General features: G+C 41.6%; 1 protein-coding gene across 3 annotated transcripts; it reads left to right on the forward strand.

Annotated features, from left to right (window-relative positions):
- Window positions 1–20697: 20697 nt before the first annotated feature.
- PHEX (phosphate regulating endopeptidase X-linked) lies at window positions 20698–229892 on the forward strand. 3 transcript variants are annotated; one of them, XM_072744476.1, is made up of 23 exons: window positions 20698–20982; window positions 23537–23824; window positions 29090–29158; window positions 37652–37813; window positions 65392–65478; window positions 66546–66772; window positions 75499–75567; window positions 78282–78398; window positions 80996–81079; window positions 82268–82413; window positions 88880–88973; window positions 91272–91400; window positions 123136–123237; window positions 161093–161170; window positions 169659–169762; window positions 178251–178309; window positions 203211–203265; window positions 208780–208847; window positions 212388–212518; window positions 218557–218622; window positions 219629–219733; window positions 223900–223976; window positions 226545–229892. In XM_072744476.1, exons 2-23 carry the CDS (start codon window positions 23707–23709, stop codon window positions 226645–226647), a joined length of 2250 nt encoding a protein of 749 aa, XP_072600577.1. In that variant the 5' UTR covers window positions 20698–20982; window positions 23537–23706; the 3' UTR covers window positions 226648–229892. The 3 variants fall into 3 exon arrangements, with proteins under 3 accessions (XP_072600577.1, XP_025853236.1, XP_072600578.1); XM_025997451.2 differs by lacking the exon at window positions 20698–20982 and having other exon boundaries at window positions 23040–23824; XM_072744477.1 differs by lacking the exons at window positions 20698–20982; window positions 23537–23824; window positions 29090–29158 and adding exons at window positions 32801–32842; window positions 32989–33433.
- Window positions 229893–288358: the final 58466 nt, after the last annotated feature.

Here is a 288358-nt window from a genome sequence, read left to right on the forward strand (position 1 = left end):
AACGCTTTGCACATGTAGTAGGTAGTTAGGAGGTTAAAGTGCGCCATAAAAGGGAATTCTTAGAATTCCCATGGAGGAAGTAGGCTGGTGTGAAGACGTTACACGGGGTTGGGTATGTTCAAGAAGAAAAGCAGTCCAAGAGAAAGGGAAAAGTCCTTGCGTCTTCACGCATAGAAGGAGGAAGAATGTCCACCCTTCCCGAGCAAGGGTACCATCTCAATCTAGGTGAAAGTGCTGTGTTGGTGAAAGGGGCCTTTCACCAGAGCTTGTGTCTTTTGAGTTCCTTCTTGGTGCCCCAAAGGGCTGAAGAAGTACAGAAACTCAGGAAGGTGTACAGCGTTCAGACCGCAAAACTGGAACAACAAGAGGATCTGCGGCCATTTTGGCACCAGCTGTTTCTGTGAGTGAGTTTTCTTTTTTTATTTCCTGTTTGTTTGCGGTCCACTGTCAACTCCATCGCTCTTAAATGTCTCCATCCTTGGTGATTTCCCTCCCATTGGGTGGAATTCTTGTGCCAGGCCTCTACTTGGGGCCATGGCTTGGGTCCCAGTGCCAGTCCATGGAAACCAGACAGCAAGGCCATGAGATCGCCTGGCCCTTGGCTTCAGTGAATTCATCCAGAAGGGTTTGCACACTAAAATAGTTATAATGAAATTTAAGCCATTGAAAAAAACTGGAAGTGATGAGGGTGTGTGGAAAACAAATGTACCAATAAATGGTGAATATACAAATAGATAAGGTGCTTATCATAGAATGCTGAGTGTCAACTAAGTGTTGTGACTGCTGGAGTTGAAAAATTAGCATTTTGAAATCATGACAGTGAAGACTGAATCAGGCAAAAGTCACCCTCTGATGTAAAATATTGGGGGAAAGCTTGACAAGGAGCCTGTTTATGTGGATGTAAAACGCCTCCTTACAGATTGCTTATTTTTGAGTTGTCTATCAGTTTCCTAGAGCAGCTCCAACAGGTTACCACAAACTTCCTTAAAATGACACGCATTTATCTTAGAGTTCTGGAGATCAGAAGTCTGAAACTAGTCTTAATGGGGCTCAAATCAAGGTGTGGGCAGGGCTGGTTGCTTCTGGAAACTCGAGGAGAATCCATTCTCTGCTTTTCTGGCTTCTAGAGGCCATCTGCGTGTGCTGGCTTCTGGCCCCTTCTCCTGTTTCAGAGCCAACCCCGTAGTATGCTCTGCTGGTCTCTGCTACAGTCTTCAGGCTGTCTTCTCTTTTGGACTCTTCTGCGTCCCAGTGGTAAAGCCCCTTTGGGATTACATAATAATCCCCAATAATCCACCACCTCGCCAATTCGAGATCCATACCACAGCTGCAGAGTTCCTTTTGCCATATAAGGTAACATTGACAGAAGGTAACGGATAAACATGCTTCTGGGATTAGGATGTGGACATCCAGAGGGGGCCCCTCTTCAGCCTCCCACGCATTGTTGGAGAAAACAACTTGATAGGGGAAAGATTGAACACCTTGCTCAGGTGATCAGAATCACCAACAAGGGGGAGATAGATGGACATGTGTGCGTCTAGTACCCTGAGAAGCTCCTGTCACCACCTGTTCAGTCCTGTATCTGGAGAATATTATTCTAAAGAGGCCTGTATTCTTTAAAAGTACTCATGTCAAAAGACACAAGGCTGTGAAAAGGTTTTCTGACTAAAGGAGGCTAAAGAGATGTGGCAACAAAACGTGCTACCTGGCCCTACTCTGTGTCCCATATTGAAGGAAGGATGCTTAAAGGGGATACTGTATCCATTGACAGGTTGGAATATGAATGGTAGTTTCAGTGCAAGCATTGTATTAGTGTTAAAGTTACTCAAGTTCTTACTGCAACTTTCTCTAAGTTTGAAATTCTTTCCAAGTAAAACATTAAAAAAAAGAGGGGTGCCTGTCTGGCTCAGTTGGTGGACCATGCAATGCCTGATCTCGAGGTTGTAAGTTCAAGCCCCACGTTGGGTGTAGAGATTGCTTAAAGTAAAATAAAGTCTTTTTTTTTTTTAAGTAAGCTCTATACCCAGCATGGAGCCCAGTGTTGGGCTTGAACTCACAACCCTGAGATCAAGGCCTGAGCTGAGATCAAGAGTTGGACGCTTAACTGACTGAGCCACCCAGGCGCCCCGAAAGTAAAATCTTAAAAAAAAAAAAATTAAGAAAGAGTGCTCCTGGCACAGTTGGTGTCCTGTCTGCCTGATGGACATGATGGCAAGATTTTTGGACCCAGAACCAAAAATCTAAGAGGAATAAGGCTCAGGGGACCCAAATAAACATGTTCTGCTTTGAAGATCTAGTACAGAAGACCATGACCTGTGATATTCATGAGGCAGAAGTTCTAATGGCTAAATTGCTTTTGAGGCTCTTTGTGTCTACACAGTACCCGCCAGGGGCCCCTCCGGAGACCAGGCTGTGGTGGAAACAAGACACGCCAGCAAGAGTAAGAGGGTGGTGTGCCAGTTGGCCCTCCATCCACTCGGGTTCTTGTGGGTCCTGCTGGCTTAGCAGGAAAAGGTCTTGGTGGAAATCTTGCTTGAAAGACCCCACTGTTTCTTTGCTGTATGATGTTTGTTCCTGAGCTGCTGCTAAGACGATGCAGGGCAAGAAGAGGTTTACTGTTCTCTTTCCCCGCGTGTGTGGCAGAGGAGAGGGAGAGAGAGCCCAAAGCCTCCTCTTTACTGAAGGCACAGAGCCCCGTATTGTACTATTTTAGATTTACAAGTAGGATCACATTAAAAAGCTACTTAATTAGTTTTACAGGAAAGCTGGTTGAGGACTTTAAAAGGTTCAACTGGAATAGTAGTTGTCTCGCTGCTGAGAAACAGGAATAGAAAAAAGGAGGGCAGTGCTTCTCAAACTTGAGTGCGCACAAGGATTACCTGATTTTATGTCCTTAAAAGACGGTCTGATCAGGAGGTCTGGGGGCAGGGCCCAGGGCTCCGCACTTCTCACGGTCCAGTCCATTGATGTCAGTGCTGGTGAGTGGAAAGAGAGATGGGGGGCCCTGTAGGAAAATGCAGAAAGCTGTTGCATGGTCCACGGCTGAATCCAAGTATCTTGAATGTCAACTTACTGTTCCAGGCAGCCTGGAAAGTCCTAGATCTTGCTATAGGAATTGCTAAAGTGAGTTTCTGTTTGATATCCAGGGGTTAGAAATGTTCTCGTGGATTTTGTTAAAAGGGCAGTTGGATAAACCATTCATTTGGGGCTTGATTTGAAGCTCCCAGTACTCCCCAAACCAAAAGGTATTTATACCCCCAGCATTTGAAAAATTGGCGGTGGATGGAAGCCATTTAGCGTTGAAATTTCCGAGGCAAGGAAAGGAACAGTGTCGAAATTTCAGAGTCGTCCTCAATTCTGAAAGAAGATGGAGACCCCATTCAGTGTGCAGACCTTGCCCTGACAGCTAGAAGGTTCTCAACATAAAGATAAGGGATTATACTTCTTAGTCAACTAAACATGCAACTTACTGGATTGTGCTTTGATTTCATGGGCATAGCTTGAGTTTGTTTATTTCTGTGGAGAGTAAAATCGGAACAAATTTCAGTTGGAGGTCAGATCTTTTGCAGGTTTATTCAAAATGCAGAGACTAATAAGGGTAAGGATTAGAGGTTACATGCTTCAGTTCTGACCTATTAAGAGCTTTCACTAGCACTTACTGGCCGCTTTGGCCCCAGCAGCCTCTACATAGGGGGTCATAGAAGACAGGTTGGAGTCTGTTCAGGGCATTGTGTAGAGAAGAAAACCTGTGGGCAGCCTCTTAAGGAGCAAAGAAAAATAAGCATTAAAACACCAGCTCGAAGCAACGGGACAAACTCTTGAGGGCTGCAGGAAATGGAAGCACACACGAGTAAGTGTTAAGACTTAGTAAAGTGAAGGCTAGAAAGAAAACATAGGTTTTTGTTAGGGGATGGGGAGGGATGGAGGTGATTTATACAAGTGGTGTATAAAACACCAGAAGTTGAGAAGAAGACACCAAACCCTAATATCTATCCCAGCTACGGCTATACAAAAAGATGAACTCATGGGTGCTTGGGTGGCTCAGTCATTTAAGTGTCTGACACTTGATTTTCGCTCAGGTTGTGATCTCTGGGTCTTGAGATCGAGCCCTACTTAGGGCTCCCCACCCAGCATGGAGTCTGCTTGAGATTCTCTCTCTCTTTCAAATAAATAAAATCTTTAAAAAAAGATTTGCCTTAGCCAAAGGCCATCAGGCCCTTCCAGTCTTATTTCTCCCCCCACCAGAAGGGTATCTGGGATGATGCTATGATTGTGTCCTCCGCAAAAGATGTTGAGGTCCCAACCCCCAGTACCCCCAGTGATCTTGTCTGGAAATCGGGTCCTTGTAGGTGGTCAAGTTAAGATAAGGTCATTAGGGTGGGCCCTCATCTGATATGACAGGTAATCCTTATAAAGGGACATTTGGGACCAGAAACAAGTACATTGTGAGGACAGGAGAACGTTATTCTACAAGCCAAGGAAAGCCTAAGGAGAAGGCATGAAACAGATTCTTCTCACAGCCCTCAGAAGGAACTGGCCCTGCTTCCTGCTGACACGTTGATTTCAGAGTTTTAGCCTCCAGAACTGTGAAGCAATAAATTTGCTGTTTAAGCCCCAGCTTGTACTTTGTTTTTTTTCTAAAGATTATTTATTTATTCATGAGAGGTTTTTTTTTTTTTTTAGATTTTATTTATTTATGAGAGACACAGAGCGAGAGAGAGAGAGAGGCAGAGACACAGGCAGAGGGAGAAGCAGGCTCCATGCAGGGAGCCTGACGTGGGACTCGATCCTGGGACTCTGGGATCACGCCCTGGGCTGAAGGCAGGCGCTAACCCACTGAGCCACCCAGGGATCCCCCCTAGCTTGTACTTTGTTACATTCATCCCAGGAAACGAATATAGCTGGTCTTCAAGATAATTGGATGGCAAATGCAGGAGGGTTTATTATGTATTAGCTGTTACTGCAATAACCCTGCCTAGCAAACAAACTTCAGATTTCAACAGCTTGGAGCAGCAAGTGTTGATTTCTCTCTCCCCCACCTCTGGGGGGTTAGTTAGCTGGGGTTCAGTTGATCCAGGCAGGGCTCTGCTGAGCTACCTGAGACGTGTTCTCATGGTGGAAGACAGGAGAGCAAGCGCAGTGGTGTGGGTACATTTCTAGTCTCTGTTCCATGTCTGTCACTGGCCAGTTGGTCAAAGCACATGGCATAGCCAAGCCCAAGGCTGAGAGAGGTGAGGAAGTTTGCTCTGGTAGCATGAAGCCACAGCAAAAATAGGGATGACAGTGGGGTGAAGAATTGAGAACAACTCAGTCTGACTTAACAATTTTTTTCTTCCAACTTAAGAATTTAATGTAAAATCCAAGGAGTGTTTAATGCCCCTGTCCAGAACTTGTGGCATTTTTGTTGCTTCTTGTTTGGGTTTTTTTGTTTTGTTTTTAAAGATTTTTTTTTTAATTTCAGAGAGACAGAGTGGAGGCATGGAGGGGGTGCAGAGGGAGAAGTAGATAACCCGCTGAGCAGGGAGCCCAACGATGCCCGGCTCCATCCTAGGACCCCGGGATCATGACCTGAGCCAAAGGCAGACACTTATCTGACTGAACCACCAGGTGCCCCTTGCTTTTTTTTTTTTAAGTAGACGCCACAATCACCGTGGAGCCCAACACAGGGCTCGAACTCACGACCCTCAGATTAAGACCCGAGCTGAGATCATGAGTCTGATGCCCAACCGACTGAGCCACTCAGGTGCTCCCGAAATCATGGTGTTTAAGGAAATAGGAAAATGTCTTTTTCAGAAGTAGTAGCACAGACTGTCCATTTTGAGTGGCAAATATGTGAAGGCAATCTTTTTTTTAAAAAAATTTTTTTTAAATTTATTCATGAGAGACAGGCAGAGACATAGGCCAAGGGAGAAGCAGGCTCTCTGTGGGGAGCCTGCCGTGGGACTCGATCCCAGGACCCCAGGATCACCACCTGAGCCAAAGGCAGATGCTCAACCACTGAGCCACCCAGGCGCCCTGTGAAGGCTGAATCTTAAAATCCCTTATTGCACTTTGAAGCCGTCAACAGATGACCTCTTATTAGGGAAGAGATGGCAAAATCTTGAAGGACAAAAGCAAAGCACTAACAGGTGCCTCATGAGGTAAACTAGTACTGCGAATTGTAGAGCTAGGCTACATTGCTATGAGATGCCATATGCCCGTGGCTTCCGGGAAGGGACATCATTCAGGAAACTTAGGAAAGGTGCCATCTGGCAAACATTTTCTTGGTAATTAGGGAGCGTGAAACTCAAGACTGAGAATTGTTGCACACGGAAGTCAAGGCAGCATTGTTACTTCTCTCCATTCCTTGCTTTTAGTAGCAGGTTCACGACTTGCCTTGGGAAACCATTAGAAATTTCCAGATCTAGAAGTCAGTAGTGCTTCATACGTACTTAGTTATGTTACAGTTTACCCCATCACCTCCACAACAAGCAATGCCAGCTCCTGTGAACACTATTTACTCGTGGGATGCAGAATGCAAAGGTGATTTTGAGCAGAGGCCCTGGGCCCAGACCACTGGTTTCAAATCCTGGCTCTGGAATACTGGCCCTCTTGCACATCTGTAAAATAGGACTAATAATGGTGACCCTGTCTTCATCCATTTGAGCTGCTAGAAGAAAATGCTGTAGACTCGGGGGTGGGGGTGGTGCTTATAAACACCAAGTTTATTCCTCCTAGCTCTGAAGGCTGGGAAGTCCGTAGAGGCAGGTCTGGCAGGTACATTATCTGGTGGCAGCCCGCTTCCCGGTTCGCAGATGGCCCTCTTCTCTCTTTGTCCATGTAGTGGGAGGGACAAAGAACTCTCTGTGGTCTCTTTGATGAGGAGGGTGCTAATCCTATTCATAAGGGCTGCTCCCAAGGGCACCCTCTCCTGATACTTACACATTGGGGGTTAGGATGTCAGCATAGGAACTTGGAGTGACACAGCAACTGTCCCCTGGATCATTGTGAGGCTTAGATTGGTACCTGGCACAGAGTAAGGGTTCAAGTGTTAGCTTATATTTTTTTATTATTACTTTTTAAAGATCTTATTTGTTTATCCATGAGAGACACAGAGGCAGAGATACAGGCAGAGGGAGAAGCAGGCTCCCTGCGGGGAGCCCAATGTAGCTCGATCCGGGACCCCAGGATCATGCCCTGGGCCAAAGGGAGGCACTCAACCGCTGAGCCATCGGGCGTCCCCAAATGTTAACTTATTATTGACCAGCAAGAATCAAGTTTCAAAAATGAGTCATGTGAAATCTTAATTGATACCACTGCAGCCAAACTCAAGTATTTCGGGTCCCTGCTGCCTTTAAAAGAAATCATGTGGTGGAACCCAAGTGCTATGCCCTCTTCAGTCTTTATACTCCCCAAGAACAGTTATTCAGATTTGGTTTTACTTAATTTTTAAAAACTACAGTAATTCTCCCAAATGCTCATTTTTTTTTCTCCCAATTTCTCTGCACATCTTCAAGGTAACCGGCTATATTAAATGATAATTAAGTGGAGGCAGTAAGGAAGTTAGTTTTTTTTTTTTTTTTTTGATGGGTCCTGGAAGGACTCTATTTAAGGCAGGTTTGGGTGATCTAATATTTGTGTGTTAAGATCAGGTAAGGTTAGATATTTATTATATAAGCTCCGGGAGAGTAGGAAGCAAGCCCTGATGAGCTTCACACCCCCAGACTGGAGCAGACACGCAGTCCTGAACAAAGAGAATGAAAGTGTTAAGTGATCGAAGAAGATTCTGTAGGATGTAAATCATGAGAAAGATAGCACATCTGGTAGTTTGGGTAGGAAAGACCCAGTAAAGTACAAAAGACTTAGCAAGTGATTCAGTGAAGCAGAATTGTGACTAGTTTGGGTTTCAACTTGGCACTGACAGAAATTAGCAACCAAAGAAAGTGACTTGACCAGCTTTCTCTTCCAAGGAACAGGTGCATTTAACCTGGCTGGAATCCACAGGCCATCAAAACTTAATTCTTCCTCATGGAAGAATCAGAATCCTACATTATTGTTACTGGGAGAGCAGTGGTGAGGTCGGAAAGTAACATCATTGTGGGTTCCTGTTAGGCGCCTAAGAGCTCCTTGAACACATCACCCCTTTAACACAACACGGCGCGTGAAGGGCTAATAAAATCGTCAGAAGTTAGAAAGGTACTTGGCAACATTTATCAGGTGACCTACAACTCCCCTTTAATTATCTGCTACCCCCTACCCCTACTGCTTGGCTCCCGGCCTTTACTTTTACAATTCTTTTTTTTTTTTTTGGGGGGGGGGACCATTTAAAATGGTGAGTTTAATGGTATGTGAATGGTATGGTATGTGAATTTTTTTTTGTACCATTTAAAATGATGAGTTTAATGGTATGTGTATCTCAAAAAAGTAAACAAAGGTAGCATTAAAAGTGAAATAGCCAGGAATTATTTTCCACATCTACCATAAAACTCCATATCCTTAACATACATAAATCTGGTTTTTAAAATTTATTTATTTATTTATTTACATATTTTTTTAAATTGGAGTTCGATTTGCCAACATATATCATAACACCCAGTGCTCATCCCATCAAGTGCCCCCCTCAGTGCCCGTCACCCAGTCACCCCAACCCCCCGCCCACCTCCCCTTCCACTACCCCTAGTTCGTTTCCCAGAGTTAGGAGTCTCTCATGTTCTGTCTCCCTTTCTGATATTTCCCACTCATTTTCTCTCCTTTCCCCTTTAATCCCTTTCACTATTTTTTATATTCCCCAAATGAATGAGGCCATATAATGCTTGTCCTTCTCCGATTGACTTACTTCACTCAGCATAATACCCTCCAGGTCCATCCACCTCGAAGCAAATGGTGGGTATTTGTCGTTTCCAATGGCTGAGGAATATTCCATTGTATACATATCTTTTCTTCGAAATAGCACCTCAGTGGTAGATACATTTAAAAACAAACTGCTCTTCCAGTACCTTCTCACGTGGTTGCTTCTTCAGGCTTCAACTTTACTAGATGTCAAACGGATTTCCAAAGTGCAAATTTACACAAAATATCAATTCACACAGGATCAGGACATCAGAATTGAAGTTGCTCCATTGCCAATGTTGGAATAAAAAATTTGTTAGAATTTTTGTTAGAATTCAAAATGTTTGCTGGTCTGGAGGTGTGAATGGTAATGGTTTATGTTTTTATTTACCTAATTACTAATGAGGTTGGGCACATTTTAATAAGTTTTTTTTTTTACATTTTAATAAGTTAATTGACTAGCCAGTGTTCTTTGCAAAAATGCCTGTCTTCTGGCCTTTCATTTCTGTGTTGATCTGTTGTGTTTATATCTTCAGGATAATAATCCTGTATTGCTTGTATTGTTAAGAGTATCTACTCCCACTCCGCCTTTGTGAAATATTTTTAAGTTGGACTTTTTTTTTTTAAGATTTTATTTATTTGTTCATGAGAGACGCAGAGAGAGGCAGAGACACAGGCAGAGGGAGAAGCAGGCTTCACGCAGGGAGCCTGATGCGGGACTCGGTCCCTGGACGGGGATCACGCCCTGAGCCGAAGGCAGACGCTCAACTCTTGAGCCACCCAGGCGTCCTTAGTTGCACTTTGTTTTTAATTACATTTTATCAGGAGACCAGCTTTGGCCATACTTCATCTTTTCATTTATTTATGGTATTTTTTGATGCACATGAGGTTTTTTTTTATTATAGTCGTATTTGTCAGTCTGTTTTATGATTTGTGTTTATTGGTCTTGTTCTAGAAACTTTTCCCTAGCCTCATCCTATATACATATATATTTTTTTTGCCTCCCCTAGTGTTTTAAACTTTTGCTTTTCATACTTAATTCTTTCATTTATCTGGCATCCTTTTTTTTTTTTTTTTTGGTAGGATGTGAGGAAGGGTCTTTCGGGGATTTTTTGTTTTGCTTTTGGTATGCTAGGAGTTGTGAGGATGCTTTGTTCCATCTTGATCACTACTTGTCCCAATACCCTTGATTAAATTGTCCATTCATTCTCCAATGATTTGAAATGCCTTTGTTGTCCTACATTAAGTTATTCATTTATTCATGGGCCTGTTTCTGAGTCCAACAGCTTTTTTGGACTTTGAGAAAGTGATATTTGACAGGGCTGTGCCAAAAATGTACTTTAAAAAAGATATACAGATGGCCACAGAATGCCAATGAATTGTATTTTATTCTAGAATATTATAAAAAGGAAAAGATGTTGATCACACTCTAGATGAAATTATTTTTTCTGATGGCCCACTTTATAATTTTTTAAAGATTTCTTTATTTATTTTAGTGAGAGTGCACGCGTATGCGTGTGCAAGTGGAGGAGGGGCAGAGGGAGAGAATCTGAAGCAGACTCCCCACCCAGCGCAGATCTCACAATCCATGAGATCATGACCCGAGCCTAAACTGAGAGTCAAACGCTTAACCAACTGAGCCACCCAGATGCCCCTATAATTTGTTTTTAAACATTTAATTTAAACATTTAAATTAATAGCTAAGTTGTGTAGGATCAGTTTTCATAGGCTACCCACCTACATTATAGCACGTTACTGAAGATTCTGTGCACAAACTATTTCATCAAATGTGGTAGTGACATCTAAGTTTATTAAGTTTATGGATGGAACAGTTCAGCATGTGAAATCGGCCAAAAAAAAGAGCTGTATCTTGGGAACAATTCAAAGGCTGGTAAATTGTGCTTCAGTAAGCGATGAGATCCACATAGTTATCTGTCTTTATACTTTATAGCTCCGCTCTTCTCCGGAGTGGTCAAAGGCAGCTCACAGAGTGTAGACACATTTAAGAGAGAGTAGCTGGGGGTAGAAGAAAGGCATCAGCTGCCACCTGCAACTGCATTGCTCACCTGTTCCCAGCCCATGCGGAATGACTCCCTTCTAAGCTTTTCTAGGATCTGATGTCTTTTTTTATTTCACCCTTAAAAAACAATCTTGTATTAAGTACCGTGGTGTGTAATTACTCAAAGTGTTGTCAAACATAGTCCCCTGATGATTATAAAATGCAATTACAATGAAGTGTGTCTTAGAAAAGATTTCACAAGGGCCTGCCTTGTCAGTCTTGTCTTTGCCACCAAGTTCTGGTCATTCTCTATCCAGTGGGATTTGAATAGGATCGTCCAGGATCTTACATCTAGACTTTCTAATCCTTAGATTCTAAACCTCGTGGTAGTAGCACACTGGGTTAATTCGCTTCCACAGGGAACTGACTCTGACATTCTTTATGCTGGAATAATTCTCAGTACTACATAGTTCATGAAGGCAAAAAGATAATCATTTGTTTATTCAATAACTCTGTGGCTACTTCCATGTGTGAGGCGTGGTGGGGATATTGAACATACCAAGATGACTTAACGCCCTCAGAAACATCCCCCAATCTACTCGGGGAGACTAACTCACAGACATAAAATAGCAGGCTGGTGTCTCATGATCATGCACGGTGTGTCCCATGGACATTTGAAACCATGCAGGTAACAATCTAAAATAGCCAGAAAGGGACAGAGGAAGGAGGGAAGGGCTGTTTTTCAGTACTCGAACGGAAACTCTGATGGTTAGGTGGAAGATACAGTGAAGGGATAGCTGTGTATTTTCCAGGTTTCTTTTTTTCTTTTTCTTTTTTTATTCATCATCATTTCAGATAGAAATGTTTAAGGGAAACCAGGGAAGGGCTGCCAGGAACATAGCAATTTGGTTTTCCAAGATCATTATATTTAGTACTTTAATGTCTAGCTTTTGAGGTGGGGGTGAGGGGTGTTGAATTTAAGAAAAAGTAAACAGTTGTTCTTAATTATACCATACTCTGGGACTTGCTATGCTAACTTCAAACAAAAATAATCCAGCCTTTTCCCCATTACGGAAACATCAGTGATTAAACAGAATTGATTGTCTGAGTGGTTATGATTGGGGGTTACTACAGTTAAATAATGCTAAGCCTTTAAGTTGAGCGGTAAACTGCAAATGGAATTCGTGGCTAATAATATCAGTGAAGCAGTCTATTGTGTAATATAGTATTTATCACCTCCTTACGAAGACAAATGATCTTCCTTATTTGTATAATGTATTATATAATTTTTTTTGAAGTTCACACATTACCTGATGAATTTTGTACAATACTAACACAATGGAATGTTCCTGGAATTGGACATATTGAACAACATTGTCTCCTTCAACAAACGAACTTGCAGAAATACTTTATTTAAGAACGCCTAACGGAGGTCTTTACTTTTTTGCTTAAGCTGTCAAGGCTTTCAGTTGCAGTAGGTAGTTCATCCCCAACACCTAGATTTCTCTTTAAAAAAATTCTTGTAGTTTAAATCTCTTTGGGTAGGTTGGATGTGAAAGGATGTAATTTGTAAGCTGTAAGTGATAAGGGTGACAGTTTTGCCCTCAGGATTGGGCAAGCGGAGCCCTGCCCTGGGTCCTGGTTTCAAGCATCCTTCCACTCAGGCTCTCCTAACAGCTTGCCCCTCACCACTGGGTGGGTGGTCAGTGCCGAGGGGATGTGTGCCCGAGTCCCTTTCTAGAACACAGTTGGTATCCCCAAGATTTGAAATTTCCTCCCCAAACTGCTGGGGCACCAGGGTGGCTCAGTGGTTGAGTGTCTGCCCTCGGCTCAGGTCATGATCCTGGGGTCCTGGGATCGAGTTCCGCATCGGGCTCCCCACAAGGAGCCTGCTTCTCCCTCTGTCTGTGTCTCTGCCTCTCTCTCTCTGTGTCTCATGAATACATAAATAAAATCATTAAAAAAAAAACTGCTCAGCACACTTCCAGGGCCCACAGGGGTCTCTTTCTCAGTTTATCATCCCATCATCCTGATGGAAGCCTCTGCCTGGGCTCTGGTGGGTGGTCAGGGTGCTACTGCTGGTGGGGGTATGAACAGAGGGAAGGGGGTGGATTGAGGGCCCTGGTGCGCCAACAGATTTTTGGCATGGAACCTTACAGGGTCTGAGAATTCTGAGTTGGAACCTGGCCTTTCAGATGGATGAGTGGGATATTTACAAGTTAGGAGGATAGAATGTATTTAACAGTTGGTAGCCTGATTTATGGTTTTAAATGGTATATGGATGGACCTGCATTTGTACTCTGATCTCAGATCCTGCAGTGTAGGTATGAGCCTGGGGAGCTGCATAAATATGTCTAAAAATATGGACAGTGAGTTCTCATTAAGCTATATTTGGAAGAATGTCAAATATTGTGTCAAACAAGCTCTTTTTATTTATTTTTAAAAATATATTTGTTTTAGACAGAGTGTTCACATGAACAGGGGAGGGGCAGAGGGAGAGGGAGAGAGAATCCCAAGCAGACCCCCCACTGAGCTCAATCCTGGGAGTCCTGGATCATGACCTGAGCTGAAGGCAGACACTTAGCTGATTGAGCTAGCTAGGTGTCCAAAAACTTTCAAAAGCTTTATGAAACTGAAAATAATAGTTGAAATTTGAAAATCTTATCTCTGCTTCCTTCCCCCATTTGTAGAAGATGCCCTCTGTAATGGGCATCCATCCTTTCTTTTTCTTTTCCACTGAGTATTCTATTGGCAGAAAGTTCTAGAGAGCAAGAATAGATGTTCATTTGATAGAAACCAGGTTCAGCGTACCCAGAGAACACTTGACATTAAAGAATCCAATGGCGAGTTGTTATGGTAGAGGAGACATGAACAAGAAATGATTTCCTTCTTTTTAAAATATTTTTGTTTATTTATTCATAAGAGACACAGAGAGAAAGAGGGGCAGAGACACAGGCAGAGGGAGAAGCAGGCTCCATGCAGGGAGCCCAACGTGGGACTCGATCCCAGGTCTCCAGGATCACGCCCTGGGCCGAAGGCAGGCGCCAAACCGCCGAGCCACCCGGGCTACCCCGAGAAGTGATTTCCTTCTTATCCTTGGTGATGTCTAGTAACTTCAGAGAAAAGGTCCATTACCACTGCTCTCTTCCTTTGTTTTCATCCCAGCTGCAAAATCACATTCTGAACCCAGCCCTTGCAGGCTGCCTTCTGTTATCTCTTTGAGACTCCAGTTGCATTCATCCTGCAATGTTAAATGCCTTCTCTATAAGGTCCCAGGGGTGTAAAGGTCTCCAGAGCATGAGGAAGCCCTCAAGTGGCTCAAAGACAGAAGGAAGCAGACAGGTGTATGCTCACACTTGGTTATTCTTCCTGCCAGTAGGAACACGACCAGCTAGGATTGGAGGGCGACCAGCATCTGTGGTGAAGAGCAAGAGAAAGGACCAGAGAGGAGGGGACATTGTGGTTTTCAGTTGCGTTTCCTTCACGACTAATGAAATCGAGCTGCTTCTCCAATGTTTATTGGTCACTTGGATAGCCTCTTTTTGACGTGTTTCTTCAAATCTTTGGTCCACTTTTTCTCTCGGGTGATCTGTCTTGTTGCTTTGTACACATTTTATATTCCAGATATGAAGGACAGGCATACCTTCCAGGCAAAAAGAAAACCATTGCGATGTCTTTGGCAGAGTTAATCTGTGCGTCTCGTGTTGGGGGAGAGTAGGAGTTGGTGTGACTCTGAGATCATGGATGAGGAAGGGAGCCAGGCTGATGTTTGGCTGGTAAGCACCTGCCTGGCTATGCTGATTCTTAAAATACTGAAATAATTCCATGCCTCTTGGAAAGTAGGCGCTGCTCTGAGCCCTCAGTGCCTTCCCTTTCTTCTCTTCCTCTCCTCTATCCTCTCTTCTGCTCCCCTTTCTTTTCCATTCCATTCTTTCTCCCTCACTAGGTCCTCACTGAATACTTCCCATAGGCATAGACAGTCCTGAATAAGAATTAAGAAACAAACAAATACTAGGAGCCATCTACAGGTATATCTATGTGTGACAAAACATACAAAATATTAAGAAGCACAATAATCATGATGCCTAACATGTCTTCAGACACCATTTTAAGCACTTCATCTTATAATAACTCTATAAGACGGAGATTATTGTTATCACCATTTGTCAGATGACAAATCTGAAACCCTGAGAGATTAGGCAATTTTCTCAAGGTCACATAGAAGTAAGTGGCAGTGAATGCTGGGAATCCATGCTCTTAACCACCGTCGCCTCTGTGCTGTGTGCGTGCATCAACCTGAATGGGCATTTCCAGTTACAGAAGGAAAGGGAAGGGAACTGTAGCTGTCAGTGTTCAGCTGGGGAAGCAGAAACCACTCTACTGTCTTAAAGAGAGTGTATTTAATATGGAGAATTGGTTCTAAAAGCATTGGAACCGATTGACAGAAGCAGCGAAGAGGGGACACTGGTGCTCAGAGTTCCATAACTTCTGGAAACTGCTACTGCTACCAAAGGAGGAAAGATGTTGACCCCGAGTCCACAGAAACACTCACCCTTGCAGCTGCTGCCCACTGGGACTCCAGGAGCTACGGTCCCGCAGAAGCTTCCGGAGTCTATGGGCCCCAGCAGCCATATGCCTCTGCTGCTGTCCACTCTGTCCCCACTGTTGCCTGCTGGAGCCATGGGTAGAATCAGGAGCAGCAAACAAAAAAACCAAAGTAGACTTGTACGTCCCTCCAGCCCATGAATGCCTCCCACTGACAGAATCCAGAGCTCAGCTGGCAAGGGAACCTGGAAAATGTAGTCTGTGGGCTTGCCACTGAACATGCTAGAAGGTCAGAGTGAGGCTGAGACCCAAAGCATAGACTACAAGCTCAGTACTGCCCAAGGAGATGTGGGTACAGGGAGGAAGAAAAGCTTATTTTGTTGCATCTAAGATAGAATTGATTATAAGATGTACCCCAATACCAGGTACCGTCCAGAAAGAAAAATACTGTCAAGAGGTACACCCCCCTTCTAGAGATGTTAAAGTCCCTCTTGAAATTGAAGCAATATGGTAAATGGCTGCCCTCAACTTGCCTGTGGCCCAAGGGGGTGGATTCCCACAGAGATCATTGTCACACAATCTGAGTGATATGACAGGTCACCCCATGACCTTGACGAGAAGTGGGCTTTAGGATGCTTTCTAGAGTCCGAACTGAGTCTCAAAAGATGAATCTGAGTTTCTAAGGAAATGCTTTTCTTTTCTTTTTTTCTTTCTTTCTTTCTTTCTTTCTTTCTTTCTTTCTTTCTTTCTTTCTTTCTTTCAGCACAAAGGCTGGGTGAAGTTCGCTGTGTCTGGGACCTTGCAGAGCGTTGAGAATGACTGGTGTGTGGCGGGTAAATTGACGGGCCAACCAAAGTGAGCCTGGGCGATTGCAAGGGTGCAGTCACGCAGGATGTCATGTGAAGCATTTTGACATTTCCCCAAAGGCCGACAGCAGCTTTTGAAGGGTTTTTAAGCACCATCATAAGTCCACTTGAAATTTGACTCAGGATTGCAATTCAGTTGGCTCATGGCAGTGTGGCCGCAGCTGTTGCTAACTGCTCAAATACCTCCTTCCTCTCGGTGGCTGCTCCTGCTCCAGGCCCTCCTTGCAGCCGCATCTACCCCCGCCCCTCTCCTGGAACCCTCCAGATCCAGCCACTAAGAAGTAGTGCCTCTCTGGAGCGTTTAGCCAAGCCATTCCACGGTACTGCTGCCTCAACATCCATTTTGTTAGGCCAAAAAGCAACCTGTGGAGACCTCAGACTGACCCTTGCCCCTCGTGCAAGTGCACACCCCGGATAACAGTGCACAGAGTCACAAGCAACTGCAGGTTCCGGATAGGATGTCCCCAGCAGCCCTCATGATCCTCCCAGGGTGCCCCTGAGATACGAGCTCCACGGAGCTTATCACAATTCTGTTTGGGGTTTGAAGTGACCATTTGGGCCTTAGCCTGGGAACCCCAAAGCCCTCCAGCCATGGGTTGGAATGACGGCTCATGCCCAGGTCCTGCCTCTGTGTACTTTCTCTGCCTTGACTTCCCCACGTCGGCCACTGGGGCATGCTGTGCGCGTCCTGCAGGACCTGTAAGCAAGAACTTTCTCTGTCCTAGTTTCTCCGTAGTCTTTGGTTGAACCACAGCTCACGATCTGGCGCCCTGTGCTCTCCACTTAACAAATGTTCTTTTCAGAAGGGCATAGCAGCCTGGCGCTTTCATCACTTAAATATTGTTAAATATTTTGAATGTCATCCCCAGGTTCGCTACGTGAGTTTAATGTTTAGTTTTTGTTAGTTCTTCGGTTTGCCCTACTGAAGAGATGTGACGGTTTCTCTAAGCCAGCGGTCCCCCGAATGTGGTCCTCAGAGCCCCAGCACTGGCGTCACCTGGGAGCTTGTTAGAATACACATTTCAGGCCGTCCAAGAGCTACCGGGTCACACACTCAGGGGATCGCACCCGGTAATCTGGGTTTAAATCAGCCTTCGAGGAGATTCTGGTGCCTGGCCACACCGACCTGAGAATCACTTCTCTAAGCGTCTTGCCTTCATTAAACATCTGAGTAAGCCATCCTTCAACAGTTGGCTGTAAAGAATCAAAGGCATACAAACCTGTATAGGTTAGTCGTCTAACCAAGGGTTTCAGGGTAGATCTGATCGGGGTCAGGGTAGATCTGATCGGGGTCAGGGTGGATCTGATCGGGGTCAGGGTGGATCTGATCGGTCACATGTAAGCACCAGTTGGAGGAATAGTTATTACAGTTTAATAGAATGCTATGCAGTGGAATGCTTCGGGAAAGGGCTGAAGGGTTTCGGAGCTGTGTTACTCATTTTTTAAATTTTCTTTGTTTTAGGACTCTGACGTCTTTGGGCCTGTGGACCCAGGGAAGGCCTGGCCCTCGTGGGGTTGCCTCATTCCTAGAGATAGTAAATGACTTGCCTTGTAGCATGCCTTTCCGATGCAAACCAACCAATCCTGAGTCCTACCCTCCCCTGCCTCCTTTTCTCAAGCTCCTGCGGTCCAGGACACTAGCCACCCAGAACTTAGATCACCCCAGGGCCAGCTGCTGGACAGACCGCTCCTCTAGACCGGCACCTGCTGAGATTATTCAAACTCTCCTTTCTTAAGCCTGTCTGGCGGGGGGGCTTAACCTGTCTGCCCATTTCTTTCTTGAAAACCATAATAAAAGGCTTTTGTGTGTGTTTTCCCCTTGCTCCTTCTCCCCTCACCCCCCACCCTTGCTCCTTCTGCCGCCTGACCAGCCCTGGTGCTTTCCTGTGTGGCCTGTGTGACTTGGCGTGCCCCTTCCTCTTGAAAACCGTGAGTAATAAACTCTCCTTTCAAAGCCTTTCTCTGGGTCTGTCATCTTCCTCTACCTGTTTCAAATGAGTCTTGGGTACCTTTCAAAACGAGCCCGACAGATTTGAGTTCCAGCTGGGCTCAGTCATTTGCCCATCGTGCGACCTTGGGAACATTACCCTGTGCCGGCTTCGTTGTCCTTATCTGTACAACAGAAGGTTCCTCTACCACGGGACCCATGATAATAAGCACGAAGTGAGTGTGCACTGAAAAAATAGTAGCTGATGGCCAGTGATGTGAGAAAATCAAGAAATCAAATCCCCCTTGAGGCTCAGAGGTGAACAGCACAACACATGGATGGAAAGATGTATATATCTTTCCTAATGTTCAATTATGAGTAGCAGCAAATTGGGAGATATATTTTTTAAAGATTCTATTAGTTTATTCATGAGAGACAGAGAGAGAGGCAGAGACACAGGCAGAGGGAGAAGCAGGCTCCACGCAGGGAGCCCGACGTGGGACTCGATCCCGGGACTGGGCTGAAGGCAGGCGCTCAACTGCTGAGCCACCCAGGTGCCCCCGGAAGATATTTCGTGTATGGCTACTCTTGATGCCCAACCGAGAAAAGGTTTCCCCCCTGTATGTGATGATGGCTGCTGTTCCTGTTAAGGAAATGAAACCTGCTAATTAGCCTTTTCAACAAGAGAATTAGAGGAGGCATAGTTTATCGCTTTCCCTAGGTCTCAAGTGTCATTTTGACATGCTGTACCTACCTTCACTAATTACCTGAGGCAGATAAGCAAATTTATCAAGTAACAGGGCACAGAGAAAGAGGCTGGCATTTGAAACCTCTCAGGCCTTAAGACAAATACCTGCTGTGTGACCTTGGGCAAATTGCTTAATAGCCTCAAACTTCAGTTTCCTCATCTGTGAAAGGAGACAGAACACCTAGCTAAGAAAGATGTTGGAAAAGATCAGATATAATGTAAATAATGAGTCTCATCAGTGGAAGGCCTGGGACCTGAACCTTCCGTAGTGCAGCTCTGAGCCCGCGCCATTCGGCTCTCCTCTCCCTCTCCTCCCTCCCTCCCTCCTTCCTCCTTCCAGGGGATGGATGAACACATTTTTCAAGTTTTGAATCATTTCCTTCTTTCTCACTGAAACCGTAGCTCACATGGGATTTTACTGCCTGAAACAGAAGACCCCGCACATCTGAGTTGTGAGCAGATGCACTCGCCCTGCACATAGACTCTGCTTGGGTTGACATCCCGGCCACCAAGGTGGGGCCGAGGTTGCAGGATTCCCTTCTCTCTGGATCAATAATTGTACCTGTGAGCCCTACAGGGAGAGATGTAAATGCTCAGGCGAGTCCCAGGGCGGCTGGGGTTTGGCCTTTTTTTCCCCTCGGGCTGTCCATTCTTGCAGGTCCTCCTGGAAATCTTCCCCTGTCATTCAGGGATGACTATTTTTCTGGACACTTCTAGGCCTTTAGTGCTCTGTAACTAAGTTGCCAAGGGCATTAGGATTTTTACTTTTTTAAAGATTTTATTTATTCATGAGAGACAGAGAGAGAGAGAGAAAGAGAGAGGGGCAGAGACACAGGCAGAGGGAGAAGCAGGCTCCATGCAGGGAGCCCGACGTGGGACTCAATCCCGGGTCTCCAGGATCAGGCCCTGGGCTGAAGGCGGCGCTAAACCACTGAGCCACCCGGGCTGCCCAAGGGATTTTTTATAACTGGCCCGGTTTACCTATTGGGAGCCCCTGACATGGCTTCTTCATTTGCCCTTTCAGGGCCTTGCACAGGCCCAGACCCCCAAGAAATGCTCAAGAAATTTCTGTCGGTTCTGTTGACTGATTGCCGTTAAAGCTCAAAATAGTCCTGGAGGTTCTGAATTGAAACATTATTCAGCAGACATACCTGCATAGTGACTTTTCAGTTAACTAATTTTCATGGCTCTTGACAAATGAGAACATTTTTGACATCCCCCTTTTTTTATCCTAGAATGACACTTCACCCCCAAAGCACACGAAGTAATATGCCATAGTTTTAATATTACAAGTTCGGACAAAGACACATTGACCAATTTCTCTGACATAACAGCCTGTGTTCAGAGAACATCAAGTAGAACAATTTTGGGAAGCCGGTCAAGTGCGGGTGAACATTTTGCTGTGTGTGTGTGTGTGTGTGTGTGTGTGTGTGTGTGTGTGCTGTGTAGGTGAGGATAAGAGGCAGCATCTTCTTTAGTCCAGGATTTCTATAAAGGGCCAGAGACTAAATGAGCTCCACGGGCCATATCTGTGCCGCAGAACTACTCAGCTCTGACCTTGTAGCGTAAAAGCAATCATAGACAATATGTAAACGAGTGGGGGTGACTTTGTTCCAATAACATTTATTTGCAAAAATAGGTGGTGGCCTGGATTTGGCCCATGTGCCCGAGTTTGCAGACCCTTGCTTTTATCTCTTGTAAGCACTCATTATTTCTCTCTACTTTGAACTTCTTTATTTTGCTCTGATTTTTTTTCTGTGCTACAACTTTTTTTTTTCTTTTCTTCTTCTTCTTTTTTTTTAAGATTTTATTTTTAAGTAATCTCTGCACCCAGCATGGGGCCTGAACCCACACCCCTGAGGTCAAGAGTCACACGCTTCACTGACTGAGCCAGCCAGGCGCCCCTGATGTGCTACAAACTTATTTTTAAACGCAGTTTGAGTGCAAGATAATCAACAGCTCCCAAAACGTTGAAAACTTAATACAGAAAATGGCACAGAATGAAGAATGCACCTTCTAATGGGTGATTCACCAGCACCCTTTCTTCTACCAATCCCCCACCTGCTCTCGAGTCTTCTGGACTCCTTTGGTGAGTAAAATAAAACCGCATTACATGAATAACTGTAGTTATTTTCAATACCTCGAAAGTTATTACTTTTATAGATTTGTTATCATTGTTCAATTAATACCTGATTCTATCTGCTTTTGTGTTTCTTCATTTGGGATGGAATGCGTGATAATTTTCCTGTTACAATTAATGGAAGCATGTTTTGGTTTAATGGCTTTTCAGTTTGTAATTGAATGTTCAGGAATGAATTCATGCATGAATTCAGGTTAGGTGAGGAATAGGTGCTTCAGGGCAAGTCTCCATTGCCCTCGCCCCTGGGGAAATCTCCATTCCAAGGTGGGTGAAGGCTCCCCGCAGCTGGCAACCTGCAGCCACCAGTGCATGTCAGTTTGGACCCGGATGGTGTGAAGAGATTCAGAGAAGAAAGCAAAGTGGGAGGAAGTGGCGTCCTGCCTGGGTGGATGTCCTCTCCCTTGTGCGCAGCGGGCTTTGTCAAGCCGCAGACATACAGAGTTTGGCACTGATCCCCTTGCTCGCTTTCCCCTCCCTGTGTGTGCTATGCTGCTTAAGGATGGTCCTTTGGTCTTAGGGTTCTCATCTGCAAACCAGAGATAAAAAAAAATACCTTTGTTATCAAGCATGTAAGTTTACCATGAGGTTAAAATGGGAAATGGACGTGCTATACCTATGCGATATATCATTATCATTTGAGCATTTAGAAGGAATTAGGAAGCCAAAAGACCCCCTAGACAATAGCATCTGAGTTTCCCAAAGCTGTATTTTAATAAAAGAGTGAGTACCTGGACCTAACTCATCCAATTCTCATTGTTCTTATTTCTCCCTTCACTGTTATGGGCCATGAACTGTAGATGCTGGGGCTGTAGGGCTGAACTCGATGGACATGATTCCTGACTTCATAGAGTTCATAGTCTAAGCAGTTCTATGGAGTCAAATCTAAAAACTCTTGGGAGAACCCCATGCTAGGAGCCAAAGGCCTGCTAAGATGTGTTCTAGAATAATAACAACAAAATAACATCAATGGGTAATGAGCACATAATATCTAAGTACACTATGATGTCACAATTTGGACAAAAACTTATGCTCTTCTGCCTTTGGGGCAACATGAAATGAGCAGAACATAAGGTGTGTTTTGGAATAAGTCTAAAACCTTGGAAGAAACCCATGCTGAGGATGTAAGGCCTGACCAAGACCAGCCAGATAGCACCATGAACAGGTGGCTATGTTATCCTGGGCTCAACGGCATCTGTTGAGCTCCGGTGTGACCCACAGGGCCACGGGCACATGTTTTGCATGAGAACTATGCTCTATTGGTTTTCACACGAATCCTCTACCCCCATTCCCACTGTCCTATGAGCTCCAGCAAAACAAAAACAGGTAAGTAGTAATTGTGTTGTGAATTAATGCTATTTTAAAAAATATTTTATTTATTTATTTGACAGAGAAAAAGAGAGAAAGAAAGAATAAGTAGGGGGCTGCAGGCAGAGGGAGAGGGAGAAGCAGGCTTCCTGCTGAACAGGGAGCCTGATGTGGGGCTTGATCCCAGGACTCCAGGATCACGACCCGAGCTGAAGGCAGACACTCAACCGACTGAGCCACTCAGGCACCTGAAATAATGCTATCTATTTCATTGGGTAATAAAATCCATAGCACTGGACTCTCGGTTGCCTTTCCCCATGAATAAAGCAGATTTTCATAATTTAAATTGTTAGCACAATTAAACAAATCAAAGACCCAGTCATCGACTCAGTCTTTCCAATGAAACCAATCGCCTTTGATTTTATCCCGGAGAATCCACTGAAATGGGCGTTTTGTGTAAACACAAAACCATACTAACCAAAGGTGGCCTTGGTGGGGCTGGAGGGCCAGATACCCGAGGGCTCTTCCTATCAAAAGACACAGGGCAAAAAAATCTTTTACCGTATCTTCTGTGGTTGCTAATAGTAATTTGAACACTCACCGGTCTTTTGTACAGTTCTGAGCACCGCAGAGAGGAAGTGCTTTTTCCTTTTCCTTAAAAAAAGTTCCAGTCCAAACCATCAGCCTCTGTAGGTTGTCTTAATTGCTACTTTGCGCTGCACTGGACTAGGACTCTGATTTTTGGCACATGCCGTCATGCACAAAGTTCTTAAAATAAAATGCTCCAGGATATCCCAGGAACTCGTAGAGGGCTTTAAAAAGGGACTTGCACACAGAAACAATATCTTTGATGGAGACAGTTCAGGGAAGCAGAATGATTATTGCAAAAGAATTGCGTGATTCATCGAGACCTTAAAGTGGTTTGGGGGAGTTTGATGAGAATCCAGTTTTGATAAAGACAATTGTTTTTTTCCTCCCAAAGTGACTATACATTTAAATAGCTAAAACATCTGTTCAGCAGCATAGTAAAACATGTACACTCAGAACGCCTGAGAGAAGAGGCTGCCAAATAATCGGTTGAGAGGGACTTTGCTGGGGGGGAGAGCACCAAGATAAAGCAACCACTGTTTGTTTTGTCTGGTCAGGGGGAAAGCCAAGGCAACCAATATTTTGGGTTTCTTTTATTTCATTTGTGAAGAAATATTTGAGAAAGAGTGGCAAGGGAAGATTTCCTGACGGGATTTTTAAAGCTGTCTATTAGTAGAAGAGCAAGAGAACCTTGGATGTCAACGCCTAACAGACTCTTGAGACCAGCCACCAAACCACAAAAAGTGACTTTCTCTTCGCGTGGCCTCTACGTCCCTCCTGATGGAGGCAGAAATGGGGAGCAGCACGGAGACTAGAAAGACAGCCAATAGAGGCACGCGAATCGCCCTGGCTGTGTTCATTGGTGGCACCCTGGTGCTGGGCATGATCCTCTTTCTAGGTAAGTGGGGCGCTGGAGGCCAGGGAACAGGGCAAGTGCAGTTAAGTTTCCTTGGGACTTGCTCTGGCAAACCTGGTCGGGATGCAGGTGGAGGGCTGTTTGCCTGGGTTAGTAGGTGGTGTATCCTTAGCTGCTATTAAATATGCAAAAGGCAAAGGAGACTTTTCTTGAGGAAGCCGAATAAATAAATGCACGCAAGCACCCAACGTATAGTCCAGGATGCCAAATGGGTATAAGGTGGCTTCCGGTGGCTGGAAGATTCGGTTGCACTGGGCAAATGTCTTTTTTTATGCGTTACATTTTACATTTAGCAGAATGAGTGTTTATGAATTCATAGGCAGATACTTTCCTTTATTTTGTGAGGAAAGGCTTCACATTGTGATCAAAACCACGCTGGAATTTTTTTTTCCATTTGACTTTTGTTACTGTTTGCCTGAATGAACCGTGAAATTTAACTTAAAAACTACAAAGCAGTCTTTAAACATGCACCTTAATGGTATTCCTCAATGGCTTTCTAATCCAATGACTCCGGGGGATGAAATTTTAACTCTGCCTTTCTAGATTTAAAAATTAATATGAAGGAAAACAGAGGTCTTCCTTCCAAACGTTTGAAGGGTATTGTGATTCAATGATTTTAATGACTCTTGGTGAGAATGATGTACCCAGAGAGTATATATGATGAAAAGCATATTCTGTGAATACGATTGAAATATTCTGGAAAGGGGAGATGGAGACGGATGTTCTAAAACTGTAGGCATTTGAATCCTTGATTCTTATCCTTTGTATTTTCCTCATACAGCCCCTACTATTTCATTAGCTTGAAAGCTATATAGGAACCAGCCCTATACTTAGGCGATTTTAGGTGCTATCTGAAGGGTAGCAAGTCTGGAAACATTCTTTGGCATGTACAGGTTGCAAGAGGCCATGTTTATTTTGGCAAAGGAAAACCAGTGATTAAACTTTAAAAGAGTTGGGGTTGTGTGGTTGAAAACTCTGCTAAAACCAGTAAACCATCTTTCCATGTTTTCTGTGGCTGCAGATTTAGGAAATTAGATAGGTTTATTGTTTTCTGGTACAGCGAAATGTCCTACTCCTGCAACTGAACCTGGGGCTCTCAGAAACGTTTCTGAGATTTCTCAGCACTTGGGGTTCAGACATGGGTCCTATCCTGAAATTCAAAGATATGGGCATGCCAAGGAACTACACATACTATGTGGGAAGTGAGTACAAAGTTAGACTATTGGGGTTTTGCAAACACTCCCAAACTTAAAAATCCAAATGATGATTGTTTATGTAAAAATAAACATCGTTTTAATGATGTTACTGCTGCTCAAAGCATTTTGAAATTCCACCGTTTAAGAACTACTAGATTCTGAGGCTGTTACATCTTGGTTGGAATGTCCTCAGTGGCAGCACATCTTTGTTCCTGGCGAGGAGATGATTCTTTGGAACTCAGCTCTAAAGTTTTTAGAGCACAGTAAAATTCATGAAGCCAAGCAATGCTATGGGTAAGGGGGCCTGTGTCAAGCAGGAAAAAATAACTGTAGTGTGCCCAATAACCTGGCTCTTACTGCAGATTTCTAAGAGGAGTTCTCTTGGTGTTCGAGAATAGAAGTGTGGCCTCTCTACACCTTCACTGCTCTGTGCCGTCTGTGGACTGGCAACATCAGCACCACTTGGGAGCTTGAGCTTCCCTCCCAAGACATATGGATTCAGAATCTGAATTTTCAAAAGATCCCCAGGTGATTCATTAGCAAATTAAAGTCTGAGAAGCCTCGCTCTAGCTGACCACGTCCACTTGGATGTATAGATATTCGGGGATGTTTGCTTTAAGATACATGCACATTCTTTTGTAGGTTTTTGTCAAACATCTCTGCACCATTTCAGACTTCCTTCCCACCCCCCTTCTTCCCTGCTCAGCCCCCCTGGCTCTGCTACTCGCCTCCACCCTGCACTCAGCGAAGTTCTGGTCTGAAAATCTCCAGGCACCTGCAAGGCAATGCCCTTTGTGACAATATTCTGGTTAAGTCCTCTTCTCTTCAAGGCGCTTCCTGGTTGATATTTTTCTGTCTGTCCAAATTGAGGCACATGCCTGCAATTTCTAGCATCCCTCCTTACCCCTTTGTATATTAGGCTCTGGGCTAATCTCTTTCCTAAACCTTAGTCCTTTTACAGTAAGAGCGACTGCCACTAGCCTTGGGGTGGTCTCAGAGAAGCTAGAAAACTAGAAGTGAAAATGGCAGGTATAACCATACGCCTATAACCAGTTTATTTTAACGTGTCCTTTCTTCTCCTCCTCCTTCTCCCCACCCCCCAGAGTCTATTTCTCAAATGTAATAGTTGGCAAACTTTTTCTGTAAAGGGCCAGATAGTAAACATTTTCAGCTATCTGGGCCCTACAGTCTCTGTTGGCGCTACCTGACTCTGTTGTAGCAAGAAAGTAACCACAGACAAATATGTACACAAATAGGCATGACTATATTCGGATATAATTTGATTTCTGAACACTGAAATTTGAATTTCAGATCATTTTTACGAAATATTATTCTTCTCGTGATTTTTTCCAACCACTAAAAAATATATATATAAAAATCATTTTTAGCTCACGGTCTGTACAGAAACCAGCAGTAGCCTGGACTTGGCCCATGAGCCATAGTTTGCTGACCCCCCACTATATGGTCATTCTCAGGCTGTTGAACTGTGGGTGACTCCACTGCATTCTGAAGTCATTTTTACTGGTTATAGAAAAGTCTAAAATGAGAAACCAAACTGCTCCTTAAGGTTTTTTTTTTTTTAAAAGCACCTAACCAGTAAAAGGTAACATTTTCTTTTTTTATATTAAAAATATTCTCTTTGTTGTCCCACTTTCATTCACCCTCACCTTCACATTATCTGGGCTTGTTGATTCTTATTTATTTGTGGGATCTTAATCCCCCCATGGACATACTGCTTTTCCTTGAGGGGTTAGGTCTGTCTGCATCCCAATTAATTTAATTTAAACCTCCTTTTTACTCATATTCAGATAAAGATATCTAGTTCTGCTTCCTTAGAGGGTTGGGTCAAGAATTCTTTTCCATGAAAAAAAAAAGAATTCTTTTCCATGAAAGCAATTACCCTTTAAATTACCCATTTTATTAGCTTTTTAAAAGAATAAAATAAAGCTACTATCAAGATGGTACTGTCCAGAATCATAACAGTATTATTTATAATAAAGTTTATTTTTCCATTATAAAAAATAACAGAGGCTCATTAAAGACCTTTTGGTAAACATGTAGAGGTAGACTGAAGGGAATATGTCCCCCATGGTTCCATCACGGAATGAAATATTCCATACTAATGTTTATGCTGCACATTTATGTTTTTATCTAATTTTTCTTTGCTCTTTAAAGAAATCAAAACACATCTTTATGCTAAGATCATTCTTTTCTTTTTTTTTCCTTTTCTAAAAGATTTATTTATTCACTTTAGAGGAAGAGAAAGAGAGAGAGCGGGGGGCGGGGTTGTGGGCAGAGAGAGGGAGAGAAGCAGACTCCCCACTGAGCATGGAGCCCAATGCAGGGCTTGATCCCACAACCCCAAGATCACAACCCGATCTGAAATCAGGAGTCCGACGCCCAACAGACTGAGCCACCCATGTGCCCCTAAGATACTTCTTTTCTTAAAAATAGACCTGAGATGTTCCATAGGCAATTTTCTTGTATCTGTAATGTAACAAAGTAAAAAGGTTGTTTGGAGGATGGCTGCAGAGAAAAGAACAAAGAAAAAGCAGGTTCCTCTCAGAATATGGGTGAATCTAGAATACAGATCACCACACTGGCATGAGATGTACAGGTCTTCCATCTCTAGCAGAAATATAGGTATCGCCATGCTTTCTGCTTCTCAGCTGAGGATGCCACAGAAGGCCTTGGCTCCCCTTCACCCCCCACCATCCATCTCTCCACAGCCGGATCTCCAAATGATTCCTTATTTCTGCTCACAGAGTACAGCAATAATGAATTTCCCTTAACTTCCTTGGTTACCAAAAAAATATATATATATATTTTTGAAATCTAAACTCACATCTGCTAATGCCCAGGTGCTGCCTGGAGTTTACAAATAGGGCACCCTTCTGTACTTCTGCAGAAATCCATTTAGATAATATTGCCAGCCAGATGGGGAAAATTAAGCCATTGGTGAAAAGCTAATTCCATCTTGCAGAGTTTTTGTTTTGTTTTGTTCTGGAGGAAGTAGTTGGAAGCTTGGTCCACAAGCTGCATCTGTCTGGTAGCTAGGCTGAGCTCGGTGGGAGGAGAGTATATGAGGTACAGGGCAAATCATGACTCTCTTGCTAGATGACTGAATAATATAGAGTGTACTCCCCCCCCCCCCCGCATCTATGGATGGTTTAGATAAGATTCAGAACTTTAAATGCTACCACACATGCTATTTTTTCTCTTTCTGGCCTGGATTTGCTCCAAATGACATAGTTGTAAGGTTCTTTCCCCACACCCCCATCTCTAAAACAAGAACATAGTTGTAAACAAATGTTTGTTTTAACAAACAAATAGTTTGTTCACAAACAAAGTGAAATTATGAGACCTAAATCATAGATAATTGGAGATAGAAGAGACTTTAGAGATCATCTAGCCCAGTGGCTCTCAAATTTGTGCATCAGAATCACCTGGAGAACTTGCAAAAATGCAGATGTCTGGGCCCCACCTCCAGACTTTCTGATTCAGGTCAGCAATAGGGCTCAGTAATTTGTCTTCCTTTTTTTTTTTTTTCTTAAAGATTTTATTTATTTACAAGTGAGAGAGAGAGAGAGAGAGAAATCAGGAGCAGAGGCAGAGGGAGAAGCAGACTCCCTGCTGAGCAGGGACCCTGATGCGAGACTCCATCCCAGGACCCTAGGACCATGACCTGAGCCAAAGGCAGACGCTTAACCGGCTGAGCCACCCAGGCACCCCAATAATTTGTATTTCTATAGAGCTGCCAGGAGATGCTGCTCCTGGTATCTGGGCACCCCACTCTGAGAAGCAACGGTCTGATTGCACACACTCCTCTTATATTCTAGAGAACCGAATTTCAGAGCAGCCGAGTCTCGCCAAGGTGCTTAGCTCGTGACCGGTCTGGTTCCGTGGCACTGAGCCAACCGGATTTTTGAACGTGTCAATGCTGAGAAGGATGAACTGATACCAAACGTCTAGCATATGTGCCTGACTGTGGGTTACCTGATGGTGGTCTGCTACAAGCCAGTCATTTCTTTATTTTGGTTTGTTTTTTCAGTGAGTCAAGGTTTCTTAAGTCTCCAAGCTAAACAGGAGTACTGCCTGAAGCCAGAATGCATTGAAGCTGGTAAGTCCGTTTTCCATCCTGTGTCAAGTTATCATTATGGTACCTTGGGGAGAGGAAGGGAAAACAGGTGGTATTTTTAGTATTCTGTTTGCTTGAGGTTTACCAAGTACAAAATGCAATTTTGATGAAATTTTAAGTTTACCTTCCAGTCTCAGTGTGAAGTTGTGGAGTGTAGGTTTCCTGTTTTCTTCTTCCTTAAAAAAAAAAAAAAACAAACCCAAAAAACAAAACAGCTGTGCGGTATTCCAAGTCATCATAAGGAAATCGGGAGGGGCTTGGGAAGCCAAATGACTTTTTCTTAAGACTCGAACAGAGAGACCGTCAGCCTTCCTAGGGCCTCAGCTGGATATGGGTCCCTATTTACCCTAAGGAGTCTCTCTGTATCGTTTGGTCCATAGGTTCGACCTGTCTGCATCTGAACAAGGATCCTCTAAATCCCTGCCTCCACTGTCACCTGAAATCACTCTGGGTCCTTCCAAGTCAAACTTTTCTTGAGGTGACCATGTATCAGTGGGTACTCCACAGTTAATATGAGTGTTGAAAGTTGCCTCGGTTTTGGCAGAGTTATTATATTCCCTCTATAAGGAAATAGGGTTAAGGCCTAGATTTGCAGGATCCAGATTGCAGCCCCCTTCCCATTCTTTAAGTGGGCTTAAAAACAGGAGCGTATTTTCCAAGGGGAAAGTCGTAAGGATTAGTTAAGCACATGGCCCTTTCACTTTCGGGCTTAAGGGTTTATTTTATTTTATTATTTTTTAAACATTTTATTTATTTATTCATGAGAGACATAGAGAGAGAGAGGCAGAGACACAGGCAGAGGGAGAAGCAGGCTCCATGCAGGGAGCCCGATGTGGGACTCGATCCCAGGACCCCAGGATCACGCCCTGGGCCGAGGGCAGATGCTCAACTGCTGAGCCACCCAGGCGCCCCGTCCTTAAGGGTTTAATGAATTAATTTGCCAAATACTTATTCCAAGTCAGGCACCGACTCAGCAGTGAAGTTGAATGACCAGGTAGGGGAAGTAAGGACTCTCACTAAACACAAGGTGATCAATTTGGAATAAAAATATCGGCTGGTGGTAATGTTATGCAGAAAATTAAAATATTCAAGTAGAATAATGTGATAGCAAGTGACAGGATGGCTAGATTGAAAAGTCTGAGGAAGGGACGCCTGGGTGGCTCAGTGTTTGAGCATCTGCCTTTGGCTCATGGCTTGATCCCGGGATCTGGGATCAAATCCCGCATCGGGCTTCTTGTGGGGAGCCTGTTTCTCCCTCTGCCTATGTCTCTGCCTCTCTGTTTCTCATGAATAAATAAATAAAATCTTAAAAAAAAGAAAAGTCTGAGGAAATGATGCTGAAATGACCCTGAATGCTGAGAAGGGATGTGTTTTGTGAAGATCAAGGAAAGGGCTTTCCAGATATGGGGAAGAGCTGGGGCAAAGGTCCCAGAGCCGAAGAGCTTACTGGGTAAGGGGCACAGAGCACATGTGATGAGGGTTAGTGGGGAAGCTAGGTGCCAGCGAGGGTGGGTTTTTCCTAAGTGTGTTCCAAAGCTTCTGGAAGGTTTCAGTAAAGACAGAGACAGGATCTTATTAGCATTTAAAAAGATCTCTCTGTGGAGACCTAGGCTCAGGAATCTTTTTGAGCGGAGAAGAGACCATAGGGAGCAAGTTGCAAAGAAGGCAGGAGGTTATTTTGGTGAGCCAAATGGGACGCGATGCTTTCTTGAATTCTAGAGATGGAAAGGCAGGGTGTAGAGGGTTTAGGAGCCAGAGGGTTGCCGAAGGATTTGATGTGGGTTGTGAGAAAAAGCAGAGAATCAAGAGTGATGCTTAGATTTTTGGCAGTGGCAGCTGCTGAGATTGAAAAGACTCAGGTGAAAGAGCTTTTAAATCCAGAGGCCTTATACAAAGGTAATGGATTAGACAATTCCCTCATTTTTTTGGTCCTATTTTTAAGTGGTCAGGATATAATTTTTCCCCAGGCATTGTGTTAAGTGATTTACATGTGTCGTCTCCTAAAATCTTCCTAAGAACCCCATGATGTCAGTGTTCTCCCCAGGCCCAACTACAGCTGAGGATATGGAGGCTTCTGGAAGCTAAATAACTTGCCCAAGGTCACGTCCTGAGTTAGCTACGAGGCTGGGCTTCAGGTTCTTGTCCGTTGCTCTGCATCAGTGCTTTGGTGTGATGAGGCGGAGCCACTTAACTCTTTGGCCTTGGTCCTGTCTTGCTTTCTTCTAACAATAGACCTACTAGTGTCTGGTGACCAGACGACCCTTGCAGCTTCTCCATCTCATCCCGGGAAGGGTGAGGACGATTCGGGGATTCCCGTACCCTTCCCTGTTTCCAGCTTGAGCAGCTGACCTCGAGTTTCCCCGTGGAGAGAAGATGACCTGAAGTAGAGTGGGGCACCAGGTGGGGCTGTCAGAGGTCATGTTTTAGACTTCATGTCACCTTGTGATTTTGCCGAGGTTGAGTCCTTGCAGGTGTGTGAAACTGAGACTTTTGAACTAAAAAATTTGCAGTTTCAGTTTGGGCAACTTTTTGTATGGAGAGCCACTTATTATACGAGATTTGTCTCTTTATTACAAATCAATAATGCAAGAGTAAAACTTACAGAATGCCATTTGATAATGTCGCCTCCTGCCAGCTAGTGTGTTTTGCCTCGCTGCCAGGTTTTTTATTTTCACATTGGTGAATGGCTTTCTAATATTGAAAAAAATACTGATTTTTTTTCTGTTTCTGTGACGAAAGGCTCACCAAGGATTCAGCCTCTTTAGTGTAACATGAGCCTCACGGTGCTTAGGGGCCTGCAGAACAGCTGTTAGGTACACAGTGCAGAAACGTGTCCCCGGGAAGGTCTCAAATGAGAAGCAGCGCAAAGGTGAGGGAGACGCGCGCGCCTGCGTGCACAGGAGGGTGGCGGGGGGGGGGGGGGGGGGAGAGTGTGGGGTATGTGTGTGTGTGCGTGCGTGCATGCGTGCGTGCATGGGGCCGCGTGTGTGAGTGGGCCTGCGGTATATGTGTGTGTGTGCGTGCGTGGGTGCGTGCGTGCATGCATGGGTGCGTACGTGTGTGCATGGGGCGGCGTGTGTGAGTAGGCCTGTGGGGTATGTGTGTGCGTGCGTGCGTGGGTATGTGTGTGTGTGCGTGTGTGCGTGCATGGGTGCGTGCGTGAGTGGGCCTGCGGTATATGTGTGTGCGTGCGTGGGTGCGTGCGTGCATGCATGGGTGCGTACGTGTGTGCATGGGGCGGCGTGTGTGAGTAGGCCTGTGGGGTATGTGTGTGCGTGCGTGCGTGCGTGGGTATGTGCGTGTGTGCGTGCGTGAGTGGGCCTGCGGTATATGTGTGTGCGTGCGTGGGTGCGTGCGTGCATGCATGGGTGCGTACGTGTGTGCATGGGGCGGCGTGTGTGAGTAGGCCTGTGGGGTATGTGTGTGCATGTGTGCGTGCGTGCGTGCATGGGGCCGCGTGTGTGAGTGGGCCTGTGGGGTATGTGTGTACGTGCGTGCGTGCGTGGGTATGTGCGTGTGTGCGTGAATGGGGCCGCGTATGTGAGTAGGCCTGTGGGGTATGTGCGTGCGTGTGTGCGTGCGTGCGTGCATGGGGCCGCGTGTGTGAGTAGGCCTGTGGGGTATGTGCGTGCGTGCGTGCGTGCATGGGGCCGCGTGTGTGAGTAGGCCTGTGGGGTATGTGCGTGCGTGCGTGGGTGTGTGCGTGCGTGCATGGGGCCGCGTGTGTGAGTGGGCCTGTGGGGTATGTGTGTACGTGCGTGCGTGCGTGGGTATGTGCGTGCGTGCGTGAATGGGGCCGCGTATGTGAGTAGGCCTGTGGGGTATGTGCGTGCGTGCGTGGGTGCTTGCGTGCGTGCGTGCATGGGGCCGCATGTGTGAGTAGGCCTGTGGGGTATGTGCGTGCGTGCGTGCGTGGGTGCGTGCGTGCGTGCATGGAGCCACATGTGTGAGTAGGCCTGTGGGGTATGTGCGTGCGTGGGTGCATGCGTGCGTGCATGGGGCCGCATGTGTGAGTAGGCCTGTGGGGTATGTGCGTGGGTGCGTGCGTGCGTGCATGGGGCCGCGTGTGTGAGTGGGCGTGCAGGGTAGGAATTCAGAAGGTGGAAGCCTTTGCGTCCTGGAGCGCTTCCGAGCAGGTGCCACCCCTTTGTCAGACTCCTCCTCTCTGTAGCTCTGTTTCCCGGTTTCCTCCTAATTCCTCTTTCAAAGTAGGATGTGGAGAAGGACTACAACGAGGAAAGGACATGCTAATGCCGGGTAAGGGCAGACGGGCTGACTCCAGTTCGAAGCCTGATCTGGCCACTCAAAAGCCACATGATCCTGGGTCAGGGAAACAACCGTCCTGAGCCTCCTGTTTCCATCTGTAAAGCGGGAGCGCCCTTTTTTCTTAGCATATGGGATGTGAGAATAGAAAAAAATAAGGGTGCTTGTTGTGGTACTAATCCAGGTCCACAGTGTGTGGTTCTTAACCCCAGACCCAGAAAACATCCTGTCAGTTGGCAAGACTGGACCTGATTTCAATTCCTGTGATGGCAAAGCTAGATTCCACCTCATGTGAGACTGTTGTGGACTTGGTTTTTCCCACCTAGGAAAGTACGCATACGTTTCTTCTGGAATTATTAATGTGGTTGCTTCGGGAGTGCCACTCCAGACATTGCTGGAGGTAGTATATCATCTGTGGTATATGCACTGTATTAGCTTTCTAGTATCTGAAAACCTATGAGCTCTGAAAAATCTCGCAACTCAGGAGTTTCAGATAAGTGTTTGTGGAATTACAATAGCAAAAATTTGTATGTATGGTTGCCACTTTACATACACGATGTTCAGGATGCTCAGTTAAATTTGAATTGCAGGTAGACAACAACCGCTGTTTTTGTGTCTGTGTCCCCTGCAATGTTGGGTACGTACTTAAACTATAAAAGCCATCGGTGATCTGAAATTTGAATTTCAGTAGGTTTTCTGTATTTTATCTGGCAACTGTATTTATTTGTCAATGTGCCTGACACTGTTCTAAACACTTCGCATGTATTTACTCATTTAATTCTCATGAAGATCTTGTGGGGGTACAGTTGTTATCCCTTTTTGCAGATGAGGAAACTGAGAGGTTAAGTAACCTGTCCAAGGTTACATAGCTTTTGCATGGTGTTCCCGGCATTTAAACCCAGGTGGTCTGGCTCCAGATGATGCTGTACTTTCTGAAAAGGGCTTACCATGATTCCTGGCACAGAGGGAATGCTCAATATTAATAATGTTACTATTACCACCACCTTATCCTTAGAGCCCTGATTGAACTTAAGAACTCAGTCTGGTACATGGGGTGTGGTGCCTCCATCTCCATATAAACACTAGTAGGAGACCCCATAACCACTTACCTTATGTGCAGTAACTTGAGAGAACACATAATCTGACCTTTCATAGTTTTCTTTGATCATCATGTTTCTTTATTAAAACAAGCCTCTTTGAGTTTTCTCCATGGAACTAAGCGAGGGGAAAGGAGTTGTGGTGTCTTGACAACTACAGTCCCTTGCAATTTGAAGTCTCAGTTCCCCTACAGAAAGTGCAGCTCTGTGCCCAGCTGGGAATGATGAATGATGAATGGGGAGGTTGAAACTAGAGTTTTCCCACTCAGTGGGCTGACTTCCAAATTCTGTGTGAATGATGTATTTCCCCACTCTATGTCAAGGCTGAGGTCAGAGCTGATCTTGCAATTTTGTAGGTACCTGCAAGAATACTGAGGAGATAGAGAGGATACATTTTAGGTTGGGGGCCCGGGAGAAGTTTGGGAAGGTGGCCAGAAAACAATGTGCTTAAGTGAATAAAAATGTGTGTGAGGGTTCTTTTCTGTGACTGTAAATATTGTGTGGCACTGAGACTTGTATAATCATTGCCCCTGGGGTGTCACATAGCAGATTTGTTCTGTGGCCACACAGACAGAATAATTATAAATATAAACTGAAATAAAGGTTTTGTATGTCCTAGCTTATTTGCATTTGTCCTAGCTAATATTGATGATAAAATAGTAGCAGCAAGTAAAAATGTAATTGGAGACCATTGACGTAATTCAGAAAGATGAAAATATTAAGCCAGTTTTAAATTTATCAAACTTCAAAAACTAGTTTTTTTATTTTATTTTTTAGAGAGAGAGCACAAGTGGGGGGGTGGGAAGAGAAAGAATCTGAAGCAGGCTTCACACTAAGTGTAGAGCCTGACGTGGGGTTCGATCTCCTGACCCTGAGATCATGACCTGAGCTGAAATCAGGAGTTGGATCCTTAACCTACTGAGCCACCCAGGTGCCCTTCTCAACTAGTATTTTTGCTTTGATTTTTTTTTGGGTGGGGGAAAGTGCTGGAGATTTTGAAGTCCTACAGAAACTAAGATATTTCTCTATTATTCACTTTATCAAGGACAAAAAGCTGTTGAAAGTTTTCATAGCAAATCTAGGCTAGAAAAATATCTAGCCTTAGTTTTAAACCTGGAGGACACACGTGACCAAACTGATAATCAGCATATATAAATATATGCAGATTGTACTTCTTTTATTTGGGCAATTCCTTCATATTTAGCTGAAAACTCATTGGGTTTTCATTACTTCAAATAAATATATTCTGGCATTAATTAAAGTGTGAAAATTACTCAGAATGTCTTTTTTCCAATGTCATTAAAATACTGGCTGCCTTTTTTTTTAGTGCATATCTTTTTTTTTGTTAGAGTGGTAGCCAGCAGTGATACGACAGTTGAAAGAGAGCTGGAGTTCAGTATTGGGAATTTTGGAATCTTTCCATTTTTTTAAAGATTATATTATTTGAGAGATAGACTGCGGGTGCAAGAGAACATAAGTGAGGGGATCCCTGGGTGGCTGAGCGGTTTAGCATCTGCCTTCAGCCCAGGGCATGATCCTGGAGACCTGGGATTGAGTCCCACATCGGGCTCCCTGCGTGGAGCCTGCTTCTCCCTCTGCCTGTGTCTCTGCCTCTTTCCATCTCTCATGAATAAATAAATAAATAAATAAATCTTTAAAAAAAAGAGAGAGAGAACATAAGTGAGCACAAGCAGGGTGTGGGACAGAGGGAAAGGGACAAGCAGACTCCCCGCTGAGCGTGTAGCCCAATGTGGAGCTCAATCCCAGGATCCTGAGATCATGACCTGAGCTGAAGTCAGATACTCAACTGACTGAGCCACCCAGGTGCTCCAAGAACCTTCTCATTTTTCTATGAAAGATTTATTTTAAAGCTCATAGATACGTCTTTCAGTACGCACAAACTTCCTCGTTGACTGTGTTTCATGTGTAATCATGTGTGTGCTTATGAAAGAGGAAGAAATGGCAAATCAGTCGTTTGTGTCTTTCTGTTAATTTAAACATGTACTCAGTTCTGCCCTGAGGCCTGGGTGAGAGGGGCCCCTGCCCTGGGCCCTCATTTACAATGCTCCACTTTGCTCTCCTCTGGCCATGCCGCTCCCCTAATTCAGGGGCCAGGTCAGCAGCCCTATCCTTTTACAACCCAGAATTCCCTGCTAAAGAGCCCTGAACCTCCCTGTTGGGCCCGTGGGGAGGTCTCTTCCAGGGGTTCATTCCTCTGAGAGCTACACTGAACATCCAAGGGCTCAGGAATTCATACCTGGCTTTTGAGGTTTTTATGGAAATATATTGTAAATATATCTTTTAAATATTTCAATATGACCTATGGGCCTCAGTTTCACTCAGATTTTGCTGCAGAACAAGCTACCCCCAAACCTTAGAGTCTTGAAACAAGTGATTTATTATTTCTTCTGATTCTGTGAGTTCACTGGGGGGGTTTCTCTGCTGCTCTTGCCTAGGCTCATTCATACAGCTGCATTCAGCAAGAGGGTCATCTGGCCTGGAAGGTTCATGATGGCTACAGTCACATGTCTGGCGGTTGGTGCCGACTGGGTTATTTTCCACGGGGCCTCACCTCCTCCAGGAGGCTTCTTCAAAGGGCTGTCTTAGAGCTTCATTCACAGGGAGTTAATATGGAAGGTGTAAGGTCCTCTTAAGGCCTAGTTTTGGAACTCAAGAAAAGTTACTCTGCTATATTCTGTTGGTCACAGCAAGTTGCAAGGCCAACCCAGATTCAAGGCAGGGAGAGTAGATCCTATCACTTGATGGGATGAGTCGCAAAGTCACCTTGCAGAGGGATGAGAGGGATGGAAGGAAATGTCACACGCATCTTTGCAGACAATTTACCATAGACTCCATTTGTATTCCTATCCCATGCCGCGCAGATGTCAGGGGCAGGCCTGCAAAAACCATTAACACTAATACCACCAAGCTTTTACCCAGTCAATCTGAATGCAGTAATTTAATATAGTGAAGCTGATTCAGGGAGTCATTTGAGAGGAAAAGTAAAAGCCAAGGCTTGGGAGCTGGTTGATAGGAAATGGTTGTTTAATTTGGAAGAGAACAGTACATGGTGTTCAGTGCTTGTCATTAATCCTATGATTTTCTTTTTAAATAGCTGCTGCCATCTTGAGTAAGGTAAATTTCTCTGTGGACCCTTGTGATAATTTCTTCCGGTTTGCTTGTGATGGCTGGATAAACAATAACCCGATTCCTGAAGATATGCCAAGCTATGGAGTTTACCCTTGGCTGAGACATAATGTTGACCTCAAGTTGAAGGGTAAGTTTCTACTGGGGTTTGGTGACGCACTTTATAGAGAGCAGTACTTGACAAGAAAAACACAGTTTTGGATTTGAAGCATGCCTGCTTACTTTAACTGTCCTAAATTCATTTCCAAGATTTTTTAAAAATGGAAGATTGAAAGGAAAATTGTGGGATTTCAGTCTCCCAGAGCTCCAACACAAGCCTTGCAGAGGCCTTGTTATATTTGTATTAGCTAATAATAAGTTCTGCTGAAGGATAACTAGCATTTCCTTGAGATTGGGAGCAAAGGAATAGTTAATGAAAGTTATTTTCTATCAATATACTTATTTGTTGTGTTCAGAGCAAACTTCATCACTTGCTTATTTGTGTCCTGGATTTTCATGCCTACAAAATATACTTAACACCTCATCGTCTTTTGAGAACTTTGGATGACCTTGTATTTGTCATATTGTTCCTGTTAACTTCTGACTTGGCTCTGGGGGCACTTTCTTTTCTCCCATGGCCTCTGTAGTAATGACAGGCTCACACACACGTACTCACATATGTGTACATACATATGTACGTGTGTGTGCACACTTCAGAAATTGGAAAGTCTTACCAGAGGCACTTCTGTTTGCATTAGATATTTTTTACTGGTGGAAGGCACTTTAGGATGGAAGCAGGGAGATTGTAAGGCTAGATAAGGGAACTTTTTTAGAAGGCAAAAATAGGGTTTTTTCTCTATTTTTGATAGAAAAAAACACATGACACCTAGAGAGAATATTTATTTATTTATTTATTTATTGGTTTTATTTTTAATTTTTTTTTCAATTTTATTTTTATGTATTCATTTAAGAGAGAGGCAGAGACACAGGCAGAGGGGAGCCTGATACGGGACTCAGTCCCAGGACCCCGGGGTCACAATCCGAGCTGAAGGTAGATGCTCAACCACTGAACCAGCCAGGTGCCCCTATTTTGTGATTTTTAAAAAATGCAAATTTATCATCCTACAATTCTGGAGGTTAAGAATCTAAATGAGTTGGCAGGGCTTCTGGAGGCTCGAGGGGGAGAATACATGCCCCTGAAGGTGCAAGCCACCTTCATTCCTTGGCCTGTAGCCCCTTATACATCTTCTAAGCCAGCACTGGAGCATCTTCAGATCTCTCTTCAAGCTGACCTCTGACTTCCCTCATCACATCTTTTCTCTTTCTTTTATGAAAAGGCTCTACTACTTATGTAGAGCAGGCCCTGCTCTGTGACAGAATGACTCTTCGTCAAGATCCTTAACTGAATCTCACCGCAAGGTACCTTTTGCCCTATAGGGTAACATAGTCACAGGGCTGGGCACGGGGGTGAGGACATCTCTGGCCAGGGAGAGAGCACTATTCTAGCGCAAGAAGCTTCTTGCTCTACTGGTGTGAGGTAGTCCGGTGCCATAGCCTGACATTTAAAGCATTGCGTTTGCTTAACTAAACCATCTAGAGCTTTTCTTTTTCATCCAGTGTGTAAAATAATAGGATCTAGAGCTTTTTAAAAAGATATTCCTTATAAGAAACTTTCAGATCAAATGTGAAGTGAACAAGGTATGTTTTCTCCATTCCACCATTGGATTTTTTGGGGTGTTTTGGATATTTGAGACTTTTGAACTCCAGAAAGAAATTCTGAGAAGTTAGAAGAATCATCAGTTTTCTTTCTACTCCATCTCCATTTTCCCAAGATTTTAAGTGCATGAAAATTAAATATCAATTTATATATGTTTTAACAACTGTACCTATTGGCGCAGTAATTAGAAACCTGTTGTCAGTTGTAAGGAAAAATGTACTTAAGCTTCACAGCTTTTCCCAATATAAATTGTATGGACTTAAATTTTCTGGGAAGACTTAAAAGTTTCATAAATTAGAAGAAGAGAATTTGTAATAAGGTCAGTTTTCCCCTAACCCAGCAGGTGAGGCTCCCGTACTATAGAATGATAAGACCTGTTGAGAAAAGAATTTACTAATAAGTATTTCCCTGTATGATATTAATTCACGTTGGTCCTTCATCTACCATTCTGGCCTGTTTCCTGTTTCCCTCCTTTGTCTTTTCTTCCTAGACAGAGAGATGTGTGCACAGGTGCATGTGTGTGCATACACACAATTACGTACACAGAAATGTCACTGAAGGGTAAGAAAAAGCAAGATTTGCAGATGGGTGCTCCTTACATGTTAGTCAGAGCCAGAAGATTTCTATCTTCAGGGCATGAAGCAACTAGAATAATTTAAAGCCCTTCCTAGGGGTGTCTTAATGTAAAAATCAAAATCAGTACTGATGTGTTTTTTTTACTTTTTTAACTTTTTTTATTTTTTGTGTTTTTTTTTCTTTGAGGAGGTTACTGTGTATGAGATCTTTAAGACTTCGTAGAAATAAAACTCAATTGTTGAGAGCCGCACGTGGGTTTTTTGTTTACTTGCTTCTTTTAAAAATGAAAAATTTTACTTTTAAGCTCATTTGGGAAAGTAAAAAAGAACAAAAATTAAATAGAAAAAGTAAGAAGAAAGTTGCTCCTAAATTCACCCCTAGAAATAACTGCTAATGAAGCAGTTGGGTACACAACTTCCATTTGTGGGCACATATGTAAGACCTCATGTGCACATTCATCTATTGAAAAACCTAACTAAAATCAGGCCTGCTACTCTGTTATGTGCTTTAAAAGTGATGTATTTCTCATAGATGTAGATAATGTTAATAGATATATTTTTATCATATATAGCACTGTAATATGTATCCACGTATATTCTAGAAATATAATCGTTGTATTGAAAGAGCTGTCACAGTTTAATTTTTTTTTATCCATTCACTTGGGCGTTGTTGATGGCTTCTTTTGTGCCACAGTGGCAAAGTGGAGTAGTTGCTACAGAAATCGTATGACCCACAAGCCTAAGTTATTGCCCCTCTAACCCTTATGGAAAAAGTTTGCTAACTCCTGATGCCCATCGTAAAGTTTTAATGTATCTTTATTGGATCTCATTAGAACTGTCTTATTAATTAATAGCTTTTTGGTGGTTTGTTTGGAATTTTTTAGATAAGTAATCCTAAAGTTAAGAAATAATTAGACTTTTTGTCTTTCCCTTTCCTTTTACTGTATTGGCTGGAGCCTCCAGAGCAGTGTTGAATAATAGCAATGACAATGAGTGTAATTTTCTTATTCCTAGCTTGGTTGGTGATGCCTCCGCTATTTCCCCCACAGTCCCCAAATATATTTTTTCTTTGTTTTGAATAGGTGTTCTTTATTGTGTTCTATTACTCCTAGTTTGCAAAAAGGCATCACTCAAGAAAATGTCTTTGCTGTTTATGGAGAGATTCAGATGGAGTATCTCTTTAACTTTTCTGGATTTTCTTATGCTGAATTAACCTTATAATCTTGAAATAAATCCTACCTGTGAATAGTTTATTATTTTCTTTTCAGACTTTGCTAAAGTTGAATAAGCTCATATTTCATTTCAAATACTTGTGTTTATGTATATGACTGAGATTGGTCTGTGGATTTCTGTGTGCTAGGTTTGCTAAACTCTGTTATCAAGATCACTGGCCTTATGAAACAAAATGGGAGGTTTCCCGTATATTTCTCTGCTCTGGGAAAGACGCAATCAAATAAATCCCAGCTTACAGTGTGACAAGTACTATAAAGGATGAACTCAAAAATTGATCCTGGGGCTCTGGCTTCCAAGAAAGAGAGCAAATGGTCGAGTAAGGTCTCTTTTTAAGTTAGTATTATCTTGTACTAGATGTATGTGTTTGATATATAAAATATGTATTAGTTCTTTAAACTTTTTAATTTAGAGATAATTCAGCCTTAGAGAAAAGTTGAGAGAATGGCACAAGAATGTCCATATACCCTTTATCCATATTCCCTGATTATTACCAGTTTGTTATATTTGCTTTATCATGCTATTCTTCCATTCTATTAATGTACATCTTATCACATCTGTCTCTAAGTATACGCTTATACATATAGTGAGAAAATAATATGTCTATAAAAGTATAGATAAGCAGATTTATAGATAGATATTTTTCTGATTTTCAAATGTACTGCAGATGACTACCTATTTTTATATATTCTATCTCTGTGTATCTGCGTGTCTCACAGTCTGTGTACCCATCCATCCAACCATCCAGGTAATACAGGGTCATTGTACGCCGACTGTAGGTGAATAACAGGAAGAAACAAGTAACATATGATTTTGCTTGTATGTGGAATCTAAAGACCAAATGAACAAACCAAAAAACTAGATTCTCATATACTGAGAAAGAACTGGTGATCGTCAGAGGGGAGGGGGATGGAGGGAAGGGCACAATAGATGAAAGGGATAAAGAGGTATAAACTTTGAGTTATAAAATAAGTCACAGAGATGAAAAGTACAGCATAGGGACTATCGTCAGTAATACCCTAACAACATTGTATGGTGACTACACTTGCCACGTTAAGTGTTCAGTAATGTACAGAGTTGTTGAGTCACTATGTTGTACACCTGAAACTAATAGGATATTATATGCCAATTATCCTTCAGTAATAAAAACAAAAAAAGTAAAAAAAAGTCAAAAAAAATCTACATCAAGTCCTACCACCCAGTGATAACCTTTTAAATGTGAATATACATACCAAGTTATATGTATATGCCAAAAAGGATCAAATATTCTATTTTATAATGTCCTTTCAGTTGACATGCTAACATCTATTCACATCAATTAAAATAGATCTTTATCATCCTTTGCCATGACTGCTTTGTGTGGGTATACTACAGTTGATTCAATCAATTCCCATGTTGCCATTTAGATTATTTCCAGAATTTTTTTCCCTCATTGTAAGCCACTCAGAGCATGAGTGCTGAAGCTGCAGACCTGTATTTGAATCCTGGTTCCTTTATGTTTCTCCTCTGTGCCAGTTTTGGCCAACTACTTATTTCACCTAGCTCAGTTTTCTTACCTTCCAAATGGGGATAAAAGAACTCATTTCGTAGGGCTTGTGAGGACGAGGGGAGATGACCCTCAGAGATCATGTTTTATCCCAGGCCAGTTCCTGGCATAGAGCAGGCCCTCTGAGAGTAAATGTTTGTTGTCTGTGCCTCCATTTCGTCTCACAGCTAGTTCTAAGGCTCATGAAGTAATGTCTACCAAATGCTTTAAGTTTTATTCTGGTCTTATCGTTTGTAAATATCATGTGCTTTCAAAAATATTGAATACTGTCTAGATCTTTTTCCTCACCCTTGATAAAAAGAGAGAACATCCAAAAATAAAACCCAATACTACCAATCAAAAGAATACCATTTTCTTATGGCTGATAGAGAACACACAGATACGGCTGTCCAATTTGTGAAATAAAATGGATTTGACAGACCTGGCTGATGAAAAATTGCCCTCTATTGAAGTCAGCAACCTGGCTTCGTGGATTTTTTTCTTTAAATGGCATATAAGACTCAGATTTCTAGTTGGAAGATAAAATTATTTCTTATTCTCTCCAAGAAGCAGGTTTTTTTTTTTAAAGAAGGCCGAATATAGTCATGTGTTTGAATGTCTCAAAATTTCCTTCCCACAAAACCTCCCAAATTTGTCTTCATGTGACCGTGAGGATGACACAGCATGTGTTGCTTATGAACGAGCAGATGAAAATTTTGCAAATGAGCACTTATGAAACATGAGGCAATAAGTGAGATAGAACACTTGTGTCAAACAGAAGACAGATGACTCAAGGTAGGGCCAGCTCATCTCTGTTGTAGAATAGCAATCTTTGCCAATATTTTGTAAAGAAATGCAGTATATTATTATGTTCAAGCACAGACAGTACCAGCAGAACAATAAGATGAAGTAGGGTCTATGCATTAATGAGCAAAGAAAGATGATTATGATTCATAGATGGGTTATTTATTTGTAAATATCTGCTGGCTGAGATTCAGATGGTTCTCATAATTAACCCCCCAAATCTTGTTTTTGCCATAATGATCCTAGCCAAATCACCTTTTGCAGATAATGGACAGCTGGAAACTTTAGCTTCTGTAAGGTCATTTGATAATTAGGAAGTTCAGCCGATTGAAGACAGTGAACGGTGCCATTTTCCTGGCACCACGAACACAGTATGATGTACCAAACTGAGCTCTGACATCATTAAGTTCTTTGAAAAAAACGTCAGACTAGAAAAAAAATGGGGATATGGTGGAGAAGTGCTAGGGAGCAACCAGCCATTGTGGTGATTGGCTTTTCATTCTTGGCAAAACTCAGCACCGTTAAATCTCAGTCAATCTGTATAAATGGCAGGGGGCAGGGTGCCCACTCAGAGCAGATTCCTGTTTTTGTGACCATGCTGGCTCTTTTTCATGTGGCCACACATGAAGCAGCAAATCGCCAAATTCTACCTATGCATCCTAAGTCCTGCACGCACAGAGAGGTGGCCCGTGAAGATTCGGCCTGTCTAGAAGACATTTAGGATGTGAAACGAAATGCTTTTACCTGAAAAATTTTTTGTTGTTGGTTGTCTGCATTTTTCCTACTCTCAGAACACCATTTGAGGATGGGTAGGGGTGGGGGTGTGTAGAGTGTGAGGAAAGGGAAAGAAGTCCGATTTAAAAAGTTTAGCAATTTCTTGTTAGGAAACACCTCAAACAGACAAATGAACTTCTTCCTGAAGCCTCTTTGAAAAATGTGTATGTAGCTCTAGAATATGTTTTTCTAAATAGCTGAAGGAAGTGAAGAGGCCATGAGAACAGCCATCATGCGTAAAAGCTGTGGTCCGCTTCCTTCTTGTGTGTCCCTTTCTACTTCCAGTGCATGCCCTTGTCTTTATAACTTTTCTCTGCTCCAAGCATTCGATTTTAAGATCTGATATTTTTTTCCTGTGGCTTTCACGTAGCTCTTCTGTCATAGTGGTTGATGTTACATATAAGTTTGGTACACTTAAAAAAAAAAAAAGTTTGGTACACTTGACAAGAACCAGATCTGTTCATTAGATCCATTCTGGGTTATGTGCTCTTTATTTTTGGGGAAATACATTCACTTTATTTTTATTTTTTTACGTTCACTTTAAATAGACTGAAATGTACAGCATTGTGGCTGTATTAATTTATTTTTATTTTTTAAATTTCTTTTTATTGGAGTTCAGTTTGCCAACATAGTGGCTGTATTAATTAATCTGTGAAGTCAAGACAATTGACTTGGCATTTACTTTTTTCTTGGCCCCAGTTGCTTTCAGTAACAGGTAACAAAAATCCCAACTCCACCTGGCTTAAAAATAGAGAACATTTTCTGGTTCAAGGAACCAAAGTGTCTGATAATATGTAGACTTCAGGTAAGGATGGATCCAGCAGCTGAACCATATCATTAAAGATCCTATTTCTTTGTTTCTCTCTGCTTCAACATTCATTGTCTCGTGATTTTTTCTAAGTCTGTTTGGTCATAAAATCCTTGCCAGTAGCAATAGCAATTAAAATTTATAGTTTTTCATTCACATCTAGCAAGAGGCATTGTGTTAGACACAGGAGGATACAGAGTGCAGAGATTAATAAGACCCTCAGGACTACGCATGTGGAACTTAAACATCTGAACAGCAGAAAATGTTTTAATAAGTACCGTAATCCACTAGCTACTCAGGGCTTTTAAAAAATTTTATATATTAATTTGAGAGAGAAAGACCATACAAGCGAGGTGGAGGGGCAGAGGCAAAGGGAGAGAGAAATTCAAGCAGACTCTGCACTGAACGTGGAGCCTGATGCAGGGCTTGATCTCACAACCCTGAGATCTGGGCTGAGCCCAAACCAAGAGTTGGATGTTATAACCGACTACACCACCCGGGTAACCCCCCTCACCACCACTGGTGGCTTTTGAGTACTTGAAGTATGGCTAGCTGGACTTGAAATGTGGTATAAATAAAAAATACACACTAAATTTCAAAGACTTCATTTAAAAAAACATGTAAAATATTTCACCAAGAAGTTGATGATTTATTTCCTCAATTACATTTTTAAAAGATTTTATGTATTTATTCATGAGGGACACAGAGAGAGGCAGAGACACAGGCAGAGGGAGAAGTGGCTCCCTGCAGGGAGCCCAATGTGGGACTCATTCCCGGGACTCCAGGATCACCACCTGAGCCAAAGGCAGATGCTCAACCACCCAGGTGCCCTTTCCTCAATTATGTATTAAAATGATAGTATTTTAAGACCTCTTTGGTTAGAATATATTATTAAACAACCTCACCTGTTTCATTTTTCTTATCTTTAAATGTACAAGGAAATGAATAATGCCATATATAGCTCAGATAATGTTTCTGTTGATGCTGCTCTAGAGCCACGAATAGGCCATCGGAAAGGTGAGCTACGTGGGTATAAATTCAAGTTTATGTTAGTGATAGAGAAGGGGCAGAGAATATGGTCACTAAAAATAGTTCCCTACTCTCATCTCCAGTCCCTCATCCTGTTACTGTATTAGTGTTCTTTGTGGCCCTCATAACCATTCGAATTATCTTGTTTGTGTATTTGCTTGCTGTTTTTCTTACCTCTGCCTGTCTTTTTGGGCTCTGCTGTGACTCAGCACCCAACATCGTGCCTGGCATAGAGTTGGTGCTTACTAATACTTGGTAAGGAGAGGAGAGAAAGACTGTGCCCTCTGTGAGTGGCTGGCTGACTCAGTGGGGAGGGGTGGCTTGCTCTTCTCTTCTTTCTCCCCCTCCATCTGGGCCTAGGGCCCGACGTGCTGTTCCAGGGGAGTCCTGAGATGCAGCTGGTGCTTGCCCCTGATGGGAGGGGAAGGGTAATTGTCAGTTGTTCTTCATTTCTGTTCCAGGCCTCAGGGAGGCAGGACAGGGGAATGGACAGTGAGGCAGGCTAGAGCCCTTCCTGGGGCTCCAAGGCTCCCTGGTGGTGTGATCTTGTGTCAGTTATACTAAGGACAAAGAGAACTTCCTGGCTCTGTGACCGCTGGCAAACCACTTTCCTCTGACTCGGAGTTTCTTATATGGTGATCCTGTTGGATTGATTCAATGAGGTGCATCAAAAGTCTTCTGCACAGAACTCAATAAATAACACCTGCTATTGTTAATTTCACGAGGATGAAATTAACATTTTTAATTTTTTAATTTTTTAAAAAATTATTTATTTTTTTGAAATTAACATTTTTGAAAGCTAGTGGCATGTAGTAGGTGGTTGATACATGTTAGATTCCTGGCCACATGAAAAATGACAAATTGATTATAAAACTTTAGCAGCACCAGCAAAGGAAAATGGTACAGTGTAGTTCTCCCTGAAAGTCTCACGGTGCCTGTAAATAAGGCCGCTGATCCTGAAAGGAAGGAGCCTGGAGATGGAAACAGTAGGTTAGGACATCTGTGTGTGTTCCTAGCTTTTATTGGCAGACCCTGGTCGCGACCTCAGACCTGCAGGATTTTGATAATTTGTTTGTTTGGACGACACATTGGTTGGGGGGACATGAGTTTTCAATCCCTCCTGCAGGAAAACAGAGAAGAGGCAAGGGGAATTGGTGAAAACGAGGAAAGGGTCATCTTACGCTGTTCTACATCCTCTTTAGATGTCACTTTTTTGTTGTTCTCACCTGTTTGCCTTTCTTCTCTTTTTTCTTTTCTTTCTGCCTAGGGGATTCTTACCTCAAGAGGGCTGCCTGTAGAATTCCAGGGACTTGAAGGGGAAAAGATGCACCTTTATTTTCACTAACCTCTGGTGGAACTTTAGCATTTTCTTTAATTATGAAAGCAGGCAAAACTCTAATGTTGTTGGCTGTGACACCGTTACCAATGGGAATCATGATTTTTTGGTCTTGATATAGATATTGCAAGTATCTTGAAATATTATCTACACACATCACCATTTCAGAATCATAGCAATGGTTAGACCCAATACTGCATCGTATTATTTAGTGACTTAAGGAAGTAGCACATATATTATGGTGACAAACAGTAAACCAACTGTTTTATTAACTGTGCTTCAGAATGACTGGTTTCTGTTGTAAACCTGTGTATTCATAAACATTATTTTAAGAATGATCGTTAGGCTTTAAGAGCCTGCCCAGGGAATGTGTGGCACAAAAAACCCCTGCCTGGGTAAAGGTTGCTGGGGCAGGCCTCAAGAAGGTATAGTTTCACTAAATTCCAGCCCTTTGATGCATCCTCATCTAGGTGTTTCAACTCGAGTTGGCCATTACGTGACACCATGGGTCCGCTCATGCCCAAATCTTTGAACAGTCCACGTTACCCTTGAATCCCTGGGTAATAAGCACATTACCAACAGCTCATATATGTTTATAAGGACATTAGGTGAAACCAGAGATTTGTGTTTGGAGATTTGTGCCAACACCAAACCTCGAACTGATTACAGTGCAGGCTTTGTGCGATTACCTATGCCATGGAATAAATATATTTATAGGTGAAATTGCTGAGTGTTGTCACAAGCCTCTTCCGAAAGCAGAGAGTTAAAAGTCAATGCCCAGCTAGAGACAATACAGCTTTTGCTGTGGTCTACTTAAAAATACTTAGATGCAACGCAAATGATTGAAGACAGTAACACACCAAGTAGAGTCTTCATTCACAAGTACATAATACGTGTTGTATGAAAGACCTTGCTTGTTATCCGATCCTTGAAGACAGGGGCTCTTGGTTGAGCTTGGAAGGGTAGGGATAGAGGGGACTATAGTTCTGGAGGTGCTATGAACAGAGTCCCAAGGGAAAGACCAAATCCATGGAACTTGGCATTGTTGGGAGGGGGGCACTGAAAGGTCTTGGGGAGAGGCAACAGGAGTGAGATGGGCCAATGAAAGATGTCGAAATCCATTGGTGAGATTTTTTACTTGTAGCAGGGAATGCTGAGCTTCCCGAGAAGTGGAGCTATAGCCTGGAAACGCTGTGCCTGGAATAAGGACTGAAACAAAGGAGAGGGGAAGCAGACGAGGGGCATTTTTGTGGCCTAAGTATTGCAACACGTTATGAAAAGTTTCCTGCCAGTTAGCTTGAATGTGGTAGGAAGAAAGAAACATTTTTTACTTTAGAAGACTGCCTACTAAATTTAGGTTCTTTTGACTAAAGATAAGTTCTCTGGCCGGACTTATGGCACAGGACCTGTGCCTCCTGAGAAGGACACATATACACCTACAGGGACACTTCCCAGCTTCTCCACACCCAGGCCCCATTCTGCATGGTTGGTGTGTGTAAGTGTATTTTACTTGGCAGTTGTTCAGAAGGGTTGCATATTTTTAAAAAGCCACTTCCTGAAAGATGATGACTGTTTGGAAAGGGAAGAAAAATCCTAGCTGGTTTCGGTGGTGACAGTTCCGAGGCGTACCCACGTGAGCTGTGGCAGTGATTCCTGAAGCTCCTCCAAGTCCCCACGTGTTCTTGCTGTTGTTGCCACAAGCTGGAATGATAATGGAGCTGAGAATGTGGGATTTTTGCAGGAACTTCCAAGGGTCATCCAGATTTCACGGCAGAAGCAGATGACTCAGATCTCCTGGACCTTGAAACCTGTGTCTTTAGAGAAGTGGGTCAGTCCATTACCTTTACTCTACTCCTCATTGGTCAGTGGCAAGACTGAGGTACCAGAAAAATGAAAAAGTTGCTTGCACACAAGGTGACCGTGAACTGAGTTGAAAATTTCGCCCTTGCATTTCCGATCTCCCTGATGAGATGGCTTCGGCTGTATTCTCACCCTCATCTCTGAGACTGCAACTTGATGGTGTGGATGGGTTGGGCATCTTTAAGGTGTGGCAAAATGCCTATTTCTCCCCCAGTGTATTACTAATGGGCAGGATTTCTACTCCTTGCTATAAAATGAGCTCTTGATGATTATAAAATAATTCCTAGGAATGCATAACATGGAGAAGGGCCTAGGAAGCCAGGCACTGTGTAGAGATGACTTTGTTTAATAATATCCTTAGTTGAACTGTCTAAAGTGAACTCCCACCATGTCCATAAGATGGAAGATATATCTCCATTTTGTCAATGAGGAAGCAAAGGCACTGAGCAGTCCCATTGAGCAGCCCAAGATCACATAGCTGATAGGCAGTGGAGCTAGGATTTGGATTCAGATGGTTTGACCCTTAGCGCCTGGTAAAAATCTTGACGAGCTAAGAAGATGGTATTGTTCCATTTTATAGTTGTGAGAGCTGAGGCTTGGAGAGGCTAAGTATTTCATTCATATTCACACAGCGAAGGACCTATAAAGTCACTATTGTCCAGAAATGTAATATAAGTCACAAATGCAAATTACCTGTTAATTTTATATTTTTCAACAGCTGAGTTAGAAAAGGAAAAAGGAACCAGGTAAAATCCCATGATTCTGTCCAACCCAACATATCCAAAGTATTTTCATTTCTCGTAATCAGTATAAAAACTCGTTCACAAGACAGTTTACATTCTTTCGTTCCTAAGTCTTTGGACTCTGGTATGCTTCTTATACTTTCTACCCATCTCCATGTAGATGAACTGCATTTCCATTGTTCAGTAGCCTCACATGACTCCCAGCTTCTGTAGTGGATGGGGCTGTTCTAGAGCCGTGCTTCTCACCGATGGCTGCACACTGAAATCACGAGGGAGCTTAAAAAACACAGATGCCTGGGTCCCATCCTTACGACTTTTGATGTAATTGGTCTGGGGTGGCGCCTGGCCTTCTGGATCTTTAGCCACCCCCTCCCCCCTCCCCAGGTGACTTTAATGTGGAGCCAAATTTGAGAACCTACTCAAAGGGTGAAAACCAGACAACGGAGTCATGAACTGTAGGCACTGTCCATTGGAGAATGTTCCCTGAGTTTTCTGAGCTGAGACCCATTCAAAACTACTGCTCTGGCGATAAGCTTTGCTAGTTGACATTAAAGAATGCTGGGCAGCACCTTAACTTATTAATTTCTCTCGATTTACATTTCCCAATCTTTTGGCCAAGTCTCAGAATAATAAAGGAAAAGACAAGGGATTTCTTTTCCCCCCCTGATCTACACACTGGTTTGGATACACAACAGTGCAAGTAAATTAAGACCTAGAGGTCTGTTATTTTAATTGAGGTCAGAGGTGTCGATGTCCATCTGGAAACTCTAAACTGTGGAGAAGAGCAAGTTAGGGTTTGAAAGCTGTAGGTCATTGCCAGAATGAAACATGTCTGGTGGGGAACATGTGGGAAGTGCTGGGTGAGGAGAGCAAGCAATTGTGGCTCCGGCTGAGGTCTGAAGGCTGCACAGCCCATGGTGTGGCAGGACGTCTATGGAAGTGCTCTTGCCAGATGCCTCCCGCCTGCCTGCGCACTCGGCCAGACCTACGGTGTGCATGTGACACCCAGGATTCAAGACTCAGAATATCTCACCTCGCCCAGAGCTTTACTTGTTCTTCAAATGTTTTTGGAGTCATTTGGAGACATTTTTATATTGCTTTCTTTTATTTAAATCCAAATAGCCTTAAATTTCTAGACGTATATAATTCTTTTTTCAGAATGAAAAATGCTGGGTCTCCTGTGATGGCGATGTTCTAGTTATATGCAATCTTGTTCTGTTTATTTGACTTCAAATTAAGCAAGAGAACGAACACACATTGCTGAGTCTCCCCTAGCCTTAAGTGAGTTAATAGCACTGAATCAGAAATACCGCCAACTCTATGATGCCCCATTACTTCACATATGCCAGCCAAGACGAAGCTACTACGTGGTGCCTTCCTCTCACCTGGCGTTTTTGCTTTATGTTCATTGAAAGACTTCTTGTAGACATTAACTTTGATCATATGACTCTTTTACTCTTTTGCACTAATTAAAAGGAAAATGCAAGCAGGAGAGCTTGATTAGAGTAGTCTTAAAACTTCTGCACAGTCCTTTGGATTTCAAGTCAGCAGTGCCTTGGGTTTCTCACAAAACATCTTCTTTGTGTCCATAGCAGCAGTGATTCGGCATTTCTTAAAAAAGTGCTCTCCATCAGCTCCAGGAGTGTCCTCCACGATTGCCTATTTGGATACGCACTAAGTTTTCATTTCATGCCCCAATCGTATTGAAATCTTTCTGTAGACGTTTTGAGTGACCATTTACTGGCTGTGCAGCCAACTTGTTTCAAGGGCCCACTGTGAGAACTGCTCGCTCAGGTTCCCACCAGGGCAGGCCGTGACTGTACCTGACTGACAGGTTTAAGGTGGATTCCAATTTCAGAGATATTAAGAAGCGGAAAAAAAATATGCTGCTTAGAACAGATGAAATACGCTATGTAAATTGTATTTCCAATAATCCAGCCTCCCCAACTGCTCGACACATCCACCTCATTTCTGTGCTTTAAACAATACTCAGTGAGATTTGCATGATGTTCCCACCTCTGATTTCCTAGGTTTTACCATGCAGTGGCGTCTAAGCAAACACCCCCCTTCCCCCTTCGACTCTGGTATGCAGCAACAGAGCCAGACTGTAATACTGTTCTTCCCAGCCTTGAGGGTGTACATGAGTCACCTGGGGATCTTGGTAAAGTGAACATTCTGATTCGGTAGGTCTGAGAAAGGATCCAAGAGTCTGCACTTCTGACAAGCTCACAGGTGATGCCCACACTGCTGGTCTGGGGACCCTGTGTTGAGTGGCCAGGCTTTAGGATGTCCAAGGACATGGTATGTCACTGAAGAGACTCACCTCTCCAGGGGTGGTCTTGTTTTTTCTCCATTTATAACTGTGATTTTGATTAAAATCTATATATTAGATGGGACGCCTGGGTGAGCCTTAGCGGTTGAGCATCTGCCTTTGGCTTAGGGCGTGATCCTGGGATCCAAGATCGAGTCCCACTTCAGGCTTCCTGCGGGGAGCCTGCTTCTCCCTCTGTCTATGTCTCTGCCTCTCTCTCTGTGTCTTTCATGAACAAATAAATAAATCTTAAAAAAAATCTATATACTAGAAATGTCCTTATACTGGGTCAAAATAAAGATTTCTTAGGATAAAAAGAACACAGGAAGTTTGTGTGTATTGTTTTATGATTCAGGGAGAGAGATTTCTTCCCCTTAATTTGTTTTCTGAAAGATTTGTTCATTTCGTTTTCCTTTGCCTTCCTCCTCAAAAAACTTGGGCAACTTGAATTTATTAGGAAATCTGCATGTAATTGCAGATTAATAACCTACCCATTAATACCACATTAGTTCATTGTGATTAATAGCATCTCTTTGAATGCTTAATGAATTAGTAATGATGGACTATTTGCTCTAAAGTGTCAAGAGAACATTCCGTGTAAAAAGGCACTACCCATAACAGGAAAATTAATTATATGCTGGTTGGAGAATAGTTGTCACAAATAAGAAATGTTTGTTTGGAAAGGGGCTCAGTGGTGTTCATATTTACACAATGAGGGGTATTTTTAAAACATGTATGGGCCTTTTAATTTAGAAAATGAGAAGGGCTTTTATTTTCATCAGCAGCTGAGGTAGGTGTGGGAACCGTTATTTCTGAGAGAAACACGCAAGTATGTGCTGGTAGACTCACAAGTCTGCTTCCTACAGTGGTCATTTCGATTAAGTCCCAAATGAAACGACTTCTCCTCCCTGCTGTCTATTCTGAATTCCTAAGTTCACTTCCCCAAGGCCCAAACATTTCTTGTTACTAATTTTATTCCTTTAGCCTCTCATTTGTTTTCTCTCTGGTTCCTCACTCTAATTTGGTGCTGTTGGCCATCATTGTTTATTTCTGTCTTTGCCCTACATCCGAGGAAGCGAAGGTCAGGGGAATTATGTGACTAGCCCGGGCCAATCCAGCCATATAATTTGTCCCCCACAGATTATGGGTCTAACATTTCAAATGTCTCCAATTTTAACCCAGGCGGAAAGAGTTGCGTGAGCCGAGGCTTTGTCCAGCTGGTGCCTTTGAGGAAACCCAAGAAGCCCAGTGTGATTGGAGCTCAGAGTTTAAAGGGAAAAGGGACAAAAGACAAGATTGAAGAGAGAGGAGGCGCCAAGAGCGTGCAGGCCTTGTAGGCCGCGTGAAGATTTTCGCCTCTGTCCCTGGGCACTGGGAGACCGTTTGTACATGTCATATTGAGGGGTGTGATGGCTTTTGCCAGAACACACTGGCTGCGTGTAGAAAATGGCTTGATGTGTGGAGGCCAGTTCAGAAGGCCCTGTCGCGCTGTTCTGTTTTCTAGCTTGGGACCTGAATGGAAGGTTGAGTTTGTCTTCTTTCTTAGCGAGAACCCCAAGCATTACTGGGTATTCTTTTCTCTGTGTTCTCCTCAGGTCAGTGTGCAGGGCCATTGTCTCTTCTCTGTAGCCCCTGGTCTCTTTGAACTTAGAAATGTACTTTGCCAGGTACCTCCAGGTGGTTCCCCAGAATCCCCTGCTGAGGCCACAGCAGCAGCCGGTGGGCATGGAAGTTTCCTGTCTTCCTGTTAGCCCTTTCACTCCTTTGGCTTCCGTCAAAGGTGCTGTTGCTTCCCCTCTTTGGGACAGAGAAGAGAAGAGAACCCAGTTCCTAATCCCTCACTGCTAGAAACCCCATTTAAGGAGGACAGCCTGGGGCTCCTGGGTGGCGCAGTTGGTTGAGCGCGGGACTCTTGATTTCAGCGCAGGTCATGGTCTCAGGGCCCTGAGGTTGAGCCCCACATCGGGCTCTGGGCTCTGTGCTGAGCACAGAGTCTGCTTGTTTCTCTCTCTATCTCTTTCTCTCAAATAAATAAAGTCTTTAAAAAAAGGCAGCCTTTCTTGACCACACACTGTAGTTTGAACAGCTGGGAATAGAACCTCTGCTACTCTTACCTCCTCATGGAAGGTGGGAGTGAAAACAGGGGTTAGTTGGGAAGTGGCTTTTTAAACCTATGTTTACAGTGTTTTGATGCCGCTTTCACAGATGAGGGAGGAATTGTCAAGTCTAGAGCTCAGATTTTTTAGGATTTGAGGGATGCAATATTTATCCCACTCTTCCTTGCCGTAGGGTGTGGTATAAGCTGGAGTTGAAAATAGCTGTCCTGTATTTTTTTTCACTTTGGAAGTCTTCCTGGCATCATGTAGTTTTTTTTTTTTTTTTTTTGGTTTGTTTTGCCCTTTGAACCAGTGAATCAACCCTCACCTTAAACCCCTATTGCATTTCACCTTTGAGAAAGGAACTTTTTAAAGCTGTGCTTTGCAGAACTGAAGAACTAAGTTAGATTTAAATGGGCCAATACACAGAGAGGGTCTATAGAACAAAACAAAGTAGTGCTCTCCTTGAAGAATGGTGACGTTTAATTAAAAGGAAGCTGTCGGGTGAGGAAATCGGCAATCAGCATTGACTTTGAGCGGAATGGGGAATGGGGGAGGAGGGAATCTGGGCTGGTGATGTTTCCTGGGATCATAGGCATCAAGAAGGCCTGTTCAAGTTTGGGCACCACTGGTTTAGACCAGGACATGATGTAAAGTCAAGCCTTAGGGACCAGCCAGCTTTGTCCTGTCCTAACGTCACTAGGCTTCCGTTCCCTGGCTAGCTAGGTGCCTCAGGAGTGTGTCTCCCTGGTTACAAATGGGGTGACAGGGCATAGTGGTAGATGGCTCAGCACGGAGTTGGTACACGACTTCAAAAACATGTCTCAGTGTCACCAGGGAATGCCTTCCAGTTAAGATTGAGAGCTCCATTAAAGTCCATGAGGGCATTGCTGCCTCAGGCTTAACCACTTGGGGACCTTGTTCTCACACACAAAAGCGACTTGCACAGTTTTGCTGGGTACCTGATGGTTGAATGAACAGGAGTTAAGAGACCTGAGCCCAACTCAGAGATCTAACCTTTACTACCTGAGTTTCCTTGGACAGGTTCTTAGGGTCTTCTCAGGAGTAGAGTAGAATGGGATCAGTGATACATGCTTCTTAGGGTTTGTGGGGGATTAATTGAGGTCATGTACAATACACCTGGCACAGAGCAGATGTTTGATAAATGAATGCTATCACCACTGGGTCCTTGGATGTTCAGGACTGCTCAGGAAGGACCCCTGCCAGGGAAACATAACCATGCATGACCTTTCCCCTATAATGTTAAGATGCTAGAAAGTGGCAGGACAAAATATGTAATTAGGGTTTTTAGTATAGGAAAAAAATTGAAGATGGATTTTAGTGACTTTAAATTCACCACAGGCTTTACATTGAATTATCTGCTAAGATACAAATTATCTAACTAGGAAAGCTATTTTTATGAGTTAAAATATCATATTGGCAGGTTCATTGTAATTCTATGCTGTCAAAGAGTAATGTTAAAATTTAGTTTAAATTATTTTGAAGTGTAACCCTGATAAGTGTAATCCTTATAAATTCACTTGTAAGTGAACATAATAAAAGAGTTACCTTCCATTAGACTTTTGTAAGTCTGGCAGTTTTATAAAATCGATTTCATTATGGGCAAAGAGGTCTTTTGTGTTAAATGGGGGGTATTTTTATGTTATTTGGTAACCCATGATTTAGATTGATGAGTTAGAGGTTGTTAGTGCCCCTAAAATAATCTCTGCCCCTTTTTCTTAAGCTGATGCCAGCCAACAATTATCATTTATAAGATGATGATAAAAAATGAACAGAGAAAAGGATTCTGACAGTTTCCCTCCCTATATTTAGGTGGGAGTTTCCCAGAAGAATGAGAAATATCAGTTCTTATTGTCTTTTCAGTGTGTCAGAAAGACTCAGGTAATCCCATGCTTGACTGGCTCTGGGCGGCGGAACTGCAAAGTTGGGTGTCACACCGTTCGTGAGGGTTATGGGATCCACAGACCATGACTTGGTTAACTTGAATTTTATTTTTTAATGAGAATAACAACGGGCTTTGCAAGCTGATTTAGAGTCTCCAGGTCCAGCTGCCTAAGAGTTTAATACCCATGCAGTGTGAGTTAGAAAAATGAAATTTCTCAGTACGGTAAATAAACTGAGGAGCCTGGAAACCAAATTGAAGTCTGTAGCCTGGAAAATCAACAAGGACTAAAAATAGTAAGATTAGAGGTGACAGTCTACCATGGGCCGTCCGAAGGTGGTTTTTAAGTACCACCAGAGGAGAAACCAGGCCATGATATAATAGGTTTAAAAATATATATATTTCTAGAGAATGTGTTTGTTATGTTGGTGTGGAAGGGCATACCTTCCCTTAGAATGTGGATTCAACTTTCCAAAGTTTTTATTTTTCCTGTTTTTCCTTTGAGCTAGAATTAAGAGGACACTCTCCCTGATTTCTGAGGGAGAAATGCTGGCATAATCTACCAAGGGATTGAGAATTCACCTTGATGACACGTGACATGAAGGTTTAGGACGCAGTTACTGTTTGCATTAAGCAAATCAGGCACACGGCTTCAGCATCCATTGGTCTCTTAGCAGGTAGCCTGAGGATCCCCTTTAGAACAGGCACAGAGAAGGATTGCAGGGTTGGGAGAAAGAACACAAGAGTGTTTTGAGTTCCTGTGCCCTTGAGCCATCTCATTCAAATGGCATCAACTCAGCACCAAGGTTTTTGGTAGGTATTTACTCATAGTCCTAAAACTTTGTGCATATGAAATTTTTGAAAACAGTGTTAGGTGAGAAGGTCCTAAATGTTGTGGAAACTTCAGATGACTGGCCTGAGCTGCATGGGACTGTTGTGAGCTCTTGACTTACCAGGGACTGCCAAGTCTTCAGGAGTCTGGTCCGTCCTTCAGAATTCTTTCTCCTGTTCCAGATCCCTCAGTAAAAGCCCTTTCTCAGCAGGAGAGGTGAATTTAGTGAGTAGGATTGGTGGTCCTGTCTCAGCTTCTGAGCTCAAAGGAAGTTGAGTGCCACCTAAGTATTTACCCACAGATGAAGACTAGAAGTGGGTGATTGAATTTGAGACCACTGGTATGATGAAACTTAGGCATCCTAAAAATTGGTGTTCATGAAAACTGATGAAGTAACTCTTGGATTTCATTGTATGATACAGAGACTGGGATGGGAGAGAAGGAGATTATGGATTTTGCGTAATTGGGGCGTTGCTGATTATAACGAGCAATGATAGAAGAAGTCCAACTTCTCACAGTTCCTTTTTTGTTAGATGAAAAACTCTCAGACTTAACTTTTTCAGGAATTCAACTCTGCAAATGTGGACTGAGCACCAACCATGCTAAGCAGCAGGCCCTGGCTGCTCAAAGATGAATGTGACCCAGCCCCTGCCCCACAGACTACTCAGTTTAATGGAGGCTAGCCATTGTTAATGCCAGTTTTATGTACCAAGATTACTTTTTACGTCACAGTACTTGGGGCCCAATGATCAAAAATACCTTCATGAAAATTCTCCCTCGGGTTGTCCCTGTGAGCCAAGCTTATGTTACAAAGGCATGGCTGTCCATGAACTAGAAACTAGTTCTACATGGATTGTAGATCTGAATGTGAAACAATAAGGATTCTATAAAAAAAACAGAGGAGAATATCATGACCTTGGGACAGGCAGAGTCTTCTTAAATGGGACACCAAATATGCGAGCCACACACAGAATAAAATGGGGAACTTGGATTATATTAAAATAAAGAATTTTGGTTCATCACCCAATGATGCCATGGTGAAAGTGAAGCTGATCCAAGGGGAGATTTCACAATACTGCTATTCAACGAAGGCCTTGGTGTTGAATATATAAAGAAATTCTATAAATCAGTAAGAGAAAGGTAGATTACCCAATAGAGGTAGGGGACATCGACTTGAGTGAGTACTTCCTTAATGAGGCTATTTGTGGTCTTGATCAGAAGTAATTACTGGAAGGGAGCACAAAGGGCTTTTAGGGCTCTGGTCATAACATTGGTTACGTGGGTGTGTTTACTTTGTGAAAATCCTTCAAATTATGATCAGTGTACCTTTCTGTACATATGTTATAGTCTCATTAGAAACACATGAAAATTTCTTCAACACAAGAAAATGCCTTGTTGAGGAAGAGGAATGTGAACAAAATATTTGTACAAGGTTAACACTGCAGAATATCCCTCTCCGTGGGGCGTTGTCTTTACGGTGGAGAACATGGGGCTCGGCCAGGTGGCTCGGGCAGGTCTTGTTTGTGAAACAGTCCTGTACATGGAGCGGCCGTGTCTCGGGTTAGCATGTGGCCTTCAGCTACCAATATCCTGAGAAAGGAGGAGGAAAAAGCATTTAGGGAAAAGCACGAGAAACAGGCTTGATTACTTGAGCTTTGTGAACGGCTGACTGGGCCCCCATTGATGGATCACTTGGGTGTCTGGGCATTGACAGAAGGAGTTTCTTTTTTTTTTTTTAATTTTTAATTTTAAAAATTTTTCGATTTTATTTTTTAAAGATTTTATTTATTTGTTCATGAGACACATAGAGAGATAGAGAGGCAGAGACACAGGCAGAGGGAGAAGCAGGCTCCACGCAGGGAGCCTGATGCGGGACCCGCGATCCCAGGTCTCCAGGATCACGCCCTGGGCCCAAGGCAGGCGCTCAACCACTGAGCCACCCAGGCGTCCTGACAGAGGGAGTTTCTTTGCGTTCAAATGTTTGATCTTCACCACAACCCTGGGAGATAGGCAGTGTTATGCTCCAGATTTACAGATGAAGAAACTGAGGCTTAGAGAGGTGATATAATTTGCTTAGTTCCAGCTAGAAAGAAGCAGCAAGCGGCAACTGGAAACCACTTCGGTGTGATTTGAAAGCCCCACCCCCTTGATATGTCTATTTTATCTGTTTATGAGAAAAACAGTTTTATTTGATTAAGGCTAATTTAGAGAAGAAAAAATACATAATACGGGTTATGTTCAAATTGGATGATCAGAAGCATTTAGGAACTGACTCTGTAGTCTCAGGTTTGTCACACTAGAGATTTTTATGAACTGGAGCTTTCCTTTTCTGTTGTAACATGGTTAAGAATACCCAGAAAGGGGCGAAGGTTGAGGCATTGTCCAAGAAGCAACACAGATGATGATGGGAATGCCCTTGCGTGGGTGACCCAGGAGCCCTTCTCAGTGCGTTAGGGACATTTTAATAACCTGAGTAATTGCCTTTGATAGGCAGGCTTTGTTTTCTGCTCATTAATTACTCTCCAGGCTAGACTTTATTCCTCTTACCTCTAATTCAAATAAGAGATACATAAAATGGATCCTGCCAACTGATTGCCACATCACTGTCTGCATATCAATGCTCTCCTGCCTGCTTGGGCATGAGGAGGAGGAGAGACGGGGAAGGGGTATGACAAGTAACCCGTGTAGCTGAATTTCTTTTAAAAGCCATATTCTGGGATGCCTGGATGGCTCAGCGGTTGAGCCATAAATGAATAAATATCTTTATTTATAAATAAATATAAATAAATATTTATATATAAATATTAAATATATAAATATATAAAATAAATATTTATAAATTAAAATAAAAATCTTTAAAATAAAAAATTAATAAAAATAAAAGCCATGGGCAGCCTGGGTGGCTCAGCGGTTTAGCGCCGCCTTCAGCCCAGGGTGTGATCCTAGAGGCCCGGGATCGAGTCCCGTGTCGGGCTCCCTGCATGAGGCCTGCTTTTCCCTTTGCCTGTGTCTCTGCCTCTCTCTCTTTGTGTCTCTCATGAATAAATAAATAAAATCTTTTAAAAAAGATAAATAAAAGCCGTATTCTAGTATGGAAGCCAGATTTTTTATTTTTATTTTTTTATTTTATTTATTTATTTATTTTAAAGATTTTATTTATTTATTCATGAGAGACACAGAGAGAGAGGCAGAGACACAGGCAGAGGGAGAAGCAGGCTCCATGCACCGGGAGCCCGACGTGGGATTCGATCCCGGGTCTCCAGGATCGCGCCCTGGGCCAAAGGCAGGCACCAAACCGCTGCGCCACCCAGGGATCCCCAGATTTTTTAAATAAAAGATTTTATTTATTTATCCATGAGCGACACAGAGAAAGAGTCAGAGACACAGGCAGAGGGAGAAGCAGGCTCCCTGCAGGGAGCCCGATGCGGGACTCGATCCCAGGACCCCAGGATCTCGCCCTGAGCCGAAGGCAGATGTTCAACCACTCAGCGCCCGCCCCCACCCCCCGGTGCCCTGGAAAGCCAGAGTTCTGACACATACAGCCATTCCTCACCTTATTGGACTTCCCTTTACTGGGCTTGGCAGATCCTGCATTTTTTACAACCTGAAGGTTTGTGGTCACCCTGCATTGAGCCTATGTATTTGGTGCCATTTTTCCAACAGCAGTGTGGTCCCCACTTGATGTCTCTGTGTCACATTTTGGTAGTTCTTGGGATATTTCAAACCTGGTCATTACTCTTCTATTTCCTACGGTGATCTGTGATCAGTGAGCTTTGATGTTATCGTTGTGATTGTTCCGGGGCACCACGAACCGTATACAGATGGTGAACTTAATTGATCAATGTTGTGTGCGTTCTGACTGCTCTTCGACTGGCTCTTTGCCCATCTTGCTCCCTCTCCTCAGGCCTCCCTATTCCAAGACGCGGCAATATTGAAATCAGGCCAATTAATGGCCCTACAGTGGCCTGGAAGTGTTCAAGTGAAATCTCTCACTTTAAATCAAAAGCTGGAGATGATTAAGCTTAGTGAAGAAGGTTTGTTGGAAGCTCGGCCTCTGGCACCAGTTAGCCAAGTTGTGAGTGCAAAGGAAACATTCTCGAAGGAAATGAGAGTGCTCCCCCAGTGAACACACGAATGATAAGGAAGCAAAACAGGCTTATTGCCGATCTGGACAAAGTTGCGGGGGTCTGGACAGAGGGTCAAAGCAGCCACAGGATAGAGACCCTTAGGCCACAGCCTGCTCCAGGGCAAGGCCCCAACTCTCTTGAATGCTGTGAAGGCTGAGAGAGGGGAGGAGGCTGCAGAAGCAAAGTCGGAAACTAGCAGAAGTTGATTCATGAAGTTTAAGGGGAGAAGCTGGTGCCATCACGTAAGGGGAAGCCGCCTTTATCCAGTTACCCAGACATCCAAGCTCTCCGGAAGACCTAGCTCAGATAATTCATGAAGATGACTACACTGAACATTGTAGATGGAACAGCCTTACTTGGAAGAAGATGCCACATAGCACTTGCATAGCTAGAGAGGAGAAGTCAGTGCCTGGCCTCAAAGCTTCCAAGGACAGGCTGACTCTTGTCGGGGGCTAAGGCAGACCTGGTGACTTTACCCTGGAGCCACTGCTTATTGATCACTTTGAAAATCCTAGAGCCCTTAAGGGTTAGGCTAGACCTACCCTGTGCTCTCTAAATGGAGCAGCAAAGCCTGCATGACGGCACATCTGTTCACAACATAGTTTAGTGAGTATTTTAAACCTCTTGTTGAGACCTACAGATCAGAAAAAGAGGTGACTGCACCTGGTCACCGACTCTGATGGAGATAGATGTACAGTGAGATTGATGTTGCCTTCATGCCTGCTAGCACAACATTCACTCTGCAGCCCATGGATCACAGAGTCATTTTGACTTTCAAGTCTTATTATTTAAGAAATAGGTTTTATAAGGCTATAGCTGCCACAGATAGTGATTCCTGTGATGGATATTGGGACAGTAAATAAAAAACCTCCTGGAAAGGATTCACCATTCTAGATGATGTCAAAAGCATGTGTGATTCATGGGAAAAGGTCAGAATACTGACACTCACAGGAATCTGGAAGAAGCTGATTCCAGCCCCCATAGATGACTTGAGGGGTTCAAGACTTCAGGGGAGGAAGTAATTTCAAATGTGGTGGAAATAGCAAGAAAACTAGAAGTGGAACCTGAAGATGTGACTATATTGCTGTCACCTCATGATCAAACTTGAATGGATGGGGAGTTTTTTCTTATGGATGAGCAGAGAAAGTTTTTTTTTTCTTTTTAAGATTTATTTACTTATTTGAGAGAGAGAGTATGAGTGGGAAGGCAGAGAGAAAGGGAGAGAGAATCTCAAGTAGACTCTGCACTGAGCACAGAGCCTGATGTGGGGCTCGATCTCATGAGCCCAAGATCAAGACCTGAGCCAAAACCAAGAGTCAGACGCTTAACCAACTGTGCCACCCAGTCACCCCAAGTAAGTAGTGTCTTGAGATGGAATCTCCTCCTAGCAAAGACACTGTGAAGCTTGTTGAAATGACAACCAAGGATTTAGAGGACCAAGGATTTTTTAGGGGTGCTGAGGGGCTGTTCCTCTTTTATTATCAACAGGAGGTTTCTCTAAAGGGAGTGTGATGCCCTATTACATAAACTCAGTTGATAAAGCAGCAGCAGGATTTGAGAGGATTGACTCTAACTTTGAAAGAGGTTGCACTGTGGGTAAAATGCCATAAAACAACATCTCATGCTACAGAGAACTTGATCCTGAGAGGAGGTGTCGGTCTATGTGGCAAACTTCATTGTTGTCTTAAGAAATTGCCACAGTCCTCCTAGCCTTTGGCAACCACCACCCTGATCTGTCAAAAGTAATCAACATCTAGGCAGGACCTTCCACCAGCAAAAATAATATTGTTGAAAAACTTGTTGGAAAACTCAGATGATGGTTAGCATTTTGTAGCAAAGAGTATTTTTAAAAAATAATTCATGAGAGACACAGAGAGAGGCAGAGACATAGGCAGAGGGAGAAGCAGGCTCCCCTGGCGGGGAGCCTGATGCAGGACTCGATCCCAGGACCCCAGGATCAGGACCTGAGCCAAAGGCAGGCGCTCAACCGCTGAGCCACCCAGGTGCTGGCAATGAAGTACTTTTTTTTGAATTAAGGTATTACATTGTTGTTTTTAGACATAATGCTATTGCACACTTAATAGAACACAGTATAGTGTGAATATGACTTTTATATGCACTAGGAAGCTAGAAAATTCATTTGACTTGCTTTATTGCAATATTCACTTTATTGCAGTAGTCTGGAACCGACCCCATGATATCTCTGGGGTATGCCTGAACTAATTACTGATACTTGTGCACAGTTAAGGTTTTGGGAATGCCCTACTTAGCATCACATGTCCTCTTTTTACCTTCTTGTGATACACGCACTGTCTTGGGTACACACTCAGGTACATATTTACTATTTGAGTTCTTTTGTTCCCATGGCTTGTTTTTAGTCCTCAGGGCATTCTTGTTTGCAATCTGTGGAGTGTTTATAGCATTGGAATAACATCACATCCCTAAATAGAATTTGGATTATTTACTTCCAAATGCATCTCCCCAACAATCTAGTGACAGTAGAAAAGGCACATGATTTGATTTGAATAGAACTTATATGTGAGTATGGTTTTAGAGCTTTCTGTTTATTAAATAAAAAACAAAAACAGGGACGCCTGGGTGGCTCAGTGGTTGAGCATCTGCCTTTGGCTCAGGGAGTGATCCCAGAGTTCTGGGATCGAGTCCTGCATCGGGCTGCCTGCTTTTCCTGCTGCCTGTGTCTCTGCCTCTCTGTGTGCCTCTCGTGAATAAATAAATAAACTATTAAAACAAAAACAAAAACAAAAACAAAACCAATCTTCCTTCTTGTCCTTGGGGCTACTTATCCTGCTTTTATTGCTATGATAATACACAAAAAAACACCAAACAAGTCGAAACAATTGAAAACGCCCACATCCAACTCAATTTATTTTATTTGGATCCGTGTAGTTATATGGACTTATTTGATGTCCAGGTGCTCTGGACAGGAGCTCTGGACTGCATCATTTTTTGAAAGGTAGGACTTCTGGTGTAGAAGTAGAGGTTCCTCTTCAGGGAATATGTAATTATTTATTAATTTGATTAGCACTCTCCATTGTGTCTTGAAGCTATTCAGAGTACTGTGGGAGCATCTGTTGTGCTGTCATTTGGAGGCTGCTAGGTTGTTTCAGAAATAAACTCCAAATGCCTTGACAACGGCAGTTTGACATAGCTCGATGCAGGCAGTGCCACGGGGCTGCATGGGGATTCTTCATCCTGGCTTCATGTAGGTAAATTAATACAGTAAAGTACATCCAAGTTGTGTTTGGGGGGGAGGGTAGTTTTTATTGACTCTTGCCTTTCCCTCCTCCTCTATTTAATAGTGACAGCTGTCATTTTCCACCTTCAAACAATAGCATCAGTGATGTTATAAATGGCAAATCATTTTCTGGGTGGGCTCATGTCTATGCTGGCAGCCATTTCATACACATGACCTCATTTAAACGGGCAGGACTCCACATGTGTAAATGGACAAGTTTTCAGGCAATTTGGGTAGGCTTTCCAATCTCGCCTCTCCATTTCCCGTCTAAACAACTTTTTTCATGTCCACAGCATGTTTATGCAACATTGAATAAAACTTCTAATGGGCAATTTCTTCCAGGTGACCTCCCTGAGAGGCTGGGCTGTGAAGAAATCTTAAGAAACCCGACCCTGATGAAATTGCCTCCTTTGAGAATATTACTCGGTGCAGAAACAAGGAACAGAATTCAGTTATTTTTGGTTCTTGAATAAATGAATTCTGGTTTTTTTTAATGTAGGTGGCAGAAAACATTAACCCTTGCAGCAGGGCCAGTCTGAGTTGGAAATTAAACTTTTGGTTTCTCTGAATTAGGAGAACCTGGGAAAAGAGAAGGTTAAAAATTTTTTTTTAAAAAAAAATTTGAACCTCAAGCAACTTAGACTTGGTTCTGCCATCTGTATATCTTTTATAGGTGTGTCTTTCCCAGGGTTGTCTGTCTTTACGTTTGATTTTCTGGAGACCAGGACTGGGGTTATTGAATGACCTTTAACTTGGCACCATGTAGGGATGGATACTAATGAATCCTTTCTTAATTTTCCTAGCACTTTTGGAGAAATCTATCAGTAGAAGGCGGGACACTGAAGCTATACAGAAAGCCAAAATCCTTTATTCATCTTGCATGAATGAGAGTGAGTAATAAAGAAAATAAATAAAATATTTAACACCCTATCCTTCTGAGAGTTTATTAATGTTTAAAGATATTGTTTAAGGGAAATGAGAACTACTAAGAATTCGATTAATGTTTAAAAGTGTTGTTTGAGGAGAGGAACACTTCTCAAAGACTGAATCTAGACTCTCCTTGTCTTAATATTCTATTGTTGATTTGATGCAGAAAATAGGAAAAGCATTTTATTTCTAGGGCTTGGGTTCTTTAGGTATCAGTCACTCCATGAGAAACTTGGGGAGGGTCAGGAAGGCAAACCCCACTGTTTGTGGTACAGAAATAAGAATCCAGAGGCCCTGTCTGGTCTGAAAAGGAGCCTGGGAGAGAGGGCATTTGGGAGTGTTGCTGTATCCCATAGAACCTCACTGGGGTGTAGGAAAATCCAGATTCCCTGGTGGGCCGGGCTCCTTCTTCTTCCCCATCAGCCTAACAGGCACCTTAGGTGGGTGTCTTTGGCCTATGTTGGCATCTTGGGTCTGATTAGAGTTAAGGTAACACTTGCCATTTAATCTGGTGTGTTTTCTCAAGAACGTTACAGGAAGAAGCCAGTGCCTGTGGGAAGTGTGTTAACTTGTTTAGGATGTGGGGTATTATTTGGTGAGCTAGAAGAGGGTAGTAAAAGACGACAAAAGAGTCTAGAAGCATTATTTCCCATGTATTGGGGGAGTGGTTGGTTTGGCTGAGTAGTTTCCTTTATTTAGGATTGTTCCTTAGTCTTCTAGAGTGTTCTCAGCCTAATATTGCTCATTGGGCTATAGTGAGCCCATCTTTTCTTGTGGGGAATACCCAGCAGTTTCCCTAGTCAGCTCTCCTGGCGAGAAGACCGAGTTCAGGCAGTCACACTGAAGTGTGGGTCATAGACGGTCCTATGTCTGTGGTCATGCCCAATCCACGGCACTTCTAACAGCTGAAATGTTCAGTTGGGGCCTTCTGGGGAAGTTTCTCTTGAGAAGATACACCTGCATTCTGGTTTGGTGGTTTGGTGATCCAGTTTGCAATTCTAACTCTTCCTTCGTATTTGCTCCTTTTCAGAAGCGATTGAAAAAGCCGATGCCAAACCATTGCTACACATCCTGCGGCATTCACCTTTCCGCTGGCCTGTGCTCGAGTCTAACATCGGTCCTGAAGGAGTTTGGTCAGAGAGGAAGTTTAGTCTTTTGCATACCCTTGCGGCATTTCGTGGTCAATACAGCAATTCTGTCCTCATCCGATTGTATGTGTCCCCTGATGACAAGGTGTCCAGCGAACACATTTTAAAGGTATAGTGAGGACTTGTTCATCCTGTTTGTTCAGTCCAATGTTAGCCTTTTGGGATGTCTTTCCAGAGAAAGAGAGTCATCCTACCTTAGTGAAATCAGAGGATAAAAATCCTGTTAAACATTAGGATCTAGGATATTCCCCTTCCTCTCAGATTTGCAGAGTGTAAATCATGAACTAACCAGTTTTGTCAGCCTTTCAGGAAGCTGGCGTGTGAGTTTTAAGTCATCTCTGATCTGGCCCTCAAATATCTACTCTGAGCTTGTGTGGGGTCCCTAAATTCCAGTGGGGAGCAAGTTGCAAAGACTTTCTGAACTCTGCTCTTCCCCAAACCTCCTCATGACAAAGGAGCAACAATGAAAGACTCATCAGTGAAACAGCTTGACAAGGATTCAAATAACATTTCTCAAATTGTGTTGTGTTTTGATCCCACTGTATTTTTTTGCTTCCACAGTTACTTTGACTAATAAGGAAATTTTTATTGAATTGCTGATTTTTCTCCCAATTCCATTCTTTGTCAAAGCAGAAATTTTAGTGATATATTGATCATTACGATCATTACATCGTAGAAGTATAAAAGCTTTAGACTATATTACCCTCTTATGCTGTGAGTCAACTTTTATTTTTTTATTTTTATTATTTTTTAAGATTTTATTTATTTATTCGTGAGAGACACACGGAGAAAGAAGCAGAGACATAGACAGAGGGAGAAACAGGCTCCCTGTGGGGAGCCCGATGCAGGACTTGATCCTAGGACCCTGGGATCATGACCTGAGCCAAAGGCAGACGCTCAACCACTGAGCCACCCAGGTGCCCCTAAGACAACTTTTAAAAAGCAACACCATGAAGTTTATTTTTTGATTTATACCAAGAAGCTAGCAATTTTTTATTTTTCTGTGAAGGACCAGATAGTAAATATTTTAGGCTCTTTGGGCCATATGGTCTCTGTCTCACCTACTCAACTCTGCTTTTGTACCTGGGAAAGCAGCTGTAGACCGTATACCCATGAATGGGTGTGGTTGTGTGGCAGGCTGGCCGGCAGGCTGTAGTTTGCCTGGCTATAGTTTAGATAATGGAAGTCTCAGGAAATCTCTAGTCACCGGAAGAATTCCAATCTACTCAGGAGGAAATTCTTAGTTCCAGAGACAGCTGTATTTTCATGCTGGGTGAAGGAACAAGAGCATAGCACTGAGATAGACACTAATGCCACCCGGTAAGACATGCTATTCAAGATGCAGTGATACTGTGTAATGATCCAGTTGATCACTGCCTCATGCTGATAGGTTACTCACTTTAAAAACAAATATACCAGAATTTTAAAAGATTTTATTTATTTATTTGAGAGAGAAAGAGAGAGAGAGCACACACAAATGTTGGGAGAAGCAAAGGGAGAGGAAGAAGCAGGCTCCACCGCTGAGCAGGGAGCCTGGTGCAGAGCTTGATTCCAGGACCCCGAGATCATGGCCTGAACCAAAGTCAAGAGTCAATCATTCAACCGACTGAGCCACCCAGATGCCCCTGGGCGATAGAAGGTCTTGATTTACACACAGTTAAGTAGTTGCAAATAGCAATCACTTCATTTTTCACCAATTTCTGGACCTACTCTAAGAATTAATCTCCTTAAACATTTTATTGTGGAAAATAATACAAAAATAAAAAGAATAATACAATAAAATCCCATGTACTCATCAACCTAGCTTCAACAATTGGCAATTTTTGGCTGTTCTTGTTTTATCTAACCTCTTCCTTTTTTGGGAGGATGTTGGAGCATTTTATAACAAATCCAACATATAATGTCATTGCCCTGGTAAATCAGTGTTATCTAATGGATAGGACTATTTTTACAGCCAAAAAAGTAACCATAATTCCATAATTAACATCTGACACCTAGTTCATTTATAGTTTTCCTGAGTGTCTCAGACATGTCTTTAAACAGTTGGTCTTTGATTCAGGTTCCAAATAAGAATGTCATGTACATTTGAATGATAAGTGGATTTTAATCTACAGCATTGTGAATTTGACTGATTTCAGGGCAACCTAATAGACAATGAGGGAAAATTCTTGTTTATAGGAGAATCACAGCTTAAAAAATGCAGAAGAAGAGGCACCTGGGGGCTCAGTTGGTTGAGTGTCTGCCTTCAGCTCAGGTCATGATCCTGGGGTCCTGGGTTAGAGCCCTGCGTTGGGCTCCCTGCTCAGCAGGAAAGCTGCTTCTTTCCCTACCTGCTTGTGTGGGCTCTCTCTCTGTCAAATAAAGAAATAATATCTTTTTAAAAATGCAGGAGAAAGAATAGAATAAAAAGTTACCATTTAGAGATCGTCTGGGTGGCTCAGTCAGTTAAGCATCTGCCTTGGGCTCAGATTGGGATCCTGGGGTCCTGAGATCCAGCCCCGTGTTGGTCTCCCTGCTCAGTGGGAAGCCTGCTTCTACCTTTCCCTCTGCCCTTTGCCTCTGCTCACGCTCCCTCTCTCACTCTCTCTCAAATAAATAAATTCTTAAAGTTATCACTTAAAAAGTTTCTAATGAGGGGATCCCTGGGTGGCACAGCGGTTTGGCGCCTGCCTTTGGCCCAGGGCGCGATCCTGGAGACCGGGATCGAATCCCACGTCAGGCTCCCGGTGCATGGAGCCTGCTTCTCCCTCTGCCTGTGTCTCTGCCTCTCTCTCTCTCTCTCTCTCTCTCTGACTATCATAAATAAATAAATAAATAAACGAATAAATAAATAAATATTATTTATAAAAAAAATTTCTAATGAAACGATCAAGGCAGCTACCATCTATAGCTGCTAAAACCATTTGGTAAATGGTTGATGGGGGAAAACTCATGATAGAGAGATCACACTGACGTCAAAAGAACCCACTTTTGGCTACAATGGTAGCCTTGTTCAAAGTGGGGAAGCCAGATTTTATATACCTTCGGATACCAGGCAGTGGGAGGTATACACCATCACCAATGATGTCCTGCTCAAAGGAAAGAAAAAAAATGAACTTGGATCTAATCAAGCCTCTAGTCTTAATATCAGCTTACAGGAAACATGGGGGATAGAGGAACACAGTAACCAATTTTTAACAGCTTGCCTTGCATACTTGATATTCAATTAAACAGACCCTGGAAACACTGGACTGTCAATGATAGAACAGTCTCCAAATATGAGGAGGCACTCATGGACTTACTGCTCTCCTTTGCCAGCGTGGTAACTTGTTCCAAGCTGATGTGTTTGAGCACAGCTTGGTATTTGAGTGCAGCACACGTTTGCTTTAGTTATGTCTCTGTTTGTACCACATTATGTGAACGAGTAGTCACACACCTGAATTAACAAAATAGAGCTACAGTCTTTGCAATCGCGACACGGTTAGAAGTTGTTCAAGCTTGTGCCTAGATGTGGTAGGAGAAGCTTTCTTCTGAGATCTGCATAAAACCCAACGAACCTGATGACAAAAAGTAGTGTATTGGTGACTGCCAATGATGTAGAATTTGTGAACGTTGCTTTAATTAGAAACAGTTAAATCTTTACAGAGTTTGATTAAATATTTCAAGCCCCTGGAGCACCTTTTAAGCTTCATGGAGCACAGTTTGAAAACCACTAGCATAGCGGTAAAAAGAAGAGGTTTTGGTGTTAAAGAGACTAAGTTTCATGGTTTGGCTTCATGATTGACTCAGTGAATATCTTTGGGCAAGTTGCTTCACCTGACTCTCATTTTCTTCATGTGTATTGACAGGCGAATTAGAATGTGCTTTTCACTGTTGCTGTGAGGTTTAAATGAGAGGAATTTGGCGCCCGTTTCCAGGATAGATACTGTACACAGTAGCACAAGACAAGAGGTGCCCTTCCCTTAAAGCACAACAAGGCAACTGGTCAGAAGCCTTTGGAGAACCACTTGGCTCCCTTCAGTTTTGGTACCAACATAGCTCTGGGATCTCAAGTTCACGTGTGGGAAATAGGCAGTGTCAGTTTCATCTCTGTCTGAGCTCCACGCCGCCCTGTAGTGGGAAGCTGAACCCATCCAGGCATCTCCCCACCTTCTCTTGGCCCATTTGCTAGCCTTCTCCTGGGGTAGTGGGAGATCCTCCACTCATCAGCGACTTGTTTCTGAGAAGAAAGCCCTTACCCCAGCCCTTGTAGGCTCTTCAGGTATGTGTCTGCCGGGGCCCCGAGCCTCCCACGCCCTCTGAGATCCTGCCACTCTGGAGGGGCAGTGACTGGTCACTCTGCTCATGAGGAACTTGGACGTCTTTGGCTGCTTAGGAGATCTTTTTTTTGCTCTGGGAGAACTTTTTCTATCTCCAGACTCTCCTCCCTCGATGTACTTAGTCTTCTTTTTTCCATCACATGCCACTTTCTTCAATGTTTTTACTTTTTCTTATATATACTTCTCTATATTATTGGAGTTCGATTTGCCAACATATAGCATAACACCCAGTGCTCATCCCGTCAAGTGCCCCCCTCAGTGCCCGTCACCCAGTCACCCCCACCCCCCACTCACCTCCCTTTCCACCACCCCTTGTTCGTTTCCCAGAGTTAGGAGACTTCTTTTTTCCATCACACTCCACTTTCTTCAATGTTTTTACCTTTTCTAATCCCATGAACCACGGGGTTAAGAGAAAGGACTCTTTTGGGGAAGGGACAGCACTGCGGCAGTCTCTTCGGGTGAGCAGGTGGTACCTTCCAGTGGGCACAGGTGTCTCCATGCCAAGGACAGGCAGTCTGGTGAGCGCACAGTGGTCCTATGTCGAGCTGCCCTGTGGCGAGATGGCCCAGGATTTGCCCCAGGCTGAGATGGGAGAAAGGAAATTCAAAAATACTGGACACAACAGAAGTCAACACCCTCAAACATAGTTTGCTACATGTGTTTGGGTTTATTTTATGTCAGGAGATAACAGGAGTGAGGACTTAAGGGACAAGAAAGGACTTGAATATAAAGGATCCTGAAAAAACATTTGGAAGACCAGGTAGTCTCAGTATATGTTACTGAAACAGTGACTTAAAGTCATCAATAAGTGGCCTGCTTTTTGTCTGACTTATAGCAAAATCTGTAAGGATGACAAGGAGAGACCCTCTTGGAAATGAAGTTTTTCTAATTGCTTTGTCTTGTCTTTTCCTAAATCATAATTTGTCAGATGTTTCTTTTTGTGTTATTGCTTTGTTTCCCAATCTGAGGTTTGTTGCAGTTAGAGAAAAAAATTCATCTTTCAGTTCAATATATCAGATTTCCTAAACACATATTTTATTTCCTACTTGGGATGTTTGGGTCATTTGTAAATGCAGGGATTAAAAAACCTCCAATAACAAACACAGTGTCCTAATGTTGGTCTCTTGAGAAAGTCTTTTGCCTCAAGGGTTTGTATGCTTCTAAAGAGTGTTAGTTGACAGACCTTATTCTGTTTGGTGTATTTAAAATGTTCCCTAGAAACCATAACAATGTGAAGATTTAAAAAAGGTCCAGTAACTTTACTTGAGTCATCTAAACTTTTACAATAAGTGGATTTAACTTCATTTCATTAGAGAGAAGCTTTGGCTTTCTTGATATTATCTACTTAGTTTCCTTTCCTATGAGACTGAAGCTCTAAAGCTTGCTCCAAGTTGTCCAGATCTAATTGAAAGCCAAAGCATCTTAATCATAATATTGTGTTTCACGATCCTGGATTACTTAATTTTTGGAAGAAATGGTGGTAGATTGGGAGTTTTAGTAGGATGAAGCCAGGCTGGCTTATGACTTGGTTGTTTGGGGCCAATTAGAGAAGATGGTTGAACACAACATTTTAAGGATTTTAGTAATACATGCAGGCAAGATGGATGTTATGAAAATCTCTTTTTTGAAACAAGAGCAATGTTTTTCCTTGAATTTTTCATAACATCATGAACTCTTACCTTGGCCTTTGTAGAATTTGTTGCATATGAAAGAGATCTTCGTGGAAAACTGTGATCCTATATATATCTTACGCATTAAAAAAGAAAATATTTGAGATTATAGTAAAATGACGAAGAACTAGTATAGATACATTAAAAAGAGTTGTATAAACTAATGATATGGGCATTTAGGATTCAGTTTTTACCCAGATGCTACCAATTTTTGATTTGTTACTTAGATTTTCTATATTCTTTATTTGACTTAACTTTTTTCTTTGTGAATCAGATTTAAAATTAAATCTGCTTTTGGGATCCGTTTTATTCAGTTTTTAGGGAGTTGCTGAAACTCAAGGAAGAACAGCTATAGATTTAGAGAAGGTTCTAGAGCTTAAAAAATACTTATTTTAATTTACATACAGTGGAATTAACTTTTTGTGATGCACGGGTCTATATTTTAAGTAATCTTAAAGCCCCAGCATGGGGCTTGAACTCATGACCTTGAAATCGAGAGTTGTATGCTCTTCCAACTGAGCCAGCCAGGTGCCCCAACGGGTCTATAATTAAAAAAAATTTTTTTTTATTCATTTGAGAGAGAAAGAGCACATGCGTGAGAGCACAGGCAGCGGGGAGGGGCAGAGGGAGAGGGAGAAGCAGACTCTCCGCTGAGCAGGGGGCCCAATGTGGGGCTCAATCCCAGGACCCCAGGATCATGGCCTGAGCTGAAGGCAGATGCTCAACAGACTGAGCCCCCCCAGGCCCCCCATCAGTTTTGACAAATACATGGAGTCATGTAATCACCACCATAGTCAAGAAACACAACAGTTCCATCACCCCTCACAGAATTACCTCATGTTGCCCCTTTGTAGGGCATCTACTTTCCTCATCCTTAAACACTATCCTCTGTCCCTGTAGCTTTGCCTTTTCTAAGAATGTGAGTAAAACCTGCCTGTTGCACGGACCAGTAGCTCGTTCCTTTTTATGGCTGACTAGTGTTCCATACTGTATCCATTCACCAGAGGAAGAACATTTGGGTTGTTTGCAGTTTTTGGCAGTTATGAATAGAATTACATGCAGGTTTTTGTGTGAGCATTAAGTTTTTGTTTCTCTTATACCTGGGAGTGGGATTGCTGGGTCATATGTAAGTGTGTGTTTAACTTTTTAAGAAACTATCACACTGGTTTCTAAAGTGCCTCTGCCACTTTGTATTCCCACCAGCAATGTGTGAGGGATCCAGTTTTTCTGCATCCTGGACAGCTTTTACATTATCAGGTTCTGATGTTTGTTTTTGCCAGTCTAGTGATACATAGTGGTGTTTTATTGTTTGTGACTTACGTTTGCCTTTTTTTAAAAAAAATTTAAATTCAATTTGCCAACATATAGTATAACACCCAGTGCTCATCCTGTCAAGTGGACTTACGTTTTCCTAGTTATTAGTGCCATTGAACATCTTCTCAGGCACTTACTTTCCATCTTCATATCTTCGCTGGTGAATTCAGATCTTTTGCTTGCTTTTAAATTGAGTTGTTTGTTTTCTTACTATTGCATGTTGAGGGCTCTTTACGTACAAATCCTCTTTCATATATGTGATTTTCAAATATTTTGACTCTGCAGCTTGTCTTTTTATTCTCCTGACAGTGTCATATGCAGAACAAAAGTTTTTCATGGTGATGCAGTCTGGTTTCTGTTTTCTTCTATGGATCATGATTTTGATATCACGTCTAATAGCTCTTTGTCTAGGGACACCTGGGCAGCTCAGTTAGTTAAGCATCTGCCTTTGGCTCAGGTCATGATCTCAGGGTCCTACGATGGAGTGCCGAGTTGGGCTCTTTGCTCAGTGGGGAGTCTGCTTCTGTCTCCCTCTGTGCGCGTTCTCTCTCTCTCTCTCTCTCATTCTCTCAAATAAATACATAAAATCTTAAAAAAATAACTCTGTCTAACCCTAGGTCACAAGAGTTCCCCCTTTGTTTTCTTCTAGAAGTTTCATAGTTTTATTTTTATTTATTTATTTATTTATTTATTTATTTTAATATTTTGATCCATTTTGAGTTAATTTTTGTATAAGATGTGAGGTATGGGTCACAGTTCATTTTTTCTTTCTTTCTTTCTTTCTTTCTTTCATTCTTTCTTTCTTGCTTGCTTTCTTGCTTTTTCTGCATATGGATGTTCAGTTGTAGCACCTTCTTCAAAAACAGTCTTTTCCCTTTGATTGCCTTTAAGATGCTGAAATTGTTTAATTCAAGAAATTATGCTATACTTTTCCATGATCATTCTAGCTATTTAGTTGTCTGATTATTATTTGTATTTTTATCACCTGCCCTAAACTTTCCAGAGAAAGTTCTAAATTTTGCAAAGATTTCTCAAAATTATCGTTTGAGTCCTTTAAAATAAAAAAAATTAATGCAGTACACTATGTTAGGGGTAGAAAATCTGGTTCAGCTCTTTCCAGGTTGGCATTTTGTAAAATGCTGCAGTGTGAAGAATACTGGATCTGGTAATGCCAGACAGTGGTTCTCCTCTGAGCTCTGCCCAACCGTGTTACTTGGAAAAGTCACATGATTTCTCTGGCTTTTGTTTCTCCATAAGAAGGGGGAAAACCAAATCATCTCTGAGACCTATTTCAACTCAGATAGCTTTGATGCTACTCAGTGATTGTAGAACCTCAAAAGGGTTAGAATCCATGAAACAGGGGCGGGTCTCTGACACTTTATAATTTCTGCCATTGCTGACGTATTTACTTGCGTGTAGCTCTGAGTGCAGTGAACTGTTTCTGTGATAGTGACAGAGACTCACACTATGGGATGCAGATTTCATGATTCTCCTTAAAGTGGTTGGTAAGAATTTCCATAACAAGCAGAATACTTTCTGTTTTGTTTCAACAGCTGGACCAAGCAACTCTCTCCCTAGCCGTGAGGGAAGACTACCTGGATAATACCACAGAAGCCAAGTCTGTAAGTTTTACTCACATTCACCACGGTGCCTTTTCAGACTGTTGTTGGGTTCATAAATTGTTCTAAAATTCCTGACTTTTTACTGGAAATGAATGGTGTTGCTATTTGATGCCCATATTTCCAATGCAGGAAGCAGAGGCCTTTTATTCAGTCAGACACACAGCACTCCCTGTCTTCTGGAAGTCTGGGCATCAAGGCTCAGTGCCCTCATGATCGAGTTGGAGAGGCAGCACACCCAAATGAAGTGACCAAAACTGAGCTTGCAGCCTTTCCTCAGGACTGTAGAGAGCTCACTGTACATTGCAGAAGTAAAGTGTGGGGATTTGACAGGGTTGACGTAGTCAACCAATGGTTCTCATTGTATAGCTTAAGAATCATCTGGGAACCTCCTGTTAAATGTCGATTCTTGGGCTGCAGCCCAGGAGAGTCCAATTTAGGAGACTTGAAGTGGGCCCAGGAATCTGTTTTCTTAACAGATGCCACAGGTTAATACAAGGTTAATGAGAACCAGATGGGATCAGTTCCGATAGACTTCTTGGGCTGGCTGGGAAACCTAGTAGTTTCCTGGAGATTGCAGTAGAGCTGCTTCATTCCTGACACTTTCAATTCATTTCGGAAACATGGTTGAACTTCCAAAGGAGCCTCAGACCCAGGGGACTCTTGACTAGGGAGTTCACTGGTTTCTGGGCCAGCCTAAGAACGTAGGAACTTAGACAGGGAAATGTTGGGTCACAGTGGAAGTCCCTGCTCCTTTGATGATACTAAGCCCTGTATCTGGAAGGTTCTGGGGGGCAGGAAGCTGGGTAAGATCTTAGGCAACTTTCTGGATGAGGACACTTATCAGAGAAGGCTGGCGTGTTTGTATGGTTGAAAGCAGGTACAATGAACTTTTGCCAACCTGCGGGCACCTGTGTTTCTGTTGGGGTCACCACCCTATCAGCAACCAGGCTTCAAATCCTCCCCACCCCCCATCACCAATAAGTCAAGTCCTGTGGATTCTACTTTCAAAATCTCTGGTCCATCTGGTCCCTTCCTTCTGTCTTTCCTGCCCTAGGTCAGATCCTTGTTAACTCTCGCCTCGACTACAAGTAGCCTTTAACTGTGACCTCCTTGCCTTCATTTCATTGCCTCCTTAGCACCATTGGATAAGGTCTCTTCTCAAAGTATAACTCCCAGCATGCTTTTTCCTTAGAGGGAATTCAAGGCCTCTTCATGCCATGATGCCAGAGCATGTTTGCTGCCTCATCTACTTGTGTTTTTCGTCAACAAAGGCAGCTTGCACACCTCACAGGAGGACTCTTCACTGCCCCTGAGCCTGTCTCCTCCAAGTGCTCTGTGCTGATTTCTCTAGGCTGGAATTATTCTCTATTTCTTGAGAAGCAGAGTTTCCAAACACTTGGTAGCTTTGTTAAGGAACTTATTTTGGTCTCTCTAATGTTACAGTTAGTAATTACATGTTTATCTCCCTCACTGGATCACACACTGAGAACCAGACTCATGCACTATGTAATTTTTCATCTGTACCCCTCATAAGCACAGAATGCCTAGTGAGACATCTTATACATGTATTGATTGAACAAATAATTTCTTAAATTGAACTGGGAATTGCAAAACATTGTTTCTAATTAAGACTATTTGCAGGGGTGCCTGGGTGGCTCAGCCAGTTAAGCATCTGCCTTTGGCTCAGGTCATGATCTCGGGGTCCTGGGACTAGAACCCTGTATAGGGCTCCCTGCTTAGTGGGGAGTCTGCTTCTTCCTCTCCTTCTCCCTCTCCTTCTCCCTCTGTCTCTTAAATAAATAAATAAAGTCTTAAAAAAGACTATTTGCAATACTTACTGATTAAAAAATATTTATTAAGGCCCTGCTATATGAGAGCACTGTATAGGTCTCGAGGTCATAAACAGAGCAAGGAGAGCATGTAGAATCAAGATGTATGTTAGGAAATCTTAGTGGCATAGCATAGCTGTGAGATAGTTTGATATGTGGTGTATTGAGCTCTCACAAATATATCTGAAAGGAGAGGAGACCTCAACAAGATTCCGCAGTTCCCACACAGTAAGGTCCCTCTCCCAATGACATGTGAATAGCCTGAAAATGGGTTTATGAACATGCAGGGAGGAAACTCTGTATTTGCTAGGTTTCTCTTTATCATCTCTCTCTTCTTTTTTCCCCCCCTGAGTAGTGAGGAGAACTTTGTAAAATCCATACAAAACTGAGGAGGCATAGGGCTGCAGTCACTGGTCTTTTATTGCTTTGTGTGAAGGTGGGTAGATTGAGCTGGAGGAGAATAAATCACAGTTTCCACTAGTCTTCATGGATCATGCCTCCTGCTTTTAGCAACAGTTCTTTCCCATTATTTTATTAAAACCTCACTTGCCTGGAAAGAGGAGTCTGACCTTTAACTTTCTGTTCTGGGCTCATTTGGTGACGTTCATGTATCTATAAGATCACTGGTTGCCAGAAAACTAGTTCTCTTGATCCTTGGTGGCTGGTGTCTGTCTGTCATGGAAACAATACCCAAGTAGCTGGCACTCCTCTTTCTCCCAAAGTGGAGGCGGGCGGGTGGCTTTGCCTGATGCCTGAACCATACTTTGAGTATAGAGTGGAAACCAAGAGCGTTTATTTCCACCTGCTGTTGTTGCTCTTCTCTGTCCCTGAACATACTTTCTAATAGGTTCTTGTCATGGTCACTTGCTTCTTTATCTCTTATAGTATCGGGATGCCCTTTACAAGTTCATGGTGGATACGGCTGTGCTTTTGGGAGCTAATAGCTCCCGAGCGGAGCATGACATGAAATCAGTGCTTAGACTGGAAAGTAAGATAGCCGAGGTAAGTCTTCATGGAAAATCACCTTCTTTCTTTTCCTTATTTTAAAAGAAATATATCCTGAGTGAAAATATATATATAAATTGCATTCTGTGGCATTGTCCTGTAGAACTCAGAATGTCCCCCTGGGCAGTAACAGGGAGAAGGTCCATAGGCTGTGGCCAGAGAGCAGCATCAGGGACACCCTTTGATTCTATTTTCCTAAAAAACCTTCTGTGTGGTTCCTAAACAGTTAGTTACTAAATCCATATTGATTTGGCTAGAGTGGAAGGTCATTTTTAATCTAGTTTCCTCTTTATACTCCCCCCTCAGGGGCAGTATGAGCTAAGGTCGGGGCTTTGGGAAGTCTGTAAGTCGTCTTGAGTTCAGGCTCATGGTAGAGATCTAAGAAGTAAACTTGAGGGAGAATAATGAGAAATACTCACTGGGTCCCTTTGTTCAGAATATCCCTTCTTTTGTAGAAGAACCAAAGTATAAAATCCCTATACATTCTCAGGACCAGAGAGAACAAATGTGAAATCTGCTTGTGGGGATACCTTGTGGTGGGAAAAAAATGATACTTTTATCAAGAAAGTCTTGCATATGGGCTGGTAGTCTTTTCTAACAGAATTTGGTAAAAATCCTTCGTTGCATGTGAGTCCAGGTGTTGGGTGGTTTTGTGTTTGGCAGAGTGGTGGTAGGGTGTTGAGGTATGGAGTAGGAATGATTGATGAGGGTCAGGAGGAATTAGTTTCTCTCAGCTGCAGTGATGTACATACATACCTCTATCCAAACTCCTACTTGCCGAGCAGAAAGTTCATTCGTGCATGTCACCTTTGAAGACTGTGTGAACACTGCTGCAGATGTTCTGGAGGCAAAGACTGGGCCTCTAAGCCATGTCTAGAGGCCATCTGGATTCCCTTCGCAGGCAAATAGGAGACCCAGAGCTCTAATTTGGACCGAAGCTCTGATATAGCAGGGGAAGGCCAAGGGATTCGGACCAAAAAGGGAACTAAAAACAGCTGGGCTGAGGCAAGACTGGGAATTGTTGAGAGGCTAAATGAAGTGACAAATCCATGGGGTGGGGGGAAGTAGTTGGCAGAGAGCTGAAAACAGCTCTGAGGCCAAAGGGCTTCAATTCGGGGCTGTGAGCCCTAGTAGAGGGAGGGAGGAGTGTGGACATTCTCTGAGGCAATGATTCAGATAGAGCCAGGAGGCTGTTAGTAAGATTCATGAAGTCTCTCCTGTGTAGGGTGAGGGGGAGAAGCTGAGGGCACTGAAGCCTTTAGAAAACGGGGGCAGATGTCTATTACTCAGCCCTGTGTGCTTTTGTCTTGAAAAATCTGTGGTGCTTGGATTTTTGGCCAACTGGTTAACTCTTACCTCCATCCTTTACACCCCGAGGTCATTGAAAATTGTGGAACACATAGTGCCAGGGAAACTTTCTGAAGCTAGAGAGAGACAGGACAACCTAGCGAAGCACAAAAAGGTCCTTGTAAATACAGCCATGGAAGTGTGCATTTGATCAATGCCAGCTAGAAAGAAGTGTGCACAAGGGGCGGTCATGTTGATGGAGTGGCCCTTGTGAGTGGAGCCAAGTACAGTTTAATTGGAAAGGCTCGACAGAGAAAATGAATCTTGGGCAAAGTCTTGAATCATAGTTCAAACTCTGGGAGCATTGATGGCCGATGGGAGCCAGCGTAGGAGAGTCCTGTGTGAGGTGTGAGGTAGAAGGTGGCAAGTTTAATGGAAGGGAATCAGATGACAGAGGGCCTTAAAAGTACGGTGTGATTTAGGGGTATGGGGAGCTACTTGCTATCCATGGAAGTGATTAAGATGGCCCTTGAGGAAGATAATCATCGCTCCTTTTCCTAGAATCAGCATCGCTTAGATTTGGTGTTGGCACAGTGGCCAAGAGCATGGATATTGGGATTAGAAAGAGCGTCAGGAGTCAAGGCTGGAGATGCAGACTTGGAAATATGTATTCGAGTGGGAACGGGACTCATTCCCCGAGCAGTGGTGATGGGGGTGGGGGGTGGGAGGGGTGGTGTCTCAAGGCCAGAGAAAGCAGAGGGAAGAGGGGAGGGGAGGTAATCAGCTGTTGACAGAATGATCACAGTTGGCAGTGGTATCCAGATAGTCTAGTGCTCTTTAGTGAAAATGTGCCCCAAGGGATGAAGGGATGGCCCGTGGTTCCTGAGCTATTAGGGTCATTATCTGGATACCAAAGACGGTGAAGGTGGGATGTTTGTCTCAGTTGCCTAATCTCACTTTGGCTGTCAGACCTGAGCCCGTAATAGATTTTTGTCCATCCACATTATAGGTGAGGAAGGGATTTAGAAAGTTATTTTTGTACTGAGGGCAGTGTTTTTCACACTGAACAAGACAGGAAAGGTTCTTTTTATTTGTCCTAATCTTAATTTTGTCTAAAGTGATGTCTTTTTTTTTCTCTCTCTCTCTCAAGTTCAGCACTGTCCTGTGAACTTGTCCCGTCTCTCTCAAGTTCAAAATCTTGAAGAACTTTATGATACTAGGCAGATGTTTTGGCACAAAGAGAAAGTAGTCATGCATCAAGAAGTGGTTCATTTGAAAAAAAAATAACCAAAGCCTCTTTCCAACAGATAATGATTCCACATGAAAACCGAACCAGTGAGGCCATGTACAACAAAATGAACATTTCCCAGCTGAGTGCTATGATTCCCCAGGTTGGTGAAAATGATCTAGGAAATGTTATCTTAACTGGTCATTTTACAAGTGATCGTCTGTCATCCGTGTGTAAATTTTTGCCTGTGGAAAACCGACTGTCACTCTTACTGGTTGGTTATCATCATGTTTGTCAGTCTCCACAGAAAATATCCATTGTCTGTGCATTAGGATACTTTCTCCTGTAGGGAACAGAGAACCTTTCCAAGAGTGGCTTAGAAACTTGAAGCCCATTTTCTAACATAACAAAAGTCTAGCTGTAGGTGGCTGTGGGTGTTGCTTTTGCTGTTTGTGGTGTCAGAGACTCAGGTTCTCATCCTTTCCACTCCACTCTCTTCAGTGTGTTGGCTTTTTGGCTTCCTGTTTGATGACTCAGGGTTGTATGGTGGTTTCCGCAGCTCCCCATATCACATCTGCCATCAACCAGGAAGAAAGGGAAGGGCCAGTGATAGTCCTGTCTGTCTCTTGTACCAGGAAAAACCCCAAAGCCTTTCCAGCATATTCTTAGATGTCTTCCCTTTCTGTCTAGAGTAGGATTGGGGCCCTGTGGCCATCCCTGCCTACAGGGGAAGCTGCAAGTGAGTGACTGGTTTTCCATTTTAATAGTGGATGCAGGCAAGGGAGGAAAAAAGAAGAAAAAGGCTGGAAATGACTTTGGGGTAGCCAGTTAAAAACTGCCAAGAGACTGATGCTCTGGGGGAGGGGTCGCATATTCCTCTTTGTTGCTCCTAGTTTTCCCCTGCGTAAGAAAAGCTGCCCCAGAGTGGGGACCAGTAGTGTCCCCTGTACTGGGGCATCTGTGTGTATAGGTGAGTGAATGAGTGCAGGGGGTCGAGGGGCGGGTGAGGGCAAGCACCAGAGGGAGGGAAGTGGGAGGAAGGAGAATGGGGGGGAAAGGGAGAGAATGAAGGGGAGCGGGGTGGAGGGGGGAGTGCTGCGGAGGGCAGGAGGGAGTGTGCTGTTGGGGGGCAGATGGTACAGAAGGCACGGGCACAGGAAGTCTGTGATGCAGGTCGTAGGTCTGGGCAGCAGTGACAAGTCATTTCTTTTCTAGATTTGAGCAGTGACGTCTCTAAGTGTTTGGCCAGAAATGACAAGCAGTGGCGTATGTCCAGCCACCTCTACTTGCCTTTCTCCTTGCTCGCTGCCCAGCAGATGTTTCCTCACTGTGTTTGTCCTTCTCTCCTCAGTTTGACTGGCTGGGCTATATCAAGAAGGTCATCGATACCAGACTCTACCCAGGCCTGAAAGACATTGGCCCCTCAGAGAACGTGGTCGTCCGTGTCCCGCAGTACTTTAAGGATTTATTTAGGATATTAGGCTCGGAGAGGAAGAAGTAAGAGCTTTCTTGTGCATTTTACTGTGACTTTTGTTTTTCCTTTTCAATTATAAGGCCTTCCCTCTCACATCCTTGGAGAACTGTTGTTAAAGAAAGTTACCTCAAAAGAGTCTTCGGGGGAAAATCGTGGTGCCCTTTGTGACAAATTGGCTAAAATCATCGTCTGCTGTCATTTACTTGCTGTGATAGCAGCAAATACACAGTGTTTTGGCCCCTTATTTCTGGTCTTCATATTTTTCTCTCTGAAAGCCTAAATTGTTTCCCACTCTAAGGAACTAGTTATATAATGATGTTATTTTCTGAGATTTCTGTATGAACATCTCTTTTTTTTCCAGTTCATTCTTGGTCCTTTGCTGGTCTCCCCCCCCCCCCCCCCGTTTCTTTTTAGCCAATAAGTCACTTTGTTGCAATATACTGAAGTTCCTGTGTTGGATAAGAGTACTCTGGGGCCGTGGGAAAATTGTACTGATGAAACAATTTCAGGAACTGTTTTTTCTTATTTTTCACTTGTTTGAAGATTTTATCTATTTATTTGAGAGAGAAGGGGAGCACAAGTGGGGCTGGTGGCAAGGGGAGGAGAAGAGGGAGAGGGACAAGCAGGTTCTGCACAGAGCACAGAATCCCACCACCCTGAGATCAGGACCTGAGCCAAAATCAAGAGTCAGAGGCTTAACTGCTTAACCGTAACCGACTGAGCCACCCAGGCACCTCTGATTTTACTTATTTTATTTATTTATTATTATTTTAAAAAGAGTTTTATTTATTCAGAGAGAGTGAGCAGGTGAGGGAGAAAGAAAGCAGTAATGGGGGGAGGGGCAGAGGGAGAAGCAGACTCCCTGTGGAGAGGCTCAATCCTGGAGCCCAGGGATCAGGACCTGAGCAGAAGGCAGATGCTCAAGGGACTGAGCCACCCAGGCACCCTGTGGTTTTTCTTATTTTAAAGAATGTATTAGAATTGGTTGCTTTGCTACTTAAGCACTACAAACAAGAGGATCCTAAAAATGCCCACGAAAGAGAATTTTACATCTTCATGAAGCCATTCAGATTTGCCTACAGAAAATGAAGCACAGAAAGGTCAAGTAGCTTTACAGAGGCAGTTTACTACGCTAGTTGCCAGACCATAATTAAAAACCACATTTTCGTATTTGGACTTAGGGCTATCTTGCCGGGAGTTGTGTTTAAAATAAAAAAAAAAAAAAACTCCTGCAATAGTCCTAGAAATAAAATGTAGCATCCATCCCTACCTATGGTAACACTTAAAGAGCTGCTTTTCCTTTTAAAATGATATTTTATGATGAAAGCAATACATGTTCATTGTGGAAAGCACACAGAAAAGAGAAGAAATAATAAATTTACTTAAAATTCTACCATTTGGGGATAAGCAGTGATTCTATAAAAATTTTCTAAGTGAAAATTGACTCTAGAGGTAGATAAGTGTATGTGTGGGGGTAGAGCCTTGCTCTTCAGAGTGTGCTCTGTGCCAATATTACACTCTATGTCAACTGACTAGAATTTAAATAAAACTTAAAAAAAAAAAAAAACGGAAGCAACAAAGTGTGCTCCATGGACCAGTAATGCCAGCAGCACCACCTCAGGCCCTTGGTAAAAATACTGATTCCAAGGCCCCTCCTCCATAGAGGCGGAAACTGTAGTTCTGGGGTGAGGCGCTGCAATCTGAATTTTAACAAGCACCCCAGGGGAATCTTTCAGCTAGTTTTTTTTGGGGGGGCTCACTGGGTTTGAAGACCTACTCATGTTAATCACCATTATGGCTAACAGTTACCTATGGTCTTTAAAACAAGAAAACCACTGTTGTTCCCACTTCCTAGATGAAGCAGCTGAGGTAGAGTGACTGCCCCAGGACATGCCTTGAAGAGGGGAGTGCGGCTGAGATTAAGCTGAGTCACCCTCATTTCTACAACCTGTCTCTTGCACGCATGTGCCTGTATGGAAAAGAGACCCCTTTCCGACATTTCACAGCTAGTTTTGCAGATAGTTCCTCTGACCTTTCCAAGGTTACAGAACCGTCCTGGGTTGGTTGGTAGCAGCTGCTCATCGCTTGACCTCTGCTCCCCGTCTTGTGCCGTGGCCGCTGCCTGGTGATAGCTGGCTTTTCTTGTGGGGGCAGTGGCCCTGACCCCCTGGCAGGTGGCGGTGCAGGGCACAAAACTAGAGCAATGAGAGCCGAGGTGGTTGCAGAGACTGCATCGGCCCCTGCAGTTGCAGACAGAGGGTGGCCAGGCAGGGCCATTTGGAGGCACAAGCTGGAGGCCGCCTGTGCCCAGGAGGAGTTGGCCTGTGAGACGCAGTGATAGGCCCTGCTCCTCAAGTTATGCATGTCCCTTCCGAACTCCCTGTTGAGTGATCTCATGTGAACCGTTTGAAATGGGAATATTCACGCCATGGAAATGGGCTAATGCTACAATCACATTTGCTTGTCCCCCCACCCCCCCTTGGAAAGCCAGTTGTGAAACATTTACTAGCATGTCCCTGGTTGGGAGGTGCTTTAGATGCTCCCTTTCCATCCTCTCCTCAGCTCTTCCCCCTCTCCTGACTTCCAGATGCCTCTGATAGTCTGATTTGGTCTGAGGAGCAAAATGGGAGGATGGGAGAGGCTGAGGAAGGGTGAGGGTAGGCAGATTTTGCTTGGGGTCTTCTTCCTGCCAGGGCCTGGCCTTGTGCAGATCATCTACATCAGTACTTTTTTTTTTTAAGTGGCGTGGCCTAAAGCAAACCCTCGGACATTTTACCAAGCCTCTGTGATCTTTTCTGTCTTCAGTTTTATTTTAATATAAAGCAAGCACAGTGTACATTAAAGTGAGGTGATTCTTGTTAGACATACACTCCTAGAGGCTTACCTGAAAAATGTGCTGTTACATGGACCTGTTACAGAGTGCAGTGCTGCTGAGGGTGATCTGGGTCTTTTTTATGTTCAAAGTATGACCCATGGAGACTAGTATAGGCCTGGCTTGAGAGCTTGCTAGAAATGCAGAAATCACGCTCCACTCCAGACCTACTGAATCCTAATCTGCCATTTGGTAAGATCCTCAGGGGATTCACATACACACTAAAGTTTAAGAAGCCCTGATCTGGGATTTAGAAATTCCTAGTTTAGCTGTGTGTGTAGAAAGGAGATAGAGTTTTCCTACACCAGTGGTTCTCAAACCTGACAAGCATCAGCATTCCCTGAAGGGCTCGTTAAAATTGACTGCTGAGTCCAATCTCATAGTTCTGATTGATTAGATCTGGGGTGAGGCCTAGGAATTTTCTAACAAGTTCTCAGGTGTTGCTGAAGCTGCTGGTTCAGGGACACACTTTGGGGACCACTGCCTTAGATGTACCATTGAGTAGTCTCTAAGATTTAGGAAGATCTCTTTAGCTTTGGGAACCTTTGAGGAGAACCTTTTTGGCTTTCCTCAGGTAGTTTGACGTAAAGGAGCATATGCAAGCTCTGGAATCTGAAGACCAAATGTTCTGGATTTGCCACATACTTGCAAGTCCCTTGAACTCTGACCTTCGTTTTCCTCACCTGATAATGAGGATAATAATAACCATCCCATGGCATTGTCATGAGCATCAAAAAAAGGTACTTAATGATCTCTTGAATCGCAAACAAACGTAAGCTGTCACTAATTGACAAGGGGCAGCAAGGGTTTCTTTAAAGAAAAAAAAAAAAAAACTTCCCAGAGGCTTTGGGAAATGATTTCACGTTGCTCTCTTAATGGTGGGTTCTCTCCTGAGATGTTTTGCCTTCCTCTGCTTTATTTATTGCCATTTGGGGAAATTACCATACTGCTGAAAATGCTTTCTGAAAAAAAAGATATTATGTGTTATTTTCAAGGACTATTGCTGAATATGATTTTTGTTTTGTTTTTTGATATATCTGAGCATTAAGTGGCAGTGATTCACTCATTATGGTCAGATCTGTTTCTGGCTTGGTAATATTAGCACTCCAAAGCTGTGCTCCCCAGCGTTCTGTCAGTATATTTATAACACACTGGAGCAGCTCATCAGTGCCATTGTCTTGCTGTGCGAGCTTCCCCGCATTCCATCTTCCAGCTCTCAGAGGTCTTGTTTTGCTATCGTCTTAGTAATGCCTTGCCCACGAAGGCCTCACACACTATTCTTTGTTCGTACCCACATATTTCCATGAAGCATTTGGGGACTTTTGACTGGCTGGGAAATCTTTGCTGAATTAGAGGCATTAATTTATCACTGTGTAGCTTAGGGAAAAAGCACAGAGCCTTTAGACCCGCTTCTATGTGGTCTACCCTCCATTGCTTATTACACTGGTTCTCCAACTTGTTTGCATGTTAGACTTAGCTGGGGGAAATTGAAAAAAAAAAAAAACCCCAGTATTTATGCTGGGTCCCATCCTAGAGATTCTGATCTAATTGCTCTGGAGTGGCCTGGGCATTTATCTGGACTTTTTAAACTCCTCAAGTGATCCTACTAAGTTGGAGATCCACTGACTATGAACTCAGAAGATCCAAAGGAATGACCTACAACCACATATTTATTATAGTAGCCTGAAAAGAGAACTAGCCTTTGCTGATGAGAGTGGTGGTCTTGAGGAGAGGTGTGCATACCACCACATGATTCACTGAGTCTGAGAAGAAAATTTTAGAATTTTTATAGATCTTTATTTTTTCCAGTGAAAAAAGGAATGAGGCTTTGTTGAATCCTATATAGATGGTCATGGACCCTTCATTTGATCTGTATGACACACATGAGGGGATGGGTGCTGTCACTCTCACTGTTTTGTTTTCAGTTGATATACTTAAAAAATAATTTCCAGCCATTTACTATATAACTGTAGATTTATGAATTAAGTGGTTTAACCCCCACAAAATGGACAAGTGGCTTAAAAAATTCTTCCACAGAAACCGAAATTGAAGCTATTACTAATAACGTAAGAACAAACTGAACATCAGGAAAAAATGGCAGAAGTGAGCCTTCTCCCAGTCTGGTATGCTATCTTGGTTAGCCAGTTGACAAGGTGAAAAACAATGGTGGTCTAACCAGATCTGACAAAAATATGTTCAAAATGTCTTGAAATAGTCGAGAACACTCTACGAAATGGGGATTTGTATCCACTGTTATTGTTGTAGTAACCTCATCCTCTGTGGACAATGTGTTTTGAAGAATTAACTAATAGTGTTTGAACTTTGGAAAATACCTTTATTTCATTTTATCTTTTGAAACTCCTATTTCTATATTTGTTAAAAGCATTCTTGATATGTAAGTACTTTGTTAACTCTCCATATAAGTTAAAATAACTATATAAATGCTGGGTGTATGTACTGGAATGTATTTAATTGCTGAGAGTGCACATCCCCTGGGTTAGAGCACCATGCAAATGAGAGAGTTGGTTGTTCTTAATGGGCCAGATACCATCATCGTGTCACATGGATCTTACATGGCCGGATGACCCAAGAGTCATTGCAGGAATGTGTGTTATTAGTTACCATGGTAATGGTGCAACTGGGAGGGGGTGGGTCATTAAAAATTCATCATCACTATTGAGTTAGAAATTAGATCACACTTCCTTCTGAGGTCAGGGCATCTTTTGCTTGTAGAAAAAGGCAGGGATCCCTGGGTGGCTCAGTGGTTAAGTGCCTGCCTTCGGCTCAGGGCATGATCCTGGAATCCCAGGATTGAGTCCCACATCAGGCTCCCTGCATGGAGCCTGCTTCTCCCTCTGCCTGTGTCTCTGCCTCTCTCTCTCTCTGTCTCTCATGAATAAATAAATAAAAATCTTTAAAAAAATAAAAAAAGGAAAAAGGTTACAGTTAACAAAATGTAATGGATTTTTAACAATATCTGTTATGGGCACTACATGAGTGTATGGGGTTATTCACACGTTTGGAAGTTAATGACAATTTAAAAAATCTGGAATTTACCCTTTATCAAGGGTTTTGTTATTTATTTTAACTTCAGAGTAACCACCCTATAAGGTAGGGATCATTCTTGTTTGTTGTCTGACAAGAAAAGATCAAATCAGCAAGTTTAAATGAGAAGCTCAAGCTCATATAAGTACGGAACCAAGGTGCAAGTCTACATAATTGATATTGGCCAATATATTGCTGTTTGTTTCCAAAAGTAAGAATTCATCTGCATTTTATGAAATCGCCTGATAATTCCAGGGTATGGACAGTTTCTAGACATAAAGAACTAGGCAACAGTGGATTCCATGCCCTGAGAGGGGAAGCAAAACTTTCACACTGAGGCCTCAGGCTGGAATCGTCATTTCATCTATCTGTATTAAGTGGTGAAAAGCCAATTTCGGTTGAGCTTATTGACATCGTATCATCTTATGTCATTTCTCAAGTGCAAGTTCTGCAGTTTTGTATGAGCAGGGGGTCCCTCCATGGAGCTTTGCCAACACTTTTCCCCAAGGTGCTCTGCAGAGTATCGGATATCAACCTAATTGTAATAAATGTGCATTTCTCTTTGCTAACAGGACCATTGCCAACTATTTGGTGTGGAGGATGGTTTATTCCAGAATTCCAAACCTTAGCAGGCGCTTTCAGTATAGGTGGCTCGAATTCTCACGGGTAAGATTGAAGAAGATTGCAATGTTACATCACTGGATATCTTTACATGCCGAAACAGTCTGTATATTAACTAATCCAATAAAAATCACCTTTATGGATGGGACAGAGGGAGTTTTGCAGCCCATGCTCTAATTTTTTTAATTTATTTCTTTTTATTAAGTTAAATCTTATGTACTGTAAATTACACTCAAACTGTACTTTGATGAGGGCATATAAAGATATTTGGGGCAATATTTGGGACTATCCTGTTGCATTTGCTCCCTCTTATCAACTTATTCCCATTTTCCCCAATGTTTTTAACTGGGTCACTGTCATCACAGTTTTAATGTATCTTAGTGATATATTTGTAACTATTTTTCATTTTCAGGATTCAGAATATTCAAAATATGCATGATATATGTATTAGATGGTAAAGTTTCATGTTTAATTTAGGGATAGAATTTGGTCTTTAACTTTATCTCGACTTTCATTCAGTCTTTGAATTTATCCTAATTCTGCTAGGCTGAAGAGGCCTAAACTTAGTCTCCCTGGGGACCTGGCTCAACTGCCTGAAATACTTTGCTTCTCTTCCCTTCACCTGGTTCTTTGATCTTCGCTCCCTCACTTACACAGGTGTTATTTGGCTTTGTTTCACAAGCTTTTGTCTGAATAATTCTCCCATTAATAGAGGACCTAATGATTTTGTTTTTTTTTTCATTTTAAATGTATTTACAATTTATTTTTCTCTCAATTAGAAGTGAATGACAAGTTTTATAACGGTACTTTCATTTAACAGATGTTTTGGTTATTAGAGAAACAGGTGAGTACAGGAATTTTTGGTGGGTAACACAGTTATTTTGAATATATTTTGGCCCTCAAAATCATTAGATTATTGAGCTTTACAGAGAACAGTATAAAACAGCTATATTTATTGAGGTCATATCAAAGGGTTAAGCTACAAAACAAGTAGATTTTATACATATAACATATGTTATATGTTACATATATACTTATATATGTGCGTGTATATTTTTAAACTCCTCTGGATCACATAAAAGATAGTACCCAGCTGCTTTTCAACCCTACTGTGAAGAGAATAGGAGAGAATGGTGTAAGTAGTGTGTGAAAATTGGAAGGTTAGGTATGAGGAGATGTTTCTTGAGTGTAAAGAGCTAAATATAACATTGAATTGCCAAAGCCAGTTGTAGGATCTCTTTCTCTAGAGATTTAAAAAATAGATTGATTCCTTATGTCTGAGAAGAGGTCGTGTTGCCAGAAAGCGGGGGAAGGAAGCACAGATGAATTTAAGTGTGGAGCCCATTTGCACTGTGCCAGCAGTCCAGGTCTGCCGCAGTGCAAGCAGCACCCCCCACCCCCCGCACCATGCTCAGGTCCCTCTTCTTTGCTGCTTGCCTCCAGTTTGCACTTTGAGCTCTCAACTTCCATCCTCCAAGGGCATTTTAGACGCCATTTACTTCTTTACTTTCATCACCAAGAGTAAACCTTTGAGCCTTCCAAGTCCTGCTTTGGAACCTCCTTGTTTGTGTTTTTTTTGTAATGGCTTAATTGGGACAGATGGGGAAAACATTTACATCTGTTTTTTACGTGGTTACTTTTTTTTTTTAAGATTTTATTTATTCATGAGAGATGCAGAGAGAGAGAGAGAGAGAGAGGCAGAGACACAGGCTGAGAGAAAAGCAGGCTCTATGCAAGGAGCCTGATGTGGGGACTTGATCCTGGATTCCAGGATCGCCCTGCGCTAAAGGCAGACACTCAATCGCTGAGCTACCCAGGCATCTCGTATTTGGTTATTTGTGTGTCCTTTGCTACATTATGATGTAAATAGGCTTCTTGGGTTGTTCACAGTGCACCATGTTGTTTCTGGACTTGGAAGTGTACTACCCAGAGCAAAGAAACCTTCTCTGGGCATGCACTTTGATACTAGACCTTTCCTAGTGGAACTTCAGTTCCCAATAGATATTTAAAGACTATCTAGACACTTGGACAGCATCCACTCATTTCCCGGCTAACTGTAGAAACGCTATGCCATTGTCCTAATCATTCATTTAATGGGGAAAACTGAAAGGAAAGGATAAATACATACTTTTCCACCATCAGAATATTTTCATTCAGTTTTAAAGGTAACAAGGAACAATCAGAATTAGGACAGATTTCACAGTCGGCCCTACCATCTGACACATATATATGGGTTGGGGTATGCAATGTTTTTTTAGCCTGTTTTCTTCAGGTTGTGTGAATTTTTTTTAGCCATAGGTTTTACCCCAGTGAAACTCAATCTAGATCAATTATCTCCCACAGGTAATTCAGGGGACCACAACTTTGTTGCCTCAATGGGACAAATGTGTAAACTTTATCGAGAGTGCCCTCCCTTATGTCGTGGGAAAAATGTTTGTGGATGTACACTTCCAGGAAGACAAGAAGGAGATGGTAAGTGCGGCTTCCCAGCTGGTAAGAGCCATGGCGGGCTGCCAGGTCTGGCATGGGCACGGCCAGCAGGCCAATAGCAGCCTTCTAGCTCTTGAAACCATCAATCTAGATAGATAATAATTTGGCTTCAGAGAGGAATCCCTGCAGTACAATATTAACTACAAACTCAAACCTAGAATATAGTCATTTAAATTAAGACAAGTTAGAAATGAGAAAAGCATGAAATCATGTCACATAGAGTCTGAATTTCTCCTGTAGAAGTTAAATGTGTGAAGTCAACGCTTAGGAACAAAGAGGGTCTTGATAATTTTATGATTAGATATTAGACTGTTGTCATTACAAAGGGTAGAGGTTTTCTAGTCAGACCTCTTTGTTTGAGAGATGAGGAAACTGGAGACCAAGAGATGAAGTAATTTGTAATATATTTAACAACTATTAAATGGTTTAGAGATAGAAATAAAATGCAGGGTTTTTTCCTACTTATGCTGTTTTCTGGAAACTTCAGAAGTGTGACACGTATTTCAGAGACAATGCTCTGTGTTTATTTTTTTTTTTTTGTTAACCTAAAAAATCCTTTTATTTTGGAAATTCCTGAGCATTTACAAAAATGGAATGAGCAGTGTAATAAGATTTCCTTTACCTATGATCTATTATGATTTGTAGTTGCTGTAATGGCAATAATGGCCCAACCAGATGTATCAATAAAACATGAGATTTAGTTTCATTCATTTATTCAACAAGCACTTGTTGAACACCTGTTATATGCCAGGCACTAGGGACACAGCTGAGAACAGAGCAAAGATCTCCGACCTCATTGAGTTGATATTCTGATGGGTGGGGGGACAGGCAAGCATGTTGTAAGGACCCTGGAAAAAAGAAAAAGGAGATCAGAGTAGAGAGGAATTGGGAGTGCTGTAAGGTGAAGGTGTGTGGGGCAGGTTGTAGGATTAAATAGGGTGGTCAAGGAAAGCTTCATTGTGAGGATGATATTTGGCAAAGATTTGAAGGATGTGAGAGAATTAGATATGGCAGCTATCTGTGGAAAGAGTGTTCCAGGCCAAAGGAATAGCGAGGTTCTATGGCTGGGAGGGGCCTTGGTGTGCTTAAGCAATAGCAGGGAGGTCCATGTGGCTGGAGCAGAGTGAGTGGGGGTAAGAAGTAGGTGCTGCAGTGAGAGCAGTAATAGGAATGGTGGCGTTCTGTAAGGTTTTATGGGCCATTGTGGGCTTTTATCCTGAGAGCAGTGGAGAGCTAATGCAGGCTTTTGAGCAGAAGCCTGATGTGACTTGACTTATATTAAAAGGATCACCCTGCTGCTATGCTGAGAAGAGACTACGGGGAGTCAAGGACAGAAGCAGGGAGACTAATTAGAAGACTGTTGAAAGAAAGGGGGGCCTGGGTGGCTAAGTTGGTTAAGTGTCTGACTCCCGATCTTAGCTCAGGTCTTGATCTCAGGGTTGTGAGTTTAAGCCCCACATTGGACTCCACGCTGGGCATGGAGCCTACTTTAAAAAAAAAAGACAATTGGAGGAACCAGATGACAGATGATGATGGCTTGGACCAGGTGGTAGCCCTGGAAGTTGTGAAAAGGGGTTGGATTCTGAATACATTCTGAAGTAGAACCAACATAATTTGCTGACAGATTTAGTGAGGGATCTGAGAATAAGAGCTTTGAGTCTGATTTCAGTGGAAGCATGGAGTTGCTGTTAACTGAGAAGAGGAATGCTGTGGGAAACCAGATTTGGATTTGGGAGAGATCAGGAAGTTAGTTGTGGCCATGTTGAATTTGAGAGGTTATCAGACTTCCAGTTGGAGATGTCAGGGAGGCAGTAGTGTATGAGTCTTGACTTGAGGACAGAGGTTGGGGTTCAAGGTTGGAAGAGAAAGGAGAAGGTGTGAAATAGTTGTCCAGGGCAGTGGGAGAGTAAGTAAACTGAGGAAGCATGGTTGTCCAGAGACAGTAATGGTCTAGATGAAGTTGGAGGTCATGAATTACAGGACTCCTCAACCTTCACCAGTGTGTTGTTCTTCATTTTTTTCAACTGCACTGGAGGAGAGGGTGAATTTTGAATCAGAGCTTGGGATTTAGCTATGGTGGGGAGTTTTTGGTGTGTATTTTCTTTGCAATGAGTTATAGTTTACAAATGCCATGAAGCAAAATATCTAGGCACAATTAACTAATGTAGGGTAGGAAAAAATAATATCCCTCTACTCTTCTAGGTTCTTTTAAAAAATATTTTATTTATTTATTCATGAGAGATACAGAGAGAGAGAGAGAGAGGTGGAGACATAGACAGAGGGAGAAGCAGGCTCCTCACAAGGAGCCTGATGTGGGACTCGATCCCTAGACCCAGGATCATGCCCTGAACTGGAGGCAGACCCTCAACTGCTGAGCCACCCAGGCATCCCCTCTTCTAGGTTCTTGAGATCCCACTGTGATAAAGCACAGATTAATGAGAGAAAAACAAGTTTAATAAATGTGCATACCTCCTGTATATAAGGGAGAGACCCAGGAAAACTGAGGAACTCCCAGAAATGGCCCACACCACCTTAATTACCATCCCCAGCTAAGGAAAAAGAAGATGAGAAGATGTGGGCACAGGGGTGAGCAGGCCAGTGTTGGGAGGTTACCAGGAAAAGCACCATAGACAAAGGTAAGGTTACTCTGCAGATTCAAGTCCATGCTCTTCTCCATTGATCAAAGTTTCTAGAGATGAGATTCATCCTCCTTTTCCTGATACAGGGAGGAAGATACTCTTACAATGGAAATTTCCCTCCTAAATGCTAATTTCTCTCACAAAAGGGTAACTTCGACTCTGTTTTGAGAGATTCCTTTGTTTGTAGCTTCTCAAAAACAATCAGCCCCAAATAATCAGTATGTCAAAGAGGTATACATTAGGTATATTTCATTAATAATGAGCCATTATAGCCATTCAGATTCGAATATATGAGCAGCTTGGATGCAGGTGGTCAACAAACACTGATTTTAAAGGCAAACACATAAAGTCAGTTATATCATGATAGTTGAAATAGTTGGTATTATGTGCTGGTAAATAGTATGAACTGTTTGGTATTATGTGTTAATACTGTTGGGATGGAAGAATTTCATCTGCCCTTCAAGATCCTTCTTTTTTTTAAAGATTTTATTTATTTGAGAGAGTACATATGCGCACATGTGAGTGGAGGGAGGGGAAGAGGGAGGAGAGAATTTCAAGCAGACTCCCTGCTCAGCAGGGAGCGGTTGCAGGGCTTGATTTCATGACCCTGAGGTCATGACCTGAGCCCAAATCAAGAATCTGATGATTAACCAACCGCCACCCAGGTGACCCTCAAGGTCCTTTTAGGTGGACTAAGAATCAAATTTACGTGAGACAGATGAACAGGACAAAACCAAGCTTAGTTTTTATGTGAATGGAGAATCCATACAGACATGAAATTTTATTTTATTTTTTTTAAAGATTTATTTATTTATTTATGAGAGACACAGAGGCAGGCAGAGACACAGGCAGAGGGAGAAGCAGGCTCCTCGCAGGGAGCCTGATGGGGGACTCGATCCCGGATCCTGGGATCACGACCTGAACCAGAGGCAGGTGCCCAACCGCTGAACCACCCAGGTGTCCCAGACGTGAGATTTTAAAGACTAGCACCATGAGGCTAAGGAGATGGATAGTGGTCTGAGAACACAAAGGAAAGGGAGAGCATTTGTAGGAAGGTGAGAGGAGATGTTTGGAAAAGGAAGGTGGCCTTGCTATGCACGGAGACTACTTAGGTACAGAGGAATCTCTGTTAATAGCTGTCTTCCTTGGGTACAGGCTCTCCTTTCCAATGTAAATTTAGGCAGCTAAAGGGGGAGGTAAGGAACTTTTCCTGAATCCGCTAGGTTTTGTTTGCTCCTGACTCAAAATAATCTTGCCAAAGTGGTCCATCTTGGGGCGGCTCGCCCTTGGCCCCTGCAATATGTAACACATAACCATGTATTTGCTGAAGTTTGCCTTGGAATACCTCAAATCTAAGTATACTTACCTGGATTTTTTTTTATTCTTTGGGGGAATTTTCTGCCACGTTTGAGACTATTTGAACCTGCACGTCCCCTTCTTGCAAATAATTCCGTTGGAGAATTAGTGTCTTATTTCAAAATACTCAATATTCCCATTGTGTGTTTTATTTCACTCTTTGCTTAGAGTAAGTGGATTGAGAATTTATCAGATAATCACAGTGGTAACATTATAAGCCCTGGGAAGGATATAAAAACAATTAAAGCATAACAGAGGCTTTTTGTTTTTCGTATTTTTTTTTTTTTGGCAGTAGAATAATTTTAAGTAATATGAAAGGTATTTGGATTAATTTGTTTTTCTCAGTTTTGGTGTGAAAGTCCCCTTTTCATGTGTTAGGGTGTAATATTCTAAAATAAAGTTGATTTTGGCAGTTTTCCCTCTTATTTTGATATACATGGGACATGGAGGAAGTGGGATACTACAGATACTCATCTATTTTACATAAAATTGTTTTCCTCCCTTAAGCGAAAGCTATTTGCCTCAGGGAATACTTAAGTTGGAAACTTATAAGAGAAATATCTGGCTTTTTATAGCCTTGTTACAAGGCTCTCATCCAAGAACCACCTGGAACCACTGATTTATTTGAAAAACATTCTGTATTATTAACTATAGGCCAAAGAAAAAAACAGAAAGATCCCCAGTGGGACAAATTCCAGAGACTCTAACTCCAAAGGAGGGCTGCCATTGTTTTATTTACAAAAAAGATTGCTAAGCAGATGAATACACTTCGAAGGTTAAATTTCAGGTACTTGTTAGACTTTAATGTGTACACAAATCAAATGAGGATCTTCTTATAAAAATGCAAAATCCCATTGCATTTTACCAAGAATCCTTTTATCTTAGGTCTGGGTTAGGACCCAAAAACTTGCATAACAAGTTCCCAAATGGTGCTGATGCTGCTGGTCCAGGGACCACACTTGGAGTAGCAAGGCCTTTGCGTCATTCATTTACCTGCAAACAGTTACCACCAGAATCCCAACCCTGGCAACTCATGTGAGCAGGGTAGGCTGTTGACTCAGACGTCAGTACCTTGTTTACCAAAGGCTGTTGCATTAGTGCAATTAACTGCTTCAGTTTTTCAACTCATTGAAAATTTCCATGTTCACTTTGATTTAAATGGACTTTGTCAAACCCTGTGTGGGGGCCTCCAGTTTCTTGGTTTTTGTTTTGTTTTGTTTTTCCCTTGAACTGATTAGTTTTCCTTTGGAAACTGGTACTTAGGTTCTTCCAAGGGACATCCTGCTTCGCCTCAGTGTCTGTTTCTGTAGTCTCTTAATGGTAGATTTGGCCCAGCTACCTCTGCTTGGCATCCTTTGTTATAGAGGGCAGGAGAGAGCAGTTCACTTTGAGGTTTCCTTTGTAGAGGAGAAAGCCCCCCACCAGCCAGGGTTCTCTTCCTTTTTACTGGGGAAAACACACAATTCCAAGTTCCTGTTTCTTTTCTACTTCCCTTAGGCAAGTGTGCATGTGCATGTGCCTGTGTGTGCACACTCACACGCACACGCACACACACACATTCATACTAATTTGCTTTCACACAGCTATGGGAGTTTTACAGATTTAATTAGAAATGGGAGGGAATAACATGTAGAAAAAGGAGAACTCTTCAACACAAAGCTCCCTAAAGAGGCATAGGGAAGAATCTTGTGCCTTTTGATGGTGGGACAGTCCCATGTGGGACTGGCTGCAGGACAGGCCAGCAGAGTGAGAATAGTTGCAGAACTCTTTGGACAGTAGTTGTCTTTGTTACCTAGAGTGGAACTATCCAAAAGATCTTGAATATGAGCCACTTATGTAACTTTACATTTTCTAGCAGCTTCATTAAAAAAGTAAAATGAAACAGGTAAAATTATTTTTAATATATTTTGTTCAACTAAATAAATCCAAAATGTTATTTCAACAAATAATAAATATAAAAATTATTAATGTGATAGTTTATATGATTTATTTCAAACTAAATCTTTGAAATCTCATGTGTATTTTATACTTACAGGATATCTCACTTCAGACTAGCCACATTTCAAATGTTCATTTCCCACTGTGGCTACCGTATTGGACATGTAGTTACCATATTGTACAGTGCCCTTTTAAAGACTCGAAAAGGGATCTCTTGAGTTCAGTGTGATGGTGCTTAGTCCTTGGGGCAAGGGTGAGGCTATAGCCAGGTTTGGAAAGGCAGGATCATTGGTCCCTGACCAATTGGATTTCATGGAGGGCTCTAACATCAGTGGGGAAGGACTCAAGCAATGCCAGGATTCACAGCTTGGGAACTGGGATTTGGATTTGGAGTCAGGCTGCTACTTGGTGAGGATGTTTCAGGTTCCCTAGTGTACAGTGTAGAGGAGGAGATAAATTCCAGATGCTACTCTGTGGTTAGCACCTGGGAGTCTTGCTTCTCATTGGCTCACAGACTGGGTGGAGTGGAGTCTACAAGTTAAAGGGGTTCAGTGTCTTGAAGTTGTGAAGGACTTGGTCAAGCTGAAAGCCTGGGGTTTTAAGCTCAAATACCCTCACAGGCAGTAACATTAAATGATGTACAGAAGTAAAGCTGGCTAAGTATCAGCAGAAACCAGGCAAGTGCAGTGATGAGAGGTAATTGCCTCTGGATCTTAGTGTCTGGGACACAGTAGTGGTGAATAGGAATGAATATGCTATCCAGGATTCAGCTCAGGCTGTATTCATCAGGATGCCTGCCTCGCTAGGCTTCTGGTTTGTGTGTGTGTGTGTGTGTGTGTGTGTGTGTGTGTGTGTGTGTGTTTTCAAACCAAACTATGTTTCTTTGTTTTTTTGAGAGAAGTCAGAAATAGGGATTTTTATGTGAAATCTTCCATATTTTAAATCTTGGTCGATACTGTGATGGCCAAACAAAGTATGTCCTGGGGATACCATTTTGTGTCTTCTACACTAATATTCTCTCTCTCTCTCCTCTGTCTTCAGAACCAAAAACAAGGAACTTGTTTATTAGAGACCTTTTTAAAATTTAAAAATATTATTTAGAAGACCATGTACAATTTAAAAATATAGCATATTAGCTAAATATTTAACAAGTTGCTTTTGTGAAAAGTTACACACAGGATATAAAAGTGAGACTCTTCAAAGAATCCATGATGTATTGTTACTATAAATAGAGATGATGCTCTAATCCTATGGTGACAAACTCTGATCTGTACGTTCATGACCTAAATGACAGGAGAAGATTAGGTGTGTGTCTGTGGGAGGAAGAGGAAGGATGTCTAAAGTATTACTTGATATTTTGCTTTTCCATTTTCTTTTCACTAAATTATTATTTTTTATTTTTTAAAAATATATATTTTTTAGACTTTTATTATTTGAAAGAGAGAGTACACATGTGCATGCAGGAGCACATGAGTGAGGGAGGAGCAGAGAGAGAGGAACAAGCAGACTCCGCGCTGAGTGCAGAGCGTGTTGTGGGGCTCGATCCCAGGACCCTGAGATCATGATCTGAGCTGAAATCAAGAGTCAGATACCCAACCAACTGAGTCACCTAGGCACCCCTATTACTCCCTATTACTATTTTTATTTATTTTAATTTTTTTCTATTACTAATTTTAAAATAAACTCTACTCCTAATATGGGGCTGAAACTCATGACCCTGAGATCAAGAGGTGCACACTCTATCTACTGAGCCAGCCAGATACCTCTTCCTTTTTTATTATTGCTAATGATTTATATCTATAATATATCAGTAAATGCCCCAGGTAAGTATCTGTATCCATGGAGGGTAGGTAAAGATACCAATAAGAGCCAGGAAGGGGGATGGTTAGCATGAGCCTAGTGTGACTGCAGTGGTAGGGGTTTTATGCTTTAAAAATCTGGTGTTATTAATAAAGTAGCTAACTTTTACTGAGGTTTAACTGGATATCTGGTACTTTTATAAGTACTTGTAACATGTTAACTCATTTAATACACATAATGGTCCTATATCTGCTTTTACTGCCCCCATCTTCCAGATGAGGAAACTGATGCTCCAAGAGTTTCAGTAATCCCAAATCATAGCAGCTTAAAATTGACTTAGGTAGGGTTCATGCCCAGGCAATCTAGCTTTAAACTAGTGCATTATTCCCTTGCTCCTCATACAAACAAACAAACTCAAATCTTTGCCAATTTTATGTCTAGAATGAGGAAATTAGTCATGAGGAAACTTTTTTTAAAGATTTATTTTATTTTATTTTTAAAAGATTCTTATTTATTCATAAGAGACACAGAGAAAGAGGCAGAGACATAGGCAGAGGAAGAAGCAGGCTCCACACAGGGAGCCCCATGTGGGACTCGATCCCAGGACCCCTGGATCATGCCTTGAGCCGAAGGCAGATGCTCAACCACTGAGCCACCCAAGTGCCCCAGATTTATTTATTTTAGAAAGAGAGAGAGCAAGCATGCAAGTGGGAAAGGGCAGAGGGAGAGGCAGTGAGAATCTTCAAGCAGACTCCACATTGAGCATGGAGCCCAATATGGGGCTCAGTCTCATGACCCATGAGATCATGACCTGACCTGAAATCATGAGTTGGTCGCTTATCCAATTGAGCCACCCAGGCACCCCAAGGAGGAGACTTCTAAGTAGCTTATTTTATAATTAATTCACCCTTATCAGGAAATTACTTATTCTTATATTAAGATCTTATAAAAATAAAAGGCACATGTTTATTTCTTAGTGTTTTAGAGATAGTAAACAGTTGAAATAGATTTTGCTTCTGGTACTTCAATATTTTTAAAGACAAATATAGTGAAAACTTAAGCCCAACCAGTTGATGTTGTATTTTCATGTTCATATAATTTTCAGAAGAAAGAGGAAAATAATAAGAAACAAGCTGATTCAGATGCTATGAGAGATTTTATCCGAGAGCAACTTTTCTAGGTATATCTTTGGCCCAGTCTATACACTGAGCTCAATTTCCAGTATTTTCTACATACATCATTATGAGGAGTGATCCCTGATGTTTGGAATGGTGACTCAAGGCTCTGGAAGCTTTCTTATCAAAAAAGTCTCCCCCCCCTTTTTAAGTTTAAATTCAATTTGCCAACATACAGTATAACACCCAGTGATCATCCCATCAAGTGCCTCCCTAAAAAAAAAAAGGCTTTTTAAAAAAGTTCATAATTCTTCAGTTACCACAGAAATGTGAGCATGTACTTTAAAGAACAATTTTTTATTAAGTATTAATGTAAAAAAAGATCTTTCAGCTTTATAGTTTCTAGAAAATTCAGTGAAGTTGGTTTCCATTTGAACATTTTGTATGTGCTAAGTCCTTGTGTATTAAACCCAGTCATTTTATTTCATTATAGTCACTGTGTCCCCAAACTCTACTTATTCATGTATCTCAGCTCTACCAGTAGGCATGCTTTGGTGGTAGGTCATATTTTCTATGTTTTTGTTACAGGGTAAATCCTGTTAAAGAAAAAAATTATTCTGATACTTGTTAAAATGGTAAGGAAGACTTATTCAGTACTATTGCAAAACATTCAAAGACTATCACAGTGGGTGAGATTGAGCTCAGCTCTGAATAGAGCAAAGACCAGTGGGGATTTATGTCCAATAAGCAGAGTGATGGAGTCAGTGGACCTTAGGAGGTCCCTAAGATGAGACCTTAGGGATAAGGGGGCTTTTGCTGAAGGCAGGCCAGTGTGATCAGATATCAAGGGTGGGGGATGGAGAATTTGATCAGTTGCAGAGGGTGCTCTGATATCAAGGGTAGCAGATTGTCTCTAAACTGACTGACCAGGATTCTTGCTAAAACTGGGCTATGCAGGCTTGGCAAGGACAAGATGGGGGCCAAGGTCAAGGCCTAGTCAAGAAGAGGGCTTATAGGAACCTGACTAAGGTTTGGTCAAGAAAAGAATCTTGATCAATACTGAAATCAAAGCTAAAGTCACTAGTCCCTTCTTATACATTAAAACATTCTGTATGCAGAAGGTTAATCTAGTTAAAGCGGAACAAATCTTTTATTACACTTCAGATTTAGACCTTATTAACTGAAGAATTAAGACTTTAGTTAGTTGTGTAAAACAATTCAATACATTCTCTTGCACTGTAGTAGCTTCTTTCTTTTTCCCTTTCTGGTAAAGACATTGTTCATGTCCCCAAGTAATGCCATCGATGACCTACAGTATCTTCCAGTTTCCTGAGCTGCTCTGTGTAACCAATTCTGATAGTTGTTCTTCTCCCCCGAACAGGTTTCCCCTCCCAACCCATACTGCTGCAGCTGGTGCCAGAGACTTAAGTACCCACATGGGCCCCATTGCGGTGGTGGAGTTTGAACTTGCAACTTCCATACACTAGGAGTTCACCTCATTAGTTGGCCAAGATAATTGGATTGATGTCCTGTCATAAATATTGAAGTTCTCCAATTCCCCTGCTCACCATTTCTCTCAGTGGTCGAGTAAATGAGACGTAACTCTAATGGTGGCAGAAGTCACACGAAAGTCAGTGTCACACGTTGCAGCGATGCCCTTATCCTGAGGGGTTCTTTGTTCCTTGCAGTTGCCGCTGCTCATGAGGGTTATTCTCAGGACGGCCCTTGTACAGATAAAGACACAGTTCCCTTCAACACAACGTGCAAAGCGAGGCTGTTCTCTCTGGCTAACATGTCCCTTTCCGTTTGTCTGCTCAGTGGCATTAGCTGTCATGTCAAGATCACATTCTTTGGTTCTGGGCTGAGGAGGGCCTGTCTGAATTCAGGCAAACCGAAATGATTTGGGTTTTAAAAGGCTTTTTCACATAGTTATAAAATGTTGGCCTTGTATGGAAACTGCATCCCGTTTCCTGCAAAGCTGCAGTAGCGTCTCATAGCCCAGCTGTACTCCTATCAGTTTGGGCAAGGTAGTTAACATCTTGGCGCCTCTGTCTTCCTGTTTATACGTGGCGCACCAGTTTCTACTGCTACGTTAATGCTGTGTCATGATCAATCACAGAACCTCAGCGGCCTTCACCGATGAGCAGTTATTGCAGGTACATCTGGAGGCAGTTGGTGGTCCCCCGGGCAGCTCTGGTTACTTTGGCTGGGCTTCCCACATGTCTGGGGTTTGGCTGGTCTGGGCTGGCTTTGGCAGAGGGGAGCAGGATGACGTGGCCCTGCTCCAGTTGTCTCACTTCCTTCATCTGGCTCGCCTGGGTGTGTTCTCATAGCCATGGCAGAGGTGCAAGTGAGCAAGCAGGAACACGTGAGGCCTCCTGAGGCCCAGACGCAGACCTGGCATCATGTCAGGTCTACGTTCTGTTGGCCAAAGCGAGCCATGGGGCCAGTCCCAATTGACAGGTGAAGCAGAACCTGCGCTGTAGTGTGAGGAATGGCAAAGTCACGCAGCAAAGGGTGCGGACCAAGGAAGGGGTGGAGAATTAAAGCCATCATTACAGTGAATCACAGATAGGGATACGAAGATGACTTGAGGTTTGTGGGGAGGGCCTGGCGAGGTAATCCACGTAGGAGGCTTAGCACAATGCCTGGTACGTAGTAAGTGCCCAGTGAATGTTAGCCTCTGTTAGGACTATGTGACATGCCTGAGACTAATCACAATGAGAGAATTCATACCGTCAAAGTCCTGGTGTAGACAGTGCAGCTCTCCTGCATTGAAATCGCTTCTTTCTAACCTCTCTTCGAAAGAGTGAGAGTGAGGGAGGTGCCTGTGGGAATTATTGCCGTTCCTCATCCTCCATCCATGCCTATTATAGTAGCTTGCAGTTGGGATAAAGATCCTTTTAATACTAGTGCCCTGGCCACATTCCAGAACTTGCCCTATCATTTCATGCTAAATCTGGCTCCTAGGAGAGTTTCAGGAAACGGCTCAAGGAGCCAAATATAATTCCTAGAACAGATCCAGGTTTCACAACTCTCTGTGGGCTAAATCTTTTTACAACAAAGGTCATCATCTGACCCCAGTCCCGACAGCTCTTTTTAAGCAACCTTTGGCAAAATGACATCCGGCAAAACAAGTAATTTAGATAGCTCATAGGGAATTCTTTTGAAATAAGTGTGGACACCACCCTAGCCTCTGTCTTTGAGTGTTTTGCCACAGTCAAGACACATTTGGCCCATTTTTCTTGTTGGTCTTGGATAACATTGGACACATTATCAGCCACAGTCTTGTCAAGCAGATCTAATCAGACCTGTGGACTGAGAAGACCCTGTACTAAAAATTCATTCGCTGAAAAAAAGTATTTATGCCTTCCAGTAGAGCTGAATTTTAGAAGTGACCAGGCAGTTACTTTCTGGGGGAAGTTTACCCACAGACAAAGGCTACACCATCATGAGAACGGTTGATTTCTCAATGTTATTCTGGTCTCTGCTTAGTTCTCTCTTAGAGCAGAAAAGTAGGAAGCAGGAAAAGACAAGTTATAAAATTTGAACACAGTCTTTCTGTTCATATCCAGTAAATAGGATCTTCCTCCTTATTATCTCCACCTCAGTCTTAAGGCTTTTTGATAAAAGGACATGCAAAACTCTTGCATCACCGATCAACATGCTTTATAGCATGTCTGTGGCCCAAATAGCTTGATAATCTTTTTTTCTTTTGCCAACATATTTAATAGCTATGCAAGTTTGTTAATCCCAACAAACTGGTATGATTTGTTTTATTAGCTTGCTTGGCTGCCAGAAACCTCAGTGTTTTCTAACTCTCCTTAGTTTTTCCGGCTTAACTACTTCTCCCTTCTCTCTCTCTCTTTTTAAAGATTTTATTTATTCATGACAGACACAGAAAGAGGCAGAGACACAGGCAGAGGGAGAAGCAGGCTCCATGCAGGAAGCCCAATGTGGGACTCGATCCTGGGTCTCCAGGATCACACCCCAGGCTGAAAGCGGCACTAAACCACTGGGCCACCAGGGCTGCCCGTCTCCCTTCTCAATATGGGTCTCTTCTTTACTTCTTATTTTCATGCCACTATTATATTTTCATCAGGAGCCAGTTCAAACTCATCTTATTAAATGGTTACAGTATAAACAATTATTTAGTATTTGTTAGTACATTGATTTATATAACGTGTCTGTTTTTAGTAAAGTGACAATTACCAGAAAGAGACATTTTAGAAACTTCCCTCAGCCTTTTTCTTCAGGGTTAACCATATAAATTATTGATAATGGTTCCCATTTTTTACATGCACTAATCAAGTGATAACAATGGAAGGAAACCTGCCCTGCTCTGCACCAGTGGGGAGATTGGAGATTTTGGAATCTATCTTATTAAGATACTTATAGTTGATAAAGAAGATGTGGTCTATGTATACAATGGAATATTACTCAGCCATTAGAAATGACAAATACCCACCATTTGCTTCAACGTGGATGGAACTGGAGGGTATTATGCTGAGTGAAGTAAGTCAATCGGAGAAGGACAAACATTTTATGGTCTCATAAAGGGGAAGGGAGAAAAAATGGGTGGGAAATATCAGAAAGGGAGACAGAACATGAGAGACTCCTAAATCTGGGAAACGAACTAGGGGTGGTGGAAGGGGAGGTGGGTGGGGGGTGCGGGTGACTGGGTGACAGGCACTGAGGGGGGGGGCACTTGATGGGATGAGCACTTGGAGTTATTCTATATGTTGGCAAATTGAACACCAATAAAAAATAAATTTATAAAAAAAGATACTTATAATTTCTAAATATATTAAAATAGAAAACCTATTCAACATTATGGCTTTAAGAATCTTCTTAAAATTATATAATTTTAAGATTAATACACACAATAAACCTTGAAGATTTTTTCTTTTTCTTCCTTTTTTTAGAACTCCAGCAGCCCATGATTATTTCTACCAGATATATATATATATATATATATATATATATATACACCATTTTTTAAGTCATCTGTCCTGTACCATTTAGCATCCTCCCTGTCAGAATGGACTGGGCTAACTTACCAAGTCATTTGATTTCCATTAGTCTGTTTTTGGAATAGCTGCTAGAATAACTGTTATACATTAGCATAGATGAAAGATAGTTGTTTTCAATTTCAGATTCAATTTTATTTCTTTGCTAGATGCCACCAGAGGTTTTGAAAAGGATAAATCAACTTGTATTTATTGAGCATCTGCTATGTATTTTACGAGATATGAAATTATATCTGAAAAATCATATCACATGAGCTATGAAATCGTAAAACAATGTAAAATTTGCAGAACACTTTTAAGTTTGCATATGTCAGGGAGCAAGAATTTCCTCTGCCCCTCAAGGTCCTTCTTGCTATGGACATGAGATAGGTTACCAGGAATAAATCAAATTTATTTTCATAAGTGGGGGGAATCCATACAGCCATGAAATTCCAAAGACAATCAAGCATCACGAGGCTTATAGGAGCTCAGGAGTGGGGTAAGGGTCTGACAATACTAATGGAAGGGATACTGGGGTGTCTGGGTGGCTCAGTCAGTTAAGTGTCTGCCTTTGGCTCTGGTCATGGTCCCGGGGTCCTGGGATCGAGCCCCACATGGGGTTCCCTGCTTTTTGGCGAGCCTGCTTCTCCCTCTGCCTCTGCTTGCCGCTCTCGCTGCTTGTGCTCCCTCTCTCTGTGTCAAGTAAATAAATAAAATCTTTATTTTATTTATTTATTTTTTTAACTTTTATTTATTTATGATAGTCACACACAGAGAGAGAGAGAGAGAGAGAGAGAGAGAGGCAGAGACACAGGCAGAGGGAGAAGCAGGCTCCATGCACCGCCCGACGTGGGATTCGATCCCAGGTCTCCAGGATCGCGCCCTGGGCCAAAGGCAGGCGCTAAACCACTGTGTCACCCAGGGATCCCTAAATAAAATCTTTAAAAAAATAAAGGGCTACATTTAAAAAAAGGCGGGGAGGGAGACCATTTTGTGGGAATGTAAGAGGAGATGTTTGGAAAACAAAGGTGACCCTCTTATGCGAATAAGCTTCTTAGGTGAAGGGGGATCTCTGTGAGTAGCTGTCTTCTTGGTATAAGCAGACAGTTAGTTGAGGGGAAGATAGAGAGCTTTCCCTGAATGTGCTGGGTTTTGATTGCTTTTGACTCAAAATAATGTTCCTGCCAGAGTGGGCCATCTTGGGATGGCCTGCCCTCGGCCCCTACAGTTTCCTCTTCTAAAACTTTCCTTCACTCAGTAGAAGGTGAGTTGGTAGGATGTTCCGTCTCTTTGAACCAGTCTCGTACTCCTGACAGTAGGTCAGGTCAGTTAAACTCATTTTATTAGGAGGCAGTGATGCAGCCGTGTTCTCAAAGCTAGGCCAAGCCATCGGGTATTAAACAAGAGGCATTTGTATGGAAACGAAGACAGTGGTTAATGATTGGATCAAATTAGAAACCACTTTGAGTCTGAGAATAGCTAGGTGAGATGTTTTCTAGATGTCAAGCTTGAAGCATCTTTAGATAGAGTGAGAGCAGCCAGTGGTAGTCTGATGTTCCTGGTCTGTGGTTTGAATGTCTCTGGTGATCTTTTTGAAAGGCCCACAGAGCAACAGATGGGAAGGTTGCCTATATGTGAGATTTTAGAGATTTCTCTAAAGTTTACATCAAGTCATTCATATTTGTTTGCAGGATTTTAGGAGAAAGGGCAGTTTTGGTTTTCAAATGAATCCAACTCAAAAAGATGGGAGAAAAATTGAAAACATTAGTTTGGAGAGTTATAGCCAGGCATTGGAGGAAACTAGAAGGAATCGGGATCTGGGTGAGTTTATAATGAACAGTGCTAGAGTTTAATATTTATTGAAAAGTGTTATTGAAACACATCTTCTCTATATAATCACCCTCATGTTTACCAAAGATAGCCTAATTTGTATTTGTCTGTGAAAAGCCTAGTTTTAAAAAACCTTGGCTTGATCGTTTACATAAGTGCAGCAAGAATAGCAGTTGACCATAAGACTTTTTGGGGGAAGACAGGTGGAGGGGGAGAGTGAGAATCTTAAGCAGATTCCACACCTAACGTGGAGCCTGACTCGGCTCAATCCCATGACCCAGAGATCATGACCTGGGCAGAAATCAAGAGTTGAATGCTTAACTGACTGAGCCATTCAGGTGCGCCAGGACTTTTTAATTTTAATTTTATTATTTTTTTCTTGTGAATTTGTTTTTATTGAGCTCTAAGGGATGGATTGAGTTGGGAAATGTCACCATGGATTTTGTCCCCACCAGGGGGAAATGTCCATTCTGATTTTCCTGGGATAGCTTCTGGAACTTTTTCTCTTTCTTGAAGCTGCTGCTCTTGGCTGCCAGCAGCTTCATCAGATCTGCTGCTGAGCAAGCAGCTCCTCCTTGGAAGAGAATTTTGTTTTTTCTTGGGGACACTGCTGCTTCCTGCCTCTTCAAGATCATTAACTGGTTCTTCTTCAGGGAAAGATTTCTTCCTCTTGGGAAGGCTTCCACTGCCAGCCTTCTCTTCAAGATCACCACTCACCAGCTCCTCCTTGGAAAAAGATCTCTTTTTCTTGGGTTTAGAGAAAAAGAGACAGAGATAGATGGGATCTCCTTTCCATTCTCCTGAGGAGCCTTCTGGGGCTTTTGCTTTTGCTTTCTTTTGGGCCGTTCACCTGTCTTGTCGCATTGCTCAGAGGTACTGCTGCTGTTTTCTGAAGACAAGAGAGTGCTCGCAGCCAGATGTTGCTTGCTTTCTTCATGTATTTCTTCTCCTGTTTCTTCAGCTTCCTAGCAATCTTAGCAGCCACTTCTGTCTGAACCATTGCCTCCTTTCTGGCATCCACATTCTTTCATGCAATCTCTCTAGTCTCATAGAAGGACAGGTACTCCTTGGCTTTCTCTGGAAGCTTCTCCCCAAATATACTTGTGGGCACCTCAGAGAAGCAATCACTTCTTGTGGCAATACTGCATTTGTTTGCGAGGTATTGGAAGATGCAGCCTTTGTTCTTGGCAGCTGCTTGGCCAGTGCAGGCGTAGTGGAAAATGAGGCCATATTTTGTGATGTCACCCTTTGTCTTCAGGGCTCTGGAAATCTCGTCCATTTGCTGGGCCCTGGGAATTACTCAGATGCTAAGGATGGCCAACGCTTTTTTTTTTCTCTTAAACCTGCTTTGCTGGAGCTTTTTATGAGGAATCCCTAGATTGAACTTTTAACAGCCTTTTGAGGCCAGAAGCCAAGCCAAATACTTGCCATCAGATGTCGCCTGCAATGCCTATAGATTTGGGTTAATTCCTCTCTCTTGAGGTCCCCTAAATATCTTGAGGTTTTGTACCTGCCAGAAAGTGACCTTCTTTATTCACCTAGTAAGCAAGGTATCAGGCTGACATTTCCTGAGCGGCTTTATTGATTCAGTAAAGTCAACCTTAGTTCCTTAAAGCTGTCTGGTCATATCTGAGTCTGTGCATGTCTCTTTCAAATAGGACATTCTAGTCAAAGCCTTGGTAATATAACCAATGTTTCCAGTTACGTCATGTCATAAGGAGAACAGATTCTTATTGAGCTTATGCAAATATGTTGCCATGAAAATATAATAATCCTTCCTGAGCTACTAAATTTTGGAGGGATCAGGTAGGGAGAGAAAGACAAATGTTTTATTTTGTTCATGAAGGTGTATTTTATCAAAATGCTGTAAGTCAGTTAGCTTAAGAGAAAAATTTCCTTAAATCTGGAAAAACAAAGCATTTTTTTTTAAAGAAATCAGCAATGTTTTAAACAGAGTCATAAAAATTAGTTATCCTCCTCAGTTCATTCAGTGCCATGTTATTAATTACTATTCTGCTTAAATCCAGTTTTTCCATTAGTTCTGGAAATTTTTACATAGTTCATTTTTACGATCTTAAGGTTATCAGAAACTTGTCCTTAGACTTCTTTTTATGAGTCTCAGTGAAGATGCACATTTGTAACAGCATCAGAGTAAAACAGTAATTAAATGACAAGACTTAAAAATGTCCAGGGTCAGAGATCTGATTAGAGTTCATTGTAATGCAGGTGACGAGGAAATTTGGTTATGTCTGTGACACACAGCACTTTAAGATAATAACATACCAGGACATCTGATTTCTAGGAGTTTCATACCATTTTTAGAGCACTTATCTTAATAACACATCTACACAAATAAAATCTAAGAGGGTTTGGTACCACTTATTTGACAATGCTTCTCATGTGCTTTAACAAACCAAATAAGCCTAATTAATGTCTCACAGAATCTTTGAAATGTTCCATGGGCCCTTTGTAATGCCTCAGATTGTGGCCAAAAGAGTTGGATTTTGGAAAGCATGTCAAAAGATATTAAAATGTTTGTATATTTGATTAAATGGGATCACATATATATTATTATGAAACAATATATAATTATCCATTTAACCAAAGTGACTATAAAAAGATTTCAGAGGCAAATGCAGAATGTTACATGGTTGTGGGCACAATTTAGCTCTTTTTTTTAAAACAAGATTTTATTTATTTATTCATGAGAGACAGAGAGAGAGAGAGAGAGAGGCAGAGAAACAAGCAGGCTCCATGCAGGGAGCCCGACATGGCCCTCGATCCCGGGTCTCCAGGATCACACCCTGGGCTAAAGGTGGCGCTAAACCGCTGAGCCACCAGGGCTGCCCTAGTTCTTTAAACATTAAGGCTCAGTTTATTTATTTATTTATTTATTTATTTATTTATTTATTTATTTTAAAGATTTTATTTATTTACTCATGAAGGAGAGAGAGAGGGAGAGAGGCAGAGAGACACAGGCAGAGAGACACAGGCAGAGGGAGAAACAGGCTCCATGCAGGGAGCCCGACATGGGACTCTATCCGGGGACTCTAGGATCACGACCTGGACCTAAGGCAGGTGCTAAACTCAGTTTTCTTAAGTAATCAAAGACTTGATAAACGTAGAAAATTATTTTGACAAAACACATCATCCTAGTTCTCTAGGTAGATAACTTTAAAGGCAAAGAAAAAATTTTGATTACAGTTGCTTATTAAGAGTAGTTCAGGGGCAGCCCTGGTGGCGCAGTGGTTTAGCGTCACCTGCGGCCCGGGGTGTGATCCTGGAGACCTGGGATCGAGTCCCACTTCGGGCTCCCTGCATGGAGCCTGCTTCTCCCTCTGCCTGTGTGTCTGTCTCTCTCTCCCTGAATAAATAAATAAATAAATCTTAAAAAAAAAAGAGTAGTTCAGGAAAATTTTGTCCTTTTAACAAAGACAAAATTTTAATTTTGTGCCAGTTTATTTTTGATATTAAAACCCATTTACTTACTTAAATTTATCCTAATCTTAGCCAGAACCAACCACACATCAAATTTCTTTCCAAGTTTTTTTTTCCATAAATCTTTTACAACTTTCTTCTTTACATTCAGATTTTGTCCTACTTTCTCTCTTTAAATAACCAGCCTCACTTTAGGACAAAATTATTTTCTTTCCCTCAACAAAAATGTATTTCTATTCCTTGTACTACTTCTTACACAAAACACACATCTTATTTTCCTTGCATAGAGTTGTTCCCCTTATTATTTCCAGTACTTATAACTATGTTTATTAGAATTCCTAGAGATTCTTGGAAACCTTAATTTCTAGCAAAAACGAAGTAGTAAACACTTGTAAACTGTTATGCCAGTAGTCTTTAAATTGACAAATTTAAATTTATGAATACATTTTCTAATTTCTAGAAACATGCGCTTTTTTATAGTACACCCTTTCAATAAGGCACAAAACATGTTTTATTAACAGATCCAAGTTTGTCTTTAGTTTGTCATAAGACAAAAGCTAGGTGTAGTACTTAATGCTTCATTATTTTATCTTATTTGAAAATGATCTAGATGTTAAATGATTTAACTTCTCATTTAACTTACCAAAACTTTAAAGTTTCAGGTTACCAAAGCTTTTGATAGCTTTTGGAGGCAACTTAAAAATTTACCTACAAACCTTTTTGTCTTATTTTCATCAGCTTAGTGTACTTATTCTTAACACTTCCATTTCAATTGCCCAACAAACTTTATGAGGCATTAGACAAAGTTTTTTTTTTTTTTTTTTGCATTAGACAAAGTTGCCCATTACTTTAAGTTTTTTCCCTGGTAAATGTTGTAACAGAGAAAATGAATTTGTTCATCTTGTAGTGAACACAGGCAGGATTAGTTTTATATTTTATGCTGGTAACTCTGAAGATATGTCCATTAAATAAACCAGCAATCTTGAGTTAGCTCTAATACTGAACATTTCCCCAGATCACATGAACTCGAAAAACATTTGGCTTGGTTTCTGTCTTTCTGAGAGTTAGATGCCCAAACTTATAAGCACTCGCCCTCAAACCTACTACATAGAGCTCTTTTACAAGTTCATTTTTGCACAGTCATCCAGAGGCAGAGATAATATCTTACATTAACAACGTATGTGGACACACACACAGTGACAAGATGCAAACAAAAATCTTCTAGCTTTTCTTTTTATTGATACTTGTGGAGAGAACAATAAAAGTTCAATTTCCAATATCTCCCTCTCTCTTTTTTTTCTGATGAAAAAGTCTTCCTAATGTTTGTATTTTGAGGAATGGCTCTTACATGTAGAGATGATGGAGGTAGAAAATTTACACCATAAACGTCCAGAGAAAGTATCCGAGTTTTCTCCAAGATAGAGAGTTGGAGTGTGTCTGCCTGTTATCCAGGGTGCTAGAGTCTGGGCACAAGAACTCTTTGAGCAGTTTGTACTTTAAAAAGACATCTTAGGGCACCTGGGTGGCTCAGTGGTTGAGCGTCTGCCTTTGGCTCAGGTCATGATGCCGGGGGGCCTGGATGGAGTCCCACATCGGGCTCCCCGTGGGGAGCTTGCTTCTCCCTCTGCTTGTGTCTCTGCCTCTCTCTCTGTCTCTCATGGATAAATAAATAAAATCATTTAAAAAAGACATCTTACCCTTTTTTTTTCTTAGGCTCAGGTGATTATGGGCTGTGTTTACAAATTTCAAAGGCACAGTAGGTTTTAGAATTTCAAGAAACAGAGAAAGAATGCAAACTTTTTTTTCTCTCCAGTTTTTCAGAGTGATTGCTATTTAAAATTTGCCCTTTAAAGAAAAGTACAGGAAAATTTTGTTCCAATATCCTGATCTTTTATATTTCTGCACATATTTAGAGAGAAATAGGTGCATTTGGAGGAGTGATAAAGCTGGGCAGGCTAGGACTTATTTCTAAAGTTGCATTTCTGGGTTTGTAGAGACTTGTAAAACACACATTTGTTTCTTTCTTTAAAAAAAAAGATTTTATTGGGAGATCCCGGGGTGGCTTAGCGGTTGAGTGCCTGCCTTCGGCTCAGGTCATGATCCCGGGACTCCCGGGTCATGCCCTGGGCCAAAGGTAGATACTCAACCACTGAGCTACCCAGGCGTCCCCACACATTTGTTTCTAATCTCCTAAAGAATTAGATCATGGTCTGAAAATCAAGGGTCTGGCCCATTTTTAAAAACTAAATTTGCTTTTTTATATCAAGAAAAATTTTTAACTAAAATGGGAATCAAGAGGGGCACCTAGCTGGCTCATTTGGTTAAGTTTCTGACTCTTGGTTTTGGCTCAGGTCATGATCTCATGGTTGTGGGATCGAGCCCTGGGTACTGGGGCTCTGCACTCATCAAGGAGTCTGCGTGAGGATTCTTTCCCTTTCCTTCTGCCCCACTTCCATGTGTGCACATGTGCACTCTGTCTCTCTCAAATAAATACATCTTTTAAAAAATGAGAATCAGGAGATTTATGTCTTTGTCAAGTCTGTATAAAGCATTTTAACAAAAGCCTTTTTTCCAGGTACACAGTTCAACCTTGGCCCATGAATATTGGCCTTTTGCAGATCGTTTGTAGGAGGGGTAGGTTAAAGTTTGGTTCTGTTTCCTCTGTGAAGAGTTGTGAATAGTCATTAATCTTTCCTTTCTAAATTTGGTAGGCTCTTCTGAAAGCAGAGGTAAAAGGACTTTATAATTGAAAAGCCCTGCGGCTGTCTAGGGACACGAATTCTTTTGGGGTGGGGGTCTAGGATATACGGGCAAAGGACATTGCATAGGAATGCCGGAAGCTGGCAGAGCCAGATTACAGAGCCCTGGAAGGTAGGAGCAAAGCAAGCCTTATTGCCAGTCTCAGGTGCTTTTGTTAAATTCGTTTCTTGGCTTTTAGCATTTACATGAACAACCTGTATACTTTGAACCTAGAATTTAATTTAGGCTAGAACACTCCCTGTAAATCTCATAGGGAAAGGGAAGTTACAACAGGCAGATGAGGATAGATTTTAAGAAGGGGGACTTCGGTTGGATGTGAACATTTATTTTTAAATCTTAAGCCTGATTTCTGTTCTTTTATCTTTTCAGGGAGTCCCTAAGGCTAGCCAGTATACTAATAAGAGAATTGAGAGCTTTCTATAAAGCATATTTTTCTATTAAATACAGCCAATTTAGAGAATCCATCATCTGGCCATTGGCAAGTAGGATATGTGAATAGGAACTCAAACCACAATAAGCCTTTTAATGGCTTAATGAAGACTTAAGAGGCATCCAAAGAGGGCAGGCCTCATGATCCAAAAGTTTACTCCCAAAAATTAGTCTAAGAAATTAAAACTATGCCTTGTACAGGCAATAAGGATGGTGTGGTGAAAACAATGTCTCCAGTCCTCATCAAATTGTGAGAAGCCTCCTCCAGTTAGCTCATCTGTGACACGGGGCGGGTGCTTCTGGAATGGGATTTGCCAGCACTGCCAAGCAACAAAAGTTGAGGCAGAAGAGATTCCTCTGGGCTGGAGCCTCTCATGACAGACGTTCCTGAGAGCTGGCACAGCTGGAGAGAGATAGAGAGACTCAGATTCCTGGTCTATTTGGTCACCAAGGTGCACCCTGGTAAGTGCACCCTCTGAATGATGGAGACCAAAGAGAACATTCTCACTGGTCACAAAACCAAGCTCTTAGGACACAGAATACAACAAAAGGAAAAATCATAATTCATAGCAAAGTTTGTCTAGTATGCACATTAACAGTTTAGGCTGAGCATTGGGTCTTTTAGGGTCACACTAATACCCACGAGAGATGTGCTGTGAGTTGGGGATTGTGTGTTGTTTTACAGGGTACCCTATTGCACAGAAGTTTTCTTGAGGTTGGCAGGTGACCTAGTGTCAGTCTAACCCATTCCATGACCAACTTCTGAGTTAGGTAGAGAGCACTCTAACAGCTTTTAAGTGCTGCACCTGTGTCCACCAGTTTTATGGCTTCGTCCTCCAAAATGTCCCTTAGCAATAGCCTTTGCCTCATGTGCACATTAACCCATGGCGAAGTTTGTGTGAAAAATGACACAAAGACACAGAGGAAAACAAAGACTTATATGTGGGAGGAAATGGATCAGAAACCAAAGAGTACTCTACCAAATTTAACCAGTGAGTTTCTAAGCCCAAAGAAATAGCTCCACAAATATTTTTTCCTGCTAATCTAAATTTAGAAAGAGAGAAGAAGGCCTCTCCGCATTCTTGCTCCATCAGATTCCACAAAGAGAGATTATAGGAGACTGACATGGTAAGAAATCTTGCCTTCTGCCAGCTGTTTGTCTGATGTCCCAAGGATCTCTCTGGTGCAACTGTGTCTGGCATGAGTTGTGTCTTGCAAGTTGTTGTCTTGCTGACTACACCCGCCATCGGGGAGGAAGAATTTCCTTTCCCCTTCATGATCCTTCTAGCTGGACCAAGAATCCACTTGACATGAAAGCGATTAACAGGAGAAAGTCAAGTTTAGTTTTGTCTATATGGGGAATCCACACAGCCATGAAATACCGAAGACATTGAGGCACCAGGAGGCTTATCTGAGCTCAGGAGAGGGTGTAGTCTGAGGACACAAAGGGGACAAAGACTATTAACACAAAGGTAGAGCAGATGTTTGGGAGACGTAGGTTGCCTTATTATGCAGTTAGGTTTTTTAGGAAAGAGGCATCTCTGAAAAGCTATCTTCTTGGTATAAGCAGGCAGTTGAAGGGGAAGTAAAGAGCTTTTCCTGAGTCTGTTGGGTTTTGATTTTTTTAAAAAAAGATTTTATTTATGTATTCATGAGAGACACACAGAGAGAGAGAGGCAGAAACATAGGCAGAAGAAGAGGCAAGGCAAGCTCTTCGGGGAGCCTGATGCAGGACTCGATCCTGAGACCCTGGGATCATGCCCTGAGCTGAAGGCAGATGCTCAACCATTGAGCCACCCAAGTGTCTCTGGTTTTGATTGTTTTTGACTTAAAATAATATTTATGCTAAACTGGCCCATTTCGGTGGCTTGCCAGTGGCCCCTACATTTACATATTCATCACCTCATTTGATCTAAATTGTGATTCCTATTTTCAAGCTTAGGGATTTTGTTGTGGAGACCAAATATATGTAAATGACAATTAAACACACACCTGTATTCTAGTCATAAGCCTAACAGGAAGTCTGAGAAGGGACTGAAAGTATGGGTTTAAAGTTTTGGGTTCATGGATGTGAGGAAGGATCTGAGTTGGCCATACAAGGTTTTTTTTATTGCTAGAGACAGAGCTTTGAAGGAAACTGTAACTGACAATGGGATGGACCGACTCCTTGGAGCAATAGTGGCATACGTTCCTTCAAATGCATTACTAGAACAATCTTGATTCATTTATATAAAACACAGCGTTCCTATGTACATGCAATGGGGAAAATGGTAAGGAGAGGTCAAAAGAGAAGTAGGTGAGACAACCTAAAATTTCCAAAGGTAGAAGTGTCTTGTTAAAAAAACAAAACCTTCCATGGAGGGGCAGCAGGTGCATGCATATGCATGTGTGACTCTCCAGTGTCTCATATAGAAAACTATGGGCAAAATCCTGGATTGCAAAGCCTGAAAAGGGGAACCACTTTTAAATAGCAGTGGTTGAGGAAAAGAACTAACAGCTGCCTGTAGACCAACTGAATGAACTGTATTTTCTTTTCTTTTCTTTTTTAAAGATTTACTTAAGTAATTTATTTTAGAGAGAGAAAGAGAAGGAGAGTGAGCACTGAGGGAGGGGCAGAGGGAGAAGGAGAGAAAGAATCCCAAGTAGACTCCCCTCTGAGTATGGGGCCTGGTACAGGCTCAATCTTACTACCCTGAAATCATGACCTCAGGTGAAATCAAGAGTCGGATGCTTAACCGACTCAGCCACCCAGGTGCCCCAAATGAACTATATTTTCAGTGTGGATCCCTGAGATTCGAAATAAATAGATACTTAGGAAAATACTGCTTTGCCTGGAGGGCCCTCATGCTCAATATGGCATATTTTACCATAAAAACACTTGAGTTAATTTTACATACTTTTATTTTTGTCTCTAAAAAATATTTTCTATGGAAAACTTCAACTTAGGACTTCCACCTTAAGTGATTTCTATTAATGTTACAGGTTGGCTAGTGGGGGCATTAGGTCAAGGTTTGGTGAAGAAATACTCTCTTTTCCTTATTTTGAAATTCTAGCAGGCTTTTGTGCCTCAGGGAACATGGCTTAACTGAAGGTGATGTTATTATGTGATACTGCAGAGAAGTCTAAAGATAAAAATCAGAAGTGTTCAGTGATTTCCTAGTTCCAACATGCTAAGCTCATTATTTCTTTTATTTGCATTGACGTGACAACCAATGACATTAATCACCATAAAAGATTTCACTTGTTCTTGAACTCTGCTGGGGTGGCTCAGCCCTGTTTCACAGAAAATGTCACACAATAAATCTGTACAGTCTGCAAAAAAGAAAGCAAGCAGAACCTGCCAGGGGGCCCCGGGGCGGGGGCGGGGTTGGCACCTGAGAGGATGAGAACTGAAGCCAGAGGAGGCTCACAGGGGGGCTGAGAGAGGAGTGATGGCTTGGGTTTTGACATCTGTGAAGGGGCCATAGAGAGGCTGAGTTACCAAGGTAGGGATTTATGAAAGACTGAGGTGGTGCTGGGAGAGATGAGTGGGGAGAGCGAAAGGAAGCTGAGGAAGGAAGCCACCTGCGTCAACTATGTCATTCTGTGTCCTGGCAATAGGCAGAAAGCTTTTTGCACTTGAAACGAAGGAAGAATTCTTCCTCTGTCCTTCAAGGTCTTTTAGCTGGACTGAGAAATTTACATGAGTCAGATTAACAGGAGAAGAAACCAAAGTTTTATTACACGGGCACCGTCACCCTCTAAGGAAACGGAGATGTAAAGGAGTGACCAGGCAGTTTTTATAATCATAGACAGACAGTAAATCCGCGAGGAATTGACAGGACAAAGGAAACTTAACTTTGGGAGCTTCAGTAGTCAGAAATGCTAGACAGAATTTGGGCTGGGGTAGTAAATTAGTAAAAAGTAACATGAACTGTTGACACAGCCTTCTCAGCTCTAACCTTCCCATCTCCGGTGGTAAGGATGTCTCTACCCCCTGGGACGGGGGTGGCACCTTTTGCAGGGGAGATTTACTTCCTGCTTTCAGGGGGATGGAAGAGGCTGTCTCTTTTGTGACTTTTATTTAAAATAATCAGTATGCTAAAGTGGCACATTTTAGGGCAACCTGTCTTTGGCCCTGGCCCTGTCTTAAGAGATGTCCATTTGAAATGCCAGTCAGCAGGGTAGAGACCGAGAGCCTTAAGCATCTATGCAAAATGTTGAAAATGTTGGTGACTTCAAGAGCCATTGTAATGCCTAGGGATGGCAAGGGGGGGGGACCTACAAAGCCATGCTGCCTAGAGAGCGGTATCTGGAAGCACTCAGCCTCATTTTATGTATGTATGTATGTATGTATGTATTTATTTATTTATTTATTTAAGAGAGGGAGGGGGATAGAGAGGTGGGGGGAGAGGCGGGGGGGAGAGAGAATCTGAAGCAGACTCCCAGCTGGGTGTGGAGCCTGACGCAGGACTTGATGTCACAACCCAGAGATCATGACCTGAGCAGAAACCAAGAGTTGGACACCAAGAGCCACTCAGGCGCCCCAGCCTCATTTTAATAATAGGTACATACTTCATAAAAGTGCCCTAAAGCAAAGAGGAGCGGCATGATCTTAAGATTCTCCATGGAAGTCCTAAAATTCCAAAACATGTATCTGCCAAAGATCTTTTTGGCTTGGGTAGTGCTTATTTTGTTCTATTTGATTAGATCATTTATTTTAAACCACAATGAAAGCAGGTTAATTTTCACACTCTTTACTCCAAGCATTTTCCTTGGGACGTGTTGAGCTTTTTAGGTATTCTTTAGGTGCTTTCTGTTATCACCACATGTTGGCTAGGGTACTGAGAGCAAACCTTTCGTTGCCCTCCTTGTTCTCATGTGTAAATACCTCTCTTCCTACCAGTAGGTTCATGTCGCCAGGATGCATATAGCTGTATGTGAAGAAACTGAATTTTTTTTAAATTCTTTTTTTTTAATTTTTATTTATTTATGATAGTCACAGAGAGAGAGAGAGGCAGAGACACAGGCAGAGGGAGAAGCAGGCTCCATGCACCAGGAGCCCGATGTGGGATTCCATCCCGGGTCTCCAGGATCGCACCTTGGGCCAAAGGCAGGCGCCAAACTGCTGCGCCACCCAGGGATCCCAAGAAACTGAATTTTTTAAGAGAAACCTCCCTTTTAGCAGAAGATCTTGCTCTTATTTCATGGAGAAAAGACACACCATTGTGCTAAGCCCTCAACCTTCCACCATCTAATTGAAAGATTCTTCTGTATTCCTGTCCATCATTTTACCCTTCTCTCATAGACCTGCCTCCTGTCTAAGTTGTATCCTTCTAGATATTCTCTGGATCCTGTCCCCTTTGCCTTGTTAGAGCCCAACCCCTGTATTTTCAACCTCTTAATCTTCACTGAATCCTTTTTTTCAATATTTTTTCTTTTAGATTTTTAAAAAGATTTGTTTTACAGCAGTTTTATGATTATAGCAAAATTGAGAGGAAAACATTTCTCATATATCCCCTGACCTCACACATATGGAATCTCCCCCATTATCAACATTGCTTTTCAGAATAGTACGTATTTTTTTTTTTTTTATGATGAACCTACATTGACACATATCACTCAAAGTCCATAGTTTACCTTAGGGTTCACTCCTGGTGTTATACGTTCTATGGGTTTGGAAAAAAACCATAGTGACCTGTATCCATCCTTATGCTATCATACAGAGTAGTTTCACTGCCTTAAAAATCCTCTGTGCTTTACCTATTCATTGCTCTCTCTACACCCCTGGCCACCCCTGGTCCTCTTACTGTCTCCATAGTTTTGCCTTTTCCACCATGTCATAGTGTTGGAAATACACCGAATGTAGCCTTTTCAGATTGGCTTCTTTCACGTAGTGATATGTACTTAAGGCTCCTTCATGTCTTGTCATGGCCTGCTAGCTCATATCTCTTCAGGGCTGAATAATACTCCATTGTCTGGAAGTACCAGTTTGTTTGTTTATCCAGTCACTGACTGAAGCACATCTTCGCAGGGTCTTCCAAGATTGGCAATTATGAATAGTTTCTGTAAACATCCTTGTGCAGGTTTTTGTGCTGGTATCTGTTCCTGACTTTTGGGCAAATCCCAAAGAGCACGGTTGCTGGATCCCGTGGTAAGATTATGTTTAATTTTGTAAGAAACCGCCACATGGCTTTCCAAAGTGGCTCTGCTATTTTGCATTCCCACCAGCACTGAAGAAGACTTCTGTTGCTCCACAGCCTTGCCAGCAGCATTCAGTGGTGGCAGTGTTGTGGATTTGGGCCCTTCTAATGGGTGGGTAGCGGTATCTCATTGCTTCAGTTTGCATTATTCTGATGACCTCTCATGGGAAGCATCTTTTCTTATGCTTGCCATGTGTAAATTCTCTTTAGGAAGGTGACTGTCAAGGTCCTTGGCTCGTTTTTAAAATCACTTTGGTTCTCTTATTGTTGAGTTCCCAGTGATACTTAGACACAGTCACATCTCTTACATGGTCAACAGCCACAACAACAGAAGCGGCAACAGCAGCAACAGTGACAAACATACACATGGCGACCCAAACCCCAAACCCTCAGTCTTCTCTCTTAACCCTACATCTCCCTCTGCCTTGTCTTTGCTTTCTGTCTTTCATGGTGTAGGAGCAGAGGGCAGGCTACCCCAAGATGGGCTGCTTTGGCATTAAGATTATTCTGAGCTGAAGGGCTTGAGAGAAACTTTTGCCTGTCCCTTCCCCACAATGAAGAATCTAAATTGGGAGTCTTTCCCACAGTAAGCGTTATTAGCAGAGATAAGTTTTATTTGAGTGACCCACGGGACAGACATCTAATTACCAAACACCTGCTCTTCTTACTGCTCGGTGAAGTGCATTCCTGAAGTCCTAGGCGCCCTACCCCTTTGTCCTTAGTTTAGAATGACATGCAGACCTCATCTGGCCAACCTTTGGAATTTCCACATCTGTGGGGATTTCCCATACATACGCTATTCAATTTGATTTTCCCCTATTAACCTGTCTTATGTCAGTTTGATTCTTAGTCCAGCTAGGAGGACTCTCAAAGGGGCCAGGAATTCTTGCCCTCTGAGCTAGACAAAGTCCTTGACCGAGTTGTCCACACTCACTGTTTCCAGTTCCCATGCACCCTTCATCCCACTGAGGTGTGGCTTTTATCCCCAGCCCTCTTTCTCTTCCAGCATCCCCAGTCTTAGAAAATAGCAGTAGCATTCCCCTAGCTGCCCATACTGGAAGCCTGGGGAGGAATCTGACCCTGGTTCCATTGATTTGGTTACTGAGTCCATCTCAAATTAATTTGCCCACTTTTTCCCCACCCTGATTGTCCCCTCCCTCATTAGCTTGGGAAGATATTGTTTCATCTTTTATGTGAAGATGACAGGCAGACTGACATGTGTTGCCGTGTGATGAAGTCATAAAAATTTAGGGGTGCTGGTGGCTGAACAGGCATAAAAATCTAGTCGCTGAGAATTTCTTGTCATTTTAACATCCTCCTTGTGTGGGTTTTCTGTTTGAAATTGCGACTTCTGCATCTCTCTGTTGATTCCCTTTTACTTGCCTGGCATTTCCCTTGTTTACGAGGCACACCTCTGTTGATCCTACAAGTTCTGAGATCACAGCTGTCACTTAGCTCTGTGGTTGGAACAGATCATGGACTGTCTTGACTCTTATTTTCTTTATCTGTAAAATAGGTGCCCTCCCCCTCCCAGACCGCTGCGGCTCCGCCCTGGCTGCGCAGTAGACTCACCCGGGGGGCTTTTGGGACTCCCAGCCCAGGCTGCATCCTGCAGCAGTGACAGGAGCAGCCTGACTCTCCGCCCTCAGAGATCTCAGTGTGTAGACAAGGTTGACAACCACTGACTTTATTGTTTTAGAGGACCATGACTCTTCGTTTACTGCATGTTTTCAGCCATGCCCCAATCCCAAGTTGAGATTTCCCTTAATGTTTTTACTTAGTTGGGAAAAAATAGCTGTGAAGTTCCCCCCACCCCCTTCCATCTGCTGTTTGTTCTTATTTACATATGATGGAACCCAGCCCACTGATTTACAGTTCTGGTTCTCTTACAACTGTTATTGAACTGAAAACATAGCTGAAAACCTATTAAACAGAAAAAAATTATTTCAAGCTCTGTGCCGACAATTCATTATAGAACCAAGGAGACGTCTAAACTTTCCTTCTAGAATTAATGCTAAAAATGGATTTACAACCCCTTAATCCTAAGTGAAAAATTTAATCCTGGTGCCAAACCTAGTATTTATTCTTCTTAAGTGTCCTACCAAGAAAATGAAGGCATCTCTGCAAGAGAATGGAATTTGGTGGTGGTGGTGGGGGGGTTGTACCCATAAATGGGCAAGACCTCCCACACTGCTCTGTGTGGGCCTCTGAAGGCAGGCGTCAGCATCTCTCTTCCCCTAGTTCTCTCTGCTGACCCATAAACACTGGAAGAAAAGCCAGGGCAAACAGCATCAGTGTGGGTGTGTGATCTTACTGTCAAAACACTGGCACAGGTCTCTCAGGAGTCAGCTTTGCTGTAGTAGTCCCCTTCAGACCTACCATCTTATTTTAATTTATTTATCTTTTAAAGATTTCATTTATTCATTCATGAAAGACAGAGAGAGAGAGAGGCAGAGACACAGGCCGAGGGAGAAGCAGGCTCCATGCAGGGAGCCCAACGCAGGACTCGATCCCTGGTCTCCAGGATCAGGCCCTGGGCCGAAAACAGGCGCTCAACCGCTGAGCCACCCGGGCGTCCCCAGACCTACCATTTTAGATTTGAAATAACCTAAGACTTTTCTAAGCTGCAAGGGAGTAGAGAGGAGAGAAGGAGGATTACAGAGAATGGCCAAGCATTTGGTCTGACCGCTGGCACTCATTTTGGGAAAAGCTAGGGTCTTGACAGGAGTCTGAATTATACTGGGGGAGGGTCTCCTGGGGTGCTGGCTCTCCCTGTCTGTCTCCCTGTTAACAGTGTCTCCTTCAGCTGTTCGCTCACTTGCTTCTGTAACACCCGCCTGAAGCACACAGCCCGTGCTTTTGCGTGTCTCTCTCAGATCCTTATTAACTATTGAAATTAGTTGCCCCCTTGATAAGGATGGCTTAATTTAGGAGCCGGGTCTTAGGTTGTCATGACCTGTGATGACTTCCTTTCTCCACATAATCTTTTTACAACTGGACCATCAAACCGTTGTCTGCGAAGGAATGATTAGTTATCTTCTAGTGGTGGGGGGTGGGGTGGGAAGGCATCTTCCCGGGGAAAAGAAATGTTGACAGAGCTTGGAGTCAAGCTGAAAGGAACCTGTTTGCCACCATGTTTGGTGCTGAACTGTTTCTCATGGCCCAGAAAACGTTGTCTGAAGCTTCTTGGTTTTGACCTGTCTCTGGGTATTTCCTTGTAGATGGAAGAATTGATTGAGGGTATTCGTTGGGCCTTTATTGACATGCTGGAGAAAGAAAATGAGTGGATGGATGCAGGGACAAAAAGGAAAGCCAAAGAGAAGGTAAGGGTTCCTTCTGATTAAAAATATATATGTGACTTTGGTTTAATGGATTTTCATGCTTAATATTGTGTACTTGATTTTTATATTGACTGAGCTCTTGACTCCTAATGGCCCCAGAGTCAGGTGGCTGTTTCGGTGTGAACATACAGATTTCATCACCAGGAGGTAAGAGCAAAGAAGATCCGACTTTCTTCTTTCTTGAACTGCATTTCTAGCACCTTGTGATTCAGCCTTTCCTCCTCTCTTAATTGCTGTTTCTAAGAGCCACATGGCCAGCTGCCCAGCGAATTTTGCCACGGGGCCTCATTGGCTATGGGAGAATGCATAGCAGTGGGGACCCCGGGGGAGCAGCTGGCAGGAGAGCCCTCAAGGCACGAAGAAGAGAAACCCAAACTGGCTGTGTGTCCTTCCCCTCTGGGCACGACATGTGCAAATGTCCTCGGGAAGAGCCTTGCCCACAGCCAAGCAGGTCTACTTCCTAACTGGTCATCTTGCTCTAATGATCCAAACGGCGTGCTTATAAACTGCAGACCAGTAGTAGACCAGGGTGTAGGAATACGAAAATGTTTCCTAATAGAAGTGGACGCTTGGTGGGCCTTGTCACATTTTCTGGTACTATGCGACAAGATGAAGGACTACGTGAGAGAGGTATTAGCAGCCATGCTGCTTCAAAACCAAGAATCAGACCCATCTTGAACTCTAGGTATTCAGGTGGAGCTGGAGCTCAAGTGGGTGGGGAATACCTCCCACATTCTTCATGGACGCTGCTCTGCATTTGGGAGACTCTGAACTAGGAGCATTTCTTCTTCTTCTTTCTTTCTTTGTTTATTTATCCATTCATTCATTCATGAGAGACACACAGAGAAAGGCAGAGACATAGGTAGAGGGAGAAGCAGGCTCCCTGCAGGGAGCCCAATGTGGGACTCGATCCCAGGACCCTGGGATCACGCCCTGAGCCCAAGACAGATGCTCAACCGCTGAGCTACCCAGGTGCCCCGGAACATTTCTTCTTTAGAGAGGTATTTTAAAACCTTGCTGATGGTAGTAATCCCCTGGGCTGCCTAAATGCTCAACAGCTCTTTGGGCCCCTCCCCTGCAAGGTCTGATTCAGTGGATTGAGGGTGCAGTTGGAACATTTGTGACTTTAGTCAGTTTTTATTGCTCTACGGGCCTGGGGAACACTGCTTAGAGTCCTACTGAGTCATGCTGAGTACAGATCTTTTTGCCCTATGGTCAAGAGGGAGAAGATAGGACAGTGAAACTACTCTGTATGGTACTATAATGGTGGATTCATGTTGTCCTACATTTGTCCAGACCCATAGAATGTGTAGCACCAAGAGTAAATCCTAATATAAACTGAATTTGGGGTGGTCGTGATGTATCAATGCAGGTTCATTGATTAGAACTAAGGTACCACTCTGATGGGGGAGGTTGTTAATGGGAGAGGCTATGCATGTGTGGGGTCAGGGGTTTTATGGGAAATCTCTGTGTTTTCTTTTCAATTTTGCTGTGAACCTACGACTGCTCGGAAAAATAAAGTCTATTAAACAAACAAAAAAACAGAGGGCAGCATTCTGGGAATGCTTAGCCTTATTGAAATGAGAATGTGCAGAGGTTTGGCAAGGGTGTTTTCTAGAGCTTTGATACTCCTGAAATGGATAAACATTGTTGTAGATATTTTTGTCAATAGACATGAAAAGGCTGTTCACTGTTTGCAGTGGAGAAAGAACTTGGGTGGCCGGGGGTGGCAGGTGTTAGAAGACAAAGGGTAAGTTGGATTTTTTCCCCTCGAGAATCTGTCAGAGCTGTCTTAAGTCATGTAAGGCGCAAGCTGATGAAGGCAGGAGCACGCGGGCTGTGATGAGAAGCTCTCCAGATGGTAGATGAAACTTTTGGCACTAACATATTGTTGTTTTTTGAAGGCTTCATTTATTTGCTGGGCTAGCTTGTGATATCTCGAACAGAATTTGTCTTGCACTGGGCAGTTGAGAACTCCGAACGCTAGGGACTCTTTATCCTAGCCTGACCCCTCGTGGCCTGAGAGTCACCCGTGTGGAGGATGGGGTGGAGTGATGAGGGTTGTGTGCCTGTGATGAATGGGTAGATACCAGAGGACTGTTCTGGAGACTGCAGTCAGTTCTTTGGGAGGTATGACTGGTTATCTTAGGGGGAGATCTTCTGAGTTGCATCAAGGAGTGGGCACCTTACAGTTGGGTCTTCCAGGCAAGTGGCCCATGGGTCTTTCTTGAAGGCACATTATTCTCAGTTCTTCTAATATTAGACATGTTCCTGTTTGCCCCCTGAGTTGCTCTCCAGTCTTATATTTTATTTCAATGAGAGCTGTCACTTTTTCTTCTAAAAGTACTCTTTGAACACTCTGCTTTCTTTGAGCTGAGTTCAACCTGCCAGGAACTCAACTTGTTCCTTGACAGATAGAAATATCAAAGGAAATTTTCCTCTGGATCTCACCAGGCTCTCTGAGTAAATCCTGTATTTCAGAGTTCAGGGACATTCCTTTATTAAAAGGCAAGAAGGAGGGGATGTTGTCTGAGAGTTTTCAGCACTTTCCCAAGGCATGTCAGGCTCTGGCCCCCAGAAGATGCAGATTTTCTGTTTTTCAAGTTAAATGAACATGTAGTTCTGGAAATGACCTCTGGGCGGAGCTCGTAGACTCACAAAGACAACATGTAGGAAGCCGAAGGCATTTATGCAGCTTTCTGCTCTGGGGTGGTTTTTGAAAAATTATTTTTTTTTCTTGCCCTTTTTCTCTGCTGTCCTCAATTTGATTGCCTTTTAATAGTCAACAAGAAAGGAGAGGTTCTGTCTACTAATTCCTTGAATCTTAGATGGAAATCTCTGACGATCTTAGAGCTTTGTCTTTTTGATACAGAGTAGCCTCTGCATTAAGACAGGATTTGCCTACGTTCGAAGTGGAGGTGAATAATTTGCCTGCACTTCCTGGTATGACTTGGCACTGTTCTTTGGGCATGTGTTGTATGCAGTATATCACCCAGGCGGAAGATTTCTCATCAATAATAGTGCCCACACTGGGCCAGTGCTGAGTCACTTGGCAACCCATTGGGAAAGCTGGAAAAATGTTCTGATTTGCGAGGGAGAGAGGCTATTCTTTGCCTAACCATGAAGTTCTGGACTGCAACAAATGCCAGTACCTCCTGTATTGGGTGTTGACCTAAGTGTTCCCTAGTGCCGGGCCTCCTGAGTGTGGAGGGTCCAGATACCTGCTGCGGCTTGAGGCCTAGCACCTTGAGTTGTGTGGCAGTGACCCCTGGTTTCAAGATGGAAGTGTGGGGATGTGACTTTGTTGTGTTCTTCACTAGGCGTGATTACTGTAAAAGATAAACGAGGATGCCTCTGCTCCTGGGAAGGGTAAATTTGTTATCTCAGTCTCCCTGTCTTGCTCCTCTCATCTCTTAAGGGGTCACGAGTGCTTTAGTGTTGTGAAACTGATGGTATAGGTTTCAACTGGAAATTTAGTATCGTGAAATAAACACCAATTTTTGTTTAGGATTCTGTTTCCTGCAAGCATATGCTTTTACTGTAAACTAGCAGCAAAGGACAGGAAGCCTGTTATTTTTTCAGTTATCATAGATGTGGGATGAGTGTAAGGTGATGGAAATTATTTTGGGGGGTGTCTTCTGGAAGATTTGCCTTTTTCAGAACAGAGTAGGAGAATCTCAAGGTCACTACATAGTGATTCTGAGGCCTGGCAGGAAGTGATGCAGCACTGCTTTTGGCTGCCCTAGTGGCAGGAGCAGAGATTCTGCTGGCGAGCTCTGTGTCAGATCAGGAGAAGCAGCTTCCTGAATTCGGCTGGTCCCCAACTAGAGTTCAGTTCTGTATCCAAAAGCTTTCTGAAATATTTGTTTGTGCTCTTTACTCCTGGGACCTAGGTTTGCCTGGCCATCCCTAGGGAAAAAGACCTGGGTGGAAATGCTAGGAAGGCAGCATCCTCAGGATCCTGTGAGTGGCCTTAACCTTGGCCATGGCAGGTACAGAGGATTTCCAGAAATGTACTGTATGGTTCCATCAGCACAGGCATGCAACTCCAAGACACAGGCTTGGTGGGGAGGAGCAAGGGGGGAAGAGTTTTCCTACAGAGGGCCAACAAAAGCGTATCTCACCTCTTTGGCTTTGTCTTCTTTGGGGAGGAAAAATAATAATTCTTTCTACCCCTCTAAGTACTTGACTGGGCCCCTGTAACAAAAGGTAGGTTAACAAGAGAAAATCAACCAGAAGCTTATTACTGTGTATATTTCATACATACATGAGGGAACTCAGAAAAATGAGTAACTCAAAGAGGTGGCTTAGAACCTCAGCTTACATAGCATCTTTAACAAAGAACAAAAAATTTGCAGAGAAATGACAAAGGAAAGTGGTTTTGGACTTCCAAGGGCAGCAGATGGTAGGAAGGTAAATATATGGGAAATTAATGGTAGACACAGGCTAGTTAGTGAAGTCTGGAACGTAGATTACTCTGCTGATATCCCCAGGCTGATAGGGTCTAAAGTTGTCTTTGGTGAGTCACCTTAGTCTTTCCTGGTAGAGAGGGGAGAGATGCATTAGAGATGCAAATTCCTACATCCCCCTAGACCTGTTGAGCTCTGAGGTGCTAGTGGGAGGCCCACTGCCTGCTTTGACCATTTCACTGCACATCTGTCTGGCTTCCAACTGCCGGCCCGTGCACATTGCCCAAGAGCTTTCTCTTCTCACTGGAACCTGCTAATAGTACTCGTACAGAGGGCCCAGTGGTCTAGGGAATAAACACTCCCAGTGACTGATGGGAATTGCTGTGTGTGCCCCCTCCTCCCTCAAGTTTGTGTTCACCATGGGCTCCTGGAGTTTCCCCAGTGGGGTAAGCTCCTCTTGCTCACATGGACAGCTGGCTCCGGAAGATGCCCTTTACTGACAGCCTGCCTTGCTCTGCTTACTTCCCAAGTCCTTTCCTGGTGTTTGATGCTTCTTTCACTTGCCAAATGAACTGCTTGTACTTGAGTCCTTGTCTCTGGTTCTGCTCTTGGGGATCTTCAACTAGGGCACAGAGCCTGGGGTGTGTGCTCTTTCCATCCTTACTGGCCTTAAGGTGACAACACGTTTCACTGCATCTCAGTGTGAGTACTACTTCAGTAAATTCAGTTGCACAAACGTTTCTAGAACCAGTGATGTGCCAGGTGCTGGGGCAGGAGCTACAGATTCAAAGATGATTCGTGGCTTCCTTTCTCTGTAGGGCCTTTCACTGTCCTGGGAGACGAGAGCTGGAACATGGGTGCTGGACAGATGGGGAGAAATTTTAGTTAATGCAATGGAGGGACAAAGTGCTCCTGGCTGTCGCTGTAGGGGAGGAAGATTTTACGGAGCCTAAACCCACGCATGGGGGCACTTGACTTGGGAACTGCCCACTCTGTCCCCACTTCGTGTCACTGCTTATGTTCTTATAGCCTGCAGGTAGGGCTTCCTCTGGCTCTTCCTTGCAGACCTCAACAGCTCTGCACCCAGCTCTCCCTTTCCCTTGCTACCTTCACTCTAGCTTCATTTCACATTTTTGTTTTAAATTATCCTGTGGAAGAAAACACAGGGAGGGGCTTTTGTCACACTGTCTCCTGCCCCTCCCTGTTCCAAATTCAAGGCTCTTTGCATGTGCTCAAGAATGTCAGGTCCTTGCCTCTACTCCAGTGCTCCCCCAGGGACACACAGGGGTTGACGGAATAGTGTGTGACATCTCTCAGCGTCCCTCCCCACTCCCTGTAGACCCCGGGCCCACACTGCTGCCATCTTGAGCTAGCTGGCGTTCTCGGGCTCCATATCTCTGCCCCTATGCTTCTCCATTTCTCTCACATGCACATCCTGGCCAAGGTAGTAGCTTTCATATTTGTATCTCCTCTAACTGGCCTCAACAGGAAGTGCAGTACAGAGGTTAGGCCTACAGACTGTGGAGAAAGACTGCTCAGGCTCAGAGCCAGTGTCTGCCCCTTTTGGTTTTATGATCTTTGGAAGTTACTTAACTTCTCTGACCCTCACTTTTTATGTCTGTAAAATGGGGAGATGAGTGCCTACCTCAGAGACTTGTTCATGCAGGAGTTAATATACTGGAAGTACTTAGAAGAAGGCCTGAGGCATGAAAACATCTCTCTAAGTGTGTTCAGCTGTTTCTTTTAAGCTGCTGTCCTGTGGCCGGGGAGAGGCTTTGGGTGGGACTGGCTGGTGAGGAGAGAGAGATGGAAAGCGAGGTTCCATGTGTGTATCTGGGTCACTGTGTTTTTGTCTGGGTTGGGAAGGTCACTGACAGTAGACCACGGTCTCTGAGGTACCTCTCACCCCTTAGGTGTTCTGGTGCTCCATGTCAGAACACTGCCCTCCTCCTCATTGCATCCCCCGATGGGCAATTAATAGCAAACAGCCCTTGCTGAGAGGGTGATGGGGGAGCACCCTGCTTTTCTTTGTGGAGTGTGGATTTTCTGGTTTTGAACAAATTCAGCATTACCTTTGTGATACATATTTTGCTTTATTATTTTTATGAAGTTTTTGACTTTAATTCCAGTGTACTTAACATACAGTGTTCCGTTACTTTCAGGTGTACAATGTAGGGTTTCAACAAATCTATACCTTGCTCTGCGCTCATCATGATAAATGTACTCTTCATCCTCATCACCTGTTTCACCCGTCTTCCCACCTACCTCCCCTCTGGTAACCCTCGGTGTATATATTTGAAATACAGAAGCAAATATTTGGTGTAAGGAGTTTGATACATATATTTATCGAAGGCTTGTTATGCCTGATACCTTATTATAATGAGTTTAATCGGATTTTGGTATCCTAGAGCCTCATGGAAGTATTGTTTTGTGTGATGCTGTAGCTGATTGGTATTCACACTTAAGGTGCACAGCAGCATCTGGAGGGCTTGTTAAACCCACATCGCCAGGTCGCACCCCAGAATTTCTGAGTCTGGAGCTCTGAGGTGAGGCCTCAGAATTTGCATTTCTGAGAAGTTCTCAATGATACCGTTGGTCTTGGGCCAACACTTTGACAACTATTGGTGATCATAGGTGAAGATTGCCTTATCCCAAGGCTGTGTTACTAGAACTAGCTAACATCCATTAAATGGTTGTTTTACCCCTTACAGGAATCCCTTCTCACATTTCTCACAAGGCAGTGCCCTGAGTATCAGAACCCACCCCGGGCCATCTGCCCCACCACTGTTGTGCCCGCTGAAAAGTCCTTGTTGCTAGAGATCCAGAGGCTCCTTCTTGGTCATTTCTAACCCTTGACTCCGTCTGTCCCAGGAAGTAGGCAGAATGAGTCTTCCATGGAGAAGCCATCTAATATCTGAAGATATTGAATGTGTTTCTATTTCAGATGAAATGTCTCTAGTGTTTCTCATGAATTAACAAACATTATATTCTAGGCTGGATGTTCTAAAGGCCTTACAAATATTAACTACTTTTAATGCCATAATATCTGGTATGAGGCAGGTCACATTTTTTTCTTTTACAGATTAGGAAACTGAAGCACATTGAGTGCCAGCAGGTTTGCCCAGGGTCATACATCCAGTAGGCAGAAGGGTTGGGACTCTGTCCTTGGTGGTCTGTTCTGGGCTTTTATCCACAGTGCTAGTGGGTCTCTGCAAGTGTGGTCCACAGACCAGCATCAGCATCACCTGGGAAGTAACTAGAAATGCAGATTCTTGGTCCTACTCCACATACGTAGAATCAGAACCTCTGGGAGGGGACCCACGAATCTGCATTTTAATAAGGTGATTCTCATGCAGCCAGTGTGGGAATCACTGCTCCACACTGTGGTTCTGATGCTTCATCCTGCTGGCTACTGTCCAGGTTTCACCGTCTTTTTTTAAAGCTCAAGTTCAAAGCTGAACACAATATTCTAGATGTAGTCCAACTCACATCACACAATGGGAATATTACTACTGCCTTTGTTTTGCATACAAATTATATTAAAAAATCTGAAGTTTATATTATGGTTATCTTTTCCTCTCAGCCATGTCACTGTTGGCTCATAACGAATTTTCAGTCAGTTAATTTCTAGGTCTTTTTTTATCCCTCAGGAACTGTTGTTAAGCCCTGTTGCTCCAGTCCTAATCTTGGCTTTTTTTTTAAACCCTCATCCTAGAACTTCATATTTATTCTTATTTTTAGATCCATTTACCTTTGGTTCATGGCTCAGCTTTTAAAAATATACATATATTTGGATCTTCTGTATGTTTATTTTTATTATAAAAATCTGTGCTCATTGAAAGTATGAGCACAATTTTTGAAACTTTCACAATTTTGAAAGTAAAGCATAAAAGTAGAAAGAAAAAAATTCTTGCTAGTTCTATCATCCAAACACAACCACCACAAACATCTTGATATATTACTTGGGCTTTTCCCCTGTACATAGGTTTGAATAACGTTAGATATATATGAATTTGATTTCTTTTTTCTCTTTTATATTATAAACCTTTCTCCTACTGCTACATAGTCTTTATAATAGAATTTTCACTATTAATGACTATTTTTCCTTAAACAGTTCTCCATATTGGATGGTTAGGCTGTGGTGTTAATGATATTATTACGATAAACATTTTGTGCATAAGGAAAGCATTCCCTAAATTCCAAACTAACTGCTTAGAAAGGGATCTTAAGAAACTGTTAAGGGGGGCAGCCCTGGTGGCTCAGTGGTTTAGCGCCGCCTTTGGCCCAGGGCATGATCCTGGGGGCCCGGGATCGAGTCCCACATTGGGCTCCCTGCATGGGGCCTGCTTCTCCCTCTGCCTGTGTCTCTGCCTCTCTCTCTCTCTTTCTCTCTCTCTCTGTGTCTCTCATGAATAAATAAATAAAATCATAAAAAAAACTGTTAAGGGGACGCCTGGGTGGCTCAGTGGTTTAGCGCCTGCTTTCAGCCCAGGGCGTGATCCTGGAGTCCCGGGATCGAGTCCTGCATCGGGCCCTCTGCATGGAGCCTGCTTCTCCCTCTGCCTGTCTCTCTCTCTCTCTCTCTCTCTCTCTGTCTCTCATGAATGAATAAATAAAATGTTTTTTAAAAACTGTTAAAAATCTCAAGTCTGTTACTCAGTGTGTCAACTAGTGTCTCCACCTCTAAATCATTCATTATCTGAGTAATCTGCTTTTTGATTTGATTGCTTTTCTCGGTTATCAGTGAGCATGCTTACAAAATGGAGGCAGAATTGGTGTCTTTGCCTATCCTTTGGAGACTCCTTCTAGATTCATTTACTGAGCAGATTCATGGAGAATGGTGGGTCTTTTGTTAGGCACTAAGTAATTCATTAACCAGTAGATTTTTAGTCCAGTTGTTCTGCTTTGAACAACTCTGTAGAACTGTCATCGACTTCCTCCTTTTTGCCTGCTCAGAGATCATGAGCTATTTAGCTGTGACTTGATAGAACCCAGTTATATTGTGTTTAGGGATTCGTTGATTTACTAGTGTTCTTTTTTATGTTTTTAAAAGATTATTTATTTAGTTGAGAGAGAGAGAGTATGCACGAGCCGGGTGAGGGGTAGGCGGAAAAGGGAGAAGCAGACACAGGGCTTGATCCCAGGATCCTGAGATCACGACTGGAGCCAAAATCAGATGTTTAACCAACTGAGCCACCTAAGTGCCCCTCTAGTGTTCTTTTAAAAAAATAGAAAGCTGATGAAATTGAACATTCACTGGGCTCCCATTCTTTCTAAGGTCTCGTGTGATCCTCAGTACAGATTACATCATTCACTGGGGTACAGCCAGCTCTTCAGACTCCCAAACCAGAAATCTCAATCTTCCCTCCCAGCCAACTGGAAGCACTCAAATCCTGTTGAGTCTGTCTTCCAAACAACTTTTAAATCTTTATCATTTCTGTTTCATAGTTCTTTCCTCCCCTAGCTTCTCATACTTTTTTCTTATTTTTTTTAAAACTGAAGTAAAATTCACATAAAATTAACTGTTTTAAAGTCTACAGTTCAGTGGCTGTTAGTACTTACACAATGTTGTGCAACCATCACTGCTATTTAGTCCCAAAAGGTTTCTGACTCTTCAATTGAAACTCCATACCTTTTAGTAGTCACTCCTCACTCTTGCCTTCCCCCCAGCCCTGGCAACCATCATTTGGCTTTCTCTCTATAGATTCAACTATTCTGCATATTTCATATACATGGAATGATAGAATATGTGGCCTCTTATGTCTGGCTTCCTTTTTTATCTTTATTTTTTTTTCTTTTTTAAAGATTTTATTTATTTGCTCAGGAGAGACACAGAGAGAGAGGCAGAGACACAGGCAGAGGGAGAAGCAGGCTCCATGTAGGGAGCCCAATGTGGGACTTGATCCCGGAACTCCAGGATCACACCCTGAGCCAAAGGCAGACGCTCAATCACTGAGCCACCCAGGCGTCCCTTATGTCTGGCTTCTTTTACTCAACATAATGTTTATAGGTTCACCCATGTTGTAACATATATCTTCTCATCCTTTTTAATCCATTTCCTCATTTATAGTCTTGGAAAGAGAATAACGGAATATACTTTTTTTTTTAACATTTTGAATAGTGAAGTCTTTCGTGTCTTTTCTGAACTTTTGAAATAGCATCGTATGTTTATTTATGACTAAAAAAACTCTAAAATAGAGATTACTGAGTGGAAGTGACCCCTGTAAGGGAAGAATTAGGGCTGGCTGGTTGATTTTTACAAGCTCAGAACCTAACATGGCCTGGAACGCCCTTCTGTGGCCCCTGGGCAGGCCTTGGTAAGGATCATGGCTCCACCAAACACATAGACAAGATGCACATCTTTTGAGGACGTGGTTTCTTCAGCCATGAAATGAGAACAGAGATACTATCATTTTCACAGAGTGCTTGGGAGGATTAAATAAGTAAGGTATGTACAGTGACTGGCAGAGAACAAATGCTCAGTATTAGTAAGATGACATTTTCATTTTTTTCCCTCGAGTTGCTTTTTTATTTCCTCTTCACCAAATAATGTGATGTGCCATTACAGTGCCCTAAAATTGGGAAAGAGAAGCTGATGCCAATTAAATTGTTTTCTTTGGGGGTGGAGGTACAAAGTGGACTTTTACTGACTTTGTTAAAAATTTTTAAACATCTTATTAAATTTTTTGATGTGCACAGAGGTGTACCTAACAAATCCCCAGGTCCTCCTCAGCCACCTCCACCAGCCTCTCACCAGTGTTTGTCATTCTGACTTCATACACTCCCCCACCCCACCTGTTTGGATGCTTGAGAATTCAAAAGCTAATCCCTGACATCATTTTACTATAAATACTTCATTATATATCTCCAAGAGATAAGGATTTTTTTTTTTTTACCTAAGTGCAGTACTGTGAACATACCCGGCAATATTAACAATAACTCACTAATTAGTAGCCTGTCCTTATGCAGTTTTCTGTAATTATCTAAAAAATGTTTCTTTTTAAAAAAAAAGTTGGTTCAAATTACTATCCAGAGTGCACATATTGCAGTTAATAGGTCCATCTTTCAAGGCTTCAAAAACTTTAAGAGCTTCCACTCCTGTTTTATCTGGGAGTTTTATTTCTTAAAAAAATTGCATCATTTGTCTGGTAGAGTTTTCAGCAATCTTGATTTGGCTGGTTATATCCTAGTGTTTTCTTTTAACATGTTCTTCTGTCCTTTACATTTCCTGTTAATTGAATCTAGAGGTTTGATGAGATTCAGGTTCAATTTTCTTTTGGCAGGAGGACGTGGCGGGCCCTGCTGTGTGCTTTCTCTTGCAGCCTACCGTGCGGAGGCTCATGATGATGGGCTTCCCCACTTCCTCTGAGGAGGTTGATCAGTGGGTTTGGGTGTTGTTAGCCTGATTCTTCCATTTTAACTTACCCATCAACCTGTCACCTCACGCAGTGATCTTCTTTCTCCACTGTGTCTTAGGATCACCTAGGAAGCTTTTAAGAAAATCCTGACACCGACATGGCACCCCAGGCCAATGGCAGCCAGACTCCCTGGGGTATCAGCATTTTTTTAAGTTCCTCAGGAGATATGAATGTGCATCCAGGGTTGAAAACCACTGTCCTAATTATTTTCGTGGTCACTGATAATGTTGCATAGGTACATGAGTTCATTAAGTGTTGCAACTAGTGATTTTCAAGTTCTGTCATTCTGTCTGCTGGAATTGTTCTATAGAAAAGATTTTCTCTTATCCACAGCTTGAATATGCTGATGCAAAGTTTATACTGACATAAACTGCTGGAAGGCACCAAAAATGTCTGTCTTTATTGATTTATATAATGAGTTCGTCCTTTAATATCTCTAAAGGTGCCAGAGCAGATTTAAAAAAAAAATCCCAGGCAGTCCCAGTGGCGCAGTGGTTTAGTGCCGCCTGCATCCTGGGGTGTGATCCTGGAGACCCGGGATCGAGTCCCACGTCGGGCTCCCTGCATGGAGCCTACTTCTCCCTCTGCCTGTGTCTCTGCCTCTCTCTCTGTGTCTCTCATGAATAAATAAATAAAATCCTTAAAAAAAATCCCAGTATAGTTAACATACAGCGTTAGTTTCAAGTTTGCAATATAGTGAGTCAACACTTCCATACAATACCCAGTGCTCATGATGACAAGTGCCTGCCTTAATCCCTGTCACCTGTTTCACACACACCCCCTCCTCTGGTAACCATCAGTTTGTCCTCTACGGTTAAAAGTCTGTTTCTTGGTTTGTCTTTTTTTTTCCTGGTTTTGCTTCTTATATTCCATGTATGATTGAAATCATATGGTATTTGCCTTTCTCTGACTTATTTCACTTAGTATAATACTCTCTAGATCTATCCATGTTGTTGCGAATGGCAAGACTTCATTCTTTTTTTATGGCTGAATGATATTCTATTGTGTGTGTGTGTGTGTGTGTGTATGTGTGTGTGCCACTTCGTTTTTATCCATTCACCTATCAATGGACACTTGGGCTGCTTCCATTATTTGGCTATTGTGAATAATCAGTAAACATAGGGGTACATATATCTTTGAATTTGTGTTTTTGTATTCTTTGGGTAAATGCCTAGTAGTGGAAATTACTGGATCCTACCTGTAATAATTATCTTAAGAATTTTTTAAAAAAGATTTATTTATTTGAGAAGAGGGAGAGAGAGAAAGAGAGCGAGAGAGTGACCACAGGCGAGTGGTACGGGATGATGCAGAGGGGGAGAGAGAATCCTGAAGCATGAAAGCAGGAGTCTGTGGCTTACCTGATTGAGTGCCCCTATTTTGAATTTCTTGAGGAACCTCTGTACTGTTTTCCATGGTATGTACCATTGGTTCCATTCCCACCAGCAGTGTGTCAGGATTCCTTTTTCTCCGTATCCTCACCAACACCTATTGTTTCTTATGTTGATTTGAGCCATTCTGACAGGTGTGAGGTGATATCTCATTGTAGTTTTGATTAGCATTTCCCTGATGGTCAATGATGTTGAGCATCTTTTCATGTGTCTGTTGGCCATCTGGGTGTCTTCTTTGGAGAAATGTCTGTGTCTTCTGCCCATTTTTTAATTGGATGATTTGTTTTTGGGGTGTTGAGACATGTAAATTCTTTATAGATTTTGGATCCTAATCCCTTATCAGGTATGTTGTTTGCAAATATCTTCTCCCATTCTGTAAGTTGTCTTTTGTTTTGTTGATTGTTTCCTTTGCTGTGCAGAAGCTTTTTATTTTGATGTTTGAGTAGTTTATTTTTGCTTTTGTATCCCTTGCCTCAGGAGACATATCTAGAAAGAAGTTGCTATGGCTAATATCAGAGAGGTTACTGCCTGTGCTCTCCTCTAGGAATTTTATGGTTTTGGATCTCATGTTTAGGTCCTTAATCCATTTTGAGTTTTTTTTAAGTTGAGTTTTTAAGATTTTATTTATTTATTCATGAGAGAGACAGAGAGTGGCAGAGACACAGGCAGAGGGAGAAGCAGGCTCCCTGTGGGGAGCCTGATGTGGGACTTGATCCCAGGACCCCAGGATCATAACCTGAGCCAAAGGCAGATGCTTAACCACTGAGCCACCCAGGCATCTCCATTTTGAGTTTGTTATTTTTGTGTATGGTGTAAGAAAGCAGTCCAGTACCATTCTTCTCCATATAGCTGTCCAGGCAGATTTCCCAACACCATTTGTTGAAGAGACCATCTTTTCCCCATTGTATATTCTTGCCTCCTTTGTCAACGATTAATTGACCATATAAATGTGGATTTATTTCTGGGCTCTCTATGCTGTTACACCAATCTATGTGTTTTTTTTTTCTTTGTCCATACCATGCTGTTTTTGATTACCATAGCCTGTAGTTCTCTTTTTTTTTTTTGCATTCTTTTTATTAATTTGCTTATTTTTAGAGAGAGGGAGGAGTAGAGGGAGAGAGAGAATCCCAAGCAGGATCCACACCCAGTGCAGAGCCCAACACAGGGCTCAATCCCACAACCCTGAGATCATGACCTGAGCCCAGACCAAGAGTCAGATGCTCAACTGACTGAACCACTCAGGTGCCCCTTTTTGTAGTGTTTGTGTCTGGTTTTGGTATCAGGGTAAAGCTGGCTTCATAGAATGAATTTGGAATCTTTTCTTCCTTTTCTATTTGTTGGAATAGTTTGAGTATAGGTATTAACTCTTCTTTAAATGTTGGGTAAAATCCACCTGTGAAGAATTTTATTTGTTAGGACTTTTTAAATTACTGCTTTAATTTTATTGCTTGTAATTGGTCTGTTCAAATTTTCTGTTTCGGGCAGCCCCGATGGCTCAGCGGTTTGGCGCCACCTTCAGCCCGGGGTATGATCCTAGAGACTCGGGATTGAGTCCCACATTGTCGGGCTCCCTGCATGGAGCTTGCTTCTGCCTCTGCCTGTGTCTCTGCTCTCTCTCTCTCTCTCTCTCTCTCTCTCTCTCTGTGTGTCTGTCATGAATAAATAAATAAAATCTTTAAAAAAACGTTTCTTCCTGATTCAGTTTTAGGAGGTTATAGGTTTCTAGGATATCCATTTCTTCTGGGTTGTCCAGTGTGTTGGCATCAATTTTTCATAATATTCTCTTATAATCCTTCATCTATTTTTGGTGGTGTTATTTTTCTTTTTTTATTTCTGATATTGTCTGAGTTCTCTCTTCTCTCCCCCCCCCCCCTTTTATGAGCCTGGCTAATGGCTTGTTTTTTTTTAATATTTTATTTATTTATTTAACAGAATATTGTGGGGGAAGAGAGTGAGCACACGTTGGGGGAACAGCAGGCAGAGGAAGAGGGAGAAGCAGGGAGCCTGATGTGGGACTCAATCCCAGGACCTCAGGATCATGACCTGAGCTGAAGGCAGATGCTTAACTGACTGAGCCATCCAGGCACCCTAGCTAATGGCTTATTAATTTTGTTGATCTTTTCAAAGAACCAGCTCCTGGTTTCATTGATCTATTTCTGTTGTTTTTGAGTTTATATTTCATTTATTTCTGTTCTAATCTTTATTATTTTCTTCCTTCTACTGGTTTTGAGCTTTGTTTGTCCTTTTAGTAGCTTTCTTAGGTGTAAGGTTAGGTTGTTTACTTGAATTTTTTTTTGCTTCTTGAGATAAGCCTGTTGATAGAAACTTCCCTCTTAGAATAGCCTTTGTTTCATCCCTAAGATTTTGGACTGTTGTGTTTTCATTTCATTTGTGGCCTAAAATGTGATCTATTCTGAGGAATGTTCCATGTGCACTTGAAAAGAATGTGTGTTCTGCTGTTTTGGCTTGGGATATTCTGAATATATCTGTTATATCCATCTGGTCCAATGTGTCGTTCAAAGCTACTGTTTCCTTGTTGATTTTCTGTTTGGATGATCTATCCATTGATATAAGTAGGGTGTTAAAGTTCCCTTCTATTATTGTATTACTGTTGATTACTTCCTTTATGTTTGTTTATGTTTATAGATTTTTTTTAAAGATTTTTAAAAACTTATTCATTCAGAGACACACAGAGAGAGAGAGAGAGAGGCAGAGACACAGGCAGAGGGAGAAGCAGGCTCCACGCAGGGAGCCCGACATGGGACTGGATCCCGGGTCTCCAGGATCACGCCCTGTGCTGAAGGCGGCGTTAAACCGCTGAGCCACCGGGGCTGCCCATGTTTATAGATCTATTTAATTTTACTGCTTTTGTGTTTCCTACTTTTCTTTTATTTATGGTCTTTCCTTTCCACTCCAAGACTCCCCTTTAAGATTTCTTGTAAGGCTGGTTTAGTGGTCATGAATTCCTTTAACTTTTATTTATCTGGGAAACTCTTTATCTTTCCCTCTATTCTGAATGATAACCTTGCTGGATAGAATGATCTTGACTACAGGATTTTTCCTTTTTGCACTCTGAATATATCATGCCACTTACTTCTGGCTGCAAAATTTCTGTTGAAAGATCCACTGATAGCCTAATGGGGTTTGTCTTGTATGTAACTGTTTTCTTTTTTCTTGATGCGTTTATTTATTTATTAATTAAATCTGTTTATTTTAGAGAGAGAAAGAGCATGAGCAGGAGGGGCAGAGGGACAGTGAATCTCAAGCAGACTTTGCACTGAGTGTGAAGCCTGGCATGGAGCTCAATCTCACAACCTTGAGATCATGACCTGAATTGAAACCAAAAGTTGGATGTTCAACCAACTATGCCACCCAGGCACCCCTCTTGGTGCTTTTAAAATTCTCTTTATCACTAGTTTTTGCCATTTTAATTATTATGTGTCTTGTTGTGGACCTCCATGGGTTGATTTCTCTGGGCCTCCTGGATCTGGATTTCTGTTTCTTTCCTCAGATTAGGGAAGTTTTCAGGTAATATTTCTTCAAATGAATTTTTCTGCCCCCCTTTATCTTCTTCTGAAATCCCTACTAATGTGAATGTTTTTATACTTCGTGGTATTGCTGCTTTCCCTAAGGTACTTTTCATGTTTTATTTTTTCCTCTCTTTCCTGTTCAGCTTGATTGCTTCCCATTTTTTTGTCTTCTAGGTCATAGATCTGCTCTTCTGCTTCCTCTAGTCTACTATTTATTCCATCTAGTATATATATTTTTAAATATTTTATTTACCTATTTGACAGAACACAAGCCAGGGGAACAGCAAAGGGAGAGGGAGAAGTAGGCTCCCCATGGAGCAGGGAGCCCAATGCAGGACTCTGTCCCAGGACTCTGGGATCATGACCTGAGCCAAAGGCAGACATTTAACCAACTGACCCACCCAGGTGCCCCTGTCTAGTATATTTTTTATTTTAGTTACTGAATTAATCTCTGATTGGTTCTTTTTTTATGTTTTCTGTCTCTTTATTGAGGGTCTCACGAGGTCCTCCACTTTTTTCTCAAGTCAAGTATCTTTATCACCATTACTTTAAATTCTCTATCAGGCATATATATTATTTATTGGGGTTTCATTTAGCTCTCTTGGTGTGATTTTTTTTCTTTTCTTTCATTTAAGACATATTCCTCTGTCTCCTTATTTTGTCAAACTCTCTGTTTTTATGTTTTAGGAAAATCAGCTATGTCTCCTGCTCTTGAAAGTAGTGGCCTTATGAAGAAGAGGTCCTGTAGTGCCCTGCAGTGCAATGTTCCCTGTTCACCAGAGCCTGACTCTTTAGGGGTGTTTTGTATGTGTGTTCTGTTGTGTGAACCCTATTACTGTGGTTCACGTGTTTTGGGGATTTGTCTTCCCCATGTGGGTTTCCCTTGCCTGGAGTTTCTTGTGTGAGGGTATGTTTCTCTCTTCTCTCTGTGCCACATTGTCCCTTCTTCCTGCAGACAGTTCCATGGGTCTGTTTAGTTCCCAAGGGCATCTCCATCCCTCTTGTCTCTGCAGTGTGGCCTTTTCTCTACATTTAGCTGTGGAGAGTCTATTCTGCTAGTCATTTTCAGGGTTATTTACACTGGTGTGGGTGTTATCTCGTTGTATCAGTGGGATGAGGTAAGCTTAGTCTCCTCCTACTCTGCCATCTTCCCAGGAAGTCCAAAGCAGTTTTTTTTTTTAAAGTATCGTGATAAACTCAGGGAGTTTTATGTATTTGATTTGTTTAATCATTTTTCTTTTTTAGCACAAATTGTCCCATACTGGCCAGCCTGAAGGTTTCCTGTTAGGGAATTTTCAGGTGACTCCAGTTGTTTCTGACAGTGTCTTTGCTTCCTGGCATGACAAGATATCCTCCTTAATGCTCAAGCTCTGTTTAACCACAAACTATTTTGAACAATTATAAATCATTGCCTTAATTAGTACTTCCACCAATGAGCAATATTTTGATTTTTTTTTTGTCTTGGTGGAGGAAAGACTCCTTACTAACTTGAAATACTGAGTTTCAGTAATAAACACATCAGCAGAAATAGGAGTTAGAAATTTATGTGAATTATCATTTGTAAGGGGCACTAACTCATGTAAGTGGATATACATGTAATACTTATTGTGTGGTTTTGATAATTTCTTAATCATTGTATTCTCTGTTGTTCATCAAGAATATAAGTAAGTATATATTTATATTAGTTATATATGAAAAAATGTTGGTAGTGTCAAGGAATAGAACTTATTTGAGCATTGTGGAACAATGGAACTATGTTAAAAGACCAAAGTAGGAGTAGTAAGTATTTAAAAATTAAAGATTTTGACAATATATCAGCAACCTGTAACAGTTTGAATACAGTGCTGTAAAAGTGTTTAGTTTTTAAGAATTTGTTAGTTATTATTTTAGGTTGAGGGATTGGTTGGTTGTAGGACTTTGAAAGCAGTTGAGAAAATGTCATGATAGCCTCAGAATGAAATTCCAGAGGCCCAAAGCAGAGAGCTGCATTTTAAATATTATGGGAAATCTTTGTTACTTTTATTCTTGGAGGATGAATGGGAGAAATTTAATGCTTGTGTTTATTCCTTTTTGGTCCAAATACAAATTGAGTATGTTAGGAATTCACTTAGAAATGTATGTTTAATTTGATTTGATAAAAGAAGAATCACTTAAAAAAACTTTTTTTAAATTAGTATTTTTGAATTGAAGTATATTGGACACGCAATATTACATTAGTTTCATGTGTACAACATAGTGAAAAAGAATCCGTCTTGATATATTGATTTTTACTTTAATGGGAAAAGAGTTCATTAGGAATGTTCAAGTTCTTTGTGTACATCTTGTGATGCTCCTCTCTGGCCCAAGATGAAACTAATAGCCGTGACGCATCTGCTTATCTGCTATCTCTGGGGTGGCGTCTGCTGCTGTCAGCGGCTCCCTTCTTATCTGGCTGCTAGTCCTGCTCAGTCAGTTGTACGGGAATGTCAGTTCCATTAATAACCCAAGGACCAGACAGGCAGATAGTGGAAAATGGGTGAAGAGAAAGAAATTGTATTTAACCTGGTGTTCTGAGTTGTCATTTTCTAGACCCTAGCATAGCTGGGTAAAGGCAGTCTGAGGGCGTGACAGCAAATCCACTTCTCACAGAATCTCACTTATGAGCCAGAGAAACAACCCAATACCAAGAGAAAAAAGAATGAACAAAACTGGGAAAAAAAGGTAAAGATTGGGGGTTGGAAACGTCTTGGGAAGCAGCGTTAGGAAAAAAATGGCATGACCAAAGTATTTGGACAGAAGCTCTGATGACTTTGCAAAACAAAAGTTATTTTGATTTTAAATATTATCATTCTTGGTGTTTCAAATGAACAAAATTACTTTTTTTTTTAAGAAAATGAATTGATGGAAGGATTGATTCCTCATAGAAGATTTTGGAGTTGTGTACTATTTGTTTTGAATCTGGATCTGTCAGTTGCCAGAGGGAAGAGAGCAGGTTTTATCTTTCTTCATGCAGGTAGAATGACTCACCTACTGCAGTGCTCCGTGTTTGGGTTATCTATTGCTGTGTACCATATCACCCCAAAACTTTCTGGCATCAAGTGGAAGATACCTTATTATTTCTCATGATTCTGTGGATTGGCTGGGGCTGAAATGGATGGCTCTTCTCCTGGCATCACCTGGAGTGTCTCATGCAGTTGTATTCACATGTTGGCTATGGCTGGCCATCTGAGGTGGCTTCTTCACTCATATCTAGCACCTCAGTGTTCCTCCTCTGGCTTTTTTTCCTCCAGCAGGGTGGCATGATACTCTTAAAGGGAGGCTAAAGGTCCAAGAGGGAGGAAGCCAAAGTTGTCAGTCTTTCTAACATCTGGGCTCCAAAGTCCCAGGTTTCTTTTGCTATCTCTTCTCTTGGTCAAGGCTGAGAACAAGGCCAGTCCCTATTCAAAGGCAGAAGGAAGACTTCATCTCTTGGCTTGAGGGGGAAATGTGAGCATACAGAGGCAGGAGCTGCTGTTGGCAACCACATTTGGAAACTACCTACCTGCAATCAGTGTCCTTTGCCTCTCTTTTCTCATTATTTACATTAGAGAATTTGGAATTATTTTTATCTTCTGTCTTTAACACCTGACCACTGAGTGTCATTATTATTATTATTATTTTGGCTATTTTTCTGTTTGGTTGGTTTGTTTCTTATTGTTGACTGGTTTCTTTTTCTTAGCTCCAGGCCAGTATATACATATTGACTCACAGAATAATTTGAGTAATCTAGTTATTGAACTGTGATGGAGAAAGGACCCAGCCTCAGTCTGTGAGATCTTCCTTCATAGATGTAAGAAGTTCCTATCAGATTTTGGAGGCCAGAGTTGGACTAAATCTCAAGGAACTCAACCCCATCCTAATAGACAAATATTTTTTTTCAGTTTGACATTGAGTTCCTTAGTAAATAAAATTAACTTTCAGCATAGACATCCCCTACACTGACTTCCTGTATTCCATAACCAAAGATTCTTGGTATTAGCAAGGGCCATGCTTCGCTCCATGTCCTTGGTGACCTAAGGTAAAGGGGGCTGATCTTTTGCCTTTGGTATATTCTAGTGTTCCCAGCATTGACAGTAACCATGTAGGCTAATTAGAGTTTTCTCCCAGGAGTTTGTAAAGATTAAGTTAATGAGCTGAATGTACCTGTCCCAGAGCAGAGTCAAGTGGAGGATGATCCTGAAGTTGTGTCCTTTGGGGCCACAGAACAGAGCCTTTGTTTAATTGTGCTGTTTAGTTACAAAAATGAATTTGCAGGTTTATGGAATAATTTGACTAGTTCTTCTAGGCTTTTGAAAATGCAAGCTACAGTTTGGCAAAGCAGTTTGTATAGATCTGTAATAAGTTGTGTTTTAGTGAAGTCCTCTGGTTGGTTCTAAGCAACCTCTGATTTTCATTAAAAATCATTCAAAAGACAGAACATTTTTAAAATGAGGAAACCATGGGATAGAAGAGGAAAAAGTCTCTTTCCTCCTCCTCTCTTACCAAGTCTTCCTCCCCACCCCTAACCATTACTTGCTTATTTGAGTGTCCCCTCTTAGCATCTAATGACATTGAGAGTTGTGCGGGGTGACCTTGTGAGATGTTGGAAGCTCCTGCAAACTTTCTGGCTTGGGTCACCTCAGACCCAGGCCATCAGTAGTTAAAAAGTAACTCCCCAGGTGAACACAATAAGCAGCCAAGGGTTTTTTAAATTTCCAGTTTAATTGAGCTATCATTGACATACCTCACTGTATATATGTTGAAGGTGTATAGCCTAATGGTTCAACTTACACATACTGGGAAATGATTACCACAATAAGTTTAGTTAACATCCATTATCTCATATAGGTACAATCAAAAAAAAGAGAGAAAGAAAATCTTTGCTTATGATGAGAACTCTTAGGATTTAATGTCTTAACAGCTTTCCTGTTTATCTTATTTATTTATTTATTTATTTACTTATTTACTTATGTACTCATTCATTCATGAGAGACACACAGAGAGAGAGAGGCAGAGACACAGGCAGAGGGAGAAGCAGGCTCCTTGCAGGGAGCCCAATGTAGGACTCGATCCCAGGACCCTGGGATCACGCCCTGAGCCGACGGCAGAGGCTCAACCACTGAGCCACCCAGGCGTCCCACTATCCTGCATATCATACAACAGTGTTAGCTGCAGTCAGCACGCTGTACGTTACATCCCTAGTACTTATTTATCTTATAACTGGAAGTTTGTACCTTTTGACTACCTTCCTCCAATTCCTCCTGCCTCCACCCCTTGCTTCTGGTAACTATAAGTCTGATAATATCTCCCTGTGTGTATATATACCACAAATTCTTTATCCATTCATCCATTGATGGACACTTACTTTGTTTCCATGTCTTGGTTATTACAAATAATGAGGCAGTCAAGTTTGGGAAGCAGAGCCCTATTAGAATAGTACTGCTCAAACTTGAATGTGCACACCAGTCTCCTAGGGACCTTGTTAAAATGCAGATTTTTAGTAAGTTTGGAGTGGAGCCTGAGATCCTGTGTTTCTAGTAAGCTCCAAGGTGAGGCCAATGCCCCTGGACCACGGACCACACTTTGAGTACTGAGAGTATAGAGCAGGGGTTGGCAAACTTTCCATATAAAAGACCAGATAGCAAACATTTTGGGCTTTGTAGCGCATGTCAGGTCTATTCTTGTAGCATGATGCAGCCATAGACAATAAATGGACAGATGGATGTGACTGTGTCTATAAAACTTTATTTATAAAGCTAGACAGCAGTCAGAATTTGGCATGTGGGCCATGGCTTGCCGACCTAGTTTGAAGTTTTCTTAGTCTCAAGTTTTTGAGCAACACCTTGCTGCTTTCCTCTCTTGTTGGGCCAAATCTTGAGTACGAATTAAGTGGTTTTATAAGAGGTTACTCATTTGCTTTGTCCAATGATGAATAATTGATGATGACATTTAGGCTGCTGTTTACAAACAGCCCACATTGTCCCTTGGCTGTGGCTCATTGTTTTTCCTTGAGGATAGGTGGCCTTTCTGATTTCCTTCCCTGGACTGCCTTTTCAGAGGTAGATCAAAACAGAGCTAAGATTTGTTCCACAGTGTGACCCATGGGCATCCCAGAATAAATAAGCATGGCTGAGCTGTGGAGGTAGAGCAACTATGGTAGATTTGGGTTGCATTCCCTTTATCCGTCTTCCACCGCTTACCCTGGAGTCTGGTCTGAGGAGATGGAGGCTGCTATTATGGCTTTCTGAGCGGTAGAGAACAACAAGGGATGTGGACTCCCACAGTTCACATTGACATATGTCATGCTCATAGGTCTGGCTATGCTGGCAGCAGAAAGCTACATGTTGCTGATGATATATCCTTACAAATAGACAACGCAGGATAAAATTGTGAGTTTTGGGCAACCCAAATTTGGAACCAAGTACTCTGCTCAGAAGGCCCATGTTCCATCCCATAGGCTTTTGGGGGTAAGGTCCAAATATTTCTGGTCTGTTGCTAATGGTGCATTTTTCATTTTTAACCCCAAAGCTAGTTAGGTTTGAGTGTTAGAGCAGTTTTGTTTTTGTCTTTGTTTTTTTTTTTTTTTGTTTTTTTTTTTTTTTAGGAGACTCCATGCCCAGCGTGGAGCCAAACATGGGGCTTGAACTCACAACCCTGATGTCGAGACCTGAGCTGAGATCGAGAGCCAGAAGCTTAACCACCTGAGCTACCCAGGTGCCTCGCTTTAGGAAAGTTTTAAGTTTAATTGGTTCCATTTATGAAACTGGCTCTCATTTACCTTTATGACAGTGTCTAAATCCCTAAGGAACAGATGTTACTTCTCTTTACAAATGGGAAGACAAAGGCCAGAATTTTTTGGGCCAGGAATGCTCATGCTAGAGTCCATTTCTCAGGCTGGTTTTTGCCAGGGGATCTCCTTCATGAGATTGATATCTTTCTCTCCCTGAGACCCCATTCCCTGGAACCTTCCTTCTACTAGTGAAATCTTTATCTCATTACCTTGACTGATCTGAAAAATAGATGCTCTGATATTTCTAGACTATAAATGCTTTCTTGCCTTTCCTTTTCTGTCTTGACCTCCCTCTTGGCCAACTCTTGGTCTGTCAGGGGCTCTCAGTGAAAGTTATTTCCATTGGTGTCCAGAACCAAAAGCTCAATGCTATGATTTCAGAAAGGGATAGAAACTTCTTAAACTCTGTCTGCATGTGTCTTGCCATTCTTATAACTTAAAAGGCCATTTATCTGGGCGTGTTGAATATGGTTACTGGTGCAGAGGTGGTCTGTACATTACACATTATCCAGTTCATTTGGATTTATAAAAGTGAATAGTATTCATATAATAGAGTATTATTTTTCATCCCTCAAAAGATTATGATGGGGAAACATGGACTTTTTGAAGTCAGATGAGAACTAAATCAATCTGGGTTAAGAGACTGGTTTTGGCTCTGAAATGTCCTCAGGACTTGGGGAGACCTTCAAGACCTTTCTCAGCCTCAGCTCCCTGAGTGGTGACATGGAGATGATCTGTACCTACCTGGTGGAGTTGAGGTAAAATTTAAATCTGATGAAGAAGTGAAGCATTTAACCCAGTACCTGGTCCGTAGTAAGGGTTCAGCAAAGAACATTACTTCTGTTATTATTAAAAATGTTATTTCTGTTGTTACTAATTCATCTTGGCTCTGAGATCTCCTCTTTGAAGTTGACCTTTTTTTCACAAGGTTTTCTCTCCCTATCCCTTCCCATCCCATCCTCTACATTCTGCTAGTGTTTTTTTCTTCCCTCCCTTTCTCCATCCTTCTCTCCCTCCTATCCATCCTTTCCTTCCTCCCTCCCTCCCTTTTGCATTTTGTTCTCCATATATGATCAACCATGAACTCCTTGAGGACAGGGATGCAATTTGTTAAACTATGTAACTCAGCTCCTGCTATACACAACAATGTGGATGAATTTCACAGGTGTACTGTTGAGTGAAGGAAGCCAGACACCAGGAGTATACACTTTTCTTGAAGCTCAAGAACAGACAAAGCTAATTTGTGGAGCTGAGGTTAGAAGAGTGGTTATCTTAGGGGTTAAGGGGTTGTTGACAGGCAGGGCACCCAAAGGAACCTTCTGGGTGTTTATAAATGTCTTAAATCTTGTCTTGGAGCTGCTAACACAGGCCTGTGTGTGCACTTAAAACTTGTTTTTGATTTGTCCACCTAATCTTTGTGTACTTTGTGTGTGTTACAGCTCAGTAAAAATGGAGAAAGGCGTTTTCCAATCTACAGCACTTATTTGGCAACTTTTAGTCATCCCATAAAAGACTGGCTATTGAGTGGATGTTACAGTGAAAAACGTGGTCAATCTTAATCGCCATAGGACTATGGCCAAATTTTAAGGCAGTCGTAACATACATTTTGGAAAACACAGTGGATGTCATAATGGGAGTTTGTGCTGTTTTTCACAGCACTGCTTGAATCTTCACCTGGCTGTTACAGAAAATACAGAAAGTAGGGATAGCAGGACTTGTTATTGGGGACCATTTGTGCAGGTAGCATGGCGGGTAATGAAAGAGAGTGGGGTGATGCAGTCCTGTCAGAGTGGTGAAAACCCTCATTTTTTAAAAAAATATTTTATTTATTTATTCATGAGAGACACGCAGAGAGAGAGAGAGAGAGAGAGAGAGAGAGGCAGAGACACAGGCAGAGGGAGAAGCAGGCTCCATGCAGGGAGCCCGACGCGGGACTTGATCCCGGGACTCCAGGATCAGGCCCTGGGCTGAAGGTGGCGCTAAACCGCTGCCCTCACCCCCATCCCAACCCTCATTTTTAAATCGAGTGTCTACTGCTTCCACCTCCCTCTTCTCTCTCCCTCCCCTTGTCCTTTCATCAGTCCTGCTTTGCAGCGAAATCCACGAGTCTAATAGATGCTACTGACGATTGTGCGGCAGCTCTGCCAGATGGCATTTGAATCTCGGGTGTTCTTTGAAAAATGAAAAGACCAAACACATGCACAAATAAATGAAGGTTGAATTAATCTTTATAATTAAATGGAATATTACCCTGCTATGACTGATTTTAGCTTTCAAGCTGAAATTGCATGCTAATTTTTCAGTGAACTGTAATTGTATTAACGTGGCTTTTTAGATGCTTCGAAGTACTTAAAATAGATTTTTGCCAAGTTACTGAGAGAGAACTTATTAGAACTTTTAATCTAAACATCTCTGAGATCTTGAGGGTATATTCGTATCCTGACTCGGAGGTGCAAAGCATTTTCCAGTGGCCGGTTAATTGTCTGCCCTTGTTATCTGGGGATTTAGGTGGCACTGGCCGGAAATTAGGTAGAACTGCAAGTGCCTGAGGCATGTTCAGAAATCGTTGGGAAAGATCATGGTGTTTTCTTCATAAAGTACTGCCGTGAGCATGATAGTGGTGACCGCTAGGGAGATGCCTAAGGAATCCTGAAGGACTGGATGGATAATACAATGTCAGGGGTTCTCAGAGGTGGGTCTGGAAGCCTTGGTAAGTACCACAATCTAGGGCATCTAGCAGTCTAGCACGAACTTGAGAGAGTCCCCTACCACAATGGTCCTTTACCCAGGGTGATATTGTACCCCCAGGGAACGTTTGTCAAGGTCTGGAGACATCTTTGGTCATAACTGCGAAGTGGAGCGGGGGAGAGTTACTGATACCTACTAGATTGAGAGCAGGGATGCTGCTAAACATCCCACACAGGACAGGACCCCACAAATGAGAATAGTTTGGCCCAAATGTCATTGGTGCCCAGGCTGAGAAATCCTGCCTTCTGGTCACACTGATTCCTGGTTGCAACCCAGAAATATTGTGACTTAGGAGGTCTGAGGTGGGTCCATGAATTTGTATTTGTAACAAGCTGCCAAGTGCTGCTGCTGCTGCCGGTCCAAGGACCCAGCCTTGTAAGAAGCCGTGTTGCAGGGCTGCAGTGTTGAGGGAATGAGCCATATGTATGGGCATTGGCCCTATAGCATCCCCCTCTTATAGAAAAACTACATGACAATTCACATTGGTCTAATTTAATCATTCCTTAAGGTTATCTCATTTGATCTTTGCTCCCACATTATGAGGGAGGTGGTTGAAAAGTTTTTTATTCTAGTGAAAAATGGTTTATGTCCAAGGCAAACCTTAATGGAAAGAATGACCACAAATTCCCCCTCAGTTGAACTGTTGATGAAAGAATAGGATATGTTTATTTAAGTTAATCTCTGCAGTTTGCCTCCCATTTAAATAAGTAATTCAACAATTGAAGGAGGATTAAATAGCTGATTAAATTTACCCGAGAAATGTTCAGGTGTTAGGGACTAGATGTTGCATGTGCATTTCTAAGTCCTTTGATCTTGACATTTGAAAATAATTTTTAATAATTTATTTGCATTTTTCTTCGGTTTTTCCATGATATTAGCTCCTGCTTTGGGTTAATATTTTTAATGCTGGCTCTGTTTTGAAATTCAAGCATTCACCTGAACAAAAGATGAAGCATTATAAGTTGAGTCACATGTTTATATCGTGATGAAACTGTCCAAAACTTACACTTTGTCCCTTATTTTCCCTTACTGTCTTTACTGTTTTGAAAAATCTGGGAACCTGTTATCTTGAAGAGGTGTTGGCAAACTACTTTCAGCCACAAGTCAGATGGGAAGTATTTTAGGCTCTGCAGGCCCTCCAGTCTCTTTTGTGGTTATTCGACTCCGCAGGTACAGCATGGCAGTGGACAGAGACAAATAAACAAATAAGCTCAGCTGTTGTAGAGGAGGAACTTTTCCTCTACCCTTTGGGGCCCGGTATTTGGGGGCCTGAGAATTAAACTAACAAAAGGCACGTCAGCAAGAAAAAAAGACAAAGTTTATTCCCTTAAGTAGCTGGGAGCTTACAGAAAGTGTAGCTCAAAATGTAGTTCAAAACGCCATTGACAATTTAGGGCTTATATGCCATCTAAACAGGGGGAGTGGGTTAGGATTTCAAGGAACAGTAAATGATAGGAAATGACTGAGAAATATATGGGGGAAACTAATGGAAAGTAAAGTTTGTTTTAGTAAGGTCTATTTATGTGATTTCTTATCTCTGGTTAGGGGAGTCATTCCTTCTGGTATAGGAAGCCTCCATTGAAGGGGATTTATGACCATGGAATTCTTTTAGATGGCTCTGCTTTTAGGCAAGTAAGGGAGGTGCAGAGAAAGCCTCTTGTATCTGTTGAGTCTCAAATGCCTTCAGTTCAAAATAATTCTTAGGACTTGGTGGCATATTCTGGACCCCTTCACTGGGTTCCAGTTAAACTATTTACAAAAACAGGTGGTGGACTGCTTTTGGCCTGTGGGCTCTAGTTTGCCGACCTGATGTAGAGCCCTGTATGAGAGAGACAGAGAAAAATCTCATTTACTTTAGCTCATATAAAAGCCTAACTACAATATACAATTGTTCCAGCTCTTGGGCTTTTATCATCTTGGCAAATGGATTTAGCTAATTGAGACTTAGGATATTCCTTTGAGAAGGTCTAGCAGCTGTTCTATTTATAAAAAGTTTTTGAGCGTCTTACTATATGTGATTGAAAGTACAGAAAGACATTGATTTTTTTTAATTATATGATCTAGTTACTCTCCTATTCAGTTTTATTTATTTAAAAAAATTTTTTTTAGAGTTCAATTTGCCAACATATAGCATAACACCCAGTGCTCATCCCGCCAAGTGCCCCCCTCATTGCCCATCACCCAGTCACCCCAACCCCCCGCCCACTTCCCCTTCCACTACCCCTTGTTCGTTTCCCAGAGTTAGGTGTCTCTCATGTTCTATCACCCTCACTGATATTTTCACTCATTTTCTCTCCTTTCCCTTTATTCCCTTTCACTAATTTTTATATTCCCCAAATGAATGAGACCATATAATGCTTGTCCTTCTCCGATTGACTTATTTCACTCAGCATAATACCCTTCAGTTCCCTCCACGTCGAAGCAAATGGTGGGTATTTTTTGTTTCTAATGGCTGAGGAATATTCCATTGTATACATAGACCACAGCTTCTTTATCCATTCATCTTTCGATGGACACCGAGGCTCCTTCCACAGTTTGGCTACTGTGGACATTGCTGCTAGAAATATCGGGGTGCAGGTGTCCCGGCGTTTCACTGCATCTGTATCTTTGGGGTAAATCCCCAGCAGTGCAATTGCTGGGTCGTAGGGCAGATCTATTTTTAACTCTTTGAGGAACCTGCACACAGTTTTCCAGAGGGGCTGCACCAGTTCACATTCCCACCAACAGTGTAAGAGGGTTCCCTTTTCTCCGCATCCTCTCCAACATTTGTTGTTTCCTGTGTTGTTAATTTTCCCCATTCTCACTGGTGTGAGGTGGTATCTCATTGTGGTTTTGATTTGTATTTCCCTGATGGCCAGTGATGCGGAGCATTTTCTCATGTGCCTGTTGGCCATGTCTATTCTATGTCTTCCTCTGTGAGATGTCTGTTCATGTCTTTTGCCCATTTCATGATTGGATTGTTTGTTTCTTTCCTGTTGAGTTTAATAAGTTCTTTATAGATCTTGGAAACTAGCCCTTTATCTGATAGGTCATTTGAAAATATCTTCTCCCATTCTGTAGGTTGTCTTTTAGTTTTATGGACTGTTTCTTTTAAAAGGAGTACATGAGACTTGACTCTGTTTTAAAGGCACTATTTGCCCCTACCTACCCTGAGGGGGAGATGTTGTATGGATTAATGATAGGATGGTTTTGGGTTCTTAACTCTGTTGCTGTTCCCTGCTCCATTTATTTACTAAGAAAGCTCAAACATTGGTTTCTTTCTTTAACTCTGTTGTGTGTGGTGCTCATCCAAGTGAGAGGACCATCCCAAAGACACCGGGGAAATATTTAGTGCCAGTTTGGCTAAATTACAGCTTACCCATGCCTGTGTAGTTTCCTTTTTTCAGACTGGAAAAACTGCCCACCTCCAAGATACATGGAGTTGGTGTTGTCAAGAAAAGAAGAGGGATGGATGGAGCTGGTTTGTGATTTGGAATGCTGCCTAGAATGTTGTCCGTGTTTGGCGAGAAATGGGGATTGTCTGCTATACTAGGACATTACTCAGGCAGGATTTAGGATGGAAGAGCTGAAATCTGAGCATTCCTGTCTTCCAGCTCTTGTAAAATCACAACTGTGACTTACACTCATAAAGCCCTCTGATTCATGGGGGCGCTTAATTCATCCTCCACACCAGCATGATGCATGAGCCTGTGAACCACACCCAAAAGCAATTTGCAGAATTAAAGTTTTCCATGACTTGTAATAAATCAGTGCCATTCTTACTGAGAAGATAAAATTTGATTTTTCAGATAAATGCATTGTTATTATTTGTGGGATCCAGATAGCCCTAGAGGATATTAAAGCCTGTTCCCCAGGCTAATTTTCATCAATACCATCAGCTCTGCTTAGGATCGTATCTCCAGCCAAGGCATCTACACTAGTCAATCATTTGTTTGGTATTATGAAAACTGCCATTGTTTTGAAGGATAGTGTAATTCATGTACAGTCTCCTGAACTTTCAGATGCTTAAAGCTCAGAATTTGGATTGATGTTTAATAGTTATTACAGAACTCATCAGAGAAAATGAGGCCTCAGTGTGGTGAAGCCTGACTGAAGCTTTCAAAGCCATTGCAAGCTTAAGAAAGTCATGCTATAAATTGTTTGTAGAAGGGCAATTGATCATCAGTTTTCTTTTTTTCTTATGTTGGTTAAATAATAAAAAAGAAAAAATATGCCAAGAGACTTAACTAGGTAGCGGAAACACAAAGCTGTTTAATTAAGTGATTAAAGTGATTCCTTTGATGTAATACATGCAAGACATTTGAGAATTTACCTGACTCTCCTAAACAGCCAAGTCAGTGGGGGATTAAAACAAATGAGCTTTCCATCTTGCTTTCTGCCAATCAGTTTAAGACTAAGTGGCTTTGAAAATTCAGGAATAAAGCCGTCATCATAACCAGTCTTCAAATCAGTTTGGTCATCTGTGTCAAAATTAGATGCTGTTTCACTGCCACAGCCAAATACGGCAAAATTATGTTTGGTTCCCTGCTTCCCACCAGCACTATCAAGTCGTAGTGTATCTTGTGGAAGATTCTGAGAAGGAGGGGTGACTTGAGTGTTGAAGTCACATTGTGTTTTAAATTTCTGAAGCTCCTTGTTTCCTTTTTTCTTTTTGTTTTTTTTTTTAAGATTTTATTTATTTATTCATGAGAGACACACAGAAAGAGAGAGAGAGGCACAGACACAGGCAGAGGGAGAAGCAGGCTCCACACAGGGAGCCCGACGCAGGACTTGATCCTGGGTCTCCAGGATCACACCCTGGGCCGAAGGCAGCGCTAAACCGCTAAGCCACCCAGGCTGCCCTGCTCCTTGTTTTCTGAGTTCATTTGTGGTAGTTATTCTCTCTCTTTCAATGTAATAATTCTCACTTTATGAACTCTCTGTTGTCTCTATAGAATTAATTGTAATTTTTTAGAGCTCTAGCCTTAAGACTTTAGGGCAGGGAATAAACTCCTAAGCAATTAAGATTTGTCGTATGTATATGTTAGTGTTAGAACAAAACCAAACCAAAAAGCAGCTAAAAATGCTTGCACATGCGCATACATGCTCACTCCCCTGAGTCATTCAGCATCAATCAATCAATTTGGCAAGCATTGTTGAACACTTACTGTGTATTAGGCCTTGTGCCACCAATTGAGGCAACTCAATGAACAACCCATTCTCAATGAATTATCTACATCAGCCTAGCAAACTACGTATGGCTCTTGGGCTGTACTTCACATGCTGCTTATTTTTATATGGCCCACAAGCTAAGAGTGGGTTTATCAGTTTTAAATGGTTTAAAGAAATAAAAAGAATATTTCATGAAATGTAAAAGTTATATGAGATTCAAATTTTAGTGTCACAGTAAAGTTGGATTGGAACACAGACACAGCCATTCATTTATGTGTTATCTACAGCTGCTTTCCTAGGTACAACAGCAGAGTTGGGTTACAACAGCAGAGTTGGGTAGTTGCATTAAAGACCATATGGCTGGCAAAGCTGAGAATATTTACTATGTGGTCATTTACAGAGAAAGTTTGCCCACCCTTGATCTAGGTGATGCAACTTTTCCTTTCCTGGTTCTTTTATTATTAAAATATGTCTGTTAATTCTCTCTTTCATTGTATTTGTATTAGAAGTAAACGTATCCACATTTTACAGATGAGAAAACAGAGATTCAGAAAATTAAGGCACTGCTGTTAGTTTCTACTAGCAGCAATGGCAAGTTATCATATAATGTTTTTCCTCAGTTTACTTTATACAAAGTGAGACTGTGGACCAAGTATTTAAAATACACTTTATATATTTTTATGTTCCTTTAGCTAAGGAAAATCCTGAGCTTAGAAGTGCTTTCTCAATAAGTATTTGTTAATTGATTGGAATACCTTATATTAAAACAATTTTGGTTATCAAATCAATTCCAATGGATTTTATAGTATTTTTAAAAACATTTTACTTGTTTGAGAGAGAGCACACAGAGAGTACAAGCAGAGGGAACAAGAGGCAGAGGGAGAAGGAGAAGCAGACTCCCTGCTGAGCAAGGAGTCCGCCTCAGGGCTTGATCCCAGGACCCTAGGATCATGACCTGAGCCAAAGGCAGATGCTTAACAACTGAGCCACCCAGACACCCCAATTCCAATAGATTTTAAACATTGGTCCATTTTCTAGAAAGTTTCCTAAGTTCTCACAAAGTCTCTTTTATCCTCCACTTTTTTTCACTGATGGTAAGATTCATTAATATGGAAATGTGCCTTGATATTAGCAGCATTAAATGATGTTCTTGGTCATGTGTTAACCTGTAACGTTTCATATTTTCTAATAATTTATTGACATTGGTCAGAGTGGGTTTATCAACCACCTTATTCATTATATGGATCAATATTTATTGAGCATCGATCACTTGCTATGTGCCTGCCATTGTGTTGCATGTGGGGAACACAATGGTGATTATATGTAATAGGCCATTGGCTTAATTTGAGTAATAGCAGAAAGAAGGTTCTCTCAGCTATAAAAACCTCCTTTATAATTGGATTTATCCCTTTGGTTAATGAACTACTCTTTTAAATACAGATATTTCTGCAAGGTTAATACATTAGATTGCTATTAGTCACTCACATTTTATTATAAATTAGCTTAAGGCCCAAGTGACAGCTAATGGATTAGCTGCCTTGAGGGAATAACGGTTTTGATGGATGAAGAGGGAAGGGGGAGATGACTTTGGAGCCAGTGTATTGCTAGGAAAAGACACCTTGGGTATGATCAGGGAACAAGTGGTATGAACACCCCCAGCGCCTGCTAGGTGTTGGGAGGACTAGATACAGGAAAAAGAAAGGAAGGGAAGGCAGAAACTAATATGACAAATACTAAAGGTGGCCTTTTTCTTTGATCTTTTCTAGAATTAGCTTTTACAGTGGTTCTTGTGTCCATTTTCTGAGGTTTGCAAATAGTGGTCCTTTAAAGAGTCCTTGGACCTTTTTGGAGGGGTGAATAGCCTGGTTCTCCAGGCTCATGCTTAGAGTTGGGCTTTGCTTGGGCAGTCTTCCACCATGCCCCAAGAATCTCATGGGAACATCTGTCTCCACATTGATCACAGGGTTGCTTCAGCAGCCCTTCTCTCTCATCACTTTGTGTGGCCCCAAAGAGTAACATTCTTCCACAAGGGAGTTTTAGGCATTTGGTTAAGGGTGTAATCTGGCCTGAACTTACTTAAAAGACCCTCTACACAGGCACGTGACAGTAACTCCAAATCCTTGGAAGAAGAAGTCATGTTTCTACTCTCTCTGTGTAGTCTGTAGTCAGCATTTCTTCGTCATATTCTCATCAGGCACAAAAAAGTGCTTTACATGCTGTGTCATTCTGGATCCCTATGTCATTCTGAATCCTCACACGACCCTCTAAAGTAGGTACTATATTTTTCTCAGACTGCATCTGATGAAAAAGGATGCTATATTAGAATTACATTCAGCTACAGCTAATGGAAAACATGATATATAATGCCTTCAGTAAGGGGTTTGCTTTCCTCCTGTCATGGAGGGGAAAGGGAGGCAGTTCAGGGCTGATACGAGGGGCTCCACATGCCATCAGCTCCTCATTCCTGCATCTTTAGCATGGAGATTTATTTCTTGTTTGGTGCCTTGTGGGTATAAGGTGGCTGCTCTACCTCTGGCATTGAGTCAGCATTATAGGAGAGAAGAAGAGGAAAAGCTAAAGTAGTTCTTGCTTTGGGGCACTTTGGCCCTTGGGGACCATGTGGAAATAACTGGAGACAATTTTGGTTGTCCAGACTTGGGCTTGAGTGTTTCTCTGGCAACTGGTGTGTAGAAGAAACCAAAGATGCCACTCAACAGCCTACAGTATGCAGAACACTTCCCACAACAACAGTTATCTGGTCCAGAATGTCCACAGTGCAGAGATTGAGAAGCCCTGGACTAAGGGCAGAAAGCATATGCCAGCCAAATATGTCCTTTCTAAAACATGGATTCCTGGACGTGGAACAGGGAGTTTCTTATATGCCATTGGCTAGACTCCTTCCATCGCCAGTCCTAGCTGGAAAGGAAGCTGGGTGATGCAGCTTTTTCATTTGCTCCATTGTCACCCTGAGCAGAATTGGAGTCTGATACTAAAGAGAAAGAAAGGAGGATGGATCCTGAGTGGACAGTAGGCAGTATTTGCTTCAGAAAAGTAAGTACTTTGCCCAAGGTCACAGAGGTAATGAAGATCAGCAGTGGCTCGAGCCTCTTCCCTTGAGGAAGGAGGTTTGGTTGTCATGTGCAGTCCCTTTCCTGAAGTTTGTGTGAATAAGAGATGAAGATGCATGCAGCGGTTACAGAAAACTCTGGAGTTCTTAATCAGCCACAAGCAGCCTAGGAAATATTTCTTGCAGAACTTAGTATGCAGTCTGTTACCTGTTGATGCCACTCTTCTCTCAGTATTTGCCGTGGGACTTGCCTTTCCTTCTTGTCCCTGTAACCAGCCCATGGGGTGATTAATTCCAGGCCTGTCTCACCAATTCTTTTACCCTTCAACAAGCCACCAAACTCTTGGTGCTTCTCTCATTTCGTTCATGAGAAGTGAAAAAGTGATGCAATCACTATCTGCCTTAAAGGGTGCATCAGAGTTCATGCAGGAAAGTGAATGCCCTTCTAAGTGTATCAAGTAGGAAGACGTTTAATACGGGGAATCGGAGGTTTATGCAATCATTGGGAGGGTGGGAGAATTAAGGGCACCCCCCCCCCCCCCCCCCCGTGAACTGCTGCCCGCATACAAAAGGGATCTTCTCAGAAGACTGCCTGGCAGCTGCTGGCCGCTCGGTCTGCTGTCTGCAGATGCCTCTGTGTCTGCCTGTAGCTGCCAATGGCAAGCGAATAAATGGTGTCTCCTCTTCTCCCTCTCCAGTCTCCTGTGAGTGCTTCTCATTGACAGATTCAGACCTGGAGCCAGGCCCCTGGGGATTTCTGGAGATGGCATTCCGAAGCTTCTTCAGGAAGAATGTAGAATGGCGTGGGGTGGGATGATGTGGAATTGACAACAGACCGTCTGACAGAAGGACCATTTGAGTTTGAATGGAGGCATATGTACAGGGCACATTTGGGGAAGAGGAGCACTGTTTGACGTTGGCAGTGTTGCTACTAGTATTATTACCTTATCCTATCCATGTGTCCTTGGGAGATGAATTAGGGCTTCTTTGTATCTCTCTTCTGGCTCTCTTCAAGTCATGGTATTGCTAAATAAATAATAAAAGAGGATTCAGTGACCTGTGTGTACAGTGTAGAAGGTAATACATTCTGTGAAGTTCCATTGTGCAGTGGGGGTCCCAGAGCGTGAGGTTTGAAAAACAATGCATAATTCATCAGCATGCTCCAGAAAGGCCGGTGCTCAGAAAACGACTGGGGATGACTCAGCTTATATATTTCTTCGTTTGGGGGGTAACTATCTGGAGCTCTTTATTTGCTCTGTGTTATGCGGGTGACTTGGGTTAGCTCATAAAATATGACGAGGAATTAAGTACAATAAGGGAAATGATACATCAGTCTTGAGACAAGGTAACTTAGAGACTTAGGAGGTATTCAGGTGTTGGGGGAGAGTCCTAAGTGCTAGTTATCTGTTATCTAGGTCACATCAGGCTTTCACTGTAACTTGCAGGGTTTTGAAGGCAGAATTTGATCTGTGCTATATTTGAGTCTGGAACAGCAAAACCCATTATGACTGTGTCCTACGGCACTTGTAAAATCCTCTCTGAGTCTTGAGTTTCAGGTTTATGCTGATACTTAATATTTGCATTATCTCAACGAAGATAAGGAAAATGCACTAGCTTGTTCTATTTATTTATTGGGTGAGGAAAATTGAAAGGGTCTAAAGGAAAAAACTTGTTACCAAGAGCAGGTCCCTGGTTTTGCTGTGCTGGAATAAAACTGATGTGTTTGGGGTTGCCTGGGTGTCTTCTGTTGGGGCTTCCTGAAGGCCAAACTGGAGGTGAGGATGTGTGTGCAGGTTACTTAGGATTTGTTCAGCAAGTGTTCCCAAGAGAGCCCAGGCAGGAAACAGGGGAGTCCAGCCAGGGAAGGGTAAGAGACAGGCGAGGGTGAGAGTTCTGGGGAAGCCATAGACAAGAGCAGTCAGGGGAATTCTGGAGTGCAAAGTAGACCTCATAGTTTGTCCTTAATTGAGGCCAAGGAGGGGAGTTTTCCGACTCTGCTGCAGTGGGTCATTGGCTGAAGGCTGCTGGTATGGGTAGGGGTGGGGATGGGATCAAAGGCAAACACCCAGGAACTATTTCGTGCCAGCAAGGGGCTCCAGTAGCCCTAGAGCAGGCCTTCTAAGAGTCTCAAGCGCTGACCATTAGAAAAGAAAAAGAACATTAGATGCTGGGGAAGGCTGTACAGAAGCAATAAAGGGGATCCTGGCTTGTGAGGTGGGGGGTGGTAGGCAGATCCTCCCTACCGTGCACTTATTCTTTGAGTAAGCCACTCAAAACCCAGAATCTGGGGAGAGGAAAGAGACTCTTTTTCATATGGAACCGTGAAGTTGCTCTAGAGCAAGAGTTAGCACACGTTTTCTGTAAAGGGCCGGATAGTAAATGTTGGAAGTTTTGGGGCCACAGGGTTTCGGTTCCCACTCCTTAACTCTGCCATTGTAGTGCAAAAGCAACTGAGTGGTCTTGGCTGTGTTCCAGTACGAATGTTAGAGAAACGGAGGTGGGGTGGGGAAGAGAGGGGACAGTAGATTTGGCTCAGTTGGCCAGGCCCTGCTATGCAAGCTAAGCTCCCGTGTACCCTTCCATTCCCTTTGTGCTACAGAACACAGGGAGTCATCAGTCTGTCAAAAGGATGGTTATGGCACATCTAAGTTTGTCTGGACCCCCTACTTCCAATCTTTCTGGCACTCTGGCCATCATTCTCAAGGTTGTATGATAATCTTGCTGAAGGGTGACTCATCTCATTTCACTAGTGCTAAAGACATTTCATTCCCTCCTCTCTGTAAAATAAAATACAGACTCTCCGCGCGTGGCATTCAGGAATTCCCTAGGAACTGGCCCAAACCAGTTTTCCTACGTTGTTCTCTGCTCTCCCTTCCTCATGCTTTCTAGCGCAGCTACAGCAAGCTACTACCCTCCCTGGGCCATGACCTTCATTTGCTGCTCCCTGGTTTTGCACTTGTGCTCCTGCAACGTCCTTCCTCTCACCTCTGCGTGTGGAAATCCCAGCCATCCTCTAAGACTCAGTTTGGTCACTTATGTTAAATATTTTCCTCATGAGGAATTAGTCTCTGCAGTGGAATTTGATAACCATATCATCTTTCTTTGGAAACATTTTCTTTTGTTTATTTTTACTGTATATTGTTTGCTACACTCACTGTATTGTAAATATATTGAGGGCAGGGACTAAATTAAAAAAATTATTTTGTGGTTTTTTTTCCACAGTGGGTTGCATATACGAGGCACTCTGTAAAGAGAGTTTTCAGATGAGCGTTGTGTCCTATGTTGTGTGATTATTAATGATACAAGTACTGACGTCGTTTTTCTCTTTCCTTTTTATAGGCAAGAGCTGTTTTGGCAAAAGTTGGCTATCCTGAGTTCATAATGAATGATACTTATGTTAATGAAGACCTCAAGGCAGTAAGTGCTAAATATACTGTATTTTTGGTTTTTGGCAACTTTTACTGGCCTTGTGTCTTTCGGCTAGCCCAAGTGCAAGCACTTAAACCAGGTAGTGCCAGAAAGCAGCAACTTTTGATTCATCCCTTGGCTAGATAGGAGCCTCAGTATGCCAGGCGTATCACAAGATTTAGAGAAGATTCAAAATAAAGGAAGTGTCGGAAAGAAGGCATAGCTGAGTGGGTGCCATAAAGCAAATGGACCTGCATTTGGTCTGATTTAATCATAAAGGAAAGAATTAAGCAAATTGAGTACTTTACAATTAGTGGGCATGTTCTAATGTAAAACGCATGATGTTTGTTGTTACACATTCTTTATGTGCTTCATTCATATTAAATGACTAGTAATAAATCTCCCTGCTGGGAGTTAACTTCATTTAACTTTATGAGTGTTTTGGCAGATTAAGTGCACATACATATGAGTCTATAATTTATTGTGAGTTGGACTGTATATTTGCAGTAAGTTTCTGATGGAGGAATAGCAATAATTCTTTTGTATTCTAATATTTGGGGGCATGTATTTTTCAGTAGATACATTCATTATAGGCCTTTCTAATCACAACCACTGTTACTTCCTTTCCTACAAACAGTTCTAATAAAAAAACTTTTCTTCCTCACAGAACCTCCTGTTTTTACCATTCACCACATTTTTTTTTTAAAAAGTGGTTTCTTAGAGTTTAATAAGGAAAGTTCTGAGGTGTAGGTCTTTCCTGAAATTGTGGTTTGACAAGTCACACATCTAAAAGCAGTCCTAGCTTTGTAGACGAACATTAGAATTTTATAATGTTATTCAAAAGAGAGAGAAAGCTTTAATTACAGAGTTTCTCCAGTAGGCTCCAAGATACAGCCTTCCAAAGTATTGCTCCAGTTGCTCTGTAGGAAAAATAATTTTGCTTTAACCCATCTTGTACGTTGTTTCGATGCTGAAAAATCTCAGTATTATTATGATTATTAAAAATATTGAAAAAAAACCCAAAAATATATCGACACACTTGACACATTAAGTACATTATATTTTAAACTCCACAGCAATCCTCTGAAGTAAATGGTGGTTATCCCCATTTTTCAGAAAAGCATGTAGAGACTCAGGATGTTAAGTGATTTCCTCAGTGTCCTGCAGAGTGCCAGAGCCAGGACTGAAATCTGAGCCCAGAAAGTTCTCCCTGTAATCAGAGAAGGGGTTCTGCAAGGTCCTTGTCAGGTACCTACCTAGGAGGAAGAGCAGTGAGTTTGAAGAGTTGGTGGGGGCTGCTTTCCCAGAGCTGGTCGGAAGGGGAGAAGAGGGAAGCCATATTGTCAAGCAGTTAAGAGCACAGGCCTTAGAGTGCTTCTCCCTCTTCCACTTACTAGTTGTCTGATCTTGTGCACGATTAGTTTGCTTCCCTTGGGTTGTTGGGTGTTGGTTTAGAAGCTCCTCAGGAGCTCCCTGGGAGTAATCTGGAACCATTCCCTGTACTTAGAGGGCAGGGAGAGACTGGAGAAAGGAGCAGACCACTCTGGGGTGGTAGGTGGTGGGTTTCATAAGCCAAGGGAACTTACATACAAGGTCAACAAGATGAGTGGATCCCTCCCTGCACCTGCCTACCAGATTTTAAAAGTTTGTATAGAGGCCATAACTAAATTCTGTCATGTATACCATGCAGGTGTGCTCAACACCACATCTCTGTCTCAGGGCTGTGTCCTTGGGGCAGCCCCTGGGATCGAGAAAGGCAAGCAGAACCTGCATTCCCAGGAGAGGAGGTGGGGGGCCTCTAATTGCTCAGGTCCAGCTCACAGGTTGAGTTGTAGTCAAGTCTTCCATGACCTTCCCAAACACTGGGTGCTAGAAATAATAATAAGCAAATCTCGGTATTGTCAGGGAGGATTAAATGACAGTATGTAAATGTAAAAGCACCTAGCATAATGTTCAGGCACATAAGTAGGTTCCCTGTGAGTGGTGTTAACTTTGTAGATCACTATGAGCACCGCTGCTGCTGAGAAGAGCATCACCAGCACAGAATGCCTTGGAAGGGGAGCCCGGATGAGCCTGGCAACTATTCCAAGTCAAGGATGCAGATGAGAAGGTGCGAGAGGCATTTTGGTGTTGTGGTTCTGAACACGGACCCTGGGATCAAGGCACCTGGAGTTAAATCCTTAGGCTGCCATTTTCTGGCTGTGTGACCTAGTGTAGGTTATATAGCTTCTCTGTGCCTCAGATGCCTCATGTTAGAATGAAGCTGAGAAGGATAATCCCTCCCTTATAAGGCTGCTGTGAAGATCAGATAAGTTAACATGTTTAGCATGTTTAAAACCGACCCTGGCACGCAGTAAGCGCAATATAAGTGTCAGTTATGACATCTTCAATTTGTATGTACTATAGATTATTTTGGTGTGGAAAAGTCATTATGAATTGCCTCATGCAGGATCCAGGTGCCCTAAATTGATTTAAAAGGCTGTACGGATGGAACAGTCTCAAGCTTTAATCAAATAAGATAGCATTCAGGGCTCACTCACAACATTGAGTTGATCAGGTTTTGTTGGCAGTCTGCTCTTGTCGAAAGTGAGTGCCCAAAATGTACATACTCGCTGAATGCAGTATCTTTTGTGAGAAGAAGCCAGATGCCAGGCAGCCTGCAGTATTAGGTAGGTTTCCTTGTTTCTCCAAGGTCTGAACTGAAGCCATTACACACCAGAATTTTTAAGCACTTTTGTCAAGAAATGGCTTTCGTTTGACTCACTGCCAGAGCAGACACAGTTGCACCCAAGAGTTTGTAACAGTTTTCAAAAAACAGACGGTGAAAAAACATCCCAATACTGAAATAAAAATACATTTGTATTCAGAAATAGATAGAAAAACATGAATAAAACCCAACCTGAATGTAGGTAAAGGATGCTTGATGTGATAGACAGTGATAGTGTCGCCAAGGTGAACAGCAGTAGGATCAAAGTGTTCCTGGCATACAATAAGGCTGTGTTTTCAGTTTTGAGAAACATGTAGATAAGGACTACTATAGGGTCTGTGAGAAATTTCTGGTAATACAAGCTCTGAGCACGAGAGGCTGTTAGAAATGACAAACAGCTTACTTTATTTGACGCAAGTGAAGATATGCTTCATCAGGCAGAAAGGCAAAAGGAGAGAGGATAGAGATTAGGTGACGGATCAGATGAAGGTCAAGGAGAAAGGCTGAAGACTGAAGTTGGGCTCATGTGGAGACAAAGGCAAATGGAAAAGAACTTGGAGGCAAATGTGAAGAATTAGAGAAGAAACCTGACCCCCACCCCAGATTGACAAGGTAAACCGAGATACCTGGCCAAGTATTTCTGAACAACAATCTTACTTCAGTCTTTGAAAAGGGCAGGGAGAGAGGAAATGCCCTTTATGTCAAGCCCTGGTAGCATGCGGGAGAGCCTACTGGTTAGCTTAAACATATAGGCACCGGTCCATTTTCAGATTAGCCTTTCAAAGTGTTCCTTCACTGGTCCTTGATGAAAATAGACTCAAGATCGAGTTGATGCCCGTTGTAGAAAGGTTGCTGTATTAATCGGGAAGGCCAGAAGGGCACTAGGTATTTCAGAGAGGGGAGATTTAATAGGAAGAGGAGCTGAAGATTCTTCCAGAATCGTTGTCGGAAGAAAGAGGAGAGAGAATGAAAGTGAATAAACACAGCATCTTTTTCCTTCCTGCCACCTGCTGGTTTCCCCCAGTGCCTCCCAGCGCCTCCTGTTGGCAGGAAGCCGACTGGCACTCGGGCCTGGGAAATCAAGTTTTCAGATTCCCAGCCCCATCATTCTAGAACAGAGTAAAAGGGTGGGCATGTAGCCGAGAGACAGTGGGTAAATAACCAGCCCCCCTAGGTATTTCACTCATTCTTGTGAAAGCCAATGGAGAATTGGAGTAAGAGTGAAGTCAGAGTCCCAGCTGGCCTCTATTTACTTAGGAGAATTGGATCTGGGTACTTTTTCACAGAAGATCAATGTTTCTGGTGAGTGATAAACACATACATACATATCGATATGCATGTAGAGATACACAGACATGTGAACCTGCATATTATCTGAGGTGGGTCTTGGTCTGCTCTAGCCAGTGGAGTGTGTGTGTGTGTGTGTGTGTGTGAGTGACAGAGAGTGCTACTGCCACTGTGCAAGAGTGAGATGATATTTAGCTCACATGCTCCAGAAAAACAGGTTGCTAAAATATTGAAGCAATTCTGTTCAATAGGTAAAGAAACAAAATAGAACATTGCCCTAAGTTCTATCAAGTTATCTCTGGCCGCCATGGCTCAGAAGAGCCAAGAGTGGGTGCTGTAGGGGAGTGCCCTGGTACCTACCAGCCTTGAGCCAATCTTCCGTAACCCCCACACACTAGCCTCCATCTTGAGTGTCCCCTTCACAAGAGCAGACGGAGTCCTCCCCTCTCCCCACGTGGTAGCTGCAGGGCACCTGGTTCCTTGGTGGCACGCTAGCTGGCACTCCTCAGAGTCACCCTGAGGTGGCTGCTTGTGGGAACTGCCTCATCCACAGTGTACCCTGTATGTAAGTTGTTAAGCATTTTGAACATTGTCTCTGTGTAGGTGTGTATATATGTATACACACATAATACTTATGGACAAAGCTGTCTAAATGCAGCAATCTTGCATATTACTTTGCTATAAATAAGAGAAAACATAAGTATAAAATCTGAATTTCATTAAGTTTTTAGAAAATTCTGTGGGTGCCTAACATAAAATCTGTCTTGAAGATATTTGGATATATCTCTGAGTATCTTGAGATGGATTTAACTTAAAAAGTGTTCTAGAATCTATTCGTCCTGTTGGCTCCTGTAGTGTCTTATCAACATGTACCCATCCTACCGAGAAGCTGAACTCATTTCCTTGTTCTGCCCTCACTACCCGTTCCTCACCTTCAAGGGGTGGTAACAGCTTTATCCCTTTTGTCTGTGACACTTGATGCTTGGTACCCCGGATAGGATTTCCAGGAAGAGAAATTCAGATTGTCCTGAATTTTAGGATCTGGAGAGCCACTCTTAGGAAATGATGCAAGAGCCCCAATTGGTTTCCCAAAGACCGCCCAATAGAAAACTCAGGAGACATCATGGATTGAAAGTCGCTGTCAACCTGACCGACCTATGTTTTCACCAGTAATGGATAGCACAAGAGGCATCTGAGCAAATCTTTGTCCCTTGCAGAGTTTAAACATTTTTGTTTTGAAGATTGCAAGTGCTTTTCAAATATTCGTGTGCATTTGTCCTTGTTGCTCTCTCTCTCTACAAGCGGAACTTTCCCAGGGGTAGCTAGGTTTCATATTTGTTTCCCCTTTCACTCAAGGGCCTGTTGAAATATGTATACCTATCAAAGTATTATCACCTGGTGGAAGATTTGGGAACTGGAGAAAAGGAATGAGAAAGCACCCATAATATTGGTACCGGAACATAATAATACATGCTTTTTGTTGCAACATGTTATTTTGTCTTTCTGTTTTTGTATTGCTGAGATTGATGCTTCTGGGTAATTTTGTATGCTGAGCTTTACCATTAACCCTTTGTTTTGGCCTTGTCTTCCCTAGCCTAATTAGCATTATTTTAACAGCTGCATGATTTTAAGTAAACTGTTTAATCACTTATTTCATCACCTATTTAATCACTGCCTCTTCCACTCTTAATTCTTACCTTCGCCTCCTCATTCCCTGTACTGTTTCTGTTCAATCACCAGTTTTCTTATTAGGACCAAGGAGAACATTGAAATTAGGAGCCTCTTGATTTGAACGATATGGCTTTGGCAAGTTCCATAATATCTTCAGCTCTCTCCCCCATCTGTCATTTGGGGGTAACAAGCTGGCCCTTCCTTTCCCCCAAACACTGAACCTGTGTCACAGGAAAAAGTAAAATTTTGTCCCCCTCTACCTCTACCCCTTTATTTATTTCCATTAAATGAATGGAATAGATCAGTTAAACTAGGCCAAGAAATAGCAAATATTCTGTTTAATTATTAAAGCAATTTAAAAATTATCCTAAATTTAGATAAGCTGTTGGCAAATTGTAATTACTTGCCTCTGAGTTTTGCTCCCCATGATTATTTTTATGGCAATGATAGAACCTTATTTATTTTACTGTTTTTATTTGTTATTATTATTATTTTTTTACTTGGGACTCTCCTTTTTTAGGAAATTTTTGGATGGTGTTCCATTTAATGTCTGTAGAATAACCTGAATACCAAGGTTTCGGGTTTTTTCCCAAAAGGAACAGGAAAGTATCACCATTAGTCAACTCTTCTAAAAGTAACAACCGACCCCACTGATGTTACCAAAAAGAAAAGTTAGTATTTTTGAAGGGAATTCCTTTGAGAGAATTTCCCAGAAAGTGGTGTGAACCCAAGAGCCTATCTGAATTTTTCATCAGTTACAATCATATTCTGAAGGTCCTGGCAGAGCTGTCTTGGGACCAAGAGCTAAAAAAAGGCTAAGGGTTGAAAAGCGGACACATCTTTTAACTGCGTGACCCAGGGATGCATTAGGATGCTGGTTAAGGTTGCTTGTGAAAACAAGGAGCTTACTCTCTTTCCTCTGAGGTTGAGTATAAACTTCTATTTTTAAATACAATTAATTGTAAGATTTTATTTTGAAGTACCTCAAACATTGGGAAAGTATGCAAAGTCCTTTTTCGAACATCTCTAGCTTTCACAAATACTAAATGTGGCTGTGTTAGCTTTATAATGCACATATCCATCTGAAATGGATAAAGTAGATACACTGGAAACTCATCTGATAATCTGCCTTGACCTAATGTCCTTTCTTCCTGCCTGCCTCCTTCCCTACGAATAAACACTATCTGGAATTCAGTTTTTGTTATTTCCATGCATTTCTTTATGCTTTTGCTCTATAGGTACATATCCATAAACAACATGCAGTATCATTTCACATGGTTTAAAACTTTAAATTTGCTCATACGTACCACTTGCCTTATTCACTCAGCATTGCTTTTGAGATTATTTCACGTTCATGCCTACATACCATTCTTTTAACCTGCTGTGTTGTTTTCCATCATGGGACTGTACCACAATTTATTTATCAGCCACGTCCCACTAAGAAGCTTGAAGGAGGGACAACTTAAAGTCATATCTTTATAACTGGTTGGTCAACACCAAAATGCCAGGAATTGATACTTTCCTGCCTGCCTTTCTCCCTGTGCTTTTAGTTATTTTGCTCCTTCCTTTATATTTTGGCCTGATCCCTTGGAAAGAGCAAGATGAATCATTAACAAAAGTTACTGTGCAGACATACTGAGTATCCACTGGATGTTAGGGAAGAGATAAATGTGAGCCGGGGGTTGGCCGACAAATAGGTGACTGTCAAATCTATAACCACCAAATTGTGTGTGTATATTCAGATGTATAAAGTAATGCCTGTGGATTTCACATACATGCATTTGTTATATTTTAATTTTTGCTTTTAAAAGAGTATGGTTTAAACTTACCAAGAAATTATGGCTAGTAAGAATTTGATTACTCTGGGTTATTTGCTTATTCAAACATGTATTTTTCTTATTTTATTTGCCACAGTAATACATTTTCAGATCAAAGAATTAGACATCACTACATACCATTGCTTTTACTGTTGCACAGATATTATTTACAATATTTAGGTTAAGTACTGCTAGTTTGGTAGATTGATGCCTATAGGATTCAAAGTGTGCCGTTCTCCTTCCAAAAAAGGAAAAGAACTCAAGAATCATTTATGTCTGTTTCCCTATTTTAATACACAAATTGTTGTGACGCATCAACTTTCTGTTTTTCTATGCAAGCTGTAATCTATGATTTGCCTCTGTAATTTCATTAATTTTTAGAGACCAGAGAATTTTTTGAGTGGTAATAGACAAATTCTGTTAATAATGAAATAATTCTAGTGACTCCATTGTGCTTAGCGGGGGAAATAAGTCTCTGAATCACTTTCATTGTTTTCCCTTCATGAACAAATGCTGATTACAGTAAATTGGATTTTAACATTTGACTAAATCATCATCTATAAGCTAAATGAGGTTTTAGCTGACTAAACTGAATGTTATTAGAAGAACCTATGTGACAAATAAATAAAGTACACATTTTATAAAAGATCAAGGACTCATGTGAGCCAAGAAATTTCAAACCTAAGAGAATAAGTCCTGCAAAGGTTGAAGTAGATTTTTCAATTATAAAGCAAATGAAATGCATCATAAATTACTACAGCTTCTCTTGTGTTTTTTTTTTTTTTACTGTGATGCAGAAATAATCATATCGATTTGGGGGCTTTTTATTTTAAAAGAAAATCACTGAGATCAAATTTCATGGCTCTGTGGATACTGGGTTAACTGGTGACCGCTGAGAGGTGTCCTGAGGAGTGCAGCTTCTCCTTTGGTTGCTCATTTGTGTGCTGAAGGCTTTTTTCATAGCCCTCTTTTATCTGCACTTAGAACAATGATGGTTGTGGTTTGTTTTATTCAGATCAAGTTTTCAGAATCTGACTACTTCGGCAATGTCCTGCAAACCCGCAAGTATTTAGCACAGTCTGATTTCTTCTGGCTGCGAAAAGCGGTTCCAAAAACAGAGTGAGTAAAAACAACAACAGCAACAAAAACCCAAAAATGAAAAGAAATAGATATGCTGGTGGGTAGTGAAGTCTCATTAGGTCAAATTTTGTGATTCCCCTCTGGTCAGAGTAGCCGGCTGGCCAGTTACCTGGGTTTGGCCAAACCCATGTTAGGTTTTGATAACTCTTCTTTCAGGTATCATATGAATCAGTTCTTCATTCTAAGAATGGCTGCCCCACTCTTGGCACCAAAACGTTGCAAGGAGGCTTATTAGGATGCATACGTTCAAGTCATTTCTAGATGTAGTTATGAATATATATATATGGAAAACAAATTTCCCTAGAATTTCACACTCAGGTAGAAACTTTCAAAGATCTTAAAAAAGAACAAATGCTTAAAAAATAAAGTATGGTTACAAATGTAGAAGTAACTGTATAATTTAAAAGTAACTAGAAGATTGTGTCAAAGTAATAAATGTCAAAGAACTGATGGCTCTATTACTTTTCTCTCGTAGTGGTTATGATTTATTCTCCTTCCTCCCAGCTGCCCATAGGAACTATCCCTATAGGTAGGAAAGTTTCCCTAGGATCTTTTTGGGTCAGGGCCAGCCATGATGTCCTTCCCTAGCAAAATGTGTATGATGATGATACTGATAGCAGCTAACAAGGATTATGTTCACAGTGTGCCTGGAAGTGCTTCACCTGTTACCACTAATTTTATCCTCTTGTCATTTCTGTGAGGTGTAGGTGCTATTAATAAATAGCACCATCCCCATTTAACAAATGAATGAGGGGATCCCTGGGTGGCGCAGTGGTTTGGTGCCTGCCTTTGGCCCAGGGCGCGATCCTGGAGACCCGGGATCGAATCCCACGTCGGGCTCCCGGTGTATGGAGCCTGCTTCTCTCTCTGCGTCTCTTTCTCTCTCTCTCTCTCTCTGTGACTATCATGAATAAATAAAAAATTAAAAAAAAAAAGAAACAAATGAATGAGAGGCTTACAATTGAGAAATTCTTCAGCTCACCTTTAGATTCCATTTTTAAAAATGTGGTTCCTTGACAGTACACTTGACGCAATGCTACATACAAGGTCTGGATTACTTTTTGCTCTGCCTGCTGTTGACAGGGTTCTGCTGGGGCCCACCTTGCCCCTGTTTTTCTCCCTGTTCTCCAGATTGGATAATTTCTATTGCTCTGTCTTCACATTCATTGATCGTTTCTTCCGTATTCTCAAATTTGCTTTTGACCCATGTAACAAATTTTTCATTTTGGTTATTGTACTTTGCAATTTCAGAATTTCCATTTGGTTGTTTTTTAGTTTCTGTTTCTCTGTTGTGATTTTCTTTCTTCCTTCCTTCTTTCTTCCTTGTTTCTTCCTTCCTTTTCCTCCCTCTCTCCCTCCTTCCTTTCCTCCTTTTTGTTGTTGTTGAAAATGGCATTTTAGATAATATACTGTAGCAACTGTGGATTCTGATTTATTTTCTTGAGGCTTTTTAAAAAGCAACTTTACTCCATTTAGACAGCAGAATCTCTCTCCCCCGTAGGATGTGGCCAGGGATGTCTCTGCTCATTTTTAAAAATCTTATTTTTATTTTTTAGCCTGTCTTGCTCGCGGTTGCCCCTGTGTCTGCATAGCTCGTGCTCGGCCAGGGACTAGGGCAGACCTTGGGCTCAAACACCTCGAGTGTGTAGGGCCTCTGCTCTCTGCCAGCTGATCTGTATGCGGGCGGGGAGGACATTTCTCCATGGGCCTGGGAGTCTCCCCCATATACGTGCCTAGGGTCCCAGTCAGCCAGGCACGTGTAGAGAGCTTATCTCACCCTTCCTCGACTCCTCCATTTCCAAGATCTCCCCTTTAAATTTCCAGCTCATCTCTCCGTCTTCCCAGTGGGAGCTGTAACTTCAAGCGAGCAGAGCTATGGGTATTCTTTGTTTGTTTTCCACTAAGTTTGCCACTTGTAGCTGACAGGGCTGCAGGTTTTCACCTCCACTCCCAATTGAGCTCACCCCCTGTGGCAGCAAAGCTGCTGATTTTCCAGCCAGCCCTGCCTATCCTGATAAAACCAAGTTTTCACTGACCCGGCCCGGAAGGGAGGGGAATGGTCCCTGGTGAGAAGGCTACAGACTCCTGGTCTGCTTAATCCCAGGCTCTAGTGATTTTCCAAAATTAAACATTTTCAGTCTGTTGTTTGGCTTTGATGATCAGTTCCCAGGGCCCTAAAATGGTTGTTTGTTGATGATCTTGCCCAGTTTTCTACTTGATTGTTGTGAAAAGGATTTGCTAACTTTTTCATATCCTCCTAGCTGGAAGCCTGGATTCTGTGGCCCACTTTTTTTTAATGGCCCACTTTTTAACCTTGGCTTGATATTCTGGTCTCCAGATCTTTGGTTGGCTCTTTTTATGTTCTCTGGGTCTCTTGTTACTCTCCATTCCAACTCCCTGCTCTGTTCTAGACTCTAGAAATTCTCGGCCCTGTACCAGCCTTTGGCTTACGCTGTGATTACTGCCTCTCCCTTTTACCCATGGCTCCCATCTGCCCTTTGCCCTTCTAGCCTTCCTCTAACACACACTCTCAAAGTTAGTTACGTGTGTTTGACTTTAAGGAGTAGGCCGAAGGTGAACTATTCCCCTGCCCCATCCCTGACCCCAATCAAAAGAACACAGAAGGCTAGAAGGCTTTCAAACTTCTTTGGAAATGCCAGATAACTGTGTTAAAGCTCTGTGTTCCCTGTCCATGGTCCTCTGCTGCCATCACAGTATCTCTCAGCCCATTCCTTTCGCTTCATTCCTAACCTCAGTTATTCAATAGAAAGTTTAGATTTAGGGTTCTAAAAGTAGGTTCTTGAATCTGACGACTTCAGCAAACACTTTCCAATATCCTGATGAGCCATCTACATGTAGTATGGTAGTCACAGATCTGTGTGAATCATCCTGTTGTTTCTCAGACCTACTTTACATCGTTTCAAACTCTTCTTGCAATTTGTAGAAAATTCAAGGTATTTTTGTCACTTGTATTTTTCAGAATTTTCAGGGTTTCGGCTTCTCAATATTAGAGATGCTGTCAAGGTAATTCTTTAATTTCAAAATGTTTTTCACTTGGGTGCATAGCAAGGCGTGGGTTGCTAACTGAAAAAATCCCTAAATGTGTCCTCTTTAATATCATCATAAAATACTGATGGACTGTTAGATCCTAAGGGCCTTGACTATTTCTAATATTTTATTTATGCTTGGAAAAATGCTGGCTAACTTTGTGGGCTTAGGTGAACTGTGTGATTTTGTGTAGTTTTCTTCTCTGTCAAAATACTTCTTTCACAAGGACATTAAATTGGTTAATGTTTCTGGAAAAGTTACCCAGGAATGAAAATCAGTGCAATAGTACTAATAATTTTCTTTAAAAAATTTATTTTAGAGAGAGCGTGCATACGTGCATGCAAGCAAGGGGGGGCAGAAGGAGAGAGAGAGAGAGAGAGAGAGACAGAGAGAGAGAGAGAGAGAGAGAGAATCTCAAGCAGAGACCCCGCTGAGCTCAGAGCCCAACTCAGGGCTTGATCTCACAACCCTGAGACCTGAGCCAAAATCAAGAGTTGGATGCTTAACTGACTGAGCCACCCAGATGCCCCTCAATAGTACTAATTCTTATTTCTTCAGATTATATATATATATTCCAGAGATAGCAACATTAAAAAATTTAAGGTCCTCTTTGTGTAGTAAAGTGATAGGATAGTCAACTTTTTTTTTTTTTTATGATAGTCACACAGAGAGAGAGAGGGGCAGAGACACAGGCAGAGGGAGAAGCAGGCTCCATGCACCGGGAGCCCAACGTGGGACTCGATCCCGGGTCTCCAGGATTGTGCCCTAGGCCAAAGGCAGGCGCTAAACCGCTGTGCCACCCAGGGATCCCAATAGTCAACTTTTTAAAAGAAATTTTGGGCCACTCCTTTTCAGGCATCGTAGGAAATTTTAGCTTCATGATATCCATTGGCTTTAATTCACATCTTTCGTTTTGAAAATTGATGAGTTAATCTAGTGGGAATGATTCTGGAGTAGCTCCACTACACTAGTTTACTTTGAATAGCACATCGTGATTATATTTCTATAAAGCCCTGAAATAACATTTTGCTTCTTTGTGGGTATAGGAGATAAATACCGTTTATCTTTCATTCTCATGGAATCCATTTCAGCTGAACTAATGTGTATTAAGAAGTTTCTAATGCACTGGGAAATGTTAGCATGAATGGAATTAATTGGGTGGTCATCCCTGAAGGTACATAGTTAGGGTTAGTTCTAAGAATTGTCACTTCATCAGCTTGCTTAAAAATAGAGGATTTAGTCTATTGCTTGGCTTGAGTCAAAAATTTTTTCCCCTTAGGATCTCGTTTTTTATGGAAATGACTTTAAATCAGCTTCCCTATTAACTCACTCTCATTTGGTTGTGACCAAACATGTCTGGATCTTCTTTCTCTATCTTTTAAAAAATATGTAAAAAATATGGGGTGCCTAGGTGGCTCAATTGGTTGAGTGGCTGACTCTTGATCCTGGCTCAGATTTGATCTCAGGGTCCTGGAATGAGCCCTGAGTTGGGCTCCATGCTCAGCAGGAAGTCTGCTTCAGGATTCTCTCCCCCCTCTGCCCCTCCCCCTGCTCTCTCTCTCTCTCTCTAAAATAAATAAAAATAAATAAATCTTTAAAAATATGTACAAATATAACAGATGTCTACACAAATTATGGTTTTGCCCATTATTTTTATTTGCAAAAGCATTATCTATAGCCTGGAATGGGAAGAATATAATCTATACAATATTAGAAATAAAGCAATAAATATTCTTTGGTTTTGCCATTCCATATTCCTGCAACTATCTTTAAGAGTTGCTAGGTAAAATGTAAAACTTAAAAAAAAAATGTAAAACTTTAGCCTGATGTATATCTATTCTGTATGTTCCATAGAAATCAGGGTACCAGTGTCTTTGTCTTTAGACAATTGTATTTCATTATTACTATTAGACTCCTTTTGTGTATTCTATGTCCAGTATAATTACAACCCCATATATTTTTCTTTTGAAATTTATATGAGGCCTCTTCATACCCTGTCCACTAAATCCTTCCCCAAACACAGGCCACAGAAACCCCCTAAAGTCATGGTAAGAAGAATTTAAAGCACTTGAGTGACACTCTTTGTTTATTCAAGTAGATGTATATATAGCAATACACCCAGTGGTTACAACTTAATCTATGGACAACGAAGTCTTCAGTGTTTCATTTATTTACTGCCCTGTAACAAAACACTCCAAGATTTACAGGCTTAAAACAAGAATTGCTGCAAAGAGCAAGTTCCTGAGAAAGAGGGTGGGGGGAGGGAGCATGTCTGTTCACTGGGGGGAGGTTGTACTGCCTTTAATTGTCTAGCATAGGAAGTCCCTTGGTGTCATTTCCATTGCATTTTTTGTTGTAGAGCCAGGTCACTAAGGCTAGCCCATAATCCAGAGGAAGGGGATTTAGACTCCACTTCTTAATGGGAGGAGTATAAAAAAAATGCAAACACATATTAGAACCGGAGTAGGTAGCTTTATATTAGAGAATAGTAAAACTAAATATAGAATAAACTTGGATATAACGAGGGAGACAGACAAAATATTAAAGGCCAGCTTGGCATGGGCACTGACCAATAAGAAGAAATAATGAGCACCCACAAGTGGTAGGATCTACTGGTGCAGACACTTAATATCAGCTCTGGGTATAATCAAGCCTCCAAACATACCTTAGAGGCAGCAAGAGCTCTGGGAAGTCAGGAAAGGTGAGATCCTGTGTCTGACAGAAGATGTTTTAGGTATTATCGCTGAAGCTCCAGAGACCCCTTCAGGCCCCATCTGATTTGTTTTGTCCACCTTTGTCCATCAGCGGTTAGAAGCATTTTTCCCGCAGGGACCCTTATCCTAGTTCATTCTTTGCTAAAGGGAGGGAGGAGGTGGGAGGGAGGGGAAGAGAAGGAATGAGCTCTAGGAATACACATCATCTTTTCAATATTATGCTTCAGTCCGGGGTCATTTAGAAGCCAAGTTGAGAGGCACCTGGATTCTCCCCTCTTGACTCAAACTTCAGACATAGAAATGCTGGGTTCTTTGGGTAATGTGTTAATTTTCTGTTGTTGCTCTAACAAATTACCATGTTAGCAACTCAAAACACAAATGTATTATCTCACAGTTCTGTAGGTCAGAAATACAGGATGGCTTGGCTGGAACCTCAGATCTGGGTTTCATAAGGCTGGAATCAAGGTGTCAGCTGGCGGGGCTCATAGCTGGACGCTCTGGGAAGAATCCTGTTCCAAGCTCATTGAGGTGTTGGCAGCTCCACTACCTGGTAGTTTCAGAACTGACATCCCTACTTCCTTGCTGGCTGTCGGTTGGGAGCCACTGTTCCCTTCTCGAGGTTTCTCTCTGGTCCTTGCGCCATGGTCCCTACATCTCAGCCCACAACAATGTGTCAAATCCTTTTGATTCTTGGAATCTGATTTCTTCCATTGGATCTCTGGGATTCTAGCCACAGAAGAAAGAAAGGTTCTCTGCTTATTTAAGGACTAGTGATTAGATTGGGCCCACCTGGATATCCAGGATAATCTCCCTATTTTAAGCTTTAACCTTAATTACATTTGCAGTGTCCTTTTTTATGGGATGTAATGGAACCAATTCACAGGATCCAAGGAATAGGATATGAACATCATCTGGGGAGCCAGAATTCTATATACTACAGGTAGTGACATTAGGACAGTAGAGGTGCTTCCCCCTCTACTTGTTTCCTCAAGAAAGTAGACCAGGTGGCAGGTTTGTTTGCTAAACATTAGGGATTATTGAAATACTGTTCCTAAATCTGAAGGAAAAGAGTACACATTCTATGGAAAGGAGTATAAGTTTCAGTCTTGACTAGGGGAGTCACTTGTTTTCTTGATTTCCAGTAATGTCTCCAGTATAATATAATGCTGAGCTGGGTTTGAAGTTCAGACCAGAACTTGTACAGGTATATAAGGCTTGTTAAGTCTCACTGTCCTCATCCATGAGATAGGTTAGTAATTCCTTATATTTGCTTTGGGGAAGAAAACCCTAGGAATAAGGTGTCCTTAGGCATCGTGAATGCTCAGTGAATGTTTGCTGCCTCTACTACTACTAATGATAATAACAGAATGACCTATTCGTAGACTTATTTATAGGGAGATGGTATGTGCGGGTCAACTAGAATCAACACCTGGATTTACTACCAATTTCGTATTAGCCTGACATAAATTATTAGCTTGTCATACTTCTTTTATTAGATATAGACTAGCAAAAGGATTGTTCTGAAAGGAGATTTATATGCATTTCTTTTGAATAATTTAGCTTAAGACAGTTTACTTGGGTTTTATCACAAAGGGTGGAAACTCACAGGCACCTAAGTCAGGGGCCAGCATGCTGCAGTTTCTGGACTGAATCTTGGCTGATGCCTGTTTTTGTACAGGCCCATGAGCTCAGGGTGAATTTTAGAGATAAATGTTTGCAGTTGATTTAAGACAGGAAGCACTAACTTTAAATCCCAATTAAGCAGAATGTTATTCTGCCTCAAAAGAATTCCACTCTTCTCATTAACAGGCTGTCTTAAAAAAATTCTACTCGGTTATTACATTTTAAATTTCATTAATAACATTTTGTGGAAGCTTTTCTCTTACTGTACAAGTACCTACGTAACATCTTTGAGTTTTTGCTTCTTTGCCTGCAAAATGCCTAAATGTTTACCATCTGACTCTTTACAGAAAAAAATTTGCCAAGCCCTGATCTGAGTAATCTCTGCATTTCAAATGGAATGTAGACTCTTGATAGCTGGAAGGTACTCCCAAGATCTCTTAATGCAGTACCTTGATTTTAGAGCTAAAACCAAACCCCCAGAAGGTGGGCAACTATTCCAACACAACCCAGCTACTTAGTGATAGAGGCAAGGATGAGCCATGACATCTTTTGGTGCTTAAATTAGTGAACACTCTACTGGAGCAGGCACATCCCCTGGGTAGCATGGTTATGCTTTAATCATGTCTCTTGACATGGGCTTCTGTGTTGTCATCAATCTAAAACTTGTAACGGACAGTTCAGAGTTGATGCAGCGTAGAAACTTAGCTGTCCCATGGACTTCTTGACCAGGGTTTGCTGAACATCAGCTTGTTGCTGCTTCCATCTATGGGGAGAGCCCTTCAGAGTCTAGAATTTCTCATTAAAGCTATTTCAGAAGCACTGATACTTTTTCCATTAAGTTAGTAACAGTGAATGACCAGGCATGTTAATATATTCTCATTGAACCCTGTTCAATTTAGGATGGGATTGTTCATTGAACGGAGCAATAACCCTAAACTGAGGTGATAATTTGCCCATGTGCCCCACTTCCCCATTGTTCTCTGGTTATTTGCTAATAAATCCTGCCACATTGTGTTCATTCTTGCTGCTCTCCTGCCTAGATAATGATGATTGCCTGGTGGTATTTGCTTCTCTTTCTACAGGTGGTTTACGAATCCAACGACTGTCAATGCCTTCTACAGCGCCTCCACCAACCAGATTCGTGAGTACCCGGCTTGTCTCCTTGTTAACCTGGTACAAATAGAAGGAACCCTTCCCTGACTATGATTTCTTTATTTCCCTCCATAAGTGATCAGCTATGTTGATGAGGGAAGTTTCAGTGTCTTTCCCCATGTGCCTGATTTTCCTCAGTCCCTTCATCTTATTGAGCAAACAGACAAACAAACAAAAAAAAAACTACAAATAAATAAAACCACAGTGCAGTTGGCCCTGAAGAGGAGCAAGTTTCCACTTTTCTTTCATCATGGTCTTAATGATTTTGTCCAAACTATTTGTCTGTTTCTCGGATTGATGGGAAAAATAAGTGGGTACCGCTGGGCTCGCGACAGAACCCGAGGGACTGTCTATAAAGAAAAGCTTGGAAATGTTCCGTTTGACCCTAGGAGAGTCTTAAGTTACTTTTATTTACTTGTGTTGAGTAGATAGTTATAAATGCCATGATAAGTTTAAAAAAGGATTAAAGATCAGATTAAATTAAACATCTGGCAGCACCAAGTGTTGGCAGCACGTACTTACGCTGGTGGAAATGTAAATTGGCTCACCTGCTTTGCAGAGCAGTCGGCAGTACCTAGAAAAGCTGGGGATGTCCATGCGTGTCTGTGACTATCATTTGTACTCCTGGCATATGTCTTAGTGCTGTGCCTCTCAGTGTGGTCTTGGGACCAACAGCAATGGCATCATGGGGGAACTTGTTATGAATGCAAATTCTTGGGCTCTATCTTAGATCTGTTGTTCGCAAACCCTGGACATGAGGCTCAGAAATCTATTTTATTAAGGTTTCCGGGTGGCTGACATAGCCTGAGAACCGCTGCCCTAGAGGTCTCACCTGAGGAGGCCCACGTGAGAATGCTCATAAGACTATTGTTTATAATGGCAGAACAAGGGGGCTAACCTATGTGTCCCTCTGCCGGAATGTGACTCAAATGTGCCGTGTTCACCCAAAGGAATTCCAGATAGCTGTGAATAATGAAGGACCTGGAGCAATATGTATTTACACAGATAAAGTTCACAAATATTGGTTGTGTGGGAGAAAAAAACAACTGGGGAAAAGATGCCGAGTGTGATACCACATTCAAAAGTGGAAGAGCATGCAAAACACTTGTATATATTGTCTAGGGGTGTATCCTTTTGTAGTGAAAGTATGAAGACATTCATGGGAACGACAAACATTTGAGTTCAGGTTGGCAGTGACCTGTGGTGGGGTGAGTGTGCCGCCCCTGCTCCAGTCCTTGCTGGCTTCTTGTCCCTCCTGCACCTCTTCTGGTCTTGATCTTCACTCCCTTGCTTGGGGATGATGTTCAAATCTCATGGTTGTAAGCCCATCTCAGTGCACTTCATTGAATGTGGGTAATGGAACTTATAAATTATGACTTGCCATCCTTGGCCACAGGCCCCCATCCTCCTCACTGGTTACCTGTCAGAGCTTCCTCACTGGCCTCCCTGCTTCTGTTCCAATTCCCCTTCAATCTGTTCTAAATATAAGAACATTGCAGCCATTTTAAGTTGATTTACAATCATGTCAGGTCCCCCCCATTGCTCAGAACCAGTTATGAGCTTCCCTTCTCATTCAGAATAAAAGCCAGATCACTTGTAATGGCCCTTAGGCCTCTTACTGCTGCGGATCTGACCTCTGTTCCAGCCACACTGGCTTCTTGCCTGTTCTTGGACATGAGATTCTTGTCTCCAAGCATTTTTACCAGGGGCTCTCTGCTTTCAAAAATTCCCCAAGTGATCTGCATGGTTCGTGCTCCCATATCCTTCAGATCTTGGCTTGAATGCCACCTTCTCAGTGAGGCACCCTGCCTTACCCTCCTTAGAGCCTCTCTGCTGACCCTCATCCTAGCAGGACTCCCGGGCCGCAGAGGACAGCTTCAGAGCTGTGGCTGCCAACTCCCAGCAGGCGTAGCTTGTTAGAGTCGCCCTCCTGTGGCCACTTTTGAGAAAGGCAGTCTCTGAAGGACTGGTCTGAGAGCATAAGGAAGAGAAGAAAAACAAGCAGATGGTGGTAATTTTTGATTTTTACATTAATTTGTATAACCAAATCCATTGTTACATATTTTGGATATTTTTAATGTCACTTCTTACTATAGAATTACTCATTATTATCATGAAAATACCATTGCTTTATTTTCTCCTCCAGCTTTATTGAGGTCTAATTGACAGTGTGTATATTTAACATGTGCACCATGATGTTTTGATATAGTTATAAAATGTGAACTAAGCTGCATATGTTACATAAGAACTTAAGATATTTGAGATTTTATTTTATTTTTTTAAAGAGAGAGAGAATGAATGGGGGAGGGAGGGGTAGAGAGAGAGGGAGAGAGAGAAAATCTTAAGCAGGTTTCATTTCCAGCACTGAGCCCAACACAAGGCTCAATCTCACAACCCTGAGATCATGACCTGAGATGAAATCAAGAATCAGGTGCTTAACTGACTGAGCCACCCAGGTGCCTCAAGGTATTTGAGATTTTAATTTTAACTGTTATTTATAATAAAAATTATATATGAATTATAATATTAGTTGGAATAATCTATTGAGGAATAGAAAATTCTTTAGATTGTCCTTTTCTCTTAAAAACCCCCACTTTTTATTTATTTTACTTTTGAAAGATTTTATTTATTTATTTGAGAGAAAGAGCACACGTGAGTGGGGGGGAGGGGCAAAGGGAGAAGCAGACTCCCTACTGAGCAGGGACCCCGATGTAGGGCTCCATCTCAGCACCCTGGGATCGTGACCTGAGCCAAAGGCAGATGTTTAATGGACTGACCTCCCCCAGGCGCCCCCTCCCCCATTTTTTATTTTGAATTCCTTTAAACTTACTAAAAAGTGACAAAACTAGAACACAGAGTTTTCACATATCCTTCAGCCAACCACCCCAACAACATATAACTCTAGAGCAACATCAGAACCAGAAAACTAACGTTGGTATAACACCATTAACTACACTCAAGGCCTTACTGAAATGCCACTAGTTTTGCCACTCATGTTCTTTTTTGGTTTCAGAATCCTATCAAGATCCCACATTACATTTAGTCATTTCTTCTTAGCCTCCTACAGAGTAAAATATTTCTCTAGTCTTTCTTGTCTTTCACGACTTTGACAGCTTTGAAGAGTACTGGTCAGTTATTTTGTGGGAGGTCCCTTAATTTGTGCCTGTCTAGTGTTTTTGCATGATTGGACTGGAGTTTATTAATACATTTGGGGCATGAATGTCGCGGACGTGACGTTGTGCCCTCCACTGTGCATCATATAATCAGGTTTATGCTGTGTGTCTTAGTGCTGGTGATGTGATGTTACCTTGATCACTTGGAGAAGGTGGTTTCTGCTGGGTTGCCCCACCATGAAGTTGCTATTCCCCTGGCCTGATTAGGTGGCAAATATCTTGGGAACTATGTCTCTGAGACCATTTGTATCCTGTTTCTCGCCAGTCTTTCACTCACTGATTTGAGCATCCATTAGTAAAACTTGTGTGTAGCAAGTGTCCCTGCACTGTTTGCTCACTGTAGATTTCCATTTCTGTCCTTCCATTTATATTAATGTGAATTCTGTTGTAAGGAAGGGACTGTCCATTTACTCGTGGATATTTATTTTATTCTGTGGATTCTAATCCAATGCTATCATCTTCTATTTCGTTGCTCAACGTGTTCAGCTTTGGCCATGAGGAGCTCTTGTGGGTTTGCTGCCAGAATCTTGCATCACCCTGCTCCTCAACTTGCTTTTCATTATTGAAGCCGATGCCTGCTGAGCTCCTTGAGCTACTGTGTTCTCTCTGTTTCTGGAGCTGGTGGATAAGTCTGTCTCTTAGTCTGAATCTCAGCTCCCCAGCTTTTCTGTTAGGGGCTGTCTTCCAGACAGAGTCTAGAAACCAGCAGGAGTCAAATTGGGCCCAACACAGAACTGGGTCCAGAAGCTTCCTGAATTTGGACTAGATTATTTTATTTATTTTATTTTATTTTATTTTATTTTATTTTATTTTATTTTATTTTTTCAACTAGACTGGCTCCTATGGGTTTATTTATTTATTTATTTAATTTATTTTTGTATATTTTTTATTGGAGTTTGATTTGCCAACATATAGCATAACACCCAGTACTCATCCCGTCAAATGCCCCCCTCAGTGCTTATCTACTTTATTTATTTATTTATTTTTTTGCTTATCTACTTTAAAAGAAAATGTCTTATTATGTAATATTTGGTACATGCCAAAGAATATATATAACATGTTAAAACATATAAATTATATTCCTCTGAACCTACCACCCAGCCAAGAACTAGAACATTCCCAAAATCGCTGCATCTGTCCATGCTGCTCCCTATCCCATTCATCTTGTTCACCATAGAGGTAACTACTTTTCTGATCATCATGTTTATCGTTTTTTTCTTTTTAAAATAAGTGTTAAACCATTAGTTTATTTTTACTTATTTTTATAGCATAATAAAATGTTATCATACTGCATGCAATCTAAAGCAACTTCATTTTTTAATCTACATGTTGTTAAGATTCAGCCATGTAGCATGTGGCAACGGGATCTTCATTTTCCCTGCTGTATAATGTTCCATTGCTTGACTGTACCTCAGATTATTTACCTATACTACAGACTTTATCTGTCGACAGACCTATGTGTTCTCCCACCCAGGGTCTTGCTATTATGAAGAGTGTGTTGCTGCTGTGAATATTCTTGTACATGTCCCCTGAGACGAATGTTTATGGTGTATATACTAGGAGTGGAATTACTGGCCTGTAGGGCATGCAAATGCTCAACTTTAGCAGATAACACTGGATGGGTGGCAAATAGTATTCCAGAGTACAGGAGTGTTTTCATCATCTCTTATTTTTATCACCTCTTGGCATTGGTAGACTTTGTTTCCCCAATCTAGTGGCATCGAGATAGATTGTTCACGGATTCTTCCCACACTCACTTTCTAATGTCAGTGAATGCTTATGGCTGCTTTGGGGATTTAAGTATCCCTAAAAATATTCTGCCTCTGGAATTCACCCCTGCTCAGCCTTTTTCTTGTCTGGAAAGAGCTGATCCTATCACAGGTTTACTGTAGAAGCAGCCCTTTCAGGGTAACCCAGTGGTTTCTGGAAAGCTCATGAACAGAGGGGTTTGAAATGAACAATTTAAAGCAGTGTTTTAATTAAGAGATTCAAGCTGTTTCTATTTTCCTAATGACCAGTGCTTGCTCTCATTGTAAATTACATTCCCAGGCAAGATGACAAGGAATCCTTTGGGTGACTGTCTCTCTCTCTCTCTCTCTCTCTCTCCTCTGATTTTCTGGACTACAAATTAAGACAGGTGGAGTTCCTTTTTAGACATTTCCCCACTGGGTTTCCTGGCACTATCCCCCACCCCAGCCCTGCCCCCACCCCCAACTGCCTTCTTTTTCCTTCACTGAAGAAGTGAAAAATTGAGGTGATTTTCTGAAATGAACATCTTTATTGATTAGGGGCTGATTCTGACAGCATGTGGCCATCTGTTTAATTGAGTTTCACATCTAAGATGTAACTATACTTAGTAACGTGATTTATGGGAATTTCATTCAGTTCCCGTTATCATTTTCTGATTTATGCCACTTACGTCTGCTTCCGCTCACAGTAGAGACTTGAGTAGAAAATACAAGAGCCTATAGGTTTGGTTTTGGTTTGGTTTGGTTTTTGTTTGCTTGCAAACTCATGCCTTTGTCTGAAACCCTATGGCCTGTGGCCATATTTCAGTGTTCGAGTTTTCCAGTGTGGTGGTGCTTCTTATTTTTCTACCCTCGTCAAGCTGGGTAGCAGTGTCTTCAGACGCAGAGTGCAGTGTAACATAATAATGACTTCAGCCCCGCGACAGGAGGAGTTCTGCAGAGGAGCTGTTGCAGAATTTAATGTTTGAACCAATAAGGTGGTTAAAGAGGACAACAAGGATCTGGGGTTATTGTCGCCTAGGCTTCTGCTTTCCCAGCTTTGTGATAACTGCACGAGTGGTCTTCCTATTCACTGTGGGGAAACAGGGCCAACCTCGTGTGCCGTTGACTTACTTGTATGGCCCTGGCCCTTGTTATCCTCTTCTGCCCGACACTGAGGTTACCTAGCATTTTTGGTGAGGATGGAACAAGATGAATTTGAAAAGTGCTAGCACATCACTGGGGTGAGGGTTTGTGTATCCAAAACCAGCATGCATAAATGAATGAATGAATGAATGAATGACTAAATAAATAAATAAATAAATAAATAAAACCAGCACGCCCAGAAACCCTAGGATGAACAGCTGTGAAAACTGGCGGGGGGTGGTGGTGGTGGTGGTGCAGATTTTGGACTTGGGCTCTCAAAGGACTTTTATTTTATTTTATTTTTTAAAAAGTTTTATTTATTTATTCATGAGAGACACAGGCAGAGGGAGAAGCAGGGTGCATGCAGGGAGCCCAATGTGGGACTTGATCCCGGGACTCCAGGATCATGTCCTGAGCCGAAGGCAGGTGCTCAACCACTGAGCCACCCAGGTGCCCCTCTCAAAGGACTTTTAAATTCAGGGAGTATTTTATATGTATTTTTAAAAGTACAACCAATTTGGAAACATGTTTGGCAGTTTGTTGATACTTCCTGTTACCCCGAAATTCCACTCTTCATAAAGTATGTCAATCTGTGTGCCCACCAAAGCACATGAACATCGAGTGTTCATAGGGGCTTTGTTCATAATAGCAAAAACCTGGAAAGAGCCTAATGTCCATGAAAAGAATAGGTAGATAGATTGTGGTATATTCATATGATTGAATATTACACAGCAAGGAAGAGTAAACTGCTCCATGCTACAATATGTAAGAAGGCCGCTGACTTAATGCTCAGCGAAACACTGTATGGTTCCAGTCATAAAAAGTTCAGGAAGAGGCAACTGACTCTAAGTGATGGAATTGAAAACAATGGTTGCCCCTGTTGGGGATATTGGCTGGGAGGGGGCACCGGAAACATTTTCCTGATTTGGGAAATGTGCGATTGGTGGTCGCACGGGTGATACATGTGTAGAGTCTCATTGTGTTCCACCATTAAAATTTGTGCTATTACTATATGGAGATGATACATAAACAGTAACACTCACTCCCCCCATAGAAATTGTTATAACAACGTATAACATGCGTACACTTTTTTGGGCTTATAATAGCTTACATCAGGCCAAACCTCCAGAGGTGTAGACCAGGGATTGGCGAACTTTTTCTGTAAAGGGCCAAATAGTAAATGTTTTTGCCTTTGCAAGCCATACATTCTCTATTGTCAGTTCTCACCTTTGCCACTGCAGCCATAGACGGTTCATAAGCAAATAGTCATGGCTGTGTTTTTAGTAAAACTATTGACATGGGCTGTAGCTTGCCAGCCCCTGGTGTAGAGCACTGCAAGTACTTGGCATCCAGGGAGACTTGAAGAGTATTCTGACCCAGTTTACAAACTACTTTGGATCGAATCAGGTTGTGGTACTAGGGGTGAAAGGGTGGTAGAGTGAACAGCTCATGTTTGGCTTTCATTTCTATTAACACAGACTGGTCTTTTGAATAAAATTCATTTGTTGTATTCAGTATCAATGTGTATCTGTAAAATGCTTCATTTCAATGTTAGTTTTTATCTTCATATGTCTTAAATCATATTAAGGAATTATTTTAAGCAAATAAAATCTTGGCTTGAAAACAAGCAAGGACTAAGGGCTAAAACCAATGATACTATTATCTTTGTTGTAATACACAAGGGATTTGGTTACTCCGAGTTTAATCACAGACATTCTGCTGAAGAAGATAAGCCTTTGACCAGAGGCTGGGCTTATGCTGGCATCAAACTATAGAATTAATCCTGAAATCAAACATAGATTTGTTTTGCTGTTAAGGAAATGATTATATTTCAAACTAAGAGAATTTCTTATACTCTGTTGACTCTGCCTAAAACCATCAAGTAGAAGCCAAGTTAGCAAATACTCACCGTGGCCTCTAGCAGAATTTAATGAAAGGAAAGCCTTGAATCCATTTGACACTCTGTTTGGGGACAATTTGGGAATAATCTTCCATGGTTTTGGAGGTAAAAGGGAGGAAACTGAAGTAATCAACAAATCCAAATTTTGCATTATCTGGAAGAGACTCTGACACTCATAGCAATTCTTAGGAATTTTTCCCGTTTATTCCCTTAGTATTTATAGATCCCACAATGATTCTTCTTCTTGACATTCACAATATTGAGTAGTCCCTCCTAACACTGAATAAAGCTGACTCTTGTAACTAATAGGATACTGTGGAAATGATGGAGTCTGACTTTCGAGGCTGGCTCATAAAAGACATTGGGCCTCTGCCTTGCTCTCTTGGATGGGTCACCCTGGAAGGAAGCCAGCAAGGATGTCATGAGGTTGCTCAAGAAGCTGGTGGAGAGGTCCATAGGTGAAGAACCGGAGGCCTCCTGCCCATAACCAGTACCATGTATGCACACCACCTTGGAAGCAGATTCTCCAGCCCAGCCAAGCCTTCAGACAGCCACAGCCAAAGCTGGCATCTTGACAACAACTTCATGAGAACCCCTGAGATGTATCACTCATATAAGATGTTTTTAAATTCCTGAGTCTGAGAAACTGTGAGATAGTGTTTATTGTTTGGAGCCACTATGTTTTGGAATATTTTGTTATTCATCAAGAGAGAACTAACAGAGACACTACAACTTGCTAGATACTGAGTTTGCTGCTAGGTTGTATGCTGTAGTATACTGTGGTAGTTAAGAGTGTGGGCTATGATTTTGAATCCTGGCTTGGCCACTAATAACTTGCAACCTTCAGCAAGTGACTTAACATCTTTAAGCCTCAGTATAATTACCTGTAAAATAGAGGTAATAGTAGTGAAGTGACTGTCATGTAGAGTTGTCATAAAGATAAAAGGAGATAATGGATATACAGTAAGTGAAAGGCTGGTTTTTAGTAGGTATTTAATAAATCTTAGCTGTTAAGAGTCCTTGCTTTCAAGAAATTGGGAGAGACAGAAGTGTGGCCAGTCATTTATAAGACATGGTGAGTGTAACCCAGTGTCTGTGATTGCATGTTCTTAATCTTCACCCCATGCTACAAGGGTGTGCCTTCTGCTGTTGTGGGAGCCGCAGAGGAGGGGTAACTAATCTGGGGGAGTCAAGATCCCTTTACAGTGACAATGACGTTTGAATAGGTATTGAAAGGAAAAAGACATTTTCTAGGCAAATAAGGGAGGTTGGGCCACGCAGGAAGGAGGGCTGGTGGTGCAAAGGTGACAGACAGCCCAGCCTGGCAAAGAAGATCCCTAGGATGGTGAGATGGGCACAGATGTTGGGGTAAGGCTGCATATGGGGGAGAAGATGGTGGGAGATGACACATGGAAGAGGTAGACGAGGGCCTTGTAAGCCACTCTGAGAAACAGGCCACAGGGAGCTAGTCGCGTCTTCTTTGGGAAGCAAGACATTTAAATTTTGTTTCCTTTGTCTTAAATCTCATGGCATCCTTTGGAGAGGGAAAAGATTGAGATCACTTCGACTGCTTAGGATTTTGGCAGATAGTTCAAGAGAAGGATGGAAAGGGTCTAAATTTAGGCAGTGACAATGATGAGAGTAGGGAGTGGATAAGTTAAATCCCAAAAGATTGCTTCCGGTAACCACGTGGCAGTAATACAGGGGCTGGTTTCCTAACTTATCCATCGATGCTTGAAAGGACTCCCATAAAATGGAGATTATGATTGTTCTCTGCAGTTCCTCTTCACCAAGAGCTGTTAATATGCCAAGCCTTGTGATAGAGACTTTAACATATGTTACCTCCAATCTTCACAGTAGCTCCATAAGCTTGGCCTTGTGGGCCCATTTTACAGAAAAGGAAATTAAAAAAAAAAAAGAAAAGGAAATTAAGGCTCAGACAGGCTAAGTAACTTCCCAGAGACCACACAACTAGTAAATGGCAGAGTTGAGAATATAACCCAGTGTCTGTGATTGCATGTTCTTAATCTTCACCCCATGCTATTCGGTACTACATAAGAAAAGTGAGAATTACATGAAATGAGACATGTGAACACACTCTGAAAAGGGTAAGAGCATAATAGATATGTTAGAGGTATATCCTCATTATGTCATACCCTCACCCATGTGGTGAGAAGATTGTTTCCGTCTAGTATGAGAGTATAAGACACTACAAGATGTGAGGACAGCTAGGAGGTGAGGGTCAGATGGTTCCCAGGTCCTGCCAATGCCACGTCCCAATGGGCTGTGGCCTTGGAGCAGCAGTTTATTACCAGTGCCTCAAAGGCGGCTGCTCTCTGCAGGCCCTTTAGCTGTGCCCATAATCTCTGTGCATCCTTGGATTTGGGTAGAGTGGAACAGGTGTTATTTAAGAGATGCCATAAGCTACCTTAAAAAGAATATTTAGATGTACTCCAAAAAGGTTTTACTTCATAAAATTTACTATGAGATTTAAGAAGTTTGGTTAAATGAGCCAAAGTTGTCATAAACAAACTTAGAATAGGTTGCAAAATTGCCAGGTGATGCACTTAGCAAGGTTGTGGGACACCTGCTACAATTATTTTAAGATGTTCTCGCCCTGGTCTAGTCAAGGACTCTGGAGTTCCTAAGATAGTCTGTTCTCAGCCACCCCCTACCCCACCCTCAGCCCTGGCACTGAGGCCTGACCAAGGAGGCAGCTAAGAATGGCATTCTGGGTACTGGCACTGGAGGACAAAGGTGCCCTCACCTGGAAAGCCCTGCAATCTCATGGCGTTCCTGTTACTGTGGTGAGTCCCAGGACCAATGCCTAGAGGGAGACACATTTGCCACCTGCAGAGAACTTTTGAAAACATACTTATGAGGCAGGACAAATTCTGCTTCCAGACACAGGACTGCAGCTTCCCTGTAGGGCTGGTAGCAGAAAGCATGGCATGGTTGTCAGGGGCAGTCTGATGAAAGAGGTGGGGTGTGAGTGGGACGCTCCCTGCAGGTGACCTGGCTCTGAGCCAGAGTGAGGCCCCGGGCAGCTGGCACAGTGCCATGCTGATGGGGGATGGGAAGTCAGGGAGAAAGTTCACTAATTTATCTTGGTGCTCACAATCTCACTTGTCTTCTCTTGAAAGAAACAGTAGTCTTTTACCCTTGTTACAAAAGTAGTTAATATTTATTGTAGAAAACCTAGAAAATTTTTAGCTAAATTTTTTTTCCCGGCAAAAATATTAAGTTTTTATTCTAATTCCAGTTAGTTCACATACAGTGTACTATTAGTTTCAGGTGTACAGTATAGTGATTCCATACTTCCATACATCACCTGGTGCTCATTAGGACAAGTGCCCTCCTTCATCCCCTCACTTGTTTCACCCATCCTCCCCTCTCCCTCCCCTCTGCTGACCAGCAGTTTGTTCTCTAGAGCCGAGAGTCTGTTTCTTGGTTGGCCTCCCTCTCTTATTTTTTTCCTTTGCTCGTTTGCTTGGTTTCTTAAATTCCACATATGAGTGAAATCATATGGTCTTTGTCTTTTCTCTCAATGACTTATTTCACTTAGCATTATCCTCTCTGGCTCTATCCACGTCATTGCAAGTGGCAAGATTTCATTCTTTTTATGGCTGGATAATATTCCACTATATATCATATATATATATCACCTCTTCTTTACCCATTCAATCAGCTGATGGACATTTGGGCTGTTGCCATAATTTGGCTGTTGTAGATAATGCTGCTGTAGACATCAGGGTGCATGCACACCTTCAAATCAGTATTTTTGTATCCTTTGGATAAATCCCCAGTAGTGCAATTGCCGGATCATAAGGTAGCTCTATTTTTAACTTTTTGAGGAACCTCCATACTGTGTTCCACAGTGGCTGCACCAGTTTACATTCCCACCAACAGTGTGTCAGGATTCCTTTTTCTCTGTATCCTCACCAACACCTATTGTTTCTGGTCTTGTTGATTTTAGCCATTCTGACACGTGTGAGGTGATAGGTCATTGTAGTTTTGATTTGTATTTCCCTGGTCAGTGATGTTGAGCATCTTTTCATGTGTCTGTTGGCCACCTGGGTGTCTTCTTTGGAGAAATGTCTGTTCGTGTCTTCTGCCCATTTTTTAATTGGATGATTTGTTTTTCGGGTGTTGAGTTGTGTAAATTATTTATAGATTTTGAATCCAAACCTTTTATCATCTATGTCATTTGTAAATATCTTCTCCCATCCCATAGGTTGTCTTCTAGTTTGGTTGATTGTTTCCTTTGCTGTGCAGGAGCTTTTTTATTTTGATGTCCCAGTAGTTTATTTTTGCTTTTACATCTCTTGCCTCAGGAGACATATGTAGAAAGAACTTGTAATGGCTGATGTCATAGAGGTTACTGCCTGCCTGTGCTCTCTTCTAGGATTTTTCTGGTTACAGGTCTCACCTTTAGGTCTCTCATCCATTTTGAATTTATTTTTGTGTATGATGTACGAAAGTGGCCCAGTTTCCTTCTTTTGCATGTAGCTGTCCAGTTTTCCCAGAACCATTTGTTGAACAGGCTGTCCTTTCCCATTGCATCTTCTGCCCCGCTGTGTCAGAGGTTAATTAGCCATATAGTTGTGGATTTATTTCTGGATTTTCTATTCTGTTCCACTGATCTACGTTTCTGTTTTTGTGCCAGTACCATACTGTTTTGATGACTACAGCTTTGTAATACAACTTCAAGTCTGGAATTGTGATGCTTCCAGGTTTGCTTCTCCCTCCCCCCAGATTCCTGTGGCTATTCGGGGTCTTTTGTGGTCCCATACCAATCGTAGGGTGGGTTTTTTTAGCTTTGTGAAAAATGCTGATGGTATTTTCATAGAGATTACATTCAATGTGTAGACTGCTTTGGGGAGCATAGACATTTTAACAATATTTGTTCTTCCAATCCATGAGCATGGGCTGTCTTTCCATTTCTTTGTGTCCTCTTCAATTTCTTTCAGCAGAGTTTTACAGTTTTCAGAGTACAGGTCTTACACCACTTCAGTTAGGTTTATTTCTAGGGAACTTATTATTTTTGGTGCAATTGTAAATGAGATTGTTTTTTAATTTCTCTTTCTGCTGCTCCATTATTGGCATATTGAAATGCAACGGATTTCTGTACATTGAATTTGTATTCTGCAACTTTACTAAATTTGTTTATCAGTTCTAGCAGTTTTTTGGTGGAGTCTTTCAAGTTTTCTGTGTAGAGTATCATGTCATCTGCAAACAGTGAACATTTTACTTCTCCTTACCAATACGTATGCCTTTTATTTTTTTGTTGTTGTTGTCTGATTGCTGAGGCTAGGACTTCCAGTACTATGTTAAATAGAAGTGGTGAGAGTGGACATCCCTGTCGTGGTCCTGATCTTTAGCAAAAAGCGCTCAGTTTCTTACCATTGAGGAGGATGATAGCTATTGGTTTTTCATAGATGGCCTTTATTATGTTGAGGTGTGTTTCTTCCGAATCTACTTTTGTTGAGGATTTTTATCATGAATGGATGTTGTGCTTTGTCAAATGCTTTGTTTGCATCTATTGAAATGATCATATGCTGCTTATCCTTTCTCTTATTGATGTGATGTATCATGCTGATTTGCAAATATTGAAACACCCTTGTAACCCAGAAATAATTCACTTGATCATGGTGAATGATTTTCTTTAACGTATTTTTGGATTCAGTGTGCTAGTATTTTATTGAAGATTTTTGTATCTGTGTTCATCAGTGATATTGGCCTGCAGTTCTCTTTTTTTTAGTGGTGTCTTTATCTGGTTTTGGTATCAGGATAATGCTGGCTTCATAGAATGAATTTGGAAGTTTTCCTACCTTTTCTATTTTTTTTGGAATAGTTTGAGAAGAATAGTTCGTTCTTCTTCTTCTTCTTCTTTTTTAATTTGTTCTTCTTTAAATGTTTGGTAGAATTTTCCTGTGAAGCCACCTAGTCCTGGACTTTTGTTTGTTGGGAATTTTTTTATTTGTTTTTTGTTTGTTTGTTTACTCATTCAATTTCTTTGCTGTTTATCAAACTGTTCAAATTTTCTATTTCTTCCTGTTACATTTTTGGTAGTTTATGTGTTTCTAGGAATTTATCCATTTCTTCTAGGTTGCCCAGTTTGTTGACATATAGTTTTTCATAATATTCTCTAATGATTGTTTGTATACCTGTGGTATTGATTATTGTTTCTCCTCTCTCGTTTGTGATTTTATTTATTTGAGTCCTTTTTCTTTTTTTCTTGATAAGTCTGGGTGGAGATTTATCAATTTCATTGATTGTTTTTCAAAGAACCAGCTTCTGGTTTCATTGGCGTTTTATTGTTTTTTAAGTTTCTATATCATTTATTTCTGCTCTATCTTTATTATCTCCTTCCTTCTGCTGGTTTTAGGTTTTATTCTTCTTTTTCTAGTTCCTTTAGGTGTAAGGTCACATTGTTTATTTGAGATTTTCCTTGATTTTTGAGGTAGGCCTGTATTGCTGTATCTTACCTCTTAGGACTGCTTTTGCTACCTCTCAAAGACTTTAGACTGTTGTGTGTGTTTTTTTTTAAATTATTTATTTATGATAGTCACAGAGAGAGAGAGAGAGAGGCAGAGACACAGGCAGAGGGAGAAGCAGGCTCCATGCACTGGGAGCCCGACGTGGGATTCGATCCCGGGTCTCCAGGATCGCGCCCTGGGCCAAAGGCAGGCGCCGAACCGCTGCGCCACCCAGGGATCCCTAGACTGTTGTGTTTTTATTTTCATTTGTTTCCATGTATTTTTTTCTTTTATTTCCTGATTGACCCATCCATCATTTAGTACATGTTGTTTAACCTCCATGTATTTGTGGTCTTTCTAGATTTTTTTCTTGTGGTTGACTTCTAGTTTTATAGTGTTGTTGTCAGAAAAGATGCATGGTATGACTTGGATCTTCTTGAATTTGTTGAGGATGGTTTCGTGGGCTAATACGTGATCTATTCTGGAGAATGTTCTGTGTGCACTTGAAAAGAATGTGTATTCTGCTGTTTTAGGGTGGAGTGTTCTGAATATATCTGTTAAGTCCATCTGTTCCAGTGCGTCATTCAAAGCCATTGTTTTCTTGTGAATTTTCTGTTTAAATAATCTGTTTACTGATGTAAGTGCGGTGTTTAAGTCCCCTATTAACAGTTTATTATCAATTAGTTCCTTTTTGTTTGTTTTTAACTGTTTTATGTATTCAGGTGCTCCTATGTTGGTTGCATATTTACCATAGTTATATCTTCTTGTTGTGTTGTCCCCTTTAGTATTATATAATGCTCTTCTTTGTCTCTTGTTACAGTCTTTGTTTTATTTTATTTTTTTTCAGTCTTTGTTTTAAAGTCTATTTTATCCAATAGGAGTGACTTGCTCCTCTGGCTTTCATTTGCATGTTTCCCCATCCCCTCACTTTCAATCTGCATGTGTTTTTAGGTCTAAAATAAAGACCTATGTGCTCTTGTAGGCAACATACAGATGAGATGGGTCTGAGTTTTTTTTTTTTTTTATCCAGTCTGACACCTTATGCCTTTTGACTGGAGCATTTAGTCCATTTATATTCAAGGTGACTGTTGATAGATGTGTACTTATTGCCGTTTTATTACTTGTTTTGTGATTGTTTCTGAAGATTTTCTCTAATCCTTTGTCTTTCTTTCAAATTTTTAAGCTAAAAAATGTTAAAGTTCGTGTCATCATTTAAAGATTTTATTGAATACCTCTCAAACTTCTGTTTATCTACACATTTAAAGATTGAAACTAGGGGCCCCTGAGTGGTACAGTCGCTTAAGTGTCCAACTCTTGCTTCCAGCTCAGGTCATGATCCCAGGGTTATGAGATCAAGCCCCATGTTGGGCTTTGTGCTTGGCACAGAGTCTCCTTGAGATTCTCTCTCTTTCTGCCACTCCCACTTATGCTTTCTGTCTGTGAAGTAAATAAATACATCTTTAAAAAAATTGAAACTAAATATGCACTCATCCAATAATGCTGCTTTTTCCCCTACTGAACATTGTAACATGAATATTGCTTCCATTTATTACATGTAATTCTAAGTTATCATGCATAGATAGTTTATAGTTTCACCAACTATAAGCACCTTGATTTCTTTAGTTAATTTCCTGTCAGTAGATGCTTGGGTTGTTTGTTTTCCTATTTAAGAACTGGACTCAGTGATAAGCTTTGTGTCTATGTTTTTATGCAAATCTGTCTATTTCTTTAGAGTAAATTCCTAGGTATGGAGGAATTGCTGAATCAAATGGTATGTCCATTTTAGGATTTTAAAATATATCTTACCCGACTTCTCTTGAGAAAAGTGGTACCAATTTATATTTCCATTAACAATAGATGAGATGGTTTTCTTTTACTGAGTTTTGCATTGTAAAGATGCTGTTGGAGGAGATGAAAGGGACTTTTTTTTTGTCGAATTGACATAAGGGGAAATGTTAGTCATATTTTCATTTTTAAGACCATTATCTCAACCCCAGCTATGGATCATTGAACCCAGACAGGCAATTGCCTAACATCTATTATAATCCCAGTCCTGGGCTAAACATCCCTGCCTTTAGTGCCAGTTTTGAATACCTAAGGACAGCAATTGTGTGTATGAAATTACCTATTGGAATAAGAGTAGAATATGAGATGCTGAGCATTGTAGTGGGGGGGGGATTTTTTTTTCTGCCAGATGTTGAATTGTAGCAGTGGTTCTCAAAATATTGTTCCTGCATCATCAGCATCAGCATCACTTGTGATAAATGAGCATTACCTAATCCCACCCGTGACCTATAGAATCAAACTCTGGATGTGGCCCTAGAAATTTATATTTTAAGATTTTAACCATCAGATGTCTGCTAGATGCTGAAGTTTGAGAACCACTGAGGTATAAAAATGTAGCAAATGCAAAAGAGGTCAATGTGATTACATAAAGGTAGTTCTGATTGCCTGGGACTTGTCCTAGTTTTAACACTGAAAGTTCTGTATCCCAGGAGCTTCCACAGACTTGGGCAAACAGGGATGGTTGGTCACCCTGGTAAAGGAGAGGAGGTTCTCTTTGTTGCAGCCTCAAGGTAATTATGGCAGAAAAAGAACAGAAGGGCCAGAAGAGGAAGTTTCAAGATGGAGGACAGATTTTAGAAGCTGCTTTCTGCTTGTCAGTTCTAGGCTGATAGATAGAGTGGCAGGAGGTTACCTGTAGGAAGCCAGCAGATGGCTAAGGCATCTTGCTGAATCCCTTGACATGAGTCACAGCTGTTAGTACTTGATACTTTCTGGAAAGGGGTAGGTTGGCATTCACCAAACTACTGCAAGATGCCAAATTGAAAAAAAAAGCCACTATTAATCTTAGCAGTGATGACAATGAAATCCCTTTACAGCAGAAAATATAACCAGAAGTGCTTTGTAATTGCAGCAATTTCCATGTCCCAACTGATGGTCCCCTAGATTCTAGAAGAATGGTATCCGGCTTATCTGATTATGAGAACTAAGCCGGAATAAGATGTAACATTCATTCCCTCAGAGTGAGCATTCATTCCGGATTTTCCAAAGCAATTGCAATTAAAACTATTTCTGTCCTTTGTACAATGATAATTTGTTAGCCATGTAAAGTATCAGTTTTGAAAGTATAGTCTGCAAAATTATAAGAAAAATGTCTAATTATATGTTATAAGCACAGTGTTGAGGAGTGGTGAAGAGAGGAGAATGAGACAAGAGGGCTGATTTATATACATCAGTTAAGTATCAGCAGTGCCTTATTTTTCCTGAACCAAGAGTTCTGAATTTCTTAGTGTATTAGAATCACCTGAAGTGCTTTTTATTTTTTTAAGACCTTATTTATTTGAGGGAGAGAGAGAGCACAAGCAGGGAAAGGGGCAGAGGGGGAGGGAGAAGAGGCTACCCGCTGAGCAGGGAGCCCAACATGGGGCTCAATCCCAGGACCCCGGGTCATGACCTGAGCCGAAGGCAGACACTTAACCAACTGAGCCGCCTGGGTGTCCCACCTGAGGTGCTTTTTAAAACATACTCATGTTCAAGGCTCCATCCCAAAGATTATGGCTCAGTAGGTCTGGGCAGGGGCTTTGACATGGGTCTACTTTTTAAAAGCTTCCCAAAGTATTCTGATGTACAGTTGGGATTGAAAATCCTTGTCCTGACCTAAACCAGTAGATCTCAACTAGCATGCACCAGAATAACCTGGGGGACCTGCTGAAAACTCTGGACCCATTTCCAGAGTTCTTGATTCAGCAGGTCTGAGGTGGGCCCCTAGAATTTGTATTTCTAACAAGTGTCCAGGTGATGTTGATGTTGCTGTACCTTGACCGCATATTGAGTGCCATTGTCTTAAACCATTCCTACCTCAAACTTCAACTGATTTCATAGATCATATCTTTTACTCATTAGTGTAGACATATGTATAGCTATCCCCTCTCCCCAAATACCTCTATGCATCTTTACTGAATTTAAAACATATTTCAATTAAAAAATACACTTTAGAGAGCTTTGGTGTCAGTTCACCTTTTTAGATATTGCAATATAGATGGTTTTCTTTTGTTATATCCGTTTTCCTTCACTAAATGGTAGGTCCTTTGGGGACATTTGTATTGTTGAGAGTTTCCCTATGGAGCTTGGAATATCATAGGTGCTTAGTAAATGTCAGTGGTCAGTGATTATGTATAGAAATTACATCATCATAACCAAACCCAACTATTCCTGGTAGTTTTTATCATGATATTTAAATATATTAACATCTTCAAAAACAGAGTCCTAGGATATGTTCATTTCATAAGCTATAGAACTCCCTATTATTACATAGGACAAGTAAAATAATCAACTCAGCAGAAGTAACTAGTGAATCTCACCAAGAAGTATAATAGTGTTGCTAAGATGATACATCAGCAGTAAATCCTGAAATGTGGATTGATATGAGGATTAGCTCAGTAGTATAAGCATACACTTAAGACTTTTGAAAATAACTGTCATAACATGTACTAGAATAAAGCCATGTTAGTACATCAATAAATTCATGCAAAAGACTAAACATCCTATTATTTGACAAAATAATAATACATTGTATTGATACAGTCAGCCCCTTAGCAAAAATACCACAAACACCCACAGTGGAAAAAAAAAACAGACACAGATATGTACTCAATGGAAAATTCAAGTACATCTCTGGAGAAAGCAGCTATAGCAAGTATGGAAATAGATTGAATTAAAGAGGTCAGTATGTACTTTGGCCCACACATTCTCCTTTAGAATCCTGCCCTCCCCACCCCCTCACCATCCCTCTCACCTTCTTTTGAACTGACCTTTATCATTTGGCTCTGGATGTGCCACTTCTGCCTCAGAGGCTCCTGGAGGGATCCTAAGTGAACACATTCACTAATACTAGTTCCTCTAAAGAAGTCAAAAGATAGATTGAATTTAAGAATGAACTGCTTCCAAATTTAGTCGAGTCTGAGTTGTCTTCCATTGTTTTAGTATATTTACAAAAGTTTGCTACAGAGAAAGGGAAGAAGCAGTCTGGGTTTTGAAGTCTGACATGAAGCCTCTCATTTTGTTAAATCTGACCAAATGTGGATACAACAGGAAAAGATGTGCGAGACTGGCCAGAATGGTCCTACAATAACCCCATTTGTAAGTGTCAATATATATATAAAAAAAATCCCTCAAACTTCCACGTAATGTAAAACTTTGGAGAGTAATGCTTTTAAAGTATTTGCTATATGATAACTTTCCTGAATCATACACCTCTGTGGGTATGAAACTTAATGTGGCAGTTACAGGAAAGCATGCAAAGAATATAGGGAAAAGAGAATATATTCATTCAGGATTGTTAGGACCAAAGGACTCCAATCTAAACCAGCATTTTATCTGATTTTTCTTTTCAGCATGTGTCACTACCATGGAAAGGGAGTATATGCTACTTTATTCCTCGGCAGTAGGGAGGGCTAAGAGTACACAGGGGTAATGGAACGTGCATGGAGCTGGACAGGGCTTTTCATCTTGTTAAAATCTACATTTCGATTGAGAGTCTATTGGGGAAAACATGTCAAGGCACTTAAGTTTTCTTGGAAAGCTGTAGCTACAGTTAGGATATAACTTTGTGACTTCAAAGGTCAAATAGTTGAACCTGCCTGGGTTAGTTGCCCACTGAGTATGGCCAGTTGCTTGGTGAACGTGTCTGTCCTGTAAACGAAAACCCTCGAGGTTAGTTCGTCGTTGTTCGCTAATGTGGGAATTGTGGGGAGACTCCAGCAAAAAAGGAAGGTTTGACACAAATAGAAAGCCAAAAGCAGGCCTTAGTGGTTTTCCGAGGCGCAGATCTGAAAAAGAGAACTAAGAAATAATGGGGCTATTACAACATCCAGAAAATAATACTATCTTTTGTTCGAATTTCAGTCTTTGAATTACATAACCACAATTTGTATTTTTGCTTGAAATAGGAATGAAATTTGCTGGTGTTGACAAATGTAAGAGCAGAATGCTACTATGTAAGCTTAGTGAACTGTAAACAATTTTTGTATAACCTTCAGAAGAATTTTCTATAATATATACACGTTTACTTCTAAAAGAATTGATTTTCATTACACAAGTTGGTTACCTTTGACTAGTTAAAATTTACAACATACATTTATGTCCAAAATCCCTTTAACCAGCCACTACCCCCAAGTGTCCCTGTTAGCTCCAGGAAGCAGCCACTATGATCTCTTTGATATGTATTTTACAGACCTTTACTGTGCATTTGCATTCGTGTGCTACACTGATATGGTACTTATCTAAAACAAATAGGAATGGTATTTTATACATTTGTATCTGTGCCTTGCTTTCTTCCAACACGTCTTGGAGATTTTTCCATACTAGAATATTAAGACCTACCTCTTCATTTGCTACAGAGCAGTCCATAGTAGGTTATGCCGTAATTAAGTCATTTTCTCCTGTTGGACATCTGGTTTGTTGCACACTTTTCTCAGTTATGGTGATGCAGCAGTGAACATATGTAGCCATGACTCCACAGTACACATGAAGCAGGGATTGGGCCGTGGCTCTTGACGTGTGGCTCCCAGACCAGCAGCTTCAGCGTCACAGAGGAACTGGTTAAAGATGAAAATTCTTAGCCTCCACTCCGGACTTACTAATTCAGAAACCCCGAGTGTGGGGCCCAGCGATCTGTTCAATAAGCCCTCTAGGTGATTCTGATGCATGATAAAATTTGAGGACCACTGGCAGGAATCTATATGTGTCCATATACACATAGATGTGCACATGTACATATACAGTTAGCTCTGCTGCAGTGTGACATATCTGTTCCTAAACATCACTGTGTTATACAAAATTGTGCAATAAAAGCCACAGGCTTATGAGAAAAATGGGGTTAGGGACACAACAATCAAAAATGTTATCTATGACACATGAAAACAAAAGCCAGGAGCCTAATAAAAATGATAGCACAGGCTCCTTGCTCAGTGGGGAATCTGCTTCTCTCCTTCTCCCTCTGCCCCTCCCCCTGTTCGCACTATTGCCTGCATTCTCTTTCTCTAAAAATAAATGAAATCTTAAGAAAAATGATAGCACAGTCTTATGCATGTTGTTAAATGAGTAAATACATAAATATTAGAGTGAATATGGCATATTCAGTTGAAAAGACCTGAAGTTTGCTTGTGGGAGTGGGTATTGGGAGGCTCGTAGCTTATGAGTTATGGTATAGTGGTTGAAGGAGGGTGATCGGAAGTTAGAAGGAAAATTTTAACACCAGGTGTGGGTGGCTATGGTTTCTAACACATGTGGTGAACTGAGGTAACTAACTGGTCCATGTTGGGATGTGTGAGTTTTGTGTACTCCTGTGTGGCTCAGTTCATTTGGTCCATTTTTTGCTTTGCATTTCTTGAGGACGAAATTACACATGAGCAAACATGAAATTGCATTTAGGCCCCAATTTTTTCCCCCAGTGTGTCAATCACCTTAGAGTAAATTTGCCTTTTCAATATAAGTGTTAGAGCAGAACTGACTGTACATACCTATACATGTGTTTATATATACATTATGCAGAAAAGGACCATGTACACAACTAAATGCTGGTTTTTCACTGAATATTTTTTCACTCCATATTATCTTTTAGATATTTTTTCCATGTTGTCACGTAGTTACTCATTTTTTAAAAGTGGCATTTAAAGATATGACTAAATTGCTCATTAAAATGCTTGCAACAATTTATACTCACACCAACATGCTTCCTACACCCTGGCCAGTATTACGTATTACTAAATTTACTAATTTTTGCCAATCTAATAGTTACATTTCTTTTTCCTCTCCCTCTCTCCTCTCAGATATATATGTATATCTGTATGTTTGTATGCATAACGTGTCTGTATGTAATATGTAATATGGATATAGGCATATGTATGTGTATAGACACTCATTTACATTGTGAGGATGCCTCCCATAAATAAACTGATAGAAAAAGGAGCTTAAAAAGAAAAAAAGCTTTAAAAGTGTGAAACTGGGGAAGCAGAGGCTGAGATGGGTGGAAAAGGAAATAAAATGGATTTGCCAAAAAAAATAACAAACAAGAAAAGCCTATTAAAAAGGGAGAGAAGAGAAAATTCCTTTTTTGTTTATTTAGTTATTTTTTTTATTTCTACCTTTGGCAAATACAGTGTATCCACTTCATGAGATAAGATGCTGAGTTGGCCTTGTTGGGCTTTGATCTATCACTGGCCAGTTGACACCTCCAGAACTGCAGCTTACACTGTGAAGCCATTCTTCAGCAAAACAGCCCTGAGGGCATCAGATTCTTGTGTTGATCAGTGTAGGGTTCCATGGCCCCGACAAGCTGAGTAGACACAGCTGATCAGAGGCGTGTGATGGCTGTGGCCTGCGAGTGTGGGGCCCCTCGCAGCAAAAGCCGCAGAAATGGTGGCACATGCAGGTGTCAGATGTCTTCCTGTAAAGAGGTTGGCAGTGGACATAAATGCTTCCAGCTGGGCACAGTACCAGGCAGGAAAGCCATAATGATTTCATAATTAGATCACATTGGTTTATGATCATTGTTCTTACTAGGAAATATCATTGCTTTTTGACGATTTATTGTGTGAGAAGAGACTTTCGTATAAACACTGTGATTTGCATATATATGCAATATATACTTGCATATATATCTCCAAGTTAGAATGACTTACTAAAAGTGATCACCGAAAAAGAGGATGGAATATTGACGTAAAGATGCAAAAAAATATAAGGAAGTTTAAAAATTATGAAGATTAATATGATGTTGCCCCTTCAGAGTCATGCGTCTTCCTCTATATGAAAGCAGCAGGAAGACAGAGAACCACTAGCTGGATCCATCTCTGTTTTGCAGTGAGGTTTTTGTACCTTGAAATCTCAAACTGATATTAAGAAAATATAAAGAATAGGTATATAGAATTAACATTTCACTTCTAAATTAAGAACTTGCTTTCCTGCCCTCACTTCTCCTCCTAGTGTCATAGTATCCTCTCGTGGCAAGGAGGTAGAATGTTGAGAGGGAGAGTGAAGAGAAAACATTTTAACTCATAAAAGAGCTTTCAGTCTCACAGGAGCTAGAGCAGTGGCTGTGAAGCAGGCAAGGACACTGCAGAAGGCTGTGCTTGCTCTCTCTCCCTCTCTCCCTCTCTCCCTCTCTGTTGTGTCTTCTTTCCTGATTGTTAGGACTTATGAATGTAGCTCTTAGGATCAGCTCAGGGTGCAAAATTTGGTGGTGAGTTGCAATACCAAAGCAAAGCATTTCTCCCACTCGTCTGCACAAAGCCAGCTGCATAATTTGTAAGGCCCAATGCCAAATGAAAATATGGGGCCCCCTGTTCAGAAAGCAAGAAGAAGAACAGTTAAAGGTGCTCAGGTATGAAGCTTTGGCCTGCTTTCCATGACCTCTTTTTCTCTAGACTTGTCAATTTTATTTGCAATTTAATGTCATTGTAAGGTGTAAGAAGAATAAAAATTCTAAGTCATCAGCATAATTTTACTGTTCACCTTTACAATGTTAGTTTTAAATTAAAATATAAGAGCTTTTGACATGCGTGTGGAATCACCAAATCACCAAAATTATACAGTTTGTATTTTGTGGCTTAAACATGCACAGATACTTTGTTCTTACCAGGAGAGTGGAAACGCTGCACAAAGCTAACCTGCCTGCTTTCATGTTATTTCTTAATGCACGTACATTCTATTCACCCTTGCTACTTCTGGCTTGCTGATGAGTAAGGGAGGACTGAAAGGGAAAGGAACTAGGGGTCGCTTTGTCTTTCCCTTTCCTTCTATGTAATTTTCAGTTAATACAGGAAAGTAACAAAAGTAAGAAAGGGTATGATAAGGCCCTGGTCATTCATGTTGCTTAGAATGCCATTGCCTTTCTTTTGGTGATCAAAGCAAATCCTGGTCCCAATGGAAAGAGCCCTTTTGGGGCTATCCAAGGCTCCATCTACTCAATCCTAGATGTGACATGCTTACCTTGTACTCACTTTGAGTCTCACTGAACTTCCACACATTGTGGGCCTAGGGGAGTTCTGTGTTTCTGGGTAGTATCAAGAATGCTACAGGCAAATGGGGCACCTAGGGAGGGCCCCTTTGACAGCATAGGCTGCATATCCATGTAGCTGGCCCTTTCAGTATCAGGGGAAGCGTCTGGATAGCCAGAAGTCTCCTGCACATACTGTATGAAGGAGTCCAGTTCACAGCAGGCTGGACAGTGCCAGTAGTGTATTCATGCAAAGTGGTTTCCTCGAAACTAAAGTGATGCACTTATTTCAAACTCCGTTGAATTAATATCATTTTGGCAACAGCTGAATCTGTGAAAAGTGCTCCCAGTTCCACAAGGAGGACCTTTCAGATGGGCCTTTGAAACCTCCAGACTAAAGCTTGAACCAGGTGCTCATTGTCGAATCAATCTCTGTATCCCTTACAATTTTGTCTATCTTTCTCCCAGGGTTTCCAGCAGGAGAGCTCCAGAAACCTTTTTTTTGGGGAACAGAATATCCTCGGTAAGTAAATGAGTGAAGAAGCCAGTTATTGATAAGTAAGGGAGACGTGCTGGTTTGGCAGAAAATAGAATATAAAATCAAAAAAACAAACAAAGCCAGTGGTTGTTCAGCACAGAGATGGTGCAGAACCAGGTGTGGGTCAGTCCTGCTTTTGTCATTTAGGTATTTGTTTTCCTGTTCTTTTTACCAGAGTGTATGACTGGACAGGAGAGGCAACTTCTACACATGGAGCTTTCATTCTTATGCATTTATTCACTTGTGCATTGACTCATAGTACAAATATTTGGACCTTCAAGGATGGTTGGGACTTGAGTTGATGGTGAGGGGTGTAACCCATGGAAGAAATGGAAGCAATCATCTAAGAAGAGAAAAGAAAAGTGTGTACAGAATAGCAAAGATTTTGGTTTGTCTGGTCCAAGTAGTATATGAAGGGAAGTAGTGGAAAAGACATCTGGAAAAGAAGTTTGATATTTGATATTGGAGGGCTGTGAGTGCCAGGTAGGGAGCCGGGACATTAACAAGCAGTAGAAAATATAGAAGGTTTTGAACAAATAAAGATAATCAAATTTGTCTTTAGAAATATAATCTGGGTAGTTATACAATAGGTCAAAAATTGACAGTCTCTGGAGTTAGAGATATTAAAGGTCATTAATACCAACAGATTGTGGACTTAGGTAATTAAGAATTTACATAGTGGGAATTCTGATAATATTAATTGTTGGTAATATCACCACTTTTATTATGTGCTTTGTATGCTCTGGTGCTTTAATACGCAGAAAATTTAGTCTTGCTTTTAGAAGTTTAGGGTCTTGTGTTTCGGTTTGGACAAATGACAGTTGAGATATTTTGTAGGTTAAAAACATATGGGATCACATACATATAAACATACGAGAGATGTGGTAGCAATATTTTGATTTGGACTTCCCCAAGAGCAGACCCTATGACAAGGATTTGAGTTCAAGGAGTTCTTATGAGAGGTGACAGCAGAAAACACCAGCAGGGGAGCAGAGATGGCAGACAGGGAGGGAAAGAAGCCAATAAATTGTGTTGTATGAGTTTTCTATGGCTTCCAGAATTAGGACAAACTTAATGGCTTAAAACAAAACCAATTCATTAGCTTATAGTTCGGTAGGTCAGAAGTCCGCCCTGGGTCTCACTGGGCTGAACACAAGATGTCGGCACAGCTGCGTTCCTTTCTGTAAACTGTAGGGAAGAATTTATTTCCTTGCCTTTTCTAGCCTCTAGAGTTGGCCCCCATTCCTTGGTTCATGGCCTTTTTTCCATCTTCCAAACTAGCAACGTTGCATTTCCCTGACCATAGATCCATAGTCACCTCTCCTTCTGACTGTCCTCTTCTGGCTTCTCCTCCACTTTGAAGGACCCCGGTGAGTATATTGGGTGCACCCAGATAATCCAGGGTAATCTCCCTATCTTAAACTCAGAGTATCAGCAACCTTAATTCCCTTTTGCTATGTCATAACATATTCATGGCTTCTGGGGATTAGCATGCAGACATCGTTGGGTGCCATTATTCTACCTACGACCTATGTATTTCCCAGTCTGTTATCACTGTGAGCAGCTGGGGCTCGGTGCTGCTGGGGAACTGTACAACAGGCTTCAGCATAATCCCACCTCAGTGGCTGGGGAGCCGGGTTGTTTAGCATCCAGCTCACCTTCCCGCATTGATTTGAGGGCTGCCACCAAGTGTATTAAGTCTCTGGCATTGCCTAGTCCCAACCAAGAGGGCTCTGGTAGCCAGAACAAATCCTCAGACAACTAGTTTCAGGTGTTGGCAATTGGAAGCTGTTGGATTGGTGTGCTCATACACGGTGAGTGCCGACGCGACCAGGAGCTGGCATCAGTAAAGCTTTAGGGAAGCACTCTATTAGCATAAATGAGAATTCTTTGTTTGTATTAACCAAATCCATTAATATCATCCCAAGCCTCAGCTGCAAAGTTTTTTTTTTATTAGCGTTCAGATAGTTGGAATTGATTTTCCCTATCATTCAGATTAAAAATTTACATATATTTCTAGAAAACTAAAGATCTAGGTTAAATATCCTCTAGGTTTCCTTCAAACTAAAAATGTCCCAGGATTCTTTGATTCTGCTTGTCTTTAGCAGTTCAACTGAGCTTCTATTATTGTGGTTATGCACCTAGAGACTTGGAAATAGTCTGATTAGGTTTTAAAGTTACTGATTCAGTGAATGTGTTTATTGGGTCTGTGAACATGATTTTCTGATCTAAAAGTCAAAATCATAGAAACCTCGGAAATAATATTAGTGTCTATGAGTGCAGCCCTATGCTGAGCCATGTTTGATACTTGAGTGGGAGAGAGAGATTTGTATTTTTTCCCTAAAGAAGCTCTGTGTCCTCACTGAAGCCTTCCATCCTCTATTATGATAGCTGCTTAATGAATAATTATTAAGCATCTTTTGGGTATGTGGCATTGGAAAGATGGAGATGCTGAAGACATGGGAATCACAGTCCAGTCAGATGGCTTCCATGCATCTGTTTTGGATGGATAGCCTCCAGACCCAGGGAGTAGGTATCCTTTGTGTTCTCGCTGGTTAGCTTAGTCCTTCCCTGATTGTTGGGTCTAATTATGGGGACACGGACAAGCTACATTGTTTCTAGAAGAAAGGATCAGGATCATAAGTGGCCTAAGACAACATCCCAAATTGTGTGTTCCACAAAGTAGTAACAGAGGTAAGTCATCTTCCCTTTTGTTTTGGAGAATTACAATACTCAGCAGCATAAAAATGTGCAAGCAGTTCTCTGTAAGAAAGAAACATTTAGATGTGCTTAAGCCAGAGGTTCCTGAAGTCTCCCCTTTCCTTGTGTTTCGGAAAATGCTGGTCTAGAATTCACAGTTGAAGAAAAACAACTGAAAGAACTTGAGGACACTTGAAGGGGAACCCTATAAGTGTCTTCACATTTTTGAAGGAGAGTTAAGGCAGCAGACAATTTACTGTGTTCGGTGGGGGTGGTGGCGTGTGGTCAGAGGGTATTCAGATAGAGACTGTAGGAGACCAGTAGGGAGAAGACAAAGGAAGGAGACTGCAGATCAGTGTTAGGGAGAGCTGTTTTATTTAGAACCATCTGAAAAGGAAATGGTCCTCCTCGTGAGCTCCTGGTCATTGGAAATCCCAGGAGAAGTCCTATGACTATTGGAATGGGTTTTTATAAAGGAAGCCCATGCCTCTGCTAAGGAGTCGAAGTAGATAACCTGAAAGCCGCTTTCAAATCAGAGATTTTAATGAATTTCTGAATCAGGCACAGAGTAGCCCTTACTTGTTGACAGCGTGAGATCATGGTTGCTGCAGGCAGCAGCCTGGCTGTCCTCTTGTTGACAGCAAAATCCAGTGCATACGTTAAACCCATGGGGTAGTGAGAACACGAGAGAGATTGAGTAGGTGGAAAAATTGTCATTTTTTCCATTTCACTTTTGAAAGGCTCGATTTTTCTCTGCAACGCTCTTCTTGTTTCTGGCCAGCCAGTCACATTTTAAAAGGCATTTGAGTTTATTTATTTATTTTTATGGCATGCTCATTTAGTAATGTCCATTGACAAAACGGAAGATGTGACTTCAGCATTATGAAACATTATCATTGCAAGGCTCAGTCACATAAAATTACTTTTTCTTGTCCCCTGTCCAAAGGATCATGATTACGAGACTGAGAATTGGAACTTACAGTGATTCAGTCATTTTCTGAATTCTTTATTACCCTTTGCAAATAGGAAGCTCATTGGAGCAGCCCCTGTTAAGGGACATTTATTGCGGAGCAGTTGCTATAAGCTTCCATTGTTCATTCCCTAGGTCTGTCCAGTCACCAGCATTGACCAGGGGTTGTAGAGGACTGAGTACTCTGCCCAGGGCTGAAAGGCATAAAAAAGGGGCAATGTTACAGGCTGCATATGATAGCTCCTGCTGCAGAAACCAGCACTATGTAAAATTACAAGTTTGTCCCACACTGCCATGAGAGCTCCATGATTGAAATGCATAATTTTACTCTTACTTCCTTAATGAAGGTTTGCAATGATGTAAAAACAGTAGGAAGCGTTTTTTCAAATGCAAATTACCTTGCAGGAAAGAAATAACAAAGGGAAGAATTGCCACCAAGGGGAAAAATTAAATCTTACAGCACTTCCTTGGGTATAGTTGAGACAAACAATTAGCATGTTAAGGATCATTATGTCCTGTAATAACATGTTGCTTCAAAAATTTTCGTTCTTCCCACTTATGGGTCCTTTCCATTTGCCCGGGTGACTTTGATGTCACTTGTCAGGCGCCAACTGCGAAATATTTTTAGCATAATTGCGAATCTCAGAAAGAATCCTCATAACAAGGATTTTAAATTGTCTTTAATTCTCATCTACATGTTAAATAACTAAAATAAGTTACATGTAGACCTATCACTTCCTTGAAATGGTAAAGTTAATTAACTGATTAGTTAAATCATTGTTGCTTTCTTACTGTATACTAGGTACAGAGAATTTAGCAGTGATCAAGTGGATAAGGGTTTGGCCTTCATGGAACTTGTAGTTGAGAGAAAGGGTCTCAGACACACACACACATCCAGAAGCCTCCTTATGGATTTCTTCATTTATTATTAATGTACTCTGTTTCAGTTATGTATGGCTACCTGACCAAGTGCTACCGAACAACCGCTCTTGGCTCACAATTCTGCAATTTCCAAACCTGGTTAAGGCTTAAGGATCATTGCCATTCACTTGTGAGCTTGTCTGTCATAGAAGCAAGGGGATGCGACTACCTTTGAAAGCAGTGATCCCTTTCAATCTCTGTTACTTTTTTAAGATTACATTTGGGAAACTAACTTCTAACTTCTGAGTCTATAGTGATTTTCTTAAAGATTTTATTATTTGACGAGAGAGAGAGAGAGAGAGAGAGAGAGAGAGAGAGAGAGCAAGCACAAGCAGGGTGAGTGGCAGAGGGAGAAGCAGGTTCCCTGCTGAGCAAGAACTGCCCCCCCCCCCAATGTGGGGCTCAACGTGGGGCTGGATCCTAGGACCCTGGGGTCATGACCTGAGCTGATGGCAGCTGCTTAACCAGTTGAGCCACCCAGGTGCCCCTATAGTGATTTTTCAACAGGTTCTCAGATAAAAAAAATAAATGGTATGTTTACTGGCAGGATCTTTTCAAACCCTGCTGTTGCTTTGAATGTTTATAGATATAAACTGGCTAGAGCAGATACAGAATCATAGGAAACCTTAGGGCTGGAAGGGACTTTAGAAATTTTCTCTTTCATATCCCTAAAATCCTACATAGGATCATAGTGACAGTATTAGAATTTATTTTCTTTGCCCATTTCAATGAGAAAGAAGGGTGTGTTTAGATTTTTTAAAAAATAATTTTGTGGGTGTGGTTATTAAGTTGTTATTACTGTGGTTACTAGAAAACAGATTATCTTGGCTTTCATTGAAGAAAATCAAAGGATTATACTCTGAGATTCATGCTTGTAATTTTCTTCAAATTACATATTTACACCATAGATCTCTGAGTTATGGAGCTATAGGAGTAATTGTTGGACATGAATTTACACACGGATTTGATAATAATGGTAAGTACTGGTTCCGTTGTATAAGCTGCCACTTTTATGATAATGTTGATGATATGGATGTTAATTGTTGCTATTATCTTTGCATAGTGGCATCATCATAGACTGAAGATTATCCAAAGCAGTATGATTGCTGATTGAAAACTTTCCCCCATGTCTTGCTGTGATAGCTTGCCATAAATAAATAATTGTTCCCATTGGTGATGGGCTAGCATGAAAAAAAGACCTTGTAATTTCAGTGAAATTAGCTTTGCATTTAGATCAGATTGCTATAGCTGCCACGAGCGTTACACGAATTGCTTCATAGCTTCTCCCCTTTGTCATTTTTTTTATTCACCATCTTGAGATGCTGTCCCTGGAGGTGTGAGCTCTGCTCCCAGGATGATTGTAAATGCTGCCAAGTGAGGACTCACCCAGTTAGGACTCTGGAGCTTGGCTGCCTTATCCCGTTATACTATTGCAAGGATTATGCAATGCTTAAACTCTGTTTTTCTCTATCCTGGCATGTATTCAGAATTTTGTTAAAAGGCTACGCTTTCCTAATAATGTATAATATATAAGAATATGCTATGTATCCTGATGACATTTAAGCACAAGAACAGAGTATGACATAAACTACTGAAATTAGCACCCTTTGAGAGTCATCATTTTTCATCAACACTCCTTTCGCCTTTACCTTTGAGCATTATTGAGAGTCACATGAAATGTCTAAAATTTATGAATTAGCCACAAATTACAATCATATTTGTATGATTGTGTGGCAGATTCAAGAAGCTGGCTGGCACAAGGCAAGGTTGTGTAGAAGGACCTCTTTCTTCTAAGCTTGTGGGGTCTCCGACATCCTTTCCTGGATGCCTACGCCAGGGCCAGACTCTTTTGGTTCTTCTCCTTCTGGACAGTTCTTCCTGTGCTCCCAGCAGCCCTTCCTGAGTCGCTTAGGGTTTCTATTTCTCTGGTGTCTCCCCTCCCTATTAAAATGTAGCCGCCTTATAGTCATCACAATCTCCAGAGCTACATTTTCTATCTTTGCATGTTTATCTAAGATGAGGATATTAGCTAAGAAACATAACCCAGTAGTGATCTCTTGGTTCTGGGGCCTTCTTCCTGGGAAATATGAAGTACAGTTCTCCTCCTGAATCTTTTGGAGGCCTTCTGGAGCCATTCTCAGAGGACATGATCTAATGATGGCAATTTCATTCTGTAACCAATACTTAGAACAGAGAGTTACATGGTTAACTACATACCTAGTAACTGTTTAATGATTGGTTGGATAGTGTGTGGAGGACAGTGAGTCCATGCTCTCCCTGGGGTGTTTGTAGTGGCATCCACCCTTGCCAAAGAGCTTTGGATTATTTCAATTAACACATTTGCTTTGTGGACTTTTGTATAAGCCCAGTGAAGAGTCCTTTGCATAATTAAGTTTAAACCAATAGTAATCTTGAATATAAACGATAGTCCAAATCTACTCAAACTTTTTTTGAAGGGTATAGACAAAACAAAGAGTGAGCCTGTAGCAAAAAACATGTATAATTAATCTTTTTTTCCATTATGTTTTGGAGATTTCCATTCTGGTTCCAAGTTCTCTTTTTTAGAGCAACCTTCCTTGTCACAGCAGGACAGATGGGCCTTCTATGCACACTGGTGGCTGTGGGATGATTCATAACAGAGGTTTTATGTGTCTCTCAGCTCCTAGCACTGTGGAGGAAATACGTTCCTATAAGGCTGAGTCAGGGGCTGTGGTCTCACAGTGTGAATGACTCACTGGGCTGGGCCTATGGATCGTTTGGAATTTCACTGGTAGTGGTGCTCCACCTCCCTCCATGGGCTTTCTGAATGAAACCATTTCATTTCATAATCTAGAGAACATTTTCGGTCATATCAGGTGAAAATAAAGAATTCAAGATTGGTTCACAGTGTACATGCCATAAGTTGATGAATCTTATTTTTAGAATGTTCTTTGTTGCTTAGAAGGAAAGAACTTCCTTAAACCTCTTTCTCCCCTCCACACTGCCTTTTACAATTAACTTGTGACAGTGGTGAGAAGGTGGGAGCTGCTTCCAGGAGTGACCCTTGCTACTGGGACTGCTTTTTCAAGGTCTGTTGAATTGAGGTAAAGGGAAAATGAAGAAATTAGTTTCCATAAATAGTACAGATTTCTTTTTAAAAGTTTTTATTTAAATTCCAGTTAGTTAGTTAACATATAGTGTAATGTTAGTTTCAGGTATACAATACAGTGATTCAACACTCCTTATCAGCCGCTGCTCATCCCAAGTGCACTCCTTAATCTCCATCACCTATTTCATCCATCCACCCAGCCCCTCCTCTCTGGTAACCATCTGGTTGTTCTCTAGAGTTAAGCATCTGTTTCTTGATTTGCCTCTCTTCAACCCCCCTTTGCTCATTTGTTTCTTAAATTCCACTTATGAGTGAAATCATATGATATTTGTTTTCCTCTGACTTATTCCACTTAGCATAATACTCTCTAGCTCTATCTCTGTCATTGCAAATGGCAAGATCTCATTCTTTTTCATGGCCGAGTAATAATACACACACACACACACACACACACACACACACACACACACACCACTTCTTTATCCATTCATTCCATTCATCTGTCGATGGACACTTGGGCTGCTTCCATAATTTGGCTATTGTAGATAATGCTGCCATAAACATTGGGGTGCATGTATCCCTTCGAATTAGTGTTCTTGTATTCTTTGGGTAAATACCCAGGGGTGTGGTTGCTGGATTGTGGGGTAGCTCTATTTTTAACATTTTGAGGAACCTCCTTACTGTTTTCCACATGTGGCTGCACCAGTTTGCATTCCCACCAACAGTGCAGGAGTGTTCCTTTTTCTCCACATCCTCACCAACACTTGCTATTGCTTGTCTTTTTGATACTAGCCATTCTGACAGGTGTGAGGTGATAGCTCATTGGAGTTTTGATTTTCATTTCCCTGATGATGAGTGATGTTGAGCATCTTTTCATGTGTCTGTTGGGCATGTAGATGTCGTTTTTGGAAAAATGGTGTAAACCCTATCAAAATGTCACCAGCATTTTTCACAGAGCTAGAGCAAATAATCCTAAAATTTGTATGGAACTACAAAAACAAACAAACAAACAAACAAACCTGAATAGCCAAAGCAATCTTGAAAAAGAAAAGCAAAGCAGAGGCATCACAATTCCAGACTTTAAGCTATATTACAAAGCTTTAGTCATCAAAACAGTGTGATACTGTCACAAAAATAAACACATATATCAATGGAACAGAATAGAAAACCCGGAAATGATTCCACAAATATATGGCCAATTAATCTTTGACAAAGCAGGAACGAGTATCCAGTGGGAAAAAGTCTCTTCAACAAATGGTGCTGGGAAAACTGAAGAGCAACATGCAAAAGAAAGAAACTGGACCGCTTTCTTACAGCATACATAAAAATAAATTAAAAATGGATTAAAGATCTAAATATGAGACCAGAAACCATAAAAATCCTAGAATGCAAGTAGTACAAATATCTTTTAACTTTCCTTTTGGCTAGGTAGAAAATATGATAAAAATGGAAACCTGGATCCTTGGTGGTCTACTGACTCAGAAGAAAAGTTTAAAGAAAAAACCAAGTGCATGGTTAACCAATATAGCAACTATTATTGGAGGAAAGCTGGCTTAAATGTAAGTACTTCTCTCCCTCCCTCTGCTGCTCCTCCTGCTTGTTCTCTCTCCCCCCCCTCTCTCTTCAAATAAATAAATAAAATCTAAAAAAAAATTAAATGCAAATTCTTGAGGCTTACTTCAGCCCTCTTGACCCAGAATCCTGGAGGGAGGCGGGGCACTGGGCTTCAAGGCAGTCTGTCTTTTCATAAGCCCTCAGGTGACTTGACTCTGATACAAGCTCAAATTTGAGAATCACAGGCCTAAACATTAGTTTGTTTTCCTAGATTTAGATAAATGTAACAAATATTGCAGCAAACATAAACAATAACATTCTTATGAATCTATACTCCCTATCATTTTTAAAAATTTCCTTCCAAATTACTACTTAAGTTTAATTCATTGAAATAAATCTCACTAATTTGAATTAATGACTGAATCGGTTAAGAGATGTTATAGAACTTTGAACAAAAGAAATGTACTTTTAAAATGTTTATTTTCTATTATATTTACATGCATACATTTCCATGAAGGCAAGAATGAAATTTTTTACACGCCATTTGTGTGCATTAAATTTTGTTCCTTTCTTGCCTTCACCCCCTCTAGGCACTCTTTTCTTCCCTACCTGTCGTTCATCTGAATCACCTTGCTACACTCTTTCCATGCTCACCCAGAAAGACACACACCACAAACTCCTTTAGCTAATGGTTTTCAGTGGCTGCCTAGAAGTCCACAGTGGGAACATACTCTAACTTAGTCACCTAACCTCTTATTGAGAGAGGTCACACTTTGTCTCCACTTCTTTTCCCACAGCAAGTGCTGCTGTAACTCTCATTATGTACATATCCTTTATGTCCACCAAGGAGAAATTCCTCCTGTCACCAACAAGTTACTATATTCATATTCCCACCAGTGATACATGAAGGAGCATTTATTTATTCAGTTATTTTCTCACCAATATATGAGAACTTTAAAAAATATTACAGATGTTAAAATTTTGTCCTTCACATTACAATGTTTTCTCCCAGATATATTATGCATCCATTGGACTTTATGTATGGCATCTTTTGACATATGAAAAGTAAACATGTCTATAGAGCCAAAGATACCTTTTTCTCTTAAAAAATAGTTTCTGCATTTCCATTCTATATCATATATATAGCCTCTTGGCTCTTCTGGAAAGGTTTTTGTTGTTATTTTACATTTGAATCTTCCTGCATGTAAAACATTTTTTTATGGGGTTTAATGTGAGAGTTCACTTTTCTTCCAAAAGGATAGCCAATTGATCCAATATCATTGACTAAAAGACATTTTTTTCTCACTGAATTGAATGTTTGTCAAATTTTAGAAATCTCCTATGTATTGACATCCATTTTTAGATTGTGTATTCTATTCTGCTGGTCTGTTTGTTGGTTTCTATACCAAGGTCTCATTACCATGGATATATGGATTGTTCTGGTATCTGTCAATACAAGCTTTCCCTCACTTTTCTTTCTTTATGTGCTTGGCCATTCTCAGGCAAATAATACTTCTGTATATGCTCCAAGATCATATTACCTATTCTCACCCTGTCCCCCAAAGAAAATCCCATTGGGATTCTAAGGCAAATAATATTCAGTGTATGGAATTGACATTTTTATGATATAGTCTTCTTGTTCAAGAACATGGTATGTCTTTTTATCTGTTTGGCTCATTTTAAGTTTTCCAATACAATTGTATAGTTTTCACTATATATTTTATTTCCTGCAAATTATTTTTACTTCTTTTTTGTTTTCCTTATTTTGTTGGTTTGATCAGGTTTTCATGCCCTCTCCCTACTATTAATATTTTCTTGTAGTTTTTTTTATTGCATTTGCTGCCCCTGCTTTCATAATTACAAGAAATAGATGTCTTAGGAACTGGGTGGCTCACTAGTTGAGCTCTGCCTTTCGCTCAGGTCGTGATCCTGGGGTCCTGGGATGGAGTCCCACAGGGAGTCTCCTTCTCCCTCTGCCTATATCTCTGCCTCTCTATGTCTCTCATGAATGAATGAATGAATGAATGAATTAATTAATTAATAAAATCTTAAAAATAGAAGTAGATTTCTCTTGTTGAATCTGGCAATAAGAGACCAATAATGAAGAATTGTTGGTAGGATATGGATCTGCAGGAAGCCTTTACTCTAAAAAACACAGGCACACACTATGCTCCTAATTTGTGTAGTCAAAGAGACAGCATGTAACAGAAGCAACAGACCACATAGAACTGACGGTCTTCCTGGTTCTTCAACCATATTGAACACCAGGAACACCACTCCTTGTCCAGGCAGAGAAACCAGAGGCTTTATCCTTGAATAGTATCTCTAGCTCTTTCATCACTGTTCTGGAAAGCCATGTCTCTACCCATATATTTTAAAAAGATCTACAACTATGTCATGAGAAGACCTGAAATAGGTCCTTCTGCTTATCTGTTTTCAATTCAAAGACTATCAAATTGTGAAAATCCATCTTGAATATATTTTGCTTCAAGAAAAGCATAGAGGAGGGGTTCTAGAGTCAGACAGAGGTTCAAATCTTGATTCAACCAATTACAAGTTGTGTGAATTTGGGACAGTTGCTTAACATTCCTGAATCTCCGAGTCTTCATCTGTGAAATAGGTCACTCTTTCTGAACTCAGTCATTTGTTGCAAGAATTAAATGACAAATTGGGTACAGGACCAGCATCATAATGTCTGACATGCAATGCATTATAGCTAATATTATTACTACTTTGTGGTATACTCAAAGGCACCCCATCCTAGGGAAAAACAAAGCCAAAGACTTTGGGGCTGGAAAAAAACAGACCAAACAAAAAAACACTATTAGAACAGTTTTCTTGGATGAAGGGAATGCATATTTCCTGATGATTGTTATATGCAGACTTGGGCGGTAGACTTCTCAGTTATCTGAAACAAGTTTAATCCTCATACTGGTTCTCGAAGGTGTACATATTGCTGGCCCATTTATGTATAAGAAAACTGAGGCTCAAAGAGATAAAACCCATAGTAGAGTCTAGATTAGAATTTAGATTGGTGTGACTCCAAGATCTATATTCTTCCCCCCATATCATGCTGTAATTCTCTTATTTTAAGTTCATTTTACTCCTAGATGGTGTGTTGGTGGGAAGACTATTCTACAGCATCCATTTGAGCTAAAATGTCAGATACCGAAACTAACTTCCAGCAAATGTGTGCTTTGTCACAAGGATGATAGAAAGGGGATGCCTGTGTTGGCATCAATCCAATCAACTGTCAGAAAACAGCTTTAGTCTCGTTCCCAGAGGAAAGAGAGTGGCTTCCTTTGTGGGTATAAAGGACTGTGCTTTATTTTCTGGCTCTGTTTGGGGATGCTGGTCCTCTATGCCTGAATCCTTTGCAGTGAACTGGAGAGAGCTCCAGTAGAGTGCCACAGCAGACTGTTAGCAGCTCCTGAGTCTTGAGAGGCAAACCTATGGCCATATGGTCTACTGAGGTGCTCTAGAGTGGGAGGACCCAAAGGGGCGAGGCTATCCTCCAAACCTCCAATTTTGATAAAGCTTAGAGGAACCAGGAAGGAGATTAAATTCAAGTGTGAGTGGATATAAATAGAAGCACAGGAGTCAAGAGCAGTCTTGACTTGAGGAGGTAGCATATTACCAGACTCTGGAGACAAACTGCTTGGGTTTGAATCCCTGTGAAATGTGGGTGCTTCATTTAATCACTCTTAGGGAAGGTTCACTGGAAGCAAAACCCAAGAAGGGGTTTCTTAGGTGACTTATTTAAGAAGCAGTTTCAGGAGAAACCTATAAGAGGATGAGGAAAACATGCTGGTTTCAGGAGTTTAGCCTCAGCCTGATCCCATAGAAGGTTCTGGAGCCTGAATCGCACTGCAGAAATTGTGGTGAGTAAGAGGCTAGACAGTTCTAAGTGCACATTGGTCAGTTGCTGAGAGGTAGGAAGGGGATCACCTCCCAGGAATCTTCGGTGATGCAGCTCCCCTAAGCTAAGCTTACTCTTTTGAGCTCCTAGCAGTCATAGTAATAGGTGCTCAGTGTTGGTGGAAAAAAGGTTTCTGGTGCAATACTGACAACATCGGTTCCACTCTCTGAGCTTTTCTTTCCCACTTTGTTAGGCAAGGGTGGTGGTAACAGCACTTACCTTGTGGGATTGTCATTAAAGAAAGAATGTGTGTGAAAGCAGGAGTGGGAACTTTGGGGGATGGAAGCATTCTGGGTGATTGCAGAAAGAAATGTTTTTTGCAATCACTTTGTTTTTATCCATTGGTATTACTTGATACCTGGGTGATATTACTTGTGGTATTATTTGATACTTGGGCTAGTTTAAAAGTCAAGAGTGGGTAGGTAGGATCCATGGATTTAAAGTTTAGAGCAGAGTGTATAGATTTCATGTTGCTGCTATCACAAATCACCACAAAATTAATGACTTGAAAGAACACAAACAGTTTTTTAAAAAAGATTTTATTTATTTAATCATGAGAGACAGAGAGAGAGAGAGAGAGAGAGAAGAGAGAGAAGAGAGACAGAGAGAGAGGGGGCTCCCTGTGGGGAACCTGGCGTGGGACTCAATCTCAGGACCGCAGGATCATGACCTGAGCCAAAGACAGACGTTCAACTGCTGAGCTACCCAGGTGTCCCACAAACACTGATTTATACAGTTCTGTGTGTCGCACTCAGGTCTCAATGGGCTAAAGTCAAGGTGTAAGCAGAGCTGCTTTTTTTTACTAACTGCTCTAGGGGAGAATCTATTTCGTTGCTATTCCTAGCTTTTAGAGGCTGGCCACATGCCTTGGCTCATGGCCCCTTCTTTCTTCAGAGCCAGCAATGGCTGGTCACAGCTCACATTGCATCACTCTGACACCCTCTCCTGACCTCCCTTTCCTCTATTTACGTGGACCTTTCTAGTTACATTGGACCCACCTAGATAAGGCAGGCTAAAGTCTCAGGGTCCTTTACTTAATCATATTTTAAGAATTCCTTTTGCCACATAAGATAACATTTCCATGGGTTCCAGGAATTTAGAACATCTAGGAATTTAGGATATCTTTGATGGGTTTGAGGGGCGGGCATTATTCTGCCTCTTATGTAGGGATTGACAAACTTTGTCTTCAGAGGGCCAGACTGTAGGGAGTTTTGGTTTTGTGGGCCATAGGTCTTTGTGGCAACTCCTCAGCTCTGCTGCTGTAGCAAGAGAGCAGCCACAGACAATATGTACATGAACGGGCATGGCTGTATTGCCCTCAAACTTGAATTATGGACACCAAATTTGAATTTTGTGTGATTTCCGTATACCACAAAATATTTCCCTTCTTTTGATCCCCCCGCCCCAGCCATTGAGAAATGTAAAGTCCAGTTTCACTCTATAGCCTGTATTAAAACAAGTAGCAGGTTGATTCTGGCTTGTGGGCTATATTGGTTTGGAGTATTTTTTGTCCCAGCCTATTTAGGGATTTCAGAAACAATCTTTAGGTGTTTAGAGGAATTTCTTCACCATGCTTGGCTGGTTATCCTACACATTGCAGACCTTGACCTTGTGGCCTGTGCTACTTCTGTCTGATTTTTGTCTCCCATGAGAACTATCCTCCTTTTAATTTTTTATGGAAGTTGCTGAAGGTAAAATGGTGATGGTTGGTGAAGTTTTGTTCCTGTGTGGATGGTAAATATTTGGAAATACAAGCACACTGAAAAGAATACTCAAATTATATGAATTAATCAGAGAAAGTAATCTGTGTATTGACATTTCTACTTTTTCTCCATTAAACCAGCGTCACTCAGAATATTGTTAACATTTTATTGGAGCTGGCTAAATTGGTGAGAATACAGAGGTGGGTGAGAAAGAAATGCGTAGCATAATAAAATAGAAATTATTATATTCAGGAGCACCTTGCTGGAGTTCGTTTGCCATCTCACAATATATTATGACTACCTGTGATTTATTGAATGTAATTTTCTCTTTAAAATATGGCACTTTTTCTTGCTATCATATTTATGTCTCTTGCTGAATGATAGTTGGCTGAAAAACACTCTTTCTTTTTCTTCTTGTTAGGTGAAGGGGAAGCGGACCCTGGGAGAAAATATTGCTGATAATGGAGGTCTGCGGGAAGCTTTTAGGGTACGCACTGCAGCATTTGCTGTGATTTTTAAAATTAAACTATAGAATGCCATGTGGGTGCACCTCAATTTACACTGCAGACATATTCTTGAGGAGTTAGATTTCTGTCAATTCTGTGAATTTCTGTAAATAGAATTATATTTCCACATTGACTCTGTCATACTGTATTATATGAATAGAGCTGCATTTTTTCTTTTTCCTTTTTTTGGGGTATAAAGTCACCTTAAAGAATAATATTTGTTGTTAAGAATCATGTATTTAAAGGATAGTTTCCAGTAGATGCATTCACAGTAATATCAAAGCATGCTACAGAAATCTCCTTGGGGCTACGTTCATATGAGTTTTCCTGGAGTACTCTGTCTCGATAGCCCTTGCAATTTTCTCTTAAAATACCAAACTTCTCAATTGTGGCCAGAGGCAGGTGGTTCTCATATAGCGGGCCAGGTAAGAGTCCATAGTAAAGTTTTCATCATCCTCTGGTCCTTGGTTAAACAAGAAATGAGGATGATGTGGACAGATTTTCATAAAGGTAAATGCATTTAATGTAAAGACCAGGCTGTTGTTCTGAGGTTACCTCCTTCTGTATTCTGGTTAACACACATTTCATAAAATGATGGTGATTGAAGATGATAGTGCTCCATTTTATTTGGAAAAATAAAAAATTGGCCCCAATATATTGACCCCAAAATTTATTTCCATAGTTCTTGCTATTGTGTTAGAGAACAAACAGCTTTTGCGGGGGGGGGGGGGGGGGGTAGTTTAACGTGTGATTTGGCCTAGCTGCTTTTGTATCTATTGAGTGTAAAAATCTTTTTGCAAGTGAACCTGCCTCACTGTTAAGCAACACAACATTGATTTGCATTTCCAGGGGTTGGTTTTGTTAAAGGAAAATATGACAGGATGCATTTTGTACATGGTGGAGGATGCATTTAGGATCTCTGCTCTGGGTGAGAAAAAGAGGAAAATGATCATTGCAGAGGATCATCCCTTCTGCTTCTCTCACCAGGCTTACCGGAAATGGATAAATGACAAGAGGCAGGGAGTTGAGGAGCCTCTCCTACCAGGCATCATCTTCAACAACAACCAGCTCTTCTTCCTGAGTTATGCTCACGTGAGTAAACCAGTGAAGGGGCATCAGAGATGAAATGTGGGACTTTGGCTTGCTCCCATGGTCAAAGATTTAGAACAGAAGGTTAGTAGTATAACTTTGATTGTAGCTAAAATTTTATCTTGCTGCTTATCTTGAAGATACTTTTCACCTTCTTAATGTTCTATGGAACATAATTAATTAATTGTTTATTGATGTTGTTTATCAAGTGGGTTATGAGCCCTACCATAACGCACTTGGTATTTCTTTAATTTACGCTGACTTCTTAAAGTATGTACTACACTTTATAACCATTTCTAGCAATTTGTTCTTTGGCTGTCATGGCCTTGCCTTTTGCTGTTTTTCACCTTTATTTTACCTCATTGGCTGACTGTATCCCACCACTTTCAACCTGGTGGTGGGGGGGGCCCTCAAGGCTGTGTTTTTCATGGCCAAATGAATATGTGAAGACTGTGAAAGATGAAAACAACAACAAAAGCAAGGAGAATTATTTCACCCTTTTGTGAGTTTAATGGGTTTTCTGAGCAGAAATTGAAAGAAGATGTATACTCAAAAAGATATAATTCTGAGCTCAAGTCTCTGGCTAATGAGGCAAGTGCTAATTCTTTGTTGCTATTGGTTATTGCACTGGCTTATGTCACCAATGTGAAGGCCTCATTTTCAAAGCAGCCAGGGATGGTTCAAAGAAGGTTCTAATCCATGGCTTCATAGCAGGCAAAGGTGTATCTATAAGACCATGGTTGTTAGCAGCACAACCTTCCTTTGCTCAGTCTTTGCATTGGCTCCTCGATAAGCTGATTCCTTCCCATATCTTTGGTGGAGTCTGGCTAAAGGATTCTCACCTTTCTGAAATCTTTTCTTTTTTAAAGCTGACATGACAACACTAAATCAATGATTTATCAACATGACATCAGTGAAACTGGAGTCACCAAAATGACCTTCTTTTTTAGTTTTCCCTTTGCTGTCAACACATCCCTGGTCTTTGGGTCTTCCTGGTTAGAAAATATAGATTCTTTTGTCTTACTTCATTTGTTTATCCTTATTTTTATGACATGGGTTCCCAAAGCTAAGTGTTTCATCTTTTTAACCTCTCTTTAGATTCATCTTCTCTTCTTCCTCATTCCCTTAATTGTCTGTACACTAGCTCTTAAATCTCTTCTACTCTGGACTATCAGCCTGAGGGCATATTTTTCCGACTTTGGCATCTTTCCACCACTGTCTTACATGCCCCTGAAACACCACTCTTATTTCATAACTGACCTGCTGAGGGAACTGCAGTGACTCCCAAGTGCCTACCACATTGAGGCCAAACATGCACAGCTGGCTCTCATAGTTCCATCCAGTCTTATCCGAGTCTATGCAACCAGCTCTGAGTTGCTGCAGTTCTACCAGACTCACCCTTAGCCAGGCAGGTGTCCTCACGTCCATCCTGCAGTGTTATGCCTATTACTATCCTGGGGCTTTGCTTTTGATTTTCCTTATATAATGTGACCTCCTTCATACTCCTCCCCCTCAGATTATTTAATCCTATCTTTGTCTTTCAGGCTCCATCTCAAGTTCCCCCCTCCTCCAGATTTTCCACAAACTTCCCCAAGGACTCAGGTTCTTTATTTCTCTCTCTTTTTTGAATCTCCAACTCCTTTTCACTTCTCTTCATTACTATGCAGTTGAGTCCTTGATTATTCTAAAAATGTTGAGGACTCTTATCTCCATAGCTCATCTTCTGGATCCTTATATTTCTTATGTATCTCCATAGCATCCAGCAGAGAGGCTGGGTATACTGAAGACACTTGACATTTTTAGATGAATTGCTTCAAAAGGATGAGACTAAGGAACAGTTTCAGTTAAGGAGACTTTTGGGGGGAGGCGGTCAGTACCGGGCCAGATAACTCAAACAAACAAACATAGTTAGAATTTTCTAGAGCATGGGTTGGCAAACCAAGACCCATGGGCCAAATATGGTCTGCTGTCCATTTTTGTAAAAAACTATTTTATTGGAAAAAAGCCATGCTCTTTCCTTTGTGTTACAGGTGGCCAGTTTTGTGCTATGGGCAGAATTGAGTAGTTGACACAGAGACCTTCTGATCTGCAAAGGCTAAAATACTTAATGTGTGCCCTTTGACAGAAAAAGTTTGCTGACCCTTGATTTAGAGGACAAAGTACAATGTCCATTGTTTTTTACTTAATCAAAGCTCATCTTAGTTATATCCTAGTCCACAATATCTTTTTGTACTTTAGTAAAGTAGACTAACTGGTAGCAACATTACCTTCATAATTTTTGAAATGTCTTCAAATAAAATTCCTAAGCATATTTGATTTATTTTAAAACAAAGAGATTTGGGAAAAAATGGAAATCTATTTTATGTTACTAATGAGAAATTTATCTTGAAGGTTTTCCTACAGACAGAAGAAGGGGATTTTCAGTCTTTTGCTCATTGGAATAAGTCTGCTTATAGGGAGTAAAGTTATTTTCCCTCCTGAGAAGATACTAAGAAAATAGTCATAACCAGAGTGTGTTTTCAGAAGTCTCTTAAATGATTTATGAAGCAAAGACAGTACTATAACAATACTTTATAATCATGTAGGAATATAAGAAGAAATAACACAAGAAAAAACGAGGTAATAACAAATGCCAGAAACAACTTCATCTCGGCTAGCTTCTGAGGAAATGAAGGAATCACATTACAAAAGCATCTTCACAGTCCCACTTCGATGGTTTATCTTCATCAAAAGCAGTAGCATTATATCACCTTTTCTGCTTTGTATGTCCCCATAGTTTCCATGACCTGTTAATTTTTTCCCTCAGATATTCTCCTTATCCTACTTCTCTCCATTCCTGTTTATTTCTATTTAGTGGCCACTCATTGAGAACCTTCCTGAGGCCCCATAAATACTCTTCAAACTAGCCTCTTATTTCCTCTATGCACCCCTGCCAGATGATTCTTTTAAAAACAGGATTTTATCATTTTCTTGCTCAAACAGCATGTTTAAATATAGTTTAAGTTCTTTAGCTTGTTACTCAAGGTTTCAGAACTCTGGCACCATCCTCTCTCCCCGCTGGTCTGCCATTGCTGCCCATTACGCACCCCACAGTCCAGCCACACCAAATGCCTTGCTTTTTCTTCTCTCTCAGATAGGTCTTTGTTTGTTTTTTAAAAGATTTTATTTATTTATTCATGAGAGAGAGAGAGAGAGAGAGAGGCAGAGACACAGGCAGAGGAAGAAGCAGGCCCCATGCAGGGAGCTTGACGCGGGACTCGATCCCGGGACTCCAGGATCATACCCTGGGCTGAAGGCGGTGCTAAATCACTGAGCCACCTGGGCTGCCCTCAGATAGGTCTTTCCTTCCATGTTCTCCTGCACTTGGAATTCCCCCCATCATCTCGTGTCTCCTAGTTCTTTTTGCATTTCAAGACTATGTCATGTTTCCAGACACATTTTAAGTCAGGATTAAGTCAGTTCCAGGGCAGGAACAAACAATACACGGACAGTTTCTTTTGTGGTTCTGCTCCCTGTCTGGCCAGTTGACGGTGGAGCTCCACTCATGGTTATTTCTCAAGGACTTGGGTGCTGGAGCCTTGATCTCAGCACGTGTTTACATGTTCACCATCAGAGGAGGAAAGTGAGATAAGGAAATGTCCAGTGGACCTTCCTGTGGCATCTTAGATTGTTCTTAAGACACTTGAAACTTCTGCTAGGTTTTTAAAACTTCCACAAGAATGTGCCATCTATCACTTCTTAGGGTGAGGCAAACAAGGCACTTAGCTTGCAGAATACTAACTTCTCATGACTATCCTCAATTCGGTTTTTCCTGTTCGAGTGAGTATGATTGACTTTGATAAGGGCAATATATTCCAAGCATTATATTATTTGGGTTAATACATTGTCTGATTCCTGGGCATATACACTATTCTCTAGATTAAAGAAATTTGCCTGGAAACCTTCCTAATTTACTCAAATTGTGGAATTATGCACAACAATAAAACCTTCTACCCTGGGGATTAGAATAATAGATGTTGCTACTGATGAAGGTTTTATCTGATCTACCAAAACTGTTTGTCATCCACTGAGTCTAAAATTACTCTTCGATATAATTTGCAGCAGTTAAAGTGGTAGAAAGTGTGTAACTGAAAAGGAAACATAATTATTGGGATGCTTTTCTCTTCTAGGTGAGGTGCAATTCCTACAGACCAGAAGCTGCCCGAGAACAAATCCAAATTGGTGCTCACAGCCCCCCGCAGTTTAGGTAAATGGGCAGAATGGTGACCCTAATTTTTACCTGTGCATCTCCCACCTCCTCCCCGACTCAGCCATCCCAGTGCTATACTAGATAGGAGATCTGAACAAAAGCCTGTATTGTGAACAGCGATATCTCCATTTTGCAGACAGAAGTATCTGGCCAAACAGAAACAGAGCATCTTTTCTTTCATTAGTAGGAAGCTAGTTTAGTCAGAATTCTCTCAAAAAAATTTCTGCAGGAGACATTCATGCATACCTCTAGTCCAGTGTTATCTCAAGGGATCCATGAGATAGTATAAGACTCCAAAGGTAGTTTAGAATCCAAATGATGGCTTTAGTATTAATTCGCATTTATTATCTTCCAGTTTTTGAAAGGCACCAGTCCATGGGTGCTCAGTAAACTGAAATATTTGATTTATCCAACCACCTACCTTTAGCGTGGAGGCCAAAAATGTCTCTTTCCTTAGACAAGGATGAGAGCTCACATACTGTGCCTTAAAGCATAGAGCTCTGGTTTATTTTGTGTTATAGAATATCCTATTTAATGCCTCTTGTTCTTTCATGCAGCCAACTGGCAGACATGAATGAGTACTGCTTTCTGAATAGCTCTGAACACAAAAGAGGATGTATGGTGATATTTAGCTATTAGAATTCGTATCTGAAGTCAAAACTGTGTTTTAGCCTTTAGTTTGAATCATTTTTTTGCAACAGTTACTTCATGTGAAGGGAAAAGGATTAGGAATTACAATCTTATGTAATTGTCAGAATGTACAAAATAATAAGTGAAAATAAAATTAAGGTTAGTATACTTACCCAGTGCTAGGTTCCTAGCACAGTTTGAGGGAGATTTTTTACAGTTGGGGTCAGAGAGAATTATTTTTTTTTTTTGTCAGAGAGAATTATAATGGGAAATACAAGTAATGGGAAATACAAGAACTGTAATAATTTTTATTGATTGATTCTTTGCTTTGAACATGTTATATCTGGATAGCTTTATGTTTATTGAATCCATCAGCACAGTGCAGGAAAATCATCTAAAATTTCTCCTATATTTAAAAATCTTATTCCTAAAACCTTGCTTTAGAAATGCTTCAGATACTGGCTCTAAATTACCTAATAGCATAAAAACCTAATCACTGTGTTAGAAAATTCTCCCCCACTGGGCTAAACTGTCAAAAAAGTGCTGACAGTCTCTAATGGACCCAGATATGCTCCCACCAGTGACTGGTGCAGATGAAACCACACAGTAGATTAATTACGTAACAGATAAGATTTTAGAAACTAATTTGCTCTTACTGACTAGTTGCCTGGAATGTTGGATTTTAGCTGATAATTTGCAGAATGTACTTAACTAATTATCAGCTAAATTCTCTTTAACATTTGCCCAGGGTGAATCATGCTATGAAATATGCATTCCTACTCATACATCCCAGCTAAAACCCAAGAGGTTTGAATACAGGCCAGTGTATTCCTTCAAATGCCCATGGGTGACAAAGTCATTAGAGAAGAAATAGTAACTAAGAATGCTGAGTCTCTAGTCAAACCTTTGAACATGCAGTTGAATAAGAAATAGATGAGGGGGCAGTTTTTGCTGGCTTGTTAGTGATGTCTGCAGTAACTATAGATTTTGAGTTCAGGAGGAATCACACAATGGAAATACCACTGCCAAGTAAAGTGCTGAGTAGGAACCCACAGTCTTTACTGCAGTCAGGGAACTTGCAAGAACACCAGAATTTGGAACTAACTGCAGTAAAGCATTACTCATCAATAACGAGTACACACCATTCATTAGTTTGTTGCGTGGACCAAATTCTAGGTAAATGTGAACCTTTAAACATAATAGGAATTAAGCAAAAGTGTTTTTGTAGATCGAATGAGGTCTTGAAAGATAAAGATAGCAATAGCATGCATGAATCTTACAAACATAAAATATTGAGTGAAAGAAGCCAGGAACAACAGAGTGTGCATACTGTGTGATTCCATTCATATGAAGTTCAAAAACAGGCAAAACTAATCTCTGGCAATGGAGGTCAGACTAGAAGTTATCCTTGGAGGTCCTACTCGTAGGGCACACAGTGGAGCCTTCTAGGTGCTGGAAATATCCCATGTCTTGATCTGGGTGGTGGTAACATGGATATACACACATGAACGAAATTGATGAGCCTTACATTTCAAGTGTGTGCACTTCATATCAGTCATACCTTCCATAGAAAGTAAAAAAAAAATGAGAAAGCCTAAATATTGGTTAATCCTACATTTTATAGGAATCTGTAAATTTACAAGACTATGCAATCATATAGATGACTTATAAGAATTGTAAATCCTACTGTATATAGGAATTTGAGGGTGTAGGGAAGATTAATAAGAGCAAATGCCAGGCATTCAGGAAGGGCTGGTTCTAAGCTCTGTGAATTTCTTTGGAAATTTACTTCTCCATTTTGGGCTTCAGTTGTCTCTCCTATAAACAGATGAAATGAATGCAACATCCCTGTGAGCAATAGGCTGCTACAGTTTTATCCAGAACCTGTTGATATAGAAGAATTAAATGACATGGGCTGTGACCTATCTTTTTCAGGGTCAATGGTGCAGTTAGCAACTTTGAAGAATTCCAGAAAGCCTTTAACTGTCCATCTAATTCCACGATGAACAGAGGCATGGACTCCTGCCGACTCTGGTAGCCGGACCGCTGGTTTATGCCATCCAGAGAGCCGTACGGTGCCAGTAGAGGCCACACTGAGCCCTCATCACCACTACCTTCAGCCTCTATTCCCCCGAGGACTCCTGTTTTCAGTGCATCTTCCATTATTTGGGTGTTGGTTGGGTTTAAACAATATATTCAAATGGTAGGGCTTAAGAAATGGAATATAAGAAGTGAACCAAGCAAGTATGTTTCTTTACAAAACCAAACCAACAAAAATAAATCCCTAGGCTACTTTTGTTAGAACATTATCTGCTGAATTGTTTCTCTTGTCCATTTTTAGTGTGTAGACAGTGAAGTGGTACAGACCATTTTAAGACACAGCTTTGCAAGGGCCCTAAGTAGAATGTATCCAGAACAAAACTGAGTCTATTAAATCTGTAACTGTCGGTGATGAAGACATGTTCCTGGGTACCTGGTCGGCCTTACCGCTCTGCAGAATGCAATGCGAGGTTTTATGGATCGTCATTCCCAGCGTTTATTCACTCTGTGGTAGTTAAGTTAGAAATGTGTTGGAGTTTCGTTTTACAATTTTTTGCCTTTGGTTTTGCAGTCTGTTGGGATGAAAGTGCATCTCACAGCTTGTATCTGATGTAGCTGATTGCCCTGTTCAAGTCAGCATGAACAAAGCTGGCCAAAAGGGCCCTTGAGGAAGGGTTTCTGTTTATCAAGTAGAAAAAAGGAAAAAGGATGTGTCTTTAAGGCCAGAAGGAGTCAAAACTTCTAGTCACGCAATGGTAGGGACTCTAGGAGATGAAATCTCCACCATTTGATCTCTTCTTCCCAAGCCTCAGTGATTCTGTCTGTCAGACACTTTTCTTTAGTTCAATTCTTACTTGTCTCGTTACCCTGATATATGTGCATTCTTCTGTTTCTGAAATAAGCGGGCATTGAGAAAGTGAAATTCTAATTCTCCGTTAGGGATGTATGGCTTTCATTCCCCGTTAGCGCCAAGGAACAAATACCATGTTGAGGTGGATGCAAAGTACCCTTGTGTTTTGGCTCAGCTAATGCTACTTCTCTTTGGAGGAAAGCTTTTTGAAAAATTTCTGGATTGAGGATATTTTCAAATCTATTGATTAAATTAAAAATTCCCTGCATAGTCCAAAGAAACACAATTTTCACTGTCCGAGCCTTGTAAAGGGTCTGTAAGGAAGAGCAGGACTAGGGTTTTGATCCTCAGGACTTTATGCTTTCAAGTGACCTCCTCCATCTCTTATTAGTGTGTGTGTAGGATAAAATCGTAATGGCCTGAAAGTGGTTACCTGGCATTTCCAGTTTCTTAAAATAGCTGTCCTCCCTCTGCATTATTCATCACATATGCGGTTTGGGTTAAGTGGGCCGATAGGAAAATCTCAAAAGTGAAAGGACAAATGCAGACTAACCATAGGAGGCTATTTTGCACCCCTGTGATTTGTTGTCCTTTTTTATTTTATTTTGTTAAAGGTAAGTGTGTGCCATGTCCTTTGTAACCATGGGAACTTTGAAAGGGAGAGAAATGCAGGGGTCCCATCATGAAGACAGCAGTCACACTGCTTTAGAGGAGAGCGATTTTCCCCTGGACTCCGTCCTATCCAAACGAGCAAACTTTTAAAGGGCAGCTACAGTTTTCCTCCTTTTTTTAAACAAAGGCTTAATGCAACCTTCATTCGTGTTTTTAAAAGCAAGTGGAATTAGGGTTGAGCTGCTGGGAGTGTACATGCTTTTTCTCTGAAAGAATCATCCTGATTTGGTTGAGACATACAAGATACTCCTTGTTTTATCCTGGCACTTGGACAGTCAAAACCAGCTGCGCTTTCTTATGCTTATTTGAATGGCATTTTCCTTCTAGATTTCTCTTTCTAAACTCCAAATAAACACATTCCTGCAGGTCAGAGAAAGTGTTTGATACAAGCATCTAATTAGGGCTCTGGAAATGGGAGTCAGTCAGTTAGTTGTTGGTTGAGGACAGCTGGCTGATGATCAGCTGGGGCCCTGTAGTTTCTGAATGATGTGGCTACCTTGTCCTGATTAACTTTACTTGACCGAAGTCAGTAACCCTGAAAGTTGTAGATAAGATACAATGGCCATTATCGACACAAAATAAGCCCAAATCATTGCTACTAGCTAGAACAATTTTCTGGTGGGGTTGGGATTTCCAAATACACCTCATGTTTAAATTTCAGATGATACTCATGTCCCTTCCACACTGATGGCTAAAGGAAGCAGTCGCTGATTAAGTGGTGGAGGGAAGAAGGTGAAATGCCAGTGGAAGGAGAGGTACAAAAGTAGGGAGAAGCTGGCCTCAATATGCCGCTGGAGAGAAAACAGGATTTGGGCAGCGCTTGCTCAGCACATTCCCTGGAGCAGAGCCATAAAGTCTTACAAAAATAATTATGGTAAATTAAACGGAAATGGGGTATTGGATCACAGACCAGGACTGCCAATAACACACTTCTCTGATTCACATACCAGATGTTCCACCAGTGAACTCTTGTCTGGGTGTTGGAAGGAGTAGGTTTTTTTGGAAAATTCTCCAGATTAGTCAAGGATTTTAGGTCTATTAAGTGTTATTATTTGAGCTGATCACCATTGCCCAAAGTTTGTTCAGCTTTTCACCAACCACACAGCACTGGCCTCCTATTCCCATTTTTTCCCTTTTATGAGACAGACTTGGACATGACTAATGCAGCCTCGGGATTCGTAAATTATCCTGAAGTTTATTCAGTGCCTTTCCTCAATGGAGCTTAAAGCATAGCACATAAATTTTATCTTCTTTAGCCCTGGAGCATCGCTAGAAAGCAACAAGGAATGATGGCTCACCACACGGGTGATGCTCATGCCAGAGAAGTGGAGAGAGGTTTGAAATTGCTTTGTCAAGTATCCCAGAATCAGGAAAGGCAGCGTCTTTGTTCTTTGGGCTGCTGAGCTCTGCATTAACCTTCATCCCTTAGATCAACCCCATTTCTAAGTACATTTATTCTCTTGGTATTTCTATAATCACTTAGCATTTGATAGGCTTCTTCTCTGATATTTTTAACATAATGTCGCAGTTGCATACTAAGTGAGGGAAGAATATGATTGTGTCATGCGGCAACATTGTCATCACCAGTGGCAGTGCCCCCACTGGTTTGAAGAAAGGTGTTCTTGCGTGATGCGTTTTCTATCTAAATGGTCATTATATTTTCTTCTACTTGTGAAACAATGTGAATAATCATTTTAAGGACAATAAAAGGTTGAAGATTTTGTTTCTTCTCTTTTTATTTTTATGTACGTACGTATGTATGTTTCCTCTCTTTTAAAAAAATATTAGAATCGATCGCATCTGTTAACACGCTCAGTTGTGTTTTAGACAATGCTATTTGTCCAAAAAGTACACAACGCACCCCTGGTTCCTTGGTTTAGGAAAGTGGGATTTGAATGCAGTGACTTTGTAGACACTGAGAGATTTGCGAGGTGGTCATTGTATTTTCTTCCAGAATATGAGTCAGCAGATGTGGTTTATTGCTTATGCAGGAATATTACTCTTGAGGAAAAGGGAGGCTTCTGAAGGAATTATCAGCCACAATAGGGCTGGTCTTATAAAAGTGCCAGTGAGCATTACAGTTAGTATCAGGCCAAAGAATCTCTGTGCGCTCTCACCTTTCTTTAACAACCTCGTCCATTTATAGTCAGTCACTCAATCAACACAGCATAACTGAACACCTTTTCGATTATATCATGGAACTAGCTGTATTTAAGCACATTATATGCTGTCCCTGGGCCTCCGTGAGACATGGGAGACAGATACATAAACTGTTGGAATCACCCTGCTTTGTGGCAAGTGTGGTGATATCTAAGGAGATTGGGTTATGGTTTGGTGCATAGAAAAGGAATTACTCGACTCTCCTCTGGTGGATGCTGTCCGTGCTCTCTCTCTCTCTCTGTCCAAATCCCAGCTAGTCCCCTTTCCTGAGCACCCTAACCTCACCTTCTGTGTGCTTCTCTAAGTGGCCATGGCTCTCTAGGATAGCTGCGCTCATGCTGCTGGAGCCTCTTTGCCCCAGGCACACTTAGAGAACTGCAGCAGCCTGGGATTTTGTATCCCCCAGTGACCTTTGGACAATGAGTGATGCACGACAATGCAAGCCTGTCTGTCTTGCCTGAGTCCAGAAAAATCTAGAGGCATACCACAGAATTCATACTATTCTATGGGAGCATTTTGAGGTTAGGCTGGTAGGGTAAGTAGAGCCCCCTATTGATAACCTTAAACATCTTTTCTGGGACAGCCCGGGTGGCTCAGCAGTTCAGTGCCGCCTTCAGCCCAGGGCCTGATCCTGGGGTCCCGGGATCGAGTCCCATGTCAGGCCCTCTGCATGGAGCCTGCTTCTCCCTCTGCCTATGTCTCTGCCTCTCTCTCGCTCTCTCTGTGTGTGTGTGTGTGTGTGTCTCATGAATGAATAAATAAAATCTTAAAAAAAAAAACCCACACTGATATGTTCTAAGATCCGGAGAAGTACTGGTTTGTAGCTGGTGTGCTGTAGGGACTATGTACAGGAGATGGCTACCAGATGGGTTACAGAATTGGTGGGTAATAAGTGACTGAGTGTGGCCTGTTAGCACTCCTCTTAGAGAGTTTGCTCTAGTTTCTGAGCTGATTCTCGAAATAAGAATTCTTATGTAGGGGGCAGTGACAGAAGGAAAGATGTACAGAAATGGCAGTTTATGAGCGAGCTCCGGGGTGCGGACAGGAAGGAGGGACTTTGGGGAAATGGAGCCAAGGGGTCTAGAATTTCTCACGCTATGGTCTGTATGATAGATTTTGTGAGACCCAAGAAGTATGAGTCTGATTCAATTTTAGGTATATATCTAAGTGGACCTGATCAAAATTTGATGAAGGCGAATATTTCCTGTTAGGTCTGAGTTATTTGCATGTCCCTCAAATTCAGTGTTTTGTAAATTAAGATCACACTAGCTGTTGAAACATTATCTTAATGGCTTAACCCAATTTAAGTTTATTTCTTGTTTTCATTGCATACAAAATGGGTATTAATGGTCAGTGAGCCTCTCTCTTCCAGTTGGTGATTTAGGGACCCAGGTTCCTTCCACATGTGATTCAGCCATTTTCACCATGATTGAATACAGGCTCATCTGACAAGAAGCTGGTGGAGGGGAAGAGGCCATGGAAAATCCTGAGTGGAAGGTTTGGTCTGGTCCCAGGAATTGTCTATGTCACCTCTGCTCATACTCCATTGGCTAGAGCTCAGTCATGTGGCTAAACCTAACTGCAGGGAAGCTGGGATAGATAGGCCAGCTGTGTGCCTGGAAAGAAGAGGAAATGGGTTTTGCTGTCAGCTGGCAATCCTGGCTGCACCTTCTAAAGTGAAATATGGGACGGTAACTTTGAGGTCATCTGAATTCTGGGAAATTGCTTTTGGGCACAGCACAATGAAAATTTTAAAATGCCATCGGTAGCCTGCAGTTTATTCTGTAGGAGTCTTTTTAATTAACAGCTTAATTGGATAATTTAATCCCCTTTAGAATTGGAGATATGAAAATGAAAATGAGATACTCCCTGTGATCTGACAATACCGTGCTTTAATAAACACACCAAAGTGAGCCCGGAAATGAGCACCACAAAAGCATTACCATAATTTGTGATCAGTGAAAGAAAACCTGATCTATAATTTTAATTATTTCTGAATGGCTTAGATACATGTTTCATTTGAATGTGTATTTTGTTTTGTTAATTGCCTCAATTAGGAAGATAAGAGAATATAAGATTGTGTGGCTATGCTATAGATAGACAAATGTTCTAAGCTTTTAAAGTATATCCCATTGAGACAGTAAATAAAATATCCTATGAAATCAAATCTTGTGCTATGTTTTCTAGTATTTTTAGAGAATTTAGATGAAAATTGTTTTACTTTTCCATTATGAGACGAGAAGTTATTCTTCATATTCTTATTTTATGCTTTCTCCACTTGAAAGACAAATTGAGGCTCAGAGTCCAAGAAACAAAGACGAGTGCCCAAATACGAGCCACGATCTCAATTCTGGCTTGAGATCCATTTTACAGAGAACGAAGAACTGAGTGATTAAGTTGCAATCCCCAATGTAAAAGCTGCCTGAAAGACAGTATCATTTATGCTGGCAGGTGGGCTGAAATGTCTGCAGATGTCCTAAGCAAGAAGAGACATCTAGTTTACCATTTAGAAGTACACCCTGCCAATTTCCAAACTGATTCAGGAGTTAGTGGAATCAGTACCTTGCTTACAGTCACACAATCCTCCTACCCCACTGACATTTGATGAATGAAAAAAATAAGCCCAGAGCTAATTTATTTAAAAATTGACCAGATTTTCAATTGACATTTATAAATGATTTGTGTGTGGGGGGGGGGTGGCCTAGTAATCTTTCATGATGAAAACAGACTCAATTTCCTGAGAATCCCCACATCCTAGGTGCTCTACTAGGCTCTTACGTGCTTTACAGCCAAATCCTCACAGCAGTCTTGCACAGAATTGTTGCTGTTTCTACTTCACAGGCGAGGAATGCTTACGTGACTCACCACATTAGTAATTAGAGGAGTCAGAAAAAACGTCAGTTTTGTCTGACTTCAGAGCCCATTCTCTGATGCTCTACTGGGCATATGGAACAATGTTCACAAACATGATTTTGCCTTGTGACTTACCAAAGAATTCACATTATGTTCCAGAGTCATCTGTTAGAAAATAATGTGAAGAAAGGAGTCAGTTTACAGGTGTTTGTACTTGACAGTAGTTCCATCTTGAGAGCTCCAGAAAGCTCTCTGCAACCTGCTTCTTCATGGATAATGCCAGCCACCATTCAGCGAACATGTACCATGTGCCATGTATGCACTAAATGCTTTATTTATTTTCATTTTCTAATCATTACAACCATTCAGATACCTATTGTCCCCATTTTAGAGGTAAGGGAACCTATAGGTTAATGACTTGCCCATGATTGTATTTAGCTAGCAAGTAGCAGGGCCAGATTTGAATCCAGGTTTATCCAAGTGCTCCCTTAGGCAAACATATAACCTTGATGACCCTAAGTCCTGGATTTCTGGGCTGAGCTATCCCCCTATTTCAGTTGATAGATTTTCCCTAAATTTACCTATGTTCAGTCCTGTGACTGCCCATGCCCTCTCTGTTCAGTCTTCTAAAACCAGAATGTCCACCGGTCACTTTCTCCAGAGAACAAAGCCTCTGTGACCCTGCCTGTGGGTAGTTGAGCATGGGACTTCAGTTACTGACTTCCAAGCAGTCGCCTTGTCTTTAACCCTATCATGCTTACTGACCTTCACTCTTATTTGGAGCTTCCAAGGCTTGAGGCCTGTGGTATTCTACAGGCTGCTTTAACTTGCTTTTAGTAGGGGTATCTATTATTTTTGCCCATGTGGGCTTATACCTTTTTTATATTTTTAGTGTCTTTTTTGTGAGAGGGAGTATAGATCGATATCTGAGTAACTGGAAGTCTACATTTTGCTTTCTAATGGGAAAACATAACAAAAATTTATTTTGAAAGAAATGCTGCTACAGATACAGTTCTATACTGAATTATTGTCTTTACCCAGCAATATCTGTAACTAAAGAGCCTAAAGCTTCTTTTTAAAACTGCTAAATATTGGGAGGTTTTGTTTTATGCAGAAACCAGTTATACTTTTTCACAGTTATTTTAATAAAACAAGCATCATGAACATTTGGTATTTTCCATTTCTCCTGAAGACATATAACTTAGTCTTTGGATAATTCATTTGAGATGAGAGGAATGTATCTCTGTCCACCTTCCAGAGTTGCCTAGGAATATGTTTAGGAGAATGCTAGAGTGGATTTGTCATGAATGTTCCAGAGGAAATTTTTACTTATCAACAAGCTCGGTCCTTGGAGATTCACATTTTAACTCTCATTTGCACACACACACACACACACACACACACAGTCATGGTGCAGACTGAGTTTGAGTTAATGCACATAGTTTGTTGGGAAGAAATAAAAGCCTTTTTAAGCATAAATGGTTCTTTAGGAACTGAAAACTCAGTGCCTCAATTTTATTGTAAGCATTGAATAAACCATTTTAAAGTATTCAGCATGTTAAACCTACTCTACAAATACTACCAATAATGAAGATGCTCCCCCACCCAGGTCCATCGGTGATATGTACAAAATAATATTTATTGTAGAATGAGAAAGAAAAACCGACTATCATTTAACTTCTGCCTACCACACGTGAGGCACGGTGCTAGCTGTCATATTGCATTTTGATTAATCCAGAGCTTTGGTGACCTTAACCCCAAACTTCACAAACAATACTGTAATAAAAGCATTGTAATTCCTATGTTTTAAAACCCTTCAGTGATCTCTCCATAGCATTTACAATAAAACCCAAACTTAGGCTGACCTAAAGGCACTGCGTGACCTGGCTATTTCTCCATTGTCCTGTCTCCATTGCCTTTTTGCCTAGTTACACCGGTCTTCTTTCCTTTCTCAAATTTACTAGGCTTTCTCCTACCTTCTCAGTCTCAGGGCCTTAACTGCTTTGCCTAAAATGGTCTTTGCATGTCTTTCTTATGACTCTAGCACAGTTAGGGCCTCTCACTTCATCTTCCATCCCCTCAACTAGCTTACACCAGCCTAGACCTTTTTTTTAAAAAAAAATTATTTAATTTATTCATGAGAGGCACAGAGTGAGAAGTAGAAACATAGACAGAGGGAGAAGCAGGCTCCTTGCAGGGAGCCCGATGTGGGACTCGATCTCTGGACCTGGGATCATGCCCTGAGCCAAAGGCAGATGCTCAACCCTCAGCCACCCAAGAGTCCCACAGTAGCCTAGATCTAAGTGCATTTGCCAGTTTCTTTCCTTCCTTCGTTCCCCTCCCACTCTCCTCTCCCACCCCACCCCGTCTGCACTCTTTCTTTCTTTCTTGGCCCTTATTGATAAGTAAAAATTTCCTCTGGACTGTTCATGACAAATCCACTCTAGCATTCTCCTAGACATATTCCTAGGCAACTCTGGAAGGTGGACAGAGATACATTCCTCTAAATTAATTCTCCGAAGATAAATTATACATCTTTAGGAGAAACGTTCGTGAATGCTTGTTTTATTAAACTAACTATGGAAAAATAAGATTGGCTTAGGCATAAAATAAAACTTCCCAGTATTCAGGGAGGATCGTCCCTTAGGTGTTGAGGAGCAAGAGGAAAGAGGCTAGTGTGGCTCGAGCAGAGTGAGGTGAGGAAGTATATAGAACAAGATGATGCCAGAATGAAAACAGGCATTCAGATTGTTGATGGTCATGTGGGTCATTGTAAGAACTCTCATTTTCACTCTGTGAGATGGGAAGCCAGTGGAGGCTTTTGAGCAGGAAAGTGACAAGATGTGATTCATGATTTCCAGGGTGATTCTGGCCGTGTTGAGAATGGACTGTGGATGGGCAGGGAAGAATCAGGAAGACCAGTTGGAAGACAGTTGCAGTCATCCAGGTGAGACAGCATGGTGGCCATGTCCAGGAGGGTCACGGAAGAAGTAGTGACCAAAGGATCAATAACAAAATTTCAGAAAAAGACTCCTTCATAACCTTGCTACCTTAAAATTTCCAATTATTTCTTTTGTATGTGTCCTTTTCCATGTTTCTCCCTGGATCCAGACATAATTACATGGTATAATTTCAGAGCCTAATGATTTCACAGGATTTTTCATTTGATAGTATTGGCATGTATTCATGGTGCTTCATGCTGTTCCATTTTAGTGGCAGCTTAATATTCTTTCATGTTTCTATGGCATAATTTATTCAGTCATTTCTTTATTATTAGAAATTTATTATTGATTTCATTTTTAACTATTGTAAATAATACAGAGATAAATAATATGTAGAGTTTTTTTCCTTTCCTCTTGATTTTTCCTTAGAATTAATACTTAAAAGTGAATTTACTTGTTCAAAGGAGGCCTGTATAAGCTTTTGAAATATGACAAACTGCTTGTTAACAAGGTTACATACATCATTTTACAACAGGACTGGATCAGAAAAGGGTCCTGCCCTATTCTGGTGGATGTGTAAGCCAACAACTACAATACCAAGCATAAGGGTGGGTAAATATAAGAAGGTGCCCCATTTAGTAAAATATTATCAGCTCTAGGTGTTATTAATTTCAACTAAATTGATAATTTGCATCTATCAAATATATAAAAGTGTGACTGGTTGTTTAACTTTACTAATTAGCTTTTGGCTTTTTCATTTCTCTTGATGTAGATAACCCACATATCAATGTGCTTTGTCTATTAAGCTCTTAAGATCTTGATTTTTTTCTTTTCAATTACATGAGATTTTTATTGCTTGTTACTTGTAGTTATTAAACAGAACAAATTCTACTTCTGTGCTCTGATTCTTGTCTTCGTTCTTTTCCAACCAGTAGTGTTCTTCTGTAAGGTCGTAGAGACATGCAGGATGTTCTGGTTCATACAGTTTGCCTTGCTGGAATAAACTTTATACAAAGGAATATTTTTTAAAAAGTTAACACAAATTTAGGAAGAATACAGTGTTAAATGCATATTAGTTAACTGAATAAATATTTATTGAACTATTGAACCACTTGCTAGATACTATTCTAGGGCTGGGAATACAGTGATGAATAAGAGTTCTAGCTCCCAATTATTTAACAATTTAAAAAATTACTTTACAATTCGCAAGGAAAAGTAGATATGTAAATAACAATTTCAACAGTGTAATATATCATAGAATAGAGGTGAACACAGGGTTCTTTGGGAATGGGACTGGATAAAACTATTTATAGAGCTAAGCCATGAAATAATTACAATGCCCTCAGCTGTGAAATCAAAGTAATAATAAGAAATGAATAAGGCAGGCAACTCAATAGGAAATTGGGCAGATGACGAACTTGTTCACGAAAGAGGGTATCCAGATTGCCAACAAATACATGAAAAGGTGCTTAACTTCTCTGGTCATTAAGGAAATGCAAACTAAAAGCACAATGTGATTCATTTATGTTCCCCTCTCTGTAGGATGGCTAAAATAAAGGATTTAGACAAATGGAACTCTCATATACTGCTGGTGAGTTTATAAATTGACACAGCCACTTCGGGAAACTGTTAGGTGGTACCTTCCAAGGCTAAAGAGACGTACATCCTGTGACCCAGCAACTCTACCTCTAGGTATTAAGCTGTCATCTTAGTAGGTGGAAAATGGTCGAATATTTGCAATTTCACAGTGCTCAACCTAATGTATATCCAGTAGAAAGGCACGTGTATGTCCACCAAAAGGCATGTAGAAGAATGTTCGCAGACGTACTCTTTGTAATGATCCCAGACTGGAAGCTATCCAGATGCCCATCAACAGTATAGCCAGTAAGTAGCCGAATATTAGTCTACAATAGCAAGAATGAACAGACAACTACGTACAAAGGAGTGCTCATCAGAAACATAATATTGAACAAAAGAAGCTACACACAAAGCATACTTTATGATTCCATTTATACGAAACATAGTAAAAATATGTAAAACTAGCCTGTGCCATTAGAAGTCAAAAGAATGAAAAAAAAAAAAAAAAAAAAAAAAAAAAAAAAAAAAAAAAAAAGAAGTCAAAAGAATGGTTGCCCTTTGAGGGTTAGTGACTGGAAGTTCCCAGGAAGTGGGCTTTTGAGGTATTGGTAATCTTAGGTTTCTTGATCTGGATGCTATTTGTGTTAATGATCTGTGTACTTTTATGTATGTATATTTTATTATAAAATTTAAAATAACAGTGAAGGGACACCTGGTTGGCTCAGTCAGTTAAATGTCCATCTTCAGCTTTGGCCATGATCCCGGGAACCTGGGATAAAGCCCCACTTTGGGCTCCCTGTTCAGCAAGGAGCCTGCTTCTCCTTCTCCCTCTGCTGTTCCCCCCTACCCATGCTTGTGCTTTCTCTCTCATGCCCTCTCTCTCTCTCAAATAAAAAAAAAATCTTTAAAAAATAATAGTAAAATAAATACAGGATAGTCCACATAAGTTCATAGTTTTTTTGCCCACAAGAAATGCTTTGATATTTTTTGAGGGAAATATATCAAACTCCTTCAAAAAATATTTTCTCTGTCCATTTTTTGAGCTCTTCAGTGGTACTCTTGGGTAAATCTGCATTTGTTACAGGAACACAGGCAAGACACTAGACCAGCTATGGGATCTCTCTGGGAATTCCTTCTTGGGAGAGATATAGCTGGACTTGATTTTTTGTAGCATCCACTGGAGACAGGGAGTAAGCAAAGAGCAGAGAGTTCCAGGCAGAAAGGCCAGACTGCTGGAAAGCATGGTGGGGAGAAATAAACTCATTGGGAGGGGCTAGAAGTGGCTTGCTAGAGCTAGAGATTGAAGAGTAGCCAAGGAGGGGTTAGTGATAAACAAAATAGCTTGGCAGAGGCCAGATCAAGAAGGGCCTCGGAGGGTTACGCTGCTGAGTTTGGACTTGATCCGGGAGGCATTTGGAAGCCACTTAACAATTTAAATCAAACGAGTGACACACATGGATTTCTATTTAATGAAGAGTAAGCTGGTGGTGGTGTGGAGAACACTTGGGGATAAGACTAAAACCTTGGCACCAGTTAAGAGGCTTTGAAGTACTCCACAGGAGATATGACATGCTGCTACCATGGGATGGGGAGGTGGGGGCATGCAGGAGGACTCTTCCAACTGCACTTGCCAATAGATGGCTTTGGAATCTACTTGTAGGCATGGCACTTTATTGTTTTAGTAAAAAAAAAAAATGAGAACCTTTAATGTGATAAATGATGAGACACATCTAGCCTTCTTCCTGTCTTTCTACGGTTGCATAGGTCAAAGGACACTGAATGTTCAGTTGGGTGCCTGGGTGGCTCAGTTGGTTAAGCGTCTGCCTTCGGTTCAGGTCGTGATCCTCAAGGCCCTGGGGTCGGGCTCCACACTCAGCAGGGAGTCTGCTGGACATTCCAGTTCTCCTCTCCCTCTGCCCAGTTGTGCACACGCTCTCTCTTTCCAATAAATAAATAAAATCTTTTTTTAAAGAAATGACTCACTGACACATTTCATATTTTTTCAGTGGAGGATCATGTGGGTCATCTGCACTAGCATGCAAGCTTCTTGGTTTGGCCAAATGAGTCAGTTGAGGGGGAAAAGGTAATTGACCTGAGAAGCCCTCCGTTAATGCTGTTCTGGAGCTAGAAAACATGTGCTACCTACCTATGTACACTGTCATGTATCATTGTAAAAATCTTTGCATGTGTTCGTATGATTATAGAGGTGCAAAAAAAAGTATGAATCAACACACACACAGACACACACAGACACACACATACACATAGACTAGAAACTTACGCAAGTATGCGATACTCCTGAGATTTTAGATATGGAGATTATCTACATATAGAAAGAATAAGATAAATTTTAATTTCATTTTCCCTCTCTTTTTAAGGGTGACGTTTGGGTGACAGAGGATCTGGATGATATTTTCCTTAGTTTAATTACCTCATTGCACTTCCTTCCTTTCAATTTTGGTTTTTATAAATGGGAACACTGTATTAATCCATTCTAATTAAAACCCAGCCATGCAATCCTTCAGTTAAAGAAACAATTTTTAGTCTGCCTAGGATATCATTTAGTCCAAAATTGCCTCTATCGCTTTTGGAATTATCACCACTGCAGTGCTCTGGTGACCACTGGGGCGACAGCTTTCCTAGCTGATTTTATTCTAAAAATATCAGGAATTGGCCAAGAGCCTTTGCTCTGGAGAAAGGTTCAGAGCTTTTCCACGGGGGCCTAAACAGAGTGCGAAAATTTCTATTCCTACAGCAATAGGAGATGGGAGTTATGGAAGGCACAACAAGCAGAGGCCTAAGTTCACCTCCTGCTTGTCCACAGAACACCTCTTCACCTCCTGGCTGCCAGAGGAGCCACGCTATTCTTAGCCATCTCCTGCGAAGGTAATTACACAAAAGCCCTCTGAAACCCATTTCTGCATTTGTCCAAGAAACTCTTTTACCTTCTGTGAATCCCTCGTGCTGTATGTAACTAAGCCCTTGGTCTGCCCTTAGCCAGATGGGAGGACAGCCAGGCTTCAGGTCTCCAGCAGAGCCCTTTCTGTACCCGAAGACAGCCGTCTCGTCATCATGCCACCCTCCTTCCCTTTGCCCACACCAAAAGCATGTCTCTGGAGCTTCTTCCTCGTCATTCTCCTTTCTGTCACTTCTATGATCCTCTCCCTTTTAACTCTTGCCAGACGCTTTTCAGGGTTGGACCTGGTACCATGCAGAGCCCCCAGCTGATCTTGCTCTCCGATGGATCGAGAAGGGAAATGTAGAGTTAAAGAGAGTCTGGGAAGGCAGCAGAGGGAGTTGAGGTGGGTGCCTCTTACCCACAGCTGTGGAGTAAAGCCAAGCACAACTGAGTCATGGGTCAGAGGGCCTGGATGTCAGTACAAAACCAAGGCCCCCGTCCCAGGGAGCATCCTCACAAAAACAAACCTGAGTCCAAAGGCCTTGAGGGTCCTGAAGTCTGGGGAGAATCCAGCAGAATTGCTCAGTGAAGGGAGCAGTCTGGACGTAGCCTGGGTAACGAGTGGGCAGCTACAGCCTTTAAAATCAATTCGTCTGACTGTCATGGGGTGGAGAGGAGCAGGCGTCTCCCAAATAGCTGATGGGCTGATCAGAGTGAATTCAGGATAGCATTCCTGTTACCTTCTCAGACCTAAGACAGAATTCTTCTACAGCACTAAACACAGACCTCGGAGCTTCTGGTAGACCAGGACCAGACTCGGGAGGATGTTGAATAAGCATATGTGCTTCAGGCTAAACGGGTCTTCCCTTTTTATTATTATTTTTAAAGATTTTATTTATTTATTCATGAGAGACACAGAGAGAGAGGGAGAGACACAGGCAGAGGGAGAAGCAGGCTCCATACAAGGAGCCCAGTGTGGGACTTGATCTCAGGACCCGGGATCATGACCTGAGCCAAAGGCAGACGCTTAACCACTGAGCCACCCAAGTGCCCCTAAATGGGTCTTCCCTAATTGGACCATGTGACAGTCTTTTGAACTTCAAAACTTAAAGTCCTCTCTTCCCTTCTCTCCATTGCCTGCTCCCATTAAATTCGTCACCAGACTGTGGCCTTTCAGTGTCTCCCTCATGCTTGTTCCTTTTATCTTCTATGTTCCTGCTCTGACTTAACAATCTCAGTTCTGAACTGTAACTTGCTTCCTAATAAGACTTTCTGATTCCTCTTCCAGTTTGCCAATCTACATCATGCTCTGCTCCCTTTCTTTCATATCTTTGCTTGATGATTCTGAATTACCTCTAGAGAACATCTTGCCTTTGAACACATGGATTCTCCACATCTGTCTTTGTCCATTCGCTTCTCGTGACTTGGAAGGCCAGTTAAATTCTATCTTTAAGGATGTAGAGATCTTATCTTAGTTCATTCCAAATCCTCTTGACTAGAAGTTTTCTATGTACCCAGAACTCTTAGAGCACTTTCTGTCCATTTTCCTAGTTAAAAAGAAAACTGAGGGCCCCATATGGCATCACGTATGTTAAGGCCCCAAGTCAGTAAAGCAAGACTCAATACCTAACCCAACTGCAGTTTCAAGCCCCTGGGAATGTCACCTTGAACCAGTCAGCAAGGGGATTTCCTGGTCAGCACTAGAAGCTTTATTGATAGACCCCTCGGTTCCCCTTAGGAGGACAACCTTGCCTAAGACAATAGAGTCTTTGCTAATAATTTCTTTTTCCCCACTCCCGTTCTACCTTTAAAAACCTTTCTTTTCTGTAGTCCTTTGGAGCTCCCCCTACTGGCTAGGTGGGATGCTGCCCCATTCAGGAATCCATCAATAAAGCCAGTTAGATCTTCGAAATTTACTTGGCTGAATTTTTGTTATTTACCAGCCTCATCCAACCTTGTACTGTTCTGGGTTATTGGCTTCCAAATCTGAGTGTTGATTTCCTGGTCTAGAGTTTTAAATATTTTTATGGCTAAAAGTAGGCTTTTAGCAGTAAGGATACCACTCTAAATAGTTTAGCATGGTCCCAAAGGTATCAAATCTGCTGTGGATTCAGTGTAGTTACAATGCTACAGTACAGTGATGCTCAATATTTTTCAAAGATGAAGATCTCTCTGTTTTCTTGTTCATTGTCAACAGTTTTTATTTCCTGCATGTGTGGCATGATTCATTGATTGAAATTTTCAAAAAGCATAATTACCAGAAGCTTTTATCTTTTTATTTATTAAAGATTTTATTTATTTATTCATGAAAGACACAGAGAGAGATAGGCACAGACACAGGCAGAGGGAGAAGCAGGCTCCATGCATGCAGGGAGCCCGACATGGGACTTGATCCCGGGCCTCCAGGATCATACCCTAGGCTGAAGGTAGCGCTGAACCACTGAGCCACCCAGGCTGCCCAACCAGAAGCTCTTATGGATTTGATAATGCTTTGCACTGAAGTTTTATTTAAGTGTGCAATGTCCACATGTATTTGGAAATTGGTAGTGTGGTATTCGTAAGATGTTTTTATTTATTTGGTCTACAGAAAATTCTTAGTGAGCTTGTGGTTTTGCTGACCCTTGAAATAATGTTGGCTCCCCCTGTGTCCTGCTGCCCCATTATTTGGGCATATCATTATTATTATTGCCTCGTAGGGCTGTTGTGAGGATTCAGTGAAATACCATGTATTAGGTACATGATATAGTGTTTGGCATTTAAGTGATCTCCATCTTGCTTTCCCTTTCCTGTGTCACGATCAGCCAGTTTTGAACACGGGGAAATTCTGAGGCCTTCTGGGCAGTTTGGTTCAGATGGGACAGATTTTAAGGCAGTGAAAGGGGGAGTGGGGGTGGGAAGGCCATGTCTCTGAGAGTACAGGTGAGAAGGCATAAAAGATCACCTAGAGCAGCAGTTCTCCAATGTTTTACTCTCAGGATTCCTCTACCCTCTTAAATATTATTAAGGACCCCAAAGAGCTTTTGTTTATGTGTGGTATATCAATTGAGAAACTTTAAAATATTTATCATTTCATTTTAAAATAACAACAATAAACCATCACACATTAACATAAACAACACATTTTTATGAAAAATATGTTTTCCAAAAGGAAAAACATTAGTGAGAAGAGCAGCATTGTTTTAAATTTTTGCAAATCTCCTTAATGTCTAGCCTGATAGTAGACAGCTGGATTCTCATAATTGCTTCTGCATTTAATCTTTTTTTAGAAAAAGATTGATTGATTGATTTGAGAGAGAATGAGAGAGAGTAGGGGCAAGAGGCAGAGGTAGAGGGAGAGACAGATTCTCAAGCAGACTCCCGGCTGAGTGTAGAGCCTGATTCAGGGCTCAATCCCAGGACCCAAGATCATGACCTGAGCCAAAATCAAGAGTCAGCCACTTAACTGACCGAGACACTCAGGAGCCCCTGCATTTAATCTTTTGTGATATTTGGTTTGGTGAAATACAGGAAGAAAGTCCAGGCTCATACAGATATAGTGTTGGAAAGGGGAGGAGTATTAGAATAGCCTCTCAGATCATTGTGGATATTCTTCTTTGAAACTAAAACAAAATTCAACAATAAGTGGTAGTTTCTGCAAGGTTAGTTGCAATAAGGAATCCAAAACATATCAGTGAGTTTTCATACTATGTTACATTGACATCCACTACTGTCTTGATTGTAAATGGGTCTTTTAATCATGCATGATTCTGTAACATCAGCCATTGGTTATTTGGAAAATAGTGGTCCCCCAAGTTATGCGGAACTTGCAAATTTTGGCACATTTCATTATACAATTTCAAAAAATTAAGTTCAATATTAATCACCACTGATCTCATCAGGTAAGTCTTTAGTACTGGGAAGCTGTCAGGATCATGGTGGCAGATAGAAGATTTTAGAAATTCTAATTTTCATTTAAAAGATTGAATTTTATAATTGGCAACAAATAGTTGTTTTTCTTTAAGTGACAGGCTAATTTTGTTCATTTTTGAGAAACTGTCTGCCAGATACTCAAGTTTGAATAGCCGTAGTTTAATTGTTCTTTCAAGTGAAAACAGTGTTCCAGAAAAAAAGTAGATAGTTCACCTTCCAATTCAAATGATGGCATAAATACTTTTCCTTGAGATAGCCATTATACTTAGGTATGCAGCCAAAGTGCTTCATGCGTACTTTTCATTTTGCCATACCAAATAGGAAGAAGACGTGTAGTCAAGGGTTGGGATTTATTAGCGCTAATAATTTTTAGAGCTTAATCAAGGACATCCTCAAGTGAAACTGGAGTTTTCGTTTTACTGAGTGAGTGACAGTAAAAAATACAGAGGTGACTAGTATAGGTTTGAGGCCATTGCCTTGCTTCATGCTTAGATGCCAGCACTTTCATCCACCATTGCTTTTTGCATCATCATCATCAATGTCAGATGGTAAGAAAAGGCAAACAATGCCTTAGTATTATTATGGAAATAGTTTTGACCTCAAGGACCCTCGGAAAGGGCCTTGGAAATCCCTAGAGGTCTGTAGACCACATTTTGAGAACCGCTGCTTTCAACTTTTGCAGAGGGTCAGCCCTCCCTCCCAGGAAGTAAAGTATAGCTATTGGCACATTTGGGATTCGAGCTGAGGTCTTTTTCACACAGGGCAGTTTGTCTTACTTTTTGGAAACCGAGATGGACTTTTTATTTCTTTGCAGAACTGAAGGCATCTGGCTTGGGAGCATGATTATTCTCCACTCACCTTTAAACTGCCTCAGCTATTACTAAGTCTCTGGCAGTGATATGTTGATTATGTGAATTTAAAGCCCACAGGAGCCAGAGGAATGACAGATCAGATTCCCTTAAACGAGAAATAAAATCCAGGAGCCTGGCAGCGGGACATACGGCTCTCGCTCCTGCCGACCTTTGGTGTCACTCTGGTAGAATGACTGCTTCTGGGCCAGATGGCATGTGGCTTACATGGAGATGTCTCAACCTGTTTCCTAGCATTAATTGTGCATGTTGATACTCTTGTTTTTTGGAGTCCATAATTCTTCATTCTCAGCCTCATTCAGATTTCTTTTGAGGCAGCTAAATTCTAACAGGCCCCCATGAATCAAAACAATTTTAAAAGGTCTAATTTATTCCTTTTTAAAAAATATTTATTTATTGGAGAGAGAGAGAGAGAGAGAGATCACAAGCAGGGGGAGCAGGAGAGGGAGAAGCAGGCTCCCTGCTGACCAGGAAGTTGGATATGGGGGCTCCATGCGGGGCTCCATCCCAGGACCCTGGGATCACGACCTGAGCTGAAGGCAGACACTTAACCTACTAAGCCACCCAAAAGGTCCAATTTCTTTTAAATCTCCAAGCCCAAACCATTTTATATCCAATCACTGTTACAGGCTGACAGACGCCGAATTTCTCTTTTGTCAATCGAATGTAAGTCTAGCAACTTTTATGACCAACAAGATTGAAGGACAGGGTGTCTTGCCCTAAAGGAGACTGCTGAATGGAAGCCCATTTAACTTTTTGTTTAAAGGCAGCTTTTCAGGTGTAGCAAGATAGCTTCTTAAATCTGATGGGTATAAATGGAAGGTCAATACCCTTTATCTTATCAACAATTTCACCAAATAATATTTATTAAGGGTTTTCAGGTCCAGCTTCTCAGCTATAAACAAACAAACACTCAAAGCAGAGTTGTTGGCAGTGCTGAACCAGAGCAGCTCTGGGTGTGAAATGTCTAGACTAGACGTTAACGTAGCCGGTCTATGGTAAAGCATGCTTTCATGACTCAAAGGCTGAACTTAGAATGTATTTCTAAAATAATTTGAAGTAGGCCCAATGAGCAACAAAAGCAAATTGAGCCAAGTAGGAAAGAAAGCTGGCTTTTTTCATTCAGGGTTATGTGTAAGGACAAAATTCTGTCATAGGAGAAATGTCTCAGTTTTGCCAGAGAAACATTGGTTCTAGGAAAGAAGAGAAAATAAGTTATGGACATTATGTTTGACAGACTTTTTCTCTTTGTATTCACGGTATTTGAATTATGTGCACATTGCTAAAAAATAAAAAAAAATACTGAGCTCTCATAAAGATCCTGGCAAGCAAATAATTGTACTTGTAAGACAGGAACATGTGCAGATGTCTTAATGCTCTAAGTTTAGGTTTTGCTCAGAATTCTGGTTTGTTGTTTATAATAGGGGCAGTACATCCATTCTGTTGTAAGAACCACTTTGCCTTATGAAGAAGTACATCCTTTTTTAAGCCAAAATAATTTCAAATTATCTGAAATTCAAATCAGTACATAACAAGAGGCCTGGTTTGAGAGAAGAAAGTGGCATTGGCCTTACCATTTAGGCAGGTGAAGTGTGTCTGGAGACCCCATGAGGCAGGCCCCTAAGGAAGTCTTTTTGCATGAAGGATCACATTGCCTCCGGGGAGTGAATGAATCCTAAGAGAGTCCCTCATTGCTGGAATACTGAAAAAGTTCAAGGACTAGGGGACAGAGTGAGAGACGAGTGGCATTGCATATTCAAACTTAAACCAGCTACCATGAGCTTGCTTGCACTGCCTGAGTCCTTGCAGCGTGGAGCAGGGTTGAGGGGGCAATAATTAAGAGCAAGTGGAAAAGATGGTTTCTGGAACATCTCTTTACGACTTCAGGGAGAGTAGGCCTGAACTGCTTTGTAGCCCATGTAATAGAGTGAAAGAAAGGAGGGCAACGAAGTCCATTTATCTTCTTGGACTTAGAAGCACCTTCAGTAAGTATTGTTTCTTTGCTGGGGAAGCGGTGACTTTGGGCATTGATGGCCGCTGGTGTCTTTGGTGGCTCTCTGGGCACTGCTGTGTTTTCACCATTGGTGTAGCCAATGACAAGCCTAAGCCAGAGAAAAAAAGAATGGTGGCTGAGCACTGAAACCGTGATAACCTGTCATGCTGTTCAACAGTGATGGGACTGGGGATAGTTGTCTGTTCCTGTGTTAAACAGTTCTGAGAATAAGCAAATTTAACTCTTTCTTCCAGGAAATACTTTTTCCTAGAAGATAAATTTATGAGCCAACTAAAAGAGTTCACTTAACAAGAATAGCATATTCCCTATTAATAGTTGCTTCACTGTTCACAGCACCCTGTGCTTATCCATCTATAGCTGTCATATTATCAAATCTGCCCAATCCACCCTGCAAGACCTACCCTAAAATTACCCAGGGGCAGCCCAGGTGGCTCAGCGGATTAGAGCCACCTTCAGCCCAGGGCGTGATCCTGGAGTCCTGGGATCGAGCCCCACATCACGCTCCCTGCATGGAGCCTGCTTCTCCCTCTGCCCGTGTCTCTGTGTCTCTGTCTCTGTCTCTGTCTCTCTCTCTCTGTGTCTCTCATGAATAAATAAAATCTTTAAAAAAAATTACCCAGCCCAGTCCCTAAATCATACCCTGTTATACCCGCTTGGAGACACTATTTAAATTCTGTTAAGGTAGTGTTTTCCAATACTGGATTAAGTCTTAAATAACTTTGCTTTGATTGATCTTTTTTTTTTGGTATTTTTTGGGGGAGACTTGAAAGTCAGCAAAGCCAAAAGGCAGGCTGTCTGCACATTCAGGAGAGACCCTCAGAGGTGTAGGGGAGCCACATTTACAGGTGGGGGTAGAGCCAAGTCAATATGGTTTGTTACTCTTTTTGTAGTCCAGTTTCTTCTTACAACAAGGTGAGACCTGGGGAAAATTTGACCTACACACCCATAATCATTTTTAAAGAACAGCAAATATCTAGTCCTGTGAAATTACCATGTTCACTACTTCTGCATAATTTTTCCTTGATAAGATAAATATCATGCTCCCTTCTTCCAGATATAGATATTTTTAAATTCATTGTATCATGACAAAATCTTAGAGGTATGTGTGTATATATGTATGTATGTATAAATGTACACACACACACACACACACACACCATTGAGGGATTTAAGGCAGTTTACAGAAATGCATTTGGATCAAAATAAGTACAGAAGGCAACGGTCTTTGGGGTCTGCTGGGAACTCCTACTTTTGGTTACTACTGTGTTCCTCTTCCCCATTCCCACCAATCTTCTTCCACAGTTAGAGGCCACTTGCTCCAGTGGCTCATGAAGAATCAATCTCAACAAGTCAACTAAAGCCCTTTTGCCCTCTCTCTAACCTATGCCTGAATCCTTCCCCGGAGTGGTGATATAGAGCAGGGGAGAGAAGAGAGACCCTAGAGTTCCAAGCTGCATGGGCCAGATGAGGGCGAGTCTTTGGCTTCCACTCCCAGGTGCAGTTTGAGCTGAAATGTGCATTGCACCATTGATGAGGATGGGTTACGAGACACAAAGATTTCTGGATCAGCAGGTGGCCTTGATGTTCCCAGACGAATGCCTTTAAAGCTCATTTCCAAGCACGTGAGCAAAGCCAAATTTGTGTCTCAAATTGCCAGGATTATGAATGAGATGCCCGTTAGTGAAGAAGAATTTGGATGTAACAGAGAAGACAGTGTGACTTTGTAAAAGAGGGGCACTATTGGGAAAAAAAGAAAAATATTCCCAAATGCCCTTGGGAGGACTGTAAGATGAACATCATAGGTGGAAAGGATGATTTGCCAGTGCATTTCTGTGACATATGTGATTTGCCTATTGAAATCTTAGGGCCAGTGAGTCCATGAAAATATACCTTTTGCTATGGCTGCACTAATTTCTATGACAACAATGAAGATAAAATGTGTCCAGGCTGTGGTATTCCTGTACTGCTCATTGGGGAGCATATACGAGGTTCCATCTTCATGTGTAGCACTGTCCAAAGATGCAAGAAAATGTATTTGTTTGAAAAAGCCTTACAAGGTCATATCAACCACTACCATACGAAAGCTGAAAAACTTAACTGTGCTCCACCTGAAAAGATTCATCATTGTATGCCTTCACCAACAACTGAAATCCACAAAATGCTCCTAGACAAGGACCATATGAGCCATATGCCATCAGAAAAGCACATTGTGATGTCACCACTTCCTGTGCAACATGTGCCACATGAACACAATAATCAGCCACGGGAGGATCTTTGTGCTCCTTCAGCAGTTGTCTCCACCTTACCTCCTTCAGTCCATCAAGAAACCGTTAGTATTTCAATAAGAGAACACAGCAATTTGATAACCGTCCTTGTTCAGGATGACTCAGATTCCTGTGCTAAAGAATCATCACTACCTGCTCCAGCACCTGCTTATCATCATCCCGAATATGAAAGTCAATCAGTGGAATGGCACCCTCACCAGATTATGCCTCTAGAGTACATGTACCCCCCACCCCTGCATCCCCCATCTCCTCCACCACCACTAAGCCAGCCAATGTCATACGTCTCAAGGATTCAGATACTTCTCTCTTGGTTTGTGGTCATGTGCCATCTCCACCATTGACTTCTGATCTTTCAAAACACTACTGTCCAGAAAATCATTAACTTCTTCCCCAGATGTATTACTGCTCAGGTGCTACTTTATGTGAATTCCCCTCTTCCAGGATGTCCTCTGTCTCAAAACGGTGGCCCACCTGTAAGCATATTCCCTTTTAACCATCATAATCCTCTTTACCCCACTTCACTGAAGAATGGGAAACTCTGAGCCTTCCATTTACACAACCAGATGGAATAAATCCTGGTTGATGGCCTGTGTCAGAAGGATTTTGACCTCCTTCACCAATGAGAGGTTTACTTTCTCCAACCCCACTTCCTGGGTCTCATTATTCAGATCAGACAAGAAAATGTAGACCATATGAACAATGATAATGGTATTTTGTATTGAAGAGCTGATGAAAAAGCCCTAAATATAGTTAACCTTTTCATTAAACTTTGCTTTGGGAAGGAAAATTACCTCTTAAAAACAGGGGGCACCTGGCCAACTCAGTCGGTAGAGCTTATGACTCTTAATTTTGGGGTCCTGAGTTCAAGCCCCACATTGGATGTAAAGCTCACTAAAAACCAAACAAACAACACTTAGGATCTTGTCTCCTGGGACATCTGGGTGGCTCGGCCTTTAAGCGTCTGCCTTTAGCTCAGCGCGTGATCTTGGAGTCCCGGGGTCAAGTTCCACATCGGGCTCCCTGCATGGAGCCTGCTTCTCCCTCTGCCTCTCTCTCTCTCTGTGTGTCTCTCATGAATAAATAAACAAAATCTTAAAAAAAGGATCTTGTCTCTTAAAATGATCTTAAGCCTTGATTTTAGATTTATTTCAAGTTCCATACCGTGGTATGGATAAATTGAGCACAGCTGTATTTTACAGCTTTGTTTCCTTAGCATTGTAAATCGACCCAGAGGTGATCTTTTGTAATATGAGTTTCTGAAATAAATTTGCATTGTTCTACTTCCAAAAGTATTGTTTTTTGTTAGGCTTTTTTCTTTGTGGTAGATTTTGTGAGCCTGTGTAAAAGGATTGAATTTCAGTATAGTTGTAAAATTTGTGAATTTAAGCACAGTAATATACTGGTTTTTTTGAAAACCATGTTTTACCACTAATTTCCCAAAGAACAGTAAAACCCCTATAATTACAAATCTAGAATATATGTAAGACAGATTGCTAAATGGTAGAGAATGGTTTCACATGTTAGGCGCTGAAATTTTGAGGTATAATGAGTATATAATGCATTTCACTTGGATACCTTTTCATTTTGGGGCAGCCCCAGAAGCACCAAAATACATTGGAATTGCAGTGCTATGATAGATTTATGTTTGTAATGTTAAAAGGCATTACTAAATCATTTGGAAAGATATGGCCAAAGTAATTGGCTTTGTAGGCTCCAAGCTGGTGGGGATGCCATTACTTGTTAATACTTTTTTTCAGAATGGTTGGAATCACATAATACATCACACTTATTAGTCTTAAGTAACCTTATGTTATAGCGCTATTTAAATGGTGTTATTTAGGTGAAGTGTGTGCTACTCTTGTCATTGTTTTAAACTAAATATTTAGGGATAGATTTATTTATTTTAATTTATTTTAAAATATTTTGTTTGCTTATTTGAGGAGAAAGAGAGAGCACACATGTGAGTGAGCAGGGGGAGAGGCAGAGAATCTCAAGCTGACTCTGCTGATCTCACAACTCTGGGGTCATGACCTGAGCTGAAAGCAAGAGTCAGAGGCTCAACCAACTGAGCCACCCAAGTGCCCCTAGGGATGAATAGATTTTATTATAACTCCCCGTTTCATGGTAGAGTTTGGATCTTTTCTTAGGATTTTTTGTTTATTGGGTCTTAAATTATAATTTAGATGCCATGGAGGAATTTGAAAAATGTGTTAATTTGAAAAATTGAAAAACGTATTAAAAATGTATTAATGATACGTGTTCATATAGTCACAAACTTGCATTTGCTGGGGTTTATTATGTTTTCCTTTAATTTGAGATTAAAAAAATATTCTTTCCAATTTCCTTCATTGGTAAAGAATTCTAAACTTGGAACATTTTAGCATGAAATTAACAATGAAGACTGCCAGAGGACTTTGTAGTGGAGAAGAGAAAAGTAATGACTAAATTAAATGGATTTCACCTTTACAATCATTTTTTGCATTACAGGGACTTGTTATATTCCTGGTAAGTTAACCACTTACACTTTATACAGAATTCATAGGTATGAATTGACATTCTTAGGATATTATTATGTATCACTTGAATAAACATCTGTGGTTTTTTCTCCCCTAAAATGTGCATGATATAAACATGAAATGTGTAGTATATGGATATAATTTATCAGTTTATAGTATATAAATTTAGAATGTATTTCTTTTGGCAAGGATAAACTGATTGCTAATTTATCACTTTATTCCGTTGGATACAGGCAAAGCAGATTCTTAGTTTGGCTGATCAGATGCAAACACATCTAAGCTTAGAGGTGAAGTAAGAAATCATATAAACAGCCATTTTAACCTTGATCAGCCTAAAATAACTTTTTTTCTTAAGAAAGCGATGTATCACAGCTAGCAGTTTGAGAGTCCCCCGTTAATACAATATTTCTAGTGAGAAAGCCTTGTTATTAGAATCACAGAGTGCGATAGTGTGAACTGTTGGTGGTAAATGCTTCTTTTTTTTTTCTTTTTTAAAGATTTATTCATTTATTTTTGAGAGAGTATGAGGGGAGGGAGGGGCAGAGGGAGAGAGAGAGAGAGAGAGAGAGAGAATCCTTGAGCAGACCCCCCACTGAGCTGCAAAGCCCCACATAGTGCTCGATCCCAGGACCCTGAGATCATGATTTGAGCCCAAATCAAGAGTCAGCCGCTTAATTCACTGAGCCACCCAGGTGCCCCAGTGGTAAATGCTTCTGTCATAGTATTGTAGATACTTGGACTGCTACAAACTTGTTTCCCTTTTTTGCCTGAGTTAAGGAACTGTTAAAACATTACTCTTAAGGTACAGTCTTAAGGTACTCTTGTTTCTTATAATAAGAAAATAGCCAAATTCAATTTAAGTCTTCTTAGCTCTCAGTGAAGAGCTCTCCTGCTTTTATCAAAATTCACTGGGGTTGAATGTGATAGGAAACCACTTAGATGATATATTGGATGAAACATCAGTATTGTGATAAAATTTCACAGGCTACAAGACGTAGACTCTTAAAGGATGATATATTTTCAGTGAGGTTTAGGAAATACAGTGTTTTGCAGCAAAGCAGATCAGATGAGTCTGTAACAGCAGACAAAACTTTTAAATGGCTTTAGGTGTAAACTCTTCCAGGTGTGGTTTGAATGATTGTGGTGGGCAGAGAGATAAAAGTAATGTTAATGCTTCTTTCTTTAAGGAAAACAATAATGTGCACTGTGCCTCATATTAGAGAAGGATTTGGAGCTATAATGGACATAAGTCTAAATGAAATGTTTGTACAGCGCACTTCATTACTCTGAAAGCTGCTTAGGTAGCAATTTAATTCTTAAAAACAACAAAATGGATGTATAAATACTGAAAAATTGTATGTATAAAAAATCAGGGAAAAGGAAAATGAAGGTAGAATAAGTAGTAAAATTAAGCCCAAGTTAAATTTGGAACCAAAAATATTTGAGCTAGAAAATCCTGCATGTCGTTAATGATGGATGAAATGTGGTTAAAGCAAAGAAGCAGGATTAAAGACCTGCACGGAGACCATAAATCTGAGAGTGAGCAAAAGTTCTTTTGTGGGTGCTCATAAAATGGCCAGTGTGTGATATAGGGTAGTGATTCCCCGTGCTGACAGCATCAGAGAGTAGAGTCAGCTGAAAACAGCGGCCTTTGCCTTATTCTCACAAGATTCTGACTCAGTGGGTTCATGGGATGGATAGGTTTAGTAATCTGTCCTTTCAGTAAGTATGTGAGGCGATTTGGGAGTGGCTGCCTAAAGAATTCAGTCAGTGGTCACCGGGTCCCCCTTCTTGGCTGCCTACCCTCTTGTCTGTACACAGTGACCAAGGCCATCATTTGAGAATGGGAATAAATGCTCGGTAGCTTTGTACTGCTCTTCGCTCCCAATTTCTTTTCCATGACTGCGTACGATTAGGCTCCTGGTGAATTTCCATGCTCTTGACCTGCCATTCCTTCCTTTCTCCCTCTCATCTAGCCACACAGCCTTTCCTTCAAAACATAGACTACCAAGCGTGCATTCTGGGCATTGAGTTTGTATCCTGCCACACTGCCGAATTGCTGTATGAGTTCTAGCAATCTTGGGGTGGAGTCTTTTGGGTTTTCTATGTACAGTATCATGTCATCTGCAAAGAGCAAGAGTTTTACTTCTTTGCCAATTTGCACACATTTGTTTTTATTTCCCCTTCTCTGCTTCCTTAAGTGGACGTCTTTGCCCTCCAGAGTTGAAGTGCAAGGGATCGGTGGAGGAGAGGTGAGAGACTAGGAAAGGTCTTACTTGACTGGTACTATATAAAACTGGGTTAGGGCTTTCTGGGCCTGACCACAGATTTTAAGAATTGATTCTGTCTTCTATGGGCACTTTTGTGGTTGATATGAACTGCTTTTATTGCTCCAGATCTTTCCCTGTAGTTTCCTTGAGGAAGATGAATGCACCCCTCTTCCAGTTAGTTCTTTATTTATTCTTTGGCCTCTGATAATCTGGCAATACCTATGGCTTCTGTCCACTGATTTGTGTTCACCCCTCCAGGTGGCTCTCTGATACCAGTGTCCAAGATCACTTCCATACTGCCCCTTTAGTGAGGGGCAATATCCGACCCAGGAGAAACACACTTCCTTTTTTCCTAATAAACTCTGGCTCTGCCAGCCAGTCCCAGTGTTGCCAGCTCCCTCTTCCTCAGCTGCCAGAGAAATTACTCATCTTGTCTCCCCAACCTAGGCTTCCCAGACGGCCATCCAGAGTGTCCCTAATGCTCCACAGAACACATATTTAGCCCTCTCAGTGGTCTCATCAAAGCACCCGTCTCCTGGGAGGTGAAGCGGGAGGCATCTTTCATCCCTTCTTCTAAGTGGAGAGGTGTTTGGACTCATAGCTTAGCAACATCCAGTGCCAGGCTATGTTCTGATTGATCAGTGCCCATGCCATACTATTGGCTAAATATTCTTTACTATTACTCTGGATCCAACTATTCTTGATTTGCACATGGCTCAGGAACCCCAGATAGAAAATGCAATCTGCTTGGATTCTGTCTACAAAAACTATGGAAGGGGAAGAAGTAGTGATTAAATGGATAACTCAGAAAAAAATGTATCAGGTATTGGACTTTTCTTGGCAAAGTTTTACCATCTGAAATCATTCTGAAAAGTGTCAGAATTCGGCACACCTCATTACAGTTTCAACAGTATGATGTCAAATAAAATAATGCCATTTTTTCTTTGACAAAATAGTCATTAAATATATTTCATTTCTAATAGGGAGAACTCAGTTGTGCGTAAGCTTCTTACGTGATCAGACCTCGGTAAAAATTGGATACAGATGGTATTCATATTTGGTTGGCATGAAGTGCGGATACAGGACTCTTTATCCTCTGCTGAATGGAACTAGTTGTTTTTTTTTTTTTTCAATCACATGTCATCACAACATAGGAAAGTGACTTCATTGACTGTCACTCACTATACTTCTCCCCTAATATCTGACTTGGATATTCTATTTGGTCTATGGATGTGGTAGACTGATGGCCACATTGGCTTCCATTCTTCATTCCTCCCTAAATCTACACCCTTTCAGCATGCCTTCACCATTCCTCTTTTGAAGAAGTAGAGTCTCTTTTCTCATCCTCTTGAATATGAGCTTGCCTTGTGATTTACTTTGGCCAGTAGAATGTTGTAGACATGTCAGTGTTCCAGTTCTGAGCCAGGTGTCCTTGAGTCTTTCCACTGTCTCTCAGAGCCCTGCGACCATTAGAACAACCTGGCCTACCTTGTTGGTACATGAGAGAGCCCCTTGAGGACAGCTCTTTTTTTTTCCCATTCAAAGCCATCTTAGATAAACCTAAAGTCAGCCAACCTCAAAATATGCGAGCGCCAGCCAAAATTAGCAGAACTACCAACCCATACCTGACTGTAGACCTATGTAAGAGTGTATCTGAGACCGGAAAAACCACCCAGACTACCTGTAGTTTTATAAGCAATAACAAAAATGTGTAGTGTTTTAAGTCACCTGAGTTTTGGGATGATTTGTTACATAGCAGTAGCTAACTGATATGAGCCATTTTTGCCCTCATTTTCCCTTTTTCATTAGAGAGTTACACACTACCCAGTTTTACAGTGAAAGTTTGCTCTAATGTAAGGTATTTTTTAAAACATGAATTACAAATATATGATGTTAAGACATGGAGAGAATTCACCTTTGGAATTCTTTAATATACTAAATATTTCTTCAGGTTCTTTCCTCTTGACATATTCATTTTTTAATTTTTTCATTACTATCTAAGCTATAAGAATGATTAGCCTTCAATAAACTGCATAGTAACCATGAACAAACTGTGGAGGATTTAGCTTAAGCAGGCCCCAGATATTACATATAGGCCTGATATTTCCTAGAATCTTGGTGATCACATTACTGAAGACTATATGTGAAGTCTTGTGCTTATCAGCATAAATCCTTATTCCAGATTTTCTTTTCTGAATTGGTATCTTGGGAACCATTTGTGCAATAGCTGAGCTATCTATGGTAGCCTATTCTTACCTGAAAGATTTCGCTCTATGCTTTATGACTGACAGATTTGTATTCAGGGGTATATTGACTTACGGTCAGGATGGTGCATATTCTTTATCTTTGCCTCTAAGGAGGCTCAAGTTAGAATCAGCTACCTTGGAGGAAAACCCTCCTTTTAACCTCATCCTTTCATGTTCCCAGTAATCTGAAATAGCTTTCTAAGTTGATATCCTCAAATTTTTTTAAAAAAACAAATTTATTTTTTTCTTTAAAGATTTATTTATTTGAGAGAGAGGGAGAGAGTGTGGACACATGAGTAGGGGGAGGGGCAGAGAGAGAGGGAGAGGGAGAAGAGCAGACTCCCTATTGAGTGTGGAGCCTGACTCGGGCTCAGTCTCACAACCCTGAGATCATGACCTGAGCCAACATCGAGTTGGATGCTTAACCGACTGAGCCACCCAGGAGCTCCATGAACTTTCTTTTCTCTATTTAGTCCAGCCTTCCCACCTGTCTCTATTGTATTTCAATTACATATGAGCAAGCTATTAGCTCCCCAGCTCTGCATAAGCCCAGATGTCTGCCACCAAGACTGACATCACTTTGGATACCACTTGGCTGCATTTTAACAGTGAGGAGCAGTTGGGCAAACATCTGTTTTAGGGACAGATGTCTGCATAATCTTAGGTTTTCAGTTTAGAATATACTTAAAAAATAATTTGAAATACTTTTATTTTTTATTAGGGAAAATAGCTTTAAAATAATTGTTTTAGTTTATAAAAGCAAAACATGTTTATAAATATTCATACAATATAGGAAAAGAGAAATAAAAATTATCTGTAATTCTTACGAGTATTCTTTGTATATATTTCTAAAAAAAATTTCTAAGTTTAGGGTGCCTGGATGGCTCAGTTGGTAAAGTGTCCGACTCTGGCTTTCTGCTCAGGTCATGATCTCAGGATTGTGGGATAGAGCCCCACATTGGGCTCCATGATGGGCATAGAATCTGCTTAAGAATCTCTCTCTCTCTCCCTCTCCCTCTGCCCCTCCTACCCCTCTCTCCCTTTCTTAAAAAAAAGACAAGGTTTCCGGGTTTCCAGAATGGACCTTTTCTACAATCTTTCTCTTTTATTAATAACTATTTAAATTAAAGTTGTTTGTTAGAGGGTCAACTTTTACTCTCTATCTTTTAAAACTATATGGCTTATTTGTATTTTAACATGTAATAGCATTTGCTATGTTTTAGTTAGGGCTCAATATATGTAAATTATTTAGGTTCTTAATGCAATGTCTATATGGTCACTTAAAATTGAAAAATTAGGGGGACATGGGTGGTTCAGTCAGTTAAATGTCTGCCTTCAGCTCAGGTCATGATTCCGGGGTCCTGGGATCGAACCCCATGTCGGGTCCCCTGCTCAGTGGGAAGCTTCTTTCTCCCTCTCTCTTTGCCCTTTCCATCTCCCCCCCCACACACTCATGCTCACTCACTCTATCTTTCAAATAAATAAATAAAATCTTTAAAAAATTGAAAACATTAACTCTGATTTACCCCCTTACTCTGCTTATGTTTCATTGCAATCAGTATACCTGATTCTTTATTTTTTTTTTAATTTTAATTTTAATTTTTAATTTTTATTTTTTTATTATAAATTAATTTTTATTGGTGTTCAATTTATCAACATACAGAAAAACACCCAGTGCTCATCCCATCTAGTGTCCCCCTCAGTGCCCGTCACCCATTCCCCCCCCACCCCCCGCCCTCCTCCCCTTCTACCACCCCTAGTTCATTTCCCAGAGTTAGGAGTCTTTATGTTCTGTCTCCCTTCCCGATTCTTTCTTTAGGGCAAATATAGAACATATCCATAAGCCCATGTGTATTTATAGGGGATTAGGAGCAAAGTAGTAGCCTCCAGAGCAGCCTCTTTCTGCTTTCAGAAAGAGCACCTATCTCAGTCAGTATAATTACCATTAGGTGTATTTTATCACAGGGGCATCTGGTGGCTCAGTCAGCTGAGCATCAGATTCTTGATTTCGACTCATCATGACCTTAGGGTCATGAGATCAAGCCCCAAGTTGGGTTCTGTACTCAGCAGGGAGTATACTTAAGGATTCTCTCTCTCCCTCTCTCTCTCCCCCTCACCCTGCTCACTCTCTCTCTCAAATAAATAAATAAAATCTTTTTTTAAAAAGTGTATTTTATCACAAATGAATCATTACTAAATCCTTTCCTATTTTCTTTTTTCTCTCCCAGTGCCATTGATTGTGAGAGGGGCTGGCCACACATGCTAAGCCAGGGAGGAGTGTGAGGACACTGCACTGTTCCACAAAAAGTATCTGATGAAAATAAAACTACTTTCGTTCCTTTAAAAAGTCTATAAGTAAATATTTGTATTTGACTCGAACATTAAATTTCATTTTGTGCTTTGATATACTAGCAACTCATAGTTGTTTACAATTCTCATGACTCTTCTTCATGATCTTCCCTTGACTCTCATCCAGCCACCTCAGCCCCCGTGAATCCAATACCGCATCATCATCATCTCCCAGCCAGTGGATTTCTCTTCTAGTGCTTCCTCTCCTGGGGAACCCTTCCCTTAGCAGACCTGATGTACCCGATGTAGCCGACCCCTGAAAGAAGACCCTGGTAGCCATTCTTTAGTCTTCCACACTCCTCGCTCACTCCCTAAATTTAATTAGTAACCAAGCCCTTAGGTACTACCTTCACTAAGGTGTCGGCATTCATTGCTCGGGTGGAAGCTGCTGGGAGAGACTCCTGGTCTCTTTCCCTGCTTCTGGTCTCAGCACCAGCCTCGCTCCTCCACCCAGGCTGCCACGTAAGGCCAGCAGTGGGTAAGTCTGTTTACAGACATCAGTGCACAGCTCTAGCATTTGAGAGAATGGCAAATTCCTCTGCTCAGCACAGGAAGGCCCCTATACCAGGCCTGTCTCCCACTTGCCCTCTCTGGCCTCATTTCCCACCAATTACCCATGAGTAGCCTTTTCTTTAGTCAGTGTCCTCCTGAAACAAAAGAAAGGTAGTTTCCTTCTTTGTGTCTTTCCATACAGGTTTCCCTCTGCCAAATAGTCCTTTCCTTGTCACACCCCCCCCCCCACTTTTCTCTTTCTTTATTTCTTTCTTGTACATTTTTCAAGTCTCAATAGAAACAGCACTTCTGTCTAAAACTTTCTACAACCAAGTGCATGATTTTGATGCCTCTGCACTGTGATTACTATAGCATTTGAATGTTTACATCATGCCAGTTATCACAGTGTATTTTCATGGTTTGCTTATATTCCTTTCTATTCCACTAGACAAGTGCGTCTCAAAGTGTAGTCCCCTGACCAGCAACAGCTGCTTCACCTGGGAGTTTGTTAGAAATGCATGCTTAGGCCTCCTCCCGACCCCACCACCGATCAGTGTGCAGCAATTTGTGTTGAGGGCAAATCATTTAATATCTTATGATAGGGGAAGACTGGCTGGCCCTATTGGCATGCTAAGAAACATGGGAATTGTTTGGAAGAAGATGCATGAGTATTGCACGAATACTGTCCTCCATCCAACCTTTCTTAAAGAGACTGGCAATAGCAAGGAAGTCCAAAATGCCCAAAAGCATTTCAGCAATGTATTTGCTGCTGTAATGATGTCACACAGATTTAGTGGCTTAAAACAATAAAAAATTATTATCTTACAGCTTTGGAGGTCATAAGTCTGAAGTAGGTCTCACTTGGCTAAAATCAGTGTTGGCAAGTATGAGTTCCTTCTGGAAGTTCTAATGGAGAATCCATTTCCTCAGGTTTTCTAGATTCTAGAGGCTTCCGGCATTCCTTGACTCATGACTTCTTCCTCCATCTTCAAAGCTAGCAATGGCTGGCTGAATCTTTCTCATGATGCCATCTTTCTGGTTCCAATCTCCTGCCTCCCTCTTTCGTATTTGGGGGTCCGAGACATTACTCTGCTTCCTGTGACATTTATCCTTGGCTTTCAGAGATTTAAATAAAATGGACATTGCCTTTTGCCTTAATGGATGTGCTCTTTGGAGACATCTAGGATTCCCGTTCCACATTATTAATTCTTATGAAGAAAGTAGTTTGAAATTTTTGTGTTGATTTAGAACGTTTTTTTGAAAAGAGGACCCCCACCCCCAAGGTTTTATAGTTGTGAATGTAAAATGTGAACTTCACTCAAAGTTACCCAAGGAAATGTCCCAGGTGGCAACTAGAGACCATGAGATCTATGAAAATAAATGTATCCGGATGTTAAAAATAAATCGGAATAAATCAGCTTTAAATATTTTAAAGAGGGAAATACTGTGTTATTAAATAATCTATCTTTGGAGAAGGAGCAGGTGAATGCTTTTTAAAACTCTTCTCAAGAGCCAGGTTTTACATCCAACTTACCGAGTCTTTTATTCTCAGCATCCCTTTTCATTCACAGTAAAGACCAGAAGTGTTTTTGACAAGTTCCCTGTATTTAAGAACCCCCAGGTGATTGTTCACGTCTGCCTCTCCTCTGTCTTCTGAACCAAGGCATCTGAAGCACTGTGGTCAGTGGCTGCTTTATCACTGGATTAGTTTTTCTTTCTCCCTCTGGCAGGGGTTTGGTGGCTCTCTCGACTTGTCTGTGTCTTCTTCAGTCCACCTTCACCCATGAATATGTTCTTCCAGACAGGTCCAGTTCCTTGCTTCCCAGTTGAAAGTGACCCCCATCCCATTTTTGTGCCCAGCCCTGGCTTCCAGAGTCTCCATCCATATCAGAAGCTTGGGTTCCCAGCTGCCAAAGAGGGGTGTTCACCTCTTCAGTTACTTCAATGAAATAAGCGTAAGAGACACAGAACTTTTAAGTAGCTACATCTTAATGACCGGCCCTTACCTTCAGCCACTGCCTCCAGGGAGCTCTCTGAGTGGGAAATAGGAGGCAGTATTACAGGTAAGAGTGTTCTGAGTAATGAGGAGACTCCGGCAGGCAACCCTTAAGCCATAACTTTTCCTTTTCTTGCCTGAAGATGGAAAAGTTTGGAGAATCCCTGCAGACACACCGGAGGAGGCTTTGCCTTCTAGGGATTTGGCGGAAGGTATTATAGAACCCATTTATACTGCAGAATAGTTCTCCCCTTTGTGGCTGTCATTTGTACAGATCTGTCCACTAGCAAATAATGATGGAGCAGAAGAAATGCATTGGATGAAGGCTGTGGACTTTAAGTAGTGAACTTCCTTCCAGAAGCCAGCATTTGGAAACTGAGAATACTGTTTGAATGCAACGTACATCACCTCTGACAAGAGGGCAGGCCCAGTCCAACATGGACTGATTTGGACCAGCATTGGGCAGTACAGAAATGCGTTTGTGGCCAATGTAGCGGTAACAATATAAGAGAGGAAATGAATTGCAAATGGAGAAGGCTTGCTATGATTAATTATCCTTAAATCAATGTCTTTATCCATTTCCTAGTGAGAAAGGATGGGCAGTTAAATCAGAATCTTTTTGAACATTCTGTGACTATGCATGCCCAGTATCTCTAGTTGCTTTCTTTCTAGAATATGATTAAATTAACTATTAACCAAACTGATTTTATCGTGTACTCTGAATTCGATACTTAATTTTTAAAATCTTTACAAATCCTGAATTGAAATCCCCTGTCAGATATGGATAAGGAGAGCAATGTGTACTAGGTTCGGTCCACCTAACATTTCTCCTCACCACCACCTTACATCAAAATGTGAAGACCTTGCAAACAGCAACCTTAGCCATTGAATTTGGCCAGAACAAATCTCCTTCGGTTTAAGTGAGTTGGAGATAGCAAGGATTGTGAGTCTTTAACCGAAGGAACATAGGTCGAGAGAACCCCCAGTTCTTTCCCTCATATGTTTTCATTGTGGGGACAATATGTTGTTTGGTTCTCATCTTGGATAACTTGGTGGCTCTACTCGCTAGATCAGTATACTTGCAGAAGTGGAGAAGCCATGGTTATGGATTCACTCTAGAAGTGTAATGCCTCTCTAATCACCCACGCAACAACTGCCTGGCCGCCTAGGAGAGGTTACCTGGGTCAGACCTTGGACAGCCCACTCTACAGGACATAGATTAGGAGAGGGGAAATAAGAGGACATTGATTTTTCACATTCCTACAGTCCTTTAATAAAGGGGATTCATCGGATGTGTTTTCTTTTAACAGACTAGCTTTCATCCCCTTTGTTCATGAATCTGCCTTAAAGAAGTTCACACTTCTAAGAAATGACTTTGTTCCCTCCTAGGCTCCAAATGGAAACTTTTCAAGGCCATATTTGCCATGAGAGATATTTATCATGGAAGTTAAGTAACTTATGCTTGAATTCAAGCGTCCTCTCAACAATGAGAATAGGTTATTTTCTCCAGGAGGCCCCGGCAGATTGCTGTTTTAAAGAAATTGAAAAGAAATATATTGCTTTCAACAGCCCCCAGATCAATACAGTTTCAAATATAGATGGGACCAAGTTTCTTGTGCTTCTATGTGGGCTGAAGAATGAGGCTGACCTGAAGTCCTATGTGTTTGTAATACTTACATTGAAGCCATTGTGCTCTGGGGTGTGACTGGTTGTGGCTCTTCTCTCGACATTTTAGATTAAGGTGACCAACCCTTGTACACATCACACAGTAATGATGGCTTTCCACCCATTCATCTTTAGCAGCTTCCCTAAGGGATAGATTCAGGACCAGGCCATTTGGACATCAAAACATATTCCTTTTCCTTCCCTCTTAAAAAACAACCTAGAGAGAACCTTAGGGCATCACCAATCAGTGTTTTTTTTTTTTTAAGAATAACATGTGCGATAAATATGACTGTAAGCTATAAAGTCCCTGATAGCCGACTACCGATGTTTTAGTTATCTGCCTTTCTCCCTCAGTATCTAATTGTGGCTTATACAGAAAACTAGCTCACTATATGCCTGTGAAATAAATGAACCTATAATTTCACATACTAATGCTACCAAAAAAAATACCCACTCATGTTGTAGATTTTAAGTTTTTTTTTCACTTGACATGTAGAGTTTTGGTGTTGGGAGAAGGACTTAGATTGCTTTGTATAGTTTTCATTTCTGTGCTGCAATTCTCAAAATTGCTTTTTATCTCTTTGAATTCGGTGAGCACATTTATTTTAAAGCATTTGTCTGGTAACTCCAATATCCTCCCTTGTTATTCTATTTCTATTTTTTTTCCCCCTGCTGGTCTTAATTCAAGTTGTCATGTCTCCAGCCTGTCTGCTTTTGTTTGCATGTTGGACATTGTATTTGAAAAATTGTTTGTAGAAATAATCTGAGGCCCAAGATGATGTTCTTTTCCTCCAGAGAGGACTCCCACTTGCTTCTGCTGGATGCCCAGAGGCACTGGCATTCGTGATCACCTCTATCCAATTTCAGGGACTGAGAGGATTTGAAGATGGCCCGCAGTTCCTGTGTTTGTCTGTGTGCTTTCAGTTCACGCTGATTTTAGGCTGCAGACCTCTGGAGAGCCAATCCAAAGTGAGGAAGGTTGACCAGGGCTTCCCACCCCTGGCTTTCTTGGTGGCTCCCAGACCCCAGTGTCTGTTCCTTTAGCTCCACCACATTGAATTATTGCTGAGCCTGTCAGCTGTCCCCTCCTGCACTAATACTTTCAGGAGTAGACACTCTAAAGACAGGGTTCATTTCTCAGGGCATCCATTCTCCCCTGGATCTTGTCCAGGTAGTACTTCCCAATCCTGTTAACATTGTGAAGTCTTTAGCAGATAAAAAAAAATATTTTGTCATACTTTTCCAGTGGCTTTTAGTGGGAGAAGATATTACAATGACCTAATCTGTCATTAGTGGAAGCAGAAGTCTACTCACCTTTTTTTTTTTTGGTTATAGTTGCTTAGTTTTATATATTTAAAATATCCTTTTTTGTTTGGTTAGTTTGATTTCTTGTTTTTTGTGAATCTATTCTGATATTTAGAAATATTCATATATATATTTTTAAAGATTTTATTTATTTATTCATGAGAGACACAGAGAGAGAGAAAGGCAGAGACACAGGCAGAGGGAGAAGCAGGCTCCCCGCAGGACCCCAGGATCACACCATGAGCCAAAGGCAGATGCTCAACCACTGAGCCACCCAGGCATCCCAGAAATATTCATATATTTGATATAGTGGCTTGCTTTATAATTATAACTTCATATATTGCTTTCTCCGTTTTTTAAATTTAAATTCAACTTAGTTAACATTTAGTGTATTATTAGTTTGGGGGTAGAATTTAGTGACATCACTTGCATGTAACACCCAGTGCTCATTCCATCAAGTGCCCTCCTTAATGCCCATCCCTCAACTACCCCATCCCCCTACCCACTTCCCCTCCAGCAACCCTCAGTTTGTCCCTTACTGTTAAGAGTCTCTAATGGTTTGTCTCCCTCTCTGTCTTTTTCCCCTCTCTGTTTTTATCTTCTTTTATTTCTCCTTCCTTTCCCCTGTGTTCATCTGTTTTGTCTCTTTTTTTTTTAGAAAGTATCTACTGATCTTTTATTTTGAGAAATGATAAAATTAGCACCCTTCTTCCTTATCCTACTCTACCATTTGATTTGAGTTGATTACATCATATTTCTTGTGTTTACCATGATACTGTTAAATATACATTTATATTATTAAAATTTTCTGTTTAAAATAGTAGCATTACAAAATAAAATAGGAGCATCTGACATACAGCCATTTAAAAAAGACAGGATATGAGTGGTACATAGATGGAATAATTGAAAAAGAATAGTTTGGGAAAAAGCTTTAAAGTAAAATATTACTAATTTTTTAGGTAGGTCTAATTTTTATGCTACATAAATGGTTAATTAAATTTAATCCTCTTAATGTACTGTGGGTCTAGGGCACTGGAGTGGCTCAGTTGATTGAGCCTCTGACTCTTGATTTTGACTCAGGTTGTGATCCTGGGGTCATGGGATTGAGCCCTTTGGCTCTGCACTCAGAGCAGAATCTGCTTGGCTTTCTCTCTTCCTCTCCCTCTCTCCCTCTCCCTCCCACCCCCATTTGCTCACTCTCTCTCTCTCTCAAATAAATAAATAAAATCTTTTTAAAAATGTGACTGTGGATCTATCTACTTTTCCTTTTAGTTCTGTCCATTTTTACTTTACATTTTAATTGAAATTCAATTTAGTTAACATTTAATGTATTATTAGTTTAGGGTGTAGAATTTAGTGATTTGGGGTTTTGGGGGTTTTATTGCTATTGACTTATAATATCTTATAATATATAATATCTTCCCTTGGTTGTTACAAAATATCTTTCTTAATCTCAAATGTTACTTTTTGCCTTAGAATCGACTTTTTCTTTTTTTTCTTTTTAGGTTATAGTTTTTTAACTTTAAGTCCAGTATAGTTAACATACAGTGTTGCATTGATTTCAGGTGAACAATACAGTGATTCAACAATTGTATACATTACTCAAGGCTCATTAAGATAAATGTACTCATAATCTCCAGCCCCTATTTCCCTCATCCCCTACCCATCTCCCCTTTGGTAACCATCACTTTGTTCTTTCTAGGACTTTTTCCGATCCTATCATAGCCATACTAACTTTCTCTTGGTTATTGTTTGCCTAATGTTATCTTTTCTATGTACTTTTATTTCAGCATTTTTGTGCTTATACATTCAAGATATTTCTCTTATAGGCATTATATACTTTTAATCCACTAAGGCAAATCCCATTGGATGCAATTACTGATATATTTGAGTTTCTCTTCTTGAAGTTACTGTGTGTTTTCTAATTGATCTACCTGTTTTGTCATCTTTTTTCTCTCCTTAACTTCCTTTGGATAATCAGTATTTTGTGTTTACTCAATGTCCCCCCTAGGTTAGCTTGTTAGTTACATACTCTTTTACTGTTCATTTAATAGTTGTCTTAGGGACTATGTCTGCTTCCTTAATTTATTATTTTACTATAAGTTTTACTTTTCTACTTCCCTGACAATATGAGATCTTAGAGTTGGACTTTATTTCTTCCCTTTCTGCCTTTTGTCATACTCTCATGCAATTTATACATAGATTTTAAACACAGGACATTTAAAAATATTTTATATATTCAGTACTCATTTAGATTTCCCTTTATGTTTAGCTTCTCATTCTCCTTATTCCTTCCTGTATTTCCATGTTTCCCTCTGAGAAGATTTTCTTCCTCCTTGAAAAAGTGTTTTTACCATTTCTTGTATCACAGGCCTGCTGGTAATGAATTCTCTCAGTTTTTGCCAGAAGACATCTTTATTTCACTTACGTTGTTGAGGAGTATTTTACTGCATATCGTAGTCTAGGTTGGCACTTCTTTTCATTTCCATGCCTTCTGGCTTCTATCACTTCTTTAGAGAAGCCAGCTATAGATTGTAGTGTTCCTCCCTCCCCCACCACGAATCTTTTCACCGCTGCTTTTAAAGTTCTCTCTTTATCTTTGATTTTTAAAAGTTTTACTCTGAGATGCCTAGCTTTGGTTTTCTTTGAGTTCATCTTGCCTGGAGTATGCTAAGCTTCTTGAATCTGTGGGTTGGTGCTTTTCATCTATTGAGAAAAATTCTCACGCTGTTTATTATCTTTTCACATATTGTTTCTGCCATGGTCTCTCTTTCATTTTCTCTGCAACTGTGTTTTAGAGATTTCGCTTTTCCCCTCTTCTCTCTGTGCTTCAGTCTGTATTCTTTTTTTTTTTTTTTATCAACCTGTCTTCTGATTTATGAAGCCTGCTTTTTGTTAAGTCTTATCTCTTGCTAAACATAACTATTTAGCTCTTAATTTCAAATATTGTATTTTTCAGTGTATTTTCAGAATTTCAATTTGATTGCTTTTTTATGGATACTATTTCTCTGAAGATATTTCCCATGTATTCATCTATTCTCTCTCTTTTCTACTCTTTTTATTGAAGATATTAATCTTAGGTATTTCAAAGTTTGTGCTTGCTAATTCTAAAATCTGGATCATCTCTGGGGGTCTATGACTGGTACCCATTTCCCACTTGGCTTGGGGCCTCTTCTGGCAGTATTCAATTCAATGTCAGATGATGTGTATAAAGTTTTAGAGGTGCAGGATGATGTCATTTTTCTCCAGGGAGGCTTCATCTTTCCTTCTTCTAGGCAGATGGAGTAAGCTGTTATCTCAGTTCCATCAGGGAAATGGACTCAAAGTTGGGTTGCATTGTGGGCGACCACGGACTAGCTGGAGTAACTGAACCAAACCAGGCCCGGACTTGCATCCCTCATTCACTTAAAAGGCTCGGGAGCCTAAAGGGTGAATAGTTGGTAGACGCTTGAGAAAGGGCTTGAGCAATGGTTCTCAGGGCTCGCTTGTACGTGATTGCCCACATAATACAATAGATACAACTTATTCTGACCTGGTCATAAATGTAAATAAGGGTCTGTGCTGTCCTTGCTGGTCTGTTTACCATATCTAATATTCCTTTGAAGTATGCACATCTGGAGCAACAAGCTTATCTATTTACCAAGGTCTTCTGGCACCCGTGAGTCTGTCTTGCATGCTGAGAAAGGGGAACTTTGGAGGGGTTCACAAACCTGCTAAAAATAAACACCTTCTTAGCTTTGTTTTGCTCATGCTATAAAATGTTGTAAAACCTTGAATAAAGCCGGCACTGCTTGGACATCATCCACTGTGTCCCTCCTGTCCCCATCTCTTTACTTTTCTTTTATTTTCCTCATCCCCTTATCCTCAAGACCCTGATCATGTTGCCGCAGCGTGTGCAACATTGCATTTTCTCCAGTGTTCGTCTCCCAGTTGTTTGCTTCATGCTCATAGGAGATAGCCCTGGAAGGGTTCCAAGTGAGAACCTAGGGATTCTGGGAAGCTCCTCTACTGTGGTTGGTCCCAAACTCCCAGTCTCCTCACCATGGAAAAACTTCGAAGTACAACCCTGTGCTCTTTAGAGGCTTTCTGCCTAGCATTCTACCTCCTGCCTTGGGCAGCTTCAGAACTCAGCAAAGGTTATGAGGGGAAAGGTTTTCAGGTGCAAGACTCAGATCTCTGTTCCTCCCTTTTCACTGGAGTCCTAGGCCATCAAAGCTCTGAGTGTCTCCTGTCTCTTGGTAGCATCCTCTTGCTGGGAAAAGCCTGTATTCTGTTTTTGGCTACTGCTCCATGGCTAGAATCACTCGGTGGCCTCTGGGAAAAACAGAAGCAGAATGCCAGCAGACTTCTCTGCCACTTCTCTCTTTTTAACTTTTGTTTGCCTTAGTAGCTCTCTGATGCTTCCAAACAGACTCTCCTTCCTTCCTTCCTTCCTTCCTTCCTTCCTTCCTTCCTTCCTTCCTTCCTTCCTCTCTCCCTCTGCTCTCTCCCTCCTTTCTCCCATTTCTTTCTCTTGTAAAAAAAATATTTTTTTCTAGTGTTTCTTGACAAAGATTCGATCTTCTCTCAATAATTCTTTCATACCTGGAAGCCCATTCAAATTTTTAAAAAAGCAAGATCATACATAATAAATGTTAGAGAATGTAAACATCTATTCCGTTTACTTATTTATTTATTCATTTATGCAACAAATGTTTGATGAGACTCTAGTGTAATACACAACAGATACAGAGATGAAAAAGATAAAATCCCAGGTCTTAATAGCTTATCTGTGATCATAATGATTAAAATATGAATATCTTGGAGGTGCCTGGGTGGCTCAGTCAGTTAAGCATCTGCCTTCCGCTCAGGTCATGATCCCAGGGTCCTAGGATCAAGCCCTGCCTCTCTCTATCCCCACCTCACCCCACCTTGTTCATGCTCTCTCTCCCTCTGTGTCTCTCAGATAAATAAATAAAATCTTTTTAAAAATATGGATATCTTGTACATTATGCCCTGCATTTCTTTTAATTTTGTTTTACCTTTAAAAAACAGATATGCTAATTTTCCCAAGAACCACGGCTTTTTTCCCCATGTTGAGATATACTTGACATATAAGTCTGTGTAAGTTTAGGTGTACAACATGATGATTTGATATGCATATATGCTGTGAAATGTTTACCGCAGTAAAGTTGGTTAACACATCCATCACCTCACATAATTACCTGTTTTTTTTTTTAAAAAAGATTTTATTTATTTACTCATGAGACACACACACACACACACAGAGGCAGAGACATAGGCAGAGGGAGAAGCAGGCTCCATGCAGGGAGCCCCCATGTGGGACTCGATCCCGGGACTCCAGGATCACGCCCTGAACCAAAGGTAGGCCCTCAACTGCTGAGCCACCCAGGCATCCTTTTTTGTTGTTGTTGTTGGTAACATTTAAGACCTATTCTCAGCAACTTTCAGATATATAATACAGTATTGTTAATGATAATCACCTTGCTGTGCATTAGATCCCCGGAACCTCATCATCTTATAACCAGAACTTTGTACTCTGACCATTATCTTCCCATTTACCCCACCCACAACCCCCCTGGCAACCGCCATTCTACTCTATTTTTATGAGTTCAGCTTTTTTAGATTCTGTAGGTAAGTGAAATCATGTACCGTTTGCTGTTGTCTGACTTATTTCCCTTGGCATAATGTCCTCAAGGTTTGTGTTGTCACAAAAGACAGATTTCCTTCTTTGGATTTGTGTGTGTGTGTGTGTGTGTGTGTGTGTGTGTGTGTGTGTATCTCACATTTTTTTAATCCATTCATCTATCAGTGGACCCTTAGGTTGTTTCCATGTCTTGGCTATTGCAAATAATGCTGCAATGAACATAGGGTACAGAAATATACAGATATTTCTTTGAGATAGGGATTTCATTTCCTCCAGATATATACCCCAGGAGTGAAATTACTGGATCATGTGTTAGTTCTATTTTTAATTTGAGGAGCCTCCATATTGTTTTCCAGAGTGGCTGCACTGGTTTACATCCCCACCAACAGTGCACATGCATTCTCTTTTTTCCACATCCTTGCCAATACTTTTTATTCAAAGAACTAAGTCTTGAACTGATCAGTTTAGTTATGTTTTCAAGTTTGTTTTCCATATGTCTGTTTTATTTCTGCCTTTGTCCCCTTTAGTTTTCCTTGGAGTTATTTTGCCTTTTGTTTAAAGATAAAACCCATCTGACACTGTGGACCTCCTGTATTATAATCACTTTCATCTCTGCTATATGGTAAAACCCCACATCCACAGTTAGAATAGCTAACACTAACCACCTGCTGTGGACTATTCTAAGGACTTTATATACATTTATTCAATTACCATAACATAGTTTAGGAGGTGAGTATGGCTGTTATCTCCATTTTACAGAAGAGGGAACTGAGGCACAGAAATATTTAATAACTTGTTCAAAGTTACATAGGTAATAAGTGGCAGGGTTAGGATTCAGACTGTGCTGGTCAAGCTTCACAGGCTGATACCACTTTACCTCTTCCAGTGATTAATGTTCTCAGATTCTTCTCTCTGACTCCAGTGTCATAACTCCACAAATCCCTGCCCCAAGGTTTTGTTTTTAGTCCCTTCCTCAGGCAAAAATCTAGTAACTTCCCTCAAGATCCTCTCATTTCCCAATCCAGCCAGCTTGAATCTTAGGTTAGTTTGTGTTGTGGATCAGTTTCTGGGTTCTTTGATCATTTGGTCATCTCAGAGCTCAACCGTTTGCCCAAACTGCTTTATGTGTATTTTCTCCCAAACCCAGCCTCTGAGCCTCATTGGAGATAATTGCAAGCCCATTTAGATGAGTCTCATTACTAATTATGCTTGTCAACCTCAGGTAGGGCCTTCTTACTCTTAAAGTTATTTATGTTTTCTTCTGTGTACTCACTTCCTCATTTCCCCACTGTGACTTTTTTCTTTCTTTCTTTCTTTCTTTCTTTCTTTCTTTCTTTCTTTCTTTCTTTCTTTCTTTCTTTCTTTCTTCTTCTTTCTTTCTTTCTTTCTTTCTTTCTTTCCTTTCTTTCTTTCTTTTCTTTCTTTCTTTTCTTTCTTTCTTTCTTTCTTTCTTTCTTTCTTTTCTTTCTTCTTTCTTTCTTCTTTCTTTCTTTCTTTCTTTCTTCTTTTCTTTTTTGTTTTTATTTAAATTCCAGTTAGTTAATATACAGTGTTATATTAGTTTCAGGTGTACAATAGAGTGATTCAACACTTCCATACATCACCTGTTGCCCATCATGAGAAGTGTGCGCCTTCATCCCCGTCACCTATTTCACCCATCCTCTCACCCACCTCCCTTCTGGTAACTGTCATTTTGTTCATTATACTGAAGAGTCTGTTTCTTGATTTGTTTCTTACTCTCTCTTTTTTTCCCTCTTTGCTCGTTTGTTGTGTTTTTTAAATTCCACATGTGAGTGAGATCATATGGTATTTGTCTTTTTCTGACTGACTTATTTCTCTTAAAATTGATAAACACTTGGGCTGCTTCCATATCATGGCTATTGTACCTAATGCTGCTATAAACATAGAGGTGCACATATCCCTTTGAATTAGTATTCTTATATTCTTTGGGTAAATACCCAGTAGTTCAATTGCTGGATCATAGGGTACTTCTATTTTTAACTTTTTGAGGAAACTCCATACAGTCTTCCACAGTGCACCTGTTTCCATTCCCACCAACATTACACGACCTTTCCTTTTTCTCCACATCTTCACCAACAACTCTTGTTTCTTATGCTTTCAATTTTAGCCATTCTGATAGGTATGAGGCGATAGTTCATTGTAGTTTTGATTTGCACTTCCTGATGTTTAGTGATGTTGAGCATCCTTTCATGTGTCTGTTGGCCATCTGTATGTCCTCTTTGGAGAAATACCTGTTCATATTTTCTATTTTTAAATTATATTATTCATTTTTGGAGTGTTGAGTTTTACAAGTTCTTTATATTTTTTGGATACTAATCCTTTATCGGATCTGTCATTTGCAAATATCTTTTCCCATTCCATAGGCTATGTTTTAGTTTTATTGATTGTTTCCCTTGCTGTGCAGAAGTTTTTTTTATTTTGGTGTAGTCCCAATACTTTATTTTTGCTTTTGTTTTCCTTGCCTCAGGAGATCTATCTTGAATAAAGTTCCTATGGCCAATGTCAGAGAAGTTAGCTGCATGTGTTCTCTTCTAGGATTTTTATGGTTACAGGTCTCACCTTTAGGTTTTCCATCCATTTTGAATTTATTTTTGTGTATGGTGTAAGAAAGTGTTCCAGTTTTATCCTTTTGCATGTTGCTGTCGAGTTTTCCCAACACCATTTGTTGAAGAGACTTTTTCCTTTTTGATACTCTTTCCTTCTTTGTCAAAGATTAATTGACTATATAATTGTGCTTTTAGTTTTGGGTTTTCTATTCTGTTCCATTGATCTATGTGTCTATTTCTGTGCCAGTACCATACTGTTTTAATTACTACAGCTTTGTAAAATAAATTGAAGTCCAGAATTGTGATGCCTCCTGCTTTGCTTTTCTTTTTCAAGATTGCTTTGGTTAGTCAGGGTCTTTTGTGGTTCCATACCAATTTTAGGATGGCTCTTGTAGATTTATGAAAAATGCTGGTGGTATTTTGGTAGGGAATTCATTAAATGTGTAGGTTGCTTTGGGCAGTATAGACAGTTTAACAATATTTGTTCTGTTAATGAGCATGGAATGTCTTTCCATTTCTTTTTTTAAAGAACATTTATTTTTTTTGAGAGAAAGAGCACAAGTGGGAGGAGAGACAAAGGGAGAGGAAGAAGCAGACTCGCCATTGAGCCGGGAGCCTGACACAGGGCTCCATCTCAGGACCCTGGGATCATAACCTGAGCCAAAGGCAGACACTTAACCAACTGAACCACTCAGGAGCTCTGTCTTTCCATTTTTTTGTGTCACCTTGAATTTCTTTCATCAGAGTTATTTTATAGTTTTCAGAGTACAGGTCTTTCACCTCTTTGATTAGGTTTGTTCCTAGGTATCTTACTATTTTTGGTATAATTATAAATGAATTATTTTCTTAAAATCTCTCTCTTCTGATTTATTATTGGCGTATAGATATGCAACAGATTTCTGTACATTGATGTTGTATCCTGCCACCTTACTGAATTTGTTTATCAATTTTGATGGAGTCTTTCAAGTTTTCTTTGTAGCGTATCATGTCATCTGCAAATAGTGAAAGTCTGACTTCTTCCTTGCCATTTTGGATGCCTTTTATTTTTTAAAGGATTTTATTTATCTAGTAATGAGAGACACAGAGAGAGAGGCAGAGACATAGGCAGAGGGAGAAGCAGGCTCCATGCAGGGAGCCCGATGTGGGACTCGATCCCAGGACCCCGGGATCACGACCTGAGCCAAAGGCAGACATTCAAGCCACTGAGCCACCCAGGTGCCCGTGGATGCCTTTTATTTCTTTTTTGTTGTCTGATTGCTAAAGCTAGGACTTCCAGTGCTACGTTAAATAAGAGTGGTGAGAATGGATATTCTTGTCTTGTTCCTGACCTTAAGGGAAAAGCTCTCAGTTTTTTCCCCATTAAGGATGACATTAGCTGTGGGTTTTTCCACACATGGCCTTTGTTACATTGAGGTATGTTCCCTCTAAACTAACTTTGTTGAGCGTTTTATCATGAATGGATGTGGTACTTTGTCAGAGGCTTTTTCTGTATCTATTGAAATGATCCTATGGATCTTATCCTTTCTCTTATTGATGTGATTACCCAATGTGACTTTGTAAATATGTGTCTCTCTTATTGAATTTTCTGTCCAACTCTGCCTCCCTCAGATTTACCAGATAACCTCAACTCCTGTGCCCTGAGGAAAAAAAGCCAGAACTGAGCTTTCTAAACTCCCTTTTCTCCTCCAGAAAACTCCTATAGTATCCTCCATTCTTTTCTTCCCTCTCCCACACGTATTCTTTTTTTCATTCCTTCCTATGTTTGCTCCCTCTCTTCTTTTCTCCCAACCTTTCTCTTTCCTTCCATGAGTATCTGTTGAATATCCACTATATGCCAGACACTGTTCTAGGTTCTATGGATACCACAGTGACAATAGAGAATTTCTGCTGTCCTGTGCTCACCTTCTAGTTGGGGAGAAAAGTGAGAAAGAGATCAATGTATATCATGTCAGATAATGATCAGAACTTTGCAAATAAATAAAGTGCTAGATAAAAGAGCTAGAGAGTTCTGGAGGGGTAGTGCTTCATGTTCATGTTTTCTAGTCAGGGAAAGCCTTCTCTGAATAAGACCCGAAGGTAGGATCATCCCATTTAGCAAATAAAAATGCTGGGTGTCTAGTTAAGTTTGAATATCCAATAAACAACTAATACTTTTTAAATGTAAGCATGTCTTATGATATATTGCAAATTATTTGTTGTTTATCCACAGTTAACATTTAACTAGATATTTTGAATTTTACATGACAACTCGTCCAAGGAACTATGTGATAAACCATGCACACATCTGGAGAAAGAGGTTTCAGGCAGAGGAAACGTCTGGGGGATATTAATTTTATGTCTGCAGTTGTCCTAGGCACTGGGGATACGGAAAGTCAGTAAGACAATGTTTTGCCTCCTAAGTGGTCTAGCTTTGACACTCCTATCTCTGCTGTCGTCTGTGCTACATACAGCAGCCAAGGTGAGCCTTTTAAAATATACAAATCATGTTCCTTCTCTGCTGAAAACCTGCAAGGAGTTCCCTTCTCTGAGTAAAACCCAGTGTTTTTTTTTTTTTAAGTTTTATTTAAGTAATCTCTACACCCAATGTGGGAGGTCAAACTCATGACCCCAAAATCAAGAGTCACGTATTCTTCTGACTGAGCCAGCCAGGCACCCCCAAAAGCCAGAGTTCTCAAAATTGAAAGACCTAGATCAGTAGTTCTCATGATTTGTAACACATCCGTCACCTTGAGATCTGATGCTTGGGTCCCACCCCTAAATCTGATTAAACTTGTTTATGTTGCAGCTTGGAATCGGGAATTTTTCAAAGCATCCCTTGTGATTGTGTTGTACATTGGAACTTGAGGCCCTCTGCCTTAGCTGACCTCATGCTCTTGCGATATCTCTGACCTTAGTTCAGACAGCTCTTGCCTTGCTTTTTTCCCCCTCTAGCCCCACTAGCCACCCCCCACTGGCCACCCCATTGGCTGCCACAGACTTCCTTAGCAAAGCTGCTGCTGCTGCTGCTGCTGCTGCTGCCTTGAGGCTTTTCTTTTTGCTCTCCAGTCTGCCTGGAACTTTCCTTTTAGAAGAGCCACAGGACCCCTTCCCCCACTTTCATCAGCGCTCTACTCATGAGGCAGGGACAGTGAAGGGACCCCATGAAAGAAAAAGCCTTTCCCCCCATTTGCTCCTTTTCCAGCCACCATTCTTACTGGGACCTGCACGCCCACCCACTCTATCCATGCCTTGTAATGTGAACAGCATTTGTTCTCCTCCTAAGGGACAAAGAGACAGTGATTTCTTTGAAGTCTTCCAGCACAATAGGTAACATCTAAGCAGTGACTGGGCCAGGTCCTCATAAACATTCTCCAAGACCATGGTCTCCAAGTCCCTTGACATCAAGACCCCTGAGGACTTCAGGGAATGAGTGACTTAGGAAGGACCCCTGGACCCTGTCCTTGTTCTGACCTGTTCCTGGATGCCTCAGAGGACCCTGCACCAGATCACAGTCACCAATAAAAACCCCAGACCCCAAGCAAAGATGTGACTCCTGCTCTTTTCCTTTCAAGAGTCTCCTGGACACTCTGTATCTCTCTCTCTCTCTCTCGTATATATATCTTCAGTAAACCCTGCTTCCACTTTCTGCTGGCTTCTGTTTGATTTCCATCCTGCATGAAGCCAAGGACACTCTTGGTTAGTTCCGTGGAACCTCCTCTCTGAGTCCTTGGACCTGGCCTGCCTGCAGAACTCAAATGTCAGTATATCGTCAAAGCCTTCACTGAGCATCCTCACCCTCCACCCTGGTGTCCTCATGTTCTTTTATCTGCTCTCACGACTACTTTAAAGCTATATATTGTTTATGTGTTTACTTCTGCCCATCTCCCCCCACCCCACCATCAGCCCTGAGGGCAGCACTTTGTTTGATGCACTACTTCTGTGCCAACGGCAGGGCCTGACACATAGGTTGAGCTTAGCAAGTATAGGTTTATGGAGGAGTTGAGTCCAGTGGGGGAATTTAGACCCATAAACAATTAATTGTAATATAACAGGATAAATCATTATCAGAGAATTTTAAATGGATTTCCCTAGGGAATATAAAGCCTTTGATTCCCAATTCTGTTCTTTCTCTCCCCTAGGATGTTGTTTCCCTACTTTATCATTAAATATCTCACTTTGCACAGCGTCCATACCCTCGAGTCTCCAAACCCGCCACTCAAGCCCCCTCTTCCCCCTACCCTCCCATTTAGTAAGTGCTTAGGGTGTACCGGGTATTATATAAGCATATTATAAAGATCCTCTCATTTAACTCTTGCAGCAATCCCAGGGTAGGTACTAGTATTATCCACATTTTATGGATGAGGAAACAGAGAAATTGGAAAAATACTGAAAGTGCCTGGGAGTTCATACAGTGACGGAAGTGACTTCATGCCAGGAGGCCCCGGAGTAGGTGGATAAATACCTCACTTCCCTTGCCAGCAGAGCTTTCTGAGTTGTGTGCCATCTTCTTTCTAGACGGTCTCCAGTGGGACTGGGCCCTGTAAGAACAGAAACAGCAAACCCCAAATGGAGCCATTTACCTCTGCAGCCCCAAACCGAGACGTAATTACAGTTTCTCCCAGGAATGTGACCTTGTAACCGTCAACCTAAAATTTCCTGATCGAGCTGGTGAGATCATCGCCTGGGAAAAACCCTGCAGGTTCTCTTCCCTGCAAAAAAGAAGAGGTGCTGGCCTAAAACAAGCTTTTCTTGTCTTTTGCTAATAAGTTCTTTGTCCCACCCTCCCGCCTATAGAAGCCTCCCAGCTCGTACAGCACCTCAGATCTTCTCTGTACTTGCTAGATGGGATGCTGCCCGATTCAGGAATCACTTAATAAGGCCAATTAGATCTTCAAATGCACTCCGTTGAATTTTTTTTTTTTTTTTGGTTCTTTGACAGCCCCAATTGCCTCCAGCAATAACCAGCTCATTAATGCATTGTTGGCTTCTTTCCCTTCTCTGCCTTCCTGGGATCCCCTCCCAAACAAGCTCCTCAACCTAAATCTTTGACTCAGGATCTGCTTCTAGAAGATCCTAAACTGATACAATAGCACACATTTTCCTCTAAGGAACAGAAAAAAAAAATCCCCCAAACCACCAGCATCTTCTCAGCTGTTACTCTAATTGGGGAGATTAAGCCATTCCGTAGAAACCTTCTCTTTATGCCTTGACAACAGCCTAAACACCTCCCTGTACACATCAACCTTCCTTTTGACCACTGAGGTCCCAGCTATTTTTACAAATTTCCTTTTATAACTGCTGGAAAGTTAATTTTGGTGTATTTGATCGTATTAGCCACCCATTTGATTCACAAAGATGGATGGAAATTTTGGCCTGACCAATCTGTGATCTGAGGATGTTGTTGCCTAGGTAACAGCCTGCGTGGGCGTGGAATTAAGGATAATAGGCCTAATGCTACATATGAAAAGAGAACAGATTGCCTGGTAGAAGGAGGTGCATTAGATTTCTCAAGCAACTTGAGATGCCATTTAGTTCCCTGGAAGAGGCCATTTTCTAGGCAGTTAGAGGAGTAAATGACTCAGTAAGAGATGCTGTTTGACAGTAGGGATTTCTGTAAGGGGATTTTCCATCACCTTATTCCAACTTCTTTCGGTTCAGTGTAGTCATGGGGGAAGCTGTGGTGTACACACACACAGATATAGGGAAAACACAAATATGTGAGAAAGAAAGATAAACATACCAGTCCCTGTTTGTGTAGGTCATTCCTCCATGCCCCATTGGATGGAAAGGATTTCTGTACAAAGGCAAATAGATGAAATCTTAATTCTGTCTCTCTGCCCAGGGATAGCAGTCAAATCAATATTCTGCGCCTCTAGGAGGAAATAAAGAGCGTTTATACTGTGGACTCAGCTAAATGTGTATATATATTAGGATTTGTTGAGCTTCCTGGCCCTGGTGGCACAAAACAAGCACCACGTTGCTTAGTGCTTCACATCCAGCTTGAAGTGTGTAGTAAAAAGATTCGTTCGGCCACGTTCTACACCCCAAAACTCTTCTGGCTGTTTCATGTGCTCACCTGCCCTTAAAGGTGCTGGCACGGCAGCAAGCACCCCACGTGGGCTTTGTTTCCCGGCACTGAAACAGCCTGGAACTGGAAGACTGCTGTCTTCCAGAGACTTTTAAGCAGCCCTTTAAAGCCTAGGTGTTGGTGCTGTAATCTCAAGAAACCGTAAGCAAACAGGGCCAGGGATTTAAATTTCAGAGATAGCATCTCTTTGCATATGATAAGGATTTTGATTAGGATTTTGGGGCTTGGATAATGTTATCACTACTTCAGGGGTTTTGTATCTAACAGGATAATGTCTTTCCGATAGTAGATGCTCTTCCTTGCCTGTCTCATCATTTGTGACCTTCTTCATCCCATTCAGCCTTTCCATTAACCTTGCCTGGGGAGCAAATCCTAAACACCATTTCTGTATTTTTACCATCTTCATGTACATGCCGTTGCTTTGAGTTCTTAGCGTGGCACATTGCAAAGATTCCTCGAGATAATCACACTGACTCTAAATCCACTGACATTATGAGGAAATAATATGGTCCAGTTAAAGAAAATTTCCCTTTAGAGGATAATTGCATGTATTGCAACATTTATTTTAATTGTTTGATACAAATTTGTAGTGTATTTCTATCTTCTCTGGTCCCTGCACTTGAAAATTCTGAACATGGTCTGAATGTTTCGAATGATTTGGATCGTCAGGAATAGCAGCAGTTGTACTGGGTCTTCAGGCCCTACTGGTGTAATCAAGAGGGCGTGATGACGTTTAATGGGCTGCCATCACTAAATACTACTTGGCTTTCCATTTTTAAGCTGCTGTGTCTTTACTCTCCCTGTCTCTTACCCCAGTCACTGTGTTTGTTTTTACTCATCTCCTCTTCAAACTTACAGCAGTTCTTCTTTTTTCCATGTGGCAATCAGGGAACTAAGTTTGTTGGAACAGCGCGTGAAGTTAGCACACGTCAATTCTGGGTGAGGAGCGGAGGTTCTGTTCTAGGAGGAAGGTCGATGAGCTTTGCACATGAACTTGCCACCACCTATTTCAGTTGCCCTGAGTTTTTTTCCTCCTTGCAATTTCCTCTTTTCCTGTGTAGTCACATTGGCTAGTTAGGCAATGACAGACAAGAGAACCGTGACCATATTCTTCGTGTGTGTGTGTGTGTGTGTGTGTGTGTGTACTTCCCTCAGAAATGATTTCTTCTGACTTCAGGGAGCAAACCCTCCAGTCCAGCTCACGAAGTGGGCAGCTTCTGTGGTTCCAATTGGAATTGTATATGATAAGGATTTTGATTAGGATTGTAGACGGGGTCACCGACAGAGTTTGCTTTGCTGGGGCCGGCTAACACTTTCCTGGTGCTTTCCGTGGAGCTGCTGGACCCACCTGAATGTAGGAAATGATTGTCATGGGCTCTCTGCTTGGGTTTGAGGACCCTATTCATCTGCAGGGTCTAAAGCCTTTTGGGGGGGCTTCTCTTGGGCAGGAAACTCCCAGAGACTGAGGCCCTGTGGGCGAGGAGGCCTCTAAAACCCAACCAGAAAGTCCATTACAATTGTCCAGAGTTGTTCCTATGGGTATATTTTTACTCTTAAGTTGCTTTAAGTCAAATCTGTCTTTAGAGTGACAGACTTTTACAAAAAAGGCTTTGGATTTCTTCCCCAATGAGTGTGGTTTACGGACGGTGACCCGGGAGCTCTGAGATTAAGTGATTTAATCAAGTTCCAGCCCCTAGTTAGTGACAGGTGACAACCAAGTCCCCAGATTGGTTTTGTGACCTAGTAGTTTTTAGCACTCTGGTCACCCTGTCTCTTCCTTGCGAATTTTAGAGGCCGTGGAGGCAGGAACACACTTGACAGATGCCAGGCAGCCAACTGGGCTGTGATGAGCTCCTCGTGGGCTCTGGAAGGGTGGGAAGCAGGCAAGCCCCACACTGCAGGCCCCGATTGGGTCCGTCAAGGATGGGAAGCCTCGCGGAAGCAGGGGGCCGCGGGTGTAGAAAGGCGTGCAGCCACGGCAGCTCAGCAGAGCAGCTTCGGAGAGTTCGGATTCTGAGCCAGGGTTTGGTCTTGCTGGCCTGGGGGAGCTCGGTTCTGGGCTGTGACTGTGTGTTGTCTCATTGGCCAATGTGAACCTTCTGGAAGAACCCCTGCAGGCATGCATGTGCACAGGCAACAGGAGAGTAACCAGGACCGGGCAGGCTCACTGGGGGTGGGGGGTGCACCCCGGGCTCAGCAGGCTGCCTCTGCCCCGTGGGGAACCGACTTTGGGTCCCTGTCCTCTGGTTAAACACCCACCCTGCTGCTCTCTCTGAGGCTGAAAGTGCCTTTTAACCTCTCAGCGGCTCAGCCCCCCCCTCCAAGGGGAGACAATAGTAGGACCCAGAGAGCTGTTAGGAGGACTCCATGGGTTGAGATTTTAAAGTAGTTAGAAGGGTGCAGAGCAGGCGCTTGGTGGAACGGAAGGGACAATCCAAGTGGGAGCTGTTACTAGCGCCTTTCCTTCTTTCCCAGCATCTCATTTCCCTACAGGCTCTACTTAGGGAAGATGCTCATATTTGAATAAATAATTAGCTTTGGGAATGGATGTGTGAATGCAAGTTACGAATTTGATAAATGCTTTTTCGCTATTGTGGGTGTATTTGCAATTCTGTTACTGTACAGATGCATAAGTTAATTACAATAAATTTATATGTCTCTAGAATAGTTATTGAAAGGGCTATGCTGATAAATTCCATAGTCTACCCAGCCTTAAGGCATAAAAAAACCCCAACCTGAACAATTTTATAGAGAACACTGGATGCTTATAGCACTTGACTAAGCTATGATTACTAGCCCCATTTTACAGGTGAGGCTTTTCGAGGCTTGGAAAAGCGTGAATGAATTCTCCCGAGGTGACTTGCCAACGGGCCCGGACTCAACCCCAGGTTTTGAGCCCCTGAAACAAACCCCAGGTTCTGTTCCCCCATGGACAACTCGTGTCATCCATCTACAGATAATAAACACTTCTCAGAGGACCTTAGTCTATTTCCTTCAAACCAGAAAACTGTCTTTCTATCATAATTCAAAAGATCCTTCGGAATGTTGTAACACTTCAGCCACCATTGTGAGCATTTGTTATTGTAGAACATCACTGCAAAAGGAGTTCTGGCCATTAGAATTTTCTGGCGGTGTACATGCTGGATAAATGGAAGCTTTACCAGAGAAGACTGATTTTTTCCTGCTTAACCTAGTACATTATGAGGGAGAAATGTTTTTGCAAGATGTGTGGGTGTGTGTGTGTAGTTCTGTTTGTAAACTTGCCGTTGGAGCTGATAAAGGAGATGAACAGTGAAGAAGGTCAGAGGAGGAAAGCATGTGTCTATTTAATGGAAAACTTCAAAGTCAATAAATCTTGTTTTTGCTTGAGAAATTGTCACCACACACCCGGTTGCTGACCCCCGCATATAAACAGTCTGCGAGGGTGGCTTCAAGTTGACGCTTTCAGAAATCCTCCTCCTAAGATTACCAGACAAACATAATATGATTTTTGTTTCTATCACAAGGTAATTTGAGTCATCCTCTCCCCGATTGCAGTAACAGCGCTTACCTTATCTTATTTGGGGCTCTTAAAAATGCCTCCCATACCTGCATCCCTTCCCATATTATTCCGGAGAGGGAGAGATTTAATTTTTATTAGCTGGGCTCTGTGAGTCATTCTGCTAACTGGCACCACCAACCACCTCCCCACCAGACTGGCCTTTGCTGAGGGCTCTAAATTTAGAAACTGAATGAGATTGCCTCCGGGTTACATAAGGAGGCGAGGCGGTTATTTTTAGAGCTCCGTGATACCTAGAGAGCCCTGTGCTGCCGCCTGATTTGTGAACCGGGGGCGGAGAAAACGTGATTACCGGTCCCCTCCCCGGGGCTCTGGGAGGGGGGGTGCTGCACCCCTCAGGACCAGATGACACTTGCAGTTCTGTTTACTCGCAGTTCCCCCTGTTTATTTTGTCTGTGCTACAGACACACTGGGAACCAATGATGTTCAAACGCAGGGGCCATGGTTTTTTACTACCTCCTTCATCTGAGATCTCCCCAGTATGCAGTATAATTTTCTCTCTCTCTTTTTGAGAGAACTGAAGAAAAGCATCTTGGCTGCCCTCCCCCCCCCCCCCCCCCCCCAATTCTCCAGCTGCTGTCGGAGCTGGTGCTGGCCCGCGCGCCCGTGGAGACCAGCGAAGCTTTGTGTTTTCCTTACCAGGCACTTGTTTTCACTTTCTGATGGGAGGAGGGTGCTGCAGTCGAGTGGGAAAAATACAAGTGGCAAGGCAAACGTCAGGGGGCATGCTGTCATCTGGGCAGGAAATTAATGGCTGCAGTAGTAGCTGGAGAGAAAATCTGGACAGAGGCAATGCTTTGCTTGTCATCGTAACTGCATTGTTTCACAGCCTGATATTAAAAGGCGGCATGAGCCCCTTGGGACTCCTCCGGGTCGTATTTTAGCGGTCACCCGGCTCTACTACTTTGGAATGTGAACGCAACATTGGGTGGATCTCTCTTATTTATGCGTTGGGATTGTTATTTTTGAAGGGAGTGGATGGTCATATGGCCGGTGGCTTGGGAAATCTGTCTACTTAGAGTCACACTCCTCTCTGTAATGCGTGGAGCTGACATTCCTAGCTGGCGTGTGTGTGCAGAGCGAGGAAGTTGTTCCTTGAAACGAACGGTGCACACGCATGTGAGGGCATTCCTAGCAATACCATTAGAACAGCTCGCTGAAAAGAGTTCACAGAGACATTGCTAAGACGTTCGTATTTTGCAGGGGTTCTGGGATGCAAGGAGCTGCATCGTACAGCAGCGACCCACGTGGCTTTCTTTGGGTGGCATGGTCAGTGACCTGGCTGGAGTGGGAGGCTCCTCTTTCTCCCACTGGGAGTGTCTGGGTCCCCAGTATTTACTTGTTAATCCTTTCTCTGTGCTTGCTCTTAAAATTATTTTCTAAAAGATAGATCTGATCATGTCATCTCATTTATTAATAAGCAAATGGGCCATCGCAGTCCCTAAATAATAATGATAGGGGTGCCTGGGTGGCTCGCGCAGTTAAGCGTCTGACTCTTGATCTCAACCCAGGTCTTGATCTCAGGGTCATGAGTTCAAGCCCTGTGTCGGGCTCCACACTGAGGGTGGAGCCTACTTTAAAAAAGTAATGAAGATAATAACTAAGTGGTTACCAAATAAAAAACAAGTTCTCTGTTTCTTAATTGTATGATTTGCATAAATATGGAAACAGGCTGTGTATTATATGCAGTAAGTCATTACATTTTTCAGAAACAGGGGTGGGAGAGAGATTGAGAGACTGAGAGAGATTGAGAGACTGAGGGAGAGAGAGAGAGAGAGAGATTTCTGACAGAGTGTGACATTATTAAATATAATTCTTAATTCAGCCTGGTAGGCATCATTTCCTCCTAAGGGAGTGGCTGCTCCCAAACTCAGCTGCCCACAGAACTAGTAGCTCCCATCTGTGGACAAAAGTGGCTGTAGCTTCCTATGGGCCCCCATAGGCCCCAGATTCCTGCTAGTTGGTGGGCTTAGGCAACTATTGCCATAGCTGGGATCCAAATCTAGACGGCTTGGTGCCCAGGAGTGTGTCTGTGGCCTCTCTGACAAGGCTGCTTTCCATCATATTCACTCTAAGATTGAGGGTGAAAGGGCCCAAGTCTTTTTCCTGGAATGCAAACCTGTGCCCTGTCTCTGGGGCGCCTCTCCATGTAGCTCATGGGAGGACAGAACATTTATGTTCTCTCATCTTTTATGACCCTAGCCTGGTAAATTTCCACTTTCTCTATAATGTGTGACATTGTGGAATTTGTTCTGAGTCTTTTAACACAAGAGGTAATAGCCACAAATAGACTCACCTGGCATATTGGGTGAAGAAATTTCTATTGTCCAGCAGGAAGGGATCCAGTGAGCCAGCCACCCTGGAAGTAGAAGATATCCCTCCTGGGGGTACAGACAAGGTGTCTGTAGGGCTGGTGAATAGGGTCATTTGAGATGAGGGAAGGCCACTGGATGACCACAATGATCTTGAGTCCCCACAGTCCCTGAGAAGGCAGGCCAGGCCGTGTAACCCAGGAATGGCCAGTGGCCCAGTGGCTTTATTGTTTATCTGAAGATCACCAGGACTGGGAACAGCTGGTCATTTAGAAATTAGACTCACTGTGAGAACAGAATCCTGGGTGCTGAAGGGTGACATCAGGTGGCTGAAGCAGCCCACCATCTTCCCTCAAGAGTCTGAAAACCCTTAGCCCTGAGGACAGAGAAGAGAGAGAAAGGCTTTACCCCAGGGTGCTATCTGGGAAGCTAGGTCATCCTAAACATACCACCTATGAGCTGTCTGGAAAAAAATCAGTACAGAGAGAAACGGAACATTACCAGGAAAGAAAATCAGGCTCCCTCCAGGCTAATGCCTCACTCTGGGCTAGAAAAATTGCCACAAGTTTGGTTGCTTGTTTCTATCTGTAAAGCTGAAGGGTAGGCAGTAGGGAGGGTTTAACACAGGGCCTCCTACTGTAAAATAAATCACTAAGCTGAATGTATTGGACATATCCGGTGCCCAGCATCAGATCTTCTTGGCTTATATATATTCCTCTGGGCGCAGCCAGCTATATGCAGAAGGCCCCTGACAACACCTTACCTTAGCTATGCTAATGAGCTGACCCAAGGCCTCCCTGCAGCCTCTGTGTTCTAGGGTGCACACGAACATAAAGGTGCTTAACTCCCATGGAAAAATCCTTGACCGCTGGGGAATGGCAGTCGGTAGATAAATATTAGTCCCTAGGGCAGACAATTCTGAGGTGCATTCTTCATGGCTCTCCAGGGAATCTCCAGAAACACGGAGATCCGACTGCTCACAGTGGTGACAGCTTAATAATGTGCCCTTAGATTGGCTTTCCATCCTCCCTGTTTTACCCTTCCCTGCACCCCCACTTCTGTTCCTTGGGGTCACATTTCAAAATAAACTACCCATATATAAGCTATACCACAAGAGCCTTATCTTGGGCATTTTGTCACCTTCTGATTTTACTTATCCCATAAAGCAGAGCCTATCCTGCTGTAGAATGCAAGGGTAGCAGAGCAGATCTTTTGAAATTCTGAATCTACATGGAGAGAGATCACCATATTGGCAAAGTCCCTCCAGCATAGGGTTTCTAAACCTCAGCACTATTGCTATTATGGTCCCAATGCTTTTTTTTTTTTTTTTTGTGGGGGCTGACCTGTCCATTGTGAGATGTTTGCCGGCGTCTCTGCTGTCTATCCACTAGATGCTAACGGTACCCTTGTAGTTGTGCCAATCAAAACTGTCTCCAGACACTGCTAGATGACCCCAAGAGGCAATTTATCCTCAGTTGAGAACCGCTGCTTTAGGGGTGACAAACCCATGCTGCGCGACCAGCTGATCATCCAAGTCTTAGCATGTCCCTCTATGGGCTAATGGGAGGATGAACGCTTGTAGCTTCCCTTTTCCTGACCCTGGCTGCAACTCAATGAAGCTCTGAAAATATGCCACACACTAAGTTTTTTTTTATGTGCATTATATGTTTAAGTTCTCATCACATCTCTATTTCGTATATGTATGTATAGACCCACATTTATAGATAGGACACTAGGGATGGAGAGGTTTTGTAGCTTTCCTAAAGTCACACGGTAAAAAAATGGCAGAACTTGGATTCAGAGTCAGGTGGTGCATCTCCAGAACCTGTGTTTCTAAGCACACTGTCATACTATCCCAGTAGAAGTACAACTGTCCAACTGCCACTTACATTTCACAACTTCTTAAGGTGACTTCACATGTCATACTGTTTTGTACTCCAACCAGTTATAATTCTCCCCCTGTCTGAGATGTTGGAATAAAATGTGAGGATTTTATTTTGAGACACCCAAGGGGAGGACATTGCTATGTGTCAGGGGCATATCTGCCTCGTCCTCCATAAGACGATGCTGGTTTGTGCTTTTTTTGTAGAATATACAGATACAAATGAACAAAACCATCTCCCAATTCAGATGAGTATGATGAAGACTTAATGTCTTTTATAAATTAAAAAAAAATCATCTGCAATATATTTTATTTTTATAGGTGACAAAAATTGTATATATTTAAGGTGGATATGTGATAATTTGATATGCCTGTACATTGTGAAATGACTACCACAATCAAGCTAAAATGGTTAGCTGGTGTGTGTGTATGTGTGTGTGGGGGGAGAACACTTAAGATCTACTCTCTTAGCACATTTCAAGTGTCCAATACAGTTTTATGAATTATAGTCTCCATGCTGTACATTAGATCTCTAGACCTTATTCATTTTACAACTGGAAGTGCGTACCCTTTGAGCAACATGTCCCCATTCCTCCCTCCCTGAGCCTCTGGCAACCACTATTCCACTCTCTGCTTCTGTGACTTAGACATTTTTAGATTTCATAGGTAAATGAGATCATACAGCATTTGGAAGACTTTTAATTTCTGAGTGAAACTTTAAAAGGTGGCAATTTTTTAGGAAATGGAATGGATTATATCCCAACTGTGACAGGTTAAATATGATTACAAATCATTTGATATTTTTTCTATCAAGAGGTGAACTCTTTGTCCCCTCTCCTTGAACATAAGCATACTCTGTGACTGATTTGATCAAAAGTGTACCATGGGAATGACACTGTGCTATTTTCTGGGCTTAGGCCAGCTGAGACTGGCAAGTTCCACATCCTGTCCCTTGGAATATCCTTAGAGCCTTGAGCTGCCAAATAAGAAGTCTGGTCAACCCTTACACTGCCATGCTTGGGAAGCACAGGCCACATGGGAAGGCTTGGAGGAATATATGTGAAAAAAGAGAGACAGACAGACAGACAGATACCATGAAGCTCCAGACATGTGACTAAAGAAATCTGGGAAGGGGAGCCTCCAGCCCGCCTTCCTTGTGGATGCCATGTTGATCAGAGTTGAACTATCCTTCCAAGCCTTTCCTTGAATTCCTAAAAAGTCATGAGGAAAATGAAAGCTTTGTATTGAGCCCCTCCATTTTGGGGAAGTTTTTAATGTAGCAGTTGATAACTAAAACATCTACTGTGGGGCCTAGTTGGTTAAGTATCTGCCTCTTAGTTTCAGCTCAGGTCATGATCTCAGGGTCGTGAGACTGAGCCCCACATCAGGCCCTGGGGGGCCTAGTTGGTTAAGTATCTGCCTCTTAGTTTCAGCTCAGGTCATGATCTCAGGGTTGTGAGACTGAGCCCCACATCAGGCTCTGTGCTAGGCACGGAGTCTGCTTGGGATTCTCTCTCCTTTCTCCCTCTGCTCCCCCCGTTTGTGCTCTCTCAAAAAATAAATGAATAAATCTTAAAAAAGAAACACCTATCCTGATGGCTATAATTTATTTAAGACCAAATTAAGGTTAGGATTTAATCTGCAAAAGGAGGAAGACTTTTATTTTTTTTAGGATTTTATTTATTCATGAGAGACACAACGAGAGGCATAGACATAGGCAGAGGGAGAAGCAGGCTCCCCGCGAAGAACCCCATATGGAACTCGATCCCAGGATCACTCCCTGAGCCAAAGGCAGATTCCCAACC

This window comes from Vulpes vulpes, chromosome X (assembly GCF_048418805.1).
Source record: "Vulpes vulpes isolate BD-2025 chromosome X, VulVul3, whole genome shotgun sequence".
NCBI lineage: Eukaryota > Metazoa > Chordata > Mammalia > Carnivora > Canidae > Vulpes > Vulpes vulpes.

Bases quoted from the DNA above. Each gene is read 5' to 3' on its own strand.
- PHEX (XM_072744477.1), top strand. From the start codon at position 33,205: ATGTGCGTGGGTGCGTGCGTGCGTGCATGGGGCCGCGTGTGTGAGTGG. The intron at 33,434-37,651 runs GTAAGGGCAGAC...CTTTTTAAATAG, and splicing joins AAAGGACATGCTAATGCCGG to CTGCTGCCATCTTGAGTAAG. The intron at 88,974-91,271 runs GTAAGATTGAAG...TATCTCCCACAG, and splicing joins GGTGGCTCGAATTCTCACGG to GTAATTCAGGGGACCACAAC.